This window comes from Urocampus carinirostris, chromosome 5 (assembly GCF_059441175.1).
Source record: "Urocampus carinirostris isolate Australia breed hairy pipefish chromosome 5, RoL_Ucar_1.0, whole genome shotgun sequence".
In the NCBI taxonomy this organism is placed as follows: Eukaryota; Metazoa; Chordata; class Actinopteri; order Syngnathiformes; family Syngnathidae; genus Urocampus; species Urocampus carinirostris.
The window spans coordinates 10,601,661-10,890,018 of NC_142353.1; the positions used below are offsets into that span (position 1 = coordinate 10,601,661).

A 288,358-nucleotide genomic window follows, 5' to 3' on the forward strand; every position below is an offset into this window, starting at 1 on the left:
TCTGTGGTACAACATTTACTGCGTCGCATGTGTTAGAGCTAGTTGTTGTCCTAATATATCCTGTCATTTCCTGTCATGTTTTGTTCATAAAGCGCTTGTTAGTTTTCAAAAATATTTTGCATTGTCTCCTTTTTTGTTGTTGCTCAGCTAATCCAACATATCCTGCATTGTTTTCCATTCATGATTTGTTCAATTAAAGTTAGTGTCCCAACATATCCTGCGTCATCTTCTGTTCATGTTTTGTTCATTAAGAGCTTGTTAGTGTCCCCACATGTCCTGCTTTTTTCTTTTTTAGTTAGTTTGTGTCCCAGCATATCTTACATAGGCTACTTTCATATTTTGTTCAGTTAGTGTTAGTTAGGTTGCCTGCATTGTATTGAATGGTCTTAAAACTGTGCCACTTTTGTTGGTCTGGTCACAATGTTGTTCAACATTGTTTTTTTCCATGCAAGTGAATTTTCGTTGTGTACCATGCATATTTAGTTTTTTTAGAGTTGATGTTGGAAAATGATGCATTTGCTCCATCTGGGTGTATTTACTTTGTTCTCCTTTACCGCTCTATGTTCAGTTAGAATCAGTTGATATTTCGTCAAATCCCGCGTTGTCTTCCTTTCAGGTATAGTTCATTTAGGTTTTTTTTCCATATATCATGCATCTTCACAACTATTGTTTTGTTTGGTTAACGTTTCAATACGATGTAGCAGTGATGTATAGTCAAGCCTGCGTTGTCACAGCTGTTATCTTTGAATTCTAATAAACTTTATTGTTGCGTCTCTGTACATTTTTTAATTCAGAACTTTTTTGTAAAAAAAATAAAATAAATAAAATTAAAAATGTAAGAAAAATCTAAAATTGTACTTTGTACCTTTATGTGATCAGTTTTTTTTTCCAGACACTTTGGGACATGACATTTCGAAGGAAAAAAAAACACTATTTTCAGAGTTCAATTTTTTTTCTATTATAATTTACACAAAAAAAAAGGAAACATTTTTTTACATCCTAACAGGATACAAGTAAAATAAATATAGTATAAATATATACAGATGAACACATAAAAAGACAATAAAAATATCAAAAATTAAAAAAAACAAAACAAGATACTAGTTATTGCTTGATTTCAGTACAGAATACAGACCAGTACAGTGTAGTAATATACCAATATTATGCAGAAATCCTAAAATAAAGAAAAAGATCTACACAAGCATTGTCAGTTCTTGTTAGAACAAGACACACGTGTTAACGTACTTGGAATTTCCTGTTACATAACACAGATGAGGAAAGCGATGATCAAGGACATGTCATCAAAAACAATACGGTTTGCAGCATTAAAAGAAACAAGTCGTACATGTGTGCATGAAAAAAACTGTTTTAAAAGAGATACTTGTCTTCTTATTACAGAAAGGAAGAGAAAAAGATGCTTTGTGATTTGACCTAGTGTCTGTTTTCTTGACTCAAAGTGATTTTACAAAAGTTTGTTTATTATGATCTAAATGTGTTGTTTATTTATCTTTTAGGTGTATTTATCATCTAAACTGTCCAAGGGGGAAGGATAAAAAAAAATGTATTCTGAAGAAATAAAACTGGAGAAAAAAAAAGACACACCAATAACATAAGCAAGGTAAAATTATATTTTCTGGGGAGTAAAAATATAGAATGACTTTGACATAATACCTTTGAAACTATCTGTCAGAAGAACTAATTAATAATAAAATTTCTAAGATTGTCGCTTGTTTTTTATATGCACATAAGATACATTTGATTCATTTACTTTATTTGTCTTGTCCTGAACATAAATTCTGAGCTCCACCATGAACTACAGGGGTTTTATTTAATTTTTCCCCCTCAATTTTCCATCAATTATTTAATTTTCACAATTTATTAAAGTAAAAAAATATAAATCAGAGTTAAGTTAGCAGATCACATATAAAGTGAATGATCAGTGACTTTGAGGCGATTGAATAAAGAAGAAAAACAAATGTATTAAGTTCCCTGTTTAAGTAAATGGTAAATGGTCTGCATTTATATAGCACTCTTCAAGTCAATGAAGACCCCCCCAAAGCGCTTTACATTGTGCTTCACACTTACCCATTCTCACACACACACACACACACACACACACACACACACACACACGCACACACAAATAGGGAGTCAGCCATGCAAGGCGCTGACCTGCAAAGGGACAAACATCTGAGAAAAAAATCTTGTTTGTGAAAGAATCTCCCCCTCCCCCTTTAAAATACATATTTTGGGAACATTTTTTTGTATATGACGATAGATAATTGAATTGTTTCTTGGACATTTTTTCTTCCCATAAAAGATAATTTGGTTAATTTTCCTGATTTATCCTTTTGGGTTTTGTTTTGTTTTGACACGATTGTCATTTCTCCCAGCATCCCTGCAAGGTTACAGTGTAAAGTAAGAGCTTCACTTGAACGCATCACACTAGCAACTAAACTTGACTTTTTCCCAAGTTTTCCATTGTGTTGTTTGTGTCCCTTTTCTTTAATTTTCATCTCAAAGCAATTAAAAATATATTTTGTTAATGTGATAATTTGTATCATTTTGACTGTCATCTTGCCCAGGTTCTGTTAGCGTAAACAGTCAAAACTCCGAGCCTCTCCTGAACGCATCCACAGCAACAACTAAACTCCACTTTTCCCAACTATTCTCGCGTGTCTTTTTTCTGCACTTTTATCAATTTTTATTTCTTGAAGTGGAACAAAACGTGTGTTAACACATCGAGGATGTAACACGAACCAGCTGTGACTCAACAATGACGTTTCGGCGGTGATTTCCTCAATTTCAATGTGGCGCCGAATAGACTTCTTTCGTCGTCGTCTTTTTCATCCAAAATGCCTTCAGACAAGGAAACGAAAATGTCCCTTAAGTCCTCCCCGGGACCTCAAATTTTCCCCGGGAGGCGTCGGTGGCTGGCGGCGGTCTTCGGAGCCCTTTCTTTAGCCGTTTTGACGTCCTCAGGATGGGCGGAGGAGGTCGAAGCGTCCTGCCGAGGAGCCTACGACCTGTACTTCGTCCTGGACAAGTAAGAAATACCACTTGTAATTAACTCTTCATTAACGTACCTTTCAAATTAACTCGCTCGTAACGTCGACGAAATCCGTTAACGGCCTGATACGGAGTTGCAGGAAGCAGATGTGGATGGAAGGACAATCCCAATCAGCACCTGATGTCTTTTGGACGTCCTCTGGCCTGCCTAGTTGTTGTCCTGTTAATTGACTAAACACGAACTAGTTAAAAATACGTCTAAAAGATTAAATGGTTGCTGCCCAAAAGGCACCTTTATTTAGTTGAGAAATAAAATGTGAAAACATATCTTTAGAAATACCTCTTTAGACACCCTTTAGACCAGGGAAAATATTTAGATGTTTAATGAGTGAGCCATAACACATATTTACAAATTTCAGCAAAACTGCTAAACCTGCTCTATTTTTTCAGTGCATTTCATTTCACTGTGTGACATTAGGTGATTTGATACCATTTATGAAGAATAATAAGAATATGCCAGAGCCTGTGTCCCATATCAACAAATGGTTGGTTGGTTGGATCCCTTAACCAGTAGGGTCGTAGGGGCACCATTTCCTGTGGTGTGTCTTGGGCAAGTACAGCCCGGTAACGCCCAATATAGCACTTTAAACTAGTCTCCCTCCAGTAATTATGCATTTTGACCCTCATTTTTTCCCATCATTAATGGATTCAAAACAAGGTGCAAGATGAGTTATTATGTAAAAATGTCACAAAATACTGTTAATGAGGATACTGTACAGTGGAACCTCGGTTTTCGAACGCCTCTCGGTTCGAATAAATCGGTTCTCGGCCAAAAATTTCGAGAAATTCTTGCTTCGCTTTTCGTTCAAAAAATCGGAGTTCGAACGCCGGTACGCTAGGGTGCGATGCTGAGCGGCGTACGGGTGTAGATTGCCCCCACCCCTCGTGAAGAACTGTTATGACGTGCGCGCGCACTTTTCGCTTTCGCTTTAAATATCGGTGAACAGAGTGTTTTAGCCCCTAATTATGCCTCCGAAGAAGGTCGGTGCAAGCAGCAAAGTTGCTACAGGTGAAAAAAAGAAGGGTAGTGCGTACAACTATTGCATTTAAGAAAGAAATAATAGCGAACAATTTTGACACAAAGCGCTGAATTTTTTAACTGTAAGATATAAAGAGCCACACCACGCACTGACCTGCCATGACAGACAGACACACACAAACACACACAATTAAAAACATATTTTTTCCCATAACACATTTCTCTCCTTATAATACAACAAGTATAGTTCTTGTGTTGATTTCAAGGAAAGTGTCCACCTTCAATACACAAAAAAAACTAAACACGAAACAAGGCAAAGAGCCACAGTATATAGAAAATATATAGGGTGTTTGCCACCCCTGCTATAGACCATAGAATAAATGAAGAAAAAAAAAGTGCACAAAAATGACGTGGACACACCTGGTCTGGGGGCTTGTCATTAGGGCGTTTTAATGTGAAATGTCACCGCCGCTTAATGTTGCACCCAAAAGGACAGCTCTATTTAGAACACCAGCTCCTTTGGCTCAGCTCATTTAGAAGAACTGGCTCTTTCTTTTCCCAATTAGCTCCTTAGATTTTTGTTTTTTTTCAATGATATGTCATCCCCCCGAAAAAATAAAATAATGATATAACATATATATATATATATATATATATATAAAGTTGGTTTGTTGGTTGGATCCCTCAACCACAAATGGTTGTAGGTGAACTATTTCCTGCATTGTGTCTTGGGCATTTAGTAAATAGGAATTTCATATGTTTTGCAAAACATCCATCCATCCATCCATCCATTGTCTTCCGCTTATCCGAGGTCGGGTCGCGGGGGCAGCAGCGTTAAAAGGGAAGCCCAGACGTCCCTATCCCCAGCCACTTCCTCCAGCTCATCCGACGGGACCCCGAGGCGTTCCCAAGCCAGCCGAGAGACATAGTCTCTCCAACGTGTCCTGGGCCGCCCCCGGGGCCTCCTGCCGGTGGGACATGCCCGGAACACCTCCCGAGGGAGGCGTCCAGGAGGCATCCTTATTAGATGCCCGAGCCACCTCAACTGGCTCCTCTCAACGCGGAGGAGCAGTGGCTCTACTCCGAGTCCCTCCCGGATGACTGAGCTTCTCACCCTATCTCTAAGGGAGAACCCAGCCACCCTGCGGAGGAAACTCATTTCGGCCGCTTGTATCCGGGATCGAGTTCTTTCGGTCATGACCCAAAGTTCATGACCATAGGTGAGGGTAGGAACGTAGATGGACTGGTAGATCGAGAGCTTTGCCTTTCGGCTCAGCTCCCTCTTCACCACGACAGACCGGTACAGGGTCCGAATGACGGCAGACGCTGCACCGACCCGTCTGTCGATCTCCCGTTCCATCCTACCCTCACTCGTGAACAAGACCCTCCTTGATCTGCTACCTTATCGTGGTGGAGGAGTTTGTGTGTCCCAATGATCCTAGGAGCTATGTTGTCGGGGGCTTTAAGCCCCTGGTAGGGTCACCCATGGCAAACAGGTCCTAGGTGAGTGGCCAGACAAAACGCAGATCAGAAGACCCCTAATGATGAGAGAAAACTTTGGTCCTCGATTTCCCTCGCCCGGACGCGGGTTACCGGGGCCCCCTTCTGGAGCCAGGCCTGGAGGTGGGGTCCGCTGGCGAGCGCCTGGTGGCCGGACCCTTACCCACGGGGGCCGGCCGGGCACAGCCCGAAGGGACGACGTGGGACCCTCTTCCCATGGGCTCACCACCTGTAGGAGGGGCCAAAGGGGTCGGGTGCGCAGAGAGCTGGGTAGCAGCCAAGGGAGGGGTCCTTGGCGCGACGATCCCCGGCTACAGTTTTGCAAAACACATGAAATGTAAATTAGAATAATCAAAATATTCACCGTTCTACAAAAAAAATACAAAACACTTTTTGGCTCTTTGCTCACTGAACAGATTTAGTTAAACAACAACACAAAATCTTTGATAAGAAACAATAAAAATAGATTAAGAATATTAACTGTTGAGTGCAATAAATAAAAGATAAAATGCCAAACAATTAACTATTTACAATTCTTTTTTAACCAATTAAGATACCTATCCTCTGAAAAACGTGCAAAAAATGTAAATGTAAAATTATGTTAGTACATTAAAAAGCAAACGATCAGCAGACTCTGAAAAATTGAATGCACTCTGCCTTGGAGCAATTAATATCATTAAAATGAGTCCAAATGTGGCTCATTTTTCTGCTTTTTAAACATAAAGGACTTTCGTTTTTTAAATTTGTCTTCTGTATTGAACTCAAATATTACTCAACACCAAAAGAGCCCTTTCCGTGTGATGTATCCAAGCTGCACATGCATTGTAGAAGCAGAATGGAAGACTTCATGACAGTTTGTAGCCGCCCGTTGACACAAAAAGATCGTAGATCATAGATCTCGCAATAGCACAAAGTCTATTCTAGTCTTTTAAGTTAACAACAAAAACGTTCTTTTGATCGGCGCTGGTTTTTTTTCCTTTGAAGGTACAGTGGAACCTCGGTTCTCGACCATAATCCGTTCGAGAACCCTGTTCGAAAACAGATTTGTTCAATCACCGAAAACGTTTTTTTTCCCCATTAAAAGTAATGTAAATCCGTTCCAACACCCTGAATGTTTACCATGAGCGTAAACATGAAGTTAACCCAGGCTAATCGTATGTTCGCGTTAGCGTAATATTCCGTATGAAAGATTACGCTAACATGAACGTGTAATAAAAAATAAAAGGATTATGAATAGGATTTCTTACCTTTGTGGTGGACGGTGGGGAGAGGAAAATCATCAAAAGTTTTTCAACCTCTTCCAAAACTTGCGGCAGTTTCTTGCTTATAGCGCTAACTTCCTTAGCCGCATCACTCGATTTCACAGCCTCCTTATTCTTTACTATCGTACTGATAGTAGATTTAGCCATGCTGTATTCACTAGCAAGATCGGAAATTTGTACACCTCTTTCATATTTAGCTATTATGTCTTTCTTAAAGGCAATAGTTGTACGAACAACTTGTCTTTTTTCACCTGTCCTGCTTGCACCGACCTTCTTCTGAGGCATAATTAGGGGCTAAAATACCCGTATGCCGCTCAGCATCGCACCCTAGCATACCGGCGTTCGAACTCCGATTTTATTGACCGAACAGCGAAGCAAGAATTTCTCGAAATTTTTGGTCGAACACCGATTTGTCCGAACTGAGAGGCGAGGTTCCACTGTACTGGGAAAAAATGACCTTGAAAGTGGTTGAAAAGTGCTTGAATTTTGCCATGAACAAGGTGCACGGATCCTGTGTTTGCCGTCTAAAAGATGTCTTGATGTCCTCATGTTGACTGGATTGCTGTGATGATGCAATTGCAGGAAGCAAGACTTGGGCCATGACACAGAACACACTCAACTTCCTTTCCAAAAAGGACATCTTTTTTGAATTAGGTTTTAATATGGTCAACACAGCTGTAATGTTTTTTTCTTTTTTTTCAGCAACCCGCCCTTCCCGGGACAGGAAAAATTCAGCCACACTTGCTGGAAATGTATAATTATAAATCAAACTCTCGTACAACTCAGGAGAGTTTGAGTACCTTTCGCCAGAAATATTTCGACACATTTCCAAAACATCTTTGTCTCCCTAAATCTATGATTTGATATGTAACATTTTTTGCCAGGTCTTTGCTGGATTTAGCATGGAGTTTACTTTGTGTAACAGATAACATTTTTCTGTCCCTTTTTTGTGTCTTCTTTTAGGTCAGGAAGTGTCTCTGCCGACTGGTTTGAAATCTACTCCTTTGTCCGGAATCTAACAGACAGATTTGTTAGGTAAGTTTGTGGCTGGACAAATTTCAATTGAAACCTGCAAAACATTTGCAGCGTGCTTTTGTCTTGATGTTGAAAGTAATTGCATGTATGTAAAGACAATTAAAGTTTGTCAGGAAGCAATCTCAAAAAGTACTTTTTGCTATCCTATTTTATTTTTTTGTAAATGTTAAGGATGGATTATAAATGTTTTTTCCTCACAAATAGCACAAAATCTTGCCTCTAGGGAGTCCAAAGGCGTGTCTGGTGGCGTGTCCTCAAATTTGGGGTCGGAAGAGACTAGAAGTTGACCTTATCAATCCTTAAATATTTACTTTTATTTTCCAGTAATAACAATAACATCGTTCATCTAAATATTGCAGAATTTGCATATGATGATGGGTGTGTTCAAAATTCATCATTTCTAAATAAAATACAAGTACAGTACTGCAATACGGAGTGGCACACATGCGTTGGCTAAGAAAAACACACGGTACTTTTATGTATTTTGTGTAGGCAAAATTAGGAGATGAAATCAAGAATACAAATTCGACGGGTCAAATGTCGTTTGGCTTCGACTCACCACAAATTATCAAAGTTTAAGCACTGGTTTCTTGTTTCCGGCAGCTTTTGAAGGCTGTCGTCTTAGTTGGAGGTGGCCACAGTTGGGTTGATTGTGATCCTCCCAACCTGTGCTGGCTTAAGTGAAAAGCTGGTCTGGCAGTGAGGAGGTGGAATAAGGACCCCTGTCTTGGCGGGGGCGTGCCATTACACCACCTAGATAAAACACTCCCAGAGTCCTAAAATTAAGTGTCAGTTTTCATGAAAATGTGTTCTGCTGTTTCAGTGCTTATAAGCCACATACAAACACACACACAATCAGAATTTATAAATAGTTTAGATTAGATAAAAAAAAGTCTTAATAGTGTCCTTACATAGCCTTTGTACGGCTTAACGTAAACTTTTCTCCAAGTCTGGCCAAGCAACTCTAAACAATCGAAAGCCGCAGCTTTTGTTCCCGTCTGTGGCGCTTTCGCACGTCGGTCGGGCCGGCCGCTCATAATAATAAAAAAAAAAACTCTGGTCGTCGCGTTCCCCACTCGGGAAGGACGAGGCCTTGCATCCTCCCGGACCCAAAAAATTGTCCTTCTCCAAAGTGTGAGCTTTGCCGGCTGGCAGCTCAGCTAGAGCACAGATTGCGTTGGCTGGGCCTGCCAGAAGAAAATAGCAAAGGCAGCAGGTGGGAGTGGGTGGCCCAGTCCGACGCTCTTCTGGGCTGCAAAAACGGCCATTTGCCACGGGAGTGGCCGACACACGTACAGCCCCCCCGCCGCTGATTGCGCCAACCCCCCACCTACTTTTTCAACGTATCGTCTCCCACGGCCGGACACTGCTTTTAACTTCCATCAAAATGTATTTGGCAAATTTATATTCTAAACTACAAAATTCATACCCCATTGGCAAAACTTACTCATTTTAAAGTGACAGTGTGTAATATTTAGCACCATCTAGTGATAAGAAATTCAATTATCGAATCAAAGCCATGGTAACTCACCAATACGTACCTTGGGGTGTTTTCAACTTCTTTGAATGTCCGCGAAAATGCCTTGTTACATCAAGGACAATCCATAGAATCCTACCGTGTAAAATCTCATCTCATCTCATTAGCTACACCGCTTATCCTCAGTAGGGTCGCAGGGGTACTGGAGCCCATCCCAGCAATCATCGGGCAGTGGGCAGGGGACACCCTGAACTGGTTGCCAGCCAATCGTAGGGACAACTCACTCGCTCATTTACACCTAGGGACGATTTGGACCGACCAATTCACCTGAAATGCATGTTTTTGGAATGTGGGAGGAAACCCACGCAAGCACGGGGAGAACATACAAACTCCGCACAGGAAGTCTGGAGCTGGATTTGAACCCACGCAGGAGGTTCCCAAGACATGAACTGTGCCGCACATGCGCTAACCACTGCGCTGCCGTGCTGCCCACCGTGTAAAATATTTATTCCAAAACACAGGATAATGCCGACAGATGAATTGGAATCCGCCTTTAACATTTATGTTGGACATTGCTTCTTGTAATCCGTTCGTTTTGCCACATTATTTCCTTTTACAAATAAACAGACTCATAAAATTATTCCGAATATGGTAGTTAGTCTTGCCTTTTTTGATTGATGCCTTTTCCATGATGTTCTGTTCATGCTAGTTTTACTCATGCACAAAGCAAGAAGTTGCATCAAACTTGCAGTATTCCTCAACACATATATTCCTCGTGTCTCTCTCTCTCTCTCTGTCTCTCTCTCCCTCTCTCTCTCTCTCTCTCTCTCTCACTCTCTCTCTGTCTCCTTTACTGCTCGGGCGCCCCTTGTGGCTGTTGGAAAAAAATGCATACATTTTCTGCATCGTTGCATAAGCCGCGGGGTTAAAAGCTTATAGTCAGAATTTTGCGGTATTTTAGTTGTGACCCGATTGCATAATGTCATATTATTTTCTAAGAAATATGCATTTTTATTTTTTACTTTTTTGCTTCCAGACTGTTTTCAAGAAACCCTAGCTCTTACAGTAGTTTTAGATTTCTGCACTTTATAGTGTGGTGTGTTCTTTATACGAAAGTACTTCACAAATGACTATTATTTTGAATGTGCGCCTTATAATCTTATAGACTGGAAAATATCATTTATACAAAGGTGCACTACAATTCAAAAGTTTTGGGTCACTTAGAAACTTTTATTTTTTGACAAAAGCAAAGTTTAAAGGATTCAATTATTTTTTCAAATTAAAGTCATTGCTAACCCTCTCAATGTCTCGACTATACTTTTTATTTATTTTGCTACTCATTTGATCAATTAAAAAAATAAACTTTACTCTTTACATAAAACACAAAATTGTCTGGGTGACCCCGAACTTTTAACAGTAGTGTTCTTTTTTGTACGAGCACCTCTGAACCTGAGAATTTAAATATACGAGTTTAATTTGGAAGAAAGTTCATTTAAAAGTGCAGTGCGTTGTTTGAGGTGTCCTTAAGAATTGGAAAGTATAAGATTGGTTATATAAGTTATATAAGATAAGTTATTGTTATTACTGGAACAAACTTCAACTGAGTTCAAAGAGCCTTTATCTTTAATTTCCACTGCTCCTATTTGCCTTTATCTTACTTTTACCACCGATTTTCTGGGACAATAAACTTATCAAACATGACACAGCACCTACTTACTCCAAGCAAGACTGGCTACAGTACCATAAATTCCGGACTATAGAGCGCACCTGATTATAAGCCGCACCCACCACATTTTAAAAGGATAACCGCTTTTGTACTTACACAAGGCGCACCTGTATATAAGCCGCACGCGCCCACATTTAAACATGTAACACAATCACAAATTTAACCCCAACCCGACTTTGAGTCCCTCGATTGTAACTCAATATAAAGTACACAGTCCAAAAACCACAGCCGGCAAAATGAATGGAAAATGATACCCGTACTTAAAGTTTGATGCAGACCTGCAGAGTCTGGGTCCCGTTGAAAATAATCCAAGGGGAAAAAAATGTATATTTCCAAAGGTAAGGGTGGGAAAAATATATAACCACTATTGTCCGCTGCGTCCACAAACACGTCTCACCTTTACTCCACTTCCCGTCAGCCCCCGTTGTTTTCGCCCCTTTTTTGATTCGCCCGTGGAAAACATATCTGAATAAGTCTCTAAAATAAATGCATTACAAAAATATACAGTTGCAAATACCGTATTTTCCGCACTATAGGGCGCACCGGGTTATAGGGCGCACCCCCAAAAAATAGTTTTTGGTCCTATATCTTCCATAGATAAGGCGCACCGGATTATAAGGCGCTACAATGGGAACGTTGACAAAACAGTCAGATGATTCAGTCAAACTGATTACCCCCTTAACATTCCCAAAGCTTGCAAAGAAGCAAATACGTGTCGTAGACACGTGCGGATGCGGTGTCCGTACGATGTCACTTAAATGCGTCATTTAAAATATCATTCGGAAGGTTGAAGTCTTGGGATTCAAGAAATGCCAAACATTTCTATGTTTCTATTTTCTTTTTTACTCTCAACTTTACTGTGCATATGACAATAAACACTTGGAATTGAGTTTAATTCACTCAACTCATCACAGCAACATCAAGATCGTTCTAAAACAAGATACCGGGAAAATATAAAGCCGCATAACTCACCTAAGTTCTCACGTTCAATAATGATACGCAACCATGGTCTTCTTACAACCGTGAGTGAAGTAAATCCAGGAGATTAGAATATTTACAAATACAGACTAATAAAACATGTTTCTTTATGGCGTACCTTAGCAAGCTTGCTAAGCTTGCTACGCCATTGCTAAACTCGGCCAATTGCAGGGTTTGTTTTGGCCCTCTAGCCAATCCGAGGCTCCGAATAACTTCAGCCAATAGCGATCGATTTAACGGATGATTGACACATTGGTTAGCCAATGAAACGCCGGTATATAAATCCCAGCATACACCGCGGACTTGCTACGCCATTGCTAAACTCGGCCGATTGCAGGGTTTGTTTTGGCCATCTAGCCAATCCGAGGCTCCGAATTACTTCAGCCAATAGTGATCGATTCAAATGATGATTGACACATTGGTTAGCCAATGAAACGCCGGTATATAAATCCCAGCATACACCGCGGACTATTCCACGTTCGGGGTAAAATCGAGTCGGCGGCTGTTGAGTAAGTTGCGAGACCTTGCGAATTTAATATTGAGCCATATATAAGGCGCACTGTGTTATAAGGCGCATGGTCAGCTTTTGAAAAAAAATTAAGACTTTTAGGTGCGCCTTATAGTGCGGAAAATACGGTACATATTATACATGGTTACACATATTTACAAAGAAAGACGGTACACCGAGAGAGTTTTCAAAGCTTTAATAATAATATTATAACTTTTATCCCAAACTGTGCCTGTGAAGGGTAGCAAAACGCTACTAGCAACACGCTCGCAACACAGTAAACGGCTCTGTTAAAAAAAACATACCGTAATTGTAGTAATCACGGTAAACCGTCCTCATCTTCCTCCTTATAACTGACGTCATCTAAGTCGTCCTCCCCAGTATGGGAAAGAGACTATGTCATATAGACGTCGTCCCACGCTCCCTTTTTTAAAAACACGCTCGCAAAGTAAAGTTTACGTGCAGTAGCTCTATTTCCTTCTTTATCGGACTGCTCGATTGCATTTAGCTTGAAAGCTGCGTCATGTGCTATTCTTTTTGCAATTTGCATGGTGAGGATATTTCTACGCTAATTTAATCTGTGCACAAGCTAAGAAGTTGCAGTCTTTCTCGGTGCATATATTCCACCGGTCTAAATCTTACCTTTTGTACTCGAGCGCCGCTGGCGGCTGTTAGAAAAATCACATAAATTGGCCGCATCGCTGAATAAGCGGCAAAGTTGAACGTTTGGGAAAAAAGTAGCGGCTTATAGTCAGGAATTTACGGTATTTAGAATAATGTTACAATATTATTAATCTACGATGACGTAATCTGCTACCTGTGACCCAGACGAAGCTATTTCGGGCCGAAATGGGTACGACTAGTTCGGTCTTTAAAAGAAAAACTACTTTAAGGGCATACACAATTTGAAATGATTAAAAAAAAAACGTATAAAATACGAGGAAAACGTTGACAGGTATGCGATCTCTGTCTCTCCTCCTTGCGAAAGTTTTTTTTTTTTTTTTTTTTTTTTTTTTTTTTTTTTTTTTTTTAGCATCCTTCTACAAAGTGTGTTTGTGATCTAGCCAGAATGCTTTAGCCAACGGAGCATCCTCCCCCACTACGGCAGCACAATATATACGACATATAGCAAGACGGCCGTGAGGCGTTGAGAACAATCTGTCCAAGCTTCCCGCACACTGAGAACGCTTCTGTTTCACCGTGTGTGGCTAATAGACACGCTATATCCGACCAATTCCTGCAGGGAACTTGTCTAATACAAACTCTCCTTTTGCTGCATGTATTGCCGTCCAGTTCACATATATTTGCAGCATGGTCCAGGGTTTGTACGGGTGCTTAAAATCATTGAAAATGCTTGAATTTCATGTGGTGTTTTCAAAGTTTGAAAAGTGCTTGAATTTTGGTGGAAGTGCTTGTAAATGCTTGAAATTCTTGCCATGTTTCTCTCCAAGTATGCTTAGTAAAGGACACCGACACTGCACTGGGGTGGCTTTGCTTTGCCATTGTGTTCCTTCTTTCTTCTTAATTAACGGCAGCTGGCATTAGTTTGTATCTAATTATCCTTCGAAGTGTCATTGCCCGCGACGTGTCACGCCCAAAAGTACAAGTGGATGCTACGCTGAAACAGGGCACTATGAAATTTGTATTAGTGCAAGGATTACAGATCAAGGTAGCATTTCCCATTTGTTAATTGTAATGGGAAGAACTTTCTGCAACTCAAAATAAAAAAACGCTACATGTTATTGTCATGTTTACCCAACACCTGTATGTGGAGGTTTTTTTTTTTTTTAAAACAAATATTTTTGCTATTTTCTCAAGATCTCAAAATCATATGTCTTCATAAATGCACACGCAATATTAAAAGAATCGCGTATGTAAATTGTGTGTATATATATATATATATATATATATATATATATGTCTGTGTGGATCTGCAAACCACATGATCAAATTTCTTCTGTCAATGGTACTGGAAAAATTGGAAAATTGGCTTTAAAGGTCCTTGAACAGTGCTTGAATTGGCCATGGAAAAGGTGCACAAACTCTGATGGTCACCGTAACAATAATAATTTGACGGCATTCTTGTTTAATATGCTGCCAAGGAATGTGTTTCTGGCCACTCGCTCAAATCACTTGTCTTTGTCTTTGCAGCCAATATGTCCCCGGATAAAATTCAAGAGCAATTAAGAACAAAGTAATGGAAAATGCCAATGTTTACAACATACAGTAAGAGTTACTTTTAAAGTGATAAAAAGTGATAACAATCTTTAATATTTCCAAATCATGAAATAGATTTCAAAATGATTAAAATATTATGTATATATAGAATATAATTAAAACATTTTCAAAACGTCATCATTTTTAAATAATGACACTGTCATTATAAGCACTAATCTAATTCTGGGATAATCTCAAATATGTCTAACAGGAATAATTCCTATTATTAAAATAAAGAAAATATTTATACATTGATACTTCATATTAGGATTTTTTTTTTAAAGGCAGATTTTGTCAGGACTTATAAAAACCATTTAATAAGTAAAAGATTTGAACACATAAAGAGTAGAAAAAGATGGGCTACACAAATACAAAAAATGTAAAAAATGTTATCACTTTTCAAGTAAGGACGTTGTAATTACCCGTTTACGGCCATACCGACATGAGCACGCTGATCCCGGAAAGTTAAGCAGGGTAGAGCCTGGTTAGTAATCGGATGGGAGACCGCCTGGGAATACCAGGTGCTGTAAATATGTCATATGGCGCACGTTTCGCTGCAACAGTACTGACTAAAAATGGATATATATTAAAAATGTTCATTGTGTCTTCATTAAAAAATGATCATGCTGCTATTTAATATAAAAGTAGTTTTTTTTTAAAAAAAAATCTTAAAAAAAAAACATTTCCAAACAAATAAAATATAAAAAGCATAGTTCTCGGTTCACGGATCCATTAACCGCATGGGTGGTCGGGGCACCAATGAGAACGCAACTCTAGAACAGCTTTCTCCACTGTAGCAGTCCCTGGCCTGTTCTTGGGTCTTCCTCTCCTCCTGTCCCCTTGGACTGTGCCCTGGAGCATGATCTTGGTCGGTCCTGATGATCTTGTGGCGTGACCATACCACTATAGTTTCCGTCTGCGCACAGTTGACAACAGTTCTTTGTAGTGTCCAATGTGCCCGTATTGCATACCTTTTTGTTTGTCACTAAGGAGCTGATGACTAGTTTCCTGTAGCATCACATCTCCATGCCCTGGGTTTTCCTTTCCAGTTCTTCTGTAAGAGTCCATTTCGAGGAAAAAGCATACTTGTAGTACTACGAATAGAATCAAATAATTAAAAAGATCAATAAAGAATAAGATATACTCGAAATATGGGAAAACTTTCAGTGTCATCATTTTTAAATAATAATGCAATTATTATTTGTTTTAAAATGCACCAATCTATTTTTCAACTTGATTAATTTAGTGTCATTGTTTTTGTTTTTTGAATTTTTTTTTATTATTATTATATTATTATTATTATTATTATTTATTATTTTTTGGATTAACGAATTGTGTGAGCACAGCCTTTTAACATTTACTGTGATACCATCAAAAAAGCTGGCACCACTTGAAGAGTCAAAAAGCTAGACAGAAAAGAACCTGGGTTACATAATATTAGACTCTATGCAGGGTTATACAATGCTTTAGAAGATTGTAAAATGGCTAATCTTAATTTAGCAAAAACCAAGATCCTCTTTCCACCGCAATTCAATATTTGTCACCTCGATGTCCTTCAGAAGGTGTAAAAGAATGCTAGTGCAAATCCACTTTATGTCACAGATTTCTATCTAAATGGAAGTTGAAATAAATCAAACGTACAGCAGTCTGCGATGTCTGTTAAAAGTCTCAGGTACATCTTTTGCCTCCAGATTTCTGCCCTGCAGGAAGTGACTCACGATGGCTGCAACACGATAACTGCTACTTCGTTCCACAAGCTGCATATTAAAAAAAAGGCTAAATTTGGTGACATAGTGTTTTAGGCTTATATCAGTGGCTGAAACATTTCCAGTTGATAGCCGTTGTCACACTAAAATTGGCCATTAAAATAACAAAATAGGATACAATACATTCTACTTTTCGTCTCATGTTTTTAATTCAATATTTATTTACTGGCTTGCTCGTATTTATGATTAACTTGTTTTCCATCCATCCATCCATTATTTGTACCGCTTATCCTCAGTAGGGTCGCGGGAGTTCTGGAGCCCATCCCAGCCATCCTCGGGCAGTGGGCAGGGGACACCCTGAACTGGTTGCCAGCCAGTCGCAGGGCACAGGGACAGACAATTCACTCACTCAATCACACCTAGGGACAATTTGGACCGGCCAGTTCACCTGACTTTTAGGAATGTGGGAGGAAACCCACGCAAGCACGGGGAGAACATACAAACTCCACACAGAAGGTTCGATCTCATGACCTCAGAACTGTGCCGCACACGCGCGAACCACTGCGCCGCCGTGTTGCCCATTAACTTGTTTTAGTTTGTGTTATTTTAGCTGACCTGATATGATCGCTTGAATAGCAATTAACAATGGTTTTCTTAACTTGATCTTATTTGTAGAGCATTTTATGTTGTTATATCAAAAATTGTTGAACTCTGAAAATAATCTTTTTTCTAATTTTTCAGCCCACGAATGAGAGTTTCCTTCATTGTGTTCTCAGCCCAAGCGAAAGTCCTCCTCCCTCTGACTGGTGACCGGTAAGTTTGTGTTCTATTCCTAGCTAGCATGCTAACATTTCAACAAAGATGGGCATGTTCATTAAAACGTGTTAAATTTTGTGTTACCAAAACCTTGTACCTTGTTCAATTGTCCAATGATATTTTTGATTGTGTGCGTTTGAATTCAATTTCTTTCCAAGATAACATTGCAAAAGGCACTCACCAAATACAGCAGGTAATCGAGGCACTAGTTAGCTGAAAACCTGAGCTATGCTGAGAAAGACAGGCAGCAGGTCAAAGTTTTGCATCATATTTACATCTTCAGCACATGTCACAATGAGAGAAAACAGCAAGATTGCTGACCACTCCATGGTTTAAACCACATGTATCAAAGTCAAGGCCTATGGGCCAAATCTGGGCCATGAAGACGTTTTTGACAGCCATTGAGATCATCTTGATTCACTATTGTATTAAGCACCAAGAATCGTTGTGTGTTTAATTGCGTTACTTCTCCTTGAAGACAGTCTTTTTTTTGTCAGCAGATTTTTGCACCTTACATTTCAATTATATTTTTAAAAAATATTTCAGTTGAGTGAATGATAGAAAATTGCCACTATATTTTTACTTGAGGTAAATTCACCCCACTTTTGCTAAAATGAAAAGCTAAAGTTAACTAATAGTGCTTGGGTAATACCGGCTTCGTTCATTTAATTTTCATGTTATGGGGATTTTTATGCACAAATATTTTTTTAGGGAAATATTGCTTTATTTAACTTATCATATTCGAATATATTTGTTAGCTTTTTAATACATTAAATTAGGTTCAGTTGACTATACATACACTGAATCTCTAATGCCCCCTTGCATGGCTGACTCCCTATTGGTGCGTGAGTGTGTGTGTGAATGGGTAAGTGTGAAGCACATTGTAAAGCGCTTTGGGAGGTCTTCATTGACTTGAAAAGCGTTATATAAATACAAACCATTTACCATTTACATGTTAGAGGGGGGATAAAAAATCTATTCTTGTATATATCTTGACTTTATTTTTGGCGATTTCTAAAATCGACGTTTTTTCCGTGAATTGATTTTTGTGACATCAAAGCGGGTACATTAAAATACGGGAAAGCAAACGGAAGTGGAAAATGGAGGAAGAAAGCAAGGAACAAGAACTAAGGCCGGCGCCCATTCAATTTAAATCCAAAGTATGGACACATTTTGTTTTTTTTACAGTTCCCTGGAAGACTGAGCTAGACATGACCAACACTGTTTGCAGAAATTCTTGACAACTTGAATTTCAACACTTTAATTTCAAAGCTCCCAGTTCAGCTCCTTTCCTTTAGAGGCAGTTTTTGAGGCAGTGTTTTGCAGTGTCTGAAACTCATGACAAAATGTTACCGGACACCAGGGCAGACAACTCTGAAAAGTTGCCTACCCAGCCATAAAGTTGCCTGCCCCATTTTTCACAACTTGAAACACAATAAGACGACTAAGCGTAAAAAAACCCCATGGTTGCAAAGTCTTAAAGATTGATAATCAGAATATATAACAGAACAACACTTTAAAATTACGTTTATTATAAATCTACTTATAACATTCATTGCATGTATATGACATCGCTGTTTTCCATCTGCCATCAGTATGTCACTGTATTTACTCATCTTCATTCATGCGATGTTTGCGTTGCGTCGTCTGCTACAAGCTATTTGAACTCCTTTTTCCACGATGCTTTTAATGTATGTTTACATTTTGTAGCGTCATAAATTTTGTTAGCTTCTTTCGAATCTTTCTTCTGGGGCTGAGGTTTTGGCTTGATTCCTTATCCATTTTTGTTGTGTTCTCTGTGCGTCTACTTTAGAAAATTATATGCAAATGCACGACCTTATAAAGCTCGGGAAAGTCCGGAAGCACGAAGTTATTCGATGCAGGCTTCTGATTGGCTGCCGAGTATGCAAATTGCAAAACCAACCAAAATTCAGAAATTTCCAAACCGAACAAAGATTTTGAAATCGGAATAAAGCAAACGTTTGGTTTGAAAAAATAAATAAAAATAAAATAAAAATGAAAGATTTTTCTTTTTCTTTCTTGAAAAAGTTGTTGGCCACCCGGGCAGATACATTGTGTAAGTTGTATGCCCGACGTACAAGATGCACGCCTCGGGCGTCCGGGCAGACGTTATTTCAGACACTGGTGTTGTGTTTTATTTCCTTAAAGCGTCACCTCTGACAGCAATGTTTACCTGCAGCGCAGGGTTTTGAAAAGACTATGTTGAATTTAAAGAATCTCTATTTTAATTTCATAGCTTACACTTGTGCTGTCCTTTTCTGTTCGAGGCTCTTTTTTATTTTATTATCTTAAAGTGTTAACCGTAAATAGGATCATTAAAGGACCACATTTGTGTCACATTGACATTTCAGTTGGACATTTTGTGGCTGTAAACCTGTTGCATAGTGAAAATGTTATGTTCACATTGTCTCAGTTGAAATAAATGTCATTTTCCGGACTGACCGACACAGAATGATGCGCATTGTTTGAAGATCATTCGTGGTTTATTGTCCCAGAAGTGTATAAACTATTTTTTTTATTATTACTTTTTTTAAATCATCAATTAGATCAAATAGCAATACTTGTAGAATCATAATTATCAAGAATCGTTATATGAATCAAATCGGCACCTTGGTATTGTGATACATTCGACCCAAGACCAAAGCATATCATCCCGCCCCTAATATGTGTTGTTTAAATAATTGTTAATCTCTTTTGTTGGACCCTTATTTGACTCTGACACCCCTGGTTTAAATCGTCTCACTTTTTGGGAAAGAAGAGGCCAAATAGGATGACGTCCCTCTAAGGGGAGTCGACATGCAAAAGTCTCACAGTTATAATTGAATACTTGACAAATGTACAGGGTCTCTATAAAGTTTACTGTGCAACCATGCAAATGATTATATTTTTTATTCTGATTTGTTCTATTGTATTCAGTGTTTAAGTATTTTTGACCTTTTTGAATACACTTTATGGCCACCTTTAGTTGCACGAAGCACATCAGGACGGTACTCGATTTCTTGCTATGTTTCATTCTCAGAAATTTGTTCCAGCATGTTAACTGCAAACTCTTTTTGGTCACTCATTTGGCTTGAGCACCTGTAAGAGATGCACTTTGGAAGCATACAATCACAAGAATTTGTATAGGACCTCGTGTTCTGTTGAACGCAATAGCTGTGACTGTGGGACAGCAGTATGGATGGACTTTTTTGGTAGAATGAGAAAAGGACTCTCCTAAACAATCTATGTTTTCATTAGAAGTTCTTGGTCATCCAAGCCTTCCTTTATCTAATACTGTCACCATAGATTTCTTGTGCTATGCAAAAATTGACGGACGTGATGGTGGATCTCTTCTATATGTAGTTCTGCACTTTGGCTGAGTCTGCCTATCTGATTTTGTTTAAATAAACCATAAAACACATTGCGCCTTCTCTTGAGGAGTAGCCGGTTTGTAGGGGTTCATTAAACATACCCTCCTTCACAAATAAGTATCCATGAAACACACAAACGCAGTCTGATAAAACACTTGAATAAACACTGAATAAAATTGTAAGGAATCTGAATTAAATATCTAATTTATTGATTTTAAATACAGTTTTTATAACAGCTAGCAGAGTAAGTGTATGTTTGGAACCGTTCAGTGGTGAAGGCGCTGACACTTGTCCACTGGACCACACTATTTTTACTCACAGAAATAATGATTTGCATATTGCATTCTGATAAGTTAAAATACCTTATTTAACATACTTGTGCTGAAATATAGAGAAACTCATACTCCTCAACCCTGAATCGTCTATTTAAGATACAAAAAAAAAACAATAAGAATATTTTTTAAAACTAGCGAAGAGCACATACACAAAACTTATTCATAGAGGCTAATCTCCTAAAGTCACATGATTTTGATTGATTTTGATAAAATACCAACAAATTTGCAATGCTACTTTCAGAGAAAACATTTAGGAAACAATATGAGAAAAATGACCTACTATCTAAAATAATACATGGAATTACTCAAAGAGCATACCCGAGGGGTCTCTAAACTTTTCAATAAGAAGCCAGATTTGGCAAGCTAAAAATGTATGAGGGCCGACTATTCAGCCTGACATTCTTTAAACAGTCTTAAACAAATGCCTTATACTGCAAAAAATACGGTACATAATAAACATTGAGGTTATTGACGCACAGGTGAAAGAGTGGATAGACTCTTAACCTATCAGAATGCATAAATCAAATCAGTGTTTCTGGCACTGTAAATGTGATGATGAAATATCTCTAATGTATTTTTGTCTGTCATCTCTCCCTCTGTTGGTCTAGTGGTAAAAAGTGTTAGCGCCCTCACTGCCATGTTTTGGGTTTGATTCAGCAATACTTAGCGACTAATTAATCATTGCGCTATAAATGGCGTACATTATTAAACACAGTAGCTCTTACAGTAGTTTGAAATTTACTCGCCTTATAATCCGGTGCGCCTTATGTATGAGAAATGATTTATTGGGGGTGCGCCTTATAATCTGGTGAGCCTTTTAGTACGTAAAATACAGTATGTTAAATCTTTGACAAAATCCAAATAGAGAATGTGGATCATCCAAAAAGCATTTATTTTTCTCAGCTATGAGATCGAACAAGGCCTGGATAAGCTGCGAGCTGTGAACCCGGCCGGCGAGACTTACATGCACGAGGGAATCAAAAAAGTGAGCAACCATTTTGCATGTTGCCACGATCATTTTTCCCAACCTTTGACTTCCATCCATCACAGGCCACAGATCAGATCCAGGAACAGACCGTCAAGTCGTCTAGTATCATTCTGGCACTGACTGACGGCAAGCTGGAAGTCTTTGTTCATGAGCTCACTGTCAAACAGGTACGTTGTGTTTATTTGAGGGAATCAGTATTTCAGTTTGATGAAATAAAAATCATACAGTATGCATGTTTTTTGAAGGCGGAAGAAGCCCGGAAGTATGGCGCTCGCGTCTACTGTGTGGGCATCAAGGACTTTGATGAGCAACAGGTGAGAAAATGGCTGCCAGAAATAAAAATTAGAATTGCCCTTATTATCATTGATAAGAACAGTTGCTGTTAATGGACATTCTTCTATTACCTAGATTTCATGTTGATGATGTCTGTTTATTCTCCTTTTGATGCGGTTTTTGAACTTTTTCCTGCCCTATTGTACTTGGTACGACAGCAGTTCTCTGTTAAAGAGTCTATGAAGGAATATTCCTTGACTCTATCTGACTTTGCACCCCGGCCTGCTCTTTATGGGCTAAAATGACAGGAAAACATTTAGCCTTAATTTCTTAGCGTCCTTCATTCACTTATTTCCTGAAAGTTATTTTCTGAAAAATGGTGCGTCAATCACCCTCAATTATTTTGATTCATTTTTTCCACCAAGCTCCTTGTAGAACTTCTGGTATGTAAGTCTTGATTAAAAAAAAACAAAAACAATACTATTAAACAAAAAAAAACAAATCAAAATCAGAATGACTTGATTTTTTGTAGATGTAGGTTTCATGAAACAATGATTATTATTATATCATTATTATATTTCTGTTCCCTGTTACATTTATGAGAAGATAAAATACCAATATGGAGCAAATATGGGTGGTGAATAAATTATTCTAACAAACAATTTATTGACCAATTGAATTAAAAGAGCCGAATTTATTCTATTCAAAACTTGTCTCACCTTTTTGGAACACCACATACGTTTTTAGATATTTATTTCAGGAAAACGGATGAAACACCTTGTTTAGTTATTCTGAAGGGTGGCTACACACACTTTAGGTGAATTCTTTTTACTGTTTTTGATCAATATACTTTAATCAAGACACACACACTCTTGGATTTTGATCAGGGTTTTGGTACAGATCTTCCTGTTATGATATGGCCACTTGTCTTTATTCTGGCTAAATTCAGAATGCCCTTGCAAGGTGAGGCGTGTATCATCTCTCGGTTCTCAGTTCAGGCAACCTTTGATGCGCAAATGCAAGCTAACGCCCTCCTTCCCAATCTCACATTCTACCTTTATCAGTCAGACAATATATATGTTATTGACAGTATTCACTTCACATGTCTTGCCATTGTTTGATCATTTTCTGACATTGCGAAACAGAATTCTGACCAAACGTTGAATACTCTACATATATTATATGTTTATATTTTACGGCTAAACACAGACAAGCATTCAAGTGTGCATATTTAAAAATACAACGGGAAGCGAAACTGAGTTTGGTTGTGGTTTATTTAAGTCTTATGTACAGAGTAAAACACACAGATAAAAACTTGTCAGAGTTTGCTTTTCGGCTTCCTCAACTTGCGAACCTTCGAATTATCCATCCATCCATTTTTTGCGGCGCTTATCCCTATCCTTAGATCTGCTACGGCGTTAGCATCCATGAGCACTTGCGCTAACAATGCATTGCGTATGACATCACACATCCCCTTTTGCGCAAGTGGTATATGATGGCGGTTAGACAGGGAATGCATAGTAGTCACATGAGATCACATCCAACTCACATTTAATTGGAGATGTAAAAGACCTTTTAAAAACATAGGATTTCACCCAAAAATGTTGTAAGTCGTAGGTATCACTCGGCCAAAGCTCGAATCTGTTACTTCCCAGTGTTGGGGAGGGCAGAATGCTCAACCCTAAGACCACTAAGCTGGTCCACCGCTTAACATGAGAAGCAGGGCGCACTGCACGATTGGGAGCGCCGCTCAATTTGAGTAAAATCTGATACTTGGATGTGCGTGTTATGATCGTGAAAATACGGTATATGAAAGTAGTATGTCAAACTTGATTAGGTTCATTTGTTTACAAAAACAACAGCATTAAGGAGGTGTGGGAAGGGATGAAGACCATCACCGGCTGCAGCACCAAGCAGGGTGTGGCCGCGGACGTAGATGTGGGGAGGGTTAACCAGTTAAACAACTTTTTAAACAGGTTTAACCACCCCAACTCGTCCTCAGTACTGCAGCTGTCCCTCTCCCTCTGGACACCAGCATGGAGGAGGACATCCCCCACTCAAGATAACTGCAGCCCATGTGTGTAGAGAGCTGAGGAGGCTGCAAACCAGCAAGGCAGCTGGTCCAGATGGAGTATCCCCCCGACTGCTGAAGGCCTGCGCGTTGGAGCTCGGAGACCCTCTACAGCGCATCTTCAACCTGAGCCTGGAACAGGGGAGGGTCCCCCAGCTTGGAAAACATCCTGCATCATCCCAGTCCCAAAGAAATTAAGACCTGAGGAACTCAACGACTTCAGGCCAGTCGCCCTGACATCACATGTGATGAAAACCATGGAGCGGTTGCTGCTGCACCACCTGAGGCCACAGGTCCGCCACGCCATCAACCCTCTGCAGTTTGCCTACCAGGAGAAGGTGGGAGTGGAGAATGCTATAGTCTACATGCTACACCGATCCCTCTCTCACCTGGACAGGGACAAGGGGGCTCCGAGGATTACATTTTTGGACTTCTCCAGTGCCTCCAACACCATACAGCCCCTGCTACTTAGTAGTAAACTGACAGAGATGGGAGTAAGCTCACACCTTGTAGCATGGATTACAGACTACCTGACGGGCAGACCCCAGTATGTGAAACAGGGGGGCTGTACATCGGACACTGTGGTTAGCAGCACAGGATCCCCGCAGGGGACCGTGCTCTCTCCATTTCTATTCACCCTGTATACGTTGGACTTTCAGTACAGCTCTGAGTCCTGCCAAGTGCAGAAGTTTGCTGATGACACTGCTATCGTGGGATGTATCTTAAGTGGGCAGGAGGAGGAGTACAGGAAATTGATTCAGGACTTTGTCCAATGGAGCGATGCTAACCACCTGCACCTGAACACCACCAAGACCAGGGAGATGGGGTTGGACTTTAGGAGAACTAGAACTCACCCGGTTCCTGTAACTATCAAAGGAGAATGTGTAGAATTTGTCCAGACCTACAAATACCTGGGTGTGCAGCTGGACAATAAACTGGACTGGACTGCCAACACAGAAGCTCTATGCAGGAAAGGTCAAAGCCGACTTTTCTTCCTCAGGAGGCTGGCGCCCTTCAACATCTGCTAAAAGCTTCTACAAATGTTCTATGAGACTGTTGTGGCAAGCGCCCTCTTCTATGCGGCAGCGTGTTGGGGAGGCAGCGCCAAGAAGAAGGATGCCTCTCGTCTTAATAAACTGGTGAGGAAAGCGAGCTCTGTTTTGGGCACAGAGCACAGAGGCTGACAACAGTAGCTGAGAGACGGGCACTGAAAAAGCTGCGGTCAATCATGGAAAATTCATCACATCCACTACACAGCATCATCTCCATATATATATATAGCATATATATGTTTTCTTAAATGTTTTTTTTTTTTGAGTCGCACTCCTTTAATTTAATGATTGACAGCTTGTTGATTAAGCAAGTCTGCTAATGAGTGTTTTAAAGGGATAGTGTGTAATATTTCAGGCCTCCTAGTGGTACAAAAGCTTTCAATGATATGATATTTGAATATCGGGCAAAAATACATGAACGTATCAACTGATGTTGTATTTTATAAAAAATAAAATCATAGGTTGAGAGATTTGGATTTTATTTTACACAATGGAATCAACACTTAGGTCACCGCAGTGTTTGTCCGACATCCTGCCGCCATTCTGTGCTCTGTGGCAATGGCCCTCATTCGCACCAGACAACACAGTGACATCTAGTGGTCATATGTTTAACACTAAGGCCTTAATGGCTGCACTAGACATGCACAAAGTGTAGTGTACATATTTACATGTTTTAAGTAAATCAATGGCAAACACTAGATTTACTATTTGTAGGTTTGTTTTAGGTACAACTATTAACTGTTAAGATAACGCCACTTTATAAGAATGACATATTTTTCTCAGCTAAGGCATGTGTAATGTGTGACATTTTTTTCTTCGATCTATTTAAAAAAGCAGGGAAATAAGTATCAATACATGATATACCAATTAACTAGCCTAGTTATATCTGGCCAATTTTAGGGCCTCCGCCGCAAGCCTCATTACCATTGCAACCAATGTCTACTATCCGGCGCCTGTCACGTCACAAACTAAGGCAACATTCGTCTTGCGTTGGGCTGCATCGTTCACTCGCTTGTTCACTCAATCCAAAACGGATCAAGACGTTTTTAAATCATTTTCTTTGTCTGTTTGCCCGTGCAGCTCGCCGACATCGCCGACACCAGAGACCAAGTGTTTCCCGTCAAAGATGGCTTCCACGCGCTCAAAGGCATTATCAACTCTGTAAGATTTACCTTTGATGTGCAGAAAAGGGAGGAGATTCAAATTAAAACTGATTTTAAAACATCCACTTGCAAGTATTGTCATGCCCATAGATTAGAGGTCAGGAACCTTTTTGACCCAAAGAGTCATAAAAGCAAACCTTTTTTAAATTTTTAATAATTGAAAAAAAAAACACCAAACACGCTTTCTAGACAAGCACATTTTCAGTGCATTTTTTTAAACTGTGGGACGTTTGATGTTATGATAACATTTATTAAATGGGCCTGTGTCCCATATCAACAAATATACCACTTTAAACTTGTCTCCCTCCCACAGTTACTTAAGATCGTTGTGGCTCGTTTTGACCGTCATTCTTTTCCTGAATAATGGTTTCAAAACAAGGTTCAATCAGTTATTTTGTAAAAATGTCAAGAAATACTGCAATTTTTTTTTTACTGGTTTATTTCCCTTCAGCGCAGTGGGTGTGTGCTAGAGAGGGGCGGGCTGTGTGCTGTGTGCGCAGAGATCCACCCACCCCTACTGATCACCCAATCCAATTCCACTATGTGTTTGGCTGGCATTTTTGGGTGTTTACAGTTTGATTTGTGGGTCCTCATCATAAATTGCCTCAACAGTGAACATACAATGTTGAACGACCTTCCATATGAAGGAGTCCTGAGAGACGTACAGCAAAAACAGGGTATGTTAGTGCAACACCGTGACAGTAAACTGTAAGGTTGGTTTTAATTTGGCTTTGGATGTTCTCAGATTGACACAGAAAAGCTTATCGCAGGCCACATTTGATCTCCGAGCCAGATGGAATAAGAGCTTGTTCTGTCCACTCCACGCATCGGCCCGGTATTGCAGTACCTCCGGGAACGGTGCATTCGCAATGATCGCAGCAAGGCTTTAGGGCTAGGACCTTAGCTTGGCCTTTTGGCTGAGAGTAAGTGTCCCGGCTCCTAGGCTTTGTAGCGTATTATGAACTGACCGATAATGGATAATGGATAATGAATAACGAAGATAGATCAATAACCCTTAAAAACCCCAAACCCCCGAGCCAGATGTACTCATGAAAAAGTCCATATCTGGCTCGCGAGCCATAGGTTCCCGAAACCTGCCTAGGAAGATTACTTGCTTTTTTAAAAACAATTTTCCTGATTGATTCCTTAGCGAGGGTAGTGACCATGTTTTCGCTTCTCCTTTAGCATCACTGTTATGTCCGCAAGTCAAGTTTTTGGGCACGCAAATATTTTGTTGGGGATCAGGTGTGGGGGAGAATGCTTTAAAGAGGTGTTAAAAAAAGAACCCAATTCCACACGGCAACGTGACAGCATCGTAAGATAGGGACGTCCTAAGCCAGGGGTCTCTTTTATTTCAGTTGTGCGTGAGATTGATAAACTATGGAATCAGATCATGTCAGAAGTTAGTGTTAGCACTATAAGCTCAGTACGAGAAAAAAATATTTTGTTTCTCGGGAGTTCCCTAGTTTTATAGGGGCCAAAATTTATAACACACAAACATTTTTTGGAGGCCACAGGCAATATCTGCTGGAGAGAATGCAGCTGTTTTTAGGTTAAAACACACAGACCACTTTACCATGTGTGGACAACATTAAGCGCCGTTGATGCTACTGAGAGTGTCAGCTAGCCGTACCAGCAAATATTATTGCTTCAGCAGTTGGTGGGAGTTTATTTAGAAGCTAATGCTGCTGTCACCAATGCTATATTAAATTATCTGTGCATATTGAAAAATCAATGAGTTTAACAATTCAATCAAAAATACATTTCCCATCTTTTACAACATGAAAATGACAATGGACAAATTAGGTCAGTTTTTTGGGGGGGGATGAAACAATATGATTAAATGTAAATAGTCCTTTTGTTGCCAATACATGTTTCATAAAGATGTGATATTTGTGCATCTTTTATTACATTATGTTATTATTAAAGCTTCACTTTGAAAGTATTAAAAAAAATGTAAACCACTTTTACATCCATCAATAATTGGAAATAATAAGTTATAATCGCTTCCCAATGGGTTACAAAAATCAGATTAGCTAGCATATTCCCCACAAGTGCAGCAGGCATTTTTCGAGCCTATGTCAACAAGGGCCGACATTTTATGTCTTTATCTCCACTCTACTGAGGAAGTCATTATCGGCAAATAAACACACCGCTTCCTTTTCCTGTAGGCAAATGCTGACTTTTTAGTGCTTCCATATCCCGCTGTCACATTTATTTCCTACGTTTGGCAGTAAATACTCATCGTAGAAGACGAAAAGTCCGAGTGTGTGCTCGCTAGCTTCTTTTGCACCATTTGCATACTCTGTTGATTTATTGAATTGCGGAAGCGGAACCCTCTTTATATGTTAATGCCGAAAGCGGGGCTTTTTTGATACAAGCGGCGGATGTCATGCTTTGCCCGTAAAAGACGTTTCTCAGGTGTTTGGCCTTCATTTGTTTTCTTAAAGCTGACAAAGTCAATCTTCTTTGCCCGTAGATTTTGAAGAAGTCCTGCACGGAGATCCTGAGCGTGGAACCTTCAAGCGTCTGCGTGAACGGTGAGTGAATTGCCACTCCAGCGCTGGAGACGCGGAGTTAGTCGGCAGGAAACCTGGAAAAAAAGAGTTACCGGGCTGATTGTTATCAAGCCGCTAACGACGAAAAATAATGTCACAGTTATCGACACAATAGAAATAAAAGACCCACTAATGAGTCACTTTTCGCCAAGCTATAATGTTAAATCAGCAGAAAGATTTTAATCGTGTACAATGTGTTCCTCATTAAAGTATATTTAGATTTTCTATACAAATAGTAGCGCAACTTAGTCATGTCTTCTTTCTACGTCTTCATAATGTGCTGCAGGCATCCATGCCCCTTATTCGGATAAGTTTTGATTTGGGAAGTAGTAACACAACTTGGTAGTGTCTCATCTTTAGCTCTTTATAATGTTCGACAGGCACTGGAAAAAACGGATACTTGAGTTACTTGACTCCGCGCTATACTATACAATCTGCCGATATGACTTTTTAGAGAGATTCTAAGTTAAAGAAAATTAATGTTTCTCCTTCAAATAGCTTTTTATTTTCAATAAAGCTAGCAGCACTACTTGGTCATGTCTCCTCTCTAGTCAAGTCAAGTCAAGTCATTTTTATTTGTATAGCCCTTAATCACAAAGAGTCTTAAAGGGCTTCACAGGCATCCCCCTTTCAGGATTACCAGACAGCAAAGGATGTTGCAATCACAAATAATAAGATCTTGTCCAAGAAAAGTATAGGTTATTCATATGCTTTAGAGTAGCCACTTTTTCATAATTTGTGTGAGCCACTTGATGTTACGCTACAGTATTCAATCAGCCAAAACAACTTGTATGAAAGATCGGAAGCATTTTGGTTCCTTAGAATACATTTTAATTTTCTGTAAAAGTAGTGGCCGTGTCTCCTTTCTACGTCTTCATAATGAGCGTGAGGCACTGGAGAGCCCACTCATCAGTGCCTCACCCAGTAACATGGCACAGGATGTTTGTGGTTGGATGGGCTTCGAAAGTTTGTTTTGTTTTTACATTTTTTTAATATTCTTTTTTTGCAGCACCTCTGTCCATTTTTGTGCATTACAGCTGCCCAACCAAGCCGGGAAAGAAGTGTCTTAATCGTGTTACTTTTCTGTGCTTGACAAAGACAAACGTGTAGTGTAGAGATTTTAATGTTTCGTACTTCTAGAGGAAATCGTTGCAGCCATAAATCTGCTTCACGTGTGCTGTTTTTTGTGATCCCCACAGCTGCAAATGGCCAAATGTTACATTTCCTGACGTCTAGATCTGTTTTTATATATTGTAGCTACTACTGTGTAAAGCTTAGATAACACCAGTTAATAAAAATGAGTGATATAATTTCTTTGCTAAGGCATGTGTGGCATTCAGGATTGGATCACCTTTTTGTTGATTTTTTTTCATAATAGTAATAAAGTGTCATCTTTAACCTTCCTGAATCCGTATTCAATCTAAAATTAGGGCTCAATTGAGTGTGTCCAAAACACTTGACCGGGCTTCTTGTTGACAAACTATTTCAATCAAGTTCCTCCACATTCCTTCCTATTTTTTATTTATTTGAGCTACTAATATGTAAAGCTTAGATAATGCCACCTAATAGGAATGGGTGATCTCTCATTTAATAGCCAAGGCATGTGTGACATTAAGTATATTATAGCTGTCAGTCCTTCTCATGCTCTATGCCATCTATATTTTGATCTCTTTGACGCACATTCTATTCCTATTTTAGAGACTTTCGACATCGTCCTGCGCGGGAACGGCTTCAATCTGGGCCGTAGCAGCCAGAGTGTGGTGTGCAGCTTTTTTGTGGATGGCCAAACCTTCAGTGAGTGAATGTGGAAATATAAATGTATACAAACTTTGTAGAGTTAAGATCTTGGGCATAAAATGTCAATCATTATGTCGGGCCGGGCAGAGCTTCTTTCTCGTCTTTTTTAAACAAATTTTGTGGGACATCTGCACAGCATGCACCCTCTTTTACTTAAGTAATTATTTGGATGACTACTTTTATACTTATAATTGAGTAATATTATTCTACAGTAATAGTACTTTTACTTGGGTAATAAACTTTGTCGCTAAACCACGGCGGCCCGCATGCGGCGCCAAAGTGCACAAATGACTTGAGGGACCGAGCCTGAAGTAAACCCGAAGCTGCTCTTCTGTGCCACACATACTTCGGCGCCAAAGTGGGCAGGATTGGACTTTTATACCTGCTGGTCTGTTAACGCCGGGCTGGATTCTTTTTAAACCTGGTCTTACCTTTCAAACATTGGTGGTCTGTCAGGCCAATGAACTGCTGCTGGAAACACTGACTAAACTGTGTTTTTGCAGAGGGAAAAATAAGACCTCCATGTAATCCTTTGTTTATCTCAATTCATTGCTTATAAAAATAGATCCCTGTTATACAACATGAATCCGTTCTGGTTAGGAATCTTAAAGTGAAATTGCCATGAAGCTGGGGAAAGAAACTTATTTCAATTATTTAATGCCTTCCGAACTCCGCTTTACCAGTTAAAAAATAAAGTTAAAAGAACAACAAGTAAATTGAAAGAACAACATAAAATTGCAAGATTTTTCGTTATAGTTATGTTTTTACTGCTCCCTTTAGAATCACTGCAAAAAACGTTATTATTTAAAATGTATTCTGGAGAAAAATAAACGAAAAAATATATATAAAACCTTCCATGTCTTGAACTACATCATTCCTTCTAATTCTTTTTTAGCATTAACGTTGGCATTAGCGCGGGCAGTGTGAAGCACATTTTATATCTACAATATTTGTCATTTTTCTGTTTATGTAACCATGTTTAAAGCAACCATTTAATGAGAGACAAATGGAGGACTTTGGGAATGAATTCAGCCAATAGCATATCGCCATTTTCTCAATGCCATCATGCAAACAAATGGCAGACCAGCTTCTTTTATGACATACCGGCAACTTGGAGACGTAACACGTATGCAAAAACGTTGCAACTTTTTTTGGCAACTGAAATAATTTGTTGCCGATGTTATATCGTGGGAATATCCTGTAACAAAGCGTTGAAAAATAACTTATCCCACACTTTAAAAATGTTCTAAGGCGGAGATGCTGTATCCCGGGGGTCTACTGATATAATTTGGTCTGATCCAATAACACATTATATATGATAGTTCTACCCATTTATTTTAAAACTGAAGAAAGGGACATGGTAAATTATAATACAAATTATGTGCAGGTCGTGTTGTTTCCTTTCGTGAGCCGCAATCTGTTTCTTGCAAACTTGGCTCCTCTTCTCAAACACTGATTTGGCACATGCTTGATGCCAGTAAGTTATTTTCTGACTCCTGCCTAAAATACTTGCGCAGCATATTTTCTCATCTTAGATTTAACTCGTCTTTAGCAGATGTCCTTTCTCAGTTCCGTTCTCCATTTGAAAGAAAGTCAGTCTTTTTTGTGTATTTTTTTTCTTGTTTTTGGCTCGCTGCATGTGTCGCCAACAACCTTTTTCGACAGAAAGGGCAACATTTTCAATTACTGAAGCGAGGACGGCAGGGTCGTCTTGACAGCTCTCAAACCGGCAATGCATATGCCGGACAGATGCCGCCGGCTTGTCTGTTACATCCGCACTTGGAGGGAACGAAAAACGACCTCAGTGGCCGGAGTCTCTAATGCATATGCATGCAAACGCATTATATAGGGACCACTAGTGGCGTAAAAATACTGAATTCATTTCAATAAAACTCAATTAATAGGCAGAAATACATGTACTATATCCTAAGCATGATTTCCAAATTTGGAATGACAGGACAAAACTTAAAGAAGCCACCATTTTGTTACTAAGGAAGCCTGGATGATCATTTTGCGAAACTAATTTGTCCTGGCTTTAGGACTTAATGCAGTGATTTTCTGTCACGCCCTCTGACCCTGAGTATAATTTGTAATTACACCACTCTGCTGCGTAACACTGTACCCTGATTAACGTATAAGGTAATTAAAATAGAAAGAAATATGGACCAACTTACAACAAATAATAGGTTCCATAACCGTAAAATAAAAATTTAAAGTGCTTTTGAAATAAAAAAAAATGAAAAATAATCCTTAAACTATAAACATTTTTGATTGAATATGTCAAACCATATACTGAAAAATGAAATCACATAAAATCAATAAATAATTATGCATTCAAACGCTACCACACCCCCTCAATGAAGCCTCACGCCTCCCCCTTTTATGAGAACCACTGACTTCATGGCACTTAATGCACATATCTGTCCATAAGTCAGTTCCGTCATTCAGGCGTCTTCAACTTTTTACCCCCACTGTTTCCTTCCGTAGTCACTCACGTTAGCCACTTGGCTGCAGGCTATGACTCAACGCTAGCAGCTACAGTGCCGGGCAAAAAAATTGGCCCCCACAAGAACTTTTTGTGATGTTGGCACATTTCAGGCTACAAACTTAATACTAAAACTGAAAACGTTTTATACGAATCACAAACATGTAAGACACAATCGTGAAGTGGAACCAAATTATTTAAGCATTATATATAATATTTGCAATGAAAAAAATTAAAAGGAGATGTTGCGAAATTTTGATAAATAACAACAACCTCTAGTGATAATTTATTTTTTTGCACACTGCCACTTTGAATTGGGGTAATGAATCCACATGTGGGCAGGGAGAATGTCAGGCTTACTTTCACAACCGTTTTTTTCAAATTGATTCTGGTAAAACTCTGAAAGAAATTATATTAATAATAGATAAACATTTTTGTCAGCAATCTTCCTAAATTTAATATGATTGTGTTTATGTGTTTTTCTTTTTCTCTCACAGATCACAAGCCGAGTGCGGTGCGAAATGACTACTTGCTCTGTCCGGCACCCAAGCTGTATGATGTGGGACAGTAAGTACGCCACAGATAATTCAAAATGTTTGATTAGATAAATGGTAAACTGTCTGCATTTATATAGCGCTTTTTAAGTCACTGAAAACCTCCCAAAACGCTTTAAAATGGGCTTCAAACATACCCATTCACACACAAACCCTTAGAAGAATAATCATAAAGGGACACTGTGTAGTATTTGACCACTAGATGTCAGTCTATCGTGTAGTACAACCGAAATTTAGTGCTACAAAGCACAAGATTATTTTTATGTGTATTTTCTAAGTTATATGGGAATTTATGAGTGATCAGCTGTGACAAAACTAAACCAGGGAAGATATTTCTTAGCTTTTGGACACATTTTGCTTCGCACAAGGGATGACATACGGAAAATTTTACATTTTGCTATGTTTGTTTCTCAGGAAAGAGTTAATACGATGAAAAGCTACAAAAGCGGACATGTTTACACAGCAGCAGGGTTTCTGTGTCCAAGGTGATAATCCCCAAGCTCACCACATTGGCCAGCAATCCAATCAAACGCGTATGATCGTCAGCAGGACTGCACGATTATCTATCATACTTCCAGTTGCGTATTATGCAATAATCCTCTGATCTTCAAGCCATCTGATTTAGAGAAATATGATTGGATCAAGAGGATTTGTAGGCGCCGTGTGTTTACAACGCAGGTTTACCTTTTTAATTGGAATATGTTTTTGTTGTATTTTATCTGAACGAGGAACCAAAATATGTTCGGATTCTTGTACTGATTTTATGACAGGGGTCACCAACACGGTGCCAATTGGCTCTTTATGAACACCTAAGGAGGCCTTGGACTGGTTCTGAAAATGGATCATTAGTAATGGGTCATAGTGATTTTAGGTTTACTGGGAAATTTGATTTCTAACTGGCATGAAAAATCATCGACATGAGTAAGTGTGTTTAAATACATGATCAGTTGTTTCAAAATTATTTTCAAACAAGTGTGTACCGTAAAGTTCGGACTATAATTACCATGTTGGGAATAATTTTATGAGTCTGTTTATTTGTGAAAGGAAATAATGTGGCGGATTACATGAAGCAACGTCCAATGAAGCAGAAATGTTTAAGGCAGATTCCTATTCATCTGTCGGCATTATCGTGTGTTTTGGAGTAAATATTTGACATGGTTGGCTTGTCCATGTTGTAACGAAGAATTTTTTGCGGATATTCAAAGAAGTTGAACACGGCCAGGCGACGTAATTGTGAGTTACGCCGGCATTATAGTTTTTCGAGTATCTCGTGACTGAAAGTGATGCTTCTCTACCTTGTGATGTGTCCAAAAGCTAAACATTATCTTCCCTGGTTTAGTTTTAGCACAACTGATCACTCATAAATTCTCATATACCTTACCGTATTTAAGTGACTGGTAATGGGTTAAGGTACCATATATTATTGAAACTCTTCCTCTGTACCGTCCTTCTTTATAAATATCCCATGTTTCTTTGTGGGCAAAATGTTTTTTCCTTTAAAAATGTAGTGCGGCTCATAATCAGGTGTGCTCTATAGTCCAAATTTGAAGGTAAGTTCTATATGTAAATCACCCAGTGCCCTTATACAAGGCAAATGTTTTAGTAGTTGACTAAGCTTATTTTCACCCTACGTTTCAAAATTACAACCAGGTAATAGCATAGTAAAAACATACAGAGTTCGTACAAGTGCTTGAAATCCTTGAAAATGCTTGGATTTTAATGTTGAGTTTTCACAGATTTAAAAGGGTTTGAATTTTGGATTGGGTGCTTGTAAATGCTTGAAATCATTGCCATGTTTCTCAAATAGTCTGCTTAAAAATGACATTGACAATGCTCTCTGGTGTCTTTGCATTTCTACTTTCTTTGTGATATACGGAGGATGACATTGCTTTGTAACATATACTGTAGTCCTATAAGGCGTCATCGCTCGCCACAGGTCGCTCCCAAAAGTACAGGTACAGGCTACACCCAAACAGGACACTTTGAAATGTGTATTCGTGCAAGGAGTCCGTATCAATTATGGACATTTATTATGAACCATGCAAACAAAATTGTAATTTTTTTTTCTAAAAAAAACAAATATTTTTACTAATGTATTCAAGATCTAAAAATCATATGCCTTGATAAATACAAACACAAGATTAGAAGTCACATTTGTACATCGCCGCTACATATATAGAGATAGATAGATATATAATTTTTACTAAAAAAAATCATAGGTCGAGAAATTTTTATTTCTTTTACACAGTTGTATCCACTCTTAGCTCAGTGCCATGTTTGTCCGCCACGCTGTGCTGTGTGACACAGGCCCTCACTCACACCAGATAACACAGTGCCATCTACCTGTCAAAGATTTCAGACTTGGGCTTTCAAAGGTGCTTGAATTTGGCCATGAAAAAGGTGTACAAACTCTCAACATGGTTATGACTTGATACTTGTTTTTTTTTTTCTAAATGCATATCAAACCAGGAGACCTTCATGCTAATTATACACAAAAAGGTAGCTTTAGGATTCAAAAAGGTTGTTTATATTTAAGTTATTTTTGCCGTTAAAAGTGTTTGAGCACACATTTAGTGGTGTTTAATCTGCCACCATCATGGGCTTCTCCTCGGTGAGGACGCCGTAAACCTTTTTCTTTTCCTGGAGCGCAGACATCTGTAAAGCGGCACTTTCCCACCACGTCTTCGCCCGCCGCTTAATCAACGTTCAGCGGCCCCATTAAGGCGCTAACTAGTCGAGGGGCTGCCACTAAACACATCTGCTGCTGGGGCTTAAAAAGGTTAGAAGACAGATGCTACCCTTTTTCATTGCCTTATCCTCATTTATGGGAATGGCTATAAAGACTCAGATGAATTAATGATGAATTTTGTTAATACTAAAGAATTATTTTTCCTTGAGTTGAAAAAGGTCCTGCAAAATGTGTTAAGCCCTCTTTGATCGGCTATCACTCCTGAGATTGATGGTTTACAAAATAAGAGCTACATCATGTGTACGATTTTATTCTTGCTCTTTGTGTAAAAAAAAAAAAGACATACTCATGTGTCATGACACATTTGAGCATGGAAAAAATTAGCTTATGCTATCATGAGACTCTCTGATAACTTTAGTCACGATCTGTTGTCGGCTTTATCCTAAAACAAAATAATCTGTAGGGATGTGCAAAAGTTATGGAACTAATAATGGCCAAATACAGTGTCACGGTTATCTCCACAATTTTAAAAACAAAAGAGACCATAATGAGTCCCTTTTCGTCACGCCATAAATATATACCGTACTTTCCGCACTATAAGGCGCACCTAAAAGTCTTAATTTTTTTCAAAAGCTGACCATGCGCCTTATAACACATTGCGCCTTATATATGGCTCAATATTAAATTCGCAAGGTCTCGCAACTTACTCAACAGCCGCCGACTCGATTTTACCCCGAACGTGGAGTAGTCCGCGGTGTATGCTGGGATTTATATACCGGCGTTTCATTGGCTAACCAATGTGTCAATCATCATTTGAATCGATCACTATTGGCTGAAGTTATTTGGAGCCTCGGATTGGCTAGATGGCCAAAACAAACCTTGCAATCGGCCGAGTTTAGCAATGGCGTAGCAAGTCCGCGGTGTATACCGGGATTTATATACCGGCGTTTCATTGGCTAACCAATGTGTCAATCATCATTTGAATCGATCACTATTGGCTGAAGTTATTCGGAGCCTCGGATTGGCTAGATGGCCAAAACAAACCCTGCAATCGGCCATGTTTAGCAATGGCGTAGCAAGTCCGCGGTGTATGCTGGGATTTATATACCGGCGTTTCATTGGCTAACCAATGTGTCAATCATCATTTGAATCGATCACTATTGGCTGAAGTTATTCGGAGCCTCGAATTGGGTAGATGGCCAAAACAAACCCTGCAATTGGCCGAGTTTAGCAATGGCGTAGCAAGCTTAGCAAGCTTGCTAAAGTACACCATAAAGAAACATGATTTATTAGTCTGTATTTGTAAATATTCTACTCTCCTGGATTTACTTCACTCACGGTTGTAAGAAGACCATGATTGCGTATCATTATTGAACGTGAGAACTGAGGTGAGTTATGCGGCTTTATATTTTCCCGGTATCTTGTTTTAGAACGATCTTGATGTTGCTGTGATGAGTTGAGTGAATTAAACTCAATTCCAAGTGTTTATTGTCATATGCACAGTAAAGTTGTGAGCGAAAAAGAAAATAGAAACATAGAAATGTTTGGCATTTCTTAAATTCCAAGACTTCAACCTTCCGAATGATATTTGAAATGACGCATTTAAGTGACATCGTACGGACACCGCATCCGCACGTGTCTACGACACGTATTTGCTTCTTTGCAAGCTTTGGGAATGTTAAGGGGGTAATCAGTTGGACTGAATCATCTGACTGTTTTGTCGACGTTCCCATTGTAGCGCCTTATAATCCGGTGCGCCTTATCTATGGAAGATATAGGACCAAAATCTATTTTTTGGGGGTGCGCCCTATAACCCGGTGCGCCCTATAGTGCGGAAAATACGGTAATCAGCTGACACTACTTGTTAAAGACATTCCATGTATTTATCATCCTCATTAGACTATGTTTTTTTTATATAGAAGTGGTATCACAACTTGCTTGTGCCTCCTCTTTACCTCTTCATAATGTGGGTGAGGCACTGGAGAGCTCAGTCAGGATAAGACTTGAAGCATTTAGAAAAGGTCATTAGAATTGGTCAAGCATCTCCAACCTTTTTTAAGGGGAGAGCTTCCTTTTGTTACTAATTACCGCAAAGGGCACCCCATTTTATATGGATTTCTAAAAAAACAAAACAATTTAGCATGTTATAACAATGTTGTTTCCATGTTTTTGGTTGGTTGGTTGGATCCCTTCACCACTAGGGTCATAGGGGCACCCATATATTGAAGGAGTAGCACAACTTGGTCGTGTGTCCCAATCTATGAGTATCTATTCCCAAACCCTAAGTGTTCGCGAGCAGAAAAAAAAAATAATACAAAAAACAATACTAAATAACAGCGGATACTTTCCACACCATTAAGGAACATTTCGGGCAGCCAAGATTCAAGCTGATTGTTCAGTCAATAAAAAAACAAAAAAATAAAACCCCTATCAACAACTGCTTCCCAAACTGACGCGAAATAACTGGTTGCTGGCTCAACTGCGCGAGAAGGGAGTAGTGGAGTGAGATCGGTCAGCACCATTTGACTTTAGCTACCTGATGTCAATTGGCCAATTAATATCATAGCTTATTTCATACTGCTTTGTGCCCGGACACTTGCTCTGCATTCCTCTCCATCTCGCCGAGAAGAGTTTACGTCCCACGCCTTTGTCATGCCGCTGAAGTACCGTATTTTCCGCACTATAAGGCGCACCTAAAAGCCTTTATTTTTTTCAAAAGCTGACCATGCGCCTTATAATACAGTGCGCCTTATTTATGGATCAACATTAAGTTTTCCAACTAACTTGCAGCCGCCGACTAGATTTTCCCCCGAACGCCAAGTAGTACGCGGTGGATGCTGGGATTTATTTACCGGCGTTTCATTGGCTAACCAATGTGTCAATCATCATTTGAATTGATCTTTATTGGCTAAAGTTATTCGGAGGTCAAGAGGCGGATCCTTTTTATCATTTACAGACTGCCATTGGCTCAAACGGCAAACAAAGCCTGCAATTGGCCGAAAAAGACGTGTCAATCATCATTTGAATCGATCACTATTAGCTAAAGTTATTCGGAGGTGAAGAGGCGGATCCTTTTTATCATTTACAGACTGCCATTGGCTCAAACGGCAAACAAAGCCTGCAATTGGCCGAAAAAGACGTGTCAATCATCAGTTGAAACGATCACTATTGGCTAAAGTTATTCGGAGGTCAAGAGGCGGATCCTTTTTATAATTTACAGGCTGCCATTGGCTTAAACAGCGAAACAAAGCCTGCAATTGGCCGAAAATACGTATGCGTATGGCTGACGGCATAGAGAAAGCATTTTTTTCTATTCTGTATTTGTAAATATTGTATTCTCCTGGATTTACTACCCTCACGGATATAAGAGGACATTGCCTGCTCATTATTATGAACACAACGACTTCGGTGAGCTACTCCGGCTTTCTATATTATCCCTGTATCTTGTTTCAGACTGAACTCGATGTTTCTGTGATAAGCGGTGCAGATAATGGATGGAATGGAGTGTCTATTTTTAAATTCAACTCAATTCCAAGTGTTTATTGTCATATGCACAGTAAAGTTGCGAGCGAAAAAGAAAATAGAAACTAAGGAATGGTTGGCATTTCTTGAATCCCAAGACTTTAACCTTCCGAATAATGGAACGATGCATTTGAGTGACATCGTACGGACACCGCATCCGCACGTGTTCTCGACACGTATTTGCGTCTTTGCAAGCTTTGGGAATGTTAAGGGGGTAATAAGTTGGACTGAACTATCTAACTGTTTTGTCCACGTTCCCATTGTAGCGCCTTATAATCCGGTGCGTCTTATGTATGTCAAAAATAGGACCTAAAACTATTTTTTCGGGGTGCGCCCTATAACCCGGTGCGCCTTATAGTGCGGAAAATACGGTATGTATCTTTGTCTCTCTCTGGCTCTCTCTCTCAGTCGATGAGGTAGCAGGTCTTTGATAAATTGACCCCCCCCACCCCTAAAAAACATTAACTACAGTAGAGTAGTACTGGGTTTAAATTTGTTCTATCTCTCTCTCTCTCTCGCTCCCCCCTACCGGTCTCCCCCCCAAATAGCCAGGGCTTTGATCAGATCGAACCGCACCCCCAAAAAAACTAAACCCATCAACTAAGTTAATTTGTCCTCTTGCTCCCGCTTTCTCATTTTTACTCTGCAAGTCCGCTCTAATGAAGGCTGCCAAAAATAAAATAAAAGAAAAAAACGGGTGTGACACTTATCCGTGGATTTTCACTTTCACAGGTGATTCTGGTCCGTTAACCCTGAAAACCGAGGGAGCTTATCAACCTCCGGAAGCAGGATTTTATCATTATCAATAGGAAAAAACGGTTATCATGCATGCCTAATTCTTTGTTTATTACGTGATTTATTTATTTATTGTGAATTTCCCTTCGGGGATGAATAAAGTATTTATCTATCTATCTATCTATCTTATTTCGAGCCAAATAACTACCCGGGTTAAGCGTTAGCTTTTCAGCTAGTTAAAATTTCCAGATGCCAACCTTGTTCCTTTTTTCACCTCATGGTCCCTTAATAATTCAACACTCTGACCATTCCTGCAGTGGAAATGTCCTGAATGCGACGCGTGCCTGGCACGACCGCCCATCTGTCAGTTGGGCGTCATCAGCACCCGTTAACCTGATAGTGCTGCCTCTTTTCGCTAGGAAATCTTTTTATTTTACCCCAACAATAATCAAACCTCGCGTCCGTAGGGAAGGGGCCCCTTGCTCCGTTGTCCTCATGGGATGTTTTTTACAATGGAAAGAAATAACTGAGGGGCCCCATTCACACCTAGCACTGCTAACGCTAAGACTCGTCAATTATTTAAACGGCCAGCTTTGGATGTCAAGGTGTGCTGGGGGGCGGACAGATGCCCCCATCTGCTCCTTAAAGACATCTCCTCTTCCCATTTTCTTCCCTTTGTTGTAACAGGGAACTTCATTGTGACTTGGACATGCTCTTGCTGGGATTAAATGACGTTATGGAGTCCCAGAGCAAAAGGAGCGCAGAAGAGCAAATGCATTGGTCAAGAGCCAAATCATCATGAGCGCCAAATCACTATGCAGACTGCAAGGCTTTAGGAGGAGTTAGCAAGTGGAGGGCTTCACAGCTTAAACCTTGGCCAAATAACTGTCAAAATACAGTAGTCCCCAGGGGTATGACACAAATCTGCTCTGAGGTGGAGTTCGAGAGGTGAATTTGTTGTATGGTGTTGCTAAATTACATTTTATTTACCTTCGGTGTGACCTTACTTGAGCTAGTGCAGAGGAATAGCGGGTGGATGCAGAAAGGGGGGGGGGATTCAAATAAAAATTGGTTGTAAGACTTCCATTTGCAAATATTGTCATGCCCTAAAAGATTGCTTTCATCTCTTCCTTATTTTTCGTAACAGTCCAGGTTGTCGATTGGTCACAGCCATGAAGATTGAGAAAGGGAAGCATTGTGGAACGCAGTTCAGCTAACAGCATCTTACGTGACATCCACCAATAGCTGACAGGTTTCTTGGAAACGTAGCTCATCATACGCACACACACCACAAAGTTTGAGGAAAATGCTTTAAAGAGGTTTCCAAACTCATCGTCTTCCTTTATAAGGTGAAAATGTTGTTAGGGATACATTTTCCCAGATGAAAAATTGTTGTTTGTAATTTCAAGGAATTATACCAGTGATCAGTTGTGCCTTAACTAAACCAGGGAAGATCATTTTGGGCGAAAGAAGGGAAAATACTGTATCAAGGATCCTGAAAAAACATTGCATTCCACCTGGTAATATGAAGCCCTCGTAAGCTTGGGATGCCTTTACCAAGCGTCCACTGTAAATAAATTATATTAATTTTGATTCTTCACTCAGTTTTTCATCATTTCGGTTCTGACACATGCAAATGAACATCCGTAAGACGGTGTAAAAATACAATGGTTTAACCATGTCTTTGCCAAATCATCAACTGTATATTCCAGACTATGAAGCGCATCTGACTTTATGGGGCACCTTTCATAGCATCCTTATGTATGATAAACAAGGTGCACCGAACTGAAAGACTCACAAAATTAAAACTACAGAAAGATCGAGTTGCATTGCAAAAAAAATCTCTGAAAATAAATACAATTATTGCCTAGAACATAACAAATGTAGAAAATATAGAAAATCCTGTCCCACAAATATACCAACTTGAGTCATTCATAAATGGTTACTGTATGTAGACACATTTAATTGTAGTTATGCATCTCCATTTTTTTTTTTTTGCCGCATTTCAGGTCGAGAGTATAAGGCACACTTATGCATTTCTGGCAATTTTTAAAAAGTAAAATACGGTAAAATTCTTTTACTTTCATTTTGTTCTCCCTTTATAAAGCTTTCTTCTAAAGTTACCGAGTTAAGTAAGCAGAAAACCGACTGGCTTTATTCAGCTAGCTTTGTCAAGCACTAACGTCCCCATGTTTGTTGCGTTCCATCTTTTTCCTCTTTGCATTTTGAAGAGCGTACCATCTGTCAGGAGTCCAAAGCGCACGTCCGTCAATCGGGAACGTTTCGGAAGTCGTCCCGGCTGTCAGCACAAGTCCCTGCCCAGCGACGGCATCCCACATCACTCGCATATGCTCCACCGTCAATAATTCAGACTTTTCCCTTTTTCGCGTCTTTACGGGAGTCTTTGAAAGCCATTAGCGGGCTCCCGTTCCCTCGTCGTCCAAGTCCAGATGGACGACATCGGGCAGGCTCAACGTCTCGCGCTGTCCCAATTGTATTCCGGGAACATCTTGGATCATTTTTCAACGGATTTGTGATCCTGCAAACCAGGGATCGGGAACCTGTTTGACCCAAAGAGCCGGCGTGACCTGACTTGAATTTTTGCAGTGGAGTAGCAGGTGGATGCCGAAGGGGGAGAAGACGGCAGATTCAATGAAAATTAATTTGAAACTTTTCATTTGAAGGGATAGTCATCCCCCTAATAGATTTTCTTTCTTTATTTTAAATAATACTCCAGGTTGTCGATTGGTCACAGACATGCAAGGGTAGACATTCGTATGACTCCTTTATATTTTTTGATAATCACCATCTTTGTTTCCATCATTGTCATTTTCTTGCGTTTAGAAACAGTGCAAGCCTGGGACAAATGAATCTTCAAGTTTTTTTTTTGTACATGAGATTCTGAACTCAATGAAGATTTAGAAAGGCAGCATTGTTGAAGGAAGTTCAGCTAATAGCATATCGGCGTTTTCATGATGCCAACCAAGAGCAGACCAGCATCTTTCATGAAACCAACCAATAGCTTACAGGTTTCTTGAAGATGTAACTCATCATAAGCACCAACATCGCAAAGTTTGACTTTTGTACATTTTGGGAATGCTGAATAAGTTGTAGTTTACGTGGGGAAAATGCTGTAAGAGGGGCCTAAACACATCTTATTCCACTGTGTAAGGTGAAAATATTGTAAGGGACATGTGATGCTATAGACCAGGGTTTGAGAACCTTTTTGAAAGAGCAAAATATTTTTATTTTTCTCTTTTAGAGAGCCTTACCATGTATTTAAGGACAAATATCAGCAAAACTGACAAACCAGGTCTACAAATAAAATCTAACTTACCGTATTTTCCGCACTATATGGCGCACCATGTTATAAGGCGCACCTTCAATGAATGATATATTTTAAAACTTATGCCATACATAAGACGCACCCCATTATAAGGCGCTATAAGTGCATGCTGGTTTAAGATCAGGTAATTGTGCAATTTTGTAATTGTAATCCTGTGCAGTCCTTCGAGACATTTTTGGGATTAAGGGCTATTTACGGTAAATAAATGTGACGACTTGACTACAGTATAGAATGTAGTTACTTCATGCAACCTCTAGATGTTGCCACGCTCAAGGGAATGTCAACAAAATATTCAAAAAGGTCAAACTTTATTAACAAACAAGCTTTCCACAACTCCATTCACTCCCAAAATAAATAAACAGCCGTTTTATTATTTTCTCTGAGGTAAAGCATTTTCGTGACACATCTTTGACATCTTTGAACAACATCGACATATCATTTTATTTTTTGTCCATTTAGTCAACACGCAAAGAAAAAAACGTCTGATACTGTTATTTTAAATGAAACGTTAGTGCAATCGCAATAAAGTGACACTCGTAATGTGCAAAAACAACGAGTGCAAAGCAATAACATAATAACTGTAAAATGTAAAACGTAAACACACAAAAGAAAAACAAAGATCACTCTATAAGCTCCTCATCGACGAATCCCTCGAATTCTTCTTCTGCTGTGTTCGAATTGACCATATCTCAGTGAATGGGCCATCCAACACGTCCGGTGTTTTTGTGCCAGCGCTGTTGCCTTCATACGTATAGTTATCGTACTGACACTTCTGCTTGCCGCTCTTTGTTGAACAACCCACTGTTCAAGTGTCTCCTCTAACTCTGGCCATCTTGCTTTATTGCCACGGAAACTTTGTTGAGTTTTCCTTACTTGGCGGAGCTTATCTTCATCCTTTCTCCACTTCCGTACCATCGATTCATTTAAGTTTAACTCTCTCGCTGCCGCTCTATTGCCGTGTTGTGCTGCGTGACTGATCGCTTTGAGTTTAAACTCGGCGTTGTACGCGTGTCTCTTAACAGGAGCCATTTTCTTATACAAATGCACGTATGAAAGAGAATCTCGCTCTCTCTCTCTCTCTCTCGCTCTCTCTCTCTCTCAAACGTGACATTCTGAATAATTCTGCGTTTGTTTAAGGTAAATTGTGCTTTACATCTTCACCAGTCATAACCCTGGATTCAGACAAATACTGTATTTGTTGAATATGAATTAAGCAGTTTAATGGGGTAGCCATTTTGCCACTTAGTAAACAAATACAACACGAGCCCCGAGGCGTGTTCAGGAGAGTGATCAGACATGTAGTCTCTTGATAATCGCTTGCCGCGCACTGCTGAACGTTTTGTAATCGCTCACTGTGATTGCCTTACTGATCCAAAATGGCCGACGACAGTACAATGGATTTCGTTCTACAGCTTGCTTTGAGCGAGTTGGCTGATATGAGCGACAGTTCGCATATTGACACAGTTAAGGTTATCCTAAACGCAGTGGAAGGGTCATACCTGTCTTTCATTGTTCACAAACATTACCAGGCAATGTAAGACGATATATTACATCGCCAACAGCACTCGTCAGGGTGAGATCCTCCATCTTCTGCACTGTCGACGCCATGTTGGAAATCAAAGTAAGCGGTCTTTCTCCCGTGATTACTCGGGCACGCGAGCGCTCAATAATCACTGGCCGTTCAGAAGCTAGCGATAGCTCGCGATAGCAATCACTCACTCTCCTGAACACGCCTCTGGCAACTACCAATCGTTTAATATTTCCCAGTATGCACAGCGCGAAAAATGGAGTCGGCGGCTGTTTCTCGTAGTTGCGAGACCTTGCGAATTTAATATTGAGCCATATATAAGGCGCACTGTGCTATAAGGCGCATGGTCAGCTTTTGAAAAAAAACAAGACTTTTAGGTGCGTCTTATAGTGCGGAAACTACGGTAAATATAAATTGGTTCTTAAATCCGTCTCCCTCCCGCAATTGTTTAAGATCGTTGAGGCTCATTTTCACCTACATTTCTTTCATAGATAATGGTTTCAAAACAAGATGAGAGCAAAGTTATTTTATAAAAATGTGACAAAATGCTACAAACAAGGATACTGAAATATTTACCTTCGGTTTAGACATCGATGGGTTGAGAGAATTGCGCTGTGTCCATTGGTCCCCCTACCACTCACCCAAACAAATTGCTCTGTATGCTTGGCTGGTGTTTTTGGGTGTTTGTTCTGTGGGTTTTCGTCATAAAGTGTCTCAACGGATAATAAAGATTGTTTAATAAGCTTCTATATAAAGGATTCCGTACAGCAAAAACAGGGCCTGTTGGTGTGAAACCTTGACTGTAAACTAGTTGGGAGTATGCTCTTTATATACTTGTACTCCATTGTATCAGTGCTATGTCAGCTGTGTGCGCACTAGACTAAAATTAGCGTTTCTCAGAAGTTAAACTCTAAATTTGTATGAGTATAAGTTTATCTCAAAGTCAACTCGTCACATTTATTTGTATAGCCCTTAATCACAAGATGTCTCCAAGGACTGCACAGTTTACACTATCTCCTGATCTTAAACTCCGTTTTTCTCCCACATTCCAAAAACATGCATTTCAGGTTAACTGGCCAGTCCAAATTGTCCCTAGGTGTGAATTAGTGAGTTGTATGTCTTTCCAGTTTCCTGCAATTGGCTGGCGATTGGTTCATGGTGTCCCCTGCCAACTGCCTGAAGATGGCTGGGATGGGCTCCAGCACCCCCGCGACCCTGAGGATAAGCGGTGCAGATAATGGATGGATATATGTATTTTATTTGTTTCAATGTTATTTCATCATATGCATGTATATTGCACATGCAAAGCACTCACTTTATACTATTTTGTTATTTGAATTAGAATAGGTTTCCATCACTTGCTATAAGGCAATTTCACTTTGCGATCCCCACCTCAAAACAAATTAATGTGGTATCCTGGGGTCTACAAATATCGCAAGTTGAGCAATATTGTGTTTTTATAGGTCAGTGGAAAGGTTTGACATTTTCAGCTGTAACTCGCAAAGGAGTTTCTGGGCGTGGTGGAATTGGAGGGTAGTAGGCGAGCCGCTGATCAGCGTTTCTCGCATGGGAGCCCTCCTGCCTGATTAATAACCTGCCTGCCGTTATCACCCGTTCAGCTTAAATTGGCTAAATGAGCTTCTGCTGTCAGGTCCAAGTTGGGCAGCTCGCGTTTGCTTAGCACGCCACAAAGGGACGGATGCTGTCTACAAACTGGAATATGCTGCGGATAAGGCTGTGTCCTCAGCTTTTTTTTTCTCTCTTTCAAATGTACTCTTTTTGGCCCGCAACAAAACAGGACGTATAGATAACAATATCAAAACCGCAAGTGCAAATAAAACTGAGATTTTATTTTATTTTGTAGTGAAATATCCTACAAATTGCGTCTTTCTCCCAAATTGATGATGATGAAAGTAGGGATTCACTATTATGATTTTTTCATACTATTACCTAAAACCATAAAACCATTACCTTGGAGAGCAAATACCAATAACAAATACTTTTTATGTTACGTATTTGTTTGACATATTGCAGGCAGGTCGGGCAGCCGTCAATCTTAAAGAAAGAGCTGCTTAATTAAATGACATTTAAGCACAAGCATAAGCAGTTGTGCGTCTAAAAAAACAACATTTTATAAACAGAAAATTCACCAATTTAAATAAAGTTCAGAATCCCGTACAATCACAGCCATGCAGCTGATTATGGCCGAGCCCTTCAGTGCCTCATGCCCATTATGAAGCGATAGAGAGAAGAAACGACCAAGTTGTGATACCACTTTCATACAAAATCGAAATATACAGTGCAGTGTGTCCCATATGCTTTTGTGAGACCTTGGTGGGTTGACAGTCTAGGCCCTAGACTCTAGGGGGGTCAGGGTAAGAAAATACGGTGTGTTTTTATAAGAAATAGGCATTTTTTTCACAAAATAATTGTAAATTGTCCTGTGTAAACAGAAAAAAATAAAGCTACATGCTAGCACAGTACACTAGACCAAACCCCAGAAATTACATTGGATTCTTTTTGATATTGAATTAAATAAAGTTCAGCATCCCTCGGATGGGTCTGGCCTTGATGCGGCGAGGGGGCTTGCGTGTTCCAGTGACCCTGGAGAGCGATACCGTCGGGAGCTTGCTCCTGGTAGGGTCACCCATGGCGGGCCGGTCTCCGGGGTAGGTTCCAGACAAACAAAGACCCCAGCGTGTCGGTACGCTGTGAGGTGGCAGCCCCACCAACCGACTATCCTGCGGAGGGCTAACAACTCACCCAGGAGAAACCCCCTTTGTTACGAAACTGACCAGAGAAAGAAGCCGGACTGACCAACACGGTAACGGACCCCAGCCTGCCCCCGACCAACGAGTACGGATCGACCTTCGTCGTAAGACCCGTGTCGCCACCTGGAATGTCCAGACACTCCTTCGCCCCGGAGCTGCCACCCTGCTGTCCCGAGAGCTCTGTCGCTATAACATCACCCTGGCAGGGCTCTGTGAAGTACGATGGCAAGGCAATGGTGAAACAACAGCTGGCAACCATTGCTACATCTGGAGTGGCCCTGAGAGTCGGACCGGCCTTTACGGTGTGGCTCTCGCCATTCCAAAAGCCCTCCGGAGGTCCCTCATCAGCTGGACACCAATAAGCGACAGACTACTGTCTGCTCGCTTCCTCCACCATCACGGCAAGATGACAGTGATCGTCGCCTACGCCCCCACCGATGTCTCTGATGAGGATGCGAAGGACGCGTTCTTTGACCAACTCCACCAGGCTGTCGACCAAGCCCCACCACACGACGTCACCATCATCCTCACTGATGCCAACGCCACTCTATCCAGCAATGATCGGTCCCCCGGTTTACCTGTCGGCACCACCTTCGTTGACAGCACAACAAACGACAATGGCAACCGCCTCCTCCTCCTCTGCCTCCAAAACAACCTTTGTGTTGCTGACACCTGGTTTCCACGGAAATGCATCCATCATTGGACGTGGTACAGCCCAGATGGCAGAACCAGGAAGGCATTGGACCACATCCTGATATAACGACGCTGGAAGTCGTTTGTAACCAACTGCCGGGTGTTCAGAGGAGCACAGCTTGGCAACACAGACCATCGTCTGCTGGTGGCCCAGCTCAAGCTAAAGCTCCGAGCCAACCAGCACAAGACTCTGCCTCGCCCCGACTCCTCCCGACTCAGCGACCCCAACATCGCCAGAGACTTCAGTTGCTCCATCCGCCGCACTCTCGATGCCCTGGCTCCTGACAAGCTGACAGACTGGGCGGCCTTCAAGGAAAGTGTCCTCCAGTTTGCTCACAATGTCCTCGGACGCCCGCGATCCTCCCCGAGAAAGCCCTGGATATCAGAGAGGATACTAAACATCATAGACCAGCGGTGTGAGGCCCGGCTCCGAGGCGACCTCACGGAGTATCGGAGACTGAACCGCCTGCGCAATGTGGCCATTGCTGAAGATAGGGAGAGGTTTTGGCAGGCAGAAGCCCAACAGCTTGAGTCCGCGGCCAACAACAACAACATGAGCCGCGTATTCAGTCTACTACGCCAAGCCCGTAGCGGCCCACACATAAAGACAGCCCTGGTAAAAGACTCAGACGGCAACCTCATCATGACAGAAGCCAACTGTCTCGCGCGCTGGAAGGAGCACTTTAGCCTCCTCTTGCAGCACAGCACCATCCCGGCTGATCCCACCCTCCTAGTGGCTGCAAACACAGCACCTCCTAGCGACGCCTGCTGCACAGACCCTGTAACACCCGAGGAAGTGAGAGCTGCTCTGAAGAAGCTGAACACAAAGAAAGCCCCCGGCATCTGTGCCATTACCGGCGAGATGCTCAAGGCCGGCAGTGATGGCATGGTGGAGTGGCTAACCTGCCTATTCAACCAGGTGTGGGAATCGGAGCAACTGCCCACCGACTGGACCAGAGGAGTCATCATGCCCTTCTGGAAATGCAAGGGTGACAGGCTTGTCTGTGGAAATCACAGAGGTATAACCTTACTCTCCATCCCGGGCAAGGTCTTTACCAGGATCTTGCTCAGCCGTGCCCTTCCAGCAATCAGAAGCTGCCGCCGTCCCCAGCAGGCTGGCTTTATGCCCAACCGCTCCACAACAGACCACATCTCTGCCGTCCGTTTGCTGATAGAGAAGACCCGTGAATTCCGTAAAGATCGCCATCTATATATCGGATTCATTGATCTGAAGGCCGCCTTTGACACCGTCTGCCACTCTTCACTGTGGAACATCCTCCAAGCTCTCGGAGCACCACCCAAGATCATAGCCCTGTTCAAGCTACTCTACAGCATTGCAGAGAGCTGTGTCCGTATCAACGGCATTGACTCCGACTGGTTTACTATCTCCAGCGGCGTTCGTCAAGGCTGCGTGGCTGCTCCCGACCTTTTTAATTGCATCATCGACCATCTGATGTTCAGGGTCAGTGAGCGCATCCCCGGAGTGTCTTTCGGCAACTACCACCTGACTGACCTGGAGTATGCTGACGACACCATCATGCTCAGCACTTCCTACAGCCAGCTGAGAGACGCTCTGGGCATTTACAGCGAAGAGGCAGCGCGGCTTGGCCTCCAAGTGAGTTGGACGAAAACCAAGTTCATGTATGTCGGTGATGGACCAGATCCACCTCCCATCCAAATTGGTAGCGACATCGTAGAGCCTGTCAAGAGCTTTGTGAATCTGGGGTCCATGGTGACACACAATGGGGACCTAAAACCAGAGATTCTCCGCAGAAGAGCCCTGGCAGCATCTGCTCTGCAGTCTCTCTGGAAACCACTGTGGCGGCACCAGACCAGCGCACGCAAGACGAAGCTCCGCATTTACAACCTCGCCGTACTCTCTATCCTGCTTTATGGCTCAGAAACATGGCCCCTGAACGACACCCTGGCCATAAGAATCGACGGTTTTGATAGCAGGGCTCTCAGAACCATCGAGAACATCAGGTGGCCCCAGCGAGTCTCCAATAAAGAGCTCAGAGCCCGAACGTGCCAGCCCAGAGCATCTTCCTTGGTCGCACAACGCCGCACCCGCTGGTTTGGCCATGTCCTTCGTCTACCACCAGACCATCCGACACGAGCCATTCTCCAGTTTGACTCAAAGGCAGCAGGCTGGAGACGACCACGAGGGAAACCCCGCACTCGATGGCTCGACGTCGTTGCAGGCGACCTCCAACAACACGGAGTTGCTGTTGAGGATGCAGAACAGCTGGCACAAGACCGCCAGCATTGGAAAAACCTGGTTCATCTGGTCGGCTCAACGCACAGGGACGGGACCCCCCGACCTTCGCTGGAGCAATAATCAATCAATCAATCCCGTACAATAACAGCATGCAACCAATTATGGCCGAACTCTTCAGTGCCTCATGCACATTATGAAGAGATGGAGAGGACAAACGACCAAGTTGTGATACCAATTATATAAAAAAAATCTAAATGTACAGTGCAGTGTGTCCCATAGAATTTTGTGAGACCTCGGTGGGTTGACAGTCTATGGGGGTCGGGAGTATAAAATATGGTGTGTTTTTATTAAGAATATGCATTTTTTTCACAAAATAATTGTAAATTGTCCTGTTGTGTAAACAGAAAAAAAGCTACATGCTAGCATGATACACTAGACCAAACCCCAGGAAGTACAATGGGTTCTTTTTCCGGGCTGGGGGTTGCAATTAAAGCTCTAATGATGAACGGCACTGCAATCTCCATATGTCTATTAGGGCCCTGTCCAATTACCAACGCTTTAATGAGAATTCCGCATCGCTAGAATACGCCTCAAATGCTGACATGAAGGCAGAGGGGCGAGGAGGTGAGCCATATGATGATGCAGACCCTAGGACAAGGTGGACCCCAGGAAAATACATTAGAGTCTGTAGTTTTGAGAACTAGACACTTTACAGGCCCCAAACTAGCATATTTGTTAAATAGTACCAGCAAAACTTTAGTGTCAACATCTACAGTGAAGACGCAACTCAGAGATGCTGTCTTTTAAGGCAGTTTGGCAAAGAAAACGCCGTATCACTCGGACGAGGCAGGCCCTAGGACAAGGCGGGCCCTCGGACGAGGCAGACCCTGTGACAAGGCGGGCCCTATAACGAGGCAGATTCAAGGAAGAGGCAGGCCCTCAGCCAACCCGTTTCCGGCTCGCTTGTCACTCGGGATACTAAGAGAATACTAAGTGAATACTAAGGAGTCTGGGTCTCTTTGCTTTAGGATTTGGCCCGAGGCGGCCAATCCTCCCTTGGATCCTGCCAGATGAGCAAGCAGACCCCCCCCCCCATCAATATTCCTTGGCACCTTGGCCCTTATTTACCCAATAAATATTTAAGCGACATGTGGCATCCCGGCTTCACCCCCGCTACAGATTCTCAAAGTACTTAGTTTTATTTTGTTCAACTTGTTGATGTGTCCCCTCTGGCATCTTGTAGCTTTAGAAAACAATACATATTTCTAAAAAAAAAATTGGAATGTTCAATAACTATTTTTTTTCTTACTGAAATCTTACTAAAATCCTATGTTTGGAGACTGAGTAATAACTGAAACATTTTTTTTGACTGCATGCTTACTGCACTGAATAAATGATAAGTCTCAATTAAACCTTTTTTACATACTGATACCCGCTAAAGTCATGCCTCTGGAGACCAATACCAATCCATCCATCATCCTCATTAGGGTAGCCGGGGGTGCTGAAGCCATCTTCCGGCAGTGGGCAAGTAGTGTCAGCTGAATGGCCAAAAGTGACTTATCAGCTTCTTTCTTTTTTTTAATGTAAATAAATGTAAATGGATTTATTTAGCACTTTTCAAGTCAATGAAGACCCCAAAGCACTTTACAATGTGATTCACACTTTTCCCTTTTACACACTAACTAACCAATAGCAGCGTCATGCAAGGCAACTACCTGCAATAGGGGGCATTAGGGATTCAGTGTCTTGCTCAAGGACACTTCGACATATAACACGGAGCTAGGAAACCTCTTCATCCCAAGACAAGCCCTCTACCTCATGAGCTCATGCTGCCCGATAACTGTGATATCATTTTTTGTTCATATTGATTTGATAACTATCGGTCCAATTATTCTCCTGCATCCTTAGTAAAACATGTTTTCCAATTCTTTCTGCTCCAACCCTCACTTTGGCCTCTTCGAAAAATAAATTCATCTTCAGAATTTATTATTTTTCACTTCAAGCATTAAGACTGATTTGGGGATTTTTATTGAGGAATAGACTTAAAACAATCTGACATTTGTTTGTTTCTAGGACCATGGATGTGCTCATCAGTTTGAACAATGGCAAGTCCTTTATTTCCAGTGCCTACACCATCACAGCCTCTACTTGTGTGAGTAATTTTTCATGTTTTACTCATTGCAAAAAGGAAAAAAAAACATTGTATTGATCACTGATTTGTAAATCATTTAGTTCCATTTAAATATTTCATTTGATCAAAATAATGATTCTACTTTTCAATTTTTATTAGTTATTTTATTGTTATTATCACATTTAATTTCATTATTTGTATTTATAAATTTTAATTATTTTGATTTTGATTTATTTTAGGAATTAATTTTTGTAAAAAAAAAAATATAAAACAATACATGAAATATATGTTAGGAAAATGTTGTTATATATTTTTGCTTGTTTTACATTTTTAGTCAATTTCATTTTTTCCCATTAGTTGTTATCTATTTTGAGCAAATCAAATTTATTTGTAAAGCACTTTTTCAGGCAAAAAATTGCCACTCAAAGTGTTTTGTATAAACATTCCTGACAACTTAAAACACCTCATACACATACACACAATGATTAAAATACAATAAAAACAAAATCAGGAGCGACAGAGCTAAAATATGATTATGGAAAGACACAGACTAGCCATGTGAGAAATGGTACCTGAGGAAGGCTTATCTTCGCTGATAGGGATGGTAGCCGATGGCCTCAGAATTTCAGAATTCCTACCAGTGTGGGCTGCCCCCAAATGAGAAAACACTGAATTAAAACAATAAAAATAAAAACAACTGCAAAAAAAAAAAAGTAAAGTACTCTATAGTAAAAGATGAGAAGATAACAGATCAAAAATAAAAATGATCAATTAGAGGCCATATCAAAGAGGGGAATTTGAGCCTCCTCTTAAAAATAGCAACAGTGAAGAAAAATAAGTATTTTAGTCCGCCCATTAGAAGTCCACCTGCACTCCATGTATCATCCTAAATCAGATGCACTTGTTTGAGGTTGTTAGCTGCAAAAAGACACCTGTCTACCCCATACAATCAGTAAGACTATAACTTGTAACATGGCGACCAAAGAGCTGTCCAAAGACACCAGAGACAAAATTGTACACCTCCACAAGGCTGGACATGGCCAGGCAGCTTGGCGAAAAAAGGTCCACTGTTGGAGCAATCATTAGAAAATGAAGGAAGCTAAACATGACAGTCAGTCTAAATGGGAGTGGAGCCCCATGCAATAATTCTAAGAAAGGTGAGGAATCAGCCCAGAACTACACGACAGGAGTTAGTCAATGACCTGAAAAGAGCTGGGACCACCGTTTCCAAGGTTACTGGAAGTAATACACTAAAATGTCATTATTTGAAATCATGGATGCGTGCACTGCATTTAAGAGAGGATGACTGGGGCTTTGTATTGTGAGATTTTGGGGAACAACCTCCTTCCCTTAGTCAGAGCATTGAAGATGAGTCGTGGCTGGGTCTTGCAACACGACAACGACCTGAAGAACACAGCCAGGAAAATCAAGGAGTGGCTCCGTAAGAAGCATATCAAGTTTCTAGCATGGTCCAGCCAGTCTCCAGACCTGAAGTCAATTGAAAATCTTTGAAGAGAGCTCAAACTTTGTTTCTCAGTGACAGCACAGAAACCTGACTGATCAAGAGAAGATCTGTGTGGAGCGGTGGGCAAAGATCCCTCCTGCAGTGTGTGCAAACCTGGTGAAAAACTACAAGAAATGTTTGACCTCTGTAATAGCAAACAAAGGCTACTGTACAAAATATTAACGTTCGTTTTCTCAGGTGTTTAAATACTTATTTGCAGCTGTATCACACAAATAAATCGTTAAAAAATCATGCATTGTGATTTCTGGATTTTTCTTTTTAGTTTATCTCTCTCACGGTGGGCATGTAGTACGATGAAAATTTCAGACCCCTCCATGATTTCTAAGTGGGAGAAATCACAAAATACCAGGGTGTTCAAATACTCATTTTCTCCACAGTATCTATATATTCGTCTTTATTATCACTGATATAAATTTTGTGAAACAATTTATGCAACAAGATTAGACTTGACACTCATGGGTAAATATGTAAAAATTACTTTATTGAGAAAAAAAGTAAGAAATCTGTAGGTGTAGATAGTCAAGACATTTTTACAACATAGTGCTTTAAGACCAGCCCAAGATAAAATAGTGCAATTATAAAGAATAGTGCACCGTAAAAATAGTGCAATGAATGAAAGGAGTATACATCCATCCATCCATCCATCATCTGCACCGCTTATCCTCAGTAGGGTCGCGGGGGTGCTCGAGCCCATCCCAGCTATCTTTGGGCAGTGGACAGGGGACACCCTCAACTGATCGCCAGCCAGTCGCAAGGCACACAGAGACAGCCAACTCACTCGCTCACTCACACCTAGGTATATATATATATATATATATATATATATATATATATATATATATATATATATATATATATATATATATATATATATTACACTTGTGGGAAAATAAAAATTCACTTGAAAATTCATCCATCCGTTATCTGCACCGCTTATCCTCAGTCGGGTCGCGGGGTTTCTTGAAACAAAACTAAACTTCTCATGTTGTTTAAATATAATCTTTGACTTCTAAGATATTATTAGCAGTAAATGAGTTAAGCAACAGTACAATAATATAAATCCCTGTGCAGTTGATCTTTTCTTACATCTTAAACAGACAATCTGCCATTTTTTTGCAGTCCAACGGATTGGTGGTGGCCGTCGTCATCCTGGTTCTCCTGGCTCTGCTAGCTCTAGCCCTCATGTGGTGGTTCTGGCCTCTCTGTTGCACTGTGGTGAGTCATGTGTAAATACATCCATATGGCTTTGAGTCAGTCAAACAATTAAAAAGCAGGTGCTCGGTTTAACAAAAAAAAATTAGGGATGCACCAAATTTTCAGCACACACACTCTCACATGCCAATAGCAGCATCAGCCATGCTTATCGGGGGCATTAGGGATTCAGTGTCTTGCCCAAGGACACTCCGACAAATAACATGGAGGAGCCGGGAAAGGAACCTGTGACTTCTTGGTCCAAAGATGAGCGCTTTACCTCCTGAGCTACTGCTGCCCCAAAAAGAAGCATTGTTGGCTTCAGCCAAAATGAAAAATAGAAATAAAAATCGGCTTCCAAAAGAACATCGTTGTGACGACATAATATTTAAAATGTTTCTGTGACTTTTGCTAACATTCACATGCTAACACTATAGATCTAACTTGCAAGCCCCTAAGGGTTAAACTTACCTTGAGATGACATCATTACCGACTAAGAGTATATGACTGTCACAAATTAACAACTATAGATCGACAAATAAATACACAGAATTGCAGTTAAACCTGCTATGGTGGCTTGTCAATATGTAAGCGTCACTGCTCCTACTGGTTGCACCCAAGAGGACAGCTCTATTTAGAAAACCGGCTCACTGTTGGGCTCACTTAGAAGAGAGGTCTCCTTCAGCTCCCAAACGCTCCTCAGCTTTATTGTTCTTTTAAAGATATTTTATCAATAATAATAAAATATTATGCACCATCATATTTTATAATTAGAAATTTCATATATTTTGCAGGGTATCCCTACAAAAACACATATATATTAAAATATTCACGGATCTACAAAAAATATAGTAAAATACTAAACAATTTTAGTTTTTTACACACTGAACAGATTTAAACAACAGAAAATCCCTGAAAATACAAAACAATAAAAGAACAATTGAAAAACTATCTTCATTAATAATGGTAAAATGCAAAGAAATTACCTAATTACAATTGTCTTTGAGACTCTATGTGGTTAAGGGCTATACAAATAAACATGACTTGACTTGACTTATTTAGAAATCGGTTCAAGGTCTACGGATCCCTTAACCGCATAGATCATCGGGGCACCAATGAGGACGCAACTCTGGACAGCTTTCTCCACTGTTGACGTTTCCTGGCCTGTTTTTGGGTCGCGGCAAAGATGGCACCAGTCCATTCCTTAATGTTGTCTGCCAGGTTCATTTTCAATCTTCCTCTCCTCCTGTCCACTTGCACTGTGCCCTTGAGAATTATCTTGGCCAGTCCTGATTATTTTGTGATGGGACCATACTACTGTAGTTTCCATCCCCGCACAGTTGACAACAATTATTCGTAGGGTCCACTGTGCCCTCTGATGGTGTTGCGCACTGTTTTGTTTGTCACATGGGCTAAGTAGCTCATACCTAGAAGTTTCCTGTAGCATCGCATCTCCATGGCCGCATCTCTTTTCCAGTTTTGCTGTGAGAGACCATTTTTCGTACGCGTAGAAGAAGATGGAAGTAGATCCTGTGAAAAACATGCAAAAAGTATAAAATAATTAAAACAAACTGTCTCTAATATTGAAAGATTGCACTCTGCTTCAAAGCAATCAATATCATTAAAATGAGTCAAAATTTGCCTAATTTTCCTGCTTTTTATACATACAATACTTTCTTTTTTTTGTCTTCCGTATTGAAGTCAAATATTTTCCAAAACATCTATAGAGCCCTTTCTGTGTTTGTAAACAAGTGTGACGTAGCCAAGCTGTGCGTGAACTGTTGAACCAGAACGGGAGAATTTGTGTCAGTTTATAGTAGCCCATTGATTAAAAAAGATCTCAGATCATAGATAGGATCAGCTCAAAATAGCAAGAAGTATGTGCTAGCAGCAAGATAGCGACTTTATTTTAGTCATCAAAGTCAACAACAAAAAAAACCCTTCTTTTGTGTGGTGCTGGATTCTCTTTGAAGGTCCTGAAAAAAATTAAATGCTACATTAAAAGTGCTTGAATTTGGCCATAAAAAGTCGTATGAACCCTGAAGAAAATGATTTAGCGAGCGGCTGGCTAGCTGCACGCTAGCATCGGGCTCCTTGAACTGAGCCAAGTCCCCGTGTTGATTAAAATACCACGGCCACAAATTGTAGCTCTAGCTTGTGAGAGTTGTTAGCCTAGCTGTAGCGCAGCTGTAGGCTGGAGCTGCCGTCTTGCTCTCGCATTCTCTCACGACGGAAACAAAAACTCTCTTTTATACCAATCAACTAATGAATCAAAAATAAATGAAAGGACAAATTGGAACATATAATATATGTACCCGCTAGGGTATTCATATGGTATGGGAAACACTGCTGTTAGCCAAGTTAGTATCTCGTCCTTGGAGCAGAACACTCTTTCCCGGTGAGCTCATCCGACATTTTTTTCAGCCGTCCCATTAAAGTCTATGTTTCCACGCCGACGGCCATCACTCCAATGAATATGACTTGAACGGAGACTAGAAATGCAGACTCTTTTTCTTTCTGTTTTTGTGATGGAACGACAGGATTATCCGAAATACTTACGAGGACATTGCAGAGTCGTTCGTAAATCCGACAAAAAGCGCCACCAATCTCCTCGCTTATTATTAATCATGGCGATCCCCAGGTAGCGGCGTGATGCCGGTGGCTCGCAAATAAAAGATTTTGTTGGCAATCTGTCGGTGTGGTCCGCGCTTCCTGTTTGAGCTTCTTTGTGTGCTGTCGCTAGGCAACGGCAGCAGCCAGCCGGACAGGATCCAGGCCACAGAGGCCATTTTGTTTCTCTTTTCACGCTTCCGTGCAATTATTGTCTTGCATTTATGCCAATCATCTCACGGAATCAATCCGTTTGGCTTGCAAAAGATGAACACGGAAAAAAGACGGATTGCAATTTTTTTTATTTTGTTTAATATATAATTTATAAATAGTTGTTTTACTTGACCACAATGTTGAGGAGTACATGTTGAAGACTTACATTTTTCAGGCAATAAGACTAGTTGGGCGCTCACTACTAATATCAACAAGTTCTATAATTTAAATTTTGGTAAAAAAAGAATGATCTTTTTTTTCAAAAGACAAAAAAATGGAAAAAAGACTGAAGCACTGATTTTTCCAGTAATCAAATACAAAATGAAATACTACAGAAACATGAGTGATAAACAAAATACATGACTTCAATTTTAATCTATATATTTTTAAAATAATTATAAATTTAATTTGAAATAATCAATTAATAATTTGATATCATATTTTTTATTATTTGAAGTTAGGGTGCGGCGTTTGAGGTGCCCTCATATAATTAAAAGTTGAAAATGTTCTCTATTAACCCCTTAACGTTCCTGTAAAATTTGCGTAAATTTCCAATCCAAGACGCAACCAAAGTAAATTGAATGCTGTTTTTCAACCTTTAGGAAAATATTTTGCAATTAAAATCTTGCAGATGAGTGTAGCATGGGTATCTTAGTTGGGAAACAGGTGAGACAAAAGCTTGAAGCCTTACCTAGTACCTTGTCAAATTTGATCTCAAACTGAAAAACTAAGCATTGTATCTTACACATTTTCCTATGGGTTGGTTTAGGCGTTTCCAAAAGTGGCCGTATGGAAACAACCCGTTTTCGACCACTTGCAGATGTGTATTTTACTTTGGCCATTTTTTTAGACATTGTTTAAGAGTTGTAAACATTTGAATTATATTTCCGCGTCTCTTTCACTTGCTGCGTAAAAAATGATTCACTAGTTGTATTACGCACGCTTTTTTGATTAGGTATTTTTAATGTCATTTTAACGAAATACAATTACATTTGTTGGGTATCCTAATTATGTAACACTGTTACATGTAATCTGTTACTACCAAAGCCTGGATGCAAAAGGCAGATCAAAAGGGTTTGGAAATCAAGAACAGCAACATGATTGGCTGTTTATGACAATGATCTAAACGATGCAATATAATCAAATTAACGAACAACAGCGAACAATTATAGTCAAAAAAATGAACTGGCAACTTATGCAATCATTGCATGTGTCCAATATTAAAAACTGAATAAGATTATCAGCGAGGGACGTTGTGCACTGGGAGTCTATGGTTTCAGTACTGTTATTATATAGGTTTGATTATTTATTCAACTGTCATTTCTGTGGTTATTTTACTGAACGATTTGACTCGTCTGTTTCAATCAAAAATGGGAATTGTCTCATCTTTAGCCCAAAAGTTTCAGACTCTAACTCATTTCAGAAGCGTTGACTCCCGTGAATGTCACGAGCGCCTTCATTGTTCTCTTTGAGAGCGGCTTGTACTTTGTCAACTGGCGGCCCTCGGGCCCTTTGGAAAACACTCGCAGCCACTTTAGAAAAATCCACAGCAGATTAGCAGCGACGGGACCTAGGGAGGGCGCAGATGGCGCTCTTTTTCCCCAGGTCCCGGAATTTTTATTTTTTGCCCCAGCCGGCAATGCAAAGCCCCTTCACCAGCGACATCACCTGGCGCTAAAGAACCTGCGGGGCCGGCCGGCGTCCGGCGTGAGACGGAAGCATATTTTGGAGCGGCAACAAAGGCATTCAAATGTAAACCCCCTTCGGCATGTCTGGCCGGCGCGGTGTTTGTCCTGGTGCGGGGAGCTGCTGTCGCTTCGCACCCGGGGAACGCCGCACAAGAGGAGGGCCATGTGTGCCTTGTTAATATTTAAACCTCCCCGGCCCCCCGTTCTTTAAAACCCCCGCCAGGCTGCCGGGCTGCGCTGGGTCGGGGCCCGTGCCGCCAATCCTGGCCGGGCTCCTAGCCAGCCCGAGGGTCATCATCATCCTTTTCTTTTGTTTGTGCTTGACTTGGGAAACGGACGGCAAAACGGGACCAGAATCAAAGGCGAGGTCCACTCGGGTCAGAATCGGATGAGTTGATAACCAGCATTGCGAATAGTTTACCAAAGCTAATTTCGAGGAATGCATGGCAATTTTCAGGTTCATGTTTCTCCGAGATAACAGCCGAATGTGATGTTACCGTTACCGGTCAAATAGATGCACGGGTGAGACCGGATAATGCAACGCTTTTGCATTCAATCAACTGACATTACTAAAAATAGATTCAAAGCTTTTGATTTCTTCTTTGGATTACGTTTTCGTTTTCTACACAAGTAGTAGAAACATCTCTTCACTATCCTTTTGAGAAACTGTGGGAGCCACTTAATTCTACGCATCTTCAATCAGCCAACACATGCCTGTTAGAAATATTAGAACCATTTAAGTGTCATGATTGCTGATTCGGGGCACATGCGACTGCCCCATTGGCGCCACCAGCCCTGAGCGCTGATTGGTTCAAAGACTCTTTTTAAACCCCCGGCTTCCAAGAGGAAGCTGTCAAAACGTTTGCGAACCTATGCTCCTAGCTAGGCAAGCTCCATACCTTCCGACATTTTCCTGCCCGGTTTTCTCCTGCCTGATACCTGTTGCCGACCTCTTTTCTGGACTCGTGACTGCCCTTGCTCCTCTGTCCCGGCCATCGACCTGTTTTCCCGCTGCCTACGCCTACCCTCGCTTGACACGGAAGTGCCACTTCCGCGTTCCTGCCATCAGCTACCCATGACTGACGATCATCAGATCGTGGAAGCAAGCACTGCTCTCTTTCTCAATAAAACTGAGTAAAAGGAACGCTATTGGGTCCTGTCTCTGTTTCTGGCTTGTGACATTAAGTTCCTCATGAGAATACATTTTAATTTTCAATGCTACCACACCCTGGCCGTGTTTCCTCTCTGCCTCTTGATAATGTGTGTGAGGCACTAGAGAGACCTTATAACAAGTCACTTTAGCCACACCACTATTTAATCAGCCATATATATTAAACAATTTAAATTCATCACCAGATTATATTTTTAGATTCTACAGAAGTAGTAGCACAACGTGGTCGTGTTTCCTCTTTACTTCCTTGTAACGTTAAGGAGGCACCAGTGAGACCTAATATTGCAATTCTATAACATTCAATCAAGCAAGTCATTTGCTTCCACACTATAACCTTTAATCAGCTGACAGTACTTGAAGCATTTAAGTTCCACATTATATTATATTTTGATTTTCATCAGAATTAGTATAACAACATGGTCGTGTCTCTCCACTAGTCAAGTCAAGTCATGTTTATTTGTAGAGCCCTTAATCACAAAGAGTCTCAAAGGGCTGCACAGACCACAGATTATTGCAAACTACAGACTATTATTACACCATCCCCTGATCTAAAACCTGCAAGAGGGCAAATATTACACAGATATTGTCAACATAAAATATAGGTTATTCATATGCTATAGAATAGCAGTGTGTTTTAAGTTTCGATTTAAACATTTCCACTGAGGTTGCAGATCGAATCTCAGGGGGAAGAGCAACCACAGCACCGGGGCCCGAATGGAGAACGCTCTCAAACCTGCGGATCTCTTTTTGGCTCTTGGGATCACTAGTAGACCAGCGTTTTCAGAGCGAAGGCTCCGGACCGGAACATAGGGGGAAATTATATCTGAAGGATATGAGGGAGCAAGTCCATGCATGATTTTGTATACTACCGACAGAACTTTGAAATCACATCTTGACCTAACAGGAAGCCAATGCGGGTTAGCTAAAATCGGGGTAATGCGATCAAACTTTCTTGTCTTAGTTAAAAGCCTTGCTGCAGCATTTTTTACCAGCTGAAGGCTCTTGATTTTGGACTTCAGGGGACCGGAGAGCCATATCAATTAGAATAAAAATGTTTCAGTTTGTTCACTTTGAGTCTCTGTAGTTAATAGATAGATAGATAGATAGATAGATACTTTGTTCATCCCCGAAGGGAAATTAACATTGGTTGCAATTTGTCCCACTCGGTTTCAGACATAATACAGTGGAATTAGACTCTCGGTCTCTTTAAAGAAAAACGTTGCAATTTGATTACTTAGACTGTCATTTATAATCTTCCTTGTTCTTTGTAGCACTTATCTTCGGTTGCACTGATCTCCAACGTGGTGCCTGCGGGCACCAGGTGGCCCCCTGAGAGCCTGATCAGCCCACGTACTGCTTCTGAATATATATAATGGGTCATTGTGATTTTCTAGGAAACTTGATTTCTAACTGGCGTGATGTTCAGTTAGTGGTTGATTGAGCCTATTTGAACCTCTAATAATTACAACATAGTAATAACATAGTAAAAGCAAGGCAGTCACATTTTAGAAACACAAACTGGTAGCGTTTTTCACTAATCAGTGACTAAAAAGTCGCTCAACGCTTCCAAAAGGTTTCTGCACTACACAGTACAGTGACATCTAGTGGTCTAATATTACACAGTGTCCCTTTAAGAAAAAAATCCAACAACAAAAGACAACTGAGGGCAAGCAGGTGCTCCTGTAACAATAGGCTAGCAGCTTTGAGCACAACATATGAGTGCTAGCTAGCAGGGTGTGTTATAGCACACACCAGGCTCTTTTTTTCAAGCAGTTTGTTTCATTTGATCTCCACTAATTTATTTTTCATCTATTTTTTTATTTATTGTAGCTACTAAAAAGGAGTGATGTATTTTTTCTTAGCCTGATCTAGATTTAGGCTCAATGTGAATGCACCAATGCGAACTATTCCTATATCTTACGAAACAATTTTCCATCAAATTGGTGTTTACCGTCTTTCCGTGGTCTATTTTTTAACCTTTTATCACATCTGTCCAGCAAGTGTGAGCAGCGAAATTGTCCGCTCGTTTTGATCCCACAATATGTCCGTAAAATCTGCTTATGCGGAAGCTAATCCTGCTAGCGTACGTTAGCGGTGGGAACGACGCCGGCTAGCGTATGGAGAGGTCGAACGATTTGCCGAGCGGCGTGTCCGACAGGAATTAATTAAGCCTAATTGATGACTTTCCTCCATTATGCTAACGAGCGCGCCCTTTTTTAACGCGATGCCACAAACAGATGTTTGTTGGGATTATTTTACCGATAATTCTTTTTCAAGCAAAAGTGAGTTCGATGTCAATGTTTCTCAATTTTCCCAATTGAGTTGCTCTCTTTTTCTCCGTCCTGGTTGTTTTTTCTTCCATTAATATTTTTCTCCTTTCCTAATTGAGCTGTTCGTTTTATTTTCTCCTACTCTGTAATTTAGCTTTTCTCCATTCTTTTTTTCTTCTACATAATTGAAATCTTCTTACCTATTTTTATTTTCTCCTTCCTAAACGATCTCTTCTTTTCTTTTTTCTACTTCCTTAGTGAGCTATTCTCCCCTTTTCCTTCTTCCTCCTAATTTAGTTCATCTTTTTTCTGATTGACCTTGTCTCATTTTGGATCTTTCCTGCTTCATTTCTCCTTCCTGGTTTAGCCTTTCTTCCTTATTTTTTTTCTCCTCTCCTGATTTAACTGTTCTTCATTGTCTTTTTCTCCTTCTTCCTAACCAAGCTCTTTTTCTCATTTTTCCCTACTTCCCGATTGAGTTTTTCTTCTTTTATCTAAATCAGGGGTGTCAAATTCATTTTAACTCGGGGGCCACACGATAGAACAAACATTCTGTCGGGGGCCGGACTAGTGGATTAAAGAGAAAGAAAAAGAGAGATAAAGAAATAAGAGAAAGAGGGAGGGAAAAGGAGAGAGGGCGGGAAAAGGAAAAAAAAGAGAGAGAGAGGGAGAGAGCGTGAGAAACAAAAGAGATAAAAAGTCTTGAGAGAGGGGAAAAAGAAAGGGAGAGGAAGAAAGAAATCCAAAGAGAAAATGAAAGACAGAAGGAGCGAAAAGAGAAAAGAAAGTGTGAAGGGTAGGGAGAGAGAAAGAGAAAAGAGAGAAAAGGAAAAAAGGAAGTTAGAGCAAAACAAGTTAGAAAGACACCGAGAGAGAAAAAAACAAAGAGCAACAAAGGAAGAGAAAAAAAGAGACACAGAGAGTGAAAGAGACAGAGACAGAGAGTGGGAGTAAAGGGGTGGAAAAGAGAGAGAGAGAGAGAGAGAGAGAGACAGAAAGAAAGATATACAAGTACGGTGTCTTTGTTCGAGGCACCTGGCTTTGGCAACATCAAGTGGACATATTTCAACCTGCAGCTTGTTTTTCTCTTGTGCTTCTCTGAGTGTTGTCTCGCGGGCCGGATTCAATCCCTTAGCGGGCCTGATCTGGCCCGCGGGCCGCCACTTTGACACCTGTGATCTAAATGATCTCTTCTTCCTTGTCGTTCTTCTCCTTCCTTATTCAGCTTCTCTAACTTAACCGATTCCTTTTAATTGAGGTTTTCTTCCTTCTCTTTTTTGTTTTCTGATTAATTGTGCCCTTCTTTCTATTTGATGTCCTCCTTCCTAATATAGATCTTCTTCATTTCCTTCCCTTCCTTTTAGTTGAACTCTTCTTATTTTCTTCTTCCTTCTGATAGAGCTCTTTTTTTTCTCCTTTTAATTTAGCTTTTCTTCCTTTTACTCTTTGTCTCAATTTTAAATTCAGCCCTTCCCCCTTTCCCCCTTCTTTCCCAATTAAGAACATTTTAATTCTTTTTTCCTATATTCCTAGTTGAGCTTTTTTCCTTATCTTTATTTTTTCCTTACTCCCAATTGAGCTCCTCTCCCCAAATTAGCTCTTCTTTATAAATTAGCTCCTCTTCCTTGTCTTTTTTCTCCTTCCCAATCTGAACTTAACTTCCCTCCTCCCTGTAATTGGGGTCTTCTTCCTAGTCCTTTTTCTTTCTTCTTCTTTTTATTCTCTTTATTGAGCTCTTCTTCCTTCTTTTTTATCCTTCCAAATTGACCTCATCTCCCTCCTCCCTTTCCCTGTAATTGAGCTCTTCTTCCTTGAAGTTTTTCCCATTTCTTGAAATTAAGCTTTTTCCTTATACCTCTTGTCCTCCTTCCTAATTGAGGCATTCTTTCTTCTCTTTTTACCCTTCCTAATTGACCTCTCCTCTTTTTTTTTTTTTTTTGACCCATTGTCCTAATCTACCTCTTAGCCTTCTCTTTTTCTCATCCTCTTTAACCACACTTAACCTTCTTCTCCTTGTTTTCCTCCTGCTTGTCTTCTTTCTGTTTAGCCTCGATCTTTTCTTCCCATCTCCATTTTTGTCCTTGGTTTTTTTTCTTGTCCTCTTTGTCCTCCATTCTTATATTTCTTCAAATCTTCCTATTTTTTTCATCTTCTACTGTCATTCTTATTCCTGCAGTTTACCCCTTTTTGTCCTTTTCTCGTCTTTTCCTTTTCGAATCTTCAAACATTCTTTTCCTTGACCTTTCATCCCCTTTTTATTCTTTTTCACCTCTTCCTTTAACTCATTCCCAGACTCTTTGTCTTCCTCCACTTTCCAAATCAATCTCTTTTTTCCTCTTTTTCTTTTTTCCCCCTTGTCTTCTTCCTCCTCTCGGTCTCCCATCTTATTGGAGGTAATTAACTCGTCAGGACTTTGGTGCGCTCGGGTGCGTTTAACGTCGTCCAATTAATTTAAGACTCCCCCGCTCCCTGTCAACAAGTTGACTATTCATATTTCGGGGGGGTTGAGGTCATTTTTTTTCATGGTGCAAAGCAGGAACGCTAATCAGAGTTAGCGTGTTGCTAGGTGGGGCTGTGAGGGGGGCCTTTTCTTTTGGACTCATCGGCCTGTCAGCCGTCAAGCTCTCGTCATGGCTTTGTTGGACATCTCATGACTGACTTCTGCTGACATTTTTTTTCTCGTCCTGTTTATCCAGGTCATCAAAGACCCCTCGCCACCGCCGCCCCCTTCAAGACCTCCACCACCCGTGAGTCTGCTTTCAATGTTTTGCACTTTTGGATAAGGATCAAAATTTGAGTTTTAATACAAATCAGGTGTTGTTCCATGGTGTTGTTAAAATAAGGTTGCAAAAAAGGTACACAGTAAAATAACCAGTGTTTATTAAACACTTGTAGACACCGATTATGTTCACTTAGGTACAGCGGTTCATAAGAGGGCTTGAAATCTTTGAAAATGCTTGAATTTTATTTTTGTGTTTTGAGGGGTTGAAAAGTGCTTGAATTTCGGGTGAAGTGCTTGTAGATGCTTTAAACTGTTTTCATGTTTCTCGGCAGTTTGGCACAATGGACCACCCATTTAATGAAGAAAAAAACATTTCTGCTTAAAAAAGAAAGATATAGTTTTTTTTCAAAGGCGAGGAAGGCCAGAACCGTGTACTGGGAAAAAAGGGCTTGTATGCATCGTAAACCTCAAAGTTAGAATTTTGAACATACGTTTTTAGGAATCAAAATACCGTAAATTCCGGACTATACGCCCCTACTTTTTTCCTAAATTTTCAACCCTGCGTCTTATTCAGAGATGCAGCCAATCTATATAATTTTTAACGGCCAATCTATGTAAATTTTTAACGGCCACCAGTGGCACTCGAATATGAGATGTAACAGTTAGACCGGTGAAATATATGCACCGAGGACGATCACAATTTATGAGCGTAAACAAACCCTCATCGTGCAAATTGCACAAATTAAGGTTCATGACGCAGCTTCCATGTTACAAGAAAACTGGATATTGCTGAGGAGTATTGAATTAAGGGAGCGTGGAACGACGTCATCATGATAAAGTTTCTTTCCGACATTGATAAAGACAACTCAAGACGTCATTACCAAGGAGCAAGAAGCGGTTCGTCTGCCGCGATGCTAACGATTACGGCATTTATTTCCTTAACAGACTCATTTGCAGGTAAGCGAGCGTCTTGTTAGTAGCGTGAGGCTACCTCCCAAAGGCACGGTTTAGGATGAAAGTTATATTATTATTATTAAAGCTTTGAAAACTCTCTCGATGTACCGTCTTTCTTTGTAAATATGTGTAATATGTATTTGCAACTGTATATTTTTGTAATGTATTTATTTGTATTTATTTGAGTCACTTATTCTGCACGAGCAAATTAAAAAAGAGGGGGCGGAGCAAACGCGGGCTGATGGGAAAGTGGAGACCGGTAAAGGTGAGTTTTTGTGGACACGGTGGACAATAATGGATATATATTTTTCCCACCCTTACCTTTGGAAATATACACTTTTTTTCCTTCGCTTACTATCAACGGGCACCCAGAATCTGCCGGTCTGCAACAAATTTTAAGTGCCTATATCATTTTACGTTCATTTTGCCGGCTGTGATTTTTGGACTGTGTGCTTCAGTGAAGGACATTTAGTTTTAATCGCGGGACTTGAAGTATGTCTTGGATTAATTTCGTGTTTATTTGATGTAGGTGCATGCGGCTTATATACAGGTGCGGCTTGTGTATGGTCAAAATCTGTTTTCCCCCTAAAATATCATGGGTGCGGCTTATAATCAGGTGCGCTCTATAGCCCGGAATTTACGGTAACTTGTATCTGATGTGGCGACAATGCCGTAAAGAGGTGGCAAAAAATCATGTATGGTAATCCCACACCATAAAGTGAAAATATTGTAAGGCAAGGATACCCTATCCATTCGGTCTACTTTATTGCAGTTTTTAATGAGCCTTTTTTGGATAGTGCCTGTAAAGGCTAAAATGTATGTTTGGCGTTGATTGTTATTTTTGTTTCATCCGTGGTGTGACACAAGTTAATTTTTTGGTGTATCAAGGTAGGAACGCTTGTGTTGTCGGACAGTTGTCCAACCCAGCAGGACAAAGAGGTTTGACCGCTACTCTACAGTAAATATGGAAGCTGGCTCACTGTTGTTGTCCCTTTAGTTCATGTCTATATTGTATTCTGCATGTTTTAACAGACCTTGAGTGAAAGAAAAAAGATTGTTGTCTTTAATAATAACTTCATGGTGTTTGTATTTTAGGAACCGGAGCCGGCAGGGAAGAAGAAATGGCCAACGGTTGACGCCTCCTACTACGGAGGAAGAGGAGCGGGAGGCATCAAGCGCATGGAGGTCAGTCAGGAAGTCCTTATCTTACCTTCAATCCTCCTTTTTGTCTTTTTTTTCTTAATTAGTCTTTGACTCCCTCTTAATCTTCATCTTCTATATTCTGCTTTTTAGGCTCATGGTTTTTCTTACTTGTTTTTTCTACTTCCTTCTTCTATTCTTATTCTTCATCTTCCTTTTCATAGTCTTCCTTCTGTCCTCCCTTCTTTTTTTTAATTGGCTTTTTTCTGTTTCTTTCTCCTCCTCTTAAATTTGTCATTTCATTTTCTTCTCCTGGTAGATGCTTCTTTTCCCACGTTTTATCTCCAGTTTGTATTCTTTTGCCTATCCTTTCACTCCTTCCTCTTAATTTTTTATTCAGCTTTTTGACTGGATTTTCAACTCATATCATCTTCATGCACTGCTTCTTCATTTTCATTCACCATTCACGATTCAGCTCTTTATAGTCAGGATTTCTTTTTTCTTCTTCCTCCTTTGTCCGCTTTTATATTTTTTCTTCATCTTCTCCTCATATTATGCCACCCACCTTCTCGAATTTTGGATTCCATCTATTTCTTTATTTTCTTCTTTCTCCTATTTATTTTTCTCCTCCTTGTTGTGTTTTTCCTCTCTTTATCTCCTGTTTATATATATATTTTTTTTCATTTCCTTTTTCCCTTTTAGATTCCTTTTTATATACTCAATTTTCGTTTTTTCTTTCAACGGGTCTTTTTGTTCTTTCACGTACTTCCTTCCCTCATATTTTTCTCATTACGTTCTTATTCTTTTTATTCTTACTTCTAAACTCCTTGTTCCTCTACTTTTCCTTAATCGTTCCCTCGCGGCTTACCCATCAGCCGTTTTTGTCTGTCCTCAAATAGTTGACCTGTTGTAAAAGTTAAATATGTTTAGTTGGACTGCAATGTGTCGTCGGGTCAATAAAATCGCTTACGCCTGTTTTTCGTCGCCCGATTTTGCCGCCCGTCCGTCTTCCCCTCCATCAATCGGCCGCTCGACATGTCTGACGTGACAGGCTGTCTTTCGACGTCCCGTCCTGATGCCGTCACCTCATCTCTCCTGTCAACCTGTCTGCCATATTCAGTACCATACGCCTCCTCCCCTTTCTCACATCATCTGTAAGTCATCACAGGGATTTCCCAGCATCCTCGGAGGACGCTCACTTCCCGCATCGAGGATTCTTATTCTGTTAGCTCGGTGCTGCTGTAGTCTTAATGTAGCTTTTTGATTGGACCACTTCCTGTCTAATACCAAATACCAACCTTTAAACTTAAAAAAAAAAAAAAAAAAAGAATATGCTTCATTGATAAATCAAAAACTTAATCGACAATTCATCGATTATTAAAATAATTGTTAGTTGCACCCCCAGTCTTCTTATGAACTGAAAGATGACGTTTGATAACAAAACCCAGGGACAAAGTGACCAACCCCAAAAATTAAAAAAGTAATTTTGGGAATTTGTATTACCTGTGAGTTATTTTTGCAGCAGGATCTCGATTACTCATGTTGTCCTAAGGAGTTACTAGTTCACACTGCCTTTTCTTTTTTTCAAGGGTATACAGAGATCTTTTCATTTTTGCGGTTAATGGGGACCAGAACCACCCGCAAAAATTGAAATACTGTTACACCTTCATAAAAGCCCCCAAAGGTTTTACTTACCTTGAGATGATGCATTACCGACTGAGAGTATACAACTATAACACAATAACAATTATGGATCTACAAATAATAACACACAACACATAATTGCACATGAATTATTGCTTTTATCGTCCTCATACGAAATTGGAGGGCTTCTTCTGTCAGAGTAAGAAAACAATTTTGAGAGGGGCCGGCTAGCTGCATGCTAGCATTGGGTGTCCCAGAAATGAGCAAGATCTCTGCAATGATTAAAATAAAATCATCCTGAATGTAGTGGTCTGCCACAAATTATAGCTTTAGGCCATCTATTTCAAGGCTAATGGACCCAGCGTTGGCAAGATGCAGGGTCCGCTGCAGTCTCTAAGGAGATTTGTTAGCCTAGCCGTTAGCAGTAGGCCAGACTAGCAGCACCGCTCTTGCCTTCTCCCAGCCACCGCCTGAGTTGCTTCTGGAACTCAAAAATACCCCTTGGAGCTCCCACTGGTTATCACCATTTTGTTGCACTCATCTGACTTACCTCACCGTCTCATTTATTTGATGAATTTCTTTTCAATGTGCGACTTTGTTTACGGAGGCAGTGCCCGTCCGCTGTTTGACTGACAGCATCCACCAGCCTATCACAGTCGCGCACTCAGACAGTCACACCCATCCAACACAGAGTGCCATTCCTAATTTGTTTCTGCTTTTTAACAGAACACAATGTACGATTCAATGATATCAGTAAAGACAACAAAGACAAAATCAAATCAATTCAAAATCTGAGAAAGGAGTGAACAGCGATAACCGATTTGAGAAGTATGGAGGGTTCTCTGCATTACACATCTCTCCCTTAACAAAATAAGCTGATGTTCCATCTGCAGGTGCGCTGGGGCGAAAAGGGCTCCACGGAAGAAGGCGCCCGTCTGGAAAAAGCCAAAAACGCGGTAGTGTCCATGCCTGAAGACGCTGAGGAGCCCATGATGAAGCGTCCCACCTCCAGAGCCCCCGCCTCCAATCAACGCTCCGACCGCAAGTGGTACACGCCCATCAAGGTTTGCCATCTTTGTTTTTTATTCACCTTGGAGGTGAACTGCAAAAGTGAGCGCCCTGTGGTCCATCAGGGTCGTTTGGATGCTTTATGGGCTTTGATGCGACGGCAGTATGACCGAGTGTCCCTCATGCGGCCCACTTCTGCTGATGAGGTAAGACAAAAAAAAAATTAAATTATTGTCATTTATTACAACATAGTGTAAATTTTTTAGAACCAGAGTAGACATGGCACTCTATGATAAACATCTTTTTATCCAAAATCGAAATCTTGAAGAAATGCTATTTCTTTTTCCTTTTTGGAGTCGACCCAAAACATGATCAAACAATCAAATCAACGGAAGTGACAGTGAGGATCGATGAGTTATTAATATTTGAACCAACATGTCCAGGGTGCTTCATTCAGTTGTGAGGATTCAAATGATTTTTTTAGTCATGTTTATTTGGTGGACTCATAAACTCTTTACCAAATTCCAGTAGACCCTCAGGATAAAGCGTCCCTGCCCTACAACATTTACCGTGTAGAATAAGATGTTTTTGGTCATTTTCGTCAATGTTAACCCCTTTGCACGAGACGTCTAGTTGCCTTCTCTGACAGAATTAGAGCCATGACAGACAACCCCAGCAGTCGGCACCTGAATAAGCATTTGAGTTGTAACAAATATCTCATGACATCATGTACAAACAGCTTTGGAGGAACATGGGGCCATGTGGCCCTTTAGCACTCTCAAGTGGCTCCCTGGCGCTCTTTCAGCAAACCACGGCCCCATCAACCTCGCCAAAGGAAAATGACATTCTGTTTCTATATGTGTTTTACACTTAGTATTTCTTAAATGTTTTTATCTATGATAGCAAGGTTTCACATTAGCTTATATGTTTCTATCCTTTGCTATAATTTCACATTGTGATTCTCACCACACAGCATCACAATGTTGTTCTAAAGTACTGTACATCCTTGGGGTGTACTATAGAAGGGAACTTCCATCAAAGTTTATGGAAGATCAATCACTAGATGTCATTAGCAGACACGTCCTGCAGGTGGCCTGGGGTAGGGGCTGCTTTTCATGCCCCCTCCTGGAGGGTCATAAATGTTTCAGTGAATGTTTTCCGAGCTTTTTCCTACAGGTGAAGGTAAAAGCGTTGTCGCTGACATCTGTTGGCCGCAGGTCAGAGCCCTCCAACAGGTCCCATGGCGTGAAGAGCTGCCCCCCAAACCTGATGCCCCCTTTGGCGACAATCATATATTCCAAATGTATGCCACTGCCCAGAGCCACTGCTGCATTTTCCAGCAGATGCAGACAAGTCAGCCGGGAAAGGAGAGGGAAACTGTTGTTTTTTTGTTTCCGGGGGTCTCACATTTTTCGCCCGAGGGCCTTGGACACCAAAGGTAGGCAGTGGCAGCAGGGCCGGGGGGGCGCACGGCCACAGCTGCGGTGCCGAACTTGCCCCGGGCGCAAATAAAGAGATCTGATGCGATCTGACGGTGTGGCGGGACCAGCCTTGGGAAGCGGGGAGCCACTTCAGAGGCTCACAACATCTGCCGCACAGTTTTTGCCGGGATCGGCGGGGGACGGCAGGTACGACAAGATGGCGGGATGGGGGGGAGGCAGGCGAGCAGCTGCGTGTTTAAAGACGGCGGCGAGTAGGCGAGCTGCGAGCGAGCAGGCGCTGGCGAGGTGTGTGCTCGCTCGTTTGCTGGCGTGTGAGTGGGCTTCCAGTTGGATTTCCATTTGTTCCTCTCGCTTCGCATCTGTTCCTCACCAGGGGGACGAGTGGGCCGAGTGAGCTGGAGGTTAACGCTACGAGCTGCCGGACCACTGCGCTGAGAAATCGCCAAAATATTTCCGTGCAATACTGTAATCTATTGTTTATTATGATACTTGGGGACCAGAATCCCCCCAGTATTCAAAAGGCCTCTTGGTAGCCCCCCCCTGTTTTTTAAAATAGACTCTGCCAGCCCCGCTCGCAGCAAAAGTCTAGCAGTTCACAGCCACCACCGAGCATGTAATTTTCGGCAGCCGAGAACACAGCCCGTCTACGGACAAAAAGACCTTCACCCAGTCCCCACTCAAAGTAATATGCAATTGGGGATATCAGATCAGGGCAGCGTGAGTGCAGTTCAATTTTTGTTGGACAAAACAGCAAAAAAAAGGCACCAGTCCTGACAAAAATGTATTCTGCTGGCCCCTCTTTCAGCAATATGCGATCAGGATAATGAATCACTACTAAAACAGTGCAATTAACTTTAAGCAGGCCACAGTGGCACACTCCAACTGCACAAACCAGAAAAACAAGGCAACCTGTTCTCAGCGATAGTCGACTGGGAATACCACAATCGTTCATTTCATTTTTAGTGGACCAGAACGGCTTGCCTCCCGACATACGTGTCTTGCCGGTCCCCACTTGCAGCAATAGTTGATCAGGAATAATGGATCACAGCCACACAAGTACATTTCACTTTTTGGTGGACAGAACAGACAAATTGAACCACCAGTCCCACTTGCAAACAATATGTGATCTGGCATAATTGGATTGCTGCCGCACGAGTACAGTTCACTTTTTGGTGGACAGAAGGGGAAATGAATCCAACAAAAGTGTGCTCTGAGGGACCCTGCTAGCATCAATAGTTGACTAAAGATAATAGATTGCGGCCAGTGTGCATTTCATTTTAGCCGGGCCAGTACATGCCTCCCGAAACAAGTGCCTTCCCACTCTGAACTCAACTAATCAAAGAACTGCCTTCTTTTTCCTGGGCACTGATTGGAGCAGTTTGAAACAATCGTTTATATCTGGGTTCCAAGACTTGCAGTTATGCTAAAGCTGTGGTTCTCAAATAGTAAGTCGGGTGAAAGAAAATAATAATAAGCTCTGTGCTAAAGGGAGAAGCAAACAGTTGTTGACCTCGGAAACGAAGAATATAAAGTAAAGGCATTTTACAATTTGATTTCCGCAAAATTGCCACAGGATTTTATTTAAAAGGTTCATTACTTCAGACAAGCTGAACATTTTAGGTGAACACTAGCTCCTTCCTAACACAACCACATTCTGAATTCTAAGCGGGTGTGCAGACTTCTACAAACACTTCGAGGCTCTGATTTCCTCTTTCTTTTTCTACATCTGTTGCATAGGCTATGGAGGACCTTTTTGTGATTTGTTCTCTGTTCTCAGTCTGCTTTTCCCAACACGGCTGTGTAGACTTTTGATGTAAACAGCTTTAGCGCCGGTGACCGTGTTTACACTCCACTAAGACGATAATCCCAGAATGCGGCGGCACCGTACCGAGCGCAGAGACTTTTTGCCGTGCAAAGACTTCTGTTCCCTTTCAAAAAATATGTCCCAAGTTACGGCAAGGCGCAAGCTGTTGCCAGGATTTTGTCATCTGTTAGTTGACATTGAAATATGTAAATGAGTGATTTGCACGTCATTAAGGAATTGATTGATCACTAAATCACCAGGGTTCACTTTATAGATAACCTAAAGAGCTTGCGTAACACTTACATTGGCCAAATTGGGTGTTCTTGATAAGATTTGGGGTGTTGAAATCATTTTATTAGCTTTACATGGTTCATTTTTATGAGTGCTAAAATATAAACAGGGATACAATTGTTAAACTGCACGCCGTGTTGGGTTTTTCTTCCGGAAGCTATTTTGGGACAACTTTTTGTGTCCCTGAAATGGTAATTTAACACAGTGATGGTTTAATGAGGCTTTTTTTTTTGGAGGAACAGTGTCAACTCCGCACAAACCTTGCAGCATACATCTGGAAATATTTTTTTATAAAACTGACCGGAGTCAAAATTATTATATAAGCTCATTATGTAATAAAATGTTTTATTTTGGAGGAATGGATTTAACTTTGCGGGATACATATGGAATGAAGTATGAAACTGACCTGAGGACCGTACAAAACAACGGATATTCTGGACACTCTGATTTTATGAATTTGGTCCTATTCATTCCTGATGTTAGAATTGTTATACATGCTTTATGTAATTAAACCTTTGATTTTGGATCAACAGAGTCAACTTTTCAACATACGTCTAGAAATTTCTTATAAAACTGACTGGAAGAACGTACTAAACTAAGAAAGTTTTAGATGCTCACATCGTGCAAGTTTTGTGTTGTCGATGAGATTGCTCATGTTAAAATCATTATACAGGTATAAGTAAAATGAAATGGTTTATTTTGGAGGAATGGATTCAACTGTGCAGGATACATATGGAATGAAATTTGTTATGAAACTGACCTGGGGTCCATGAAACAAAGAAAGTTCTGGACAGTCATATATTCAAAATTTGAGGTTGTTGATGGGATTCTTGATGTCTGAATCGTTGTGTAAGCCTTATGTAATAAAAACCTTTGTTGTGGAGGCATATAGTCAACCCTGGAGGATACACCTGGAAATAAATTTGTCATATAACAGACCTGAGGAACATATGAAACAAAAAACGCTCTGAACTCCTTAAAGTTTCCAAATTTGGAGTTGTTAATGAGGTTAATGATGTTAAAATAATTTCATAAGCCTTACATTTTGAAGGTACTATTTTTAAAGAACACAGACACTGGAGAATACATCTGGAAATAGGTTCTTCTAAATTTGACCTGTCGAATGTATTAAAAAATGTTCTAAACAATCAAATTGTCCAAATTTGGTCTTGTTGACGAGATTCCAAAAGTGTCAAAACCGTTGTATAAGCTTTATGTCATGAAAGGTTCTATTTTGGAGTAACAGAGTCAATTTTGCACAGACTTGATTCATCTAGAAGGAAATATGTTAGATAACTGACTAGAGGACCGTATGAAACTGTCACAAGCCAGAGACAGGACCCAATAGCGTTCGTTTAACTCAGTTCTATTGAAAAAGTGAGCAGTGCTTGCTTCCTCGAGCCGATGATTGTCAGACACGGATAGCTGAAGGCAGGAACGTGGAAGTGGCACTTCTGTGTCGAGCGGGGATAGTCGTGGGTGGCAGGAAAGCTGGTCGGTAGCCGGGACAGGGGAGCAAGGGCGGTAATCGGGTCCAGAAAAAAGGTCGGCAACAAGTATCAGGCAGGAAACGGGGCAAAACAGGTCAATGTCCGGGACGGAAGAGCAGGGAAGAAACGGGTCCAGAAACAGGTCGGCAACGGGTAACAGGCAGGAGAAAACAGCAGGAGATTGTCGGGAGGGTGAGGTGTTTGCCTAGCAAAAGCATAGGTTCGCAGGACGGTCAGACAGCTTCCTCTTGGAAGCGGGGGGGTTTAAAACGAGTCCATAAACCAATCAGCGCTCAGGGCTGTTGGCGCCAATGGGGCATTCGCAGGTGCCCCGAATCAGCAATCAGGACAGAAACGATGAAAGTTAGCGACACTCAAATTGTCAGAATTTGTTGGCAAGATTTTGGATGTTCAAATCGTTTTTAAACTTTATTTTGAAGGTACATATTTATCTCTGCACGAACTTTGCATTGCAGGTTACACCTAGAAGTAAATTTGTTATATACCGTATTTTCCGCACTATAAAGGGCACCGGGTTATAGGGCGCACCCCGAAAAAATAGTTTTTGGTCCTATTTTTGACATACATAAGACGCACCGGATTATAAGGCGCTACAATGGGAACGTGGTCAAAACACTCAGATAGTTCAGTCAAACTTATTACCCCCTTAACATTCCGAAAGCTTGCACGTGGGGATGCGGTGTCCGTACGATGTCACTCAAATGCATCGTTCCATCATTCGGAAGGTTAAAGTCTTGGGATTCAAGAAATGCCAACCATTCCTTAGTTTCTGTTTTCTTTTTCGCTCGCAACTTTACTGTGCATATGACAATAAACACTTGAATTTAAGTTTAATTTAAAAATAGACACTCAATTCCATCCATTATCTGCACCGCTTATCACAGAAACATCGAGTTCAGTCTGAAACAAGATACAGGGATAATATATAGCCGGAGTAGCTCACCGAAGTCGTTGTGTTCATAATAATGTGCAGCCAATGTCCTCTTATATCCGTGAGTGTAGTAAATCCAGGAGAATAAAATATTTACAAATACAGAATAGTAAAAAATGCTTTCTGTATGCCGTCAACCACGTGCTATACACATTCATCTTTTTCGGCCAATTGCAGGCTTTGTTTTGCCGTTCAAGCCTATGCCAGCCTGTAAATGATAAAAAGGATCCGCCCCTTGACCTCCGAATAACTTTAGCCAATAGTGATCGATTCAAATGATGATTGACACATTGGTTAGCCAATGAAACGCCGGTAAATAAATCCCTGCATACACCGCGGACTACATGGCGTTCGAGGTAAAGTTAGTTGGAAGACTTTGCGACTTAATGTTGATCCATAAATAAGGCGCACTTTATTATAAGGCGCATGGTCAGCTTTTGAAAAAAATAAAGGCTTTTAGGTGCGCCTTATAGTGCGGAAAATACGGTAATTGACCTGAGGAAAGCACAAAACCAAAAAATTCTGCACACTCAAATTGTCAAAATTTCGTGTTGTTTATGAGATTCCTAATGTTGAAACCGTTGAATTTTACATTTTCAATTAACGTTTGTGTTATGAACAGCATTAGAAGACGCAGACAATCTTTTTTATTTTTTTATTTTGGTAAACTTGCCTGCCAGCATGTGGTTCAGTGCATTCAGTTGCAGGTCACAAATTTGAACGCGTATGTCTTAACTTTATCACACGTGAGTGCTTTAAGTGACCTACAGAAACACGTCTCATGACACGTGATGTTATTATTTAGTGGAAACATAGTTTTTGCTGACATATTTACATCTCTGAGGACCAGCCTTTGCTATTGCAACACTTTATTAGCTGCGCTGCTGCGGTTTAGTAGCAATTAACCCAGTTAATTATGGAATGTCACACGTTCCCTGATCCGTAGGTGCGTCATTAGCTAGCTTGTTTACTTGCCAATAAACGCTTTTTATGGGGAAATTAACGCCGCGCCGCTTTTCACGCACTCGAACCTCGCCGCGTTCTCCTCGCATGAATTTGTCGTATGTAGAGTCTTTATAGAAGCATAAATTAGCGCCGCATTAGCATATTGTCTCGTCTCCTCGTGTAGCTAGCTAGCTAAAGACGTGGGTGCAACCTTTAAGAGACAATGGCACCTTTGATGAGACAAAAGGCGAGATAGGGACGCTACATCTGTTGGTGCTAAGAGTAGCCGGCAAATGTTTGGACTTGATAGCATTAGGATTGGGCTAGTGCTTGTAGCGTTCGTTCGTCTATAATTGTGAGCATTGTTGTGCTAAGTGAGTCAAACTGCGCAATTAGCTGTGAAATTGTTTGCACACCTCTACGCGTCGTTAGCTTTGGAAATACTGTAGATACACTGGCACATTAGTTTGAGGACAAAGAAGAAATTGGGACTTTAGACTTAAGATAAGGTGTTGTAAATTATTACCCTTGATTTTCACAAATTTGCCAGTTCTAATTTTCAATCTTTAAAATGAAGATTTATTAAAATGATTTGTCGTTGGTGTTAACGAGGGACCGAAATCCCATCGAAAACATCATTAAGCAGGGACCCCGTATCACGGTGTTCTACTGTACTTGGGTTTTTAATGACAAGCAAAATAGTTTGTTGTACTTCTTTGTTGTATTGTGGGGAAAGTGCCCTAACAAAGGGCAAAAAAAACCAAAAGTCATAAGTTAGAGACACGGTATTTTGGGGTCTTCTATATTAAAGTTTGAAATAAGCCTTTTAGGACACACAAAATAATGTGTTGTTTATATTGTGTAGTAGGGAAAAAGGCTGTAACGATCTGCCAAACTGTAAGTCGTATGTATTCCGGGGTTTACTGTATTTAGTTTTTTAATGAGCTTTTTAGGGCACACTAAAAAAATAGTTGTTGATATTTGATAGTGGTGAAAATGCTTGCAGATGACACAGCGCTTGTGGCTGATTCTGAGGAAACATTGAGAAGGTTGATAATGGAGTTTGGAAGAGTGTGTGATAGTCGTAAGTTATGTGTCAATGTTGGGAAGAGTAAGGTGATGAAGTGTTCACGTGATGGAGTGGGCATGGCGTTAGAATTCAGGTTGCATGGACGGGTGCTGGAAGAAGTTGAAAGCTTTAGGGACTCGGGTTGTGATGTGCAGTTGGTGGGATGGAGTGCGAGGTATTGCACATAGTGAATCAAGGAAGCAAGGTTTTGGATGCTCTGAGGAGAGTGATGAGCAACAAGAGTATGAGTATGGCTGTTAAAGAGGGAACTGTGTGAGAGTGTGATTTTGCCGACTGTTTTGTATGGTGCAGAGACTTAGAGCCTGAACGCAGATTTGAGAAGGAAATTAAAGGATTTTGAGATTAAGTGTTTCAGGACTATGTTAGGAGTGACAAGAATGGATAGATTGAGAAATGAAATTGTCAGAGACAGAACTGGAGTCGTCGTGGACCTGAGCAAGCGTGTGGATAAGAGAGCACTCGGTTGGTTTGGACACATGGAGAGGATGGATGAGGAGCGAATGTTGAAGAGGATCTACAGAGCAGAAGTAAATGGAAGAACACCAAGAGGAAGGCCGCGATTGACGTGGATAGATTGTGTTATGAGTGCACTGCAGGAAAGAGGTCTAAATATAGTTGGACGTGTTCTAAGGGATCGGCAGGGCACCCGTATGATGCGGCAGGGGTAAACCAGTAAAAGCTGCGGGCCCTGCTGTTGAACAAAAGAGTGTGTTGTGTCACCCTGACCCGAATGACATGGCCGCTTTCTGGTAGCTCAGGAGGTAGAGCGATCGTTTTAGGATTAAGGGATCCCAGTTCGAATCCCGGCTTGTCCGTGTTACATGTCGAAGTGTCCTTGGGTAAGACACTGAACCCCCAATACCCCCAATAAGCAGGTTAGCGCCTTACATGGCTGCACAGATCACGGCTGCTATTGGGAAATGTGAAGCACAATGTAAAGCGCTTTGGGAAGTCTTTGACTTGAAAAGCGCTATATAAATGCAGATCATTTCATTTACTGTATTTAGTTTTTGAATGAGCCTTTTAGGGCAAAAAAAATAATCTGTCGTCGTATTGTGGGGAAAATGCCATAGCGACGGGCCGAAAACCTGTCGAAAGGCAGGGGTACTATTTACTGGGGTATCTGGTGTTGAAGTTTGAAACGAGCCTTTGAGGGCACACAAAATAATTTCTTGTTGATGTTGCATAGTAAGGCATTTTCCCTGTGACAAGGGGCTGAGAAAAAACCCAAACGTCATGAGATGGCTATACTCAATCCTGGGGTCTCCCATATTTATAATCTTGCTTCCTCTGGTAGATAAGATATTGCACATAACATGCCCGAACAAAGGTCTGGGGGAAAAATGTCTTAAGGCGGGTCACTCCATCTCCTTGGGGTCAATTATATTTATAATTTGGTTCCATCGTATAATTTATACGATCTGAGAGTGCCGGTCTTCTGGTAATCCCAAGAGCAAAGAAGTGTTTCTGTTGGTTCGAGAGCGTTCTCCATCCGCGCACCGGTGCTGTGGAATGCTCTTCTCCCTGAGATCCGATCTGCAACCTCAGTGGAAATGTTTAAATCTAAACTTAAAACTCACTTCTACTCCATAGCATATGAATAACCTGCTCTTCTCGTCGGCTGAAAAATAGTCTGTGTAATATAGTGTAATAATCTGTGAAGCCCTTTGAGACTCTTCGTGATTTAGGGCTATACAAATAAAAATGACTTGACTTGACATAAATTAGCTCCATCTGGTGGTTAAGATGCACACATCAAAAGAAGCAGCACAATCTACATCAAATTGTAGTTATTAAAATGTTTTGACCCAAATTTGGGTTCAATTTCATGATTATAAAATGGTTTTTTGCACTTTAGCGAGCTTATTGAAAATGCAAGCGGCTAATTGACAAGGCGGCTAACACGTGAGCGATTGAGCCTTCAGCTGCGTTCTTGTCGCCACCCCATAATGCGGCTTGACCGTCGTGCCGTATCGCTAACGCTAGCTAGCGATGCGGCCAGCCCAGGGCCTCATTAGTCCGGCGACTGGACCTCATTAGTTCTATCATCCCGTGTCCTCGTTAGCACTAACAATAGCCGGATGACAGTTCTGTGTCCATGTTCCCCCCGCAACAGCGCTGGAAAGCTAGCAAGCGTTTACGAGCGCGCTAGCTCTTAACCAGATGACTTCTTTTTACTCGAAGCCGGCAAAAGTAGGGCAGATGTCGCTGCGACTGGTTGTAAATTTCATAATGACCGCCATGTTAATCCTGCCCCCCTTCCCCTGCAGACTAGGCTGGTAACAAGATTAAGCCCATAAAGCAGGAAGCTTTTTGTTAACTCTGGAATGCATTAAAGCACAATAGCTAGCGTAGCGAATAAAATGAATATTGTTAAAACCGAGATTTGGGCGCACTGGCTAATTAATGCTTATGCTAGCAGCTGAAATTAAGTCAGTTTGGCCTGGCTGTGCAAAACAATGGAGTAGTTTCCTCTAGTACACATTAGCTTACTAGTTAATTGATGCTAATGCTAACAGTTCACTCTTGTACATGTTAGCTTGTATACTAAATACATTCAAACCTATAAATAACAAATCTCTTATTAAAAAACGTATATAACTGATTTTTCAAGAGGGTAACAAATACAAAAAAACTTACATATTAAAAAACATAAAGAATAATTCTCCCCATTAATTAAAATAATAATGACATGAAAGCACTGTAGTTAGAAAATAATATTTACAATGAATAAAATGAATTAAATGTGATTTATGTTTGAAAAGGGTTTTTTCTTTCATTGTTTCCATTTTTTTCCTTTCTTTGGAAAAATAAATCAAATTTGTTTTTGTATTTTCATTTTGTCTTGTCCCCCCCCTTCTTTCATTATCTTTCTTTTTCATTCTATCTTTTTCTTGCAAAAAATAATTGAAATTCGTTTTTATTTCTTCCTTCTTTCTTTCTTTTTTATTTTACTTTCTTTTGTCCTTCCTCTCCCTCTCCCCCCTCTCTTTTTTCTCCATTTTTCCTTTAATCCCTGGGGAAAAATAAAACAACTCTCATTTTTCCTATTTGTCTATGTTTCCTTGTTTTACTCTTTTCCCTTGGGTCATTTTTAAAAAATGTATAATTTTTCCTTTTTTTCTCCTTTTCTTTTTCTCTTATACATGTGTGGAAAAATCATTTTTTTTTGTTTCTCCATTTTTTTATTTTTTTCACCTCCTTTTTTCATTTGTCCTTTTTCTTTTCCTTGGGAAAAAGATTTAATAGTAATAACATACATTTAATTATTTTGCTTTTTTTGCTCTTTCCTTTTCTCTCCTTATAATTTTTCCTTTGTTCTCTTCAAGGGAAATCTGTTTTCTTCTTTTTCTCTTGCCTTTCGAATATAATTTGATTTATTCCCCTTTTTAATTTTTTTCCTTTCCTTGGGAAAAAAAATCATTTTAATTGTGTTTTTTCACTTTTCTTACTTTATTTAACATTTATTTCCTCTTGTTGAGAAAAAATATTTATTCATGTATTTATACTACCCCTTTTTCTCATTTTTCCCTTATCCATTTCCTTCTATCATAAGTTGCATTTCAAACTAAGCCATACATAATAATCCCAACAATGTTTTCTGTTTCTTGTTGTTATGTGAGCTTTTCGTCTTCATTGGTTTTGGTTTAATAGTATTCGGGCACAACTTGTTTTGGCGTCTGTTTTTGCGTTTGGGATTAATAACCATCAAGTTTGCCGCTCGTTACCGTGACGTTTCAATATAATCTCATTTATTTTTCTATACCTCCTCTACGAGTTCGGGATTACTTTTCCTCAATCTGCTGGCTAATCCCCAAAATATTTTCCTGTTTTTCTGTTCTCCCCCCACCACCTATTGGCTCTCGTTGAATACCTGGTAGAGGTGGGCGGATCGCTTTCAAATATTTTTTGTATCAATACTCGGTCAATACTTGGATTGGATCGATACTTTTACGACTGCGACCTCAGGTACGGATTCCCCTATTTTAAAGAAACACATATTTCTCGACCTATGACTTTAGAAAAAATTACATTTGTATGATAGTTAAGGTATTTTTGCCTAGAAACCATTGTAATATAATTTTTTTTGTGTTCTGTTAAAATTTGCATTGTAGTTATTTATTAGAAAATTGACCATTTTCTAGGCTGTTTTCATTCAATTATTATGATCTTTCCGAACAAAAAGTATCTGATCGGTATCGATTGATACTACCTTGTATTTACTTGAATCGGATTAATACCCAGAATCGCCCACCCTTAATATGTGGGTGGTCCGGGCTGGTACCTGCACCCCGGACAAAAGACGGGGTGGAGCGGCCCCCCGGCCTGATCCGATCTGACCTGATGTTGCCGTCCCCCACCCACCCTGGCTCGGACCCCGGCTCCTCTCTCGCCTTCTTTTCTTCAGCGCCTATTAGAATCAAAGCGAGGAGGACGTTTCTTGCCTTTAATTAAATTACATTATTGTTAACGTCAGCGCCGCTCGCCGGGCCTTCCTCCTTCACCTCCTGACAGACGTATAAAGAAAGAGAGCAGGGGTTGGCGGGGAGGGGGTGTCACCCATCCCCGCCGTAATGTATTCTAATGCTCCTCTGCGTGCATTTGAATTTTTAAAAGCATGCAAGCGGGGACGTCATGTTATGCGGCGAATATGTTCACAGTGAATATTCAATGAGCGCCGGCCCGCTTTATTTTGTTTACATGAATGTTAGCGGTCTGATGCGGAGTGAAAGCCACACACAAAAAATATTTTATAATGAATACGTGCGGCGACGTCCGCGCGCTGCCTTCATTACCTTCTACAAGCTTCTGTTGACAAACTCATTATGGAAACAGATTGCCAAAATGAATAGCTTTAACGCCCCCCACCGCAGAAAATTTCGCCCTGTCGGGATTACTAGCATGAGATCAGAAAAGCTTTAGTCCTAATTTTAAGGGAAATGTATTTGTCTTGGGTTTTTTTTTTTTTCATTTGGATTTCTGAAATATATTTCCTGTTTTTGTGTGTAAAAAGTTTCAGAATTAAATGTTCCTGTTTTTTCTTATTCCTGAAGTATTTTTAGTGGAAAACAAGTTCTGTGGAATAATTGTATCGTTTTCGGGGGATTTTTCTCTTTTCTTCTTTTTTTCAGATTATTTTGTTTTGTTTTTCAGATTCAGATTTTCTCAATAATTTCATTAGTTTTTCTGAATACTTTTCTTTTTGTTTAAGGGGAAAACAGAAAAAATGACTGCTAAAAATATTGAACACAGCATTAAAAATATAAACAGAAGATTACAATTGACTCCTATAAATACAGGCCCTTAAATTGTCAGTAAAACTGTGTGTGTGTTTTTTTTTTTAAATCTAGCAGTGTATCTATTGGCTATCGGTGTGAGTATGTGTGTGAATGGGTAAAGTGCGAAATGTATTGTAAAGTGCTTTGGAGGTCCTCAGTGACTGGTTAATGAGTTACATAAATGCATTCCATTAATCGGCTAACAAAAAAGTACAATAGCGCCCGGGAAACTGCATGGATTTGAGGTGAAATGGTCGTATAGCAGAGGATAAAAATTGATGCCAATCATATTCTGCTACCTGAGAGAACATTGAAATAACGCGATAGTATATTTTAAGCAGTGTTGGGGGAGTTAGAGAAAAAAGGTAATAAGTTACAGTTACTAGTTACTACTAAAACGTACTTGTTACCTTTCCTGAATACTGACGCCCAAAAGTAGCTTGTTACTCTAAGAGTAACTATCTAGTTACAAGTTACCATACATACTCACACTGAAGCCAACACCGTAAAACTGGCCAAAAATAGTTACAATAGAAGGGCTGCAAGATTAATCTATATTGCTGCGTGGGTAATCGCAATACAATGCGATGTATTCATGGGTTTAGGGACAGCGACCCTAACAAAAGTCCCCAGAACAGGGCGCTGTTTACTTAAGTGTAACCCACTTTACAATCCGGTAAAATCTTGCCCCAAACCGAAATACAGACGATCCCCTACTTACGACCATTCGACTTACGAAAAACGGTAGACAGGGTAAAAAAAATTACGGAATGTTGAAAAATATCCGGACATCGCTGTAAGTTAGATTTTGTATTGTGTGCACCTTTTTCCGAGTACTGTAGCCCTGACAGTACTGTAGTGCTTCTTTCTGCTGCCACCTGTGTGTGGCGCTGTGAGAGCTCACCCAGCATCCACCCGAAGAAGAAATCCGGCTCCTACTCCGTAGTTCGTGTGTAAACATACTACGTGGACTGTATCTCCAGCGCGCTAAGAACTTTGACCTTTTTATTGTTTAATATCTCGTGCATTCATTCAATATGGTTTGTGTAAAGTTTAAGGAAGAGGCGGGCTGTTTCTTTTGAAATGGAATAAGAAAGCGCAATTAGGGTTTTTCCCAAAATTGTGCAGCCCTACCACATAGTAAAAGAAATAGAAGAAAGGTGTACACCAACTTGTGGAACCTGTGAAGCCTTTCCATTTCTTGGCTTGTGCAATCATAAGAGCTTGCAAACGAACACAGCAGAGATACTCCATGATTTCCTTTTCCCCTTCTGGGTGATTTTCAAGATGTTTATTTTTTCTCTCCAGACATGGTGTATTACAAAAATAACTGTTTTTCAGTTTGTTTGTTTTCTTTTGGCCAAAACCTAAAATACACCTTTGGTTGTTTTCGGCCCAAAAGATTTCCGTCCAAGAAAATACAGTGTAATAAGCAGACTTGCTCCTAAAAAAAATTCTCAGTTTGATGCCATCAGAACGTTCGTCGTGTGGACACTGCCGTAGCAGATGCCGTTTTGAAAGATGTTTCGCTTCTGGTGAATAAATCAGCGCCTTTCATAATTGATGAGGGAAAAAAGATGCAGATGTGACAATAGGCGGTGCCACGGCTGCTTTAAAACACCCTTGGAGTCTTTCCAGATGTGCTTGTAGTTGTTTCCTCGCCAAAACCCAACATTTTAACTTTCTCTTCATTTGTCTTTAGTGTGTGTGTGTGTGTGTGTGTGTGTGTGTGTGTGTGTGTGTGTGTGTGTGTGTGTGTGTGTGTGTGTGTGTGTGTGTGTGTGTGTGTGTGTGTGTGTGTGTGTGTGTGTGTGTGTGGTGTCTTTGATGGATTCCGGCGGAGTTAGTTAATAACGCAGCTTATTAACCTTAATGACAATGTGATCTTTTAGCATTGATAGCTTGTCCGGGACTTAATTAAAGATGATACACTCTTAATTAACTGCCGCCCGTTGTCATGGCGACCCCTCCCGTTGCCATTTGCCAAAGCATTGATGCCGTTTTTTTAGTTTTGTTTAGTTTTATATAGGGATCAGAATTTTCCGCGGATCCGCGGATTTCCGCTGTTTTTGAACCCCAAAGGTCATTCCCGTAAATCGTCTAAATTCAATGAGAAAATATTTTGGGGGGTGAGGTATGATACGTGACTGTTTCATCACCCCAAGTTAGCAGTTAGAGATCGCGAGAAAAATCGGCAAAAAGAAGCGCAGCGCATTAGATCTATAACACACAACAAATAGATCGACTCCTACCATTGGTCAATAGGTTCGCTGATAACCAATCAACGGAGCTTTTGCTCAGAGCATTGGCTTTCTCAAACATGGCGCTCCTTCCGGTCTTTTCAAACGGTGAAATGAGTGTTTGAAAAAGTAAATATGAAAATACTAAGAAAAGAAGACGAGGCTTTTGTCTCCGAGATTGATAAAGGAATCAAGAATAAATTTAAGTGGTCATGGCTGGAGAAGACTGTCACAGACTGACATGTATTTTCTTTAAGCATGTTCAGTTTGTGCATTCTATTTTCAAATTAATGATGAATGGTTATTAATGTATATATTTTCATATATATTGTTGATTAGTAGCTAAATACAAGGTCCATCTTCATCATCAAAACACAACAACAATGGTGATGGTTGTAACATTGTAATCCCCCATTGGTTTAAACATCTTAAAACTGAAAAAAATACATGGTTTCTGTTTTGTTGGATTTAATTCATTCTAGTGCAATTTTCACATAGCAAATAAGATAAATGCCGTTGGCTTCGGGTGGGTTTGCCCCCCTGAGCCCCCCACCGGGCTCCGCCCTGGACCTGGCCGGGGCCTGCGGCCCCTGGACCCTGGCTATTTCAGCTGAAAATGAAAATCTCCATTCTGATCCCTGTTTATATGTATATATACCGTATTTTCCGCACTATAAGGCGCACCTAAAAGCCTTTATTTTTTTCAAAAGCTGACCATGCGCCTTATAATACAGTGCGCCTTATTTATGGATCAATTTTAAAATTGCAAAGTTTTCCAACTAACTTGCAGCCGCCGACTCGATTTTCCCCCGAACGCCAAGTAGTACGCGGTGTATGCTGGGATTTATTTACCGGCGTTTCATTGGCTAACCAATGTGTCAATCATCATTTGAATCAATCACTATTGGCTAAAGTTATTCGGAGGTCAAGGGGCGGATCCTTTTTATCATTTACAGGCTGGCATTGGCTTAAACGGCAACACAAAGCCTGCAATTGGCCAAAACAACGGTGTATGCTGGGATTTATTTACCGGCGTTTCATTGGCTAACCAATGTGTCAATCATCATTTGAATCGATCACTATTGGCTAAAGTTATTCGGAGGTCAAGAGGCGGATCCTTTTTATCATTTACAGGCTGGCATTGGCTTAAACGGCAACACAAAGCCTGCAATTGGCCAAAAAAGATGAATGTTTATGGCACGTGGCTGACGGCATAGAGAAAGCATTTTTTTCTATTCTGTATTTGAAATTATTTTATTCTCCTGGATTTACTACCCTCACGGATGGCTGCACATTATTATGAACACAACGACTTCGGTGAGCTACTTCGGGTTTCATATTGTCCCTGTATCTTGTTTCAGACTGAACTCGATGTTTCTGTGATAAGCGGTGCAGATAATGGATGGAATGGAGTGTCTATTTTTAAATTAAACTCAATTCCAAGTGTTTATTGTCATATGCACAGTAAAGTTGCGAGCGAAAAAGAAAATAGAAACTCAGGAATGGTTGGCATTTCTTGAATCCCAAGACTTGAACCTTCCGAATGATGGAACGATGCATTTGAGTGACATCGTACGGACACCGCATCCGCACGTGTTCTCGACACGTATTTGCGTCTTTGCAAGCTTTGGAAATGTTAAGGGGGTAATAAGTTGGACTTAACTATCTGACTGTTTTGTCCACGTTCCCATTGTAGCGCCTTATAATCCGGTGCGTCTTATCTATGTCAAAAATTGGACCAAAAACCATTTTTTCGGGGTGCGCCCTATAACCCGGTGCGCCTTATAGTGCGGAAAATACGGTATATATTATATATATACTGTTTTTTTCTTCTTTCAAAAAGAGTATTTATTTTATTTCATGTTTATTTATTTTTTTTAATATTAGTATTTTTGTTCACATTTAACATAACATAAAAAGAGTTTCTTTTTTACTTCGTTTTTTATTGTTTCCGTATTTAGTTTAGTATTTAAAAAAAGCAAAAACACAAGAATAAAAAATGCAATTTACAGTAATACTTTTGTTTTTATTTTGTTTGAATGAACACAATACTTTATTTTTTGTTTCTATTCTTTAAATACAGTTGAAATATAACTATAATAATAATAATTATACAAACCTTTAAAAACATATTTAAAATAATTAATTAAGCTCATTTTTTTATTATTTAATTTTCTGTCGTTATGTATTTTTAATCAATCTTGTTTCTTTTTAAATACTAAAACATAACGATAAAACATAATATGAAAATAATTCATTTAAATTTATTTTATTTCCCTATAGTTTTATTTTTAATTTGTAAAATACAACTGAAACAATAAGAATTAAACAAAATGAAAATAAATGAATATATATATATATATATATATATATATATAATTTGATTAATTTGGGGTTTTTACTTTATTTTTATTTTTTGAGTTTTACAAGAGGGAAAAAGGGGGAACAAGATAATTGGGGAACAAAGAGAGAGGAAAAACATAAGGAAAAATGGGCAAAAAAGGAGAGGAGAACGGAAAATCATTTTAAAATAACAAAACATCAATATAATGTATAAAAATGTGTATCTCAAAAACAAAGGATTATTTTGAGAGAATTGCAGTCTGCTTGAAAGAGACTGTAAGCTCGTAGCAGAAAAAAAACTTCTTTTCCTCCCCCAATCAGATATTTTTTTTATCACTTTATTTGGTGTTCAGCATTTTCGTAGCTGTGCATATTTCATCTCAACGACACGTGTGCCTTGACGAGCATATTTTCCTTTTTTCACGTCTTCTCTCGCCCGCGCTCGCCAACGTTACTTTACAACCTTGTAAATAACAACATTTTTTTTTCCTTAGTCGCAGATTTAAAGCAGCAGTTTATTTATTTTTTGCTGCAAAATCACATTCAAAGTTGATAAATCACCACGCAAAAGTCTTTGGTTGTGTAGTTGAAAATGATCTGCTTTAAGGTAGACCACCAGGATACAGCGACTTCGCCTTAAGACATTTTCTCTTTATGTTGAGAAATAGGTTGTATTGCCAACCCCTTTTTGGAGCATTTCTCCACTCTACTCATCTACAACAAAGAGTGGAAGTTTAAATGCAACTAGTTTTGCTAATTAAAGTATATCTCGGGTTAAAGTGTCCCCACCTTTCAACATTTTCACGTTACGGTGAGGAATACGATTTTTTTATGCCCCTCTTTACAGCACTTTTCCCACTATACAATGTCAAGAAAAGAGTGTGGAGGTTGCATTCATCCCGAGGCACACTGTTCATTCAAAATGTTCTATTCCTGCATTTGTTGATAAATAATAACATTGTACTTAACAATTCCCGTGGCAATTATGACAGTTGGGGCTGGGCTCTGGCATGTAGTCGTTAGCATGTAATCATTAGCCTACAAATACCTGGGTGTGCAGCTGGACAACAAACTGAACTGGACTGCCAACACAGAAGCTCTATGTAGGTAAGGGCAAAGCCGACTTTACTTCCTCAGAAGGCTGGCCTCCTTCAAAATCTGCAAAAAGCTCCTGAAAATATTCTATGAGACAGTTGTGGCAAGCGCCCTCTTCTATGCGACAGTGTGTTGAGGAGGCAGCTTCGAGAAGAAGGATGCCTCTCGTCTCAATAAACTGGCTAGGAAAGCGAGCTCTGTTGTGGGCAAAGAGCTGGACAGCCTAACAACAGTAGCTGAGAGACGGGCACTGGAAAAGCTGCGGTCAATCATGGACAATATCGCATCCACTACACAGCATTATCTCCAGACAGAAGAGCAGTTTCAGCGACAGACTGCTGTCACTGTCTTGTACTACGGACAGACTGAAGAGATCTTTTCTTCCTCATGCCATGAGGCTCTTTAACTCTACCCGGCAGAGTAAAAGCCCACATTTAACCACACCACCTACATTGCATATTACCGAATCTTATTGCAATATGTATTCTGTGTAGCACTATTTAGATATTCTATATAACACGCTACAGTGGGCATTTGCACGTCACACTGGGTATTTGTATATTGTATTCTTTTTGCTTTATTATTGTATCGTTCTCAGCTCAGGGATGCTGCTGGAAATGTGAATTCCCCTTCGGTATCTATCTGTCTGTCTGTCTGTCTGTCTGTCTGTCTAGCAGTAAGCATGTAGCCTTTAGAATGCAGACATTAGCACATAGCTGTTATCACGCAGTCGTTATCACGTAGCTGTTAGCATGTAGATGTAAGCATGAATCCATTAACATGTCATCGTTACCATGTTGTTGTTAGTATGTAGTCTTTAGTATATACTCATTAGGATTTAGTCGTTAGCATCTACTCGTTAGGATATAGTTGTTAACATGTTGTTGTTAGCATCTACCTGTTAATATCTACTTGTTATCATCTAGTCATTTGCATGTAGTTGTTAGAATTGCATTTGCTTATGGTTACAATTTATTTGGATCAGTGACCCGCTTGGGCCACCGCTAGCAACGTCTCTGGTTACCATGGTGACCAAGCCTTACCGTGTTTAATGAGTGGGCCAATTTATTCCCGATGGGAAAATTCCGGGCACATCATCTCCTGAATGGGAGAAATGTAGTAGTCAGCGTAGTAACGCCTACATATACCATATAGCACGCGATTCCTGGTCATGCTAGAATTTGGGATATATATATATATATATATATATATATAAAATGTACAGTATATCGTTAGGGTATTCTCAAGGCTATAATAATAAATAAATAATATAATAATAATAATAATAAAATGGAGGAGGGGTAGCATGGTGGCGCAGTGGTTAGCGCGTGTGTGGCACAGTTCTGAGGTCATGAGAACGAACCCCCTGTGTGGAGTTTGCATGTTCTCCCCGTGCTTGCTTGGGTTTCCTCCGGGCACTCCGGTTTCCTCCCACATTCCAAAAACATGCATGATAGGTTAATTGGCCGGTCCAAATTGTCCCTAGGTGTGAATGAGCTAGTGGATGGTTGTATGTCTGCAACTGGCAGGCAACCATTTAAGGGTGCCCCCTGCCCACTGCCCGAGGATGGCTGGGATGGGCTCCAGCATCCCCGCGACCCTACTGAGGATAAGCGGTACAGATAATGGATGGATGGATAAAACGGAGAATTATAAGAGTCAAGCTTGCTTTGCTAGCTATGAGTTGCTCCTTGCAAAGCCAGCACCAACTAGTTGCAGTTGTAGTTTATGCACTTTTCGTAAACATTGGAAAACTGACTATATATTTTCATTTATTTTTTCATCAGCACGTGCGTAATCAAAAGTGTAACTTCCTAATCACGTCCTTTGTTGACGACAGGATAACAACAAACACTTTTTGTTTCTTTTCATTAGCTGATTAGCGCCGGGCTGCTAATTGTGATTGGCTCGCTGAAAAGGCTTCGCTTCGCAGATCCGTGACGCCCTTATTAATCATGCCCAAAACTTTTCGGGATTGATGAACTTATTTTGTATTTAGAAGCTCATATAATGGGGTTCGTACGGGTGCATGGAATCCTTGAAAATGCTTGAATTTTAATGTTGTGTTTTGAAGGTCAGGCAAATGCTTGAAATTTGGGTTAGTGCTTGAAAATGCTTGAAATTGTTGCAATTGCCATGTTTCTTGGCAGTGTGACTCTAAAGACCACGCAATAAATTATTTTGTTTCTTTTAATTGTGTGAAAATGACACCGACATGCATGCTCTGGTGGCTTGTCATTATGGCGTGATGTGAAGCGTCACCCCTACTGGTCGCACTCTAGAGGACAGGTCTCCTTATAAAACTGGCTTTTTTGGCTTGATTCTCTCCCTAACGGCTCCTCAGATTTGTTTTTCCAAGAATAATAAGTATATATATAAATTTGATATAAATTTGATTATTCACAGATCTGCAAAAAAAGTGTAAAAATTTAGTTTCTTACATAATCAACAGTTTTAAAGTCGGAAAATGACACAAAATCGCTGAAAATGCAAAACAATAGAAAAATTAAATATTAACTCCTAAGTACTATGTTGAAATGCAAAAACAATAAACATCTAATACTTTACTTTAACCAATTCAGATGGAGATCCTTTAAAAAAAAACACGCAAAAACTACCAATCAAAGTAAGTACAGTGGAACCTCGGTTTTCGAACGCCTCTCAGTTCGAACAAATCGGTTCTCGACCAAAAATTCAGAGAAATTCTTGCTTCGCTTTTCGTTCAAAAAATCGGAGTTCGAACGCCGGTACACTAAGGGCGATGCTGAGCGGCGTACGAGTGTAGATTGCGCCCACCTCTCGTGAAGAACTGTTGTCACGGCAACGCGCACTCCTTCTCTGCTTTCGTTTTTCAAAAGCGGTGAAGGGAGTGTTTTAACTCCTAATTATGCCTCGGAAGAAGGTTGGTGCAAGCAGCAAAGTTGCTACAGGTGAAAAAAGAGGAGTAGTGCGTACAACTATTGCATTTAAGAAAGAAATAATAGCAAAATATGAAGAAGGTGTGCGAGTTTCCCTTCTTTCAGGAATACAGCATGGCTTCTGCAGACAACCGCCAAGGTAAGAAATCCTACTCATAATTATTTTCTTTATCCTTTAACCGCTCACCACTTGTTGTGGAGACCCCGGTGCTAAATGACGTGTAAACGACCTGATTTTTTTATTTTTACACGTTCATGTTGTCGTAATCTTTCGTACGGAAGATTACGCTAACGCGAACGTAAGATTAGCCTGGGTTAGCTTCATGTTTACTTTCGTGGTAAACATTTAGGGTGTTGGAACGGATTAAAACAATTTTACATTACTTTTAATGGGAAAAAATGACTTCGGTGATCGTACAAATCGGTTTTCGTACAAAGAAATGGAACGGATTATGGTCGCAAACCGAGGTTCCACTGTACAAAAATCAAAAGATCAGCAGTCTCTTAGATTGAAATATTTATTGCACTCTGCTTCAGGGCAATCAATATCCTTAAAATTAGTCAAAATTTGGCTCATTGTTCTGCTTTTTATCCAAACAGTACTTTCTAATTTTGTCTCTCATGTCAAACGTAATTATTACCCAACATATTTATACATATAGAGCCCCTTCCGTGTGACGTAGCCAAGCCGTGTGAGCATTGTTGATGCAGGATGGCAGAATTCATGTCAGTTTATAGCTGCCCATTGATACAAAAAGATCATAAACCATCGATAGGAACATGTCAATGTAGCACAAAATATGTGCTAGCAGCAAGATAGCAACTTTATTTTACTTATCAAAGTAGAGTGTACTGGAAAAATTGGCCCTGAAAGTGCTTGAAAAGTGCTTAAATTTGGCCATGAAAAAAGTGTACAATCTGATATAAACTGCCATTTTTGATTGATTTTCATTCAGTCAAATATTTATTTCAACATTGTTCATCTATCATGGCTGAAAAATGAATTACCAAATGACTTATTATTGTATCCAAAAATGCTTGTAAAAACAGTTCCAACTTCAGTGTCTGTTGCCTATTAGTTGCTTATAACAGCGCCCAGTTCTATTATTCAGGCATTTCCGACTAACTTCCCACTTTTTCCTCCAATCATGTTAGCCACTCATCAACAGGCTATGACTCACAGCTAGCAGCATTTCCTATTTTTAGATTTTCTCTTTTCATCCTTTTGCGTCACTTGCCTTTCACAGCTGCTCATAATGTCCCTGAGTTCTTTGATTCAGGCATCTTTGAGTTTTTTTTCCCACAGTTTCCTTCTTTAGTCAAGTCAAGTCAAATTTATTTATATAGCCCTTAATCACAAAAATGTCTCAAATGACTGCACAGGATTACAATGATACAACTAGACAATTCCAGCGGCAATTGTAAGAGTTGTGATTGATCTGGAAGATGATATGGGGATAAAGCATAAAGTTTTTAATTGGGAGAGCTGTATTTGTACATTTTACTTGGTTCTGTGATTTTTGGGCATGAAGAAGTTAGCATTGCCCACAGTGTTTACAGCCAGCTTGCGCTAATACTTGGGCTGGTTGCGCCAGCCCAAGCCATTGCGGACAGTGTTTACAGCTCGCTTGCGCTAATACTTGGGCTGGTTCTGTGATTCAAGCTTCTTCGACTTGTTATTCACAGTTTCCTTCTCTGATCACTTATATGCCCTTAGGGTTATGGCACATCATTATTGTTAGCTGCTCCTGTGTCGTTCTTCAGTGTCTCTTGCCTTCCTCAACTGCTCATAACAGCGACTAGTTCTGTGATTCACGCATCTTTGACTAACTTTCCACTGTTTCAGTTTCTAACCAATCATGGTAACCACTTAGCCACAGGCTATGACTTACAGCTTGCAGCAATTCCTATTTTAAGATGGTATTTGTTTATCCTATAGTGTCACTTGCTTTGCACAGCTGCTCAGAATGTCCCTTACTTCTGTATTTCAGGCTTCTTTGACCTGTTTTTCACAGCTTCCTTCTCTAGTTGCTCATATTAGCCTATTGGCTGCAAGCTGTGACTTGCCCCGAGCAATCAATGTTATTTTTAGCTGCTTTGTGTAAATAAAGCTTGCTTCGTCCTTCAGTTTGGTGAATTATTATTACACACCGTCTCTTTAATATTACAGTTTCAATATTGAAAGGTTCTTTTCCAGAATTGGCATTCAAAACATGGAGCGTTTTCATTATCACGGCGTGACCCCACATTCATGCGAGCTTATGTTTTTGTTTTTGCGGGCCGATTTTGCCTTGCTTCATTTTAAACTACACATGATTTTCCCTCCGTCATGACTTAAGATGTAAAAAATGATAAAGTTTGCTTAAAATAGGTTCTCATGAAAAATCTCGATGATATGTTTAAATAGATTGATAAAGCTGTCGTAACACCCTTAATAAACACGTATAAATAAACACAACTTGATTAAAGGGCTTGATGGTATTAAAATTTTGCGACTTTATAACTGAAATCCTGCTAAATAATTTCCACTCTTGAACACCATCAAACCAACTAGCTCGCATGTAGCACTAGGCTAGCTAGCATCCCTTTGCCGAGCAGCAATCTTTCTCAACTTTAGTCATGATTTGATGCTGTTAAATTGTTGATGGCGGCCAACGGGGAGCGGCTTTGGCGGCGGCAGGTTTCCCTGGTTTGAATCCCGCCCGTCCATTAGCGCCATCTGTGCCGTCCGCGCCGCCAAAGCGATTGTCGGGGACGATGCCCGAAGCGCTTGCTTCACTGCCAATGATACGCACTTCCTCGCGCACGCCTGAATCAAATCAAAAAAGGGGGAAAGAAGCAGATGAGCACCAAACATCTGCAACAAAATAGCGCCAAGCGGAGACTGGCTTTGATTCCAGCAGGTTAAAATTAGCTAGCCCCATTTGATATTTTCTGGCCAATCGGAGAGGAGCGCGTCCAGTGATTGGCTGTGTTAGCATTAAGTTTGTTAGTATGTCGGTGTTTTCCCCATAAAATCTAGCAGCACTTTGGTCATATTCTACTCCCATCATTGTTCCATCAATGTATGGGTGTGTATCCTGCATATTCTGCCTTTCATCTTATGTTATGTGTGAAGTTAGAAAAAGTTTGTGTTCTAACATATACTGTGTTGTCTTCCTTTCATGTATTGTATGGTTACACCTAGTTAGTGTCCAGTCATTATTAATGCTGTAAAAAAATATTGCGTTATTAATGCGTTAATGCGAATCAATTTTAACGGTGTCATTTATGTTAGCGCAAGATTAATGTTCATTGTGACAAATTGAACTAGATTTTGCAAGGAGGAGCAAGGGGCAGCAACGTTAAAAAACATGCAGGATCCTTTTCATCTTTTGTTCAGATCTTTGTGTTCTTACAGGCCATGAATCTTTCCTCTTTGAAGTTTTTCTCATTTTGATTTAGTGTTTAGGCAATTTTTTCACGGTTTTGTTGTCATTGTGCTCTCATTGTTGAGTCACCATGTGGGAGTGTTTCTTGTGTTATACCCTTTCGTGTTTTGTTCTGTTAGAGTTGGTTGGTGTCGGAACATTATGTAGTTGTTTGACCCATGCGCGAGTATATTTCCTGTCTCCTATTTTTATGTTGTTCAGTTAGTTCTAGTTGTTGTTTTTTTTATGTGCTGTTCAGTCATTGTCATTCTGTCCACGCCTGAATCTGTTCTCTGCGTCCTCGCGCTTTTATTTTTTGTTCAGTTAGAGTTGGTTTGTTTTTCATATTCTGCGTCTTTGTCCTTTCATTTTATATTAAAATATCCTGTGTTTTCTGTCTTTCACTTTCATGTTTTGTTCATTTAAAGGGAGTTTCCAACCTATCCTTTATTGTCTGCCTTTCATGTTCTGTTCTGTCAGAACTGGTTTGTGTCAGAACTGGTTTGTGTCAGAATTTAATTTAGTCATTCTGTCTGCCTGCGTATGTTGTGTGTGTCCCTCTTTCATGTTTTGTTAGTTAGTTTCTTACATCTTCCTCCTTTAAAATGTTGTCAATTTAGACCAAGTTAGTGTTTCAACACGATGAAGAAAGGATGTGTCGTCCAGCCTGTGTTAGCATAGCTTTAATGCACAGGTGTCAAACAGGCGGCCCGCGGGCCAGATCAGGCCCGCTAAGGGATTGAATCCAGCCCGCGAGACTACACTCAGAGAAGCGCAAGAGAAAAACAAGCTGCAGGTTGAAATATGTCAACTTGATGTTGCCAAAGCCAAGTGCCTCTCACAAAGACACTGTACTTGCATTTATTTCTCCCTCTCACTCTTTCTCTCTCTCCCTCTTTCTCTCTCTCTCTCTCTTTCTTTTCCACCCATTTTCTCCCACTCTGTCTCAGTCTCTTTCATTCTCTGTGTCTCTCTTTTTCCCTTCCTTTGTTGCTCTTTGTCTTTTTCTCTCTCTGTGTCTTTTAACCTATTTTGCTCTAACTTCCTTTTTCCTTTTCTTTCTTTTCTCTTTCTCTCTTCATACCCTTTGTGCTTTCTTTTTTCTTTTCCCTCCTTGTGTCTTTCTATTTCTCTTTGGATTTCTTTCTTCCCCTCCCTTTCTTTTCCCCCTCTCTCGCGACTTTTTATCTTTTGTTTCTCACGCTCTCTCCCTCTCTCTCTTTTTCTTTCTTTGTCCCGCCCTCTCTCCTTTTCCCTCCCTCTTTCTCTTATTTCTTTATCTCTTTTTCTTTCTCTTTATTCTACTAGTCCGGCTCCCAACAGAATATTTGTTCTATCGTGTGGCCCCCGAGTTAAAATGAGTTTGACACCCCTGCTTTAATGTCTCGGAATTCTGAAAAAAAAAACCCTCCTTGTCCTGTTTCTGCACATGCAAAATGTTTTTTACGATATTTTTGTTCAACTGCCCTTTTCGGACGAAAACCGCTGACTTAATCCTCTCTCTGTTTGAAAAAAAAAGTTAATTCGTACAGACGCTGAAGTTCAGAGATGGGTTTTTTCCCAGACTGCTGCGCATATGCTGCTGCCGCTCGCTAACTTTTTAGCGCAAGCTGTCGCCGCCCAACCCGGGTCGACCCGTCACAGCTCGGGCGTCGACATTTTGCTCCGTCAGCTTACCGCCCCACCACACGCCAACACAAACGCAACGTTTCGAGTGTTTGATACGCGAGCACTGCATCACTGGCCGACGGTTTAATATCTGACCGTAAATTGCACCGTCTGCATCAGCGCTATCTGTTTGCATCTGCTTAGCATGATGCTAAGTCAGACTGGGCCATTTGTGCAAGTTATCATTTCGACGTAAATGAGTACCTGTTTACTTTCAGAAAAAATTCCATCTAACTAGCATGTTTTCTGATAATTAGCATGTTAGCCTTTAGCAAGTAAGAGCTGTCTGTTTGTATCTCCTAAGCATAACGCTAACTCATACGTGGTCATGTATGCAAGCGAGCTATTTGGATTCAAACAAGTACTTGCTTACATTGATAAAAATGTTAATTGAGCTAGTATTTTTTCTGATCATTAGTGTTTTAGCCTGTAGCATGTTAGCGCTGATGTAGTCACCACCAACTGCTTAGCATGACATTAACTCAGACATTAAGGTTACTGCATGTTATCACTTTTGAATAAGTAGTACCTGCTTTCATTGATAAAAGTATCAAGATAACTAGTTTTTTATTTTTCAGATTAATAGCATTGAAGCCTTTAGCATGTTAGAACCTTCTCCACAAGCGTTATCTGTTTGCATCTTTTTAGCATGAAGCTAACTCAGCCAGGGTCCAGCTGACATTTTTTTGGCATTTTATCACTTTGTACTTAAATAAGTACGCGGTTACTTTGAAAAAAATATATACAGAGTTACTATTTTTCTGATTATTTGTTAGTTAGCTTTAAAAAATGTTAGGACTGCCTGCATCAATCACTTCTTATCTAAATATGTGATCATAAAATTTAAAGTTAGATAGCATTTTATTTCTCATTCTAATTATTAGCATCTTAGCCTTTAGCACGCTAGCACTGCCTGCATCAATGCTATCCCTTTGCATCTGCCTATCATGACGCTAATTCAGACATGACTTGCGGAAGTTCGGCTCACGATTGTTGCCAGTTATCAATGCTGATGATTAGCACATTAGCCTTTAGCATGTTAATGATTTTCTGGCTAGCAGTTTTTTGAGGGAGGGGGACTATTCAAGTCAAGTCAAGTCATGTTTATTTGTATAGCCCTTAATCACAAGGAGTCTTAAAGGGCTCCACAGACCACAGATTATTGAAAATCACAGACTATTATATTTATTATATTTATATATTTATTTATATTGTATTTTATTATTTCCGCACAAAACTTGCTAGAACAGTCAATAAAAAGAACTATACCTTCTCGGAATACAAAAACAATGTAGGTCACATAGAGCTGGATATACTGTTCTGATTATTGGCATGTTATCCTTTAGCATATTACTGATTTTCTTGCTAGCATTTTTGGGGGGCAAACTATTAAGATTATTAGCATGTTTGGCATGTTATAGACTTTAAATCTTTTTTCAATCAAAGATACCTTGTCCCCAATTTTCTCAATTTCTTTCTTAATTTTTAATTTCTATGTCTTTTAAAAAAGAGGAATGGTCTGTTCCTAGTTTTGGCAGCGTCTCAGGTGGTGTCCAATTCCCATCGGGCCAGATGGTGGCGCCGCGTGGGCGTTGCCAAGGGGCTAGCGTGGAGATGGCCAACAAGCAGTCTTGAGGATTGCCTCAGAATTTAAGCACTTGCTAGCAAAATGGCCGCCCACCTGTGAGCTTTTTATGCATGCCTTGTTTTGTCGACTTGGTGCCGGCTACATTTCTTGCTGTCAAGCTAAATGGCTTTGTCGGTTGACTTTTTTTTAATTATCCTAAATTGCCTACAATATTTTTACAATCAAAATGGCCCGGATCAGAGATTTTTTTTCCCCAAAACTCACATGTAAAATGTTATATTGGAAATTGCTGAAAAATTCATTTTCTGAACATGACTGCTTGAGAATTGTTTCAAAATAATATTTTTATTGTGAACGAGTCATCCAAGTCTTTTCATGTTGCTTAGTCAAACTGAACAGTTTGAATTAAGGTAATTCAAACAATTGTCGACGTAAAAATGAAAGAGAACCCCAAAATGTTTACAAATGTATTTTTAAATATGAGAAGTTGTTTTGTGATCTGCAATACCGAAAAACATATAATAATAATAATAATAATAATTAAAAACAACTACAAAATTAAAAAAAATATATTTAAATGTATATATATATATATATATATATATATATATATATATATATATATATCACACACACAAACAAATGTATTTAAAAAATCTATACATTACAAATTTAAAATCACTGTAAAACTAAATATCAAATTTAGTGCCTAAAACAGGGACATCATATATTATTTTGCCTTCATTCTGAAAAGAAATAAATACTATAGCAGTACTACAAAAATATTACTCCACTAATAATGTAATACGAAATACTACCAAAGAAATATTTCTCCAGAAATACTATAAAAATACAACGACAGTAATTTTATAGAAAATACTAAATTAATACAATAAAAGTATTACTATGGAAGTACGACAAAAATTATACAGTGGAACCTCGGTTCTCGACCATAATCCGTTCCAGAACCCTTTTCGAAAACCGATTTGTTCGATCACCGAAAATAGTTTTTCCCATTAAAAGTAATGTAAAATCGTTTTAATCCGTTCCAACACCCTGAATGTTTACCATGGACGTAAACATGAAGCTAACCCAGGCTAATCGTACGTTTGCGTTAGCGTAATCTTCCGTACGAAAGATTACGCTAACATGAACGTGTACAACTAAAAAAATCAGGTCGTTTACACGTCATTTAGCACCCGGGTCTCCACAAAAAGTGGTGAGCGGTTAAAGGATAAAGAAAATAATTATGAATAGGATTTCTTACCTTTGTGGTGGTCTGCAGAAGCCATGCTCTATTCCAGGGGTCGGGAACCTTTTTGACTCAAAGAGCCATAAAAGCAAAAATATTAATTTTATTTTGGGAAAGAGCCACACCATATATTATGAGACAAATTTACTAAATTGCTAAACCGGTGCCCCAGACAAAAGCTTAGTCTTCAGCACATTTATTTTTGATGATTTGATCAAAATTATGAAAAGAGAATAATGCCAGAGCCCCTGTCCCAAATTCAACAAACAGACCACTTTAAACTTGTCTCTTTCTTGCAATTACTCAAGATCGGTTAAACTCCTTTTGACCCTTTTTTTCATACATATTGGTTTCAAAACCAGATGCAAGCATTTATTTTGTAAAAGAGTCACAACATTCTGAGAATAGGGAGCCTTATGTGCTTACCTTTGGCGAGAGATGGGAGGGAATGCTTGTACTTTTTGCATAGCTCCACCCATCCCTCCCACTCACCCAATCAAATGACTAAGTTCTCTTCCGGTGTTTTGGCGTATTTACAGTTCTGTGGATTCATCATAAAGTATCTGAACACTGAACACAGATTATATAGTGAACTTTTAAATAAAGGATTCTTTAGCGTTGTACAGCCAAAACGAGTTTTTTTTCCCCCCTTTTTTGTGTGACACCTTGACTGTAAATTGTAGTGAAAAACGTGCCCTATATATACTGCGAAGTGTTACTTCTGCATTTAGCTTTGTTTGGCTTTACGTATACCTAAATAGGATTGACAACTCCGGTTTTGAACAAGATGGAGAAATTTTGCATGCAATCAAATTGGTCTCTGAGCCACAGATACTCATAGAAAGAGCCATATATGGCTCGCGAGCCATAGGTTCCCGACCCCTGCTCTATTCCCTCGAAAGAAGGGAAACTCACGCGCCTTCTTCATATTTTGCTATTATTTCTTTCTTAAATGCAATAGTTGTACGCACTACCCTTCTTTTTTCACCTGTAGCAACTTTGCTGCTTGCACCGACCTTCTTCGGAGGCATAATTAGGGGCTAAAACACTCCGTTCACCGATATTCAAAGTGAAAGCAAAAAGAAGTGCGCGCGCACGTCATAACAGTTCTTCACGAGGGGTGGGGGATATCTACACCCGTACACCGCTCAGCATCGCACCCTAGCGTACCGGCGTTCGAACTCCGTTTTTTTGAACGAAAAGCGAAGCAAGAATTTCTCGAAATTTTTGTTTGAGAAACGATTTGTTCGAACTGAGAGGCGTTCGAAAACCGAGGTTCCACTGTAATACTACTTTGGATTATAGTAATATTGTAGTGGTATTTTTTGTAGTATTTCTGTAGATGTATTTCTAAATTTACTACGAGAGAAAAATACAACTACAGTTATATCACAAAATTGCTGTACAAATACAACAAAAATACTGCTATGGAAATACTACAGAAATCCTATGGAAATACTGCTAAAATACTACTTTGCAAATACTTCAAATAATTGTACAGATATAACACAGAAATATCCTTACAGTAATACTGTAATTCAAAAACAGTACTAACGATATACTACTACAACAAAAATTCTAAAGAAAAACTAAGATAGAAGTACTGAAACAATACAACTACAGTAATACTCCAAAAATACTACGAAAATAAAACTACAGTAATTCTACAAAAATACTGCAGAAATACTTTAATACTTCAGACTGCAGAAATAGTACAAAAATCTGACTGCAAAATACTAATAAAATATAACCACAAAAAAGTCGACCATGACTACTACAAACATACTACAGCAATACGACAAGAATACTACAACAGAAAAACTACAAAATTACTATAAAAATAAAACGACAGTAGTACTGCACAAGTAATACTACGGAAATACTATAAAAATAAAACTACCGTAATACTAAAAAAATCCGGCTGCAGAGATACTAATAAAATACAACTACAGTATTACAACAACAAAAATCTAATTTATTGCTTGCAACGAGGACCTGATATAATTTATTTTGCTTTCATTGTGTGCCCTGCGACTGGCTGGCAACCAGTTGAGGGTGTCCCCTGCCCACTGCCCGAAGATAGCTGGGATGGGCTCCGGCACCCCCGCGACCCTACTGAGGATAAGCGGTGCAAATAATGGATGGATGGATGGATGTTATACGTAGTTTCAAAACCAATTTCATGAGACTAATCTATTCTAAAAGAAATGTCAGCATGTATATTTATTCATAAATGAAACAATGAGATCTTTCTCTTGGCCGAATTTTGTGTACCCTGACTCCAAATAGTTGCCCCAGCCCTGATCTAAAACATAACGCTATGTGCTAAACGCTGCATCTTCTGGCTGCAAAAAAAGCATGTTGCCACTGGATTTATGCTCGATTTTTGCCACCATGCACGGCGCAGATGGACCATTGTTGTTGTCGCCAGGGTTGGGAGGGTACTTTCAAAATGTCATCAGATAGTTACTTGTAGAAAATACCCAAATCCCATCATTTTGCAGTAATAGAACTTACTTTCCATTACTTTTGGATTACATCAATATGAAATATCCTAATAAAAGAGAAGATAAATATTACAGTCAAAAAATAAGTTGTGTTTAACATAATTTAATAACTTCAAATTGAAAAACAACTTTGGGAGCAATTGCAACGCCGGGCCATTCTGCTTGTAATAAAAAATATGAAATTATACTACAGAAACAAGTGCTACAATATTAATATGCAGAAATACAGCAAAGATACTACAGAAACACAATACACAAACAGTATAACAGATATACTAGATAGATAGATAGATAGATAGATAGATAGATAGATACTTTATTCATCCCCGAAGGGAAATTCACTTTTCCAGCAGATCCCTAAGCTGAGAACAATCGAAAATAACTGAGAACAATCGAAAATAACACGGGAGCTGCTGGAGTGGCTGCCATTCGTGACGGCGCCGGAGAAACGATTCAATTTGAATCATGTACAAACAAACAAACAATTGAATATAAAATGACTACTACAGAAATACTGCAAAAATACGACAGCAGTAATACTAAAATACCAGATTCTTAGACAGACGTATTACAAAAATACTACAAACAATACTACAAAACTAAATTTTAGGGTTTAGTGCTCAAAAACAGGGACCTATTGTATTAGTTTGCCTTACTTCTGAAAAGAAAAAAATAATCAGAAACACCCAAAATACTACAACGTAATACTATAAAACTAACTGCCCACTGCGCGAAAATGGCTGGGATGGGCTCCAGCACCCCCGCAACCCTACTGAGGATAAGCGGTGCAGATGATAGATAGATGGATATTAGTATAATTCCTAAATATCAATGCCGATATTCTGTCACACATCTGGTTTTTGGTCATATAGCCATGTTTTGCAGTCAGCTCGGTGGAGGGTGGGCGGTTCCTGAGTGTGCTGCGTGTGTATGGATTGAATCACCCTGCGGAAAAGAGAGAGTGGGGCATGATCGGACATGGCCAATGTAAGCAAATCTATTGCGAATGAGGAAAATAATTAAAAGAGTTAAACCTAACTAACAGGGCTTCAATACTATCCCCTGTAGTGTGCAACATAAAAATGCCTTTAAATAAAATGTTGATCTTTAATTTCACAAAATGGACCTGTAATTTCATGAGGTTTTTTTCCGTAACTGTAACGGAATACAATTATTTTTTATTTCGTAACACTGTCACGTGTATTCCGTTTACTCCCCAAGCCTGGTTGTCACCGATTCGGTCGCACTTTGTTTCAAGCGTCCGTTGCTTCACGGAGATTGCAAAGAAAAAAAACTAAACATTTAGACGGCTTTGCCGTCAAGCTGTCGGCGAACGCCTCATTTGCATTTGTACTTTTTTTCTTTTATTTGTCCAACATTTGTTCCTGACTTCCACAAACATACCAAGAAAGAATTCAAGTGGATCAATAAAGGATGTGTCCCTGGAAACAAATTTTTCCTTGGATTAATTTGAAGCGACTTCACGTAATTAGAAATATGGATTCAGGGTTTATTTGATTTTTTTGAATCCTGAAAGATTTTGTGTACAATATTCACTATCCAATTTATTATTATATGGTCTTTCTTTTTATTCTCTATTCTAGTAAAGTTTTTGTGTTTCTTGATATATTTTTTTATGTTCATATTTTGAAGGTAGATTGAAAATTCTTTAAAGATGTACACATTCACCCTATTATTCCCCTGCAGTGTTATTTGATTGATACTACCGTAAATTCCGGACTATAGAGCGCACCTGATTATAAGCCGCACCCACCACTTTTTGAGTGATTTGACACTTTTGCACTTACACAAGCCGCACCCATGTATAAGCCGCAGTCACAAACGTAACCTGGGCCAAGCTGTGAGTTCCACAATTGTAACATCAGAGATAGTCATAAATCCAGAACCACAGTTGACATCACAAATAGAAAATTATACCCGTAATTATTGTATGATGCAGACTAGTAAAGTCGGGGTCCCGTTGAAAGTAATCCAAGGAAACAAAATTTATATTTCCAAAGTTAAGGGTGGGAAAAATATATATTCACTATTGTCCGCTGCGACAACAGACAGATCTACCGGTAACTCAGCTTTACCACATTTCCCATCAGCCCGCGTTTGCTCCGCTCCTTCTTTTTGATTCCTCCGTAGAACACATAACAGAATAAATCTTTAAAATAAATACATTACAAAAATATACAGTTGCAAATACATATTATACATGGTTACACATATTTACGAAGAAAGACGGTACACTGAGAGAGTTTTCAAAGCTTTAATAATAATAATATAACTTTTATCCCAAACCGTGCCTTTGAAAGGTACCAACACGCTAGTAGGATCACGCTCGCAACTTATCAAACGTACCTGTTAAAAAAAATCATCCCGTACTTCCGAAATACACGGAAATATGATTTCTACTTCCCCCCCGTAACAATCGCCGTTAAGGCGTCATCCTCATTATCGGAACGCACTTTATCTTTAAAGACAATCTATGCATAAACTTAGAAGTTGCGGTCTTTGTTGGCGCACATATTCTATTGGTCTTAATCTTACCTTCTATACTCCAGCGCCGCTGGTGGCCGTTAGAAAAATTCCATAAATGGGCCGCTTCGCTGAATAAGCTGCAGGGCTGAACCTTTGGGAAAAAAGTAGCGGCTTATAGTCCGGAATTTACGGTACTTTTCTTTTTTGTGTTTTATTTTATTTTTTATTTACATTTCTTTTTCCATCCATCCACTTATCCTCAGTAGGGTCACGGGGGTGCCCATCCCAGCTATCTTTGGGCAGTGGGCAGGGGACACCCTGAACTGGTTGCCAGCCAGTTGCAGGGCACACAGTGACAGATACCTCATTTGCTCATTTACACCTAGGGACAATTTGAACCAGCCAATTAACCTGACATGCATGTGTTTGGAATGTGGGAGGAAACCGGAGTGCCCGGAGGAAACCCATGCAAGCACGAGGAGTAGAACAGTTAGCTGAAGCTAAAAAAATGGACTCGATGGCAACAATCATAAACGTTGCATTATTCTTACTTGATATGAAGTGTGTGCTGCAGACCTTATTGCCTCGGTCCAATCTTTTCACTTTAATTCATTTAACCACAACTCTCTTCTTTTTCTCTGATCAGAAGTGGGATCCTGTAATATTTCAATTTACAATCACGAATGTTTTTTTCTCATTCTGGCACACAAACACACAACCTGGCTGCAGCTATCAGCAACGACAGCTGTCTCTTCATCCGTCTTCTGATCATCGCAAGTATTCTTTTGCCTCCAGGCTAAGCCCTGCCCACTGGATACATCACAATGTTTAAAAACAAATGAAAGGGTCTATATGATCAGATATTTTGTAGACTATGAGTGGTTGCATTGTTATTAAAATAGATAAACAAAGTCAAGTCATGTTTATTTGTATAGCCCTTAATCACAAAATGTCTCAAAGGGTTGCTTGCACGGATGACAGAAATAATAAATAATACTATTGAAATAAATACCGTATTTTACGCACTATAGGGCGCACCGGGTTATAGGTCGCACCCCCAAAAAATTGTTTTTGGTCCTATATCTTCCATAGATAAGGCGCACCGGATTATAAGGCGCTACAATGGGAACGTCGTCAAAACAGTCAGATGATTCAGTCAAACTTATTACCCCCTTAACATTCCCAAAGCTTGCAAAGAAGCAAATACGTGTCGTAGACACGTGCGTATGCGGTGTCCGTACGATGTCACTCAAATGCATCGTTTCAAATATCATTCGGTAGGTTAAAGTCTTGGGATTCAAGAAATGCCAACCATTCCTTAGTTTCTATTTTCTTTTTCGCTCGCAACTTTACTGTGCATATGACAATAAACACTTGGAATTGAGTTTAATTCACTCAACTCATCAGAGCAACATCAAGATCGTTCTAAAACAAGATACCGGGAAAATATAAAGCCGCATAGCTCACCTAAGTTCTCACGTTCAATAATGATACGCAACCATGGTCTTCTTACAACCGTGAGTGAAGTAAATCCAGGAGAGTAAAATATTTACAAATACAGACTAATGAAACATGTTTCTTTATGGCGTATTTTAGCAAGCTTGCTATTCATAGTCATCTTTTTCGGCCAATTGCAGGGTTTGTTTTGGCCCTCTAGCCTATCCGAGGCTCCGAATAACTTCAGCCAATAGCGATCGATTTAACTGATGATTGACACATCTTTTTCGGCCAATTGCAGGGTTTGTTTTGGCTCTCTAGCCTATCCGAGGCTCCGAATAACTTCAGCCAATAGCGATCGATTCAAATGATGATTGACACATTGGTTAGCCAATGAAACGCCGGTATATAAATCACAGCATACACCGCGGATTACTCCACGTTCGGGGGAAAATCGAGTCGGCGGCTGTTGCGTAAGTTGCGAGACCTTGCGACTTAATATTGAGCCATATATAAGGCGCACTTTATTATAAGGCGCATGGTCTGCTTTTGAAAAAAATTAAGACTTTTAGGTGCGCCTTATAGTGCGGAAAATACGGTGATACCATTGTAACACTATAATACAAAACTACTAATGTAATACTAGCTAAACTTATTTGTATATACCGGTGTGTGTGTGTGCTTGTGTGCGTTTGCATGTGCGTGTATTTGTTTGTGATTTATAGGCTCTGAAACGGCTAAACCGATTTTTGAGAAAACTTAAACAGTTGTACTTTAGGGCTCTGGGAGTGTTTTAGCTAGGTTTTGTGTCAAGAGCCCCCAATAAATACGAACAAAATTGATAATTGCGGCCTGGATCTGCAGACAATCTACGTGGGTGTTGTGGTTTGCTGATACGTGTGCAATTGGACTGAGCCAATGCACGTATAGGCGCTCATTGGTGGTGAGAGCTGGTGAGGCGGGGCGTCTTTATTTATTAGTTTTTTTTTTTTTGTAGCCATTGGCTTCAGCCGGCGCTACTTTCACCTCAGTGTGAGTGTGAGTGTGAAGCCGTTCTTCTGCAAGCTGTTACTGGGCCGCAGAGGGATAAGAGTGCCAGGCAGGAGGGGTTGTCCGGCTCGGGTTTTTGGACAGGCGATTAGTGATGGGGATTTTGGCTCTTTCGAAGCGGTACTTTTGGCTTGGCTCACTAACAACCCCAACAACCCCGCTTAAGGAGAATGCCCGGCAACGTCAGGTATTCTCCTTGCAATACAAAAATCTCAAATAATACTGCAGAAATTAATGCTTCAATAATATTACTACGGAAGTACAACAAAAGCACTACCATAGGTTGTATATTAGAAAAATAGTGCGACAAAAATACTACAAAAGTACTCCAAAATTTAATGTCAAATTCAAAAACAAAAAACAAAAATTGAATATGAAATTTAGTGCTTAAAAACAGGGATCTATTGTAATATTTTGCCTCTATTCACAAAAGAAAAAAATACTACAAAAACACAACGAACATACTGCAACAGTAGTACTATAATACCAAATACTACATACCTGTCAACCTGTACGTTTTTGCCGTACAAAGTACGTTTATTATGCATTTTAAGACGTGTACGACGTACAAGAAAATCTGTATGGAAAAACGCAAATTTGTCAATGATGGGTACCATCCGGTAAACACCGACTATCACGAAACGGCAAATCAATCAAGTCAAACGAGTTCACCGCTATCTCTGTATCATTTCTTTTTTTTCGTTGCAAACGAAGCGAGCGGTTTGATGCTACTGTGCGCATGCGTCTGCAGCCTCGGATTTCATGTTGTAGTTATGTAGTGAAAGTGCTTTGATGCATTATATTACGAATTATTATGTTGTATAAAGTATAAAAGGATAAAATGAAAAAAAAGACAGGTTTGTGGTTATCCCTTTAATCAGTATATTACCAACAGTAATTTAATGCAGAAAATGAATTAATAATTTGAATAATAAAATGTATTTTTCTTGTACAATATAACATGTTAAACTACATAAATAAACACATTTGAAAAAAAAATATGGTGTCAGATTATTTTGTATTTTGTAAGGGAAAATACAACATTTTGTAAGTGCATGGAGCCGTGGAGGTTGACCGGTATGATACTAAGACAGACACATTACAAAAATACTACAAGCAGCAGACATGGGGACTTGAGACTTAGTGACTTGGACTCGAGTCGACTCGAGTCGCTGTTTTTATGACTTGTGACTTGACTTGGACTTGGCAATCTAAGACTCGGGACTTGACTTGTGACTTGACTTGCCCAAGAAAAAAATACTTGGGACTTACTTGGGACTTGAAGGTGAAGACTTGAGACTTACTTGAGACTTGCACATGTGTGACTTGGTCCCATGTCTGACAAGCAGTACTACAAAACTCAATGTTCATTATAGTACTCAAAACGGGGAACTATTGTATTGTTTTACCCTAATTATAAAAGGTAAAAAATAATAATACAAAGAGGGTAAAAACACAAAACGACAATGAGGTCCAGTTTCAGCTCTTATATACGTCTGCTCCTCTTGTTCAGTAGAGAGAGTGTGTTTCCTCGTGTGAGTGTGCTCTCACACGCAACAGGAATCAGTAGTGTGAGAGCTCCCTCTTGGTGTGTTGGCCGGAACGCTCATGAATAAGGATTGGATTCTCATAGTTCTGCCCTCTTTCCAATGAATCCCTTCTTTATTTAGCTTTTCTAATATCTCTTACAAGACCAACTCAAACAATTTTAATGAGTAGTTAATCCTTTACTTGGATTTGATCGATTTTGAAAAGCTATCAAATATTCTTTGATATTAACAAAACAGGGAAGTAATTGTGAGGAAACGCTTCCAATTGTTTAAATAGGGTAAAAACAGAGTTCGTACGGGTGTTTGAAATCCTTAAAAAAACGCTTGAATATTAATCTTGTCTTTTCAAGGTTTGGAAAGTGCCTGAATTTGAGATAAAGTGCTTGTAAATTTCTGCTTCCAAAAAAGGGTTGGGCTAGATTTTGAATCTAAGGTTTAGACTTTATCTGGGTATTAAACCGAATTTGGGGTTCTGAAATAGGGTTGGAACTAGGATTATAGCTAGAGTGAAGGGTTAGGAAAGGGTTAGCTTAATGTATTTCAGGGCCAGTGTGTAAATTTCAGTGGGTTGGTTTAAATGTATATGAGTAATTTCCGTCGTTTTTACAGACAAAAGTGTCTACTGACATAGTATTTTAGACAAAGCATTCTGTTCTGAAAATAATTACAAGTTGAAAAAAAAACTAAAATATCAACTCAATAAGGAAAAAAGGTTTTAATTAAAAAAAACAGTGTAGTTCAAATACCCCTGTGTTGTTAAAGTATGAAGTTGTGTGTTTTGTTTTTGATTTTGGTCTTTCATACCTTACGCCTATTTTGAAATCCACATTCATGAATTTGACTCCTAAATATTGAGCCTAATGTATTTCCTTTTTATCTGTGTTGCCTTTAGGGTCGCTGTGTAAATTTCAGCCGCGTTCGGAACTAGAGGACTGCAACCAGACGCCTGCTGCTGCCGCAGATCAGAGAAGAATTTTGTTTTCATTTTGGAATGGTTACTGTCACTTTTTATGCACTTTTTTATGATTATTTGCGGAGAAAAAGAGGATGAGTGGAGGAGGTGTGGTGCCAAATCAAAGGCAATTTTTAATTTTGGTTTTAGTCATTTTTCCTGTTTTTCTGCTGTTTTCTGTTTTTTATACTCTTCTTTTTCTATTTCTTGACATTTTTTTCTCTTGTTGTTTTTCTATTTTTATATTGTTCCTCCTTTTTTTCCACTTGTATGCTTTTTTTCTCCTTTTTTCTGTTTTCCCTTTTTTTTCTTTCTTTTTTCCCGTTACCTTTTTTCTCTCTTTCTATCTTTTCAATTTTACTCCTTTTCCCTTTTATTCCTTCATTCTCCCTTTTTTATGTTTTCTTTTTTTTCTCTATTTTCCTCTTTATTCCTTTTTTTTTTTTAAATGTCTTCTTTTTCCTGCATTTTGTACCTTTTGTTCCTCTTTACAAAAAAAAACATACCAAGCTTTTTTCCCCCATTTCAAATATCCAAATGTTTTTTGTATTCAGAACGTTGTCATATATTTATCACAAAATCATTTTGTAAAATAAATATATTTATGTCGTTTGATATATATTTGTTGACCTAAATAATGAATTTCAGTTATTTTTTTACTCATCATTTTTTTTATATTGAAATGTAAGTTTAATTAAATTTGCAATTGTTTTTTTATTTGAGTAATACATTTAAAAGTATTTTGTTTCCAACATACAACATCTTTTATCAAGATTATCACAAAACACAGCTCTTATGGATATTAAAATAATACAATTATTTGTAGGACTTTTTATTGATTAATCATCATCACATATATATTACAATAAATGATTTAAATATGTCAATATGTAATATTTTGTTTTGGGAACGTTGTCATATTTTTATATTACGAGATCATTTTGGAAAACAAGTATATTTTTGTCTTTTGATTCATATTTGTTGACTTAAATAATTATTGTCAGTTATTTTTCTACTCAAAATTTTTGATAACGAAATGAAGTTAGTATAAGTTTAATTAATTTATTTCCTTTTTTAGTAATGCATTTAAAAGTAATTTGTTCCCAATTCATAATATATTTTATCGTGTTCATTACAAAATATTACAGCTTTTATTGATATTAAACAATACAATGTTTTGTAGGACTGTCTCTATTAGAACAAATATTACAATTTAGGATTGAAATATTTGTAATATTTACACATTCTTACACTCTATTTAGATTATCCAAGGAGGAATTTACAAATCAATTCCTTTATTAATTATAAAAAAACTATTTTAAAATCTGCACTTTTGAATTCGAAATATTTTCTTGAAAATCCTGAATCAATTTGAGAAACATTTTCAAGCGTCTCCCTGAAATGTGTGAACATAGTCTTTTCTTTGTTTGACAAATAGAGAAAAAAAAGCATTGCAGAAGAAGGAAGTGGCCTTGTGGTCATAAAATTACTGGAGCATATTTTGGCCGGGGGGGCTCGGACCGATGGCGGGGATTTTATTTTGAAGGATTGATGCCTTGAATTTGCTTGACACGTGCTGGTGCTCGCCAAGGCATGTTGTCCGTTCTATTTTTTTTTTCATTAAAATAATGAGATGTTGTCAAGTGACCCCACAAACGGGGCACCAAAAATAGTCCTACCTCTTTATTAATGATAAATATTGTATATACATACGGGATATATACTATATCATATGCTCTTGTTATTTTACATTCATGTATCTGTTTAGATTTTTTTGAAATAACAGATATTTAGGTTAAAATTACTGAGAGAGTATTGAAAAATTGCATCCCTCACTAAAAGGATTGTAATTTTATATTTTTGGGACTAATTTGGGTGGAACTTATTGGACAATGTTAGCTAGCTCATATAAATAATATTTATATTCTAGTTACATTTTCTATGTACAGCGACCTTTGGTGTCCTTTGTCACTTTGAAATCAAATGTATTAATATCGTTATTATTACTATTATTTTTATTATCATAATCATTATACTAAATTACACTTGAAGAAAAAAATGTATTTTAATGGACAAATAAAAAAAATTAAACCAGGCAGAATACAAAACTAATCGTTTTTTTTTAACTAAAGACAAAAAAGAAATAAACAGTGATACCTCTACATACAACAAGAATTCCTATCAGTTTGAGCTCCCATCTGAAAATATGTATGTCTCGGAACAAATTTTCCTCATAAGAAATAACTGAAAGGCAATTCATTTGTTCTATGCCTCCCAAAATCATTCAAGTCAAACTTTTAGAGCTCTAAAAGACATTCTCATGACCATTTAAAACAAGTTAAAACAGTAATTGAACACAAAAATACAGTTGTAAAATAAATAAGATGATATTGACAAAATACAATTGTCTTATTTCATGAATTATTATGGTAGGATAAGAAACAAATGGTAGATCATTTTACTCACTCTAACATATATCTTTGCTATCTCACAATTAGAGAATTTCTTTTAGATGGGGAAAAAAATGAAACAGACCAACACCATATTAGCTTATTTGAAGTACAAAAGAAGAAAGTATTATTTTCTCAGTTGACAGGACAATATTTCAAATACAGTAATACCTCTATGTGTGAAATTAATTCATTTCCGGACCAAGCTCCTAAAATTTCCTTGTATCTTGAAAGAATTTTACCCATAAGATATAACTTAAAACCCATTAATCCGTTCCCGGCATCCAGGTTAATCCTAAATAGCTATAAAAGAAATGTTTTCATGATTACTAGAAATACAGCCAAATAGGAAGTGAATATAAAAATCCAGCCATAAGATAAAAAAAAAATGATGAAAACATGACTTTAAAGCCCTCTCTCTTGTGTAAAGGTTTAGAAATCCTGTCACATGAATTTGTTCTCGTATGTTGGGAACAAATCCTTAGGTTGGAAATATATCTTGTATCTCAAATTTCTTGTATCTTGAGCAGCCCTTATGTAGAAGTATCACTGTGTATTTATACTGTATATTCCAAGATAATTTTAATTGGAAAGATAAAACATTTATTTGAAAAAGTATTTATCTTTGAATTTGAAATTGTGTTTAGTTTTTGGTTTATTTTGGACAACTCAGTCTTTTTTTCACTTCAAATAAAAAAAGTGTAATCGACACATATTTTCCTTTAAACAGCAAAAAAAAAAAAAAAAATGGGGCCAGTCGCAGTTGTCAGCCAAAACGCAAACATGATGCAACGGATGCGACGGACGGATAAGTATTGTTCATTTCCACGAATCACGTAGCCTATTTTTTTCGACAAACGATGAGGGGAGGGGGCAGTCCGAGAGGGGCGGGGCTTTTCTTTATTGTTTTGTTTCCTTGCCGAGACGCGAAAAAGCAGGCCAAATCACTTTGTGGCGATGAAATTGGATTGGAAAAGTTGACAAGATGGCCGCCCTTTTGACGGCGAGTGCTATAGACAATGACCGCTGGCGGATGGTCAGCACAGGCCACGCCTCCTCGAGAGGCCGACGCCCCTTCGCCACCAGCTCTGGCGGCAGGCGCTAGCTAATCATTATTCCTTTGTTCCCCAGCTCACATTTGCTTATTGTAGGAATGATTATCAGATAGCTATTACACATTTGTTCGTGGTTAACATTTGTATAAATGTAGTAACAAATCTAAACATCATTCGATATTTGTTACAAAGTGCGCAAATGACCATCTCTAGTGTGACTGGGGATGGAGCAAACTTCTACAAAACCAACGTCAGTTACCTCCCTCCTACACTCCCCTATTTCAAAGTCTCATGCGTCCTTTACAAAAAACACTAGTGATTAAAACTACACTTTGGAACCAATTCAGACGTCTCTTTGGTCTTTAGGCAATTCCTTTCTCTACACCAATAACATCAAACCCTAGGACTGCTACCAATGATTATTTTTTCAAATAATCAATTAATCCGATTTCTTAAAGCATTTTTAAATTTCTCTTTTAATTCAAATAAAAACGTTTTTGACGGATAGCAAAATAGTGCACAAAACAACGGAATATTCTGTTTTATAAAACAAAAAAATGTCCGTCAATAAACTTGACAATAAACAAACAAAAAATATATATATATATATATATATATATATATATATATATATATACCACAGCCATATCCCCCTAGTGGGAGGTGCTAGAGTCATTTCTGACTATTTTTGGGAGATTGATTTAGAGGAGGGGATTCCCATCCCCCTCGCTCAACCCAACTGAGGTCATTAGGTGACCAAACCCCCCAATTCCAACCCCTAATGCTGAACGCCAAGCAGGGAGGCAACGGGTACCAATGTTTAAGTCTTAGGTATGACTCGGCCGAGGCTTGAACCACAACCTCCCAGTCTCGGGGCAGGCGTCATACCCCCAAGGCCAAAATAAAAAATACATACAAATATATGCTATACACCTGGAAATATTGAAGATACTACCATCTTATCCAAAGATCATAGTCTGTTTGGACTTATGATACAAAAAAGAAAGAAAGAGAAAGACATTGATTTTCCACAAAAAAAAAAAAAATCAAAAATGTATACCCACTTTTCAAAATGTCAACAAATTTGCATTTTTGGTTAAATCTTTGAATATGATAAACATTCCCTATTAAAATTATATATAATATGCTTAAGAATCCACCCCTTTGTATAGAGATAAAAATGTCATTATTTGTATTTTTCTTTTTACTTTATTTACTTCCGATTTTTTTCTCTGTACTTTTGCAGCACTTTGTGTTCCCTTTTACAATAGTTAACTTTGTTTCAGGATGAATCAGTCAAAGACTTATAAAGTTGAAACTGTCATGCCAATTTTAACAATGTTCAATACCCAAAAAGTTTTTTTTTTTTTTTTTTTTTAATATAAGATAACTTTTTTATAAAAACAGTGTTGTCGCCTTCTGTCGGACCAAAGTTGTACTACAACTCTCGGTATTGTGTGTGTTCTTATTTGCATTGATGTAATGCACTTATTGGCTTATAAATCACATGATACAAAAAATCGATCAAATTACTTTCCAACACTTTTATTAATCAATTTTTATCGATTTTATCGATTAGTTGTTGCAGCCCTGCTTTCAACCATCCATAGATGACAAGGCTTTATTTTTCTGATCAAATAAGGGTATCAGTTTGCTTAAAGATTTCCGTATAGGCAATGTTTTTGCGCCTTTTAAGAAAACATGGCCAAATTCAGTATACCTTACAATAACTTTTTTTAGATTCTTTCAAATCCACAACTTTGCCCACAATTTGAACACCCGTTTCACCACTCTTCCAGAAGAGACAGCATTAGACAAGTTTTTTTGTTCCTCCCCCTCCTCTTAGAGGTAGTCTTTCAATTATTTACAGCCAGATATGCGACCTGCGACAAATGGGAGCAGGAAACTGGCCACGAATTACCAGATCTTCTCTGGAAAGCTGTGCTGAAAAGAGTACATACCTCTTCAATATGAGCGTGACGGGGTCTGATTCAGACTAAAATGGTGCAGAAGCGTCATCGGACTCAACAAAAAATGTCTAAAATCTTCAAGGATGTTCACTCAAACTGTGCACGGTGCAATCAATCCCCAACTCACATGTTCTGGTCATGTCCATCTGTAAATCATTTCTGGGAGGAGATCTTCCAAACCATTTCAAAGATACTGTATATGGCTCACCTAGCAAACCAGTCTGTATGATAGCATAATTTGGAACATCTTCATTACTTTAAAAGTACTGAAAACCATCATCGCCTTTGTAACCTTATAAGCACGTTGCCTACAAAGATGGAAATTGTCAGCCCCACCTGGATTCAATCCACCCTAAAACGTTTGCATCTGGAATAAAATGGATACTTACTTAAGGATTCTGTGAATGTATTCTATATCAAGTTTTTCTTAACTATTTTAGAAAAATAAATATCCCGGATTGATTAACTAGCCTGGTGGAATCTCCTGATAATTGACTTGACTTGTTCCAACCTTCTCATTAGACTCTTAACTCTACTGCCTCATGTATATATCACGACCAGAACAGAACCAGGACCCAAATGCGTATAGCGTTTACAAGCAGTTTATTGAATAGAAAGAGGAAGGGCAGCGCCCGCGATCCGGTGCTCACTGGACGCAGGAAGCAAGTCGCTCTCGCAACCGGATCATGATCCGAATACGGAAGTGGATCTTCCGTAGAGGGAGCCGGCGGTGTCAGGGACGGAAAAACAGGTTGATAGCCGGGACAGGAGAGTAAAAACATGGTTGGGATCAAAAAACGGTCGTAAGCCGAGATGAGAGAGCAGACGGGGTCAAAATCAAAAACGGGTCGTAACCGGAGACAAACGGGGAGATCAGGAATGGACAGGTGGAAAATGGGTGCAAAAACGGGACAGGTGGGAGTCGTGGTCAAAATGCTTGCCTTGTAACAACAGAGCTTCACTGACAGACCGACAACCGGAGAGTGACGGGACCGGGTTCAAAAAGGGACAGGGAACCAATCAGACAGCCCGCAGCGGCCGGTGCCAAACGAGCGGGCACAGGTGACCCAAATCGGCAATCATGACAGTATATTGTCCTTTGCAAGGTTATTTAGTAATCTATGTATTCTCTTCCTTTTACAATTATGCATTCAAGTGCCTCATGTGTGGGGAGCCACCCATTGCAACGGGTCTGTTTACTCTATTTGCTCTTTTTAGATTTGACGGGGCACTGTTGTTGTTTTTCTGTTGTCTTATTTCCTATTGTCTTATTTCCTTTTCTTTATTTTATTTGCTGTTATTGTTGTTGCTGTCTCTATTGGGTTGGTTTGTTTGCCTTTTTTCTTTTATATTAGACTCTCACCCTAGATGCTGTATTGCTATTGTATAAGCTCAAATATGTATATAAATACTTGGTTACATTAAGGTCTAATTATAATGTTAGATGTTTGCCAAACAGTTTTCGCCGGTGATAAGAAACGTTGGTCGTGTCTCTGAGTTGCGTGTGGTTCACCCCCTTTCCCTTATTTAGGAGACACAGGTGTTAACAAGGGGCCTCCCAAGTAAAAATCAAATGTTTTGGAAAACTGAGGAACGCCAGAAGCTGAGGAGCAAGCTCCCAGGCAGGAAAATCATTAAGTCTCTGCGCCTCTTCTTTTTGATATTTTTTTTGTGTAAAATGTATCAATGAACCTGACATTGAAATTTGTCCTTCCAGCCGGATGCCTATATACTTAACTTTTCCAGGGACTGAGATAGACGCCAGAAAAAGGCTGTGGTGTCTCAAGACCCTTTTCAGGACTGGACCTTAGTTTCCTCAGCCTTCCAGCAGGAAAATTCTTAAGCGTCTGCGCCTCTTGTTTTTGGTATATTTTGTATAAAAATGTATCAATCAGCCGTACATTTAAATTGGTCCTTTGAGCCGGATTCTAATATACTTAACATGTCCAGAGGCTGAGATAAACTCTAAAAAAAGATAGTGGCCACGGCGTTTCTAGACCTTTTTCTGGACTGGACCTTTGGCTCAGTTTCGTCAGCCTTCTTCCAACTAGAAAATCACTAAGCGCCTGCGCCTCTTCTTTTTGGTATTTTTGGTATAAATATTGTCTCAATGAACCTGACACTTATTTGGTTAAAATCATTATAGAACTGCACTTTTTCATTGTTCTTTTACTTTTTTGCCATCAGTACATCTCCAAATATAGCACAAGGGTGAGCAATTATTTGAAGTTGGGGGCCACATTCGGTTAAAAAATTTGGCCGAGGGGCCAGTTCTGGAGACTCTTTTTTTTTTTTTTTTCGTTGATGAATACATGTACTTGCAGACATCTACAAAATATACATCTTTACAATTGTTTTAAGTAGATCGGTTTAGTCAAATTAGGTTTAAAACACTCACAATTAACGCAAAATATTTAGGGTCCCTACTTAAAGCACTAAATATGATATTTAGTTTTGTAGTATTCCATTTGCTCCATTGTTGTGGTTCATATTACTTCTATGGATGGATTTTTTTTTCCTCCCACCTCATGTTGTTTTCCCTTTTATTCTTGATGCTTCCGCACTAGACTTCCCAAAAAAAAGCTAGGAAGTCCTTTTTTTTCTATAAAATATATATACCACTTCCTTTTTTATTTTTTTTACTGGCTATATTGTTGCCACTTTCACCTATTTTTCACATTTCCTGTGGTCACTATTGACGCGGTGGACCACAGTTCTCCAATCAGGTTCCCGTGGACCTGTCCTGAACATATCTCACCAGTGCTGGGTCATTGTAATTTTCTAGTCAAATTATTTTTCAGTGGTTGACTGAGTCGATTTAACCCCACTTGCAATCGTTAACCTGGTAATAACAAAGTAACAACAACGTTATAACATGATAAATTGTTATTTTAGAAATGCATACCAAACTCTGTGTCCTTTGCTCTAATTCATGACAAAAAGTAGCTCTGAGCTTGAAAAAGGTTGGATACCCTACAGTCATCCTGTCACGCTTAACTAATTATATCAGCATCCATGACACTGTATTAAAGTGGTTTACATCATATTTATCCATTAGGACCTTCTCCTTCATGCTTGTTGACCTGTCCTCTTCCACTGACTTTCTCCTGTTGTGTTCCACAAGGATCTATTCTTGGCCTTATACTCATCTTATTATATATGTTCCCCCTTGGGTTCAATTATTGCCAGGCACAACCTTTCTTTTCACTCTCAAGCAGACAACATACAAGTCTATCTGCCAGTAAAGTCAACAGTGAAAGTCATTTTTGTAGGCACAACAGACAAGCATACAAATGTATGCAGCAGTACCAAAACGGAATTTGGTTGTAGTTCATTAAAAACAGTAAAACACACAAATAAAAACTTGTCGTGGTTCGTTTTTCAGCTTCCTCCACTTGCAAGCCGTCGATTCATTAATCTTCAATTCTCTCGTGGCTGCTCGGTTCTTCCGTGTAGCATAGAAATTTCAGACGAAAACATGGAGAGCATTCAATGGGGGGAAATTGAGGTTTTGGTTGTAATTCATATTTTGGGGCACAACTCTTCACCCTCTGCTAGCACAATAACTTTCAAATTGCTAGATACGCTATGGTGTTAGCATCCATGAGTACTTCCGCTAACAATGCATTGCGTGTGATGTCGGGGGGTATGATGGCAATCAAACAAAATAATTTTAAAAGTCACAGGACACACATAGAAGTTGCATTTGGTTGGAAATGTGAACGATCTCACAAAAAATGGGATTTCACCCTAAAATTTTGGCAGTTGTGACCTCCCTGTCTTGGGGGCGGACGCCCAACCCTAAGACCACCGAGCTGGTCTTCATCCGCCACTGTTCCTGAGAGACAAGGCGCACCGCACAATTTGAAGAAAATCATGTTGGCTTCTCTCAGTCTTCCCTTTCGACTTCATCTCGTGCATAACACCGCTGCCCGTCTTTTAACCAACACCAACAGATGAGCGCATAGCTGTCCTGTTCCTACCTCCTTTTATTTGCTCCCTGTTCTTTTTACAATTGACTCTAAACTTTATTTTTTTGTTTTTAAAGCTCTTAACGGCCAGGGCCCATCGTATATATCTGTGCTTTTAACTCGCAATCCTGGTAGAGTTCTGAGCTCATAAGACTGACTTGTGCTAGAGGTGTCCAGGTCAAAAAATAAAGCCTTTTCTGTTGTGGATCCAAGGTTCTAGAATCCGCTCCCAGTCGAGTAGTGTCTTATTTTGAAATTGGGCCTCTTTAAATCAAGGCTTTTAACAGTTTTTCAAAATGGCTTTTAATACTCAGTAGTATTCCGACACTTATTTTGTTTTTTTTAAATACTGTTGTATTTTATTGTTTCTCCTATTTTTTTATTGTTTGGTTTTTACTTATTAATTTGCTTTTATTATTTACTGTTTGTTTACTTTGGTACACCAAAAGGATGGTTGTAAAGGGCTGTATTAATAAAGTACATTCACGTTTGTGACCTGCTCTGCTGAAATGAGTCGCATGTCGCAACGTTCTATTTTTAGCTACAGGCTGATAACTAAATCATGAAATAAATTATTTTTTTACATTTTTTGCTATTTCAAAAGGTACGACATTCGAAAACACAGGTTCCATAAGCCATATAAATAGAGAAAATAACAAAAACAATGATTAAAGTTAATATTTCTGATTTTAGAAAACAATGTTAAAGTTATTTTGATGTGTATTTAAATGAATATGTGCTGAAAATGTCTTTCAGTCTGGTTTAATTCTTTTTTATATGCCTTGTTATTAAACTGTCAAGATAACTTATTGAACTCACCTGTGCCTACTCGTTTGGCGCCAGCTGCTGCTAGTTGCCTGATTGATTCCCCTCCTATTTATACCCAGTACGCCAGTCACTGCTGGTCAGTCCGTCAGCGAACCTCTGCATACGCAAGGCAAGCACTTTGACTCTGGCTCCCGTCGGTCCCGTCTTCAACCAGATCCTACTAGTCTGTTACTGATTTCACGTTTGTCACCGGCTATCGACCCATTTTGTCCGTTTGACCACACTCTGATCTCATGCTCTGGCTAATGACCCGTTTTTGACCATTGACCACACTCTGATCTCCGGCAAACGACCCGTTTTTGACCACCGACCAAGCTCTGATCCCCCACTCCAGGAAATCACTGCCGCATTCTGGTCACGCTCCGATCCCATGAGCTGCTTGCTTCCCACGTCCAGCGAGCACCGGATCGCTGGCGTTTGTTTCCTCAATATCCCAATAAACTTTTGAGTGAAACGTTATGCATTTGGGTCTACCATTTGTTCTGGTTCTGACATTCCCTGTAAAAAATACTTAAATGGCATTGCACCAAAAAGAGCAAAAACAACTTTAAATGTAAGTTTCTTTTAGATCAAAAAAAGGTGGATATATTAAGAGATCATTTTTATTTAGATTATTATTGATTTTTTTTCCATCTCATCTTGTTTGTGTTTTTATTCTTGATGCTTCCACAATAGACTTTCAAAATAAAAGTTAAAAATTGTATATTTTCTAAAACTAAATGATTTCCCGGTTTCAACGTATGTGCTAGTGGCGAAGACGCTAAAGGGGATCTTTAATTGGGCCCCTGCACGTTTATGCAGCCCGACAAGGGAGCGCCATTATACACTATGGTGCGTTCGTGTACGTTGGTGTTTTTGTGCTCATGTTTGGACAACCTCGGCCCAGTCACCGCAGGGCGCAGCAGACACAAACACGCACATACACGCTTGTACACGCATATGCACATACAATCCCTTCCAGGTCTTCATGGCCTGCAAAATCAGGTCTCGCATTTAGAAAAAAATATGCACTGGCGCACCTTCTGTTTTGTTTTATTTATTTGAAATGTGCTTTTGTGTGTGTGGTTTTCGCAACTAAACGAACAAAAACAAATTGGGGGGGCGGTGATTTTGACTTTTCTGTCTACAATGGTTTCATTGGTGTTCCTCTCACATCCCTCCTGGATGTCTACAACACTTGCCTCACCTGCAAAGCCACCAGGATTGCAGGTGACCCTATCCATCTCCTAACCTCTTCAATTAGCTGCTGTCAGGGAAAAGACTACAGTCTCTCAGAACAAGAACAAGCAGGCTAAGGGACAGCTTCTTCCATCAGGCTGTCAGGACTCTCGACTTTCTCCCTGCCCTACCGCCTCCCAAACATCTGCCTTCTGCAAAATGAATGCAAAACTGCTCTACTTAGATTCCGGCTAACTCCATCCAAAACTTAAATATTTTTTAATGTTTTACGTACGTAAACGTTGCGTAACAGTGTTTTTAGTAACGAGGGAATATTTTATCCGCCGTTACTACACTGTTACTGACTGTCAAAAGCAGTGTGTTATGTTTTTTTTTTCATGTTTGGATATGTTTTTGTATACATTTTTGTGCGTACAAGTGCGTTGTGTGTGTCAACGTACGTTTTATGTGTTTATGAACTTTTTTTCAGTGTTTACATACATATTACATAGTTTTTTGTGCGTGTTTATGTATGTATGTGTGTGTGTTTACATACATTTCTGTGTGTGTTTACATACATTTCTGTGTGCTTTTATATACATTTTTGTGCAGGCATTTACGTACGTTTTTGTCTGTATTTACCTATGTTTATGTAGGTTTTAATGTGTGTTTTTGTAGAATTTGTGTGTTTTTATGTACGTTTTATGTGTTTACGTACAATTTATTTATTCATGTACGTATTGTGTTTTTCCGTTCATTTTCTGTGTTTACGTATTTTTGTGTGTATTTGCATACAGTTTTGTGTGAGTGTTTACATACTTTTTGTGTGTGTTTATGTATTTTTTATGTATTTATGTATGTTTTGTGTGTTTACGTCGGTTTTTGTGCATGTTTACGTTAATTATTTTGTGTGTTTACATACGCTTTTGTGTTTACATACGTTTTATGTTTTTATATACGTTTTGTGCGAGTTTACGTTTTTGTCCGTGTGTACGTGCTTGTTTATGTATGTTTTGTGTGTATTCATGTACATTTTGTGTGTTTACATACGTTTTTGTGTGTGTTTGACAGTTTTTGCCACATTCCATTATCTCTGGTAAAGATCTAGTCTAAAACTTTCGACTTAGAAACAAAAACAGGCTTGCCTGGTTCCACTCTTTAAAATCTTGCAAGAGCTTTGTTTTTTATCACTTTCGTAACTCACAGGAATCTCCATCTAAAAAATGGAGGCAATTCAAGACTGGCGAAATAAACCCCAAATATGACGTAGACACTCTCACATTTATAATTGTACTTATCTTAATACATTGAAGTTTAAATTTGAAGTTATAAATAATAGAGGATGGAGAAAAGTTTGTGTTGACTTGCCTGGAATGGTGGTCCTCGCTGCGTCTATTTTGACTTTGAGGCAGGCGGCGCAGCAGCTAGCCGCTAAATCCGCTGCTGAGCCGTTGACACAAGGTTGTGTTTTGACAGCCCGGGGCCCCCGTCTGGAGCAGCGGGTTGCCCACCGTTTGCACAGGTGCCACAAGGAAAGGCCCCCAAATTGGCGGGGGCCCCTGGCCACGCCCAACCAGGGGCCCCGTCGCCTTGCAGCCGGTCGCACTAGGACTACGGTAACGCAACTAGACTTTATCGTCTCTGGACTTTTTATATGTCCTTCCTTTATCACACCTAAACAGGCTAGTTAAGCGAGTCTTGCTAGATCAAGTTCATAATCTTCAAAACCCCAAGATTTTTTTACACAATTGTGGCCCTAGCTAGCACAATTTTTGTATCTGTGGATCACGCCAGGCTTGTTTTGCTTTGGCTTGGACTACAAAGTTAGCCGACTCTTAAAACTTACCAGGGGTGAGTAAAGAGCAAATACTTGAATTGTGAATTTTTCAGTTTTTTGATCAAGAAAAAGGTGGATGGGAGGTCTTAATTCAAATGGCCAGATCTTCAAAACAGTACACCATAAAGTTTTGCTTTCATGTTAAAGCTCAATTCTTGTACTTTCCATCGATACCAAAAACCCAAATTTGATTTTTGCCTTACTGCTAACGCTAGGCTGGAATTAGAACTGTTTTTGCTAGCTTATGCTACCGCACTGGTTGTTTTGCATTAGCCAACGTTAGCCCATCCAATAGATGTATTTTAGGGTAATTGGCATAATAAGCTTTTGTTGGTATTGGAACTAAATTATGCTACTGTTCTGCTTGTTTTGCGCTAGCTGGGACTTCAATATTAGCCTACCCAATCAATCTAATCCAATGTGATTGGCAAGTAATTGGAAAAGGTACTAGCTTAGTTACCTGCAGTGCTTGTTTTTTGTTAGGTTTACTTCAAAGTTAGCCTAGCAAAAAATACAATCCACGGTGATTGGCAAGTTAGCTAGGCTTAATTAGCATTAGCTTGGACTTTAAAAATATCCTTCTTGATAAGTTTACCACCATTCTTGTTTTCTTTAGCTTGGACTTCAGAAAAGCTTTTCTATGGTAAGTGACAAGTTAGCCAGGCTACATTAACCTCTGTTGGAATTTGCCTGTTAGGATAACGCTAATCTGGTGCGACTTGAAAACAGTACTCGATTTTTAGCTATTACTCAAGCAAGCCAACTAAGCTACGCATAATATGGAGTTAGCTAAATGCTAACAAAAAATGTTCTCGTGACTCTAACATCCAATGGCTAAAATATATCAGAGGGTTATGTGGATGCTAATTCTTGGTTATAGCTCAGACTCTGTAAGATCAGTTGGCGCAAAATTGTCGGCACGGACGTGAATGGTAATGCTAATCTGAGTAACGCCACTAAAGTAAGCTACATGCTAAAAAAAATGCCCTTTTGTCCCTTGTTCTTGTTTATACCTTAGACTCTAAGATCAGATGGTGCTAATGTGTTAATAGTCAGGTAAATGTCAAACTAGGCTAACTCTGTGACTCTATTGTAGTTAGCTACATGCTAATAAAAAGATTTTTGTGTCCTTGTTCTTGTTTATAGCTCAGACTCTGTCGGAAGGGAGGTGAATGCCTAGGCTAACTGTGGAACTTGTTCTTATTACTAGCACGGACTCTGTAATATCGGATGACGCTAATGTGTTGGCGGAGACACGAATGCTAAAGCTAAAGCAACAACATGATGTCTGTACTAGAGCCAAAACAAGAGGCCGTTAGCACATAGCGTGGCGGGGAACGCTGTCAGTAGAAGTCTGCAGTCACCTTGCCGGAAGCGCTCGGCGTGGCGCTGTAATGAAGGCGGGTGGGGGGTTTGGGGAATTCCGCAGGGGGCTTGCGGGCAGTCTTCGTCCGGAGGTATCGTTGTACCAGAATGGCCGTGTGACGGCGATGGGGCGATAACGGCGTCAGATCGCTTTTGACTTCCTCAGCAGATGTTTGCAAATGGCGCTAATGGCGCCTGCTCGGCCCTGGACGCAAACCCATCGCGAAATGCAAATATACACTATTTTTAGCTGACCACACAAGAAAAGACAAAGCTTTAGCGCAAGGAACCGGAGCTAGCTTAACGCTAAAAATTGTTCACTAACTTCAATTTAAAGATTACAAAACAAGGACTCAAGTTTATCATATTAAGGTGACTATAACATTACGTAAATATCGATATAGCCTAATACTAAAACATTTGTAACACAAGTTAGTGAACTATCGGCATAGCTTAGCTATATATTAGCTAATTATGTAGTCAAACATAGCACCTTATTAATGACGTTCATGAAATGTTTTTTAAAGATAAGTGAAATAATTAAGTATTGTCTTTGCAAAATAATTTTATACAGATTAAGGTTAGCGAGTTAACAGAGGTGGGCAGAGTAGCCAAATACTGTCAAAGTACTGTTATTTCAGAATAATCTTACTCAAGTAGAAGTAAAAGTAGTCATCGAAATACTTGAGTAAAAGTACTTGGTGAAAAAATTACTCAAGTACTGAGTAATGTCGTATCTATTGAGTTTTTTAAAACAACCAATCAGATCATCAAATTATCAAAGCCATCCAATTAACAAAAAATACATAAAATTCAAAAGTAGATTAATATAATCAACATAAATTCAAGTGCTTTGATAAACAATAAAATAAAAAATAGTCTAAATTAAAGAAATAGATTAAGCACATTTAAAGACCCAATACTTATCTTAAGAGCAGAACAACAAGCTCGCCCATGAACTCGAATAAAGGGGACATTGCATATTGAAGCTGGGATTTCGCACCCTTTTTAAGGGCAACATTGCTTTTGATGTGAGGCCAGGGGTGCTCTTCCTCTTCATAGTCAGTATTGCTAAGGGACATTTTCCATCTGTTTCATCCGTAAACAAAATTTCCCTGGCTGAAGTAGAATATGGTCACGTGATGAGTCTGCTATGTTTGATTGGTTAAACATGGTAGAGCCTGGCAAAGGTCTTCGTCATAGTATATGCGCCTTAGCAGAGACAGACGCGTGCTTACGTGGAGAAGATTTATTAAGTAACGACTTCAATGATGCCTAATGTAGCGGAGTAAAAGTACCGTTTTTTTTCTTCAGTGTCATTACAAAAAAATGAAACCGCTTTGTACAACATGAAAGTTATTAAACTGGCGATTTAGCAGTAGATTAGTAAGAAATCTAGTTTAGCACCATAATGAAGATTTTTAGAATCTTCGCTTGGCGATAAGAGACGTAATTTAACAACCGGTTTTAGTGTCACAAAATAAGTAAAAATAAAATAGACACAAAAGTTATTAAGCTAGCCACATTGCTTGGATCAGTGTTTTTCAACCAGTGTGCCATTGACACACCAGTGTGCCGCTGGAATTTGCCCAATTTTATCTTTCCAAAAAAATCAGGCCATTATTCAGTATTTTTGCAATCTTCAGACAAGGAACGTAATAGTCATCCATATCAGTAGGTGGCAGTAGATTTTTTTAATACTTTTTATATACTAATTACCTGCTCATGAAATAGCGCAGTACATTCAACAACTTCATTTGTTTAACAAAGCAGTTTAAGATTGCACTGTAAAAAATTAAAAACAAAAATAAAGCACATCATTCTTTTTTGTTTTAAGTATTATTTTCTTCATTTTATATACTAATTATCTGCTTATGAGGTAGTACAGTGACATTTTTGACATAACTTTTTAAACATTTTCGATGGACAGTGTGCCTCGGAACTTTTTTATAAATAAAAGTGTACCTTGGTTCAAAAAGACTGACTTATATATATATATATATATATATATATATATATATATATATATATATATATATATATATATATATATATACTGGACTGTCTCAGAAAATTAGAATATTGTGATAAAGTTCTTTATTTTCTGTAATGCAATTAAAAAAACAAAAATGTCATACATTCTGGATTCATTACACATCAACTGAACTATTTCAAGCCTTTTATTATTTTAATATTGCTGAATTTGGCTTACAGCTTAAGAAAACTCAAAAATCCCATCTCAAAATATTAGAATATCATGAAAAAGTATACAAGTAGGCTATTCAACTAATCACCTGAATCATCTAATTAACTCGAAACACCTTGCGAGGGTTTTCTGAGCCTTAAAAACACTCAGCTTGGTTCAGTAAACTAAATCACAAGTATGGGGAAGACTGCTGATCTTACTGCTGTCCAGAGGACCATCATTGATACCCTCCATCAGGAGGGTAAGACACAAAAAGAAATTTCTCAAAGAGCAGGCTGTTCACGGAGTGCAGTTTCAAAGCATATCCACAAAAAGTCTGTTGGAAGGGAAAAATCTAGCCGGAAACGCTGCACAACCAAGAGAGATGACCGCAGCCTTAACAAAATTGTGAAGAAGAGCCGCTTCCAGAATTTGGGGGAGCTTCAAAGACAGTGGGCTGAAGCTGGAGTCCAGGTATCAAAAGCCACAGTTCACAGACGTGTCCGGGAAATGGGCTACAATAGCCGTATTCCCATGGTCAAGCCACTTCTGAACTCAAGACAACGGAAGAAGCATCTGACTTGGGCTATGGAGAAGAAGCACTGGACAGTTGCAGAGTGGTCCAAAGTCCTCTTTTCAGACGAAAGCAAGTTTTGCATTTCATTTGGAAGTCAAGGCACCAGAGTCTGGAGAAAGGCTGGAGAGGAGCAAAATCCAAGTTGCTTGAAATCCAGTGTGAAGTTCCCACAGTCAGCAATGGTTTGGGGAGCCATGTCAGCTGCTGGTGTTGGTCCACTGTGTTTCATCAAGTCCAGAGTAAATGCAACTGTGTACCAAGAGATTTTAGAGCACTACATGCTTCCAACTGCTGAAAAGCTCTATGGAGATGAGGATTTCATTTTCCAGCATGATCTGGCACCTGCCCACAGTGCCAAAACCACCAGTAACTGGTGCACTGACCATGGCCTGCTAATTCCCCTGACCTGAACCCCATCGAGAATTTGTGGGGTATAGTTAAGAAGAAGATGAAAGACACCAGACCTACAAATGCAAATGAGCTGAAGGCCGCTATCGAAGCATCCTGGGCATCAATAACACCTCAGCAATGACACAGGCTGATTGCCTCCATGCCACGCCGGATTGATGCAGTAATCCGTGCAAAAGGATTCCCAACCAAGTACTGAGTGCATCAATGGACATTTTCAAATGTTTGATTTAGTTTTGCTGTTATAAAATTATTTTTTTACTTGGTCTGAGGAAGTATTCTAATATTTTGAGATAGGATTTTTGAGTTTTTTTCAGCTGTAAGCCAAAATCAGCAATATTCAAATAATAAAAGGCTTGAAATAGTTCAGTTGATGTGTAATGAATCCAGAATGTATGACATTTTTGTTTTTTTAATTGCATTACAGAAAATAAAAAGAACTTTATCACAATATTCTAATTTTCTGAGACAGTCCAATATATATATATATATATATATATATATATATATATATATATATATATATATATATATATATATATATATATATATATATATATATATATAAACGTAGACATGAAAAGTTAGTTAGCTTGCAACATTGTTTGGAAATATATAGTAGCTAACGATATAGCTTAGCCTAATTCCCTCATTACGTTTAGAAAATTTTGCTTGCTTATAAGCCTACTTAAACAGCAAAATGTGGTTGTGTGGACGCAAAAGTTAGTGATCTAGCAAATTAGCTCAGCAATTACTCAACTAGCATCGTAGCGGCGCAGGGGGCTAGCGTGCTAGCAAAAGTGCGCATTTTCCCAACCCTCAAGGTCACCTGACTTGACTTTCTGCACTTTACTGTTTTTCCTAATCAGCGCTTTCTTAATTGCTTCGTCTGCCTCTCCATTTTGAACGAAGTGCCGACTTATAACGAGGGGCCGTCTCGTTAAGATGAAGGGAATCGATTTTGTCTCCTCAAGTTAAATTTTGGATGGCAGAAAATCGGTTGATCGAGAGATCCAATGTTGCGAGAATAAATACCAAAAGAACAAAACATATTAAAATTCTCTCCCCAGCTTTTTACATTTTCTTTTTCATCTTTTGAATCAAAATACAAACATATAGGTCGAAAGTCTCAAATTCATTTTCAACTCATTCAGTACCGCAGACGTAAGAAGACGTTTTCATTTTGTGTGTTTTTTGGGGTTTTTACAAAAAAGATGTACAAAATGAAGCTCTTAGCCCAGACCATCATACCTCCTCGTTTATTTTTAATCAAAAATACAAAAATATAAATACAAATGTATTACATTTATTTTTAACGCCATGGACGTGTAAGGACGTTTGGATGTCATCTGTTCGTAAGGACGAGAAAATATGTTTGTTTATTTGTTTGGTTTTTTCAAATATACAGTGAAGAAAATGAGTATTTGAACACCCTGATATTTTGCTATTCATCCCACTTAGAAATCATGGAGGGGTCTGAAATTTTCATCATAAGTGCATGTCCACTGTGAGAGAGATAAACTAAAAAGAGAAGTCTCCAAATCACAATGCATGGTTTTTTTAACGATGTATTTGTGAGAAAACACGTTTTTTGGGAGTTTTAACTTGAAAAATAAAAAAGTCAAAGCCTTGGCACAGGTCTTTAAAGGCTCATTGATTTCTTGAATAAGAATATAACAAAAAAAGTGGACATAAATCAAATTATATCAGCGCCATGGATGTGAAACCCTTCATTTCTTAAATGAAAATTCAAAAATATACATACATGTTATGTAAACATTTTTCAAACCATTCAGCTTTTAACAGGCTCTCGTTTATTTTCATGCATTTCTTGTACAAATACTGCATTCTAAATTATTTTTAAGTCATTCAGTGCCACTGACGTAAAAAGATGTGTGAATGGTATCCCTCTTCGGAGCCAAGGACGACCAAAGACGTTTTGGGGCTTTGACTCGAAAACAAAGAAAAATGTAAAGGCCTTGCAAAAGGTCTTTGAAGGGTTCTTCATTTTCCTGAATAAAAACAAAAGAAGTAGAAATAAATCCAATGATTTCAGTGTCATGGGTGTAAAAATCCTTTCTCTGCCTTTACCTCCTAAAAAAAGAAGTGAAACCTCTCATTTTCCTAAATAAAAATACAAAAACATACATAAAGTTATGTAGACCTCAAACAATTCAGTGCCACGGACGTGTAAACACGTTTCTGTGGTATCCATCTTTGGTGTCGAGGACAAGAAAAGACGTTTTTTGTGTGTTTGCAAAAGAAAAGCTCGGTGGGGATAGGGCGCCCTGAGACTGGGAAGTTGCCGGTTCGAGCCTCGGTCGAGTCATACCTAAGACTTACATCATTGGTAACCATTGCCTCCCTGTTTGGCGCTAGGCAGCAGCAAGAGTGATGAAGCACCAGAGTCCAATGCCAGTAGAAAATCATTGGTTACCTTAATCAGGGCTGTCTCAGTAGAGTGGTTAGCCCGGAGAGGAGGGAATTGCAGTAATGGAGGCGTGAGGTGACAAGGCTATGGATGAGGCGGTGTGGGGGCTCAGGGAGGGGCAGGTGAAAATAAGCTCCCTGGGTGATGGTATTCATATAAGCGTTAAAGGAGAGTGGTTGATCTGCTCTTGATTTTTCTAGAAAAACTTACTTATTGTCTGCAGTGCGGGACTTAATAACGTGCAAAGTAGATGAATAACACTCGTCATGATATTAAGAATTATTTTGTATGTGACAAGTTCAGTAAGATTAGAGTGCTTTAGAACTGTTCTACAGAAATGGTTTAATCCAAAAAGTTTTCGACGGATGACACAGGCAAAAAAAAAAAACACATGTACCAAAAAACAGATTGGAGCCGAACCAATCACATGCTTGGAAGTTTGTCGGGATGAGATTAGCCGTGCCGGATTAGCGAGCAAGTTCGGGGGCTTAACAGAAAAAAATAAGCATGTTCCAATGGGATTGGGCATCGGACGATCGTGTTTTGTCGCTTACGAATTTCGGCTAACGCTAATGTCACAAACAAATTTGTGACTATAAAAACATCAAAATAAGATCAATATTTTTCCGAAGCCCTAATGCGGATTTTGCCAAGCTAGCTTTTCTCAGTGCTGCCTTAACACTTAACGGCCACTTACCGCACAAGGCTAAGCTCTGGTCTTTTCATTCAGAAATCTGTCACTTTTTTATCTACTGTTTCCTCATCTAGCCAATGACATGTTACACTTGGCTGCAGGCTACAGTTTGCAGCTAGCTTCTATTGTTATATTTAGCTGCTCTAGCTTCGTCCTTCAATGTCACCATTTAAGCGGCGTCCAGTAATTCAGAAGTCTTCTTTCAACTGTTTCCTTCTCTAGCCACTTATCCATCTGACTTAAGGGTATGGCTCACCCCCTTTATTATAGTGTGCTGCTCGGTGTAAATAAGGCTTGCTTGGTGGTTCTACAGTGACTCATGCATAGCGGATGCCACTGCAATCTGTGATTTAGGTATCTTCCACTTTTATGTCAACGGTTTCCTTCTCTAGTCATTAATGTTAACCACATGACTGTAAGCTATGGCTTGCTGTTAGCTGCTTGTGCTTCATCCTTCAATGTCACTTGCTTTTTAAGCTGAGTCCTGGGATTCAGAAGTTTTTCCCTTTTTTTCAGCCATTTCCTTCTCTAGTCCCTCATGTTATAGACTTGACTGTAGGGCGCGGCTTACCGCTATTGTTATTGTTAGCTGCTCTGTGTAAATAAAGCTTGCTTAGCTGTTTTACAGTTGCTCATTCAGGTGAATGTCACTGAATTCTGTGATTCTGTCATCTTCCAGTTCTGCACCCACAGTTTCCTTCTCCAGTCAAAAATGTTAGCCACTTGACTGCAGGCTACGGCTCGCCACTAGCCACTATTGTTCGAATCCCGGTTTGTCCGTGTTACATGTCGAAGTGTCCTTGGGTAAGACACTGAACCCCTAATAGCCCCAATAAGCAGGTTAGCGCCTTACATGGCTGCAAGGCCGCTATTGGGAAATGTGGAGCACATTGTAAAGCGCTTTGGGAAGTCATTGACTTGAAAAGCGCTATATAAAAAGCGGATCATTTGATTATTTTTAGCTGCTCCTGCTTCATTCATCAGTGTCACTCTCCTTCGATAGGTGGTCATACAAGAGATGGTTGCCGAGTCATTAAGACAACTTCCACATTTTTTCTAATGTTTCCCTTTCTAGCCCCTCATGTTACTGATATCTGTTATTCAGGATCCCAACGCTTGATAAACTCAATCTTTTACTTGGCCTTTTTAGTAGCCTCTCCCACTACCTGGTTAGTTAGCCACTTAGCTCAGCTCTGACAACTCCAGCTACTGGCTCTTTTCAGTCACTCCGGGTGTATCTAGCTTGAGTCAATTTTTTGGTTGTAGCTGGCGGAGATTAACAAAGGGGCTTCTTCGAATGCTTTAGATCCTCTCCAAACTACAATGACATCTAGTGGTTAGTTATTACATTCTTTAAGGAGAGCTCCATTTATATCACGGTATTAAGCATGCGGCCCGAGGGCCAGGTCAGGCCCGCCAAGGTTTTTGATTTGGCCCACAAGAGAAAAATCAACAAAGCCAGGCACCACTAGTAAATCAACTTGAGCGTGTTGGGAATTTATTATCAAAATGTACCGTTTACCTAATTGTTGAAATTAGTTATCTGACTCCATTAACCAAACACAACCTACATTCACCCAACAATTTATGCACGCTCGTTTCTTGAGGGAAAAATGAACAGGAAAGCCGACATTTTCACACGGGGGCAGATTTAATTTTCCTAACAAATTAACTAAGTGTACTCAATCGAAAACGGCCGTATTAGTGGCGTTGGAGTCTCTGGGAAGCTTTCTTCTTAAGTCCTTTAGCATTCTCCTCATGGCCCACGTCTACCCGCAAGATGGCATCTAGGCTCCTCCCATGGGCGTGCCAAGGAATTGTTTTGCGCCCACCGTTCTTACAACACAGCGCCTTGTTCTCAAAACAACGCTTGCCGTCCTCCATCAGAGTCCTGTAATCAAAATTCCCTTGACAAAATATTCTGCATTGGGAACAGCCTGCCCTGTCATTGAACTAAAGCCCAGTCAGTGAATATCTTGCATTAAACTCAATAAATGTAACTTGTATTCCATCGTATAATCCTTTTTAGTCAAATGTATAAAATCCTTTAAGCCGTATTACTTTCTCTCTTTTTGACTTTCTTTTTCTCTGTCACTCTTTTTCTTTCTCCCCTACTCTATCTTTCCATCTCTCTTTTTAATTCTGTATTTGTCTCTTTTTCTTTTGTCTCTTCACTCTATCTCTCTCTCTCCCTCTCTCTCTCTCTCTTTCTCTCTCTCTCTTGAACTCATTTTCTTGTTTTCTGTCTGTCTTCTTTCTTCATCCATTATTTGCACCGCTTATCCTCAGCAGGGTCACGGGGGTGCCGAAGCCCATCCCAGCTATCTTCGGGCAGTGGTCAAGGGAGACCCTGAACTGGTTGCCAGCCAGTCGCAGGGCACACACAGACAGACAATTCGCTCACTCATTCACACCGAGGGACAATTTGAACCGGCCAATTAACCTGACATGCACGTTTTTAGAATGTGGGAGGAAACCAGAGTGCCCGGAGGAAACGCACGCTGGCACGGGGAGAACATGCAAACTCCACACAGGAAGAAGACTGGTAGCTGGATTTGAACCCATGACCTCAAAACTGTGCCGTGGACGCGCTCAGCTGCCGTGCTACCCACTTTGTCTGTCTTTCTTGTTTTCTATTTCACTCTATTTTTCTTCCTCTTTCTTTCTCTCCTTTTCTCCTTTCTCTCTTTCTCTATGACTTTCTTTTTCATTATGTATTTCTCTCCTTTTTCTCTTAATCTATCTCTCTCTTTTGTATTCTCTCTTTCTCCTTCTCCTTCTCTTTCTCTCCCTCTCTCTCCCTCTCTCTCTCTCTCTCTTTAACTACTAGTCCGGCCCCAGTGATATTTATTTCCTACCGTAAGCTGAAATGAGTTTAACACCCCTGATTTATACGGTCGCAAAACATTTAAAACCCCTAATTACAAATATTAACATGAAAATAACACTAGTGGTGAAATATGACACAGTGTCAATTGACTTTTTAACCTGAGGTGGTTTTGCACTTTCTTCCTCACTTCCCCAACGAAAAGAAAAGAATCAGAAGCTCTTGATGCTAATGATGGCCTGCAGACGACAAGATCTCCTTTCATAAAATGATCGTTGTCAGGCCGCAAGCGACAGATTCATTTTGAATCCAAAACGTTTCGCTGAGCTGCTTTGGGCTAAAACAAGCGAACGTTTGAAAGGCTCATTAAAAAATATCCGTGTTTTTTTCTTCTTCTTTAAGGAGATGAGCTTGTATCAATGAAGGATGAGAAAAAAGTCCTTATTTTGGAATTTTGTAGAGTCAGCAGACAATTATCAATACACGATTGTTGAATTGTAATTGAGTTGAGCACCTGAAGGACAACCACAGAAGTAAAACAATATATACATATATATACATATATATATATATATACACACATATATATATATATATATATATATATATATATATATATATATATATACCCCCTCGGATGGGTCTGGCCTTGATGCGGCGAGGGGGCTTGCGTGTTCCAGTGACCCTGGAGAGCGATACCGTCGGGAGCTTGCTCCTGGTAGGGTCACCCATGGCGGGCCGGTCTCCGGGGTAGGTTCCAGACAAACAAAGACCCCAGCGTGTCGGTACGCTGTGAGGTGGCAGCCCCACCAACCGACTATCCTGCGGAGGGCTAACAACTCACCCAGGAGAAACACACTTTGTTACGAAACTGACCAGAGAAAGAAGCCGGACTGACCAACACGGTAACGGACCCCAGCCTGCCCCCGACCAACGAGTACGGATCGATCTTCGTCATAAGACCCGTGTCGCCACCTGGAATGTCCAGACACTCCTTCGCCCCGGAGCTGCCACCCTGCTGTCCCGAGAGCTCTGTCGCTATAACATCACCATGGCAGGGCTCTGTGAAGTACGATGGCAAGGCAATGGTGAAACAACAGCTGGCAACCATTGCTACATCTGGAGTGGCCCCGAGAGTCGGACCGGCCTTTACGGTGTGGCTCTTGCCATTCCAAAAGCCCTCCGGAGGTCCCTCATCAGCTGGACACCAATAAGCGACAGACTACTGTCTGCTCGATTCCTCCACCATCACGGCAAGATGACAGTGATCGTCGCCTACGCCCCCACCGATGTCGCTGATGAGGATGCGAAGGACGCGTTCTTTGACCAACTCCACCAGGCTGTCAACCAAGCCCCACCACACGACGTCACCATCATCCTCACTGATGCCAACGCCACTCTATCCAGCAATGATCGGTCCCCCGGCTCACCTGTCGGCACCACCTTCGTTGACAGCACAACAAACGACAATGGCAACCGCCTCCTCCTCCTCTGCCACCAAAACAACCTTTGTGTTGCTGACACCTGGTTTCCCCGGAAATGCATCCATCACTGGACGTGGTACAGCCCAGATGGCAGAACCAGGAAGGCATTGGACCACATCCTGATATCACGACGCTGGAAGTCGTTTGTAACCAACTGCCGGGTGTTCAGAGGAGCACAGCTTGGCAACACAGACCATCGTCTGCTGGTGGCCCAGCTCAAGCTAAAGCTCCGAGCCAACCAGCACAAGACTCTGCCTCGCCCCGACTCCTCCCGACTCAGCGACCCCAACATCGCCAGAGACTTCAGTTGCTCCATCCGCCGCTCTCTTAATACCCTGGCTCCTGACAAGCTGACAGACTGGGCGGCCTTCAAGGAAAGTGTCCTCCAGGCTGCTCACAATGTCCTCGGACGCCCGCGATCCTCCCCAAGAAAGCCCTGGATATCAGAGAGGACACTAAACATCATAGACCAGCGGCGTGAGGCCCGACTCCGAGGCGACCTCACAGAGTATCGGAGACTGAATCGCCTGCGCAATGTGGCCATTGCTGAAGATAGGGAGAGGTTTTGGCAGGCAGAAGCCCAGCAGCTTGAGTCCGCGGCCAACAACAACAACATGAGCCGCGTATTCAGTCTACTACGCCAAGCCCGTAGTGGCCCACACATAAAGACAGCCCTGGTAAAGGACTCAGACGGCAACCTCATCATGACAGAAGCCAACTGCCTCGAGCGCTGGAAGGAGCACTTTAGCCTCCTCTTGCAGCACAGCACCATCCCGGCTGATCCCACCCTCCTAGGGGCTGCGAGCACAGCACCTCCTAACGACACCTGCTGCACAGACCCTGTAACACCCGAGGAAGTGAGAGCTGCTCTGAGGAAGCTGAACACCAAGAAAGCCCCCGGCATCTGTGCCATTACCGGCGAGATGCTCAAGGCCGGCGGTGATGGCATGGTGGAGTGGCTAACCCGCCTATTCAACCAGGTGTGGGAATCGGAGCAGCTGCCCACCGACTGGACCAGAGGAGTCATCTTGCCCTTCTGGAAATGCAAGGGCGACAGGCTTGTCTGTGGAAACCACAGAGGCATAACCTTACTCTCCATCCCGGGCAAGGTCTTTACCAGGATCTTGCTCAGCCGTGCCCTTCCAGCAATCAGAAGCTGCCGCCGTCCCCAGCAGGCTGGCTTTATGCCCAACCGCTCCACAACGGACCACATCTCTGCCGTCCGTTTGCTGATAGAAAAGACCCGTGAATTCCGTAAAGATCGCCATCTATATATCGGATTCATTGATCTGAAGGCCGCCTTTGACACCGTCTGCCACTCTTCACTGTGGAACATCCTCCAAGCTCTCAGAGCACCACCCAAGATCATAGCCCTGTTCAAGCTGCTCTACAGCAACGCAGAGAGCTGTGTCCGTATCAACGGCATTGACTCCGACTGGTTTGCTATCTCCAGCGGCGTTCGCCAAGGCTGCGTGGCTGCTCCCGACCTTTTTAATTGCATCATCGACCATCTGATGTTCAGGGTTAGTGAGCGCATCCCCGGAGTGTCTTTCGGCAACTACCACCTGACTGACCTGGAGTATGCTGACGACACCATCATTCTCAGCACTTCCTACAGCCAGCTGAGAGACGCTCTGGGCATTTACAGCGAAGAGGCAGCGCGGCTTGGCCTGCAAGTGAGTTGGACGAAAACCAAGTTCATGTATGTCGGTGATGGACCAGATCCACCTCCCATCCAAATTGGTAGCGACATCGTAGAGCCTGTCAAGAGCTTTGTATATCTGGGGTCCATGGTGACAGACAATGGGGACCTAAAACCAGAGATTCTCCGCAGAAGAGCCCTGGCAGCATCTGCTCTGCAGTCTCTCTGGAAACCACTCTGGCGGCACCAGACCATCGCACGCAAGACGAAGCTCCGCATTTACAACCTCGCCGTACTCCCTATCCTGCTTTATGGCTCAGAAACATGGCCCCTGAACGACACCCTGGCCACAAGAATCGATGGTTTTGATAGCAGAGCTCTCAGAACCATCGAGAACATCAGGTGGCCCCAGCGAGTCTCCAATAAAGAGCTCAGAGCCCGCACGTGCCAGCCCCAAGCATCTTCCTTGGTCGCACAACGCCGCACCCGCTGGTTTGGCCATGTCCTTCGTCTACCACCAGACCATCCGACACGAGCCATTCTCCAGTTTCACCCAAAGGCCGCAGGCTGGAGACGACCACGAGGGAAACCCCGCACTCGATGGCTCGACGTCGTTGCGGGCGACCTCCAACAACACGGAGTTGCCGTAGAGGATGCAGAACAGCTGGCACAAGACCGCCAGCATTGGAAAAACCTGGTTCATCTGGTCGGCTCAACGCACAGGGACGGGACCCCCCGACCTTCGCTGGAGCAATAAGCAAGCATATATATATATATATATATATATATATATATATATATATATATATATATATATATATATATATATATATATATATATATATATATCTATATCATCTCATTAGCTACACCACTTATCCTCAGTATGGTCACGGGGGTGCTGGAGCCCATCCCAGTAATATATATATATATATATATATATATATATATATATATATATATATATATATATATATATATGAACCGGAACAGGATCCAAAAGCATGATGTTCTCACACAAGCTTTTTATTTTACGGAAAATGGGGAGTCATGCACGTCAGGCAGCGGTCTGGCGTGGAAAGACAGGAAGCCAGAGACCGACGAGATCAATTCCAATTGCCGAGTTGATATCGGACAGATAGAGCTTATACCGGACAGGACGGGACAGACAGGATAGATAATGAATCAGGAGGAATCAAGAGGACAAACTTGACGGGAACAGGACAAAAACTAAACCGAAAACCGATATTAAACAGGACAAAATAAACGGAAACAATACCGTACAGGAAATACAAACAGGGACAGGACCGAGTCAAAACCCACGTCTTGCGGGGCAAAAGTTTGTTGACCAACTGACAAAGTAAGAGAAAGCGCACTGAGCTTAAAAAGACGGAAAGCCAATTTGTAAATGAACCGCTGCTGGCGCCACACAGGCGGGGTCAATTGCGCGCCATGGCAACTGTGACTATATATATATATATATATATATATATATATATATTACTATTAACATGAGAATAATAAATATATATCCATACATATCCATCTGATAACAAAAATATCGGATGGATATAACATCCTAAATCCAGTAACAAATAAATTAAAAATACATAATATGTATAAAATATTTTCCCCAAATTTGAAAAGATTACAACAAATGCAAATGTTCAGGAGAAATAAAAACATATCATTTAATTTGAAAAAAAAATCATGAAAACCTTGCAAAATGTTTAGAATATACGAATAAAAAACTAACAAAAATATCTATATACAGTGGGGCAAATAAATAATACTCAACTAACTAAGTGTGGGGGTTCTCCTGAAAATATTAGGTAGACCTGTAATTGTCAACAAAGGTAAACCTCATCCATGAGAAACAGAATGTGGAAAAAAACACCCTTTGGCGTCAGAATGAAAACAAGCACGGTGAGTAAAATACCCCAGAATCATTCGGGGGACCCTGTGTATGACCCCCAGAGAGCTGAGACCACAGTAACAAAGGCTACTATCAGTAATGTAATGCGCTGCCAGGGACTCAAATCCTGCACTGCATGACATGTCCTTCTGCTGAAGCCAATATACATCCATGTTGTTTGTGGTTTGCTAGAGAGCATTTGGATGCTCCAGAAGAGGACTGGGTGAATGTGATATGATCAGAGGAACCAAAATAGAACTTTTCGGTAGAAACACATGTTCCCGTGTTTGGAGGAGAAATAGTACTGAAGATCACAACAACCACTGGGAATCATGGGGGTGGAAACATGCTTTCGTCTGGTTTTCTGCAAAGCGACTAGGACGACTGATTTGTGTTAAAAAGTTGAACGGGGCTATGTATCGAGAGATTTTGAATGAAAACCTCTTTCCATTGGCAAGGGCATTGAAGATAAGACGCTGATGGGTCTCCATATCTCGACCCCATAGAAAATCTGTGGAGATGAAGTCAGTGTTGCCAAACAACAACCCCAAAATATCACCGCTCTGAAGGAGATCTGCATGAAGGAATGGGCCAAAATTGTCACGGACCAGGAACGGAGACGGGACCCAGTAGCGTTTGTTTACTCCGTTTTAATGATAAGAGGGAGAGAAGGGCTTGCTTCCACGATCCGAGGATCGACGGACCAAGGGGAGCGGGCGATGCGGAAGTGGCACTTCCGTGTCTTGCAAGGAGGATCGGAGACAGGCGGGAATCACAAGCCGCTGGCCGGGACTGGAGAACAAAGGCCGTGTCAAGTTCGGAAACGAGGTCGTTAACAGGAGGCAGGCAGAACGGGGCCAAGTCAGGTCCGGAAACAGGTTAGCAACGAAGATCGGGTGGAGAAAAGCAGGGCAGGAACAGAGTCGGACGTAAAGGCTTACTGAGCTGGTGGCAGCAGTTCGCGTAACGATTTGACAGCTTCCTCTTGGAAGCCGGGGGTTTAAAAACAGTGCATCAGCCAATCAGCTGTCCGGGCTGTTGGCACCAATTAAGCAGCCGCAGGTGCTCTGAATTGGTAATCATGACAAATATGCCACTACATTGTGGGAAAATGAAACTGGTACATAAAACATGACGAACTTTTTTACTAAACAATCTTGGGGAATATGAAGTAAGATTTGCAAAACAAATATTTGGGATTTAACCAAATATAAAAATATTAAAAAATGTACAATTAAACACAAAAAGAAAAAAAACACGAAACTATGCATTTGCAAAAAAAGCATTCACAAAAACAACAAGAACACTTTCAAAAGTTGAGCACACATTTTAGGGTTGAAGAAAACTGCATTAAAAAAAGCAATGTAGTTTGATATGTAGTATTTTTAATTTAAATTTGATCATTTGATTAAAAAAAATGTAGGCAGTGCAGACGTTTTTTTTTGCACGCCATGATGCCAAAAGAAATGCATCCTTTCGCAGTGTTGTCAAGTCAAATCTGCGGAGACCGTGTGCTAACACGTGCTAACGCTAGCCGCCTCCATTTTTCATGAAAAAGATGTTTTTCCGTCCCGTTGCGATTAAGACATCCTCGTCATCCTCGTCGTTGACATTGAGAGCCTGCGACATCGAGGGGTGGGGGGCCGACCCGAACGGCCTCGCTCCCCTCTGCAATATGAAATCTGATTTGGGCAGCAGCTGTGGCGAGCATCAAACATTGAAGGCAGCAGCTGCCCTCTGTCCGGCGCCACCACAACTCTCACAATTACAGAAGCACGGCATCCCATTTTGGCTCTATTGCTCATGTCTGAGCCGAGGATGTTTTTTTATTTAGATTGGAAAACTCCATTTCAACAGAGGAAATCAAACATTGAAGGCGACAGCTGCCCTTTGTTCGACAACACCCCAACTTTCACAATTACACAGGCACAGCATTCCATCTTGGCTCGATTGCTCGTGTCTGATCTGAGGACGTTTTATATGTAAATTGGAAAACTCTATTTTAACATAAGGCATTTTGAAGGCAGCGGCTTCCCTCCATCCAACGACACCACAACTCACTATTACACATGCACTGCGTCCCATCTTGGCTCGTTCTCTCATGTCTGTGGTAAGGACATTTTATATGTATATTGGAAAACGCCATTTCAAGTTAAAACAAACCGTGAAGCCCTCCGTCTTACGACACCACAACTTTCACCGTTACACAGGTACGGCAGCCTGTTTTGACTCTATTGCTCATGTCTGAGCAGAGGCTTTTTTATATGTACAGTGTATTGGAAAACTCAATTTATGCATAGGACACCAAACTTTAAAGGCAGCAGCTGCCCTCCATCAGACGACACCAGAACTTTCATATTACATCTTGGCTCGATTGCTCGTGTCTGATCCGTGGACGTTCTACATGTACGCTTAAAAACTCAATACATATAACCAAAGACATCGATGCTGATATGTTGACCATACCAAATACGGTCGAGTTGGGAGAAAGACGTGAATGTGTGATGGATTGTCTCATGTTGTCTTTTTGTACTTTCATGTTCTGTGATTTTGTCTAATTTTTCGTTGGGATGCCTTAAAGATACAATGTCTAAACGAGTTATTGTACAACTTTGTCGGATTGTTATCTTTGCACCATGTTTCCTCATCACTATGTCTCTCCTGATTGCTTACTTTCAGGTTTTGTTCGATAGAGTTATTAAGTGTTCCAGCTTTGTCTTTAATGGCCTTGTCTTCATGGCACTGGTGTACCTGTTCCATCCACGTGTGGGTATATGATGTTCATTATCTCCTTTAATGTTTTGTTCACTTAGAACAAGCCAGTATTTAAACGTTCTCTCATGGTCTCATTATCATAGCTTCCTCAATTGTGTTCTTTTCAAATGTGGGTTTATTTCAGGTTTTCTTCACTTAGAGTTCCAACACCGCATATTTAATCCCGTTTTGTTCATTTAGGCCTAGTTGGTATTTCGACATTATCCTCTTTCGTGTTTTGTTCAGTTAAATAAATGTTGTGTTGTCTTACTTTCATGTTTTGTATGCCTGCATTATAGTTCATGTTCTTGTTATCATGACAGTCTTGTTGTACTGTCCATATGCAGAAGAGGTTCTTGTGTCTCCCTTTCACATTTTGTTCATTTAGAGCTGGAGGGTGTTTGAACACGATGTAGTTGTTGTTGGAATTAAATATCAAAAAGTACCGTTTACCAAATTGTTCGAATTAGTTATAGGACTCCATTAACCAAACACAACTTACGTTCAGCCAACAATTTAAGCGCGCTGGTTTCTTGAGGGAAAAGATGAACAGGAAGCCGACATTTCCACACGGGGGCAGATTTAATTTTCCTAACAAAAGAACTAAGTGAACTCCATCGTAAACGGCCGAATTAGTGGCGTTGGAGTCTGGGAAGCCTTTTTCTCAAGTCCTTTAGCTTTCTCCTATTGGCCATCTTCTCCCTGCATAACGGCGTGCCGACTCCTGCTGTGGGCGCGCCAAGGTAGCCCCCTGAGCTTCCCGATGTCTGGGGTACTCAAAACAACACCGAGCTTTTCTAAGTCATCAGGGCCTTTCTGCGTCACCAGTGTCTGGATGTGCTGATTATCTTATCAGCCGTACGTCAAACAACTTTTTCCACCAGGGTGCCCTGACCTCGCACCACAGCCCAGCAGTGAATATCGTTTGCATTAAATATAATTTTTATTCAATCGTATTAAATCCTTTATAGTCAAATGTATAAAATCCTTAATTGTCTATCCATGGATGAGTATATTTCTTTCCGCTTTATTTTTCTATTTTGTTCAGTTACCACTAAGAGGTGTTTCAATATATCTTTTGTTATCCTCTCACCAGCGCTAGTTTGTGTTCCAACATATACGGTATTGACTCTCTTTCATGTTTTGTTGAATTATAACTAGATAATATGCCCCCCTTTGTATTTCATGGTTTTGTTGTCACGGCACTTTCGTTTTGTCCATGTACACGAACAATTCTTGTTAAGTCATTGCTTTCATGTTTTGTAAAGTTAAAGGTGGTTGGGCACTTGAAAAAGATGTAGTTGTTCTATTCATGAATGAGTATGTTCCCTTCTTCTTTTTCTTTTGTGGTTTGTTCAGTTACAACTCGTTGGCATTTCAATATATGCTGTTGTCCCCTTTTATGTTTTGTTCAGTTACAGCCAGTTATCATTCTGTTATTATTATTATTTATGGCCCCCATGATGTGAAGGTCCATGGTTTAATTCCAGCTACCGCGGCCTCCATATACGGAGTTTGCATGTTCTCCCCGTTTCTGTTTGGGTTTCCCCCGGGCACTCCAGTTTCTTCCCACATTCCATAAATATGCATGTCAGGTTAATTGGACGGTCCAAATTGTCCCTAGGTGTGTCCGAGGCCTTCTTCCTGAAGATAGGTGGGATGGGCTCCAGCACCCCCGCGACCCTAGATAATGGATGGACGGGTGAATGGACAGCTCTCTTCATCTTGGTTCTCATTATTCGTGTGAGTATTTGGCATTTCTTGACTTCCTTTCATGTGTTTTTCAGGTACACCTAGATTGTGTACCAGCATTCATGTTATCGTTGTCATGACATTCTTATAATTGTTCTCTCCACATGCTGGAATATCCCTTTGCTGGTTTTTTTTCATGTTTTGTCCTGTTAAAGCTGTTTGGTGTTATGTACAGTAGTTGTCCTTTTCGGTATTTTTGCGTTTGCTTAGTTGGAACCTGTTGGTCATTGTTTTATGTTTGATTCCCTGAAAACAGGGGTGTCTAAACTTTTGAAAAAGCGGTCCAGATTTGGTAAGCTAAAAATGTGTGAGGGACAACTATTCAGTCTCGCATTCTTTGAATTTTCTTTAATAAATAGACCCTCTGGGAAAAGTTCGCAGTGCTTGGCAATCAGCGTTGCGGCCTTTGTGGCATTTTCATTTGACTCGCAGGGTCTTGTGAAAAAGTGCTGCTGTGCCATTAAAACAGCTTCCAGTTTCTTAACCTTTTCACAGCGTTTGTTTCCAGGTAGATTTTTGTAGTTAGCCTGTTTTGTCTGGCAGTGCCTCTTAATATTCTATTCTTTGAAAACAGACACAATCTCTTTGCAAATTAGGCAGACGCAGTTGAATTCAATTTTAGTAAAAAAGGCTCCATTTTCAACATGTACTGGAAGCAATGGCCATCAAAGTCAACTTTCCTTTTTCATTTACAGTTCCCATGTCGGAAATGGGCTGGGCTCAAATTCTCACAGAAAGCCAGCTCAAACTAGTCCAAAATAGTTTTATAGTTAGAAATGTAGTACCAAAATCGTCATTGTGTGCCGCCGTCTAATCCGGTCCAAAAATAGTTCCCTAAAACTCATCCTTTCAATCACCTTTTAAACAGAAGAATCATATTTTTGTGTCTATTCAATGAATTTTTGTTCTCAAAACTGACAAAAATGTAAAGAATGATTGTTCCTTTTAAAGAGAAAAAAATGTCTTCATTCAAAAATCGGACGAAGTGAGTAAGAACTGCGATGAATTAAAAGGCCTGAAATGGCGGGAGTTTCCTCGAGGGACGGACGTGCTCCTTCGTTTTAGCTTCAACAGGAAGTGAGTTCAAGGCGGGACCTTTGTTCGAGTGACAGGCCGGTAAGCATGGCGACCCCAACCTCCGTTGGGGCCCGGACCTCCCGGTGGCCCTCTCGCATGTCGCCCATGAATAAATGAACAGGTGATGAGAGGCGCACTCCAGATGAATCCATGTTTCAACAGCTATTGAAGACATAGGAGAAGAAATAATTTAATAGAGCGTCCATTTATACTTTAGCCAGGCTTTCGGGGTAACGGAATACATGTAACGACGTTACGTAATCAGGGTACCCCAAAAAAAAATGTCATTGTATTCCGTTACAGTTACAGAAAAAAAATACAGGTACGATTACATAAAATAAGGATTACTTCTCAGATTGCAGTTTTATTTTAAAATATATTTAGTATACATAATGTGCCGATTGACGAAAGTGTCATAAATACAATCACTGACAGGAGAGAGACAGCGAGGGTAACCATTGTTGTGCCTTCTTCGTATGTCTTGATCATCGCAAGCTTTGTTTCCACAGTTATCATGTTTCACTTCACCCTTTAGCTTTCTTGCAAGCCCATTGTGAATAAATTCAGTCGAAAATCTATGGAATTGCAACGCCGACTCACTTTTTTTACGAAAAACACGAGATTGTAAATTGAACGGAAAAATGTAAAGGCATTGTAGGAAGTAGTTCATCCATTAGGATATTGGCATGAGTAAAAACTGATAACAGAACAGCATTTTATATGATATCGACCAGCAGCAGAGAGGGATCTTAGACTATACTGTCTTTTGTACATTTTGTGGTGGGAATGATTTTGTTGTTGATGTGATCTAGTGGGGAAATGCTTTAAAGAGGGGCTAAAACATTGTAACGTATTTATGTAATGTCGGCCGCAGACGCTAGAAGGCGCCCTCAAGCACTCCGCAACAATTAACGTAATGAAAAATGTGGAAATCGTCACAAGACATACGTCACATGCACATTGAAATTAAAGTAAGGATTGTAATCTTAATCCCTGGGCGGATGCAGCCATTTTAATCCGATCATCATCATAACGACGATAAATTGATGAATTTGCGTCCGTGCCGTCCAACAATAATACAAATGATTTTTTTTTTTTATCTTTATGGAATTGAAAGCGTGACAAAAACATGAGGAATCCATTATGCTTTTTTGTTTTTTTTTGGAAATACAAACCCGCAAGCAAATGTTTTGGAGGCAGGCTTTACAGTAAATGAAGATTAGCTTCTGTTCTGGCCATATTAGCAAATAGCATTTCGTTGGGGGCTAGAATTGTTTTTTAGCATTAAAAGTTAATAGTTTAGCATTTACCTACATTTTTGACGTGTTTACGTACGTTTTTGTGCGTCTTACATACATTTTGTGTGCGCATTTCCGTACATTTTTATTGTATTTATGTATATTTGCATGTTTATCTAATTTTTGAGTGTGTTTTCATACGTTTTGTGTGTGTTTACGTACATCATTGTGAGTGTTAACACACGTTTTTATGCATGTTTACGTACATTGCTCGATGTGTTTAATTACGTTTTGTGTGTGTTTACGTACATTTTTGTGCGTGTGCATGTACATTTTTGTGTGTTTAATACATCTTTGTGCGTGTTTCTTAAATTTTTATGTGTGTAAATGGACGTTCTGTGTTAGTTACACACATTTTTGTGCGTGTTTAGGCCCTCCTCCGTGGTAAAAAGTATTCGAAAAAAAAAGCGTTCATACCATTCCCAACCGCATCAAGCTTTCTTATTCCACTTTCATTTCAAAAGAAACGGCTCGCCTCTTCCTTACACTTTACATCTACCATATTGAATGGATGCATGAGATATTAAACAATAAATATGTCAAATAAATAAGTTCTGTGAGGTGTGCATGAATGAATGTCGCAAGAGTTGGTGAAGGGGAGTGCGAGAGTTTAGTTTTGGAGAGTTTGGTGTGTAAGTAGGGGAGTGTCTGTATGTTTTTGTGACTGTTTACATAAATTTTATGTGTTTTTGTACGTTTTGTAAGTGTTTACGTACAATTTTGTAAGTGTTTACATACAATTTTGTGCGTGTTCATGAACGTTTTGTGCGTGTTTGTGCACGTACGTGCTGTTTGTTATTTTCTGCTTTCGTTTACTGTTCATTTTTGTTGGATTTCAAGTGTAGGATAAATCTTTTGCTGGTGAGGTGCAGTAAATATGACAGGGTTCTATAACGCAATTATGTTTGTTCTATTTCAATCATCTGACACAAATACAGCTCAGAAAATGTCAAATTCTTTGACATACAACTTATTTATAAATTAACGGAAATGGTTTTCCCTCGTAATTAGTTACTCTTACTGTGGATTAATTCTGTATGTAACTCAGTTACTTTTGGGAAAAAGTAGTAACTATAACTGACTACTTTTATACAGTAATGTAAAAAATTGGTTGCTAACGGTCTCCAAAACATAAAACATAATTTAATATTTTTTGTTTTATTCTTTTTGGAGCGCAAAAAACATCTGTTGGCTGCTAAAAGTGTAATAGCGCACGCAGATGTTGCCCCGCCCACGACAATACGCAGCATTAAGAGCCACCTTCTGCTTTTATCCTGGCGCAAGATGGAGTCTAATACATATTTAGCCTAGCTTAGCTTAGCTTAGCCGCTAAGAGAAGATGGAAAGTGTAACAATAAGCTGCGGATTTAAGCGCAACAATAGCTGCAGCCTACATTCCGCTTAATCTTTGTCGGGATTACCGTGCGCCGCTAATGACTCGGGACATCAAAACGCTTTTTATATATATATATATATATATATATATATATATATATATTTTTTTTTTTTTTCTCTGTGGTGGATTTTATGTTATTATTTTTTTTGTACTTTCTTCATATGCTGCTGAATCAACCGCACAAATGCTAGCCAATAAGGGATGTCACAACTTTTTTTGCTAATTTTTACAAAGGCATTCACTGCTGAATTATTTTCTTTTAACAGCTAGAGTTAAGACAGTGGCTAGCCAACTATGCTAGCCATCAAAGGGATGCTTTTTGCTAATGTGACTAGCAGCTGTGTTAGTAGATGATTCCTACATTGTTAGCACTGGCATTAGTTGCTAAATTGTATAGCTCATATTGCTTAAGTGATGCTACCAGCTAAAGCGAAGCGAGCCACAAAAGTGACACTTTTGGCTAATGCTGCTAACGGCCATGATAGAAGTCGTTTTCTACGATGTTAGTAGTACGTTACACGGACATTGGCTTCTAAATTATTTCGTTAATTTCCGTATTTGCTTCAGAATCGTAATTTACTTTTCTACTTTTTTGTCCCTTGAGTTTGTTTTAGCTAACTTTGATGTGCAACACATTGTAACAAGTTGGTTGAAAAAATAATTAAAGTTTTAAAGTGGACAAAGTAAAAAATAACAGTTCAAAGAGCATTTTAATTTTTTTGGTGTGATAAAAGTTTTTGTCTTTCTTGTCTTCCCACGGCTAAGCTAACAAACGAAGAGCGGGAAGTCACAGAAAGGACACGCCGCTGGGGCTAGCCTGTACTAGGCTAATAGCTCCCGATGAATCAAAACGCAGCTCTCATTATTACAACAGAATGGAATGACTAGGCTGCCGGCTAGCGATAGCCTCGCTAACGCGCTCGTAGCATCCGTCACGCTAAATAGCCGGCCGGATGATGTTACGGCGGCGGCCATGTTGGCGAGATAAGAAAACGGCGTGTCGCTGAAGGGCGAGTGGCGATAAGTAATGTCGGGATTATTGCAATTAGCGCTGCAAAGTACTTGAACACATCAAATTAAAATATTCATTACAGTGAACAGTTAATTACTTTTGAGGGCGGCGGCCATAAAAGATGACGCCTATTAAAAGTGCCGCTTACAAGAAATAATGTTAACCTGAACACTTTTTTCCTCATTGTCGATCTTTTGATTTCTGCAAGGTGGCCGATTCTTTTGAAGGGCCTTTTTTAACATTTGTTCTTAGGTAGTTTTATTGAACTTTACCCGTTTTCCCATCATTCCCCCAGACTCGAAAATGACTGCAAATATTTGCATTTTTATGTTTTTCAAAATATGTGTTTTTGTTTTTGCAGAACAAAATGTCTCTTTTTTAGAATTATTTTCTTTAACTTATTGCAACATCCGTTGCAGCCTGGTCATCCTGGAAGGGGGATTACTTCATGTGCAGTCCCTTCTCGAGGTTTCTTCATTTTCCTCATGTTGAGGATTATGAATTTTTCCTTGCCTTCGTGTAGGTTTTAGATCAGGGGATGATGTAATAATAGTCTGTGGTTTGTAATAATCTGTGGTCTGTGCAGCCCTTTGAGACTCTTTGTGATCAAGGGCTATACAAATAAACATGACTTGACTTGACTTGACAAGATAGGAAAAAACATTTATAATAACAAAAAATGATATTTTAGAATTAAACAGTAGGAGGTGTTCTGCTAAACAAAGATAACAGAATTTAAAAAATAGGAAACAATTATTTGAATAATAGGCAAAAAACATTTACTATCATACTAATGTTTATTTTTATTTAAAATAAATCATGGGTCGAGAAATTTGTATTTCTTTCGTGGGATCCCCAAATAGGTCGTCGCCATGTTTGTCCGGTATTCAGCCGCCTGGTTGTGCTCTGTGGCTCTCACTGAATGACACAATGCCATCTAGTGGTCAAATATTATACACTAAGGCTTCAAAAGGGTAAAACAGAGGAGAACATTTCAGAAAGACAAAAAAAACATATGAAAAACAAGTCAAGTCATGTTTATTTGTATAGCCCTTGATCACAAAGAGTCTCAAAGGGCTGCACAGACCACAGATTATCACACAGACTATTATTACACCATGCCCTGATCTAAAACCTACATGAGGGCAAGGAAAAACTCAAAATCCTCAACATGAGGAAAATGAAGAAACCTCGAGAAGGGACCGCACATGAGGTAATCCCCCTTCTAGGATGACCAGGCTGCAATGGATGTTGCAATAACAAATAATACACAGATATTGTCAACATAAAATATAGGTTATTCATATGCTATAGAGTAGAAGTGTGTTTTAAGCTTAGATTTAAACATTTCCACTGAGGGTGCAGATCGAATCTCAGGGGGAAGAGCATTCCACAGCACTGGGGCCAGATTGGAGAATGCTCTCGAACGTGCAGATCTCTTCTTGGCTCTTGGGAACAAGGAAAAAAGTCGGTACAACTAAACTTAAAATTAATAAAATAGCCCCCGAATTGTGAACAAGAGGAAGAAAATATCCTTTATAAAACGTGTACGGCCACTAAAACAAGGCCCAGTTGGATGTGTGAAAGTAGGAAAAGTTTTCAGGATATAAAAGCGGCAAAAGCTTTTGTTGTCATCTGCTGGGCATTGAAATCGTGGCGTGCCGGGCCGCCGTATGGGCTAATCCTGATGCCGCTTCCCGCTTCATTGTCTGAGCGCCACAATATTTCCTTAAATGGGGAGATAAGCCTTTGAAATGGGCCCCGTAATGGGAGCGAGCGATCCGGCCCGGCTTAGGGCGGCACCGACATATTTCTCGGGTTCAAAAGCGTCGAGAGGCTGCGGGACAAGATTAACCGCAACAATACTCCGTCTCGCATTGAGAGACATTGAAAAAAATGCAATTTCAGAATAATGATAGATAATAAAAGAAAGAACATACAGTAAACTCTCGGGTGATGGCGTAAATCGGTTCTGAGGTGGGAGCGTGACGTCACATCACAGTCCAAGCTGTAGGCAAAAGAATAGCTGCTGTGGTAGCTGCTAGTTTTTGTCATGTTGTGTGTCCGGGAAGCACGGCGGATGAGTGATCAGCGGGTCCGCGGCACGGTTCTGAGGTCATGAGCTCTAACCTTCCTGTGTGGAGTTTGCATGTTCTTCCTGCGCTTGCGTGGGTTTCCTCCGGGCACTCCAGTTTCCTCCCACATTCCAAAAACATGCATGTGTCATCATTACTGATGCGCAGGACCGGAGTCTGCTCCGTTGGCGCCAACAGCCGCGGACTCTGATTAGCTGTTGTACTCTTTTTAAACCCCCGCCTTCCTGAAAACACTCGTCAGATCGTCTGCGAACCTATGCTACACGCTAGGCAAGCTTTTGTGACTCACCAACTCTATCCTGCCCTGTTTTCCGTCTGATTCCTGTTGCCGACCTCGTTTCTGGACCCGTTTATGTTTTTGCTCCTCCGCCATCGACCTGTTTTTTCTCGCTTTCAATACTGCCTTCGCTCCACACGGAAGTGCCACTTCCCAGCTATCTGCTACCCGTGACCGGCGATCATCGGATCGTGGATGCAAGTCTTTACCTCCTTCTAAATAAAGCTGAGTAAAACGAACACATTGGGTCCCGTCTCCGTTCCTGGTCCGTGACAGCATGTTAGGTTAATTGGCCTGTCCAAATTGTCCCTAGGTCTGAATGAGCGAGTGAGTTGTCTGTCCCTGCAACTTCATGGTAACCAGTTCAGGGTGCTCCCTGCCCACTGCCTGAATATAGCTAAGATGGGCTCCAGTACCCCCGAGACCGTACTGAGGATAAGCGGTGCAGATAATGGATGGATGGTGTTTGGGTGCCAAAACATGAGAAAAAACGTCATGGATTGAAAATAAGTTTCACAGGATCCCAGCGGACACTCCAGATCTTAGAAAAAGAAGAGAGTTGTGGTTAAATGCATTAAAGCGAAAAGATTGGACTGAAGTTCTCTTCAAAAATACCCGGGTTTATATGAGGTAAAAGAAATTAAACCTTTATGATTGTTGCTATCTAGTCAATATTACATATTATTGCATATAAGTATGTGTCATGATTGCCGATTCAGAGCACCAACAGCCAACAGCCCGGACAGCTGATTGGCTGATGTACTCTTTTTAAACCCCCGGCTTCCAAGAGGAAGCGGTCAGATCGTAATGCGAACTGTTGCCTCCAGCTCAGTAAGCTCTTACGTCAGACTCTGTTCCTGCCCTGCTTTTCTCTGCCTGATCCTCGTTGCCAACCTGACTCTTCCCCATTCTGCCTGATTGTTATCCGATCTGTTTTGCCCCATTACCTGCCTGCCTCCTGTTCCTACCTGATTTCCGAACATTGCCCTTGCTTTCCAGTCCCGGCTAGCGACTTGTAATTCCCGTCTGTCTTCGACCCTCCTCGCTAGACACGGAAGTGCCACCTCCGTATCTCCTGCTCCTCTTGTCCGTTAACCATCGGATCGTGGAAGCAAGCCCTGCTCTCTCTCTTTATTAATAAAAACTGAGAAAACGAGCGCTATTGGGTCCTATGTCTGTTTCTGGTCTGTGACAGTATGTCGTTATTTTCTTAGCTGAATCTAAGAAAATAACAAGATATCTTGCCAATAAGTAATAGCAACAATCATAAACATTTAATTTCTCTTACTTGATTTGTAGTCCGCATTGCAAACCCCAGTATTTTTGATGAGTGCCTCGGTCCAATCTTTTCGCTTTGTTGCATTTTACCACTACTTTTTTATTTTTCTTTGATCAGAAGTGGGATCCTGTAATACTTCAATTAACAATCACTAATGTTGTTTTTCTCAGATTCTGGCACACAGACACACAACACGACAAAGACAGCTTTCTTTTCCTCTGTCTCCTGACCTGCTCAAGTATTCTTCCCTCCAGCTTCGAATGTGACGTTATTAAACGGTAACAGCAAAAGCCATACAAAGTTAACTTTTAGCACTGAAGGATTTTATACATTTGATTATAAAGGATTTTTTACGATCGAATACAAATTACATTAAATGCAAAAGATATTCACTGGCTGGGCTGTGGTGCGATGTCAGGGCACCCTGGCGGAAAATGTTGTTTACGGGAACGGGACGTAAGGCTGATAAGATGATCAGCACATCCAGACGCAGAAAGCCCCTGATGACGTAGAAACGCTCGGTGTTGTTGTGAGTATTCCAGACATCGCGACGCTATTCGACGAGATGGTGAAGCCTAGGGGGGGCTTCCTTGGCACGCCCATGGGAGGAGTAGGCACGCCATTATGCGGGGAGAAGATGGCCAATAGAAGAGAGCTAAAGGACTTGAGAAAAAGACTTCCCACAGACGCCAACGACACTAATTCGGCCGTTTTTGATGGAGTACACTTTGTTGAATTGTTAAAGAAATTAAATCTGCCCCCGCGTGAAAATGTCGGCTTTCTTGTTCATCTTTTCCCTCAAGAAATGAGCGCGCATAATTTGTTGGGTGAATGTAGGTTGTGTTTGGTTAATGGAGTCAGATAAGTAATTCGAACAATTTTGTAAACGGTACATTTTGATAATTAATTCCCAACATCACGTACGATTGCTGACATATTGTCTCACCCAAGCTTTTGCCTCCAGGCTAAGCCCCGCCCACCTGATACGTCACCATTTTTAAAAACAAATGAAAGGGTCTATTGTATCGCACAAACTCACTCAAGTTTTTACGAATCACACAAGATTCTGAACTGAACAACGATTAAGAAAAGCATTGTGGGTGCTCAGCCAATAGCATATAAGCATTTTCACAAACCAATAGCAGAACAACATTTGATTTTATGTGGACCAATAGCAGTTGTTATTGTTAATGTTGTATAGAGGGGAGAATACCAAAACGTAGGGCCAAAAGCAATATTCTGTACCACACCTTGATGTGAAAAGACTGTAGGGCGGGGACGCCGTATCCAGGGGTTTACTTTTTTTTATTTTAGCATTATCCGTCTCGTTAAGGGATGCACCACTATACCTCCAGTGCAGTAGTTGGCGCTATACTGTAATGATTTTTAGACAATTTGGACCAAAATTGGAACCAGGAACGTTTTCGAAGCCATTGTCAAGTTGAAACAATTCTTATTTATGATTTCAACGTATTCATTTGGTGGCGCCAAGCGTGATGTGAATATGGCCGCTCGTGTCAACATGGCCGCCACCTCCTGCGAGCATCAATTAACAGAGTGGCTGGGGGCCAAATGGAGGGAGAAAAAAAGGAAAAGAAGAAAAAGGACCCATCTGTTTACCAGCGGGGGGGAATAGGAAGAACGTTAACATATTGTCTCAACCCTTGTCAAATACACGCTTAATAATTAGACTGCTGCATCGGGGCCAATTGGGGGAACAAATCTTTAGTTAGGGACGTGTGTTGCATTTATTTGAAAAAACAAATAAAAAAAAGGAATTTTCAAAACTGAAAAAATATTCCCGAAAACCCCCCAAAAATCATGTCCGTGAAAAACATGGGAAAAAAATCTAAAAAAAACAACCCGAAAAACAGAAAGAATAATAAAGATTAAAAAAAAAAAAAATTCCCCCCGTTTTTCATAGTATTTCCTGAACCTTTTTTTCTCTTTTTTTTTGCATACTTGTATTAAAAAAATATATTTATTCTGTTGAAATAAAAGAGTAAAAAAAGAGTAACAGTAAGTAGTAATAAAAGAGTAATAGTGATAGTAGTAATAGTATACATGTATGTATATTCAAATTAATTCTGCAAACTAGGGGGGTAATACCCAAAATAAACTAAATCAAATCTGAACAAAAGATGGATACAACATAACTCAATTCTTTTTCTTTTCTGTTTTTATGTATTTTTGCTTTTTATTTTTGGTTTGTTTTAGAAATATTCTTTCAGGGGGTGGATTTTTCCTGAAATATTATTTTTCTGTTTTATTTTCCCCCCTTTTTTGGGGGAATGTATTTTTCCCTTAATTATCTGTAAATTATTCAGAAAAGAAACAAAAAGAATATAAAGCAAAAATAATATAGCTGAATAACAGGGGGGACAATTTAAAAAAAGGAAACAAAAAAGAACAACGCAATAATAAAAATAAACAGTGAAACATAAAATTATTAAAATAACCCCAAATTTTTCAAAGATTACATTTACATTACATTTTTCACTTTTTAATTGATACCTTTTTATTTTCTTTGTATTATTATTATTATCAGTTTTTCTTTACAATTCAAGGAAAAGGATTCTATTTAAAAAAAAAACGCGCATGTGGCGCTAGCCGGCGCCGAGGAACATGCCGCAAGGTTATATTTATGTTGATGGCGAGAAGCTGCATAATGAATTTGTATTTTCTAGCATGACAGATGTTTGATTTTGGCCCTAAAAGTAATTAATAATAAGCGAGGCAGATTGCCGGCAGATTATTTATGAAGACTCCTCACGGAGCAATTTGAGCGCCGCTCGTGTGTGCCCACTAGCGTCACCTGCTCCCTTAGCGGTCCCAGCTGTTAGCATAGCTTTTAGCAACGCCATCAATGGTGATCGTCATAGAGGGAAAAAAACATCCTGAAAAAAACAGGCTCTAACTGTCAAAATAAGCTCTGAGACACTAGCATTAGCCGCTAAATTATTTAGCATGAAGCGCTAAAGTTATGCTAGTGGCTAAAGCGAATGTGGTCAGGAGCTGCTTTAGTAGCCATTTTTCCGATGCAAGCGTTTGTAGTCACGGTATGTTACACTGGCATTAGCTGATAATATGTTTAGCCCATACTGCTAAGCGATGCTAGTGGCTAAAGGGAAGCTATCTACCAAGGTGATGCTAGTCGCTAAGGGGACAAGCATCTTCTTTAATGGTCATCTTTAAAATGCTAGCGTTAATACTTAAGGTTTGTAAAATTGGCATTAGCGGCTAAAGTTATTAGGTATTAAATGCTAAATGAAGGCTAGCAGCTAAAGCAAATAACATTGTGTCCATGGTTTAACATTAGGCAATAATGCAAAATACACTAGCATTAGCAGATATCAACCATGTTCACAAGGCTTACATTGGTAGTCAAGGCCTAAGACACTATAATTAGATGCAAAATTATCTATTTTTAATGCTTAAGCAGCTTAAGCTAAGTAAAGCAATGCTATTTGCTTTTCTAGTAGCCACTTTTCAAATCCAAGCGCTTGTAGTTACGGTCCATGACACCAGTATTAGCTACTATATTTTTTTGCACAAACTGCTAAGTCATGTTAGTGGCTCAAGGAAGTTAGCACCCAAAGTGAACTATTCACCAATGCTGTTAGCAGTTGTGATAAAATCCATTATCTCCAACACAAGTACATCAAATATTCCAAATATTTAAGCACTTAACGTTAGCAAATACGGGTCTTTCCTATGTCACCAGTCACTGAAATACGTCATGCCACATTTCATAGGAAAACGTAAACTCTTGGGATTCAAGATATGATGACCGATTCATTAATGTATCAGTCTGAAACAAGATACCCGAAAACTATAAAGTCGATATAGTTCACCAATAACATGCTGTGATAGTCAGCTCATGAGGCGATTTGCAGCAAACGTGGTCTTGTTACATTCATGACAATCCAGGGAATCAGACTAGGTAAAATATTGCAGACAGATTACAAAAAAAAATCCGCCTAAAAGCATTTCGGCATCTTTAGACGTTACCTGTTGCATTCCGTCTGTTTTACCCTATAATTCCCTTTTACATGTAAACATACTCATAAATTTACATTGGCCTAAGAGGGCATGTATTGATAAAACAGATATTGCCTCATTTAGCTCGAAATATCTTTATCTAGTAGTGACTGATTCAAATGATGATTTACACATTGGTTAAAAAATCAAAAACCTAAAATAAATTTATGCATATTCACAGTGTGTATTGACCCTTTGCACGTGATGTCACGTTGCTTTTCCTGGCAGAATGAGAGCCATGACGGACAGCAGAAAGGACTTGTGTGCGCGGCAGTTGAGTTGAAACAAATTCTAATGACTAAGACAGAAAAATATAACCACCACTTTTTACCATGGTGATAAATTACTATACAATGGGTAAACCTTCTTTCAATCACACACTTGTTTCATGACCTAATGTTATGATACGAGCTAATAGATCAGTTTTCACCTGAACGTGCTTCCATAAAAACGAGTTAACAACACTTTTAATCTTATACACACACACTGTTCTACTTTTTAAAATGTTAATATTATCAGCGGTCTTGATTCATAGGCATGTCCAGGAGTTAGCAGAGCTGCTGCTGTTTACTCAGCTCCAACATTATTCTTCCTGCTTCACTAGGAACGCCCCTGGTTGCTAATCCAATCAGAAGGTGTGGAGTGGATAGCATCGTTAATGTTGCAATTGAGCCTAAATAACCCCAGTTTTAAACATCTTTGATCAGCCCGTCATAAAATAAAATTGCAGATATCTGTCAAATTCCCAAATATGTGTGCCGATAGATGGTCAACCTCTATTCCTGACGCAGGAATTAGGTGCTAAATCATTACGCACATAGCGCTAATAATACTAGCGGCTAAAGGAAAGCTTGCCACCAATGAGATACTATTAGCTAATGCGGTTAGCAGATGTGAAATAAGCTGTTTTCTTCAATGCAAGTGGTCCATGACACTAGTATTAGTTGCTAGATTCTTTAGTATTAAATGGTAAAGTGATGCTAGCAGCCAAAACAAAGGAAAATTGCGATATATTTTAGAACATGGTTCAGTTTATATGGTGCAATTATTTTAGGTAAATGTTCATGGTGTCAAATTAGGGCATCAATGCAAAGACAATCCCTAAAAATAATTCCTGGATGTCTCTGAAGCACCAAGTTTGCCAGGGGCAAAGTTTTTAGCCAAAGACAAATAGGGGATGAAGCGCTGGATTTGAAAATCAGCCGAACGTTGTCATTGGCGCCAGACGTATTGGAACAGGCATGCCTAAAGTTCGGCCCTAGGGCTAGTTACGGCCCGTGATAATTTTTTTCTGTCATAAAATAAGTAATATGTGGCGATGAAAGATAAATTTGTACCCCAAAAAAATCATCCCCATTTTACCAGATGATGGCAGTAGCCCTTTGGCCACCTTGGCCTTGGTTTTCTGTGAGAATTTTAGCCCACCCCATTTCCGACATAGCGACTGTAAATAAAAAAAGGAAAGTGGACTGTGAGGGCTGCCGCTTCCAGGACAAGTGATAGCGGAGTGTTTTTTTTTCTGAAGGAACTGCGTCTGCTTTATTTGCCAAGAGACTGTGTCTGTTTTCAAAGAATTTAATATCAAGAGGGGGCAGCACGGTGGAGCAGTGGTTAGTGCGTGTGTGGCAAAGTTCTGAGGTGACGTACGATTGCTTCCTGTGTGGAGTTTGCATATTCTCCCCGTGCTTGCGTGGGTTCCCTCCGGGCACTCCGGTTTCCTCCCACATTCCAAAAACAGATTAAGGTTAATTGGCCGGGCCAAATTGTTCCTTGGTGTGAATGAGCGAGTGACTTGTATGTCCCTGCGTGTCCTGCGACTGGCTGGCAACCAGTTCAGGGTGTCCCCTGCCCACTGCCCGAAGATGGCTGGGATGGGCTCCAGCACCTCGCGACCCTACTGAGGATAAGCGGTGCAGATAATGAATGAATGCATAATATCACGAAGCACTGCCAGACGAAACCTTCTGACTACAAAACGCTTCCTGGAAACAAACTGTGAAAATGTGAAGCACTGGAAGCTGTTTTAACAGAATTAACGGGTTTTTTCACAAGACCCTAAGAGTCAAATGACAATGCTACACAGGCGAGCTAAGAGGTTGTGACGCTGATTGCCAAGCAATGCGAACCTCTCACTGTGGTCGATTTTATTAAAGACTGTTCAAAGAATGCCAGGCTGAATAGTCGGCCCTCACACATTTTCACCTTAGCAATTCTGGCCCGTTTTCTCAAAAGTTTGGACACCCCTGTAATAGAACAACCCCTATCAATCAGGACAAAGAATGTCTTCTCTGATCAAAGCGCGAACATTTCACATTTGTTTATACGAGCGTCCGAGGACGTGAGTGATGGCCGCCGCTGCCGCCAATGTTTATGACAGATTAGAGGCCGGCGTTTCCATTCCACTTATTTTGTTTTAAATGCAGGCGTGAATCAATTAATTGCGGCATCATAAAAAGGAAGGCCGCCGTAAAGCGAGTTAATGAGTCCGGCGTTAGCACGTCATTAGGCCAGCTGGCGGAACCGAGCATGTGTTGTTTGTCATAATATGCGCCGACACGCTTAAACCACATCAATTGTTTGCCGCGTGGACTTTACTGACAAAGATTGAACGTTTCGATCGACAAATTCGTTCTTTTCGTGTCTTATTCGGCTCTGAAAATTTGGATAAACAGTAAACTCCCGGGATACGTCAAGTCATGTTTATTTGTGACGCCCTAATTCACGATAAGTCTCAAAGGTCTGTACAAACTACTATTACAGCATCCCCCGATCTTAAACCTACACGAGGGCAAGGAAAACTTCAAAAACCTCAGCATGAAGCAATGAACAAACCTTCAGTAGGGGCTGCACAAGAGGTTCCACAGGGCTGAGTACTTGGTCCCCTTCTTTTCAGCATGAATATGCCTCCCTTAGGTCAGGGATTGGAAACCTCAGGGCTGTAAGCAATATATGGCTTGACTATTGCACATTTGTCTGGCATTCCAAAGTCAGGTAGGTTTTGGTACATGTGAAGCCGAAGCAGCACTAAACTGGTGCTGGCTTCAGTCCATAATATATATGGCACATTTTCAACTAGTTTCCAGACAGGGAATTACACCAACACGCCCAGTTTGGCAGTAGGTCGCTAAGAAAGAGAGAGAGAGAGAGAGAGAGAAAGACAGAGAGAGAGAGAGAGAGAGAGAGCCCAAGTGTGCACAATCAGTGATTGAATTCTGGAAAGAGAATTCAAACATGTACAACTCTTTTACAATGTCTAAAAACCGACCAAAGTAGAATGCACGGTTGCAGTGGTTTTAGGGCTGTAAACTGGTCATCTCCAAATGGCCGCTTTAGGAAATATAGAAAATGGTGTAAAACGGGGAGTCTCCCGCATTTGAAGAGAAGACAGACTTTCCGATTTGACGGGCGACCATATGCAATGGTCTGAGATGAAAAGCAAGCCGGAGATTGTGTGGATAGCTAAAACAATTTCCATATTGAGGTTGGGATTTTCATCTCTTGACCGCCGATGAATTCTTTAATCCGCGTCTCATTGTGACGAGCCGTGTAATTACATACGCCAGAATGAATAATCCGTCTTTTTCAAGCTGCTCGTCCGAGCAGACGTCACATCGAAAGATTACACGGACTTTCACTATAAAGCAGAGGTTGAAAACCTATTTGACCCAAAGAGCCAAAATAGGAAAAATATATGGATTTTTTTTTTGATAGACACATCATATATTTTGAGAAAAAAATAACAAACCTGCCCTTAGACAAAGGCCAATTTTCCAGTGCATTTGATTTCACTGTGTAATGTTAGATGATTGATGTCCCATATCAACAAAAATACCAATTTAAACGTGTATCCCAGAGTTACTAAAGATTGTTGAGGCGCTTTTTGAACTTCAATTTACCCAAAACAAGGTGCAAGCAACTGTAAATAAAAAAAAGAAAGTTGAGGGTCGCTTCCAGCACAAGGGGAAAGTATTTTTTCACCAAAATCCGATATAACTGTGTATGCCCAATTTTTAAAGAATATAATATGAAGACGCATATTATATTCTTTAAAAGTCAGGCGCAACACGCTGACTATAAAAAGCGAACATAAAACGAACGCCGTGAAAAGATAAAGCAACTGGAGGCTATTTTAACAGCACAGCAGCGCTTTTTCCCGAGACCTCGCGAGTCATACGAAACTATTACAATGGCGAGCTACGAGGTCACGGCGCTGATCGCTGACCACTGCAAACCTTTGACGGAGGGTGAATTTATTAAAGGCTGTTCAAAATTTGCCAAGCTTAATAGTCAGCCGTTACACATTTTCAACTTACTGAATCAAGCCCGCTTTCTGAAAAGTTTGGACACCCCTGACGTACATTATTCAATGAGCTTCCATATAAAAGATTCCTTAGCGACGTACGGACCAAACAGAGTCTGTTGGTTTGACACCTTGATGTCTCCTCATCTGGGTTAATTCCTTTTTCATGGGGTCACTTGAGGGTCTGCTCCAATTCGGGTCTACACTTCATACTTAACGCTTATACTTGTGGAGGTTAAATGTAAACAATAAGAGCGCCACTGCTCCTTATTGTAGTGGAGGTGCAATTGCACTTGATTCTAACGCTTCCGTGCCCCCATTAACGTAGCCCCCTCTCCTTATTTTGACATTTATGTAGTTTTAAGAAATTCAAAAATTTCAGGCATGTTTTACCAGGTTTTGTTTGCTTAGTAGATCCACAAACATATTACAAATGATGACAAAGACACAAAGAAATGATTTCAATTAGAAGTAAGCTTCCTCAAGCTAAGAGGAATTCAGTGAGCTTATCATTTTTCGAGTTGTCCTCGAAAAAAAAATGTTTGCTTGCGGCGAATGGGAGAAGCAGATGGAAAACGGCCGCCGCTCGCTCGCTGACTCGTATGCTGGCCGGGTCAGCGGCGCTCATAAGCTGCAGAAGATTCTCGGTCTGGGCGCATCCTCGTCACAGCTTGTATCACCTCCAAGACAGATGTCACCCACAGACCATCCGGCCAAGCCCTCCTACCCCACTTTGCAAATCCCCCCTCCATAATCATGTGCGATGATCCTGGCGTGACACGGCGCCGAGGGAAATATGGCCGTCGATATTTCTGCCGCCGGCGTACCGCCTGCCTACCCGGCCGTCTTTTTAAGTGCTTGCTACTTGCGCTAACGTTGGATAGACTTTAATTTGATCATGTTCATCATAGCGTTATAAAAATAATACAATGCGGTTGACCCTAGGGAACGCAAAGTTAAATTGTCGTATAGCAGGGGATAGAAAAACCTATGCAAATAAGCTAATGCATTCTGAAACCCCAGTACCACAGTTCAAAGAGAGTGATTCAGTTGCATTTCTTGTATTTCACAATCAGTGTAATCTCCACAGTTATCACAATTTTGCTTCTCCCTTTAGCATCACTTCAGCCTAGGACCCATAGTGAATAAATACAATACACAAAATACTGTATTGTAGCACCGACTCACAGAATCAGCACACAATATCATAAACTGGATGAAGATAAAAGGCATTGTGGGAGGGGGGTTCAGCCAATAGCAGATCAGCATTTTATATGATGTGGACCAATAGCTGACAGGAATCTTAGAGATATAATTCGTCATACTTTATCTGGGGGCACTCAAGTTAACTGATTTTCCCCAGTTTTTATGTATTTTCTTTTAGTTTTGTTTCTGAATATTAAGGCTTATTTTATTTATTTTTTGCATGTTTTCCTCCAAGGTTTTCTATAGAAAAAAAAAGGAAATTATATTTTCAATAAGGATATATATATATATATATATATATATATATATATATATATATATATATATATATATATATATATATACATATATATATATATACATACACACCTGATTATAAGCCGCACCCACCACATTTTAAGAGGAAAGCCGATATTGTACATACACAGGCCGCACCTGTATATAAGCCGCATGCGCCCACATTTAAACATGTAACACAAACACAAAATTAACCCAAACCCGACTTCAAGTCCCGCAATTGAAACTAAATGTCCTTCATTGAAGTCCACAGTCCAAAAATCACAGCCGGCAGAATGAACAGAAAATGATACCCGTACTTAAGGTTTGATGCAGACCTGCAGAGTCCGGGTCCCGTTGAAAGTAATCCAAGGATAAAAGTGTATATTTCCAAAGGTAAGGGTGGGAAAAATATATCAGATGAACACATTTACTCATGCAACTCCTTTTTCTTTAACCAACTTTTTACCCCCTCTTCTTTCCTTGTCTGTCCCTCACCTTTAGCAGTCCCGACTTAAACTCGGCACCCCGCGTTTGTTCCGCCCCTCATTTTTCGTTCATCCGTGTAAAACATATCAGAATAAGTGTCTAAAATAAATACAAATAAATACATTACAAAAATATACAGTTGCAAATACATATTATACATGGGTTACACATATTTACAAAGAAAGACGGTACACCGAGAGAGTTTTCAAAGCTTTAATAATAATAATAATATAGCTTTGACAGGGCAGTTGATGGTAGCAACACTCGAGCGCTGCTAGCGGCCGTTAGAAAAATTACATAAATTGGCCGCATCACCGAATAAGCCGCAGGGTTGAAAGTTAGGGGGAAAAGTAGCGGCTTATAGTCCGGAATTTACGGTATTACTTTTTTTTCCCCACTTTTTGTTTCTTTTTGAATATTAAGATTCATTTAATTTATGTTCTTATGGGTTTTATTTCAAAATTTTAAAAGCATCAATTGGTTTTGTCTTTCAGCGATCTATAAGAATAAAATGTTCTTTAAACCAAAAAAATGTAAATATATTACTGAAAATAATACATTTGGAAAATAAAAAGACCAGTACATAGCCAAGCCAATTCCAAAATGTTCCTTCCCCACCTTTTCATTTCTAACTGAATATGGGTCAAATCTACGGCGCAGTCCTTGTCTTTGTTTTTTGTTTGTCTTTTTTTTTGGCTGAGCTTGCATTTTAGGACAGCTCACGCATGTCCTGTGACATTCTGTCCCAAACACAATCTGGCATATGCTCGGCCAAGGTGGCGCCGTCCAGCGTTTTGCTGAGCTCGGCGCTGCAAAGATAAAAAATAAATTAACAAAAACATTCAGGCCCGGGGTTCCAAAATATTTCACAGACACAAAAAAATGATGCAAGGGTAGGCATGGCCTGTTGTGGAGGTCACCTTGAAAAATGATGTAAAAACAGTTTTTGCTGGCTGGGTGTGTAGAATCCATCCAAATTTTCTGGGGGGAGATGTTATTTTTGTGGGCCTCCGCAAAATTTAGACGCTTACTCAATATCCTGGTGTGAATTCTCAATACAAATCCAATCAAATCGTACCGGCTAAACACTGCACATATTTTGGACGTTTTGGGGCGAAATCCTTTCTGTCTTTTGAAGACGTTTTTGCTGGACTGGGTGGATAGAATTCATTCAAATTATTTTTGGGAAGATTTTTTTGGGGTGGGCCTCCTCAGATCACAGATGATTAAAAAAACGTTGTTTTGCAAGGAGGGCTGAATTTTCAAACCCTACCGTCCAAACACTGGATATATTTCGGACCATTTTGGGCTAAATCTGTTCTGGTCCAATTTAGACTTGATTTAGTGGACACTCATGGGCAAACATGTGTTCATAAATAGTTTAATATAATGTAGTCCAGAAAGACGTCTTTTTAATATTGACGTTTAAACCAAATGGAGACATGTTTTGGAAAAAAACCTTGATGCCTTTTTCACATATTTTTAAGCAGTTTTTGCTGGATGGAGAATTTACCCAAATTGTTTTGAGCGAGAACTTTTTGCGTGTTTGTCTTCAAATTAGAGATGTTGTTTTCAAGATTGAATATTTAGAACAAATCCAATTAAAGCCTACCATCCAAACAATTTTTGGGCTAAATCTGGTCCGTCTTTTCAAGCAGTTCTTGCTGGCGGGAAATGTAGAATTGACGCAACCAGTTTTGGGGGAGATTTCTTGGCGGGTTGTCTTCAAATTAGAGAAGGTATCTAAATACCAAGTTACTTTGGTGACTGAATATTCAAGACAAATCTAATCAAACCCTCACATCCAAACACGGGACATATTTTGTACATGTTTGGGATAAATCTGGTCCGGTGCAATTCAAACGTGACTCTGTCTGAAAAAAGAAATGTCTCAAATTGGGTAAATGGACCAAATATTTGTCCAATAAGGTGTATTTTTGAACTTTGACTTTTCACTCAAATCAAGACGTCTTTTGGACGAAACGTTGGGGCGTTTTATGATCATTCCTAGCGTTTTTTTTCTGGTGGAAATGGACCCCGATTTTTTGTTTTTTTTGGGGGGTCAGCATAAACGAGCAGCATTCCTCCCGGTCCTCCCGACATATGCCGAAAAGATCATAAAGCCGGCGGCAGATTGAGGTTTTTCGAGTCTTTCCGTCCCCTACGGAAAAGCTTTTTAATATAAAGCAGTTAAGGAGGTTAGCCGGTGATGATGATGATGGTGCGTCTTCCACCTCGTAATTCATGATCGCCGACGCGCCGTAAATGGGGGAAGGCGTTGTTAAATATTTCCATTATGCACACGACGGCGGCAGGTAGCAGTAAAAAAAGAAAAAAAAGACGTGACTTTATTCGAGGGCCTTTACGGCTCTCAATCTGTTGTTGTTGGCGGCCATTTTGAAATGTGTTCAAATTCGGCCAATATCTTTAATGTGCGCGTTAAATATCGGACGGCCTTTTTACAAAGTGACTCGGGAGGGGGGAGATGGTAAGGGAGAGCGCCGCTCTGTGACCGAGTATTAAAAAGGACCCCCTTCCCCATAAAAACGGCCGGCTTTTTTTTACGATCCCCCCCTTCTCCTTCCGTGCTTTCTATTTTTATATGCAGAAATGATACATCTTCTTTCTTTTGCGCCGTTGTAAAGGTTACACAGTCATTTAAGCAGCAGTTGAGGTTTGATGTGGGAGTGGTTACTCCAGCTAGACGGGATGACATTGGAGATACGGCAAGGTGTCAAAGTTGGACGCCGATAAAGATAAACGTCTCTTTTGACGAGCCATGCGGCCCGTTCTTGGTTTCTTTTTATCAGGAAGCCAGAACAGACCAGGAACCCCAGAGCATTCATTTTAGTTCTTTATTTAGGGATGCGTTCAGGGCTTGCGGGAGACATGATGGCCGTCAGACGTCAGCAGCGGCGACGGGGAGAAACCTTCGGAACGAGTCCGGAATCGAAGTGCGGAAGTCAGGCAGGTCGGGGCTGGAGAGGAGATCGAAGCGTGGGACGGAAACAGGTCGGATCGGAGGCAGGCAGAAACGGGTAAGCAGAGTTCTTAAATAAACGGGATATCGGGAGAAACACACAGAGTTACCAAATGTACACTCTGACACTGAACTCTGGGCGCAGCGCGCTTAAGAGAGAAGTGCCAGCCAATCAGAAGGTTCCCACATGATTGCTCCAGGTGATCAGAGTTAGTAATCATGACACTTTTCATGATTGCTCTTTCAATAATGCTTCTTATACTGTAATAGGGGTTTTGAAGTAAGATCAGGGGTGGAATATATGGTTTGGGAAAAGTGAAAAGGTTTCAAAGCAGGGTTTTGAATGAGGGCAGGGGTCGGTAACCTACGGCTCGTGAGCTAGTCACGTCAAGTCAAGTCATTTTTATTTGTATAGCCCTTAATCACAAAAAGTATCAAAGGGCTGCACAGGTTATTGCACAGACTATTATTACAGACTATTATTACACCATCCCCTGATCTGAAACCAACATGAGGGCAAGGAAAAACTCAAAAACCTCAACATGAGGAAAATGAAGAAACCTTGAGAACTGACCGCACATGCCAGAAATCGCTCTTCCCATGACTACATATGGCTCGGAGATAAAATACCACTCTTGCAAATTTCCTCTGTACGGTTCCAAATCTGATAAGCTCAATTAGCCTGATGTTGTTCGCGCCAGTCTATAAATGGTGCAGTCCTGACTACAGTTTACAGTCGCGCTTTACAACAACATACACCACTTTAACTGTATGTTGCAAAGCAATCCTTTATTTGGAAGCTTATTAAATAATGTATGTTCACTGTTTCGACACTTTATGAGAAAAACCCAGAGAAAAAAACTGAAACGCCAGCCAAGCACACAGAGCAATTTGATTGTGTGAGTGGTAGGAGTGAGTGGGTTTGATTGGGTGAGCATTAGGGGTGGTTGGGTCTCTGCACACATAGGACACTCCCCTCTCTCTCACACATCCATAAACTTTTCATTTGCTTTTTTTTCTGACATTTTTTAAAAAATAATTCTGCTTGCACCTTGTTTTGAAACAATTATTTACACACACAAAAAAGAAAGTCAAAATCAAATAAAATTTGATGAAAATCTCCTGAGAGCGGGTTTGGCAATTTTGTTGAATTTTGTCTTAAAATAAATGGTATGTCTCTCTTAAAAAAAAAATCAAAATATTTTGCTATTATGGCTCTTTAGTCACAAAGGTTACCGACCACTGAACCAAGGTTAGAGATTTTAAAATAGGCTTTTGAATGAGATTTACGTTTTAGGGTTTCAAAGTATTGATCCACATGAAGGTTACAGTTTAAAAGTATGGTTTTGGACGAGGGTTATAGTTTAAAGCCCCAGTGTGTTATATTTGACCAGGAGATGGCACTGTTTTCTTGTGAGAACGAAAACAAGTGCCACAGCAGACGCCAACACGTCTGACAAACATGGCCGCGACTTAAGTAGGGATTCCACTTTGTCAAAGAAATACAAATTTCTCGACCTATGATTTTTTTTTTAATAAAAAATAACAATAGTGTTATAGTTCATTTATTTTTGCCTAGTAGTCAAGTCAATGTTGTTTCTTGTTGTTTTTTTTATTAAATGAAAGTTTTTTGTTCAACTAGGAAGCATTAAATATTACATCAGGCCCGCTAAGGGATTGAATCCGGCCCGCGAGACAACACTCAGAGAAGCACAAGAGAAAAACAAGCCGCAGGTTAAAAAAATGTCAACTTGATGTTGCCAAAGCCAGGCACCTCTCACAAAGACACTGTACTTGTATTTATTTCTCTCACTCTCTCTCTCTCTCTCTCTCTCTCTCCCTCTCTCTCTCTCTCTCTCTCTCTCTCTCTCTCTTTTCCACCCCTTTTCTCCCACTCTTTCTCGGTCTCTTTCACTCTCTGTGTCTCTCTTTCTCTCTCTTGGTCTTTTAACCTATTTTGCTCTGACTTCCTTTTTTCCTTTTTTCTATTTTCTCTTTCTCTCTTCATTCCCTTCACGCTTTCTTTTCTCTTTTCTCTCCTTCAGTCTTTCTTTTTCTCTTTGGATTTCTTTCTTCCTTTCCCTTTCTTTTCCCCCCTCTCTCACGACTTTTTATCTTTTGTTTCTCATGCTCGCTCCCTCTCTCTCTTTTTCTTTCTTTGTCCCGCCCTCTCTCCTTTTCCCTCCCTCTTTCTCTTATTTCTTTATCTCTTTTTCTTTCTCTCTAATCTACGAATCCGGCCCCCGACAGAATGTTTGTTTTATCGTGTCGCCCCCGAGTTAAATGAGTTTGACACCCCTGATTTAGGGTGAGGGTTATGGTTTGAAAGTAGGGTTTTGGACTAGGGTAAGGGTTTGAAAGTAGCGTTTTGATCTAGGATTGGGGTTCAAAAATAGGGGTTTGAGCTGTATTAGGGTTTGAAAATAGGGTTTTTCAACTTGGGCTGGGGTTTAAAAGTACGGTTTTAAACGGGGGCCAGGTTTTTTAAGAAGGATTTTTGACAAAGGCTTGAGATTTAAAGTTAGTTTTTGAAATAACGTTACAGTTTGAAAGTATGGTTTTGGACGGACTGTATGGTTTTAATACTTTTTGAACTACAAATAGGTTTTGAAACTGACGTTATGATCGTGGATTTTAGTTTGAAAGAAGGGTTTTGCACTATGGTTAGGGTTTGCTTTTTTTTTGATTAATTACTAGACCAGTGAAATTGGACCTAGTGCTCATTTCCCAACATCTGTCCCATCTTTAAGAAGTAATAATCCCCCAAATGGAAATATGTCTTTAAGCAAGAAGACCCTGAAAAATCACACGTGTGACCCCGACATATTTAACATGAATTAATGCTCACCTACTTTAGCGGATTCTGTGGATTAGGCATATGCGAGACGTCTGCTCCACAGACAATATTTTGCTTTTATTTGGAGCAGGTGGACAAATGGAGAATGAAGTCAATACACATAATCTAATCTCAATTTCAACCCAACCTGGATTCAAACCCAAATTTTAAACTGTAACCTTGGGTTACTTTAAACATCACCATTTTCAACATAGTTAACTTTCAACTTTAATTTGATTATCCAACATTGTTTTAAATTTGTGATTTTAAACCAATACTTAGAAAAGGAACACACCCTAATCCAGTTTAAACTAAACAAGGACTCAGGCGCGAATTTGAAGCCTACCCAGGGTCATTTATTTTTCCCCCAACGGAATTGACTCTAGACCTGATAAAATGATCAAATCTTGTTATAATTTTGTGACTTTACATTAAATATCCGAAATTGAATATTACCTAATCCCAATTCAAATTTAACTAGGAATCAAACCCAAATTTTAAACTTTAACCCATTTTTATTAACTCTAACACCAGAATTAATTTTCAACCTTATTTTATTGATCAAATCTTGTTTTAAGTCTGTGATTTTACACCCAAAATCAAATTTTAAACCTTGACCCAGGGTTAACTCATTTAAACACCAACATTAACTTTAAACCTGAATTTGATGATCACATTTTGTTTTAAATTACTGATATTATACCCAAAATGACATGCTAACAGGGGTGGAGGGAGTAAAATTTGCAAGTTTTGCTAATACTATCAGCAGCCTGGTATGCCACAATAAGATAGCTAGCTTTGGCAAAATGAAAAAAATTGACTCTGACTACTGGGTTTATTACAAGCAAATATGTCCTTGCCTATTTCGCTGAAATCCCCAAATGACCCCCCGCCCCCCTCTAACTCACACACGCACACACACATTACTAAATATCACACATAGACCCCCCCCCTCTTTTTACCCCCTCCCCCCTTTTGTGCCCCCCATTAAAATGATCTCTTCTATTGTCTGCATCAAAAGCGCTTTCTGGTTTCACTTACCGAGCACAGGCCGGATTAAGAGCTCAAACATCACTTTAGTTAAGGGTCAACGGATTATTCTCAGAGGGGGGGAGCACCCATATCTAATCTAATCTAATAGCATCACTACCCCCGACACCAACAATGACATCTTCATCATACTCATCATCGTTATAATCATTCTCAGATGTCTTCCTGTCACACTGCACACTATACAGTGTATATATATATATATATATATATATATATATATATATATATATATATATATATATATATATATATATATATATATATATATATATAAAAGAGTGGGAACCATGTAAACAGCTTGCGTGGGTTTCTTCCGGGCACTCCGGCTTCCTCCCACATTCCAAAAACATGCATGTCAGGTTAATTGTCCAGTCCAAATTGTCCCTAGGTGTGAATGAGCGAGTGAGTTGTCTGTCCCTGTGTGCCCTGCGATTGGCTGGCAACCAGTTCAGGGTGTCCCCTGCCCACTGCCCGATGATTGCTGGGATGGGCTCCAGCACCCCCCGCGACCCTACTGAGGATAAACGGTGCAGCTAATGAGATGAGATATATATATATATATATATATATATATATATATATATATATATATATATATATATATATAGAGAGAGAGAGAGAGAGAGAGAGAGAGAGAGAGAGAGCTACCACCTCAATTTTTGCAAGTCTGCTCAGCTGTATAGACTCAAATTTAAGAGTGGGAACCATGTAAACAGTTTAACATGTCAATTAAACTAAAAAAAAGTATGTAATCTGTACAGCTCTTTGAGACTTCTTGTGATAAAGGGCTATACAAATAAACATGACTCGACTCAACTATAATACAATGCTACATGATGCTAGCCAACGCTTATTGGGTATGATTAAAGTTTTTGCTAGGCTAAACCATGCTAGAATGTTTAACCTATGATATGCTGAGATGTTTTAACTCGTTACAGCATGCTAAGTTATCACATCATGCCACACAATACTAGCCAAGGTTTTTGGCATATTATTTTAATTTAATTTTTATGCGTCCACATTTGAGGTCATCCGGGAAAGGTTTTATCCTTGGCCTGTCGTAAATATTTTGACAAACAGGATCATTTTTTTTGTGTTTTGCCTTTCGGGGGCGTTTAATGAAAGCTCGCAGGATGTTTATTCAACAACGGCAAGCGCTAAATCACGTCCTGTGGAGGGAGCAGGGCGGTAAATCGCGCCAAGAAAGCGCTAATGCGTCCTTACAACTTCAAACTTTAATCACGCCGCTAAGAATCACTCTCACCCGTCGACTCGCTTTCAGGATCGAGACCTTCACTCAGGTCCGCCATCAATCATCTTCACGGACATTTTTTTATGATTATTTCTCCTCGAGGCGTCGTCAGACCTTGCCTTGCTTATTTTTTACGTTAGCGGTGCACTTGCTAAGCAGATGCTTTGAGGCCACTGTTGGATATTTTTTTAATATACCATATTTTCCAGACTATAAGGCGCACCTAAAAACCCCAAATTGGCCAGAAATTTGAAAGCCCTGTAACCCTTAAAGCCCACTTTCAAAAGTGGTCCTTATGTATTGCAAAATACAGTGGACAGGATCATAAATGCATAAAGTATTTCTACGTGTGTGTTACTTTTAGAGGTTTTACGTTACCGTATTTGTCCAATAATGAATAATCAAATACATTGCTGACCTAAATCTCAAATCATTATATGCACAGATTTTCTCTCATGATAACATTTTTTACTCAAATGTTAGTGTCAAGTTTTGGGAGTAAATGTGGGGGAGGCAGGAACTGACATGAAGGTGGATATGAAAATGTCAATGAAAACTAGGATGAAAATGGCAGATGAAATGAAAAATGACAATGACCCAACCAAGTTTGCTGATCAAAAAGTCATTTAAAAGGGTTCAGGATAATTAAGCACAGGAGTCTGGTGATTGGACCCACCTGTGCCTAGTTCAAAAACATGATTGGGGCCCTCTAGTCGTAGGACACATGTCAGACCCTAACATAACCTGCCTTAAGGGCCAGATACAAGGCACGCCCCCAAAAAAATTACGGGGCTGCAGCACAGGAACGGGATAGCTGGAGGCCCTTGCCCCTCTCTGCCAAGACAGGAAACCAGGGCGCGGCCAAGGGGGCTTTCTCCTCCCCACCAGAAAATGGACTAGGCGTGGCCGATGGGGCTTTCTCGTCGCTGCCAAGACCGGAACCAGACAAGACAGAGCAGGCTTCTCCTCGCCGTCAAGACAGGAACCGAAAGCTGTCGCCAGCAGTAGTCCTTTGATGGTTGGGTGATTCTCTTGAGTTTCTGGAGGATGATTGACCCATGAGGGGGAGGCAGGAATGGAATCAGGGATGCTCAAAACAATATCTATTAACAAACCTGGGCCAGAGTACAAGTTGGCACAAAGACACTAACAAACTGCTCAAACAAAAAAAAAAAACAGACAACAGAAACAAAACACAAACAAACCTGACACCGTGGTTGTTGAAATGAAAAATTACTAGGACCCAACCAAGTTGATTTGAGTCAAGTCACATTTATTTATATAGCCCTTAATCACAAAAAATTCTCAAAGGCAGGCAAATACCGTATGTTATCGAGTATGCTATAGAGTATTTCTAGAGAGGGGCCCCGGTAACCCGCGTGTGGCCGAGGGAAATTGTGGACCAAAGTTTTTTGTCGTCATAAGGTTTCTTTTGAGGCGGCAGTAGCTCAGGAGGTAGAGCGCTCGTCTTGGGATCAAGGGATCCTAGTTCGAATCCCGGCTCGTCCGTGTTACATGTCGAGGTGTCTTTGGGTAAGACACTGAACCCCTAAAAAAAAAACAATAAGCAGGTTAGCGCCTTACATGGCTGCACGGCCGCTATTGGGAAATGTGAAGCACATTGTAAAGCGCTTTGGGAAGTCATTGACTTGAAAAGCGCTATAGAAATGCAGATCATTTTATTTCATTTCATTTCATTTTGATCTGCGTTTTTTCTGGCCCCTCACCTAGTACCTGTTTGTCATAAGTGACCCTACCAGGGGCTTAAAGCCCCCAGACAACACAGCTCCTAGGATCGTTGGAGAACATATAATGCCCTTTCAAATATCATCTGTAATACCGGTGGACTACAGATTAGGTGTCAGCGGTCTCACTGCCGCAACCCAGGTTTGATTCCTGTTACATAAAATATTTTGCAATTTTGGTCATTGCATTTTTCTGATATAGCTCCTACCACCAGAGGCCCCCAACCAGAGTTATAACAGGGCACATATGTTTTCAATTATCACACACTATCCGAAAACCCTTTAAAATAGGACATTTTGAACTTGCTGTCAGGTCATTGTGTCATTTAATTCAATTACCATGCCATGTATGTTAAATTCTGGTTTTATTTGTTACTTTGCTCATTGCAGTTTCCATTTCGAGTTTAAGCCTATGTTTCTGATTTGGACTTCATAAGGTTTCGTTTTGTTTGGACATTTCGTATTTTTGTGGACCCATGTTTATTTGTTACCTTGTACCTCTTTTTGTTATTAAATGCAATTCCTATTTTGAGCACCACTGACCCAAAAATATTTTTGGGGGCTGCGCCATATCATCCGGTGCGCCTTATAGTGCGTTAAATATAATAAGAATAGACTAAAGAAGGATGCTGTTTTTATGATGATGTTTGTTATGTATTGTTTAATGATGTTTTAGTCATGTATAAATAGAGCTTCTTCAAAGTGACAGTGTGTAATCATTCACCTCTAGAGGTCAGAGCTCAGAATGGAGCAAAAACGCACTTAGATGCTGTAACTCTCCATAAATAGTGAATAAAGACCAAGCAAGCAGGAAACACCTGGAGAGACTGAAGAGCAAATAACTGGAGTTGGTCAGAACTGGTCTAAGTGCCTAACTTAAGCGGCTAGCAGGAGATGTTACTAAAAAGGCCGGTGAAGAATTGCAAGAGCAAACCAGAATTTGTCAAGCATTGGGATCTTGAATCATGGAACTCTGCAACAGGCCAACAGACAAGTGGCTAACATGAGTGGCTAGAGAGGGAAACAATTGGAAAACGGATACAACTTGATAAAATGACAAAGTCTACCTGCATATTTCTTGTGTGATGATTGACTGCAAAGACAGAGCGAGCTGGATATACCTGATGTGACTGAAAAGAGCCGATAGCCGAAATTGGTCTGGGCTGGAGGCTTTGCTGGAGACGCTACTGAAAGGCCAGTACTATAATCCAAAATCAAGCTACATTTACACGGACCTGCTGCTAAAAAAAAGTTGCTCGCGCCAAGCCATAACCTGCAGCCAAGTGGGTTACATAAGTGGCTAGAGAATAAAACAGTGGGGTAAGCAAAGTTCCAAGGTGCCTGAATCACAAACCTTTGCAACGTCTGCTTGCATGAGCAGCTGTGGAAGGCGAGTGACAGTGAAGGATGAAGCAAGAGCACCTAACAACAATACCCACCAGTGGCGAGCCATACCACAGAAGGAAAGATGAAAAAAGTGGAAGATACCTGTATTACGAAACTCAGCGACATTCGCTTGCATTACCGGCTGTGTAAGAACGAGGCAAGCTTTATTTACACAGAGAAGTTTACAGTAACCATAGTGGCAAGCGGAAAGCTATAGCTTGCAGCCAAGTGTCTAAAATAAGTGGCCAGAGAGGAAAACCGTGAGAAAGAAATGTAGATGCCTGAATGACGGACACTTTTGAACTTTCAAAGCTCCGATGTTTGAATAAAAAGAAATGCTAGAGTCCATCCCAAAACTGTTTCTGCTAAGAAATGTTGATCATAGCTGACAAAATTGATCTTAAGTGACCTTGCCTAAGCTTAATCTTCCAAAATGCAATATCTGCTCCAAGGCGGTTTTGATTGGATTTCGGAGCTCGTCGTAGAACCAATCAGCAGTTGTTTTTAAGAAGGGGGGTTGCAGCTTACAGTGATAATGGAATTACATTTTTTACAAGATGAGGGAACAGACAGATTTCAGGATATTGACATTGCAGAATATGTCATAACAGATAAAGTTAGACTCTGAATAAAATGATCATTGTTTCCAGAAATATCATGTCCACAATGCTAGCCGTAGTTAGTAGTTAAAGGTGGTGTATGTAACTTTATTATTATTATTCTACTTGCTGACGCCATCTTCTGGCTGAAATAATAATTGCAGCTCCTTTTGTTGCACGTGCAATTATGTGAAATACTCTCCCCTTTTCATCTTTTTGGGAGTTTGCGTTGACATTTGGACTGTATTTGAAACAGTCCTTTTCTTACTTTCTCCATTTTCATGATAGAACAAAAAAAAAAAAAACGCCAGCAAGGGCGGGAAATCACTCTCCTCCTCCCCTCATTCCCTCTGCCTCTTTCCCTTGAGCATAATAATCTTCGTGGCCGGAAAGCCCAGGATAAGCGAAAGATGAAAGCAGTTAGCCGCGGTGGACAGAAATATATAAAGGCTGTTTGAACTCAGTTAGGCAGTTCTTCTTGATTAATGGCTGCTGGCATCAACTTGTAGGCCATTGTCCTATGAAGCGTCATCGCCCCCGACAGGACAGGCTCATGCTAAACCAAAACAGGGCACTATGAAATGTGTATAAGTGCAAGTATTACGGAATAACTATGGACATTTATTATGAACCATGCAAAAAAAATGAGGTAGCGTTTCCCAGTGGTTGATTTTAATAGGAAGAATTTCCTGCAACTGAAAAAAATATACATTCACGGTTTTCTTGAGATCTAAAACTCTTATACCTTGAAAAAGGCAAATGCTAGATTCAAATGTACGTATGTAAATTGCAGATATATTTGTGGCTGGCAAGATACATAATAAACACCAGATTCCTTCTTTTAAAGGTACTGGAGAAGTGGGAAAATTGGCTCTGTAAGTCTTTTAAAAGTGCTTGAATTTGGCTATGAAAAATGTGTACAAAATCTACAGATGACAATTTTCAGACAACACGAAAAAATTTGCCTCAGTTTAACAATTCAAATTTGGAAGTTTCTAGGCTCTTTAACAATAGCAATCTCTGTGTTAGCAAATATTTAATCTGATAAAATGTGTGGGTATAATACATCATCGTGTATATGAGGTACATTTTTTAAGCAATCGGTGATGAGGTTTGCTTATTTACTGATAACTGATACACATTTTTAACTATATGTTATATTTATATTATATCTTTTACATTTTCCACAAAATTCACTGAAGAAATTGATGGCTAAAATGCTCTAATTTTCCATTATTTTGAACTTAAGGTAATGTATTAAAGCATGGTGTCACCTCAAAATATTATATATTAGCATGTTAGCATGGTTTAGCCTAGCAAAACATGTTATTATACCCAACAAACTGTGGCTATCATCATTTAGCATCGCATCATAACTTAATCTAAGGCAGGAGGAGGCAACTATTTGGAGTGGGGGGGGGTTTCATTGAGTTATAAAAATATTTGGCCCATCTCAGAGACCTATCCAATACTTTCATTTAGGAATATGGAAAGATGGAAACACGCTCGACTTGGTTCTGACTCGAGGAGTTTCAACCTCAAATATGGCGGTGCTATCGTGTACTACAGTTATCTCGGATCATTATTTAGTTACATTTGAGGTGCTAGCTAAAAGTAGTGTTAAAAAAGCTGAAGGATTTAGCGGACGCAATATAAGCACTGGCACAGTTTCTGAGCTCTCCGTTATTCTTCCAGGAGCAGTTGCGTCCTTTCCTTCCTACATAGGCTCCATCGAACCACTCCTAAATGAATTTAACGCTACCCTGGCCAATGCCCTGGATTCAGTTGCGCCCATCCGGCATAAATCACGACCTAAAAGACGCACACCTTGGTTTAATGATGAAACTAGATCCCTTAAACGAGAATGCAGGAAATCTGAAAGAAAATGGCGCGCTACCAAGCTTGAAGTTTTCCATCAAATCTGGTGTGATAGTTTGTTGAAGTATAAAGCGGCCCTGGCCTCTGCAAAATCAGCCTACCTTTCGAAAGTGATTGCGTCACAAAAGAACAATCCCAAGGTCCTTTTCGACACTGTAGCATCGCTAACAAGGCAACAGACTATCCCAGATAGCTCCACCCATTCTGCCCACGACATAATGGTCTTCTTTAGATAGATAGATAGATAGATACTTTATTCATCCCCTAAGGGAAATTCACATTTCCAGCAGCATCCCTGAGCTGAGAACAATACAATAATAAAGCCAAAAGAATACAATATACAAATACCCAGTGTGACGTGCAAATGCCCACTTTAGCATGTTATATAGAGTAACTAAATAGTGCTACACAGAACACATAATGCAGTAAGATTCGGTAATATCCAATGTAGGTGGTGTGGTTTAATGTGGGCCTTTACTCTGCCGGGTGGAGTTAAAGAGCCTCATGGCATGAGGAAGAAAAGATCTCTTCAGTCTGTCCGTAGTACAAGACAGTGACAGCAGTCTGTCACTGAAACTGCTCTTCTGTCCGGAGATAATGCTGTGAAGCGGATGCGATGGATTGTCCATGATTGACCTCAGCTTTTTCAGTGCCTGTCTCTCAGCTACTGTTGTTAGGCTGTCCAGCTCTTTGCCCACAACAGAGCTCGCTTTCCTAGCCAGTTTATTGAGACGAGAGGCATCCTTCTTCTTGACGCTGCCTCCCCAACACGCTGCCGCATAGAAGAGGGCGCTTGCCACTACTGTCTCATAGAATATTTTCAGGAGCTTTTTGCAGATGTTGAAGGAGGCCAGCCTTCTGAGGAAGTAAAGTCGGCTTTGCCCTTTCCTACATAGAGCTTCTGTGTTGGCAGTCCAGTCCAGTTTGTTGTCCAGCTGCACACCCAGGTATTTGTAGGTCTGGACAAATTCTACACATTCTCCCTTGATGGTTACAGGAACCGGGTGAGTTCTGGTTCTCCTGAAGTCCACCACCATCTCTCTGGTCTTGGTGGTGTTTAGGTGCAGGTGGTTTGCGTCGCTCCATCGGACAAAGTCCTGAATCAATTTCCTGTACTCCTCCTCCTGCCCGTGTATAATATAGCATCCTCCACTCCCACCTTCTCCTGGTAAGCAAATTGCAGTGGGTCGATGGCGTGACGGACCTGTAGCCTCAGGTGGTGCAGCAGCAGCCGCTCCATGGTCTTCATCACATGTGATGTCCTTTACTAAGAAGATCCAAAGCATACAGGAAGAAATTGCTAAAGACAGTATTAATTCAACACATACTAAAGCACTCAAATCTCTAGATGCACGACATGGTGGCTGTCTAGGTATTTTGTCCCGTTTTAGTGAACTGTCACTCGAAAATCTTAAACAGATGGTGAATACGGCCAAACCGACGACTTGCCAGTTCGACCCACTTCCAGGTTCACTTATCAAAGGTCTCTTTGGCGTTCTTGCACCTTCAGTTCTAAATATTTTAAACATATCACTCGCCTCAGGTGTAGTTCCAGCTGCTTTTAAGTCCGCTGTCATTAAACCCACACTGAAACGACCCAACCTAGATCCAGAAAACTTATGTAATTATAGACCTGTGTCAAACCTACCGTTTCTTTCTAAAATACTTGAAAAAGTAGTGGCACAGCAGCTGAATGATTTCATGTCCGAGAACAATCTCTTTGAATCAATGCAATCAGGATTCAGGGCTAACCACTCTACTGAGACAGCTCTGATTAAGGTAACCAATGATCTCCTACGGGCAATGGACTCAGGCACATCATCACTTTTGCTGCTGCTGGACCTTAGTGCTGCATTTGACACAGTGGACCATATTATCTTGCTAGAACGGTTGGAAAAATGGATTGGTCTCTCAGGAAGCGTCCTATTATGGTTCAGATCCTACCTCTCAGATAGGACACACTGCGTTAAATATGGCGAATTGACATCTGAGCCAGTTAATGTTACTTGTGGTGTTCCGCAGGGTTCAGTGCTTGGCCCCCTTCTCTTCAGCATTTATATGCTTCCACTAGGTGATATTATTCGTAAGTATAATATCAGTTTCCATTGCTACGCAGATGACACTCAACTCTATCTCCCGATGGAGGAATCTGCCACACTAAACTGTGGAACTTTGGAGGCCTGCCTCACTGAGATAAAAGAGTGGATGTCACTCAATTTCCTGCGTCTTAACCCTGAAAAGACTGAAATGTTAGTTATTGGTCCTTCTAAGTCCCGTGACTTATTCTCTAAAACCGTAGTGAACTTGGACAATTGCCACATCACACAGAGTGACTTACTTAAAAATTTAGGTGTCATTTTCGACCCTGATCTGTCCTTTCAAACACATGTGAAGAAAATTACTAGAACCGCTTTCTTCCATCCCGTAACATTGCTAAAATTCGTCCTATACTTTCTCAGTCGGATGCGGAAATCATAATTCATGCGTTTGTTACCTCCCGTCTCGACTACTGTAATGCACTACTTTCCGGTCTTCCGATGACCAGACTCAAGAGTCTTCAGCTGGTACAAAATGCTGCAGCGAGGCTTTTAACAAGGACAAAAAAGTACGATCACATCACCCCAATTTTGGCTAACCTACATTGGCTCCCTGTTAGCCTAAGATGCGATTTTAAGGTTCTCCTACTACTATACAAAATCATACATGGACTTTCCCCCTCATATCTTTCAGATCTGATCTCCCCCTATGTCCCGGCCCGAAGCCTTCGTTCCGAGAGCGCCGGTCTCCTGGTGATCCCCAGAGCCAAGAAGTGTTCCGCTGGTTCGAGAGCGTTCTCCATCCGGGCACCGGTGTTGTGGAATGCTTTTTCCCCTGAGATCCGATCTGCAACCTCGGTGGAAATGTTTAAATCTAGGCTTAAAACTCACTTCTACTCTATAGCATACGAGTAACCCAATCTTATATGTAATAACTTGTGAAGCCCTTAGAGACTAATTGTGATTAAGGGCTATACAAATAAAAATGACTTGACTTGACTTGAATAAATGTACATTCATGATATATATATTTCTTTTAATTTTTGTTTTTAAATAGATGAGTTTCATCATATTGGTTTTGGTCACAATTAAAATATTTATTCTTGTAGTATTACTGTAGTTATATTTTCTAGTATTTTTGTAGAATTTCTACGTCTGATATTCATAGTATTTCTGCATTCTGATTTTTTTCTGTGGTATTTTTGTAGCATTAGAGATGAGCATCGCCATGCTGTACTTGACCGAGACACACCACAGGAAGTGATGCCAGGTGATTAAGGGATTTGTCAAGCGTAAAATGTAGTTTTATTTCTGTAGTAAATCTGCAGTATGCTTGTATTAATAATGTAGTTGGATTTTTCTATTTTTTCTGTCAAAATATTACCGTAGTAGTATTTTTCTTTTGTAATTTCTGCTGTAATATTGATGTAGTATTGTATTGTAATGTTACTGTAATGGTATTTCTGTAGTATTTTTGTAGTTTTTTTATAGTGTTTCAGTTGTATTTTTGTATTATTACTGTAATAGTATATTTGTAGTACAGTATTTCTCTTGCAATATTCTTGTAGTAGTATTTTTGTATTACAGTATTACTGTCGTAGTAGTTTTGTAATACTTCGATAGCCTTCTTTTTTCTTTTCAGAATGTAAGCAAAATAATATACATTACTTTAATAGGCCCCCATTTGTTATTTTGTAATTTTATAGTATTCTAGTAGTATTTCTGTAGTAGTATTTATGTTGTAGACACGAAAAAGGATAATGGGACAAAGTTGGCAGCCACAAAACATTTTTATTGAGAGTACTTTATATACTGTTATATATATTGTCATTATAGTTTGACCATTTTTGTTTAGCAGGCCGGATGAAAACGCCTGGCGGGCTGCATGTGGTCCTAGTTTACTCACCGTTACTCTAACGTGTTAAAAGATCTTGTTCCTTTACCTCGGCATATTGTAGAGTAGCATAAGTGCTAGCCTAATTTCGCCTAGGAAAAAATAATCCAGGCGAAGCAAACTTTGCTCAGCAACATTTAGCATTGTGTCAAAATTTAGTGTATATAAATGTCTCTTAACTTCACTTCAAAACTTTGCATATGAGAAAATGTGCTAACATGGCTTAGCCTAGCAAAGCATAACCCAAAATTATTAAAGCATAGCCAGTGAAAAAAGTATTTAGCCAAGCAACAATAGTGCAAATTCCAGCACTTTAAAGTCAAAGGGTTTATCCGCTCGCTGATTTCCTTTTTTCTCGTTTCATTTAGCGTTAGCATACGCTAGTCACTGCTATGTGCGTGTCCCCAAGCGTCCCAGGTGAGGAAGCGTGCGCTCACTGAAGGGTGACGACCATCTGTCGAGGACTTAGCTAACATGCAGGTGCATTGCCGCGCCGCTTAGCACGCTAGCTACAAACGCACACGACGGTTTTCAGTGTGATTCCCTCAGAGAGTCGGGTGTTAACTCGGACCTCATGCTTGGTTTCATCTGGTCTTCATTACGACTGAACCTAAATGACCCTCAACGTAAGCTTAGCCGAGCGTGGCATTGTAAAGAAAGTTAGAAAATTGTTGCTGTTCTGAGACGAAATATTCAAACTTGCTTCCATGTCACAATATTCTAGTAAAACTAGCTAGCCTAAAACATAACGGAAAGCAGGTTAAGATAATTAGCCTTGGAACAGCTCCATCGTAATAACCCTCATGCTTTGTTTTATGAGGCTTTTGTTTAATGTGGAAATGTTGTGAATTAAGGGCAGCACAGCAGCGCAGTGGTTGGTGCGTGTGTGGCACAGTTCTGAGGTCATGAGATCGAACCTTCCTGTGTGGAGTTTGCATGTTCTCCCCGTGCTTGTGTTGTCTTTTTGGGGTCTTAAAAGACCACTGATGTTTGGAAGACCAATGAAAATTAGCTAACGCTAGAAGGAAATCCAGGCAAAGACTTGTTGTTTTTTAACAACTGCGTCTGGAGAAAGAGCAGGAGGAACGGATAATTTACTCGCTCTCAGCTCGCTGGTCACGCTCCCTCTGACTCTCCCCCAGTCTGCCTTTGGGTTTTATTGAGATCACAAGACATGGAAAAGTACGGGTATGTTCAGACAAAAGACCAAAGACCACCCCCCTGGAAAACTACCAACACATTCAAACAAAGACAAGAAGACAATGAGACGACATTAAACGGATTAGAAATACACTCTCTATCTTTCTATCTATCTATCTATCTATCTATCTATCTATCTATCTATCTATCTATCTATCTATCTATCTATCTATCTATCTATCTATCTATATCTATCTATATCTATCTATCTATCTATCTATCGATCTATCGATCTATCTATCTATCTATCTATCTATCTATCTATCTATCTATCTATCTATCTATCTATCTATCTATCTATCTATCTATCTATCTATCTATCTATCTATCTATCTATCTATCTATCTATCTATCTATCTATCTTCCTTGGTCATATCCCTCAAGAGGGGTGACCATCAACAAGACAAACACATACAATAACAAAGAAAATAAAAAAGGGAAAAAGATAGCAAAAAACACACACAAACATTTTTGGACCATGGCCAACCCAAATGCCCAAACACCCAAACAAGTTAGGCACCTTGGCACCTAAGTTGGTCATGCTTTCGTCCCTTTAGATGACACGGGACACAAGAAAGCGGCCATGTAACTCGGGTCAGGGTGACACAACACACTCTTTTGTTTAACAGCAGGGCCCTACAGCTGTCACTTGTTTACGCCTGCCGCATCCTTACAGGTGCCCTGCCCATCACTTAGAACGCATCCAAACATCCCAGTATCCTTTTACAACACCTCTCCACTCACTCCTATAACCAACAATACACACCTTGAGTAAATGCGTTTAAGCCTACTTTACAGGTTTCCTCTGGGCACTCCGGTTTCCTCCAACATTCCAAAAACATGCATGTTAGGTTAATTGGTCGGTCCTAATTGTCCCTAGGTGTGAATGAGCGAGTGACTTGTCAGTCTCTGTGTGGCCTGCGACTGGCTAGCAACCGGTTCAGGGTGTCCCCTGCCCAAGGACAGCTGAGATGGGCTCCGGCACCCCCGTGACCCTTCTGAGGATAAGCGGTGCAGATAATGGATGGATGGATGTTGTAAATTAGCATAACGTAGAATTGCGAAAAAAGTTTTTGATATTCGGTGACGTTTCGAGTTAGAATATTAAAACGTGTGTCCGTGTCCCGATACCACTGTCGTGATTACCTAACTGGAGCCACCTGAGGTAATCAGCTGGTGTGCTGGAACGTGATTTCCTGATTGGTGGAAGCTTTCTACATAAGCTGTCAGCGTCCAGAGATGGACGTTCGGGTGTACTCCTCGTTTCCCTGAGTGAGCCTCCAACATTCAAGGTACCACGATCCCTTTGTGTATTCCAAGTCTGATTCTCGTTGCCTGACCGTTGTCTGTTAAAAGTTTACGATCTACTCTTCCGTCCCGGCCACCGACTTACCTGCTACGTTACTCGTCACGCGTTTTCACCACGGAGTTGCCATATCGTCCAAAGAGACTTTCAGCTACCAAGAGCCGACGTCCCAAGCCTGCTCCACCGAACCTTGACCAAATAAATCCTTTAACTGACGCTATTGGATCCGAGTGCTTGTTCTGGTCCATGACAGAACACCCGAACCAAAAAATGGATCCAGCGTCATTTTTTCCCACCTCCGAGAAATGCGGAAATGCCGAGCAGGAATCCGCGCTACAGCGCCTACTACATACCGAAGGCGCGGTACAACAGATCGCCCATGACGTATCCACACTGGTCCGGCAAGTACAACGTCACCAACAATTTTTTGAGCAACAGTGCGAAGCTTCCCCGGCAACACGACCACAAGATCCGGTTCCGCCTCTTTCTGATCAGGTCGGCAGTGTTGAACCACGAGTAGGTTCGCCAGAGAGATTCAGTGGAGAGCCCGCCCAGATCCGCCCCTTTCTCATAAATTGCCGATTAATTTTTGATCTACAACCGCGAGCCTTTGTGAACGAAAAGACGAAGGTGGCCTATGTAATAAATCACTTGACTGGCAGAGCCCGCCTTTGGGGAACGGCAGAATACGAACGAGGGGCGACAGCATGCACCTCTTTTAGTTTGCTAAGCCAGGAAATGATTAAAGTATTTGATTCTGGTTCCTCATCAGACGATGCTGCTCGTTCCATCTTGAACATCCGCCAGGGGAGATGCTCCATTGCTGACTATGCCATTGACTTCCGCACTCTAGCAGCCCAGAGTCACTGGAACGAAGAGGCGCTGGTCGACGCCTACCTCCATAGCTTGTCCGGTTATCTCAAAGACGAATTGGTATCCCACGCTCCTCCGGTAACTCTTGACAACGCTATCGAACTGACCGCCCGGATCGACCGTAGGGTCCAGGCAAGACGCCGAGAGAGAGAAGATCCCAGCCAATCCATCACCAGGCAAAGTCAAGACATGAGTAGGATACCGAACCCCCCAACCACTTCTACCGCACCTCATGAGATGATGGAGGTGGACCGCACCTTTCTCTCCGTCGAAGAGCGCCAGCGAAGGCGTTCCGAACGGTTATGTTTTTACTGCGGCGGCCAGGGACATAGGGTGGTCAATTGCCCGTTAAAAGCCAACGCTCGTCGGATATAGGGGACGTCCGATTGAGCTCGGCTTTAGTATCGTCCCCCAAGACTGATAGACCTGTTCTCCGGGCAAATCTCATTATTTCCGGTTCATCTCAGCCCTTCCATGCCCTGATTGATTCTGGCGCCGAAACAAATATCCTGGATTTGTCACTCGCACACAAGATGGGGATACCTGTTAAAACCCTTCCTAACCCGGTATCGGCTCGGGCTTTGGATGGTCACCTATTAGGCACCGTATCCCAAATAACTGAACCCATAAAACTACAGTTGTCTGGAAATCACAGAGAGAAGATCCGATTTCATTTACTTCACTCCCCTAACCAACCCCTTGTTCTGGGTCATCCTTGGTTGGTGCAACACAACCCCCATTTCGACTGGCGCACTGGGTCGATACTTGAATGGGGCATGGACTGTCACCAAACCTGTCTGCGAGCCGCTCCTTACCCAAATCATCCTGTTTCCACGAGGGCCCCACCCAATCTGTCCAAGGTCCCAGCCTGTTACCACCACCTACGGGAGGTCTTCAGTAAAGCTAAGGCCTCTTCCTTGCCCCCTCATAGACCTTATGACTGCGCGATTGATCTCCTGCCAGGGTCCGCTCCTCCTCGGGGCCGCCTCTACTCCCTGTCCATTCCCGAGAGGAAGGCCATGGAGGAGTACATTTCCGATGCCTTGGCGGCTGGTATCATTCGACCCTCCTCTTCTCCTGCAGGGGCGGGGTTCTTTTTTGTGGGAAAGAAGGACGGGTCACTCCGGCCCTGTATAGATTATCGGGGCCTTAATGAAATCACGGTTAAAAATCGCTATCCCTTGCCTCTGCTTGCCTCTGCATTTGAGCTTCTACAGGGGGCCACGATCTTCACTAAACTTGATCTGCGCAACGCCTACCACTTAGTCCGTATCCGGGAGGGTGATGAGTGGAAGACAGCATTCAACACACCCACCGGTCACTACGAGTACCTGGTAATGCCGTTCGGATTAACCAATGCTCCAGCCGTTTTCCAATCCTTGATAAATGACATTTTACGAGATGTGCTTAATCGTTTTGTTTTTGTGTATCTGGACGATATCTTAATTTTCTCAAAGTCCCTCGATGAACACCGAAAACATGTCCAGCTGGTTCTCCGTCGTCTCCTAGAGAACTCTTTATTTGTTAAAGCAGAGAAGTGCGAGTTTCACGCCAAGACAGTCTCGTTCCTGGGCTACATCGTGGCGGAGGGGACCCTTCAGATGGATCCTGCGAAGGTATCAGCAGTCACCTCTTGGCCTGTCCCTGAGTCTCGGAAGAAACTCCAACAATTCCTTGGCTTTGCCAATTTCTACCGGAGGTTCATCAGGAACTACAGTTCGGTGGCAGCTCCTCTCACGCTTTTTACCAGCCCTAAAGAGCCATTTCGGTGGTCTTTTGAGGCTAATGCAGCTTTCAACCGTCTAAAAACTCATTTCTCTACGGCCCCCATACTCCAGGTGCCTGACCCTGCGCGCCAACTGGTGGTGGAGGTGGACGCCTCAGATGTGGGAGTGGGTGCTGTCCTGTCCCAGCGGTCTGACAAGGACCAGAAGATGCACCCGTGCGCCTTCTTTTCCCGGCGGTTGTCCCCGGCCGAACGCAACTACGACGTGGGGGATCGTGAGTTGTTGGCCGTCAAGCTAGCCCTGGAGGAATGGCGACATTGGTTGGAGGGGGTAACGGTGCCGTTCATAGTTTGGACTGACCACAAGAACTTAGAATATATTAGATCGGCCAAGCGGCTCAACCCTCGCCAGTCACGTTGGGCCCTGTTTTTCACCCGCTTTAACTTTACTCTGTCCTACAGACCCGGATCTCGTAATGTGAAGCCCGACGCGCTCTCCCGGCAATTCCAGATTTCCAATGAAACACCTCAGGATCCCGCAACGGTCCTTCCAGCTTCCCGTATGGTGGCAGCAGTTTCCTGGGATATCGAGTCCCGAGTCAGAGAGGCGTTACCCGATCAGGCGGGCCCCAGCTCCTGTCCCGAGGGTCGACTATTCGTCTCCGAACCCTTACGGTCCGAGGTCCTCCAATGGGGGCACAATTCTCACTTTTCTTGCCATCCGGGGTCGGCTCGGACTCACAGTTTCTTGTCCCGACGCTTCTGGTGGCCTACCATGGCCAAGGACGTTAGGGAATATGTCTCCGCCTGTCAAGTGTGCGCCCAGAACAAAGCATCCCACCAACGTCCGGCCGGTCTGTTACATCCACTTCCGGTTCCCCGCCGCCCATGGTCCCACATCTCCTTGGACTTTGTGACGGGGTTGCCAGTATCCGAGGGGATGACGACTGTACTAACTATCGTGGACCTGTTCAGTAAGATGGTCCATTTCGTGGCACTACCAAAGCTCCCCTCCGCCAAGGAAACTGCATTGATAGTCCAGCAACATGTGTTCCGCCTCCATGGCATCCCTCTGGACATTGTTTCTGACCGGGGTCCCCAATTCTCATCCGCGTTTTGGAAGGAGTTCTGTCGTCTGTTGGGTGCCTCAGTCAGCCTCTCATCGGGGTTCCACCCTCAATCCAATGGTCAGTCTGAGCGAGTGAACCAAGATTTGGAAACGGCACTTCGCTGTATGGTCTCTAGTGAACCGTTGTCTTGGGCTCGGCAATTGGCATGGGTGGAGTATGCTCACAATTCCTTGGTTAGCTCCTCCACTGGAATGTCCCCCTTCCAGTGTGTATATGGGTACCAACCCCCTATGTTCCCTAGTCAAGAAGAGGAAGTAAACTGCCCGTCAGCTACGGCGAACGCACGCCGTTGTCGGCGAACTTGGGCTCGTGCTCGGGCCACACTCCTTCGGGCAAGCAAGGCTCATTCCGTCGGGGCTAATCGACGGAGGAGTCCTGCACCGAATTACCAGGTGGGCCAGAAGGTGTGGCTTGCATCAGCTGATCTTCCACTGAAGGCTGAGTCGAGGAAACTGGCTCCTCGGTATCTTGGTCCGTTTCCTATAGTAAGAATTATCAACTCCTCAGCAGTCCGTCTCCGTCTACCAAGATCTATGAGAGTGCACCCCACGTTTCATGTCTCCCGAATCAAACCCGTCAGCCAGAGCCCGTTGGCACCCATTCCACCTCCTCCCCCGGCTCCACGCTCCTTGGACGGGGAGCCTATCTATACAGTGCGCCGCCTGCTCCGCTCCCGACGCAGGGGTCGGGGCTTCCAGTACTTGGTCGATTGGGAGGGATATGGTCCGGAGGAGAGATCATGGATTCCCAGCAGGCAGATCCTGGACCGATCTCTTGTGGCAGAATTCCATCGACTGCATCCTGACCAACCAGCGCCACGCCGTGGTCGTCGTAGGTCCGGCGCTGCTACCCTTCCACCGGCGGACCCACCCGCTACCGCCCCTTCAGATGCGGACGAAGGGGTGTCTATTCACTCGGAAGAATTCTGAGGTACTGTGCTGTTTGTTCTCAGTTTACCTGTGGATGTTTTTTTTTTGTTTGTTTTGTGCGCTGCTAACGGATTTATTATCCGTCCCCGGGGATCGCTGGTGTGATGGTGACCTTCTGGGGTTCATCGGACGACCTCTGGGCCCTCCATTTTGGATTATTGGTGATGTATTTTGGGTTTTGGGGGATTATTCGTAACTGGCCTGTGACTTTTGTTCCTTGGATTACCGGTGTTTCCATGTGACGTGTTTGGATTATTTTTTTTCCCTGGGGGACTTCTGGAGCCGTCCCTTGAGGGGGGGGTTCTGTCGTGATTACCTAACTGGAGCCACCTGAGGTAATCAGCTGGTGTGCTGGAACGTGATTTCCTGATTGGTGGAAGCTTTCTACATAAGCTGTCAGCGTCCAGAGATGGACGTTCGGGTGTACTCCTCGTTTCCCTGAGTGAGCCTCCAACATTCAAGGTACCACGATCCCTTTGTGTATTCCAAGTCTGATTCTCGTTGCCTGACCCTTGTCTGTTAAAAGTTTACGATCTACTCTTCCGTCCCGGCCACCGACTTACCTGCTACGTTACTCGTCACGCGTTTTCACCACGGAGTTGCCATATCGTCCAAAGAGACTTTCAGCTACCAAGAGCCGACGTCCCAAGCCTGCTCCACCGAACCTTGACCAAATAAATCCTTTAACTGACGCTATTGGATCCGAGTGCTTGTTCTGGTCCATGACAACCACACGTAAAAGAAAGTAGATTGAGGATTTATTCGTGTGTTTAAAAAATGTATTCATACAAACATTTATTATTTCATTTTATAGGAAATACAACAAACTAAATTCCTATTGGGTTTTATAATAATAATAATAATAATAATTTCCTTGTTCTGTCATTCTGTGTAACAATGTACACAGAACGAAATGTCGATTGCACCTGACCCGTTGTAGCGAGCCGATGCAGCCGCAGCCAACAGAGGGCGCCGCCGACCACTTTTTAAGTCTTAGGAAAGCTAATGCAAAAACATTTTAGCTAGCTATTTGGTTAGTTTTTACTGTTTTAGCTAGTTATCTAGCTCCCATTTAGTTGCTTTACATGTAGTCTAGCTAACTATCAAGCTATCATTTTGCCCATTTAGAAAGCCATCTAGTTGAGCTGCTATTTTAGAAATGTATATCAAACTGACTGCCCTTTGCGCTAATTAGTAACAAAAAGTAACTATCAGCTTGAAAAAGGTTGGAGACCCCTGTTAAAGCAATAGTAGGCTACTATAACACAGTATTGCAAAAATAGATTATTTTACTCGAAAATTGTGGCTGTTCCCAGGCAGAATATTCAAATGTGTCTATTTGTTGCCCTTACGGCAACTGGTTTTCTTTAATACATAAGTTGCTTTGCTTAAAATGTACTACTAGACTCATTAGGAAGTGTTTAACATAAATATGTATGGTTAATTGAGCTTCAAGTTGAAAAGTGTAGCATAATACTAGGTCAGGGTTTTCCGCATCGCTTCTGCGATCTGGTTGTCATCATTAGTCTCACACAATGTCTGACACAACGGTTGCATGTCCAATCCATCTCCATCCATGTTGAAGGATTAACAAGGCGCTGTCATAAGTTGTATGATGTATAGACAACTATATCTTGTAATAGTTCAGACAAACGTAACGTTTAGGCACTCTGCTGTCGTGAACTTATTGGCACATGGTTTCAAGGTTTCAATGTATTGTACTGTACTTTCGCAGTTTTCATCATCCAGTGAAGGAAATAAAGCTGTAAGTAGAAATTACACGTCCCCTAAGGTCATGGTCCTTCTTTGGTGGTTTAGCTCAATGTCATATCGATGACACTACAATCCATGTGAGAATGTTTTAGCAAAACAAGCTAGCTGAACACCGGCTGTTAACATGCCAAATCAGTACTAATAAAAAATTGTGGCTATTCAAAACCAGGGCTTTAAAGCTTGCATGCATGTGCCGATATTTCACCGAAACAAGCTAGCTCAATACCACAAGTAACATGTTCTAAAGTAATACTATCCTAGTGTAACATTTCAAAGAACGTTCACTTAATCGAAAATCGTTGTTCGCAGCCAGAATATTTAAACTTGCATCTATGTCCCAACATTATAGCAAAACAAGCTCGCTTAACCGCCACATGTAACATATGCTAAAACCCTTAGCCTAGCATAGCGTAGCATTGCAAAAGAAAGTTCATCTTGATGGAAAGTTGTGACTGTTCAGATTCAGAGTATTCAACTTTGCGTTCTGATGTTATTGCAGATAAAGCTCGCCCAATACCACATGTAACATATTCTGAATCAATACTAGCGTAGAATAGTATTGTTAAGAAAGTTTGTTTTAATTGAAAAACATGGCAGTTCCCTGGCAGGATATTAAAATTTTTGTCCGTGTCCCGATGTTATGTCAAAACAAGTTAGCCCAACACGGCACGCAACACATACTAACCCAATTAGCGGCAACCGCTATTCCTTCGATGGATGGTGACACAGATGTTAGCATAAAGGAGCGCTCTAATCCCAAGCTTGAAATTAAATAGATCTGAAATATTGAATCAAGAAGCATATAATCCTAATATGGGGGGATTGTTGGGGGAAGGGGATACGTGCGGAAAATAAATCCAGGTGTACGAGGTCCTAAATCGGGCGGGATTAGCATAAAGGTCATTGTCATTTTATAAATAACACAAAGGCAGATTTGGTTATTAAAAAAAAGGCTGAGCGGACCATCTGCATTCGCTACTTCCTGGGTTCGTGTTCTGTTTTTTTTTCATGCAATTTTTAATATTGTTTTTCATCTTGCAGGGGCAACTGAGGGCACGATACACCCGCGTCCGAAACGCAACACATAAACCCGGATAAACATTCACCATCGTTCATTATTATTATCTATATTTGTTTTTCTATTTTTTCTGCCAAATAATGTACATAATTCCAGACTATTTCTCCGTACGACTGCAATCAAGGTTTCTATTGGTATATATGGTATATGGTCTTCATTTATATAGTGCTTTTCAAGTCAATGAAGACCTCCCAGAGCGCTTTACAATGTGCTTCACACTTACCCATTCATACACACTCACACACCTGCTTATTGGGGGCATTAGGGATTCAATATCTTGCCCATGGACACTTCGACATATAACACGGAGGAGCCGGGATTCGAACCTGCGATCTCTTGATCCTAAGACGAGCGCTCTTCCTTTTGCACAATCTTGTCTTTTTTTTTAACGCAGAACTGAAACTGAAGGAATTTAAAAAAAGAATATGAATAAATAAAAGTGACAATGAAACAGATAATGTACCTGAAATGAAATACGAATAAATGTAAATAAATATCATATACAAATAAATACATTCTAAGAAATAACAACGGTATAAATATTAATTCTGAAATGAAGCACAAATAAAATAAAATAAAAAATGACTCTATATTAATAGAAAAGAGGAAGTTCACCAGGGTCTGCAAAGCCTTTTCTGCTGGCCTAAATTATATCTGAATCACCTGATGTTGATTATATTGTCGCTTTAATATTTAGATTTTTCGGAAACCTATGGCTCACCAGCCATATACAGCTTTTTTCATGAGTACATGTGGCTCGGAGATAAATGTTTGTTCATGCAGTTAATTTGTGTTGTTCCAATTATGATTTGCTCTTTACAGAGATAAGCACATGCAAACCAATACCACAATGGTAGAGAAAATGGTTTGGTTTAGTTTATAAAGGGTCCCGACCGACCCTATTTTGGCTGTAAATCGAATCCTTTATATGGAAGCTCATTAAACATTCTACGTTCATTGTTGAGACACTTTATAATGAAAAGTCACAGAACAAACTGTAATGAAATGATCTAAATTGATCTGCATTTATATAGCGCTTTTCAAGTCAATGACTTCCCAAAGCGCTTTACAGTGTGCTTCAACACCCAAAAGCTCTCGTAAAGCACCCAGAGCAGTTGGAATGGGCTATATACACAGCGCTCGCATTCCTTCACCTTGCCCGGTGCCGTCTGCACTGATGGTAAATATGTTGGTATCTTTGTTTGCACTATTGTGTGACATTTTTTACAAAATAACTTTGCTCGCACCTTTGAAACCATTATTTAGGACAACGATGAGTCAAAATGAGCCTCAACACTCTTAAGTACCGTATTTTCCGCACTATAAGGCGCACCTAAAAGCCTTTATTTTTTTCAAAAGCTGACCATGCGCCTTATAATACAGTGCGCCTTATTTATGGATCAATTTTAAAATTGCAAAGATTTCCAACTATCTTGCAGCCGCCGACTAGATTTTCCCCCGAACGCCAAGTAGTACGCGGTGTATGCTGGGATTTATTTACCGGCGTTTCATTGGCTAACCAATGTGTCAATCATCAGTTGAATCGATCACTATTGGCTAAAGTTATTCGGAGGTCAAGGGGCGGATCCTTTTTATCATTTACAGGCTGTCATTGGCTTGAACGGCAACACAAAGCCTGCAATTGGCCAAAAAAGATTTGTCAATCATCAGTTGAATCGATCACTATTGGCTAAAGTTTCTGGAGGTCAAGGGGCGGATCCTTTTTATCATTTACAGGCTGTCATTGGTTTGAACGGCAACACAAAGCCTGCAATTGGCCAAAAAAGATGTGTCAATCATCAGTTGAATCGATCACTATTGGCTAAAGTTATTCGGAGGTCAAGGGGCGGATCCTTTTTATCATTTACAGGCTGGCATTGGCTTAAACCGCAACACAAAGCCTGCAATTGGCCGAAAAAGATGAATGTTTATGGCACGTGGCTGACGGCATAGAGAAAGCATTTTTTTCTATTCTGTGTTTGAAAATATTTTATTTTCCTGGATTTACTACCCTCACGGATATAAGAGGACATTGGCTGCACATTATTATGAACACAACGACTTCGGTGAGCTACTCCGGGTTTTAAATTGTCTTTGTATCTTGTTTCAGACTGAACTCGATGTTTCTGTGATAAGCGGTGCAGATAATGGATGGAATGGAGTGTCTATTTTTAAATTAAACTCAATTCCAAGTGTTTATCGTCATATGCACAGTAAAGTTGCGAGCGAAAAAGAAAATAGATACGAAGGAATGGTTGGCATTTCTTGAATCCCAAGACTTTAACCTTCCGAATGATGGAACGATGCATTTGAGTGACATCGTACGGACACTGCATCCGCACGTGTCTACGACACGTATTTTCGTCTTTGCAAGCTTTGGGAATGTTAAGGGGGTAATAAGTTGGACTGAACTATCTGACTGTTTTGTCCACGTTCCCATTGTAGCGCCTTATAATCCGGTGCGTCTTATGTATGTCAAAAATAGGACCAAAAACTATTTTTTCGAGGTGCGCCCTACAACCCGGTGCGCCTTATAGTGCGGAAAATACGGTAACTGCAAGGGGAGACAAATTTGAAGTGTTATATTTATATTGAAATGGGACACAGGTTCTGGAATTATTATTACTTCATAGATTTGATAAAATTATCAAAAAAATATCACGCAAAACAATAAAACGTGCTAAATAATTAGCTTTGGTCTAGTTTGTGTGGGTTAAATTTTGTCTTGTGGCAGTAGCTCAGGAGTCTTGGGATCAAGGGATCCCAGTTCGAATCCCGGCTTGTCCGTGTTACATGTCGAAGTGTCCTTGGGTAAGACACTGAACCCTTAATACCCCCAATAAGCAGGTTAGCGTCTTCCATGGCTGCAATACAAGGCCGCTATTGGGAAATGCGAAGCACACTGTAAAGCGCTTTAGGAAGTCATTGACTTGAAAAGCGCTATATAAATGCAGATCATTTCATTTCATTTCATTTCATGTCTTAAAATATATGGCGTGGCTCTCTCTCTTAAAAATGGCTCTTTGGGTCAAAAAGGTTCCCGACCCCTGATTTAACCATGTCGGCTATATTTTTTTGCCAGGCAAGCATAAAAACCTTCTATTCCTGTGTGTTCGAACCTAGATTACTGAATGTTAGTAGTACTTGCAGTGATGAGTTCAGTCTGGGACACACCTTCAGAGTGTTACCTTTCAAAAGAGACCAGGACGTCCATATTCTCCAAATTCTCCATTATGTAAATATTGCTACCAAAATATCGTTATTTATAATATATTTCCGTGGCAGGAACAAAGCGACTAAGGCCTGCGAAGACCTCAAAGTGCTGACAGAGTGATGCACGGCTGTTTTTTGTGGCCCCCTCCCTCCCTGGATGATGCCGGCGCCCCCCCCAGGCGGTCTAATGTGACACCAGCCAGCTCCTTTTTCAAGCCAAGCTCGCAGCTTTGCCTGACAGGTACGCCAGCCGACATCAGTGTATAGGACAGCACCCCCAAAAAAATAACCCAACCCCCCAAAGGCATTCAGGTTCATGTGTTGTGACGGATATTCCAGAACCCCCCCAGGGTCCGCCGGCCCCCGCCCTGGCCGACGACTGTAAACAAAATCATTTGAGGGGAGAGAGCCGTTTGATTCACTTACTGTGCTGATTTGAGGAGTGATTCAGCATTCCATTTATTAATCAATTGGAAATGATTAAGGATAATCAATTGAAACTCACAAAACAATACTTTTTACACAACTGCGAAAAATTTCGCGAATTTTTACGAGTAATTTTGACCAAGATTAGAAAAAAAACATTCAAATGAGCAAGGGCATCATTTGATTTGAATAATTTTTGCTTCAGGGTTCATACTGGTGCTTGAGTTTTAATGTTGTGTTTTCAAGGTTTGAAAATTGTTTGAATTTCGGGCAAATGCTTGTAAATGATTGAAATTGTTACCATGTTTCTCAACAAACCTGTTTAAAAATGACTGCTCTCTTGTGGCTTCGCTTTGCCGTTGCACTTTTTCCTTCCTTGCGATAAACGGCGGCTGGCATTAGTTTGTATGGCATTGTCCTATGAAGACTCATCGCTTCCTACTCGACAGGTGCATACTATACGTAAACGCAACAATGAAATTTGTATCAGTGCAATAGTATTGTATAATTATGGACATTTATTATGAATAAGGCAAAAATGTAAAGTAGCATTTCCAAGTGGTAAATTTTAATGGGAAGAACCTCCTGCAACTAAAAATACAAACTACATATCAGTTTCACCTAGCTTTTCAATCGGGAGAGATTTATTTCAAAAACATTTACACACTTGATTTAATGATACATTTCCTTATTCATGTTGTATTTTTTTAAATTACGTTCCTGTAAGTAGGGTAAGATATTTTTGATTATATAGAATATCTATCTGTCTCTCTTCTGTCCAGTATTGTACATTAAAAAACAAGTTGATGTCTGTTACTTTACATTTTGATGAAATTAACGATTAAAGAAAATCACAATAACACTTTGCTCATTTTAACCAATTATTTTGACCAAGAAAAGAAAAATAAATAAACAAAATAAATCTTTTAAGTTATTTGCCCACAATTTCTTATTCTATTTTAAAAATCAAGTTAAAATGTCTTCGACTGGAAATATTACTCTTAAAATAGTAAATATTCCTGGTGATGCAATAAAAAAGATATATATCTAAATATCTAGAATATATTTTTGTCCCACTTTAGTCTTCTAGTTCTATGTTTAAAAAAAAGATAATTTGTGAATCTTAGTTAAAATAGTATGTAAATTCACAATTAGACATTCCCGGATTGCAATGAATTGGTGAATTATTTGCAGTTTTATTTTTAAAAGTTATTCATAAAGGAATTCCAAGAATAGAAATAATTACCGTATTTTCCGCACCATAAGGCGCACCTAAAAGTCTTAATTTTTTTCAAAAGCTGACCATGCGCCTTATAATACAGTGCGCCTTATATATGATCAATATTAAGTCGCAAAGTCTTGCAACTAATGCAAGCAGCCACCGACTAGATTTTCCCCTGAACGCGAAGTAGTCCGCGGTGTATGCTGGGATTTATATACCGGCGTTTCATTGGCTAACCAATGTTTTAATCATCATTTGAATCGATCACTATTGGCTAAAGTTATTCGGAGGTAACGGGGGCGGATCATTTTTATCATTTACAGGCTTGCATAGGCTAAAGGGGCCAAACAAAGCCTGCAATTGGCCGAAAAAGATGAATGTGAATAGCAAGTTTGGTTGTCTACGGCATAGAGGAAACATGTTTACCATTCTGTATGTGTAAATATTTCTCCTGGATTTACTACACTCACGGATATAAGAGGACCATGGTTGCACATTATTATTGATTGCAACGACTTCGGTGAGCTACTCCGGCTATATATTTTCCCAGTATCTTGTTTCAGAGTGATCTAGATGTTTCTGTGATGGGTCTTTTTTTAAATTAAACTCAATTCCAAGTGTTTATTGTCATATGCACAGTAAAGTTGCGAGCGAAAAAGAAAATAGAAACTAAGGAATGGTTGGCATTTCTTGAATCCCAAGACTTTAACCTTCCGGATGATATTTGGAACGATGTATATGAGTGACATCGTACGGACACCGCATTCGTACGTGTCTACGACACGTATTTGCGTCTTTGCAAGCTTTCGGAATGTTAAGGGGGTAATAAGTTGGACTGAACTATCTAACTGTTTTGTCGACTTTCCAATCCGGTGCGCCTTATGTATGAAAGATATAGGACCAAAAACTATTTTTTGGGGGTGCGCCCTATAACCCGGTGCGCCCTATAGTGCGGAAAATACGGAAGTCAGAAATCGCCTTTTTAAAGCTCTTTTGGCAGTTTTGTGACAGGTCATAAATCAATCATAATCCTTAAAGAATTTAAGGAATGCAATTGATTTAAGACGTCTCAAATGGTCATTTATTAATCCTAATTCAACGAGGGATTTCAGGAATGCATATAATTGCATTCATAAGTAATAATTTTACTCTTTTCACATAACAGGTCATAAGCTGATCATAATTCATCGGAATTTCAGGAATGCAAAGAATTCTAGGAGTCTCAGAAATGCAAAGAATGCAAAACATCCGATTGTGATGGCCCATCGTGAAAGGTGTATGACCCTTTTGGCTTAACGGTCATTTTCTCTGTCGCCGTTACGGAAAAGCGAATCACACGGGACAAAATACAAGCTTGGAAAAGGCGATGAAGGATTTTTATTTGTGCGCCTCGTTAAAGTCAGGTCGCATTTGTGCTTGTCCTTGGCGTGACCTTCACGTTGGGGAACCTTCTGGAAGCTTCCCCCACAATACATTGCTGCTGATCACTGATATTTACAGCTGATGAGCGCAGCACAGCAGGTGGGGTTGGGGCACGGTCACACCCGGCTAACGGTCGGGGGTCCGCTTGCTCTTTTTTGGAGGCTACGTCGCTATCTGAGTTAGCCGCCTGAGTGACGCCACCTTTAGACCGTGACGACGCCAGTCTTCCCCTGACCTTAAAGACAAAATTAAATTAATATAGAACTTGACTTTCCCCCCCCAAAAAAAACATGTACAAACACTGCCAACAATACAGTATTTTCATTACTTCATCGTTTTTCATTATTTGAACTCATTTCAAACGGGAAAATGACTGTATTTATATTGCGCTTTAATCAGTTACTAAAGGCGTCCCACAACCTTTTACAATGATAGATAGATAGATAGATAGATAGATAGATAGATAGACCATCCACACACATGCTCACACACCATTAGCAAAGTCAGCCATGCAAGGTGCCTACCTGCTTATCGGAAGCATTGGGGTTTCAGTGTCTTGCCCAAGGACACTTTGATATTTGATATTGAACCTGCACCCTCTTTGGAGTAGAGGCGACTGCTCTACCTCCTGAGCTACTGCCGCCTAGGCTAAAGCAGCATCAAGTGATGCAATTGGATGTCAGGTTTAACATTCTTCTCCCACCACTATTCAACTTTTTGAAGAAACTGTTGTCACAGTTACGAAGGGTTCTGGACCCCATCCCAGTTGACCCTGGACTGGTTGCCAGCGAATCAGAGAAGGCGCAGAAACCGCTAACCAATCACACTCGTTGAAGGGACCATTTCGACTTTCATTTTTTGGGGAATTTTGTGTGGAAGCTAACTTAAACCTCAAAACTCAAAGTAGCAAGAATTACACTTCTATTGGGTGACAAATGACTCAATTTAGGGCCGCACGGCGGGGCAGTGGTTAGCGCGTGTGCAGTACAATTCTGAGGTCATGAGATCGAACCTTCCTGTGTGAAGTTCTCATGTTCTCCCCGTGCTTACGTGGGTTTCCTCCGGGCACTCTGTCTTCCTCCCTCATTCCAAAAACAGGTTAATTGGACGGTCCAAATTGTCCCTAGGTGTGAATGAGCGAGTGAGTTGTCTCTCACTGTGTGCCCTGCGACTGGCTGGCAACCAGTTCAGGGTGTCCCCTGCCCAATGCCCGAAGATAGTTGGGATGGGCTCCAGCACCCCCGCGACCAGTGTTCCCTCTAAGCTGCGTGCGTGCGCAATTGCGCACTGCACGCACATTCTCAGCGCACAAGAAAATCTACACAAGGGTCCTAAACGGCTCTTCAGGTTGTTTTTGCTTCTTTAATCCCAACATGACCAAATATTATGTAAAATTATGCACAAAATGACTTAAAGGAAGGGGGGAATAGAACAAAAAAGAAAAAAAGAAAAGAAAATGAATAAGTAGTGAAAATTTGAGAAAAAAATGAAAAGAAAAAAAGTAGGAAAAGTTTAGAAAAAAGCCAGAAAAAAAGAAAAGAAAGAAATGTAGGAAAAAAGTAAATACAGAACAAAAAGAAAAAAGTAACAGCTTGGAAAAAATAAACACAATGAGATTTTTTTAAAGGAATTTTTTTTTAAAAAGTGGAAAAAAAACACGGAAAAAGGAAGAAAAAGTTTGTGTTGCATTCAAATAATTTCCAATTATATCAAGTGAATCTTGTTGCCAACATTGTACTTCAACTAAAAAATGTGATTAAGTAAAGTTCTGTATCTTGCAACCGACTAAATAAGCCCCCAAAAATGTTAATATTATGCGACAAAATATATCAGGAAATAAAAAGAAATGGATATCTTGTGAAAGAATTGTAAGAGCAAACGACGTTTGTAGGCCGTACAACCTTAGTACATGAAAATAGTACAAAAGAGAAAAATAATTTTGCATTGCCGGAAACTCAGCAAAATATAACTTGATGTCAAGTTTTGGACATGTTTGATAATTAATTATCTTGCCACACTTGGGATTGTGGTTGCTCACTGTTGTTTCAAGCGTTGCTCACCGACTTTGTGTGAACGCTCAGACCCGTGGAAAATTAGAGGGAACATTGCCCGCGACCCTACTGGGGATAAGCGGTGCAGATAATGGATGGATGGATGACCCAAGTTCGGTCAACCATAGACCGATTCAATCGTGGAGTTCATCCAACCCAACCTCTTTGGTTGTCCAAACTTAGTTCATTGCTCAATAAAGTGTTAAAAAAAACTTCGAACTTAGTCGATTTATTGGGGAATATATCAGCCCATTTTGGACCCAGTTTTGGGTACTATCCCCATGTATAGTACATAAATTACGTAAATTACACCCAGGATATGACATAAATCTGTTCTAAGAAGGGTATCACAAAGTGAAATGGGCTACAAACCCTTGTTAGCCCAGACAAAAACATGAATTTGCCAAATAGTATATAGCAGGTTGCCTTGCGAGTGATGGGCGCCACCAGGCTGTACTTGCCCAAGACACCGGGGAAGAAAATGAAAATACCAATTGCATCATGACATAAACATGTTTTTTGAGGAATACCAGGTTTATGACAATATTACAACTTTTTTTTTTTGGTTTTAAGATTTTGAAAAATAACAACCCATGGGGTCATTCAAATAGGAATTTCAGGATCGACAAGAATGCAAAACATCTGATTTTGATGGGCGTTTCTGATAGGTGTATGACCCTATTTAGCTAAATGGTAACTTTCTCTCTAGCAATTACGGAAAGACGATCCACAAGGGACAAAAACAAAGCTTGGAGAAAGCGAGCAAAGATTTATTTTGTGCGTGTCCAACTAAGAAATCTTAAACTCCACTTTTGCATCCAAGGGTAAAAAAACATCACACATCAATATATATATATATATATATATATATATATATATATATATATATATATATATACATTTGGCTAGATGTGGTTTGATCTGGTACAGCGGAGTTAGCAGGTGAATTCAAAAGAGAAAAAAGACGGAAACGGTAGATTAAAAATAAATACCTTATTTTCCAATAATTGTCCTGACCATCGATTAGTTACAGCCATGCAACATTAGTGTGTCTTCACGAGTTTCTTAACTGAGTGAAGATAGAGAAGGGCATTGTGGGAAGGGAGTTCAGCCAATGGCATCTTGGTATCTTCATGGCGTCCACCAATAGCAGACAGACTTCTTAGTGTTGTAACTTGCTTGAATACGGCTCTGTTTTTGAACAGCTAAATAATTTGTTGTTGATTTTTAAAATGCTCTAAGGTGGGGACACTGTATCCCCATGTTCTACTGAATTCTTCATGGTAATACAAGTAGTCGGGGTGTAATTTACAGCCCAAAACAGGATTCCCATTGGCTAAAGTTTTTGCGGGGGGTTAAGGTCCAATTCAAGGCTAGGGCTTTTGGTTCTGGGTTCTCGTCCCAAGTGAGAAGCACTTTGGATTGAGTCTTTCTAGCAGGAGCGGCGTTTCTCTGGCGTCTTTGTGTGGTCGGGAACATTTAGGAAACGATGGCCAGAAGAAGGAATTAATTATCACCGCAACAAATGTGTGCTGTCCCGCTCTGTGGGAGGACGCATTTGGACATTTGGACAGGGAACACTTTCGCGACGTTTCTTTACACTTCGGACTTTTGGCAGGAAAGAATCTCGTCATTCTTCCGAAGGGCCGAGCGCAGATGCTCGCCGCTGCTGAGGCTTGACGGCTTTGTCAGCTCGCACCTGGAAGGTGAAGCGTGCCAGACGCAAAAAAAAAAGAAAACTCCTTGAAAGAAATAGAGATGGATTTTGAGCTGATGCCAAAGCAACAGGTGGCGCTATAAACTAAGCGCCGCGGAAGAACGGGAAGTCCTCACACCTTCTTTGATTGAATCGTTGAATCAGTAGAGGTGGGCATTTTTTTTTTAACACACAAACACTTTTTCCACGGTGTAACCGTACACGAGAAACTTGGTAGTTATCAAACCCATCGACCAACCAATAACTGACTCATCAACTGAATAATTCAGCAGAAACACCCACCTGGATTATTAAAATAACATTTTCAAACAACCTAGGATTTGTCCATCAAACAACTACCCAACGCCAAGGCAGCTAAGCTAAAAAACCTTAGTTGTTGTTTGATATAAATCGTGACAGTACCATATCTGAAGATGTCGTTTTTGTTGTAATCCAACATACCAACCCACCCAAATCTTCCAAATATAAAAGTTTAATCATATAGATTAAATAATTGACCTACAAAATTCATAGGGACAAATAACTGACTAACCAATCATGCATAGCATACTGTCCCTTCCGACCAACCGCACTACAGACCATTCGGGTTTGGCTTAGTGTCTACCCACCAACCAAGCATAGCTTATTCTCTCTAGCAAACAACAAATAAATCAACCCAACATCATTTGCTGTCTCTACTAGCCAGTTTATTAACCACACAGGTGACAAACCACATAAATCTCTGAAAACCGACCAACCCACTGACCAAGCATAGCTTACTGTCTCTATTAACCAACTAAACAACCACCCAATCATAGCTTACTGTCTTTAGAAACCCACCAACCAGACATAACTTGATGTCTCAACCAACTCACGAATCACATTACAACCAACTATCTTTTTAACTTACTATCCAAGTTAAGCTTCCTGTATCTACCAACCGCACAACCTACCAAACACCCAATTAAACACAGCACAATTAATCAACCAACTAAGCATAGCTTACTGTTTCTACTAAGTACACAATCAATCAACCACCACTAAACTAACCAACCAAGCAAGCATAGATAGATAGATAGTCACACTGTAATAAAAATAGGGTAATTTGCAATGTGGGGGTGTGGTTTAATGTGGGCTTTAACTCCCCCGGGTTGAGTTAAAGAGCCTCATGGCATGAGGAATAAATGATCTCCTCAGTCTGTCCGTGGAACATGATTTTGACAGCAGTCTGTCGCTGAAGCTGCTCTTCCGTTTGGAGATGATGATGTGTAGTGGATGTGATGAATTGTTACTGGATCTACCAACCATACAACCAAACAAACACCAAACCACTAAACCAAGCAACCAAGCAACCGAAAACACAACCAACTTTACAACAAACAAACAGACCAACAGACCAACCAACCAACCAAATATAGCTTACGGTTTCTACCAACCAGCTAAACAACCACGCAGGTGACAAACCACATTACTCACAGACAGACCAAGGGACCAACCCACTGACCAAGCATAGCTTACTCTTTCTACCAACCAACTGACCAATCAAACTACTGACCAACTAACTAATCGACTTACTAAGTGAAGCTTACTGCTTCTACCAACCGCACAATCAACCACACAACCGTTCAATTAACACACAATTAACCAACCAACCAACTGTTTCTACCAAGTACACAGTCAATCAACCACCACTAAACTAACCATTCAACCAAGTATCGCTTAGTGGATCTGCCAAAACACATCGCCTTCACAACAAACTAAGCAATCGCACCACGCACCACAACAACTAACTTAATAACCCTTCAGCCCCTGCCTTGACAAACTAAACTTCTACCAAACAACCAAGTTCCAAACAAATCTCCAAAAACAGCTGATCAAAGCCACTGAACTACTAATAATTGATCACAATTGGTAAAACCCCTTCCTCACCCATTAACTAGCTAAAGGAAACATTTTCATGGATAGCCCTGAAGGTGACTCTCTGTCAGTCAGCTTTTTGGCTGGAGAACATCTCCCCGGCACTGAGCAGGTTGCCCGCTAAGTCTGCTGAGTGATGCGCTGATGGATCTAAACAGATGTTATTCTTGCTAATGGAAAGCAATTAGAAACATCTGCACGCTTGGCGGACGGCCGGGCACAAACACCCCTACCCTCTCCCCCCCCCTCTTTCCCAGGTGCTGCTGGGAAAAAAATTACATCATCGGTACAGAAGGGCTGCTGGGACGGGGACCAAGTTTTAGGTCTTTAGAATTATTGAGGCTAGGTTAAGGATTAGGCTTTCTGATAATCCTTTCAAGAAACAAATTGCAGGTACAGTAGACCCCTAGGATACAACATGAATTCATTCTAAGGTGGGGGTTGTAAAGGGAAACTACCGTATGGTGGGGGATAGGGACCTATGCTAATGCATCGCTATTGCGATCTGGATAAAATGAAGCACTACTTACGTGTAAATGTGTGTTCGTGTATGTGAATAATATTTGACCACTGGATATTTTTGTCTCTTTATTTTCGGATTACAATCATCGGACAACATTTATGAAATATTTTTGCCTTCTTTCAAAGATTGAAAATTACACGTTTGTAGCGCATTCTCCGAGTTAGTATACTGCAATACTAAATGTTAGATTTTCTTGGGCAAATTCTGTGTTACTAAGCCTTTCGTGAGGTTTTTGGTTTTCTGGATTTAAAAAAAATGCACGTTTGTATGATACTTTATGTATTTTTGCCTGTTTTTCAAATTAGTATTTTTTTTTTTTATTAATGACATTTATATTCTTTAAAAAAGGAAAGTAACTAAAGGAAAAGGAAAAAGCATTTAATTTATCTTTGTTGTGATGTGACATGAGCTGGAGTTGCGGTTGGATGCGGAGAGGAAAAATGAAAAATTATTTTGAAACCTCCATTTGCGATGATTGTAATGCCGTTAGAAGATCTTTTTGCGTATTTTGAAAAATTGTACCAATCGATGATTGGTTAGAGCCATGCAATTAGCTAGGTTAGCCGTTTGTGTCTTTGTATTTTCTTGCTCACTGCAAGCTTCGTTTCCATAGTTATCATAATTTTGCTCCTCCCTTCTGCATCATTGCAAGCCTAGAGGCTCTTTAACTCCACCCGGGGGAGTAAAAGCCCACATTAAACCCCACCCCTACATTTGCATATCACCCTATTTTTATTACAGCGTCTATTTTCCGTAGCACTATTTAAATACTCCATAGACTCTATAAACGTTATATTGGGTATTTATGTATCCTATATCTTTATTTTACTATTTTATTTTTCAACACAAGGATACTGCTGCAAGTGTGAATTTCCCTACGGGGATGAATAAAGTATCTATCTATCCATTTATCTATCTATCTATCTATCTATCTAGAGCAGGGGCGTCAAACTCATTTTTACTTGGGGGCCACACGATAGAGCAAACATTCTGTCGGGGGCCGGACTAGTAGATTAAAGCAAAAGAAAAGGAGAGATAAGGAAATAATAGAAAGAGGGAGGGAAAAGGAGAGAGGGCGGGACAAAGAAAGAGAGAGAGAGCGTGAGAAACAAAAGAGATAAAAAGAGAAGTTGTGAGAGATGGGGAAAGAAATGGAGCGGCAGAAAGAAATCCATAGAGAAAAAGAAAGACAGAAGGAGAGAAAAGAGAAAAGAAAGCGCGAGAGGTAGGAAGAGAGAACGAGAAAAGAGAGAAAAGGAAAAAAGAAAGTTAGGGCAAAAGAAGTTAAAAAGACACTGAGAGAGAAAGAGACAAAGAGTAACAAAGGAAGAGAAAAAGAGAGACACAGAGAGTGAAAGAGAAAGAGACAGAGTGGGAGAAAAGAGGTGGAAAAGGGGGGGAAGAGAGAGAGAGAGAGAGAGAGAGAGAGAGAGAGAGAGAGAGAGAAATAAATATAAGTACAGTGTCTTTGTTCGAGGCACCTTTCTTTGGCAACATCAAGTTGACATTTTTCAACCTGCAGCTTGTTTTTCTCTCGCGCTTCTCTGTGTGTTACCTGTGCGGGCCGGATTCAATCCCTTAGCGGGCCTGATCTGGCCCCCGGGCCGCCTGTTTGACACCTGTGATCTAGAGACACACAATTGAAAATCAAAGTTTCTTACATGAGATTTTTAAAGACTTTGAGAAAGGTATTGAGAGAGGGAGTTCAGTCAATAGTATACTGCCATTTTTGTGACCCCGCGATGCAAACCAATAGCAGCGCAGCATTTATATGACATCAACTATTAGCAGACGAGCAAAATAATTTGTCATTGTGGTAAAGTAGGGAAATGCTGAAACATCGTTTTACACACTGTAAAGTGAAAATGTTGTAAGCAGGGGTTGCCATATCTTGCGGGTCTACTGTAAAAGTAAGGTACTAACTATGGGGTTTGTAGCAATGTGGCGAACTGTGGTGAGCGTGCCAAGGAGAGCAGAATGTCATGAGCGGGCCGTAACGGCGGCAGGGAATTGATCAGCGTCGCGGAGCGAGCTAATGGACGCGGCCGCAAATGACTTTGGACTTTGTGCGCCTCGTTTTTGGCACGCTGGCGTGTTTACACCTCACAAAAAGCTGGCCGCCAAAAGACAGCTGGAGGGGGCGGGGACCACCGCGCCGGCCAATCAGCTTCGTTGCAAGGTCAGGGTTTCTGATGTCGAGTTACCATCGGTATATAAAAAAAACGGAAGTTCAGGATTTACAGCGCAAAAACAAAAGACATGGCGCTTGGTGACTAAGCTAGCTGTAGCACCTGTTAGCATCCCAATTTGCATTGCATATGCTCGGGAAAGGCGCCCCGCAGTCAAGTCGGGCGACTGGCCTTCATTTGCATACGTTTGGCTAAAAGCGCTAACGTGACCTACATGACTGTTCGCGTTTGATACGTTAGCTTCGTAGCTTCAATAGCGCTGCAGAGCAACAAAGCAAACCGTCCTGGTAGATTATGGGAAAGAATCCCAAATTTTATACCTTAAAGGGACAGTTTTTAATATTTAGATCCTCCTAGTGGTACAAAATAATTTTCATTCAGATAAAGAAAAACTCTGATTTTAATACTAGGCAAAAATACATGAACAATCATACGAATGTTCATTTTTATAAAAAAAAAAATCATAGGTCGAGAAATTTGTGCTTCTTATACACCATGGAATCCCCACTCGTGCTCTGTATTTCTGGCCTTTAATCGTACCAGACATAACAGTGCTCTCTAGTGGTCAAATATTGCTCATCGGGGCTTAAATATAAAGCCTTGAAGGGTAACTCTAGGTAAATTTAAACCTTATTTTCCTACTGCAAGTTCGAAAGCCAAATTGGAAGCCTTCCTTAAAGCACCCGAGTGTTTATATCGCCACCCATGGTGGTTTAACAATACTTCATTCATTCAAATGAAATACTACTACATTTTCATTTTTTAGAAATATTAAGATAAAAAATGTTATCTTATAAACAGAGTTAGGCACTTTACTTTAAAAGAGGAATTAGTTATAGTTACTCACTACTTTTTCCAAAAATGTTACTTAGTTAGTAACTGACTTACTCAATCGTAAAAGTTACGAATTACCAGGGAAAGTAACTCTACGTGTTACTTTAAAAAGAAGTTGTTTTACGTAAAATAATTTGAAATATTCTGAGCAGTATTAGAGTCAGCTGAATAGACAACAAACAGGGATTTTTTTGGAACCTTGACATATTTATTGCATCAACAGATATATCCTACACTTGGAATAAAATATCAATCAGCAGTAAACAATATAAAGTGAGTTTAACTTGAGACGAATGGTCAAGTAAACATAGCCTAATGTAATTCCAGTTTTGTCACACAACACACGCGAACTGTTTAACCATATAAAGTCTGTTTAACACTACAGTGTAAAATCAATCAAACTCTCACAACCCGAGACAACTGGTTAAGTAGAAATATACAACTGCACTTTAAATGTTTTGTTAACAACAAAAATCAACAGTAAAAAATAAATAATTCAACCCTTCTCTCTACCTTTCTACCCGTCTCTACCCCCACCCCCACCCTCTTTCTCGACTAGGATAGCTGACAAGACTTCTCATTTTTTACTTTTTCCCCTCTATTTCCTTCTCTAGTCACTCATGTTAGCCCTTTAGCTTCATGCAACGGCTTGTCACAAGCCACTATCGTTATCCTTGGGCAAGACACCGAACCCCTAAAGGTCCCGATAGGCAGGTAGGCGCCTTGCATGGCTGGTGTGTGAGTGTGTTTGTGTGAGAACGGGTCAAGTGTGTAAATACATTGTAAAGCACTTTGGAGGTCCTCAGTGTCTGTTTAAAGCACATTTAAATGCCATTTACTATGTTAGCTGCTCCATCTTTGTCCATCAGTGTTACTTGCCTTTTTCAGCTGCTCATGCAAATGTCACATGTGATTAAAGCGTCTTTCACTTTTTCCCACTGTTTCCTTCTCTAGCCACTTATGCAAGCCACTTGGCTGGCTTTTTAGTAGCCTGTTCCGCTAGCTGGTAAAGTTAGCTGCTTACACCAGAAAATCCGTAAGTAGGGTTCTGAGTTGAGCAAAGTGATATCTTTCGGGCTTCTGTCTTTTTCGAAAGCTACAGTTTTGTTCTAAGCTAAGACCTCTGGTGGTGAACAATTACACACTGTCACTTTAATTGAGACGAACGTGAAGGTGGCAGCCATCTTCAGCTCGGACTCAGCGAGTGTCGTCAGTGATGCATCGTGGGTAATCGGATAAGTTGGGCGGCATCCCCTCGAAAAAAAGCCGATAAACCGGAGATGACACATGACGGCGGGCCAATTAAAATGGCACAGAGGCGTGCCCATCGGGCGCACACATCACCAAATTTCACGCTTTCGCTTCACTTCACCAAAATATCATTTTAGCATTCAAAAAGGAAAATATGGAACTTATCTTGCACTTTCGTTTCATTGGTTGTTCACTTTGATGAGGAAAATAACAAAAAAAAGATTATTATTATTTACTACTCTAGGGCCCAAAAATAAAGAATTTTCCCTTTTTTTGTAGTTTTTGTTTTTTTTGGGGGGGGTTATTTTTTAAAATATGGAATGTTAACAATGTAAACTGTTGTTATATGATGGGGGTTTTCTGTTCGGCTGTAATATTTTAGATTGTGAAGATTGACAATAAAGTATTTAAATTAATTGATGGATATCCTTTATCTGAATGAGATTCAATAGAGATATATATTTACAAAGCTTTGTAGACATAATTTAATCGAATCATTTTATTTTAATTTAACATTTGTAATGACAATTTTTTTACAGTTTACATTATAAATATAACATAAATGTAAATTATAATAAAATGACCAAAAAAAGTATTTTTCACATGACGCCGATGAAATTAAAGTTGATACAAGACATTCTTATAATTTATTTAAAATATAAATACAAATTTGCAACTAACAATTATTATAAAACTAAAGTAACTGAATCAAACTGTTTAATTGAAATAAAGAATTGATAAAGTATATCTTTCTTTCTATTATTTGCCTAGAAACTATATTAAAAAGATATCTTGAATTTCTTAACTGCTTCAAATACAAATTTACTGTAGAAATAAGCTTAGTAAAATCAGCATTTTAGTAATAGAATACGATTCAAAGTTTGACAAATTAGAATAAATGCACAGAATCAAATCAATTTATAACACCCAGAAATATAAGCAGTAAACATTTTATTATTTTATTATTTCATAAAATTTAATAAAAAAAATAATCTTTATTAATTAAAAGTAATAATACTAATAAAACATTTAATAAAATAAAAAATAACTTGGAAAAAAAGGTTTAAAAATGCTAATAATCATCACCCAAATTAATGTCGGAATTACGCAAATAAAACAGATTTTTATCCCTTCATCCTTCTCGTGATTTCAACTTCAATTTCTCGCCCCTTCTGCCTTGCGTTTCTTATGTCTGCTAGTGCCTGAAGCACGAGCTTGTCCAAATTAGCGTAGCATTTTCCCGCGACCCAAAAAAAGAAAAGAAAAAAGCCCGGGCGAGCTAGCTTGCGAGTGAGTTAGCGCTGCGGGTCCAAAGCGTTGTTGACGCTCACTCCCCTTCCGTCTTTGTCAAGGCGCAGATTAGCATGGCCGATGCTAGCCGACAGCTGCTGCTGGCAGGCCTCTTTTTGCTAGCGAGCCAATCTGTCAGACGCTCGGCGTAGCCAATGTGCTTCTCGCGCCCCCGCGGTGGATAAGCGGCGAGGGGGAGGCGGCTCGACGCTCGGCCCGACGCTCGGCAATGAGGCCAGACAGATGTAAAAGTCCACTGCGGTTTTTCACAGCCTCAGTGCTTTTTCCCGGCTAGCGGACGGCGCGTTGATGCTGGGGCCTGTAACATGAGCTGGCCTTCGCGCTTGTTTTCACATGACATTTTTTTGCTGTCCGGCGGACATTTTAGCATGGTTTTCAGCCTTTCCGGCTCACCGATTTGAATTTGATTTGCGCCAACGTTAAATTTACAACACTCTTAACATTGACTACGTTTCCATGCAGGCGAAAACCCTGATCAGAAAGGGAATATCAAATTTCTGGAGCAATTCTGATAATTAAAAAAAATGCCTTGAGACCAGTGTTGGGCATGGAACTTTAAAAAGTAATTAATAATAGTTACTCACTACTTCTTCCAAAAAGTAGAGTTAGTAAATGAATTACTTCATAGTAAAAGTAAAAAGTTACCGGGGAAAGTAACTAGTTCTGCTACTTTTAAAATAAGTTGTTGTATGTCAAAGAATTTGGAAAATGTTCTGAGCAGTCAATTGAATAGAATAGAACAGAAAGGAGAACCTCTTAATATTTATTAAACCTCACCAGCAACAGATTTATCCTCCACTTCAAGTGCAACAAAAATGAACAGTAAACACTATAGTAAAATAACAATCAGCATGTACATTAACACACACAAAAATGTACATTAACACGCACAAAAACGTACGTAAAAACACACAATGTGCGTAAACACATAAACATACGTAAATACACACAAAAACGTACGCGAACACGCAAAATTGTATGTAAACACACAAAACGTACGTAAACAGATAAAACATATGCAAGTGCACACAAAAACATACGTAATCACGGACAAAAAGGTACGGAAACACATAAAACTGTAAATTGATAAAACGTACCTAATAATGTACAGAAACACACACCAAAATGTATGTAAACACACAAATAGTATGTAAACACACATACGTATATTAACAGGTAAAACACACGATAATACAGTACAACAACACAATAAGAAAGCTTGATGCGCTTGAGAAAATGGTTGGATCGCTTTTTACTGCCACTTTTTACCACGGAGGAGGAAGTACCCGAACTCTTTAAGCTCATCTTCCAAAAGTATGTTGAACTCTTTATTTATCTTTATAGAGCATATTTTTTTCTGAAATGTTTATTTTTAGTACTGGTTACTTATACAAGTCTTAAACATACTTATATAAACCTTAAACATAAAAAATATAGCACTGAAGTAAGTAAGGCGGCGTCTGTATATGATAACCTTATGTATCACACACCCGGCACGTCTAGTTAAATGCTGCAACTCTTGTGACATGAATAGAGTGTCAAAAAGAATTAAGTCCACCGGTATAGCAGTATATTTATGATAACTATATGCATCCTGCACCCTGCTTGACCTGAGACATGAGCTACAGTCCAAATAAACAAAGCCCATGGTAAATAAGTAAATATAAAGTACCATTAAAAGTATGTGCCCCCTTACTTATTTCTCTGTTTTTTTGCATACTTATCACTCACAAAAGTTTCATATCATAGATCTAGTTTTAAGATCACACAGAGACAATCCAAAGAAATACCAAATACAGTTTTAAAATGTTGATTCCTTTTATTAAAGCACAACAAAATCTAGGCCTATCTGGCCCTAAGTGAAAAAGTAATTGCCCACTTGTCGAATAACAAAGTAACTGTGACTAACCACAGTTTTGGGAAAGCTGAGTTCAATTTCACAGGACACACACAAAATTGATTGCCCCCACGTGTGTTGAATTATGAAATCGCTTAAATTGAATCTGTTTGACAAAGTGAAGTAGGCTAAGAAATCCAGAGAACACAAACGAGATGCCACTATCCAAAGAAATTCCAGAAGAATTAAAAATAGGGTCATTCAGGAAAAGGTCACAAAGCCATTTCAAAGGTTGCTGGGCCCCAGTGAACCACTGTCAGAGTCATTATCTTCAAATGGAGAAAACTAAGAACAGTCGCAAGCCTTTACATGAGATCACTCCCAGAGTGCTGCAACGGCTCATCCAGGAGCTTACAAAAGAACTTTTAAAATCATCCAAGGAACTTCGAGTCTCGCCGGCCTCAGCTGGGGTCAGTGTCTATGACTCCACAACTAGAAAAATAAAAATGGCATCCATGGGAGAGTTCCCAGGCAAAAACCACTGCTGTCACAAAATTAAACAAGGAGTCGTCTCACATTTGCCAAAAAAACATTTTGATTATCCTCAATGCTTTTGGAGTAACATTCTGTGGATTCAAATGTTGAACTTTTTGGCAGTTGTGCAGCCAATTACATCTGGCGTAAATGCTGATGCCAAGAGTGAAGCATGGAGGTGGAAGTTTGATAGTCTGGGGCTGCTTTGCTGCCTCAGGACCAGGATATCTTGCTGTGGTTGACAGAACAATGAATTCTGGTGTTTACCAGAAAATAACATACGGCCATCAGTTCGTGCCCTCAAACTAATGCGCTCTTGGATCGTAGAGAAGGAAAACAATCCAAAACACACAAGCAAGTCCACCTCTGAATGGCTTGAACAAAAACAAAATTAAGGTTCTGGAGTGGCCAAGTCAAATTTGGATTAAAATCCAATTGAGATACTATGGTGTGACCTTAAATGGGAAGTTCATGCTAGAAAACCCTCCAATATGGCAGATTTGAAACAATTTTGCAAAGAAGAATGGGCCAAAATTCTTCCACAGCGGTGTGAAAGATTTATTACCAATTATCGGAAATGTTTGATTTCGCTGCTTAACTCTTAGATTCAGGGGGCAATTACTTTTTCACGTTAGGTCTTTTTTTATTGCTTTAATAAATGAAATCAACATTTATAAACTGCATTTGTATTTCCTTCAGTTGTCTCTGTTTGCTATTAAAATTATTTCGATGATCTGAAACCTTTATGAGTGTTAAATATGCAAAAAACGCATTGATCAGGAAAGGTACTTTTTCACTGTACTGTATGATAACTATCCACGTCAACCACAGTTCTTTTCCTGTGACATCACTATGTAGACAAAAAAATAAGCACCATCACGTCTTGTGACACCAGGAGGAGGCCCAAATAGATCAAACGAAACATAATACAGCTAAATGAGTAAATATGTGATAACTGTATGAGTCACACAACCTGCATGCCTTGTGACACCACGAAGAGGCCCAAAAAATGTGGCCCATATAAATATGAGCAAATGACTAATAGAATATATCTATATGCATTCCGCACCCTGCATATATGATGACTATAATATGTGTGATGACACCATGAAGAGGCCAAAAACAATGGAGGTCTCATTAAATGTACCATAAGTACAAAATTAAGAAATATATGCTAACTATATAAAATATCAAACAATTTGAGCCACCAAAAAGTCATCTGAAGCCCAAACTGATTCTTTTAAGCAGGGGTCTCAAGCATGCAGCCCGAGGGCCAGTTGCGGCCTGCAGGACCATATCCTGAGGCCCTCGCTTCAATATGTAAATGTAAGATACTCCTTCCAGGGAGTCATCACTGTTGAACTGAAACTTAATAGGAGCCGCAGTAACCTCCTGCAGCCTGCCAGGGAGCAGGCATGTCAAATGTACAGACCATGTGCCGTTTAATTATTTAATCTGGGTTAACCTACCAGTCTCTAGTTCATTTTTGTCAAAAGTTAGGCTTTTTGAATAAATACAAACTAAATGCTCTTTCCTGTTACTGTAAAAGAGCTGACGTCCAGTCTGGGCTCATGTTAAAGACAATATTATGCAGTATTTCTTTAGCTTCAGTAGGCCAGCCTTGTATTTTGATCCCATGATATTTACCGTTGACTGCATAAACTCTTATTTTATGTTTGCCTTTTTATTTATTTAGCTGTATGACAATTGAAACAAGCCTATTTGTATTCATAGCTCTCCCTTCAGTTCATATATGTTTGTATGTAATTTTTTGGGGGTGAGTTGGTTCAGATGTAAAGCAGCATATACTCAACGGTTAAAATAAACAAATTGTAATCATATTCATTGCCAAACATGAATATCATTTTTTTCCATTGTTTCTGAATAAATCACTTTTCATTAATGATTATAAAGTTTAGGGTAGGGGTACAAATGTAGGCTGACTAATAAAGCATAGTACTGAAAAAGGGTGGGTGGGTGATTGTATTCCTTAACCAGTATAGCCTTAGGGACCTTTTCTCGAGAAGTACCATTGGTAAGTAGAGTCTAGTGGCACCCATCCCTCTTCGGGCCAACAAGCGTCTCAAACCGGGGACCTTCCGAATTTGCTAACCACTGCACTGAGGAAACACAGTACTGAAACATTAGTCGTTGACATATTTTTACAAAATCCGGCCCACCTGAGCACATCAAATCTGGATCTGGCCCTGGAACCAAAATGAGTTTGACATGCCTGCTCTAAAGTTTGCAATTGGTTTGAAAACACTTCTTGAAATAGCTTTTTTTAAAAAAGGGCATAGAAAAAAAAGAAACATGTGAAGAGGACCCGCAAAAAGCGTCCTTTCCAACCACGGCCAATTAACTTGACTTTTGCTAGCTAATGATCAGTAGCGCTCGTATACTTTTTCCGCAACGAGCTGTCAGTCGACAGTGGAAGGACACGTTGAGGGGATTCGTTAGGAAACAAATGCCGTTTGTGGAGGTAATCATCGTTATCCCCGTCAATCAAACACATCATGCGGACAAATTGGCCGAGCGGTAATATGTCCGCCGCTAGCCGCCGCTAGCCGACTTAGCCAAATATGCTAAGGTCATTTTAATTGTCTCCTCCGAGTCACGGCGTGAACTTGGAGATACGATAATAAAGGAGAGGCAGGATGATATAAAAAAAAAAGCTCACAATACTGTTTAAATCAGAAGTGGGCAAAGTAGGGCCAGTGGGCCACATGCGGCTCGACAGTGTTTCATTTTGCCTGCCAAACAAATTTTGTCCAAATATATTGACAAAATAAAAAGTAAATCAAGTACTACTAACAAAAAAAGCAAACTTGTTATGGTGCCAGCGTTGTCCCCATTCCCCTTTTTGTGTTTATTATGAAATATCCCACAGAAATACTACAAAAAGACTGTAAAATGACTACGTAACTAAATATCAAATTTAGCGCTTAAAAACAGGGACATAATACATTTTTTAATTTCACTCTAGAAAGAAAAGATATACCACAGAAATAAATACTATCACAGTAATACTATTATACAAAAATACTACTACACTACTACAAAAAATAAAGTACAGTAATATTAAGTACTACAATAATACTACTTTAGAAATATTACAGTAAGGATAAAAAAATACAACAAAAATTAAACTAAAGGGAAATTACAAAAATACTGAAAAAAACAATGCAAAAATATTACTATTGAAAGACAAAATTAATTCTACAGAAATAAAGTACTACAGAAATACTAAAAAATACTATTATGGAAATACTTCAAAAATACATGTACAAAATATTACAAAAATATTACAGTAATATTATAATACAATACATACTACTTTATAAATATTATGACAGAAATACAACCAGAATATTACAGCACTACAGAAATATTACGACAGGGATACTAAAAAAATACAACTACAGAAATACTACAAAAATACTAGTGATGTGCTACAAAAATACGACTACGGAAATATTTTGACAGGAAAAAAAAAACAAAAATACAACTTTCTTCAACTTCCGGTAGCACATTAACTTTTAATTTGCTAGATACGCTACGACGTTAGCATCTATGAGCACTTCCGCTCACAATGCATTGCGTGTAATGTCAGGCGTCCCCTTCCGCGCAAGCTGGATATGATGGCAAATAAACAAGAGACGACTTAAAGTCACACGATACGCATAGTAGTCGCATTTAGTTGGAAATGTGAACAATCTCACAAAAACATCAGTTCACCCAAAAGTGTTCTAAGTCTTAACTCGGCCAAGGCTAGAACCTCTGACCTCACATTCTTAAGAGCGAGCACCCAACTATAAGGCTATCAAGCTGGTCTCTGTCTGCCACTCTGCAAAAGAGGCACTGCCCGGTAGGGGGCACCTTTCATTTTGGATGAAATCCGAGATTTGAATTGTACACCTTATCGACATGAAAATACGGTAATAACCAGGCCCTGCTTGGCTTCCCAAAATCGGGCCTTTCTAGGGTAGTATAGCTGTAAACGGGTTCCCCTGCTCTAGACGAAATCCGCATCCACTTGGAAAAAAATTTGCATCTCATGGAAAAAATGAGTATAAACTGGAAGAAAACGAGGATTTGCTTGAAAGATGAGCATAAGCTGGAAAGAATGAGCATCTAATGTAAAAAAGATGAGCGTTTGCTGTTAAAAAAGAGTATCTGCTGAATAAAATAGAGGAATTGTTGGCTTAAAAAATGAGCATCTGCTGGAAAAAATAGCTTGTGTGAGGATAAACAAGCATCCGCTGGAAAAAAGAGAAAATGCTAGAAAAATATAAGCATGTGTAATGAAAATGAATATCTCCTGGACACAAATAAGGATCCGCAGTAAAGAAAAAAAAAGTATCTGCCGAGAAAATAGAGCATCCACTTTTCTAAATATCCCGTCAATGTGTTTTGTTGACAAAAAGCTGCTGGATGAAGAGGACAACGAGGCGCTCGTCAGCCCACTTTAGAGTCTGCTTGACAAATGTGAGCCATTAGGGACTCGTTGGCTTCATGAAGATGGACTCCCCTGCAAGTGACACCATGAATCATGTTGGGGGGGGGGGTGAATTAGGTAACACCGGCCTCCCACCCTCAACGGCTCAGCTAGCTAAATGCTAACGATTAATGACGCCTGATGCTGAAGAGCAACTTTGCTTATCAAACATTACTTGTCCAGAAAAATACATTTAGGGAAATTATCAACTGTTATTAATGTAAGATTAATGTGACAGTATAAAATAATTCACCACTAGAGGCCACTGCAGCTTAGAACTGAGCGGAATCTTTGGAAAAAGACACACTATGGAAGCCTGAAGGATACCACTTGGAAAAATTCCCAAGCCTACTTCCGACAACAAAAGCCCGCAGAGGATGAAAATATCAGCTAGCTCGAGTTGGTCAGATCTGGTATAAGTGGCTAAAATTAACGTCTAGAAAGAGCTACTAAAAATGACAGTAAAATATTGCGTGTGCAAAGGTCATAGGATCATGGAACTCAGAAACATGAATAGCTAGAGGAGGAAACAGTGGGTAAAAAGTGATGAATGCCTCAATTACGGAACTCAGCTTGCATGAACAGCTGTAGAAGCCGAGTGTCACTGAAAGATGAAACAGAAGCTGCCATTTTGAGAAACGCGGGAGCTACGTCAGGATGCTCTTCCTGGATTCCAGCTATGCGTTCAACACAATTGTCCTGGAGATCCTGGTAGAATAACTTTTCTAAATGGGGCTGTTCTACATCTGCAGCTGGATTATTGACTTTTTCTCTCCAACTGCTCGCAGGCTGTGAAACTCAGCCGCCACGTTTCTTCTACCTTGATGTTAAGCACTGGATGCCCCCCAAGATTGTGTGTTGAACCCTCTACTGTTCACCTTGTATACCTCAGACCATTACCAACCCACCAAAACATATCTTGGGACTTATGCTGTTTTATTTCTGTCTTTGTTGTTGCTAAATGAACCTGAAAAAAATATATACTATTGCATGAAACTGTGAAAATATATACCTCGTGAATTGTATTGGGTCTTTTAAATTGCTGCTGCTAGATGCTATTTGGCTTATTTTCGTTGCATCATTAAAATCCACTATTCTTTTTCATTGCATTATTAATAATATAACTTAGGCCAATTTTCTCAGCACTAAGTTGTTATTCTTTTTTGCTTATTTATCCCGATAGCATTTTATCTTTTTCTCCTCAAGCTATTTATTACATGGTTTACCCTGGTGTGCCGCGTCTAATATCGTTGCATACAGCACGTCAAAAGCAATGATATCAATGACAATAAAAACTATTCTATTCTATTCTATTCTATTCTATTCTATTCTATTCAATAGGCATAGCCTCCTGCCAAGTTGCTAACCTGAGCAGCTACAGAAGAAAACAGTGGAATAAAAAGTAAATGAAACTTGAATGACACGATTCGGCTTTGAAAACATTTGCCACTTAAGGGCAAAGCAGAAGCTAACAAAAGCGGTTAGCTTGCAGCTCAGTGGCTAAATAAGACACTAGTGGAACAAAACTTCGAAGAGCCCTAAATCATAGGACTCAGCTGTGTCACTGAAGAAAAGATGGGCAGCTAACATATACCTGTAGTGGCTAGCCATAGTCTGTAACCAAGTGGCTGACACGAGTGGCACCTCTCAGCTGTGGAATTTGAGTGACACTGAAGAAAGAAACAGGAGCAGCTAACAATAACCACAGCGGTTTGCAATGATTCATAGACTGCAGCCATGTGGCTAGCATGAGTGGGTAGAGAAGGAAACAGTAGGGGGAAAAATTCAAAGTTGCCCAAAACGTGGAACACAGAAACGTTCGCTTGCATGAACAGCTGTGGAAAGTGAGTGACACTGATAGACGAGGCAGGGGCTGCTACCAATAACCGTAGCAGCTAGGCTAACCTGAGCGGCTAGAGAAGGAAAAAGTTGGAAAAAACGGAAGATGACTTGGTCAAGGGACCGGATGGTGACCATGACATTAGGAGCTTAGCTATGTGCAGTAAGTGAGCTAAATACAGCCCTGGAACATGTTAGCTTGGCAAAATCCTCATTTGGGCCTATAGTAGAAAAATGGATGGAGGATGTGTTAACAATGCCAAACTGAGTTTTAAGAGCCATTGTGCTTTGTTTTCCATTGCACCTATTTGCTTTTTCTTTACTTATATCAGTCCTTTCCGGGACAGAACAAACCCCCAAAAAGATGAAAAAAGAAGAGTTCGAGCGTGTCTAGAAAGCAAAACGTGTCACTCTGCTGCCATCTCCCTTCTTGAAGTCATGATTGCAGCATTAAGTTTTCAAATGATGCATGCCACCTTTAAACGTTTTTATCATACTCCGGAGGACATTTTTGTCATGGTTTGACGCCTGCAGTCCCTCTTTTTCTCCAAAAGATGAGAGCATTACCCTTTTTCCAGTCCCTCTCACTATTCCTCTCCCCAGGTGATTCTAATCAGCCAATCGGCCAACTTTACCATAAATAATCTGGGCCCCCACCTCACATTGCTGAGTCGTTATGATTCCTGTAGACAGTCACTCGCCAAAGCGACAATCATTTCCTCCCACGACTTTCTACTTCAGTTCCCTCTTCGTTCAAAGTTCATCCCTTCAAGGATCTGCCACTCCAACTTCCTTCTTATAGGTACAGTAATCCCTCGGTTATCGCGGTTTATGGGAACCAAAAGCACCCGCGGAAAATCCGCGAAGTAGCGACGCCCCCTCAAAAATGCTTGAGAAGTGACATTGGTGACATTACATTACATTAAATAATTGTTTTCATTATTATTTTATTTTAACCCGGGTAATGGGGACCAAAACAACCCGCGAAAAGTGAAAATCCGCAAAGTAGCGACGCCCCCTCAAAAATGGTTAAAAAACAAAACAAAACATATTTTTATTTAATTTTTTATTATTTTATTTTATTATTATATTTAATACCCGGTTAATGGGGAACAAAACCACCCGCGAAAAGTGAAAATCCGCAAAGTAGCGACGCCCCTTCAAAATTGCTAAAAAAAAAAAAAAAAAAAAAAATGTTTTCAATTATTTTATTTTATTTAGCTCTGAACCCGCGACTGTACTCTCAAATCTTCCTTTCAAGATGTAAAGCTTCTCCTCCCAAACTTTCCTTTTCGTTTGCCTCTTTGTTCCAGGATCATCCCTTGCAGCCATCTTTTTAAAGGTACCCCCAAATCTCCCTTTCAAAAATGTTGCCACCCAAAGGCCCCCTTTCAAGTTTCCCTCTCAAATCTCCCTCCTCAGCAGCCTCGAAATTATTGGTGAAGTGTTTTTGTTTATTCATTACACACCTTTTTGGGGGGTTGATCACATCCCTGTTTTATATCTTCTTGTCTCCTGCATTTGGGTCCTTCCGACACCAGATTTATGGACTAGTACAGCTGGTCTCCGTATCATAGACTGTCTAAGAGTTAGGAATTGAAAAACACGTCTTTATTAATCCTAAAAATTAAGTTTGGGCATTTGCAACGTCTGCGGCACCGCTTGGCGCCACTCAATGCTTGTCCCGTTTTTGTTTCCAAGCATTCGATGACCACTCGAGATGACGAGCAGACTTCACACGTTCGAGTCCCGCCAAAGTGAATCCGCAAAACGCTGCAGAAAACCTTTGGACGCCCCCGTGACAGATGGTGGCGCCATCTTGGAAGGGGCGGGAGGGACCTTAAGAACCGGCACTGTACTAGTTCCATTTTATTATTATTGTTATTATTATTGTTATTATTATTATTATTATTATTATTTTAAATCAATTGCAATCATAACTGTATCTTAATAACCAAAACTTTTTTCAGTGTGTCTGCACTATAAAGATTTTAATTGATTTTTGATAATAAACCACACTTTCATTTTGAGTTTTATTTACTAGTTAGTAATGATTTCATCAATATATGTGCTGCAGCATCGATTAATCCAAATCAAACTCTTAGCCGCTTCCTCGATTGCATGATTTAGCAAAAATAAAATTAAAAATCTGCCTTCTCAATTCAGTCAGTCCAAATGATTTTGATTTATATCAAACATGTGTCCCAAATTGGATTGCAAAGCAACAATTTCATAAATAAAACTGACACCAGCCATTCAAATTAACTCATCAGACCCTCCCACTCGATTGCAGGATTTAGCAATTTTTTTTTTTAAATGCCAAGTCAATCAATTTATATTTATGAAAAAGCTATTGCTATATTAGTTTTCTAAATCCTAGCTTTATAAGGTAGAATCACATTTCTTATTTATGTTATTATTGTTACTGGTACATAATTATTATTATTGGTTCCCATATACGGAAATACATTTTTATTGATGCCGCCTTTTTTTTACCTTGATATCTAATTGCAAAAGCCTGTCGCCGATTGGTCACGATTCTATCGCTGCGTAAATTCGCACCTCAGGGAAAAGGGGCGCAGTTGTCCTCAACTGATTTGCATGTTGCGAAATGTGGCACTAGTATCTTCAAACGATTGAGATGAGCTCGGAAAAGTGACAAGTGACTAATTCATTTTTGTGCATCGCAATTAGGGGTTGGGGGCACCTGGCAATAGCCCCCAACCCAGGACTTCCCTACCCTGTCCATCTCCTGCTCTTGGATGAAACATGCAAAATGTTGGCTAATTTGAATTTTCAGCTCTTATTCTCATGTTAGGGGGGTGGGGGATCATGGGTGCCTTCTTGTGAAATGTCCTCGCCTGTTTGATTTAAACATATTGAGGCGGAATGCGACCAGCTGTCGCCTCTTCTCCTTTCCCTGCCAAGCAACCATCCAACCATCCAACCAACCAACCAACCAAGCGACCGACCAACCAACCGACCAACCAACCAAGCCTTCAGCCAACTAACCAAGCTTTCAACCAAGCCTAACTAACCATGCTTCCAATCAACCAACCAACCAACCAACCAAGCTTTCAAGCAAGCAAGCAAGCAAGCAACCAACTAGCCAACTCCTTAACCAGCCAACAAACTGAATCTTCAACTAACCAACCTATCACCTAGCCAACCAATCAACCAAGCCTACAACCAACTAACCAAGTCTATAATCAACAACCCAAGCCTTCAACTAACCATACATACTAAGCAACCAACTGAGCCTCCAACCAAATAACAAAGTCCTCAACTAACCAACCAATCAACCAGCCAACCAATCAAGAATTATACTTACCAACAAATCAACTAACCAAGCAAGCCTACAACAAACTACCCCAATCTATAACCAACTAACCAAGCTTTCAACCAACCAAATGACCAACAAGCCAGCAAACAACCCAAAAAGTATTTAACTAAACAACATAGCGTTCAACCACCAGACAAACAACCAAATTAAGCTTTCAACTAACCAACAAACCAAGCGTTTAACCAAAAAAAAAACAACCACGCTTTCGACCAAGAAACCAACAAAAATTTTGATCAAGCGACCAACCAAGTCTTTACACAACTAATCAAGCTTCCAACCAACCAGAAAGCCAACCAACCATCCAAACAACCAACCATCCAACCAAGCTTTCAACCAACCACCCAACCGAACAAACCAATCACACAAGTATTATACTGACCATTATCTTGTGCCAAATTGTGCTGTCGAAACGTGCAAGATGTTGGCTAATTTAATTTTTCATCTTTTTTTTCTTGTGATGGGGGAGGGGGTTGATTGGGGTGTGCATCTTGTGAAACGTCCTCGCCTCTTTGATGGAAACATATTGGGGCGGAATGCGCCAGCTGTCGGCCTCCCGTCTGCCGCCATTATCCCGGGGCCCCGCCCCTCCTTATGGCCCGGGCCCCGACGTTGCCAGCCGTTCGAGCCTCGCTCCAAATTCAAAAGGTGGCTCTTTAGATGCTTGCCCGGCCCCACCTCCCCTCTCGCGACCAGCCGTGCGTGCAGCCCTCGTAAAGACGGCATCCGTGTTTGCGGCATCTCGTGGCGCGCCCATATGCCCGCTTCTGTGTGCCCCCACCCCGGCTGGCCCCTGCTCCCCCCCACCCCCACTCCCTCAGCGATAGAAATAGTGATGGACCCCAGTTGTCTTCCTGACGTCACCCTCATAGAGAACATATTGTCACACACTCGCAAATAAATCTACTACGAATGTAAACAACTGAAGTTGCAATCTTCTCTTTGTTAATTCAATTATTTATTAGTTACTGAAATAGTTGTTGAAAATAAATTGTTTAAAATAAAACAAAACATGTACAATTAAAAAAACGTCTCCTGAACAATGTTAAGGTCAAAAAAACATTTGTTAAATGACAACGAAGCTCCGGACAAGATTTGAGTTACTGTAAAAATAGCTACAGTATATGTTTACAGTAAATACTTAATTTTTCTTTAACCAACCTACTAATTTTTTAAACCAACCAACCAACCAACCAAGTTTTGGACCAACCGACCAACAAGCCCTTCACCTACCAAACCAACCAAAAGAGACATCAGCCAACCAATTAAGCCTTCAACAGACTAACCTAATCATCAATCAAACCGTCAACAGACCAATCAATAAAGTCCTCATCAAACTAACCAAGCCTGCAACCAAACAACCAAGCTTTCAACTCAGTAACCAAACAAGCAAGGAAGCCTTCAGACAACCAAACTCAAACCAACTCACCAAACTGACAACCAAACCATCAACCCACCAACTAACCAAACCTTTAATCAACCAACCAACTAACCAACAAAGCCTTCAACTGAACCTCCAACCAACCGACCAACCAACCAACCAACAAAGCCTACAACCAACTTACTAACCAGGCCTTCAATCAACCAACCAACCAACCAACTAACCAATTAATTAACCACTTCACCAACCAACCAGAAATAACTTACTTTGTCCTTAGTAGCTCAGGAGATACAACGGTTGTCTTGGGCAAGACAGTGAACCCTTAATGCCCCCAATGTGCAGGTAAGTGCCTTTCATGGCTGACTTCACTATCGGTGTGTCAGTGTGTATATATATATATATATATATATATATATATATATATATCATCTGCAAATCTATCACACAACTGACTTACCATCCATGTCACTGATCAACCAAAAAAAACGACTAACTGACCAAGCGCCCAACCAACCAACAAAGCACAGCTTACTGTCTACACCAGTATTTCTCAACATTTTTTGAGCCGAGACATTCTTTTTTTAGTTGAAAAAAATCTTGAAGCACACTCTCTGTCGAAAATGTTAAGATATCAATTCTTTTTTTTTTTTGAAGCTTAAAATGACCATGCCGCCTAAATTGACAGTGTACCATTTTTATCATTGTTTGTGGTCACCGTGGATCTGAAGGTAATACAGGTTATTTATTTTGGTTAATCTTATTACAGTAATTTTGGATTTTACTATATTTATAACTTAAGTTTTACTACATATTTATTTTCTTCTTCTAAAAATAGATATAAAAATAATACTTAAAATGAGCAAAAAGCCAGTACGACTTTTTATTTTACAACATTAACTTTTTCAGTTTTTTTTTAAAACAAGAAATTATCAATCCAAATGAGTACAATTAAAAGCAATATTTCACACTGATTAATTGTATTATTTCTATTGGAGTAATGTTGTAGAAATTGGAGGTCCGATAATCGAGAGAAAGTCTTCTCATAAGTGGATAAAAGAAATAGACAGAGAGCCAGCCTCGTTACGGAGGGAGATGTCACTTTATTGATGCGTCAATAAAGATCTCACAGAGCTAGGAACATGACAATGTATTTAAAGCTGGTAGTGACGATTAGGCTTCGATTGAGTACACCCCAAAAGGCGGTCCTGTATCACGTATCAAGTACAGAGCGTCCCGTCCCTTGCACGCTATCTTCAAGGAAACTTAATGTCTGCCAAGAGTATCTTCAAGGATGTCTACCCGACCTTTTCCCACAAACGTAAGCAAGTCTTTCTAAATTTCCACATGTATGCAAATCCATTCTACATTTGCAAGTGTATTTGCCACAACAGTACAAGCTTGAACACCTTCATCAAACAAAATAAGTTATCAATAACATTTCCCTGTCTACCTCATAATTAATGTATGAAGGGTAAAACAATAGGAAACTGCTGAAAGTTAAAAGTTTTTGGCTGACTACTGGAATAATAGGAAATATACTGAACAATAGCATGCTTTTTTTTATGGAAAGATAATGTCGGGAAATTTCCTGCGGCACACTAGATAAGGTCTCCCGGCACTTTAGTGTGTCCCGGAGCACTGGTTGAAAAACACTAGTCTACACTAACCAACGTCACAACAAACCACTCGTGCTTTTGACCAACAAACGTAGCATAGCGTTCTTTATCAACCGACCAAGCTTTCACCAGTCCCAAATTTATTCTGTAAGCATTCCACGTACATATAATCTAATCTAAAATTGAAGTTTTTTCCTATTATTGTTCGACAATCACTCGCAACGCTGAAATCTAAGTCCAAGTTGGCTTCTAGTTAACAAAACTGTCAGGAAGTAGCAGCTTGTCGGCAAAACTTGTCAGGGGAATTCTCTTGACCTTTTCCCAACAAATGTCAAAAGTCTACGCCATTAATTAGTTCTGTTTGAGTTTTGATCTTTATTTTCTTTTCGCTATCGTGGTTGTTGTTGTTCATTAGCCGTAATCTCGCTCGCCGTCCTCCATCTTGCTTCCAAGGGAGATTCCTCCCGATAGCCCCCCTCCCCTAATGAGGCCTTTCCCAGGTCCGCTCCAGTGACGATATTAGCGCGACGATGCGCTAGCTCCTTCTCTTGGTGACCGATTCCCGCTGACATTTGCCATTAGCTCATCGTCCGATTTAACGGACGACAATAGCCCAGGCAAAAGCAAATCGTTACCAATTAACGGGGGCGTCGCAAAAAAAAATCGAGTGCGACCTAGCCTGAGACTCGACGGCTAGCGCTAACAGAAAGGTCGCGGCTAATATTACGGCTAATGAGCACTTTCGTTAGACGGGATTAACGATTTACGGGGAAGTTACTCGAACTTTGATTGCCGTTGTCGGCAAACGTATAAAATCGCTTTGGTTTGCATTAACATATGTTTGTTGAAAAACAGTAAAAAAACGGTTTGAAAGTTTGTGTTTTAGAGAATGAAAAATCACAAATTCAAGATCATCAGGAAATCTTTCATTCTTAAGTCAAAAATCTAAAAATGTCCAAAAATATATTCAGCTTTCCTTGGAACAATTACCAATTGACAAAGTTAGCTTTAGCATTTGTCAAACTTTGAACTTATTTCACTTAATTTCAATATATTTTTATTTGCCTATTCCAAAAAATGTGCTGATGTTTATTTATGGATTTACGCATCTATTGCCAGAGCACTGCACCTAATAATAGTTCTACATTTTTATACAAATTTCCAGTATGTCGAATAAAATATGTATTTTTAATCATACCCATTTTTCTTGTGTTTGCTGAAAGTATTCAATCAATTTCATGCTGAATTTAAGAAAAATAATAATAATCATTCCAGGATTTGTTTAACCCAGGGCTCTCAAAATCACAGCCTGGGGGCCCCCGAGCATGATAGTTTGAGGCCCCTGCCTTAATATGAAAGTTAAAGGGACAGTGTGTATTATTTGCCCACTAGATATCACTGTATTCTGTCGTGCCACTGAAAACGGGTGCTACAAGCACAACGGAAGAAGACTAAATACGGAGACTCAAAGCGACCAAAACTCACCTTATTACTTTTGAAAAGAGGGGAAATAAGAAAATGAGAAGAAAATGAAAAAGAAAAAAATAGAAGAAAAAAAGAACAAAAAAGAAAAAAAAGAAAAGAAAAGGGAAAAAAGAAAAAAGACAACTTAAAACCTAAGGAAAAAATAAAAATGAAAAAATAAAAAAGGGAAAAATAAAAATAGGAAGAGAGAAAAGACAAAAATACATTTTGGGGGGTTTTGTCTTTTTTCTCTTTAATTAATTTATTTTCTTTCTTGCATTTAATCTTCCTTGTTCTCCATTTTCCATTTTTACTTTATTTTCATCTACTTTTCTATTTATTCATGTTTTCCTTTTTGGCCTCCTTCTCTTATTTCTTCTTCCCTCTTTTCTCATCTCATCTCATCTCATTAGCTGCACCGCTTATTCACAGTAGGGTCGTGGGGTGCTGTAGCCCATCCCAGCAATCATCAGGCAGTGGGCAGGGGACACCCTGAAACGGTTGCCCGCCAATCGCAGTCCCTCTTTTCTATTCCTTTTAAAATAATATTTTTACCTTCTTTTTGTCTTTCTTCGATAAAGGTTGGCTAAAAAAACGGAAGAAATAGGGTGCTTTTTGCTCACTTTAATGTAGCTTCTGAAACGTCACAACTTTATGTGACACTGAAACTGAACCCTAATGGCCCTGATAAGCAGGTAGACGTCAGTTATCGGTGTGTGAGTGTGTGCACGAATGGGTAAGTGTGAATCCCATTGTAAAGCGCTTTGGGAGTTCTTCAGTGACTTGCAAAGCACTAAATAAATGCAGACAATTTACCAAACTCTGCCTTGGACTCATTTTTGCTTGCACTACACATTACAGCGACGTCTGTTGGACAAATATAAAACACTGTCCCTTTAAGAACAGCGGAACAATTTTATCAGCGCTGTTTTTGTGGGAAATCCCATTTGGCCCGGCCTCATCGGCACCCTAGCTTTAGTTTGGAGTTTGAGATCCCTGCTTTAGAGGGATGAAATATTCATCTATATTAATTTATATTTTATTAGCCTATTACAAAAAACGGACTTTGGTTTATTTATGGATTTATGTCTCTACTGCGTCTAATAGTTCTAAATTTTTATACAAATATCCAGTGAAGGATTTTATATATTTGACTATAAAGGATTTTGTCTGATCAAATACAAATTACATTTAATGCAAAAGATATTCACTGGCTGGGCTGTGGGGCAGGTCAATGCAACCTAGTGGAGGATGATGTTTGCAGAAACAGCAGGAACTGGGACGAAGGGCTGATATGATAATCAGCACTTCCCGACGCCAAAGGGGCCCTGGTGACGCAGAAACGCTCGGGGTCCAGACATCGAGGCGAGGAGCTGGAGCCCACGTGGGGATTATCGCCCATGGGAGGAGCCGGCGCACCATTGTGCTGGGAGAAGATGGCCAATGAGAAGGAAGCTAAAACTAGTTGAAGACACACATAGCAAATTGGAGAAGGATGGGATGTCTTTTGATATGTTTGTTGAAATGTATAAATGATCCTGGAAAGATCGGGGTGGGAGAGTCGTCTCCGGAAGGCACACTTACATCTGCTGTTTTGAATAAACCCGCCCCCGTGCAAAATTGCAGACTGTTTGATTATTTTCTTGTATTCTCTCTCAAAAAACGAGCACGCATGATTGTTGGGTAGATTTAAGTCGTGTTTGGTTAATAGAGTCAGATAACTAATTGGAACATTTTGGTAAACGTTTGGTACATTTTTATAGTTCGAAATCCAATAGCAGTAAGTTCAATAAAATATGTCTTTTTCGTGGAACCCAGTTTATGAGGAAATCAACTTCATGCTAAATTTAAGAAGAAATATGAATCATCCAATGATTAGTTATATAGTTTCACTAGTTGGTGACTAGTCGACTATTAAAATAATGGTAAGTCGCACCCCTAGTTCCAAAAATCACTCAAATCACTGCACATATTTTCCCCTGAACAAGTAGTGTGTGTTTCTGGGCGCCCGCTGGGGACCCCCTAAGGACTCTTCCCCGACTGTCCTGGCGAGGAGGCGAGCCGTCCATCAAAGAGCACTCTACTCGTTCATCACTGATGCGAGTTTTCCCGTTGCCGCTCGCCTTTGAGAGAATGTGACGGACCGCTTCCATTACACAACAACTGGGACCAAGAACCCCCAGGCCCTCCTTTGGAGACCCCCCTAGGCAAGTAGGTCAGATTTTCGTCATAAACTAGATTCGGGTGGGCAAACTTTTTGGCCCGCATTGGGTTACAAAAATTTGGCCAGAGGAGCTGCAGAGAGATCCACTTTTTCTCATTTCCATTTAGGAATGAATAGAATTTGTTTTGAATAAAAATAAAGTGGTATATTAAGTCTGTTTCAAGCGCTAAGTTTGGTATACCTATTTATAGGATTTTTGTAGTATCTCTGTGGCAATATTTTTGTAGTATAACTAGTATTTCTGTCGTATTTCTGTCATAGTACTTTTGTAGTATTTTTGTTGCGTTTCTGTAGTCTTTTTGTAGTATTTATGTAGCTTTCCTGACGTAGTACTGTATTTCCGCAGTAGCAGTTCTGTATTACAATTTTTTTTGTATTATTGTAATTTTTTGTAGGAGAAGTACATTTTTAGTATCTGTCGTATTTCTGTCATTGTTTATATGTAGGATTTCTGTACTAGGATGTTAGTTTTTTTGGGTAGTGTTTTTGTCGTGGTATTTCTCTAGTATTTCTTCAATATTATTGTAGCATTTCTCTCGTAGTATTTCTGATGTTGGGTTAGGGTTCTTTGTATTATTTCTGTAGTGAGATTTTGTAGATTTTCTGTTGGAGGTTTGCTGTCGTATTTTTGTAGTATTTCTGTCAGAGTATTTTTTTTGTGTTTCTGTAGTCTTTTTGTAGAATTTGTGTAACATTTCTGACGTAGTATTTCTGCAGTAGTCTTTTTGTAGCAGTTCTGTATTACAATTTTTTAGTTTTTTTGTATTTTTTTTGTAGGAGAATTTCTAAAGTATATTTGTAGTATTCCCGTCAACGTATTTTGTACGGTTTCTGCATTAGGTTTTGGTAGTATTTTTTGGTAGTTTTTTTTTTTTAAATATTTTTGTAGAATTTCTGTAGTATCTTTCTCGTAGTATTTTTGTTGTTGGGTTAGGGTTCTTTGTATTATTTCTGCAGGGGGATTTCATTTCATTTCATTTCGTAGTTTCTCTGTTGGAGGATTGTTGTTGTATTCATTAGTATTTCTGTGGCAATATTTTCGTCGTATAACTAGTATCTTTGTCGTATATTTGTTGTAGTTCTGTAGGCTTTTGTAGTATTTCTGTAACATTTCTGTCGTAGTATTTCTGCAGTACTGTTTTTGTAGCATTTCTGTATGACTATTTATATAGTATTTTTGAAGTATTTTTTGTAGTAAAATTTCTAAAGTATATCTCCATCGGATTTCCGTCATAGTGTTTTTGTAGGATTTCTGTACAAAGATTTTTGTATTTTTGTTAGTGTATTTGTAGAGGTATTTCTCTAGTATGTCTATATTTTTTTTGTAGAATTTCTGTAGTATTTCTTTCAAAGTATTTCTGTGTTAGGGTTAGAGTTCTTTGTATTACTTCTGTAGTAGGACTTTGTAGTTTTTCTGTTGGAGGATTTTGTATTATGTTTTGGTATTTCTTTGATAGTATATCACAGTCATAGAATTTCTTAAGCATATCTGTAGTATTTGTTTTGTAGTATTTCTGTAGTAGTGTTTTTGTAGGATTTCTGTAGTCATACTTTTCTATCATAGTGTTATTGTAGTAGTTTATTTTCATACTTTATAGTATTACATTTTTCTTTTAAGAATCAAATAATTTTCCGATTTCAAGCACTTTTTGATATTTACTTTTAGAGTAGTTTGGTAGTATTTTTTTGTACTTTTGGCTCGTTGTTTTTGTGTTTTTGTAGTACACACTCAAAAGGACATTGAGGGCAATAAATCAGTTTAAAGTTAAATTAAAATTAAGATGTATTGTGTGGCTTAATTGAAATTAATTTATTTTAACGAGTTAATCGATTTTAAACTTTCAATTAATCAAGTAGATATTTTTAATCACTGTGTTTTCATAAAATAACATAATTTTGAATTGAATTCATAATTATTTCTCATGTTGCATATGAATCAATGGTAGTTTGAATTGTATTATTTTTCAATTCATTTATTCATCCAAAACATAATTAGACAAGCGAGTATAAATTCTTTGATTTAAATATTTTAATCGAATATTTTTTTTTAATAATTGAAAATTAAGTTGTATTCCGCACTTATAATATATAATGATTCATTATTGTTTTAAAATAAATGGACCGTGATGTTGCTTTCTGAGATGCACTCGCTGTGCATTTAAAGACCACAAAGGCAAAAAAATAAAACAATATTTAAATGAACAAATAAGGCCGATGCTACTATCGGCCAGCACGATAAATATGTTTCTCCCAAACGTGTCCTGAAACTCGACGGAAAAGTGTGAAAAATCGTGTTCCTGAACGCACCACAAGACTTGCTCCGGGAGATTTCATTTTCCGCTCGGGCGAATTGTCGCCTTTGCTGTCGCGTCGCTAACAAACGGCTAACCGACGGCTACAAAATCATACGCAATCGCTCGCGTCGCATCGGCGGGAAACGCCGTTCTTCAATTTGTAAACTCGGGAGGCCATTTTGAAAATGTGCTCGTCGCCCATCACGCCTTCTGTCACCATTAAAAACAAAACAAAATGGGGACTCAATGTGGCGGACTAAACAGCCCATTAGCAATTTGCTAGCGTCCACTTTCTGCTCGACTTGCGCTCAAAGACGTGACGCTAAATATGGAGCGCTGTGCGTCGACGCCTTACCCGAAGGCGAGCGCGCACCGAGAAAATGTGTTTGTCGGCATGATTAATAAGCGTGCCGTGACGGAGTGCGTGCCTTCGTATGTGCGTGATCAACGTCTTGTGGTTGCGCTCCTCAAAGGCGCTAACACTGGCGTAATCGTGGACGCAACCCCCACAAATACGTTCATTTTGGGAGTTTTCTAAATCTTGAGCTAGAGGTTTTCGATTCAACTTTTAAACGTTAAAAAAGTCGATGTAGTTTCATGATATAGAGTTGTTGTCCTCTCAAAGGCGCCAACGCAGGCGCAACCCCAGCGAATACATTTATTTTTTTTTTTTCAAAATCTTAAGACAGAGGTTTTCGATTAAACTTTTGAACATAAAAAAAAAATCAGTAGTATTTCACAACATCTTGTCGTTGCGCTCCTCAAAGGCGCTAACACTGGCGGTAACGCTGGGCGCAACCCCCACAAATACGTTCATTTTGGGGGTTTTCTGAATCTTAAGACAGAGGTTCTCGATTGAACTTTCGAACAGAAAAAAAAAATCAATGGCGTTTCATGATATAGGGTTATTGTTCTCCTCAAAGGCGCTAACACTGGCATTAACGTGGGCGCAAATACATTCATTTTGGCGGCTTTCTAAATCTTGAGACAAAAGTTCTCAGCGTAGTTTCATGATATAGACTTGTTGCGCTTCTCAAATGCGCTAACACTGGCATTAACGTGGGCGCAAATACATTCATTTTGGGGATTTTCTAAATCTTAAGACAGAGGTTTTCGATTAAACTTTTAAACAACAACAAAAAATCGGTGGTGTTTCACAACATCTTGTTGTTGCGCTCCTCAAAGGCGCTAACACTTGCGTAAACATGGGCGCAACCCTCACAAATACATTCCTTTTTTTCTAAATCTTAAGACAGAGGTTTTCAATTGAACTTTTAAACATAAAAAAAAAAAATCTGTGGCGTTTCATAACGTCTTGATGTTGCGCTCCAGATAGGCGCAAACACTTGCGCTAACGTGGGCACACACCCACAAATACATTGATTTTGTTTTGTTTTTCAGTATCTTCAAGGAATGTTTCAAAGAATGTTTCAAATAAGTTCTTAAGAAGACTCCATTGAAAAATCAATGGCGGTGCATGATATAGTGTTGTTGTCCTCCTCAAGGGCGCTAACACAGACGCACACCCAGCGAATACATTAGTTTAGTTTATTTCTAAATTGTAAGATAGTGGTTTTCATTTTAACTTGTGAACAATGAAAACATCAATGGTATTTTATAACATCTTGTTTTTGCCCTCTTCAAAGGCGCAAGCGCTTGTGCAAACGTGCCCCCCACCCCACAAATACATTCATTTTGTTTTGTTTTTTTCCAAGAGGTTTTCAAATAAACTTATAAACAATAAAAGCATCAATTAAATGACCATCTCAGATAACCTGAACATCAAAGAGTCCATGTCTATGACGACTGTAATGGGTTTTAGACAGGTTATGTGTATCTGTATAGCCTTTCATCACAAACATAAATAATAAAAATATCTCTATACACACATTACAATGAGTGTTTTTGATCAACATCAAAGATAATTCTCTAGTCTGTAAAGAAGAATGACCTGTTTGATAACATCGTGAACACTGGTTGCACAGCAAATGTCACATGTACAATACTTTTAATCAAACAGAAAATAACAACCTCCAGTAACCTGAACATCAGAGAGCCTGTGTCTTTGATAACCATAATGCATTTTAGCCAACTGAACATGACAATGTAATGTTTTTAATTTACTAATACAAACATCTCTCTGACGACAAGTCCACTTCATGATTTTTTTTAATAGTCAAGTCAAGTCATGTTTATTTGTATAGCCCTTAATCACAAAGAGTCTCAAAGGGCTGCACAGACCACAGATTATTGCAAACCACAAACCTCCAAGACCATTTAGTGTAATTCCGGCACCCAATGTGTGTTTCTTTGTAAATGTCAAAACAAATAAGTTATTTAATTAGCTTGACTTGAGTCGTTGGGGAAAAAACAGTTGTTGCAATTCATCAAAGACACCGGATTAGCCACCTGATTAGCTTGACTTGTGTTGTTTCTTTTTTCAATTAAACACAAAATGACCATCTCCGGTAATCTGAATATCAAAGAGTGTGTGTCTTTGATGACTGTAATACGTTTTTGTAAACACAGGCTGCAAATTACGCGTACAGTACTGTTTTTAAATCAGTATGACAAATATCTCTTTTGTTACGTGAAAAGATGACTTTTACAAACATCAAAATTCACTTGGTGTCTTTTAAGTTCTCAGTGTTTTTTTTTTGTAAACTTCAAAACAAACGACTTGAGTCATTCGAAAAAGCTCTGCAATTTTTTCCAGTTGTTGGTTATCATCAAAGACACGTGTTTTTTTGGGGTGCGAGGGAGGGGGTTGTTTTCGACGACAACGCATGTTTTGCGTCGGCGCATTGGAGAGGCGTGTGTGTTCGAAAGCCGCCATTTGTCGCCGCAAATTAAGGACATGCATCAGCGACACGCCCGGGTGTCTCGCCGCGGCCTTGTCCCCTCGGAGTTGATTCGCCTTAGTTTTTTTCTAATAATCACGGAAGACAGTTACAGACATCAAATGCAGTAACCTGGAGATCAAAGAGTCTTTGTCTTTGATGACTGCGATGCCTTTTAGTAGACAAATGTTACTATCACATTCCTGAAAATGACAATAGTGCTTTTAATACATTAAAGTAAAAATTTCTTTGATGATATCTGATATATTGAACACCATTTAGTTTCTTGTTTTTGTGTTTTGCAAATGTCGACAAATAAGTCATCTTATTAGCTTGACTTAATACGTTTGGGAAAGTACCTCAGCCATCAAAGACATGTAGTTTTTTTTACATGCCAACGACACATGTCTAATTAGCGCAACTTGAGTTTTTCGGAAAACCCCTTCAGTTGTTAGTAATCATCAAAGTCATAACATTTTTTTGTTGTTGCTTTCTCCCGACCAGGCTCGTTTTGCGTCGGTGCTTTTGCGTGTTCGAAAGCCGCCATTTGTCAGCGCGCATCAATGACACGCATCAACGACACGCCAGGGTGTCTCTGCGCCGCCTCGTCTCCTCAGAGTTGATTCGCCGAAGCGGACGCCGGAGCACTTAGATTCGCCCCGGCGTCCCCTCGGCTTGCCGTCACCGTCATGGGGGGGTCTTGGAGGGGGGGTGGCGTTAGCAGCTGGACGGCAACAGATGCACGCTAAAGCTAGAGCGCCACGTCGTCCCCGCCGGGCTCGGACGAACGCAGCTGCGCCGGCTCGCGGCCTGACGTTTCCAGAGGTGCGAAGTCACTCGGCATCTCGTTATCAAAGAGAGAGGGGGGCGGGGGAAACCGGGGTAAAGCTTGGACAGGGAGGGGGCAGCGGCTTAGCAATAGCCCCTCCCACAGCGTCCACAAGCTCCCAAGGTGTTTAGGGCGGAGGTGTCAATCACAGCACGTTTACATTTCGGTGGGTGCCGGTCAGGTGCCGACCGGATGGGGGTCGGTACCGGCGGGGGTCTTTGATGGAGGGTAAGGGCACGGAGCTGGCAGCTCGGCGGCGTCAGCGCTCAGCTAGCCCGAAAGCAAAAGTTGGCGTCTGATTTTCTTGTGACACGAGTCGCCGCCCGAGGAAACGAGGACTTGTCATGTTTGTCGCATCAAGGAGACGAGCGATCACTCAGGGGCGCTCGCCGCCCGCAAAAGGTCACTGCGATACTGAAGCACTGCCGCTCGCCGGATCGTTACTGCCGTGTTAGCGCCGCTGAGGGTTCGAGATTCGACAAGCTGCGAAAGTGGACTTCACTTCATTTGCGACAAATTAGGGGCCAAGGAGTCTATCTATCTCTATACCGAAGCCGTATCTCCCTAGTGGGAGGTGGCTAGAGTCAAGAACACACTCACATTCACATTCACCAAACATTCATTCCACTTCGCTCTTCCCAACCTGACACTGAACATTAAGCTCAAAAGTATACCCCAAAAAACAAAATGGCAGTCTCAATTACCATGATTCTTGAGGAATTAAATATTAAAATGTACCGTTTTCCAAATTGTTTGAATTAGTTATCTGACTCCATTAACCAAACACAACCTACATTCACCTAACAATGCGCGCTCGTTTCTTGAAGGAAAAGATGGACAAGAGACCGGCATTTCCACACGGGCCAGATTTAATTTCTTAAACAATTTAACTACGTGAACTCCATCCAATATGGCCGAATTAGCCGAATTAGTGTCGCTCGAGTCTCTGTCAAGCCTCCTCTCTCGATCTTCTGCCTTTCTTCTCCCGGCCCACGTTTTTTCCGCAAGCTGGTGTGCCGGCTCCTCCCATGGGCGTGCCAGGGAAGCCCCCACGTGGGGTCCACCCCCTCGCCTCGAGGTCTGGAAAAACTCAAAACATCATCATGTCATCGGGGCCTTGTTCTCCAAACGTCGCCTGCCGTCCCCCGTCAGAGCCCTGTTATCAAAATTGGAACAGCGTGACCTGAAGCCCACTCTTCTTTGCACTCAATAAATGTAACTTGTATTTAATCGTATATCATCCTTCATAGTAAAATGTATCAAATCCTTCACTACATAGCAAATGTCAAAGCATTAATATAAATACATTCAGCAGCTAGCAGCCATATTGCTAGCATTAGTACAGGGGTCGGGGAACCACTCGCTTACAAGCTATGAAGGGCTCTTTTCCAGTGTTAGGCAGGTTACTTTAAAAAAGTAGTTAGTTATAGTAACTTACTACTTTTTATGAAAAATAACTGGAAAGTAACTGAATTCCTTATAGTTAAAGTAACTAGTTACCAGGGGAATTACCTATTTCCATTACTTTTAAAATAATTTGTTGTATGTCAAAGAATTTGAAATTTTCCGATCGGTATTTGAGTCAGTTGAATAGAGAAGAACAGACAGGTAGTTGTGTTCAAGAAACTAATCATATGTACTGCAGCTCACAAGAGAAAGATTAATGGAACACTTGAAGTGTAATAAAAATAAACAATATCATAAAATAACAATCGGCAGTTACATAAACACAATAATGTACATAAACACTCACGCAACAATCACAAAATCATGCAAGAAAATGTGATCAAATGCACAAACACATACGTGAACACACAGAAATAGGAACTGTAACTCATCAAACGAACAGAAATACACACACAAATTATATAAACACGCTCACATAAACATACGTAAATACATAGACATACATACTCACAAAAATTTTGTACATATGCACAAAAAAGTACGTAAACACACACAAAAACGTATGTGAACAAAGTAAAACACGCGTAATCACGCAAGAAAGGTACTAAAATGTACAAAAATGAATGTAAACAGATTAAACATACATAAATCCACACAAAAAGTACATCAAAATGCACAAAAACATACGTAAACACGCATTGAAACACACATAAACACGCAAGAAAATGTACGTAATAGTGCAAGAAAGTGTAATAAAATGCACAAAAACTAAGGTAAACACATTAAATGTACATAAAACACACAAAAGTACATGAATATGCACAAAAACGTACGTAAACACGCATTAAAACACACATAATCACGCAAGAAAATGTAATATATTGCACACAAATGTCACAACCGGTACCAGCAGGGGACCCAAATGCGTAACGTTTCACGAGAGGGCGAGAGGAAAAAAACAGCAATCTGGTGCTCGCTGGGCAGGAGGAGCGGGAAGCCCTTTCGAACAAGTCGGTCAGCGATCTGTCTTTTTCTCTTTCTCACTTTTTCTCCCAGGCTTTTTCTTTGACTCTCTCTTTCTCTCTCTCTCTTTCTCTCTTCCTTTACTTATTTCTCTTTCTTTCTACAGCTCTCTCTTTCTTGCTCTTTCTGTCTTTTCTGTCCCTCTCTCTTTCTCTCTCTCTCTTGCCATCCCTGTCTTTATTTCTCTCTTTCAGTCTTTCTCTTTAATCTACTAGTCCTTCCCTAGAGTTCGACACCCCTCACCTAGACCAGCCTGTTTTGGGGGGTGCTCAAGAATCAACTTTGAGTCCCCTGGCAGGAGGAGTGTTTTGCAACATATTTGCATAATTGTGGGGAGAAACACGAAACATTCTGTGCCTAATTGGAAAAAAATACTGTTTGGGAATACCTTTAAAGGAAATCTGTGGAAGGCAGCAGCTAAAACGTCTCCATTATTGCCAAACTCGAGTTTTGTGTGTGTGTGTGTCCGAGGTTCGACGTAAACCCGCTAGACTTGTCACTTTTCTCACTTAGCGTGAAAACAAGGAGTCGCCACCAAAAGGTCGCAGACGTCTTTCATTTTTGGGACATTTTTTAAGAAGAGGGAAAATGGCGGCGGCGTCCACATGCAGGGAAAAATCCAATTGGAATATTGCCAGAATTCTGACGATGTTAAGCAATGCTAACGTGCACAATTAGCCGATGCAAGTCTGCCATATTGGAGGCTTTTCTAGCTAGAAATGCCTGTTAAAGGTCACACACATCTCAACTGGAATTAAATCCAGACTTTCAGGATTCCGTCAACAACAGCATGTTGTCCTGGTCCTGAGGCAGCAAAGCAGCCCCAGAACATGACGCTGCCGCCACCATGCTTTACTGTTGGCATGATGTTCTTGTCTTGACAAATACTGTGTCACTTTTACAGAAGATGGGCTGCGCACCTATCAAAAAGCTGAGTTTTTGACTCATCAGTCCACAGAATGTTTCTCCAAAAGTATTGAGGATAATCAAGATGCTTTTTGGCAAGTGTGAGACAACTCTTTATGTTCTTTTGTGACAGCAGTGGTTTTCGCCTTGGAACTCTCTCATGGGTGCCATTTTCGGTCCTTGGTTTTTTTTTTCTAGTGGAGTCATGAACTCGGACCTCAACGGAGTCCTGCTTAAAGTTTCTAGGAAAAAAAAATCCTTGGTGTTGAAATATACTTCCTGTTTCTACCATATTGTCAGAACTACTGTCATGGTTGCCATGACGCTAAATTGGTCCCCGCCATGTGGCGCCAGGTTCTGTCACGGTTGCCACGGCGCCATAATTGGCCCCGCCCACTGACACCAGCTGAAACGCATTGACAGATTGCTGCCGGACTACTTAAAGGCGGTCTCGCGAGTTGCCTGGCTGTCAGAGCGTCTGCGTAACCCCTGTTAAACTCTGTGTGAAATGGCTAGTTCTGTGAGTTTGCCTGTGTTTGATCCTGTTTTATTTTCGGCCTGATCTGTTTGATTTTGACAACTCTTTTGTTGGGATTTCTATCCACTTCTGTGACCATCGATCCCCAGATCAAGTGTGCCCGCATTCCTCCTCTTCCTAATAAACTGTGAGTACGTTACGCTATTGGGTTCTCGTTCCTGTTTCCTGCCCTGGTTCGTGACAACTATAAGTCACTGATTTTTTATTAGTTCAGATGGGAGTGCGACATATACTCCGGTGAGACTTAAATGTAAAATTATTGATATATGAGTATATCATTGAGTTTACATTTTCAATACAGGTAATGTACATCAATTTGCATGTTATTTTCACACTTAACCCCAAGATGGCGCTCTAGGCCTGTGTCGATAATTTCAACCTTGCCTTTGTGTGTGGGGGAGCGGCTCCGAGTTGGGGGAGTTGTCTACCGGTAAAATTGACACAGAGGATGATGATTTCATTGGATTTAGTGATTTGGAGTGAAACTGATAGTTTGGTAAGCACGTTGTTTATGCGAGAGTTATCTAAATATCTTTCAATTTCTCACGGCGTTATTGACGTATTTGTGCGTGTCTACGGTATCGTTAGTATACCGTGCTCTTGTTCAGCCTGTTGTTCTCTATTTCATCTGTATTTTAAATTACCTTTCAAAATAAACACTTATGTTTGAGTGTTTTATGGGATGCATTTCCCCCCAAAATGCGACTTATACTCCGGGTGTGACATATATATGTTATTTCCTCCTCAATTATGCATTTTTTGGCTGGTGCGGCCTATAGTCAGAAAAAATAGGGTTCTGCGTAGAAAGTTATCAAGCGCCCTTGGGAGTCATGTGCAGCCTTTCGTACATAGTGGGGGGGACGTCACATTTGCAAGTGGTTTGCTCCCCTTTTAGTGTGAGCAAAGCGAGACAACATCCGTAATTTGACGCTCTGCTAATTCCTTTGAAGCTAACCCAGCCGCCATCATGGAGAGGTCTTTCTATTATGCATGTGCCACCATTAGGCCTGTCAAGGTGGCATCCAGAATTAATCAAACCGCATCAGAGGTGACTTTGATTTTTTTTTCTTCCTGCACTTTAAATCACTCTCTCACATTATTGGGTGATTATTTAAGCGCTGGTTGATGCTAATGATTCAGTTTTTAGCCGCAAAAAGAAACATAAATGCTCCGTTCCTTTAAGGGAGGGGTGTCAAACTCATTTAAGCTTGGCGGCCAGTTGGTAAAAAAAAAAACCTCTCACAGGGGCCGGACTAGAATATCAAAGAGAGAGAGAGGGAGGGAGAGAGCTAAAAAGAGAGGGAGAGCAAAGGAGAGAGAAAGAGAAAGGAAAAAGATTTAAAGAGAGAGAAAAAGTGAGAAAGAAAAAGAAAAGGAGGAAGAGAGAAAGAAAGCAAGAGAAAGACAGAGAGAAGTAAGAGGGAAAGAGAAAGAAAGCAACAGAGAGAAAAAGAAAATTGAAAAAAGAAATTGAAAGAGATGAGGAAAAGACAGAAGGAGAGAAAGAGAAAAGAGAGTGAAACAGAGAGATGGAATAGAAACAGAAACAGAGAGGGGGAGAGTGGGGGGGATTAAAGAGAAGATATAGAGATAGGGAGAAAGAGAAAAAGAAAGAGAGAGAAAAAGAGACACAAATAGAGAGAGAAGCAAAGAACGAGAGTGATAAGGAAATACCAAGAGAGAGAAAAAGTGAAGCGAAAAAGAGAATTGAAAAAGACAGAGAGAGAAAAAGAGGAAAGAGATTATAAGAAAGTGAGGGACAAGAGGGAGAGAAAGAAAGAGCAAGAGGGGGTAGGTGAGAGAGAGAGAACAAGAGAGACCAAGAGGGAGAGAAAGAAAAAGAGCGAAAGAGAGAAGAAACAGAGAAACAGAGAGAGAGAGAGAGAGAGAGAGAGAGAAAGAAAGAGAGAGAGAGAGAGAGAAGAAATAGAGACAGAGAGGAAGATTAAGATAGAGAGAGGAAAAGAGAGAAAAGAGAGTGAGAAAGAGGGAAAGAAAGATAGAGAGGAATAGAGAAATGAATAAATAAACAGAGAGGAAAAGAGAGAAAAGAGAGTGAGAAAGAAAGAAAGTTAGAGAAGAATAGAGAAATGAATAAAGAAAGAGAGAGGAAAGGAGAGAAAAAAGAGTGAGAAAGACAGAAAGAAAGATAAAGAGGAATAGAGAAATGAATAAAGAAAGAGTGGGTGAGGGAGAGTGAGAAAGAAAAAAATAGAGGAAGTGAGAAAGAAATACAGCTCCAATTGCTTTAGGAGTAGTGCCTGGCTTTGGCGGCATCCAGTAGACATATTTCAAACTGCAAGTCATATTTCTCTTGTGCTTTCCTTAGCCAGGCCAGATTAAAACCCCTTGACGGGCCTGATACGGCTCACGGGCCGCAGGTTTGACACTTGTGCTTTGAGGGATTTCAAAATCTGATCTGGCTTATGATATTTGATAACATTAGATTTGATAGAAGCTACTTGGTTACAGAAATCCATTCTTTAGGAAAATGAACAAAAATACGCGTTTTTTTGTTGTTAATAATTCATTTATTTCTTTATTTTGTTTTACAATAGTAAGTATATTATACAGCTTCCATAAACATGTCTCCAAAAAGAAAGACTACAGCTTACCAATAAATGCTTCATACCTGCTTTGTAAGTTAATAACAACTTTGAGCACCTGATATTTCATAGAGTTCATATGATCATGCACGTGTCCACAATGCATAAAAATACGTAACTTATGAACATGATACAAGTGTTCCAATACCGAACTAGGAGAGATCACTCATTTTTATCAAATGGCATAGCTGTACAGATTAGTAGCTAGAATCAATCTTAACAAATATACAAATGCTGATGATAACCTGGAATGTATTGGGTATTGCTATAGATGAGTATCTGTTTCCTTCTTTGGAGTTGGAGCTTGTTAGGATTCAAATATTAAAATGTACCGTTTACCAAATTGTTCGAATTAGTTATCTGACTTCATTAACCAAACATAACCTTCATTCACATAACAACGCATGCTCGTTTCTTTATGTGAAAAGACGGACAAGAGACCGGCATTTCCACACAGGGCCAGATTTAATGTCTTAAATAGTGAACTAAGTGAATTCCATTGAATTAGCCGAATTAGTGTCGCTCAAGGCTTTGTCGAGCCTCTTCTCTCGTTTGTCCCACTCGTTCTCCGTTCTTCTGAAGTTCTTCTCTCGACCCACGTCTTTCTCCCAAGCTGACGTATCGGCTCCTCCCATGAGCGGGTCAGGAAAAGCCCCCCGCGTGGGCTCCACAGCTCCTCGATATCTGTCATGGTCGAAACATCTCCAAACATCGTCTACCGTCCCCCGTCATCAGGGCCCTTCTCCGTCGTCGGATGTTCTGATTATCTTATCAGCCCTTGTCCCAGTTCCTGTTGTTTCTGTAAACATCATTTTTCACAAGGCTGCAATGACTTGAACCACAGCTCAGCCAGTGATTATCTTTTGCATTAAATGTAATTTGTATTTGATCATACAAAATCCCTTATAGTCAAATGTATAAAATCCTTCAAGCTGAAGAAGTGAATAAGAATACTGTATTTGAAAAGGGAATCCAATATTGTTCTCCTAGTTAATGACTCCCAACTCAAGTGCACATTATTTTATGTGCCACGATCTTTCACTTCATCCATTGTGATTTTATTTCAAGCATCCGCCCCACACCTCCGTTTTCATTTTTTTATGGTTGTGGCCTTTGAATTAGCAGCGGCCTGGTGGAACATGTCACAATTAGCGCTTGCTCACAAATATTCCTTTTTTCCAAAACATTAATTTTGCAGAATGAGACTATCCGTCGCGGGATTACTTTCACGAGATGGCCGGAAACGAAAAAAAAGAAAAGAAAAGCGAGCATGAGCACGAGGGCTTGGTTAAAAAGTTTGGAAACTGATCTCGTCAGACACACTAAAAGCTCGATCGTTTGAGAATCGAAAATGATTTATTAATATTCTCATTCATTATTTGGTTTGATTAGCTCTTGTGCTCCAACGGACTTGTATTATTCAAGATGAACCAAGTGACCTTTTGGGCTGTAATTGGGACCTACTGGATGAAAAAAGGAAAGTAACAAAATCAAATGAGAGAAGTAAACATTGTATTTATTGTTTTTTAATCTAATTGGACTATTATAGATGAGCCACAATATATTTTTGATTCTGATGACCAGAGAATCGGATCCCATAAATATTGAACACAACGATTTTAGAAAAGGGTTTATCAACAGAAATGGAATCGGTATAGGATAGTGCACAGAAACAGAACATGGAAGTTTAAATTCAGAATACAAAGACTACGCAGACTACAGACTTTTATTACACCATCAATAATAATATGTATTACAACAAAGAACAATTTCAATAATAATGATACAGAAATACAAATACAAAAATATCATGAGAGAAACAAAGAAAAAACTATGATCGAAATCCTACAAAAACACTACAAAAATACCACTATGGAAATACCTTCAAAGTATTTATACAGAAATTCTATAAAAATACTAAAACAGTCATCCTATTATATAAAATTACTAATACAGAAATATGACAGACATACTTAAAAAACAGAAAATACTACAGAAATACAACAGAAATACCTCTACAGTAACACTATGATACAAAAATACTACTACAAAAATATTATGACAGAAACACTACAAAAAACTACTATGAAAACACTACAAAGATACGAAAGAAATACTATGAAAATACCACCATGGAAATAGTTCCAAAATATTTCTACAGGAAAAAAAACTATAAAAATAACAATCCCAAGGTCCTTTTCGACACTGTAGCATATAGAAATTTGACAAAAATACTAAAAAAATAGTACATTAATACTAACAAAATACTAAGGAAATACTACTAAATACCACTACAGTAATACGAGAGTAGCCATATAGCACGCACGTTGAAAAAGGGTGGCGGTGTCGCGCTCATTTCTGAAAAAACGCTCAAATTTACTCCTCGTACCTCTAATAATCACAAGTCGTTCGAGGCTCTTGTTATGAGGTCCTCTCCATTGTCATTCTATGTGATAACTATCTATCGCGCACCAGGACCATACACAACTTTCTTAGACGAATTTGCTGAACTTTTGTCTGAACTAGTAACCTATGCAGACAAAATTATAATCATGGGGGACTTTAACATTCATATGAACTCCCCACTCAGTTCACTCACTGTTGCGTTTCAGTCTATAATTGATGCTTTTGGTTTTAATCAACTGGTTGATTTGCCAACCCATAAAGATGGAAACACGCTCGACTTGGTTCTGACTCGAGGAGTTTCAACCTCAAACATGACGGTGCTATCGTGTACTACAGTTATCTCGGATCATTATTTAGTTACATTTGAGGTGCTAGCTAAATGTAGTACCAAAAAAACTGAAGGACTTCACTGGACGCAATATAAGCACGGGCACAGTTTATGAGCTCTCCGATATTCTTCCAGGAGCAGTTGCGTCCTTTCCTTCCTACATAGGCTCCATCGAACCACTCCTAAATGAATTCAACGCTACCCTGGCCAATGCCCTGGATTCAGTAGCGCCCATCCAGCATAAATCACGACCTAAAAGACGCACACCTTGGTTTAATGATGAAACTAGATCCCTTAAACGAGAATGCAGGAAATCTGAAAGAAAATGGCGCGCTACCAAGCTTGAAGTTTTCCATCAAATCTGGTGTGATAGTTTGTTGAAGTATAAAGCGGCCCTGATCTCTGCAAAATCAGCCTACCTTTCGAAGGTGATTGCGTCACAAAAGAACAATCCCAAGGTCCTTTTCGACACTGTAGCATCGCTCACAAGGCAACAGACTATCCCGGATAGCTCCACTCATTCTGCCCACGACATAATGGTCGTCTTTACTAAGAAGATCCAAAGCATACAGGAAGAAATTGCTAAAGACAGTATTAATTCAACACATACTAAAGCACTCAAATCTATAGATGCACGACATGGTGGCTGTCTAGGGATTTTGTCCCGTTTTAGTGAACTGTCACTCGATAATCTTAAACAGATGGTGAATAGGGCCAAACCGACGACTTGCCAGTTCGACCCGCTTCCAGGTTCACTTATTAAAGGTCTCTTTGGCGTTCTTGCACCTTCAGTTCTAAATATTTTAAACATATCACTCTCCTCAGGTGTAGTTCCAGCTGCTTTTAAGTCCGCCGTCATTAAACCTACAGTGAACCGACCCAACCTTGATCCAGAAAACTTATGTAATTATAGACCTGTGTCAAACCTACCGTTTCTTTCTAAAATACTTGAAAAAGTAGTGGCACAGCAGCTGAATGATTTCATGTCCGAGATCAATCTCTTTGAATCAATGCAATCAGGATTCAGGGCTAACCACTCTACTGAGACAGCTCTGATTAAGGTAACCAATGATCTCCTACGGGCAATGGACTCGGGCGCATCATCACTTTTGCTGCTGCTGGACCTTAGTGCTGCATTTGACACAGGGGACCATAATATCTTGCTAGAACGGTTGGAAAAATGGATTGGTCTCTCAGGAAACGTCCTATTATGGTTCAGATCCTACCTCTCAGATAGGACACACTGCGTTAAATATGGCGAATTGACATCTGAGCCATTTAGTGTTACTTGTGGTGTTCCGCAGGGTTCAGTGCTTGGCCCCCTTCTCTTCAGCATTTATATGCTTCCACTGGGTGATATTATTCGCAAGTATAATGTCAGTTTCCATTGCTACGCAGATGACACTCAACTCCATCTCCCGATGGAGGAATCTGCCACACTAAACTGTGGAAATTTGGAGGCCTGCCTCACTGAGATAAAAGAGTGGATGTCACTCAATTTCCTGCGTCTTAACTCTGAAAAGACTGAAATGTTAGTTATTGGTCCATCTAAGTCCCGTGACTTGTTCTCTAAAACCGCTGTGAACATAGACAATTGCCACATCACACAGAGCGACTCACTTAAAAATTTAGGTGTCATTTTCGACCCTGATCTGTCCTTTCAAACACATGTGAAGAAAATTACTAGAACCGCTTTCTTCCATCTCCGTAACATTGCTAAAATTTGTCCTATACTTTCTCAGTCGGATGCGGAAATCATAATTCACGCGTTTGTTACCTCCCGTCTCGACTACTGTAATGCACTACTTTCCGGTCTTCCGATGACCAGACTCAAGAGTCTTCAGCTGGTACAAAATGCTGCAGCGAGGCTTTTAACAAGGACAAGAAAGTACGATCACATCACCCGAATTTTGGCTAACCTGCATTGGCTCCCTGTTAGCCTAAGATGATTTTAAGGTTCTCCTACTACTTTACAAAATCATACATGGACTTTCCCCCTCATATATTTCAGATCTGATCTCCCCCTATGTCCCGGCCCGAAGCCTTCGTTCCGAGAGCGCCGGTCTCCTGGTGATCCCAAGAGCCAAGAAGTGTTCCGCTGGTTCGAGAGCGTTCTCCATCCGGGCACCGGTGTTGTGGAATGCTCTTACCCCTGAGATCCGATCTGCAACCTTGGTGGAAATGTTTAAATCTAGGCTTAAAACTCACTTCTACTCTATAGCATATGAATAACCTAAACTTCTTATATGTAATAACTTGTGAAGCCCTTAGAGACTAATTGTGATTAAGGGCTATACAAATAAAAATGACTTGACTTGACTTGACTAGTATACAAAATTACTACTACAAAAATACTATGACAGAAACACCACCAAAAAACAATGGAAATACTTTGAAGATACTACAGAAATACTGCGAAAATACCACTATGGAAATACTTCAGAAATATTTCTACAGAAAAAACTATAAAAATACCAAAACAGTCATACTATAATACAAAAATACTATTACAGAAGTTTGGCAGAAATACTAAAAAAACAGTATAACATTAATACTAAGAAAATATTACAGAAATATAACAAAAGACCACTACAGTAATACTATGGTACAAAACTATTATGACAGAAACACTACAAAAACGACTATGGAAATACTACAAAGATACGACATAAATACGATGAAAATACCACCATGGAAATACTTCCAAAATATTTCTACAGGAAAAACTATAAAAATACCAAAACAGACATACTATAATACAAAAATACTATTACAGAAATACAAAAAAAAATAGTACAACATTAATACTAAAAAAGTACTACAGAAATACCACTACAGTAATATTATGATACAAAAATACTACTACAAAAATATTATGACAGAAACATTACAAAAACTACTATGGAAAAACTTTAAAGATACAACAGAAATACTACGAAAATACCACTATGGAAATACTTCCACAATATTTCTACAGGAAAAACTATAAAAACACCAAAACAGTCATACTATAATACAAAAATACTTCAAAAATTTCATGAAAGAAACACTACAAAAACTACTATGGAAATACTACAAAAATACCATTATGGAAATACAAAATATTTATAGAGAAATTCTCTAAAAATACCCAAACAGTTATACTGTTATGCAAATATACTACAACAGAAATAAAACAGATAACAAAATTAATACTAAGAAAATACTACAGATATACTACAAAAATACTGCTGCAGAAATACTGCAAAATGCTACAGAAATGAAACCACAGTAATATTAAAAATATACCACAAAAATAAAACTACATATATGAAAGCACAAGATTTTTGTCCATGGAATTGTTGCGTTGAAATTTGATGCGTCTCTCCTTGAACTGTATCTATTTGACAAACTAGATATCACTTTACGATTTTGAAGCGGATTGGGAGAAATATTCTTGGAGCAATCGTTCTTGATTCCGACGTTTTCGTTCCTAGAAAACCGAGAAAATCTTCCTGAAGGTAACCGTGTCGTTTTCGGCGGTATCGGGGATAACAGCTGTTTTCTGGCGTCGGTGGCGCTGTCAGGAGTGATGCACGCGTCCCGGTGCCGCCTAATGAGCGGCGCCGTTCTCCCTCATTATGAGCCATCATTAGCTAATTAGGAGGACAGAAGGTATTTACTGTAAAGCTGCCGCGCATAAATAGCGACTGACGAATGCCGCCCGTCCATTAACCTTCCCCTTTTCCGACCATCGTTAACAGTCGGCGTAACGATCCTTAATAGCCGCCGTAACCGCTATTAATTGTCGACTTGGTTAGCACTTGGCGTAACAGTCATCGGTAAAGGGCACACCGATCAATAACGGCGGGCACGGACATACATAACAGTCAGCCTATTAGTTGGCATAACAATTTTTCATCGAGGGCAGAAATATCAATCACAATCATTGGCGTCTAAATTGTATTTGCGGTACGCCGATTAGTAAGAGTGAGCATAACAATAAATAATAGGCAGCTTGACAATTATGAGTTGGCATAACCGTCTTTCATGGAGGGCATACCACTCGTTCTCTGTGAGTCATTGGCAGCAAGAATTTCATTTGAGGGCATACCGATTCGTAAGAGTGAGCATAGTAATCAGTGTTGGGCACGTTACTCTAAAAAAGTAATTAATTATTGTTACTGACTTCTTCTTCCAAAAAATAACTGATTTAAAAATAGTGCAACCATGTGGTAGACAAACCATTGAAGACAATAAAATAAATAAACACCAAAGACAATTACATTTTTTCCAAAATTTTCTTTTAAATATAAATATATCTTCCGGCCCCAGGACAAAATGCGACAGTTCCATCCATCCATATATAGTGTAAGTCTATGTTTTTGGCAAGCCATGTACGAGTATAACTTGTAAGTGAACAAGATGTTATAATCGGTAATTAGTTATAGTTACTCACTACTTCTTCCAAAAATAAACTTATTAAAAAACAGGACAACCATGTGGCAGACAAACTACCAAAGACAATAAGATAAATAAACACCAAATAAAAAATACATTTTTCCCGAAAACAATGTAAATAAAACTACAGTATATATATATTTTGGCCCCACATTTCCATCCATCCACATATATTGTTATTCTATGTCTTTGGCAAGCCATGTATGATTATAAAAGTGGATGTTATACTTAGTAATTACTTATAGTTACTCACTACTTCTTCCAAAAAGTAGCTGAGAGAGTACCTGAATTACTCTATATTAAAAGTAACTAGTTACCAGGAATTAACTATTACCGTTACTTTAAAAAGAAGTTGTTGTATGTCAAGGAATTTGAAATTTTCGGATCGTCATTTGAGTCAGTTGAATAGAGAAGAACAGACTGGTAGTTGTGTTCAAGAACCTTGTAATATGTATTGCACATCACCAGAGACATATTGATCCTACACTTGAAGTGCAACACAAATAAACAGTTAACAATATAATAAAAGAACAATCAGCAGTCAACAATTTAAAGTGAGTTTAATAAATCAAATCTAACTCACAACCGGAAAGAAATGGTCGGGTAGCTTACTGTCTTTTAATTGTTTTGTCAACTGTCAAACAAAATAAAGTGAGTTTCACTCAATAGATTAAATCACAATCTCTAGTCAGAATTGCTCAAGTAGATATATGCTACTGTATTTTAAATATTTTCACATAACAAATGTAAACAGTTTAACGAAGTAAAGTGTGTTTAAAACTGCAGTGTAAAATAAATAAACCGAACTCTCACAATCTGAGACACTGGTCAAGTAGATATAGGCAACTGCACATCAAATATTTTGTTCACAACAAAAGTCAACAGTAAAACAATATACAGTGACTTTCCAATCCCCTATTTCTATGTGATATGATGTGCTTGATAATAAGAAATACATTACCCACAATGCCAGATTGTTACCGATCATGTGCATGTGCCCTATGTTAACAGTTGTATGTAATAGTTTCTTTGCAAGTGACACGAAAGTAAACACCTGCCCACGCCAACAGTAGCACATCTCGAATCAATTTATTCAAATTAACGTACAACTTTTGACTGTCAATAAGGGTGGAAAAAAATCATTAGTTAGATTACCCCACAAATGAAAAAGCTGTTATTTAAAATTATATTCTTGGTTTTGTGTTTTTTAGATCTCAGTGCTGCCTTTGACACTGTGGACAATAATATCTTACTAGATTAGCTGGAAAATGGATTGGTCCTTCGGGAACCGTCCTCTCATTGTTGAGATCCTACCTCTCAGATAGCACACATTGTGTTAGATACAGTGATTTGACCTCTGAGCCTTTTAGTGTTACTTATGGCATTCTGCAGGGCTCAGTACTTGGTCCACTTCTTTTCAGCATGTAGATGCTTTCGTTAGGTCTTATTATTTGCACGAATAATATCAGTTTCCATTGCTACGCAGATGACACTCAACTTTATCTTCCGATGGAGGAATCCGCCCCACTAAACTGTGGAAATTTGGAGGCCTGCCTCACTGAGATAAAAAAATGGATGTTACTCGACTTTTGTGCCTCAACCCTGAAAAAAAATAATATGTTATATAACGATCATTCTCAATGCCTTGACTTGTTTTCAAAGACTGCTCTACAGACCCATGAGACTTTTTGTGATTAAGGGCCACATAAATAGACATGACTTGACTTTAGTAGGTATCACAATCATTAGTTGAAGGCACCCAGATTAGGAATAACCTAGTAAAATCTAGTAGTGTGCTTGACAAACATTTTAGTCGGCATAACAATCTTTCATAATATACTAGTCATTCTTGGTTTCATGTCCTTAAGTCGTTGGCATTGAACTATTATTTAAGGGCACTCTTGTTAAAAAGAGCGGACACAGTAAATGTTATTACAAACACAAAATTGCTGCTCATTTGAAGCTGGTATGTAGTTCCTCAAAGGTGTTTTTACTCCTCAACGGACACTTCACACCTCGGCCAAATGTTCTCACCTGCCTCAAAGGCGTCTTCCATGCGTGTCCTCAGAAGTCGTGCAAGGAAATACAAAGAAAAAGATAACTAAGAACATGTGTTTGATATTTGAGTACATTTGTGCAATTGGGCCCTCTATTGAGTTTGTTGTTTTGCACGTGTCTTTGATGCTGGAATACATTTGTGTGTGATTAAGCAATAGTTTGTGTTTGTTTGTTTACACATCATATTTGAGAGTGTATCTTTGATGTTGACGTAAATTTGGGCACATCAAAATAAGCCCCTATGTGTGCATAAGCATTTGAGTGCTACATTTTGTTTCCGTTTGCATATCATAGTTAAGAATGTGTCTTTGATTTTGACGTACATTTGAGCGCATCGTTGCTAATATGTGCATAAGCATTTGATCGTGCACAACATTGTGTTTGTTGATGGCAAGAAATATATGAGATTGTTTTTATAATGTTGGCTTAGATTTGTGCGTGACTTATCACTACATTTTATGTGTAGTTTGCACATTATATTTAAGAGCGTATCTTTAATGTAGACATGTACATTGGGTCGCGTTGAAGGCATGAAATAATTGTTATAATGCACAATCAAATGTGTATAAACATTTGATTGTGCATTATATTTTGTTTGTTGTTTACACATCATATTTAAGAAAATCTTTTTAATGTTGACATACATTTGGCCGCGTCAAAGACATGGAAAAACCGTTGATGTGTGCATAAGCATTTTATGGAGCACTCCATTGTATACGTTGTCGGCACATCGTGTTCAAGATTCTGTCTTTGATGTTTGCACCTAACTCACATCAGTAGTTAAATACAACTGAAGACCGCTCAAAAGACCTGCAAAATGCTGGCCTGTGTCGAGCGTAACGTCGAGCTAGCATCTGTTGTGGTCCCGCGACCGTCGCCGTGGTGACCGCAGTCCTCAAGATGTTAGCCCCTAACGTGTCTCTGAGGGCGGCCATCTGCTTTTGCGTCTCCGTCTCGCCGTGTTTTGTCCTTCTCTCGCTCGGATGACGCAAGACCGAAATTCAGTAAACTGTAAAGAAAAAAACGAGGCCCCCTAGTGAGTCCCAGGTGTCCCACAGCTAAGCAGATGTGGCGTGACGGGAGCAGGTGAGGCTTTTTTGTGACACCGCCCCTTCTCGCTCTGCAGGGGACCTCAACTTTCCTGATCTTAGCGCCATCGCCCGCCAGCCAATCTTGCTCTTTGGCCCCTCCCACATGCCGGCCCCCTCGGAGATATCACCCCGCACCCTTTGGTGGGTTGTTCGACCTTGGAACGTGGAAGCCCCTGGATGTCCCCAACTTCGGGATCCAGGATTTAGGGCTCTTTAGCGCTGACCTCATGCCCTGCCCGTTCCATGATATTGCCCCACCCCTTTAGCACAGCGTACTTCATGGAAAACCGATTCTGCCTTATGTAGAAATCAATGTGTAAATAGATAGATACAAATACAGAAATAACACGCAAAATTTACCTAAATATATGGCACATATGAAAATTATTCACATATTCATACATTTTGTCTTTTATTGTCATTCATTCCTCTATTCAAAATGTATTCTCTCATGTATTTGGCTACAAGACTTGTTGTTCAAATAAGGGAGCAGGTCGAACTAGCTTAGCATTTCACTATTTGGTTGATCGTGTGGTAAGTTACTACAACTGATTTGTTCATCACTGATCAACCAATGGGTGAAAAGCTTAACGAGTTTGACGCGCCTCCGCATTTGAATAACATTTTGTTGCGACAAAATATGCAACACAATATACAACAAAATACACGACAAAATACACCACAAAATTCTTGACCAAATAAAAGACAATTGATTACAAAATACACAACCAAATAAATGAAAAAATACATGAAAAATATAACAAAATGCCCCCAAAAAAATGAATAAATAAATGACGAAATAAATTACAAAATAAATGAATCAATTGCCTTTATGTCATATATTTAAATATTATAGTAAATGGTAAATGGTCTGCATTGACAGCCATGCAAGGCACCTACCTGCATACCGCGGGCATTAGTGGTTCTGTGTCGTGCCCAAGGACACTTCAACATTTAACTCTGAGGAGCCGGGAATCGAACCTGCGACCCCCCTAGCGCTTCACATTCTTCGCTGATTTTTCGGTGTTTATTTTTGGAGGTATTTATTTATTTATACACATTGCAGGACTGTTTCTCCATAGGTATTTGACATATACTGCAATGCCGCATTTAGGATAACTCTAAGAATTTTTTTTTAATTGCCACAAAAACGACCATTTGGTTGGGGTGTGTGGGTTAAACGCATGCATGGAACATCCGAAGAACGACAGCGGCGGCTTAGGGTAAGGCAAGATGTCCGCCAAGAAGGCAGCCAGAGAAACGCGGCGAACAATAAAGAAGACGCAGACGAAGACAAACACGGCACAAGACCTCCAGACGACAAAGACGAGATGGAGCAAACAGGAGCAGGGAGAATGGGAGCAGCCTGTGTTTGGTCACTTGGAGGCCACCCAAGTAATTTAAGCAAGATCTCTGTTGCTTGCCATATATTTCTTAGCGTTTCCTTCAAGATGGAAAATCAAGCGGTCAGCCGACAGCTTGGCTTGTCAGAGGAAGCGGCGGGTGGCCGATAGGACGGGGCAAGAGAAGGGGCATCACTTGCCTGCTGGCCTGGTGTTCCGGCATAGGTTTCCACTTGGAATAGAAGAATTGAATAGAAGCTGCACAGATGGGTAAGAAGAAAAGACAGTAAGGGCTACGGCTAAGGGCTAAGGGTATAAAAGAAATGATCCAGGCGGGGTCAAAAAGGGGATACCGGTTCAACAGACCAGATATGTAAAGAGAAAATATATTCAGTACATAGTTCAAGAAGCTGGAGTTCAAAAAGAGGCAGATCAGGAGTCACCTGGATCAGCGGTGGACATCTGCCCCAGAACGAAAACAATTCTACAAAGTTAAACATTAAACGAGAGGTGGGTAGCGTAGCCAAACGATTTACTAAAGTAAAACTACTGTTACTTCAGAATAATATGACTCAAGTCAAAGTAAAATTTCTTGAGAAAAAGTAAAAAGGTACTTGGTGAAGAAAACTACTCAAGTACTTAGTAACTGTAGCAACGTCTTATTTATTTATTTGTTTTCATCGAATTATCAAAATCCTTCCATTCAACAATAAATTACATTTAACTTTAAAATAGATTGAAATAATCAAGGTAAATTTACTGTAACTACTTGAACAAACAATCAAATTATAATAGTATAGACAAAAGAAATACATTAAGCACAAGAAGCACATAAAAGGCCCCAGTACTTATTTCATAAAAGTATCTGCAGGGAGAAGAACAAGCCAGCCCAGGGGTCAGAAACCCAAAATGTTGAAAGAGCCATATTGGATCAAAAGAACAACAACACATTTGTCAGGAGACGCAAAAAATTAAATGGATTATCCAAGCCTTATGATGAGCGCAACACATGCCGTATGTATCTATTCTAGTACCGTCTCAAGTTAAACATTGTTCCAATATTATCCATCCTTCCATCCATCCATTTTCTGCACCGCTTATCCACAGTAGGGTCACGGGGGCGCTGGAGCCCATCCCAGCTATCTTCGGGCAGTGGGCAGGGGACACCCTGAACTGAAAATCTCATCTCATCTCATTAGCTGCACCGCTTATCCTCAATAGGGTCGCGGGGGTGCTGGAGCCCATCCCAGCAATCATCGGGCAGTGGGCAGGGGACACCCTGAACTGGTTGCCAGCCAATCGCAGGGCGCACAGGGACAGACAACTCGCTCGCTCATTCACATCTAGGGACAATTTTGGACCGGCCAATCCACCTGAAATGCATGTCTTTGGTGTGGGAGGACATCGGAGTGCCCAGAGGAAACCCACGCAAGCACGGGGAGAACATCCCGACTCCGCACGGTAAGTCCGGTAGCTGGATTTGAACCCACACAGGAGGTTCCCGAGACCTTAGAACTGTGCCGCACACGCGCTAACCACTGCGCCGCCGTGCTGCCTGAACTGAAAATCTCATCTCATCTCATTAGCTGCACCGCTTATCCTCAGTAGGGTCGCGGCGGTGCTGGAGCCCATCCCAGCAATCAACGGGCAGTCGGCAGGGGACACCCTGAACTGGTTGCCAGCCAATCGCGGGGCACACAGGGACAGACAACTCGCTCGCTCATTCACACCTAGGGACAATTTGGACCGGCCAATCCACCTGAAATGCATGTCTTTGGAATGTGGGAGGAAACCGTAGTGCCCGGAGGAAACCCAAGACCTTAGAACTGTGCCGCACACACGCTGACCACTGCGCTGCCGTGCTGCCTGAACTGAAAATATTTTAATTAAATATTAGGCTGCAAGGAAGTTAGTTGTTGGTTGTAATTTGCAAATACCTATTAAATCTATGTTTGCCATAAACAATGTTTATATATTTTTCAGTTCTAAGAAGGTTACTGGCCTATATTTCTCATTCAAAATGTTTTCATTAAACATTCAGGCCTGCTCTTGGCTTGTAGATTTTTATTCAGCCCTCTTTTGTTTGACACCCCTGCATGAAACAAAGAAGACCCTAAGGGTAAAATAAATATTGTCTTTGCTCCAGATAATCCTTATCATTTGAGCTGGCTAACCTTTGCCTGAGGGAACCAGCAATTTCAGTGATGGCCACCGTTGTCCCCCATGTTCTGTATTTATATTTGTGCGTTACCTTGATTTTAAATAGATAGATAGATGGATGGATGGATGGATAGATAGATGGATAGATAGATAGAATGCATCTATCTATCTATCTATCTATCTATCTATCTATCTATCTATCTATCTATCTATCTATCTATCTATCTATCTATCTATCTATCTATCTATCTATCTATCTATCTATCTATCTATCTATCTATCTGTTTCAAAATGTGGCATTGGACTGTATGCAAAATAAAAATGTCTTGAAAGCACGAACTAACCACATCAAATCCTCTTGTCGGCTTCAACGGCTGACCTGTTGGCATTCAGCAATTCCATTTTCCTTTGACTTGGAAGAACGGCGAGCAGGAGCCGTTTTCTTTTGTCTGGTCCGGCCGAGCCGTCGTCGGAAATCAAGACATAGAGCAGATTAAACGGCGTCCACCGGCGTGACCGCAATTGTTCCGCTGCGGCGTCGGGGTTAGTGAGCTCTTGAACCCTCCTTCAACTCGCCACGCCGGAGCGTTGTCGCTTGTTTTAGCTCCGTTTGGTCGACTAATGCCGCCATTAGGCTGATCTACGGCCCCGTCCCATAAAGACGGCGCTCAGCGCCTGACCACTACTCACTAACTCACTCAGATGGAAAAAACAACGGATGGATTCATAAAGCTTCGTATGTAGCAGCCGTTTCATCGCCTTCCTGACAATTAACCTACCATCTTATCTTCATAATAATAAAATAACCAAACTCACCCCACGCATTCACCTAATTCCCTCTTTAGCTACTGTACATGTTTACATAGTCATCTAACTACCTAGTAACATACAAAATTTACCTATCTACCTACTAGTATCCGACTTACTGTACAATGCTACCTATTTCTTTCTGCCACCCTTAACTGGCAATCCAATTTACCTTCCTTACCCAACTATTTAGTCAGAAATCTTGCATACGCCTACCCACCACCATGCGTCTGTCTAATCTCGTTGCATACAATGTTACACAATGTTGACATCAAGACAACTCAATTCAATTACCAACTAACCCAAACTACTTACTCCACTTCCTCAACCTACATTATTAACTAACCTACTTTACTTGCTAACTTACCATCCAACTTACCTACACCATAAAACCAAAACCAGTTGTGTATTTAGTGGAATACCCTTAAACTATGCTTACCGACTTACCTATCTTTGTATACCTACCCTCTGACCTACCTACACACCTTCATACCTTACTTATTCATCCTACCAACTTAAACTTACCTACCTACTTTCAGAACTGAAAAGCCTACATACCTTACTAGTTAACCAAACATCCTACCTACCTAATCTTCTCGCGTACAGTACATACCTTACTAACTTACCAACTTCACTGACTTAACTACCTTACTTCCTATATACCTACTTTTCTAACGTACCAACCTCTGCATACATACCCACTTTACTAACCTACCTACCTAGTTGCTTTACTAACCTACCCACATTTCAACTTAGATTAATCACCAAACTACCTGTTTACCTTACTGACATAAACTGATTGAGCTTACCAACTTTACTAACTTACATACCTACTTGACTGACTTATCTACCTACATATCTACCTTATTAACTCCCGAGCCAACTTACCTTACTAATCTACCTACATACAACCCCTAATTTAATAGATCAAGTGCAGTAAAACAAATATGGAATCACTCAATTTTGAGGCAAAATAATTTGAATCAGTGCATTTTGAGGTGAAAATAATGACACACCAAGTCAATTTCCTTAATTGGGCACCCGGCTTAGATTAAGTCTGCTTGTTAGTCAGCAGTTAAAAGCAGTGCAGTTATTATACCTTGGAGGGCTCTTCGAATAAGTGGATTGGCAGGAATCATGGCTCCAACAAGAGAGATGTCTCTCAAGACTAAGGAAAGGATCATCAAACTTCTTGAAAAAGGTAACTCTGTTCATATGGTTGCCAAAGATGTGGGCCGTTCACAGTCAGCTGTATTGAAGATTTGAACCATGTACTAAAAGCACGGGAAGGTTGTAAAAGCCAAGCGTACTGGTAGGCCAAGGAAGACATGTAGACGCCAAGACAAACAACCAAAGGCCATATGTCTTGAAAACAGAAAATGCACAACAAGACAAATGAAGAGGAAATGGGAGGAAGTTGGAGTCAAAACACCTACTCATCTTACTAACAACCCAACCTACCTGCCAAAAATTATAACTAACCTACATACCTACCTACCTTGCTAGATAAATCATTATCCTTCCTACCTAACTACCTATATACCTACCTACTTACATACCGACTTACTCACCTTACTTACTAACCTACCTACCCAAACCAAACTAAACTAATCCAACCTACCTACCTTACGAAATCAGTTACCTATGTGCCTTACTAACCAACACACTTAACTACCTTTCTAACAAGCTACCCCACCTACATACCTTACTCACCTACCTACTTAAACTACCATTCAAAGGTTTGGGGTTACCCAGACAATAGTGTGTTTTCTCCCTTTTTCAATTGATTTCTATTGATCTCGTTCTTTCTCCCTTTTTTTCTCTCACTCTCTTTTTCTTTATCCCTTTGTTTTTTCTTTATTTCTTCCCTTTTCTCCTTTTCCCTTTGTCTCCTTTTATCTCTCTCACTCTCTTTTTTTTATTGCACTAAATCTCTATCTCGTTCTCTCTTTCTTTCTCTTCCTCTTTATTTCTCTTTATCTTTCTCTTTCTCTTTGTCTTTCTGTTTCTGTTTCTCTTTCTCATTCTCTTTCTCTTTCTCTTTCTCTTTCTCTTTCTCTTTCTCTTTCTCATTCTCTTTCTCTTTCTCTTTCTCTTTCTCTTTCCCTCTTTCTCTTTCTCTTTCTCTTTCTCTTTCCCTCTTTCTCTTTCTAGCCCTCTCTCTTTCTCTTTCCATACCTCGCTTTCTACATCATTCTATCTCCCTTTCTCTCCTCCTGCCCCCCTCTCTCCGCAAAAGAAGTTGCTCACAGCTTGAAAAAGGTTGGAGACACATGATCTAAGGTTTAAAAACACTTACCTACCTACGGGATTAACTAGTCTACCTACCGAGCCGATTTTCAGCCAACAATGTACCCCGCTTCAAAGTTATCGCGTTATCTTCCTAACTGAGTGGCCGAGGAATCCCGAGCCATTTTGACATAGCTGCCGGTGTCCAACGTCAGCAAAGTTTCATCGGCCGTGAAAGAAAACCGAGCCAGTTCTGATTTACACTCGGGAAGGAGCGTTCGGGGAACAGGGGGGTTGGAATCATCCAGAAAGGTCATCCTCAATTTCTGTCCAGAAAATGATCTTTTCCCTCTCCCTAATAAACATTTATCTGATCCCTTTATTGGCTTTATGAGAGCTGACAGTTTAGTTAAGCCGTTTGCCGGCGTTTGCCACCGAGACGGTTAACGTTCCGGCGCTGAGGGGACAAGGGCGGCAGGTCCCCCATTAAAAAAGGAAAAAAAAATGAGGGTCTGCTGCGTTTGAGGTGCGTAACAGCTGCGTTACAACAATTCCACCAAGATGTCCTTCAACTGTCCCGCCGGAAATCTTCTTTGCCAGATTCAGCTTTCAACTTACTGTAGTTGGGTCATTCTTGCTATTGGGTGCCATTTCAGTATGCTAACCCTTACTCAAAAAATGTTAAATATTCATTGTTTTCTACATTTCATCTGAAAGAAGAACTTTCTAAATATAAAAGAAATGTATTGGTCCAGCTCAGGATAGAACTTTGTAACAATTACCAATTATTTCACACGGGACATAGGCCACATGTCCATTTCTTTCTCTGTGCTTCCTGTCCTCTCACACTTAGATCTGCCACTTATTTTTTTTCTTTCCTTTTCCATGTCCTTTATCCACCTCTCTCTCTTTATAGTAAGATAAGCTTGTATTCCCTCAGGGTTAGCATCACGGCGTGACCTAGTGCCATTCCCTGACAAACACATGCATACAATTTCAAAACATCTTTAGGGAAGTATACAGCGAAATAATACATGATTAATACATGATAGTTTGATGATAAACACCAATATACATGCAAAGCCAAAATATTGCAATCTCACAATGACCCTGTGCATAACTGTCATGATTACTGATGTGATGCACCTGTGCCCGCTCCTTCGGGGGCAACTGCCTCGGACTATGATTGGCTCCCTGTCCCTATTCAAACCCACTCCTTTCTGTCACCTGTTTTCAGTCCGTCTGCCAACCTCAGTTTACTCTAGGCAAGATTTTTTTGACCCTGACTCACACCTGTTTTGCTCCTGTCTGTTCCCCGGCTTCGACCCGTCTTTTGATCCTGACCACGTCTACTCTCCTCTCCTGGCTTTCGACTCGTTTCTGATCCTGACTCCGTTCTGGTCCTGACACATAACAGTAACTGGGTGGACATTTTATGCTTAGCCGTTAATACTATGTGTATGTATACTAATTTTGATACTGTCGACCACAACATATTACTTGTTCGTCTGGAATGCATTGGTATCTCAGGAACTGTACTCTCGTGGTTTAGGTCCTACCTGTCAGACAGGATGCAATGTGTTAACCATGGCAATCTGACCCCTAAACAATCTAATGTCCCCTGTGGTGTTCCACAGGGCTCTGTACTTAGCCCCCGTCTTTTTAGTATTTATATGATCCTGCTTGGTGACAATTATCCGCAAGTATGATATTAGTTTCCATTGCTATGCAGATGACACTCAACTGTATGTGCCACTGGAGACAACTGGACAGTTAAGTTGTAGAAATCTGGAGGCTTGCCTTACTGAGATTCAAAGATGGATGTCACTTAATTTTTTGCGCCTTAACCCAGAAAAAACTGAAATGTTGATTATTGGTCCAGCTCACTGCAAATGTAATATCAGCCATAGTGACTCAGTCAAAAATGTAGGTGTTATATTTGATCCTAATCTGTCGTTTCAGTCACACGTGAAAAATATTACTAGAATAGTTTTCCACCACCTCCGTAATATTGCGAAGATTCTTTCTATGCTGTCCCAATCAGATGCAGAGGTTTTAATTCATGCCTTTATTACTTCTCGGCTTGATTACTGTAATGTATTGCTTTCTGGTCTACCGATGTCTAGCATCAAAAGTTTGCAGCTGGTTCAGAATGCGGCAGCTAGACTTTTGACTAAGACCAAAAAGTTTGAGCATATTACTCCTGTATTGGCCAACTTGCACTGGCTCCCAGTCCACTTAAGATGTGACTTGAAGGTTCTTTTATTAACATATAAATGTTTGCATGGACTTGCACCCGCTTATCTCTCTGATTTGATTTCCCCCTATGTTCCTGCACGGAGTTTGCGCTCGGAAAATGACGGTCTACTGGTGACTCCGAGAGCCAAGAAGTCTGCAGGCTTGAGAGCGTTCTCCATCTGGGCCCTGGTGCCAAGGAATGGCCTGCCTCCGGAGATAAGATCTGCAACCTCAATGGAAGTTTTTAAATCAAAGCTTAAGACACACTTCTATTCCAAAGCTTATGATTGATGCCCACCTCATATTTTGTATTGTCCTGTCTTTTTCCGCCTGCCTGCCTGGTGGTGATACGAAGGAGAAGGACGACTTGAGATGAGTCAGTGGACCAGCGTTTGACCTGAAGCATGTGAACGCCTGCATGGACCAGCTGGCAGAGATGGGAAGCTGCGTCGTGGCTGTCATAGACGGTTTACAGGCTGGGGGCGTCGCTGCTGTCTTGCACTTTCCGGACAAATTTTCAACATGTTACCTAGTGTTTACGATGTTTGTGTACTGTAATGCTAAATGTAATTCACCCTGGTCATCCTGAAAGGGAGATACCACTTGCGAGGTGCCTTCTCAAGGTTTCTCTTTTTCCTCACGCCGAGGTTTTGAGTTGTTCCTTGCCCGCATGTTGGTTTAAGATCAGGTAATTGTGTAAATTGTAATCCCGTGCAGTCCTTTGAGACATTTTTGTGATTAAGGGCTATATAAATAAATGTGACTTGACTTGACTTGACTAATGAGATAAAAAATAAGCTAGTATACAGTGATTACTGTAAAAGATCTGTTACATGTTTATTAAAAATACAAAAAATATATCTGTTCCCTTTACAAGTAAACATTACTGGGTGGACATGTGATGCTTTCCTCATCAGGAAACCATCTCATCTCATCAGCTGCACCGCTTATCCTCAGTAGGGTCGGAATAAGAACATTATCATTAAGGCAATACAGAAATTATTTAAAAAAAAACATAAATGTATTGAATTGTTCTCATTTATTTATAACAGAAGTCAATCAAACATGACTGGGGACAAAGCATTTTAGTGTACTTGTACTACAAATAGAGTAATTTATTTAAAATCAATTGGCCTGGAAAAGGATGGGCGCCACCAGGCTGTACTTGCCCAACACACACCACAGGAAATAGTGCCCCTACTACCCTAGCGGTTAAGGGATCCAAACAACCATCATATCAAGGTGTCCTATGGTAGAGGACAGTTAGGTATACAAGAAAATCTTTTAAAAATAAGTATCAGCCCATTTTTATACAAAATATAACTTTTTATGTCACTGGCACTCAAATGGCACTGAATAAAAGGAATGGCCCAATAATAAAATAATGCACAGAATACTATATAAGGCACACCTAAAAGAAAGTTCGCCTTATAATCCAGTGCGCCTTATATACCGGGAAATATAGTGGATAAAATTGGAAATATATACAATTAAATAATGCTGCATATGGTAACTGTTCTGCTTTTGAGAAACATACAGAGTAGCTTTGCAGTGCCCTCTAGTGGTTAACATGTTAAGTGTTTGAAACAATAAAGAAGTGCAGAACGCAAACTTTCTAACCCTCATTGCAAATCTCCTTTTGTTGTTTGGACAATAATTTTCTGTAATTCCAAAACATATTGTGATGACTTAAATAAAGAGTTTTGTTTAAAATTTCATACTCTTGTTTGAATTGTTAGCGTGCCTTAGCTTGGCTTAGAATGTATCTGTATAGTTAACAAACTAACATGATTTCTTTTTGTACTTTGTTTTTATTTTTACCGCGATCTTATAAGGATAAGGGTTGAGGCCATTATTAGTAAGGCATGTAATTAAGTAACATCAACAAATAAACTAAAGAGCAGTCGGGAGCTGAAAGAGCCAACTCTTTTTAGTGAGCAGAAGGAGCCCCTTCTTTAAAAACAGATGGAATTTCCATCACTTTCCATGGGTTCCTAGACTTGCACTGGTGATAAAGGGAAAAGCAAAACCATGGAAACGAAGCTTAAGGTTATAAATAGAATTTACTATTTAGAATTTTGTTATTTTAATGTTTTTATATGGTATACTGGGGATTTGGAATGTATTGGCTAATTAGCATAGGTTTCTATCCCCCGCTTTACAGCAATTTTACTCTTAGATCCTCACCTTAGAACCGATTCATGCTATATCCCAGGGTTCTAGTCAGGTCAAGTCAAATCATGTTTATTTGTACAGCTCCTAATCACAAGGGGTCTCAAAGGGCTGCACAGACCACAGATTATTGCAAACTACAGACTTTTATTACGCCATCCCCTGATCTAAAAGCTACATGAGAGCAAGGAAAAACTAAAAAACATCCCCATGAGGAAAATGGAGAAACCTTGAGAAGAAACCCCACATGACGTAATCACTCTTCCGGGATGACCAGGCTGCAACATGAGTTGCAATAACAAATAATACACAGATATTGTCAACATAAAATATAGGTTATTCATATGCTATAGAATAGAAGTGTGTTTTAAGCCTAGATTTAAACAGTTCCACTGAGGTTGCAGAACGAATCTCAGGGGGAAGAGCATTCCACAGCACCGGGGCCTGGATGGAGAATGCTCTCGAACTTGTGGACCTCTTCTTGGCTCTTGGGATCACAAGCAGACCATTTTCAGAGCAAAGGCTCTGGACATGAACATAAAGGGGAAAATACATCTGAAAGATACGAGGGAGCAAGTACATCCATGATTTTGTATAATACCGACAGAACCTTAGTCAGTGTTTTCGCCATGTAGCCCATAAGCTGTGTCTCGTTTGACGTTTCCTCCAAGCAGGCCATAATCAGCATCTCAGTTAGTTGTTTTTACATGTAGGCCATAATCGGCGTCTCGGTTACGTTTTTTGCCACCGAGGCCATAATGTGCGTCTCGGTTAGGGTTTTCGCCACCCAAGCCATAAGCGGCATCTCGGTTAGGGTTTTCGCCACGCAGGCCATCTGCGTCCCCAGCTGGAGCGCCGTCGCCGGTCTGGCACTGGTACGCCGATGCCATATTTACAGATCTAAACACAAATGGCCGCCGCCTGATTGTTTCACGATTCATTAGTCAGACAAGCTCGGCTCAAACGCCAGCACAGATGCTACACGCTGAACCTTTAGCGCTTACTGGGGGCCACAAAACCCTCCCCCCATCGCCGTATATTGATCTGTGGCCCAGTAAACGTAGCACTTCGACACCGCGCTCAAGAATGTCCTCAGACTTTGACATTATAAATAAAAAGTGAAAAAAAAAGAAAAAAAAATGCAATCATCTGGAAGTAACAAGTACCTGATTTTCTGCACTATACAGGGCTGTAGCCCCGCAAATGAACGTAATGCGGCATCAAGTGTACAGGAAATCAGGTTCGTGGGAAAAACAAGAGCAAAGTGGTAAAAGTTTTAATATTATGCGCTAATATGGTTAAACAATACAAAAGCAGAATAAACTAAATTTCCCAAGAAAAGGGGTGAATCTGCTTTGTGTTCCACCGATCTCCAGTCTCATGGTGCCCCCCTTCCCTCCCAGTGTTGTGTTCAATTGTGCCTCATTCGCAATTTGGTAAACACTTGTGCGAACATGGCACCAAAAAGCCTGCAGCGGAGAAAAAAAAAAAGAAGAAGAAGAAACGAGCTAAGCTCATGTGTCGCTAGCCGGTAGTCAATGTTAAAATAAAAAAGCTCATTATTGTACCGTATTTCCACACCCATTTGCCGCACTATTTTAAAAGGGTGCACTCTCCCTGGTTTGAATTGTTTTGTGTTTACGGCACCCAAATGGCTAGCAACGGCCCTGGCACAAAAAGAAACACAGATTTACTAGGCGCACCCCCAAAACAAAGTCCAGCGTTCTTATTTTTCTAACCCTAACCAAGAGGTAGGTAGAGTAACCAAAAGTTCACTTAAATAAAAATGAAGAAGTAACTACTCAAGTACTGAATAACTAGCCACTTATTCCTGTTTTTTTCAAACAACCAGTGAATTAGATCTTCGAAGTCCATCCAATCAACTGTAAAAGTCTGTGTAATTGTAAGTCTGTGTCCTCTTACAGTTTGTTTGGGTAAACCCTCTGTGGATTTAAAATAAATAAAAAAATTAGATAACACTGCGTATTCAATACAGTACAAAAAAAAAAAAAAACGTTCCTAATCCTGCTTACAAGTGTCACCTGGTGGTTGTTTAGGTCACCGGTACAATATATAGATAAAACAAACAATCTCAACAATATAAATGAGCCTTAGCAGAGACGGACAGACGTGTAATGACGTTGAGCTGATTTAAGAAACGGCTTCAATGAAACCCGATGTAGAAGAGTAAGAGTACAGTTTCTTCTTCAAAAATCTAAAAGTGGAAAGTATGCTGATTTTAAAGTACTCCTACAAGTAGATATTATATATACCCACAAATGTATATATGTGTATGTATATATATATATATATATATATATATATATATATATATATATATATATATATATATATATATATATATATATATATATATATATATATATATATATATATATATGTATATATATATATATATATATATATATATATATATATATATATAGATATATATATATATATATATATATATATATATATATATATATATAGATAGATAGATAGATAGATAGATAGATAGATAGATAGATAGATAGATAGATAGATAGATACTTTATTCATCCCCGAAGGGAAATTCACTTTTCCAGCAGCATCCCTAAGCTGAGAACAATCGAAAATAACTGAGAACAATCGAAAATAACACGGGAGCTGCTGGAGTGGCTGCCATTCGTGACGGCGCCGGAGAAACGATTCAATTTGAATCATGTACAAACAAACAAACAATTGAATCATGTACAAGAAACGATTCAATCTGAATCATGTACAAACAAACAAACAATTGAATCATGTACAACAAACAAACAAAATATTTATGTTTCAATAAGTGGACTGTTAATAAAATGGGGGGAAAATAATTTCTGATACTGATATAACCAGGTAAAACTAATTTTAAGTTACCTGTCCAAATGAATGTTGTGCCATCTCACCTTTCCCACTCTCTCTGCTCGCTCCTGAAACTTTATCAAATAGTCCAAAATTTTACCTCATCTTCTCCGCTCACCTCGTCGTCCTCTTCTCCTTCCACTTCGCACTACAGAGACTTTTTAGCTGAGCCGTCTCTTATGACACCATCCCCTGATCTAGACCAAACTAATGCAAGCAAAAATGCAATGGCAAAGCAAAGCCACTGAGGAGCTAAACGATATGCTGTGATTGAAGGAAAATAAATATATATATATATATATATATATATATATATATATATATATATATATATATATATATATATATATATTATACAGGGTTGGGTAGGGTTACTTTAACTTGATTACTTTCAACTACTTTTGGATTACTCCAATACCAAATATGCTAATAAAAGACAACTAAATATGAATAAAACTACTAAATTTTGTGCAGGCTTGGGGAGTAACGGAATACATGGAACGGCAAAAATGATGTTGGCAAGCTGTTTGGATTTATTTTCAATTTGTTTCTGTCACATTTTATGTTAGTTTTGCCGGAGATCAAAGAGATCAAAGCCAGGAGAGAAAGCTTACCACGTGTTGTGAGTCATAATTCTATTCATATTTAGTTCCTTTTGTCTTTTATTAGCATATTTGATATTGGAGTAATCCAAAAGCAATTCAAAGTAATCAAGTTAAAGTAACCCTACCTAACCCTGTATATATATGTGTATATATATATATATATATATATATATATATATATATATATATATATATATATATATATATATATATATATATATATATATATATATATATATATATATATATATATATATATATATATATATTATATATATTATATATGATTGCTGGGATGGGCTCTGAGGAAACGTTCTTTCCACTGACTTGAGGATGAGCGGTGCAGCTAATGAGAGATGAGATGAGATATGTGTGTATGTATCATATTTAAAATATTGACTGCATTTTGATAATGTATTTGACATTACTAAGAAAATAGATAAAATATATACTATTAAATATATATGTTTTTTCAATCAAACTTACATTTCTTTATGAATATATTTGAAATATTTAAAATTATGGATGTATATGAAACATACTATTTAATAAATATGTTTTTTTTAATTAAATTACATTAATGGTATTAAATAAGAATTATTAATAACTTTACCAATGCAATAACCCCAAACACGTGTTATTGATAACCCTCAGCAACAGAATAAAATCAAACTTTCTGTGCTAACGTAACTAGCAAGCGCGGAAATCAATGGTAAGAGGAATGGTCAGACGGCTGGGGTCAATCGTCGCTATTGATTTCTGGTTACAGCCGCAAACAATTGAGCCGTGCGCTTTGGCGTGCTGCCAGCCAGCTAAACGGCATCATTGATCCCGCCGTGTCGTGTCAGCGCTCGCTAGGAATTGGACCGCTGGGGCCCGCGTCAAGCTAGCCCCAAGAGACGGACGTCGTCCACGTACGCTACGATGAACTTAGCGTGCTGATTTAATTAACAGCTTATTAGCTAATTAGCATGTTGATTAACGCTCTATTAATTTGCGGCGGAGCCAATTGAATCTTCACTGGCAATGTTGGACATTAAGGTGGCAATCGGCTAATTAGCCACGCTAGCGCCCGTGCTGGTGGACACTACTAGGAAAAATGTAGTTGTTCCGCAAAGAAATCTGGGCACCGAAAAAAAAATACCTCAGCAATATTTGTCTCATATGGCCATTTTGGGCGCAAGACATTATTGAAAGTCACAGTTGATAGTAACAGGTATTATATATTTACCCCTTTACGAATAGTACTCTGGGCCTCATCCTTTTTGGCCCATTCATGTTCACAAGACATACACTGTGCATAGTTATTACATTTTTACTCATTTATTAGTAATACCTAAGTTTGTTTTGACCACTTGCTGGTGTCATAATATGTGCAGGGTTATGGGCTTCATTCTTATAGCCTATTCCACGTGTGTTAAGATATGTAAGCCGTGTGACTTATATAGTTAGTATATGTTTATGTCACAAACCAGAACAGGAAACAGGAAGGAGAACCCAATCGCGTAACGTTACTCACAGTTTATTGGGGAGAAGAGGAATGAGTGCAAACTCGATCTGGAGATCGTTGGTCGCGGAAGTAGATTGATCGGAACGAGGAAGTGGTCAAAATCAAACATATCGGGCCGAGAACAAAACAGGATCAAAACACAGGCAAAGACGGAGGTTGACAGAGCTTGGCAAACAAGAGCAAAAACACAGGCAAAACGGGGATTCACAGGGCTCGGCAAAACAAGAGCAAAAAACAGGCAAAAACGGGGATTCACGGGGCTTGACGTATCACAACAGAGTCTAGCACAGGGATGTCAAACTCAATTGCACAAGGGGCCAAAATTCAAAACACACTTATGGTCGCGGGCCAACCAGGATAAACATTTATTGAACACACTTAAACTGAATGTCTTTGGAACATAAATATGTATAAAAACAGACAAGAATATTAAATTCACTTATACAGTATTTATTATTTTGCTGTAATTAAAAATATCTTGTTAAATTATACAACTTGGAACTGAACTTAAAAAACTTAACATTAAAATAACATTCAAATTCCTTTGCTCCTATGTCAATGTATATATTAAAAAAAACTTAAATATCCCAAAAGATTTTGCTCTCCTTAATATATCTTCTGTCAAAAGTAGAAATATAAAAATGCTACACAAATTATTTTGTAAAAACGTCACAACATTCTGAGAATAGGGAGCCTGATATGCTTACCTTTGGCGCAGACGGAGTTGGGCGGGAGATGGGAGGGAGTGCTTGCACTTTTTGCATAGCTCCACCCATCCCTCCCACTCACCCAATCAAATAACTTTAAGTTTTCTTCCGGTGTTTTGGCGTATTTACAATTTGTTCTGTGGATTCATCAAAAAGTATCTGAACACTAAACACAGATTATTTAGTGAGCTTTTTTTATAAAGGATTCTTTAGCGTGGTACAGCCAAAACAAGTTTATTTGGGTGACACCTTGACTGTAAATTGTAGTGCCCTATATATTGTGAAAAGTACTGGTTCGTAACTAAGCTTTGGTTTGGCTTTGCGTGTATCTGAAAAGGATCAATGGCTCAAGTTTTGAACGAGATGGAGAAAATTTGCATGCAATTAAATTTGTCTCTGAGCCATAGGTATTCATAGAAAGAGCCATATCTGGCTCGCGAGCAATAGTTTCCCGACCCCTGGTATATAGTATAGTATACGTCATATATGAAGGAATAGGTACAGTGACTACAACGTCAGAATATTATGTCCAGGGATGAGACGGCGTTGTTCATATCGACGGGCCATTAATAACAATAATGTAAAATGGTCTTGCGGGCCGGATATGATTACAAAGCGGGCCGGACGTGGCCCGCGGGCCGGGAGTCTGACACATGTGGTCTAGCAGGAGTTTCACAGAAGCTCCGACACCAGGCGACTCACAGACAGCGTTTAAGTAGTCAGGGAGTAATCTGTCAACGCATTTCAGTTGGTATCCATGGCGGGGCCAATTGGGCGCCATGGAAACCGTGACAGAACCTGGTGCCACTCTGCGGGGACCAACTGGGCGCCATGGCAACCGTGGCAATTTACTAATTTTCTGTTATTACTAAAAGCTTCGTCCTTCTTGGCATCTTCCTGGTGTTACACGGTCTTTCTATGGGACCCATTCTTTTTGGCCACCTCGTGTTGTCACAAGACATTCCGGGAGACAAAGGCATGTACTTATCACACATTTACTTTTACTAATATTACCATGGACTTACTTTTCTGGGGCCTCATCTCGGTGTCACATAATGTGAAGGGTCTTACTATGGCCTTCATTCTTTTTGGCCTCTTCTTTGTGTTACAAGACATCCATGGTCTTCTTCTGGGGCTCATTCTTTTTGGCCTCTTCTTGGTGTCACAATACATACAGAATGCATTCGCATATAGGTATCATATATTTACCCCTTTGCTAGTAGTACTCTGGGCCTCATTCTATTTGGCCCATTCATGTTGTGGTAAGACGAGTTATTAGATTTTTACCCATTTAATACCTTAATTATGTTTGGGCTCCTGCTGGTGTCATAAAATGTACAAGTTCTTTATATGGACTCCATTTTTAGGCTAATTCCAGGTGTTACAAGTTTGCTTTGTGTGTGACTTATGTAGCTATGTATTTATGGTTAGCACATATTTACTCACTTAGTAGTTATCAGATATGTACTCTGTGTAGAAAGTGTCGTTCTTTTTGGCCATCTCACGGTGTCACACACCATGCAGGGTGCGCGACAAATTTACTTAGCATTATTTACTCATTTACTAGTATGTCAGTACTTATTTTTCGCTTCTTTCTGGTGTCACAAAATGTGCAGGGTCTTTTTATGGGTTTCATCCTTTTTGGCCTGTCCCTGTTTTCAATTGACATTCAGGTTGCATGGCCCATATAAGTTTTTATGACCTAATTCACTAATATAAGTATGGGGTTATTCGGTTTGGCCTCATCCTGGTGTCACAAAACCTGGATGGTGAGTGACCATATAGTTATTATCCATATACTTATTTACTATTATTACTATTGGCTTTATTATTTTTGGTCTTGTCGTGTCACAAGAAGGTTTCTACTTTTGGGTCTCTTTTTTGCACCTTAACAGGTTCACCAAAATATTTCAGCACTGTTTTTGAACATCTGGCGAGCATCAAGTGCGGCGTTCGGGGGCCCGCCATCCCCAACCAGCCCTGTTCATCCATCAGTTCGTTGACAACGCCACACGCTGTTCGGGAGTGAGATCTTCAGTATGTCTGCTTGCTACATAATGGATGAGGTCGCACACTTGTTTTGGAGGCCACAAAAACATTTGCTTGATTGCTTTTATCAGAGATTCCGATAACCTGAATGTTGGATTACATAATGAACAGAAAATAATAATGATGATATCACAAATATTTCTTAATGCCGTGAATATTGAAGTACATGCAATGTTGGTTATTTGGGGGAGTTTGAAAGGAGGGTGAATCAAATATGTAGCCCTGACTCCAACATATTATATTTTTTAAAAAGACCATAAAAACAATTGAAAATAGATCAAAAATCAACCTGAAAACGACAGCCAAAAATTGGCCCCTAAAAGACCTCTGAAAAAACGACCAAAATTTGTTGGAAAATGACCACAAAAGCTGGCGAAAAATGATTGAAAAATGACCAGGAAAGGCAAAAAAGTCCCAAATAATGAGCAAGAACCAAAAAAAACTAGCGTATGACAAAAAGTGACCCATAAACGACTGCAAAACGACTACAACAAAAAACGGACCAAAATTGACCAAAGAAGATACCAAATAAAGTTTGAAAAACGACCAAGAAGGCACCCCAAAAAACAACCCAAAATAAAACCACCCAAAAATGACCCCCCAAAAATACCACAATGAGACAAAAAAAAAACAATGGCCAAAAGCGAAAAAATAACCATAAAATTCATAAGAAATTATTAAAATTTGACCCAAAAAAACGACCTATAAAAAGGCAAAAAATAACTGAAAAAATATTTTGAAAAAAAAGACCCCAAAACAACCCCAAAAAAATCAACCTGAAGTTGGCCAACAAGCACTTATTCAAAATCTCTAGGAAAAGGCAGGAAACTACCCAAAAATGATTGAAAATCTGTCATTGATTTGGAAAAAAATGACCCTATCAAATCTCGTATACCTTCGTAAGAAAAATGCTGAATTTGTTAATTTAGAATTTATTTTCCCCAACTTTTTTCGCAACAGTTGCAAGACTGATGTTCTGTTGGCCTTGACATCTGGCAGCATGTTGTGACTATTCCATTAGCGCCAACATCTGTACTTTTGTTTTTTCCTGGCTGTACCCCCTCCTCCCCAAGTGTGGCCCGAGATCCCCCTCGTTCCCCCTTCCCGGCAGATGGATGGCAAATATGGCCTCTCCATTTTTTTTTTCCTGGCCGGGCGAGAACGCAACAGTCGGGCGCCGCCCGGGGGGCGACGGCATTTGAGAGCTAGCGAGGACGAGTCTAATGTATTCATGAAAATGGATTCGTTAAAAAAAGAGAGATAATTGGGATCAAAGCAGCATTTTTGGCGGCGGCGAGGAGGAGTCGATAAAAATGCTAGCAAAATAATTGACAGACGCCAGTTATATGGACAGCACCCGCTGTAACAGATGGACGGGGGGAGTTACGATCGGGAGGTTATGAGGGGGGGTCGTGTTAAAATGTTACACAACAACTGTTTCGTCCAACATTTGATGACATCACCACTGTTTCATACTTTTAAAAAAGTAATTAGTCATAGTTACTCACTAATTCTCCCAAAAAGTAACCAAGTTAGTAATTAAATTACTCCATTGTCAAAGTAACTAGTTACCAGGTAAAGTAACTATTTTTGTTACTTCAAAATGAAGTTGTTTTATGTCAAATAATTTGGAATTTTCTGAGCACAAAACATGTGTAAATCACACAAAACGTATGTAAACATGCACAAAAACGTTTGAACGCGAGGCTCTTTACTGTCAGGGATGGTAACGGTGTTGTAACAGCAGAAAACGTTAGAATTACCCCATTACTGAAAAAAATAACGCTGTTACGTAATGTTATTTCCAACACTGGATATCACAAATAGACACTCCCACTCAGGTTTTGTCCCACCTCCAAATAAATGTCAGCCAATGTAGCTGGCGGCCATTTTGTGCTCCAATAATTGTTTTCCAAGATCCTTAGGTGACATATTACAATGTTTTTCTTACTTTACTCACTTATCCGTAAGTGTTAAAAAAATATAGATATAATAATTTTCAATTGGTATACTGTATACTTTAGTGGTGTTACAAAAAGCTGTATGAAATTGGAAGACTGAAGCTTTATTTACAAAGAGCAGCTACCAATGAAAAAAGCAGTGATCCGTAGCCTGCAGCCAGGTGATTCACAGTGGCTAGAGAAGGAAACAGTGGAATAAAGGCATCAGCTGCAAGAATCGTGGAACTTGGCAATGCCCTCTTGAATCAGGAGCTGAGGAAGGTGAGTGACACTGTAGGAAAAAGCAAATGCATCTCTCAATGACGATAGCAGCCAGAAGCTAGCCATAGCCTTAGGACATTTGGCCTAAATTAGTGGCTAGAGAAATAAACCGTGAAAAGAGGGCCATATACCTTAATCATGGACTCACTGACATTCCCTTGCATGAACAGCTGAGTAAGAGTGACACTGAAGGAGGAATCAGAAGCAGCTAACAATAACAATGGTGACAAGCTATGGCCTGCAACCAAGTGGCTAACCTAAGTGGCTAGAGAAGGAAATAGGGAGAAGGTACAAGATGCCTGAATCCTGGAACATTATTTTGGGTGTATAGCGGTGCAAGGACCAAAAAAACATTATTTTAACAAAGAAGCTGACAAAAACAATAGCCACTAGTGACTAGACCTACACTGCAACCTAGAGAAGAGAGAATGAAACAGTACAAAAAAATAGCACCAAATACAAGAATCATGAAACTTGGCAAGATTCACTTGCAAGCCCACCTGTGGAAAGCATTTACACCAGGGCGAAGCAGGAGCAGCTAATAACAATAGCTGCTGACGGGGAATAATGCAGTAGCCTCAAAGGGTTGACTAGAGAAGGAAACAGTGGGGAGAAAAGCGGAAGATGTCTGAATCATGGGACTCGGCGCTTCCATGATCAGCTGAAGAAGGCACCTGAGGTAGTGTAGTGCCGTTGTAGGAATAAACAGAAGCAGCTTACAGACAACATTTTCCAGCAGCAAGACATATCCTGCAGCCTAGATGCTAAAATGAGTCACTAGAGAAGGAAACAGTGGAGAAAAAGTGGATGTCTCTTTGAGAATCACATTCCGGGGTCAGCTGTGTGCTGTAACGTCCTTTTTGTGCTTAAAGCAAGCTAGCTTATCAAGATACTCAATAGGACCTCTGTAGTAAATTGCATGCGCTAGTACATGTGTTTTTTCTCTTTGTTTGATTAATAATGTATTCTTTCAAATATTTGAGTATTTTTCCACCACTAGGGTTCACTATATAATACACAATGTTGCTTGAAACATGTTATAATGTCATGATTACTAATTCCCCTGACCTGTGCCCACTCGTTTGGCGCCAGCTGCTCCTAGTTGCCTGATTGATTCCCCTCCTATTTATTTCCAGTACTCCAGTCACTCCTTGTCAGTCTGTCAGCAAACCTCTGCATACGCTAGGCAAGCATTTTGACTCTGGCTCATGTCGGTCCCGTTTTCATCCGTTTACCACTCATCTGTTCCTGATTCCCCGTTTGTCACCGGTTATCGACCAGTTTTGTCCGTTTGATCACGCTCTGATCTCCCGCTTCGGCTAACGACTCGTTTATGACCACCGAGCACGCTCTGATCCCCCGCTAAGGCTAACGACCTGTTTTTTGACCACCGAGCACGCTCTGATCCCCCGCTCCGGCTATCGACCTGTTTTGTCCATCGGACCACGCTCCGATCTTCCGTCCTGGCAAATCACTTCCGCATTCTGATCACGCTCCGATCCCGTGAGCTGCTCGCTCCTCCTTTCCAGCGATCACCAGATTGCTAGCGTTTGTTTCCTCGCGCCTGACTTCCTCGATATCCCAATAAACTTTTGTGTGAAACGTTACGCGATTGGGTCTGCCATCTGTTTCGGTTCTGACATATAAGTTGATAAGAATTTTAAAAAAATATCTTTCCGTCATTTGAATAACATTTTAAACATTGCACGCAAACTTTGACATCATGTTTATAAGCTGCTCGAAAACAAAGTGGTGTTTTGTAAAATGATGTCGTGTCATTGATAGCATCAAAGACGTGTTCGTCAACGAGCACAATACGAGCTAACGTGAATATTTCATCCTTTGAGTGTTAATTATGCATGGAGACTTTGCCAAACAGAGCCGATTAATTATGTTGATAGATTTGGACTGAAAGTGCCGTCATAAAACAACGTTTGGGTGGTCTTATAATGGATTGTCAGCCATCACTTATTCATCCATTAGCTCGTTAGCGCTCGTCAAGATGAGAGCCCTTCACTTTTGGGAAAAGGTAGCACAAATGTGTGAGTTCCAAAGCCTCCTCGCTAGTTGTAGAAGGTCCCAGCTCATAAATGTTAATTAAAAAGTCTTAATCATTTTCCAAAGTCACATGTTCTTAAATCAAAAAAAGTTTTCAAAAGTCTCGAGTGTTTTTTTTTAATCTCATTTCTTGTTAAAGGTCTCAGACAAGTCAAGTCGTTTTTGGAAGAGTCTCAATTTGTGCAAACAAAATGTATGGAAATTTTACGTGACTTAAGGCGGTCCAGTGGAGTAGCCGGTGGATGCAGAGGGAGGAGGTGACGGCAGGTTAAAATGAAACTGATTTTAAATTTTCGACTTGCATATGAAGGCGGCACTGGTTAGCGCGTCTGCGGCACAGTTCTGAAGTCATGGGATCAAATTCAGCTTCCATCCTTCCTGTGTGGAGTTTGCATGTTCTCCCCGTGCTTACGTGGGTTCCTACGGTTTCCTCCCACATTCCAAAAACATGCATTTCAGGTTAGTTGGCCGGTCCAAATCGTCTCTAAGTGTGAATGAGCGAGTGAATTGTCTGTCTCTGTGTACCCTGTGGCTGGCAACCAGTTCAGGGTGTCCCCTCCCCACTGCCCGAAGACACCTGGGATGGGCTTCAGCACCCCCACGACCCTTTTGAGGATAAGCGGTGCAGAAAAGAGATGGATGGACTTGCCTACGATTAAGTAACACTATAAATAAATAAATAAAAGAAATTCGTTGTACATTTTATTTCTCTTTGGCGTGATGTGACTTGAGCTGGTACAGTAGAGTAGCAGGTGAAAAATAAAACCTCCACTTGCAAGAATTTTCGGGCCCTTACAAGATTTTCTCAGTTTTATCCCCCTCTTATTTTAATAATTGTCCCCATCGTCATCAATTGGTTACGTTTATGCAAATCAACGAGGGTAGTGATTCGTGTGGCCTCTTCATCTTTCTTAAACAGCTTTGTTTTCATTGTTATCATGTTTTACTCCTCTCTTTAGCTTCAGTGCCCGCCATAGCAAATGAATACAGCTCAAAAATACAGTACTTGATTGCAGCATCGCAAAGAAGGCCACAGGTTTCAGAACTGAGCAAAACATTCAAATCGCCAAAAAAGGCTGGTCGTACACAGGAGACGATTGCAAGAAAGGACAGGTCACTATGGAGAATGTCGATGGGTAATTGTTTCCACACTGCAGCTGGAATTGCTTGCCAGTTTGGCCAGTTTGGCGCTGAACATGGTAAGGATCTGTCTTCTCATTAGCTAGACTGAGCTTTGCTGTGGAGCATGTTGTGTGGACAGAGGAGAACTGGTCCAGAGTTCACTTAAGTGATAAAAGCAAATGTAATTTATTTGGGTTTCATGGGAAAAAAACGACCAAGAAGGCATCCAAAGAAACAAACTCGAAAGAAAACCACCCAAGAACGACCCCCCAAAAATACCACAACAAGACGGAAAAAAAATGGCCATAAGCAAAAAAACAACCAAAAAAATTATGAAGAAATGACTAAAATATGACCCAAAAAAACGACCTATAAAAGGCAAAAAAAAGCCTGAAAAAAAAGATTTTGGAAAAAAAAAATCAACCTGAGATCGACAGTAAAATGACCAAAAATTGACTAAAAAGCACCTGTACAAAATGTCTAGGAAAAGGCAGAAAACTATCCAAAAATCTTTCATTGATTTGGAAAAATGATCAAATCTTGTATACCTTTGAGAGAAAAATGACAAATTTGTTAATTTATCAATATTTTTCCCAACTTTTTGCAAGACTAGTGTTCTGTGGGATCCCAGTTCGAATCCCGGCTCGTCCGTGTTACATGTCAAAGTGTCCTTGGGTAAGACACTGAACCCCTAATACCCCCACTAAGCAGGTTAGCGTCTTACAAGGCCGCGATTGGGAAATGTGGAGCACATTGTAAAGCGCCTTGGGAAGTCATTGACTTGAAAAGCGCAATATAAATGCCGATCATTTCATTTCATTTCATTTTCCCCTTTTTGTGCTTTTTTTCTTTATCTATTTCTTCCTTGTCTCTTCTTTTTTTATTCTTTTCTCTTTCTTTTTCCCTTTATTGAATTTCCCACTTTTCCCCTCTTTATTTATATCGTTTTTCCTTTCTTATCATTTTCCCTTTTCTGTTCCTTTTGCTTTATTTTATTCCCATGTTTTTTTCTTACTTTTCTTTCTCTTTTACCTCTGCTTTTCCTTTTTTTAAATGTTTTTCTTTCATTTTTCTTCCTTTCTTTGTTCTGTTTCCTTTCTTATTTTCTTTCTTTTTCTTTCATTTCCTTTTTTTTCTTTTGTTTCATTTTTTCCCTTTTCTTTTATCATCTTTGTCCCACTTTCTTCTTTATTAATTCTATTTTCTCTCTTTTGCGTTTTTCTTCTTTTTTGTCTTTTCTTATTTTTGCGCTTTTTTCATACTTCTTCTTCTCTCTTTTTCCTTTTTGACTTTCTTTTTTATTTTTTCATCCATCTTTTCCTTTTGTTTCATTTTTTTTTCCTTTTCTTTTTAAATCTTTTTTCTTTCCATTATTCCCTTGTTACCTTTGTTCCTTTTTTTTCTTCCTTTATTTCCTCTGTTTTTACTTCTTTGTGTTTGTAAATCTTCTTTATCTTTTCTTCTGCTTTTGTATTCTTCCTTGAGCTGCGTGTGTAGTACTCATTCTCGGTTGCATGACACAAATGAGCGACATCTAATGGTGAAAAAATACACACTGTCCCTTTAAGAATCCCTTTCAGAAAATGAAGCCAGAGGAACAAAATCTTCTATCTGTCCGGATTCACTTACGAGTGCGGTTCCTCCGTCGCACTTGCCGGCTTTTTAACCACAACGCACCCCCCTTTACCTCTGTACTTGGCCCCGCCCCCCTCGCGCTATTGGCTCATCACTCTTATTCTTTTGGGAGCCGTCCTGTGCTAAATGAGTCTTAGCCTTCGCTAGGCGCATAGAGGAGATATTTCTTTTTCTCAGGGCTAATGAGCTGTCGCCGGGCCCCGCCCACTGATGGTTATTTACTGGGGCCCAGATGCTGGCGCTCAAAATGAGTGCTAGTGTCAGCGGGGGCCGCCATCCTTCACGGGGGCCGACGGGACCCCCATACGCCCCCCGCCCCTGATTGAATCCCGTTGACATTGACTCTGTGACTTTTAAGGCCATTACCTTGCCCCACCCACTTTCATCACATCGCCATGACAGCTGATTAGCAACAAATTTCAGACGGGGGGGAGAGTTGGGGGGGGGCACCTTCATGCTAATGTAATAAGCACGGGGTGGGCGGGGCTTGAAGGAGGACACCAGCAGCTGCTGCTCATTGGTGGGGAGCCGGCACACTTCCTGTTTGGCCCAAGAAAGCTTTGTTGATTGGACATCATATTCCAAACCTTATCGAGGACGCTCTGTCCAAACAATGGCCTGGGGGCCATTTGTGGCTTGCTGACTGTTTCTAGTCGGCCTAACATAAACCAACAATATATTTTATTTTGATTTTCATTTTTTTAAGCCCAAATGTTTAATATTTGACCAATAGATGTTGTCTAATGCAACTGAAAACAAATACTACAGCAAGCAGCAAGACATTTGACAAACGTGGCTGTGACTACTGGGCAAGTATTTCACTAAATAACAGAAATACAATCTCAATACAATACAATCTCGACTTCTCATTTTTTATGAAAATCAGACTTCCTGTGCGGAGTTTGTATGTTCTCCCCGTGCTTGCGTGGGTTTCCTCCGGGCACTCCGGTTTCCTCCCACGTTCCAAAAACATGCATTTCAGGTGAATTGGCCGGTCCAAATTGTCCCTGGGTGTGAATGAGCGAATGAGTTGTCTGTCCCTGTGTGCCCTGCGATTGGCTGGCAACCAGTTCAGGGTGTCCCCTGCCCACTGCCCGGAGATGGCTGGGATGGGCTCCAGCCCCCCCGCGACCCTAATGAGGATAAGCGGTACAGCTAATGAGATGAGATGAGATTAACGTTGGTATGAGAGTTTATTCATTTTTGCCTAGTATTCAAATTAATGTTTTTTTTCTTACTGGATACAAGTTTTTTTGTGCTACCAAGAGGCACAAACTATTACACACTGTCCCTTTAAATATTCATAACATGTTTATTCTGGAGTGCCACATCTAATCTCATGGTAAATAATTTACACTACGATTTTATCATTGATAAAAATGTTTTATTCTTGTTTTTATTGAAATCACTGTTTTCATATTCTGTTTACAGCAACCGTGGGTGTCCTGAAAGGCGCCTGGAAATCAAATGTATCATTATCATCATTATTATCGTTCCAAACCGATGAATACAATAACATATATACGTATACATATATTCATACAGGGAGTGCAGAATTATTAGGCAAGTGAGTATTTTGACCACATCATCCTCTTTATGCATGTTGTCTTACTCCAAGCTGTATAGGCTCGAAAGCCTACTACCAATTAAGCATATCAGGTGATGTGCATCTCTGTAATGAGAAGGGGTGTGGTCTAATGACATCAACACCCTATATCAGGTGTGCATAATTATTAGGCAACTTCCTTTCCTTTGGCAAAATGGGTCAGAAGAGGGACTTGACAGGCTCTGAAAAGTCAAAAATAGTGAGATATCTTGCAGAGGGATGCAGCACTCTTAAAATTGCCAAGCTTCTGAAGCGTGATCATCGAACAATCAAGCGTTACATTCAAAAAAGTCAACAGGGTCGCAAGAAGCGTGTAGAAAAACCAAGGTGCAAAATAACTGCCCGTGAACTGAGAAAAGTTAAGCGTACAGCTGCCAAGATGCCACTTGCCACCAGTTTTGCCATATTTCAGAGCTGCAACATCACTGGAGTGCCCAAAAGCACAAGGTGTGCAATACTCAGAGACATGGCCAAGGTAAGAAAGGCTGAAAAACGACCACCACTGAACAAGACACACAAGCTGAAACGTCAAGACTGGGCCAAGAAAAATCTCAAGACGGATTTTTCTAAGGTTTTATGGACTGATGAAATGAGAGTGAGTCTTGATGGGCCCGTGGCTGGATCGGTAAAGGGCAGAGAGCTCCAGTCCGCCTCAGACGCCAGCAAGGTGGAGGTGGGGTACTGGTATGGGCTGGTATCATCAAAGATGAGCTTGTGGGGCCTTTTCGGGTTGAGGATGGACTCAAGCTCAACTCCCAGTCCTACTGCCAGTTTCTGGAAGACACCTTCTTCAAGCAGCGGTACAGGAAGAAGTCCGCATCCTTCAAGAAAAACATGATTTTCATGCAGGACAACGCTCCATCACACGCATGCAAGTACTCCACAGCGTGGCTGGCAAGAAAGGGTCTAAAAGAAGAAAAACTAATGACATGGCCTCCTTGTTCACCTGATCTGAACCCCATAGAGAACCTGTGGTCCCTCATCAAATGTGAGATTTACAAGGAGGGAAAACAGTACACCTTTCTGAACAGTGTCTGGGAGGCTGTGGTTGCTGCTGCACGCAATGTTGATCGTGAACAGATCAAAGCACTGACAGAATCCATGGATGGCAGGCTTTTGAGTGTCCTTACAAAGAAAGGTGGCTATATTGGTCACTGATTTGTTTTTGTTTTGTTTTTGAATGTCAGAAATGTATATTTGTGAATGTTGAGCTGTTATATTGGTTTCCCTGATGAAAATAAATAATTGAAATGGGTATACATTTTGTTTTTTTGTTAAGTTGCCTAATAATTATGCACAGTAATAGTCACCTGCACACACAGATATCCTCCTAAAATAGCTAAAACTAAAAAAGCCCCACTCCAACTTCCAAAATATTCAGCTTTGATATTAATGAGACTTTTGGGTTCATTAAGAACATGGTTGTTGTTCAATAATAAAATTAATCCTCAAAAATACAACTTGCCTAATAATTCTGCACTCCCTGTAATAGGCATGCTCTTCGCGAAAGGCTGTGCAATTGGGCAAATAGTTCAAAAGGGTGTGTTCAATAAAATAGCAGTGTCTGCTGTTGACTGTATAAACTCAAAAAAAAGTAGGATTTAGCAATCCCAATATTTAGTTGCATGACCAGTTTTTATAATTGCTTCACATCAGTGTGGCATTGTCAACCAAATTGTGGCACCTTTCAGTTGTTATTTCACTTCATGATTGCCTTACAACATTCCACAATTCATTTACATTTTTGGTTTTACTTCACAGACAACATTTTTGGGATCACCCCACAAATGGTCGATTGGATTGAGATCTGGGGTTTGGAACCTGGAATTTGCTCGTCTCCTGGTGTCTTTTGGGTCATTGCCTTCTTGCAACACCCATTTCAAGGGCATGTCCTCTTCGGCATAAGGCAACATAACCTCTTCAAGTATCTTGACATACACAGAATGATCCATGATCCCTGGAATGGGATAAATGGGCCCCTCACCAGAGTAGGAGAAACATGCCCAGACCATGATATTTGCAACACCATGCTTCACTGTCTCCAGTATGTACTGAGGTTTGAATTCATAGTAAGGGGGTCGTCTAACACATGATCTGTGCCCCCTGGACCCAAAAAGGACAATTTTACTTTCATTAGTCCACAAAATGTTCCTCCATTATTCTTTATGCCAGTTGATGCATTTTTGGTGAATTGTAACCTCTTCTGCACACGCCTTTTTTTAACAGAGGGACTTTGCGTGGGATTCTTAAAAATTAATTTGCTTCTCACATGCGTCTTCTAACTGTCACAGCGCTTACAGGTAACTGCAGACTGTGTTTGATCATCCGGGAGCTGATTTTTGGCTGAGCCTGTGACATTCTGTTTTTTTCTCCGTTCCGTTTTAATAGTTGTCTTTCGTTTTCTTCCACGTGTCTCTGGTTTTTCTATCCATTTTAAGGCTTTGAAGATTATTTTAGCTGAACAGCCAAAAATTCTTTGGACTCTTTATTGGTTCCTCCCTCTACAATCAAGTTTTAAACCAAAGAACGCCGTTCTCCGGAGCAGTGTCTTGAACGACCCATTTTTCTTGAACGCATGTTCAACCTGTGCTGGCTTCATCATCATTAAATGCGTTCCACCCGATTTATACCTGAATCAAACCTGTTTTTGTTCTTTTTCTTCCCCAAAATTGATAACTCAGAAATTGGTTGCCACCCTGTTTTATTTCAAACACACCATAACATAATTTTTGATGTCCATTTTTTTAATAAATCATGTCTGAAACACACCCTACTACGTATAGTACGAAATGTAACGCCCAAAAGACGTCCGTGCGAAGGGAAGCTATATATTTATCTATAAAAAGCAGCAAGAAAAATAAAAAAAATAAAAATGCGAGTTATTTACCCTTCCCCCAGGGAAAGGTGTCTTTCCTCCATTTTGACATGTCAAGGGGCCCCTAGATTAACCGCCACCCCCTCCCTCTCCGCCCCCCTTGCCGTCTTTTTTATGGCGGTGCCCCGCTCATTTGCATAAGCAGATAATCCTTGATAAAAATTTCCATTAGACAAAGGTGAAATGGATCAATTTCCCGCTGCCAAGATAAATCTCGCCTTTTTACACCAACGGGGTCATTACATGAAGGGGGGTGGGGGGGCTTCAGTGGGGGGCCGATAGCAGGGGCCGGGTTTCCCCGCTTTGCAATTACCTTTAAGAAAAGCTTATTCTGTGGACAATAAAGCACATTACGGCACAATATGATACACTCCATAAAGATGGCGTCTTTGATGAGAGCTTAGCCAAAGCTCAGCATATTTCTGAGGGGGGTGGAGGTCTTCTAGGGGGGGGTCACGTGGCCCTTCCTGCCCTTTATGGCTTCATGCAAATTCGCTATTAAGAAAAGTCGGCGCGCATTAAGACGGAATCGGAATATAACCAAGATGCTAAAGGTCTTGACGAGGCGTTCAGGGGTGCGTAGAATGTCGGGAAAACTCATTACCTTGCGGGCTTCCGGTTTTCCACTTTGACTTTGACCTCTAGGAGACACAGTTGAGTTGTGTTAGCATGCAATTGGAGGCCGTTGAATTAACATTTTTGGGTTTATGTTTATTTTTAAAATGTGTTTCTTGTCATTTATGTGCAGCTATGGACGCAGCTACTTAAGGCAATGCTTTGTTTTGGTTAGTTAACAATGCTAACAGTCAAAAAGCGTGCTTGAATCATTTTAAATGCTGATTTTTGATATATGGGGCAATATGATAGCATATTGCTAAAAGCATGACCCAAGATTACGGGTTTTAGTAAATTTTAAGAGCTAAAATTCTAGCATCAAAATTAGTGCTTTATTTAGTTTTGAGCTAGTTTTTCTTTCAACTATGCTGTTTTGCTAGCTCACAATGCTAACATGATGGAGCTACTGTGAGTTTTTTGGATTTAGTTACAAATCAATCAACACTTTGTCGCACTTATGTCATCTAAAACCCTCTTTTTTTCTCGTTAGCTTGGAATGCTAAAAACATGCTAATAACATGATTCAAGTTTACAAGATTCCATGATTTCTAGGAGCTAGAAATACTAATGACACGAGTTATTCATTTTAATTAGTTTTTAAAACATTAGCCATTTTACTTCAAAATAATGCCATGATTTTTTTAGCTCACATTGCTGAAAGTCAAAAATCAACACGTTTTCATGCGTGAATCAGATAAGTAACTCTTTAATTTGTTATTAACTCAAAATGCTAATATGATGCTACCCATTTATATTTTCGGATTTATATTTGTTTTTAAAACATCTTCTACTTCTTAATACGCAGCTATTACTGCAGCTACTTCAGTCAATGCTATATTTTTGTTAGCTTACACTGCTAACAGTCAAAAATCAACATTTTGTCTTGCTTGAATCATTTAAGATGAGGATTTTTCTTCTTGGCTCAAAAAGATAACAAAATGATAAAAGCCTGAGAGAATTTGAATCGCTAAAATGCTAACAAAACAAAAATAATATTTAAGTTCGGCTTGAAACATGTTTTAGGTTGTTATAGCCTAGTTCCAATAATGCTGTTTTGATGGAGCTACCGTGAGGTCGTTAGATTTAGTCAAAAATCAACTCTCTGTTTCCACTTTGACTTTGACCTCTAGGAGACACAGTTGAGTTGTGTTAGCATGCAATTGGAGGCCGTTGAATTAACATTTTAAGCCCCCCCGCGACCCTGATGAGGATAAGCGGTACAGCTGATGAGATGAGATGAGATGAGATGAGATATTTTCTCTCCTGTGCTAATGTCAAATGGGAGACGACTGTTAGCAGTCACCATTAGTGAAGAAGCTACACTGTGAATCAGTTAGGGCCTGCTTTTGTTTTACTAAAACATGATGCAAATATTTCAAATCACACAGCATAAGCATATTTAAAAAACAGAAAATGAGGTGACTCCTTTATTTACGTATTTGTTTACTTAAATGGATGGCGCACACATTTTTGCATCAAGAGCAAAAAAGATGATGATTAAATACAAAACAAACACAGTGTATTTTAAAAAACAATCCTAATCATAACACTCTTATATCATATTAGTTCTGAAAATTCATCCAATATATCAGAACAGTCTTAATCAATATTAATCTAATTCCAAAATGAAGTATGAACAGTTTAAGCTTTGAAAAGGATTTAGAGAACGTGAATGTAAACATTGTGTGTAGAGAAGTTACACAGTGACATCCGCTGGACATCAAAAGAACTGCATTCCACTTGCCGCACGTCACAAAGATGCTTAAATACAAATTAAAACCATAAAACAGGGCAAATTTGATTTTTTACTGTATGATGAGATAATTTGGTGGAATTTCATTTTTTCCTTTAAAAAAATTTGCATTTACTTTTGACGATATATTGATATTTAAAAGATACGAAGCGGTTTTTACACAACACACAAAGTATTGATATTATATTGATATGCTGAAGATAAAAGCATTTTATTAGCCTCGCATTTAGCTGTTTTCCAAAGCCGAGCTGTGATTTGGTTGCCTCCACTGTTATGTCCTTTGTTTAGTGGCCACTAAATGTTCACCCCTTTGTCAATAAAGATGTAAATAAAATAAGTCGGTTACCCCTTTTTCAATAAAATATCTAAAAAAAAAAAAAAAAAAAAAACGGCCATTCGTTTGTCTGTATAAGATTTGATGGCCGCCCGTTTGGCAAAAAAAAAAAAAAAAAAAAAAAATCAGCCACCTATTTGCCAATTAAATAAAAGGAGGAAAAAATGCCTTCCACTGTGTCAATAAAGATTTTTTTCAATTGAATGCTACCCCCTGAGGGAACATACGGATTAGTATAGCAAAAATGTACTGAAAAATAAAATATAATTTTGCCAGGAAAATATTCTATACTCCATTTTGAAAGCCATTGTTAGCTGTGCTAAGCTAGCCAGTGTCGTTGACGCCTCGTTGATGCCAACAGGAGCCGTCAGCGCCTTGATGTCCAGCCAGCAGACATCTGGCGCTGTCCCAGGACAGCACGCTGATCGGACTTTGCGGTCTGACGAGACCTTTGATACAAAATGGTGGCGACAGCGCCACCAGGAGACAGTCTGTGTTCCTTAAAAGAAACCCGTGAAGATCACACCTTCCATGAACGAGTGTTTGTTTTCACTTCCTGAGCAACGCTCCTATTCTGGGCTGTGTCTTTGATTCTCTCTGTCGAACCCCCTTTTCACTTCATTCCTGGATCCTCGTATTTGAGTCCATGTGTCTTAATTCTTACTCCCTCTTTCGGTTAGGTTTCCAAATGAGTCTATGTTACATGTCTTTGATTTGTCAGTTTGTGTATGAATTGTGTTTTTTGACCTTCCATAACATACTGTACACACAGTATGTGTCTTTAATGATCGTAGACTTGTTTGTCCTTGTGTTGTAACTGTTTTCACTTCCTTCATACTGTCTCGTGTGTCTTTGATTCCTCATCAAAGGAACATACATGTGTGAGGCCCCATAACACATGTTCCTTTGATGATTGTGGATGTTTTGAGTCACATGTGTCTTTACTACTAACTACTGTACATTTTCAAATGAGATGGCTGTTGCATATCTTTAATTCGTAGATTGTGGCGCACTATGACATGTTCCTATGGACTGTCCACACTCAATAACCCTGATCTGTATGTCCCAATGATTATGCTTCAATGTGTCTTTGATGGTGGTTGCTGTAATCATTTGCAACCAACCCATTTTTATGTGTCTTTAGTTGTAGCTGTTACTACTCAAGAGAACCCAAAACGAATGTCTCCTCCCCACCCAATGACCTTTCACATATATCACCTAATACTTTTGCATTCGTGTGTCTTTGATGCTGGTTGTTGTAATTATTTACAACCAATTTTAATTATGTCAAGTCAAGTCATTTTTATTTGTATAGCCCTTAATCACAATTAGTCTCTAAGGGCTTCACAAGTTATTACATATAAGATTAGGTTACTCGTATGCTATAGAGTAGAAGTGAGTTTTAAGCCTAGATTTAAACATTTCCACCGAGGTTGCAGATCGGATCTCAGGGGGAAGAGCATTCCACAACACCGGTGCCCGGATGGAGAACGCTCTCGAACCAGCGGAACACTTCTTGGCTCTTGGGATCACCAGGAGACCGGCGCTCTCGGAACGAAGGCTTCGGGCCGGGACATAGGGGGAGATCAGATCTGAAAGATATGAGGGGGAAAGTCCATGTATGATTTTGTATAGTAGTAGGAGAACCTTAAAATCGCATCTTAGGCTAACAGGGAGCCAATGCAGGTTAGCCAAAATTGGGGCGATGTGATCGTACTTTTTTGTCCTTGTTAAAAGCCTCGCTGCAGCATTTTGTACCAGCTGAAGACTCTTGAGTCTGGTCATCGGAAGACCGGAAAGTAGTGCATTACAGTAGTCGAGACGGGAGGTAACAAACGCATGAATTATGATTTCCGCATCCGACTGAGAAAGTATAGGACGAATTTTAGCAATGTTACGGAGATGGAAGAAAGCGGTTCTAGTAATTTTCTTTACATGTGTTTGAAAGGACAGATTAGGGTCGAAAATGACACCTAAATTTTTAAGTGAGTCACTCTGTGTGATGTGGCAATTGTCCAAGTTCACTACGGTTTTAGAGAATAAGTCACGGGACTTAGAAGGACCAATAACTAACATTTCAGTCTTTTCAGGGTTAAGACGCAGGAAATTGAGTGACATCCACTCTTATCTCAGTGAGGCAGGCCTCCAAAGTTCCACAGTTTAGTGTGGCAGATTCCTCCATCGGGAGATAGAGTTGAGTGTCATCTGCGTAGCAATGGAAACTGATATTATACTTACGAATAATATCACCTAGTGGAAGCATATAAATGCTGAAGAGAAGGGGGCCAAGCACTGAACCCTGCGGAACACCACAAGTAACACTAAATGGCTCAGATGTCAATTCGCCATATTTAACGCAGTGTGTCCTATCTGAGAGGTAGGATCTGAACCATAATAGGACGCTTCCTGAGAGACTAATCCATTTTTCCAACCGTTCTAGCAAGATAATATGGTCCACTGTGTCAAATGCAGCACTAAGGTCCAGCAGCAGCAAAAGTGATGATGTGCCCGAGTCCATTGCCCGTAGGAGATCATTGGTTACCTTAATCAGAGCTGTCTCAGTAGAGTGGTTAGCCCTGAATCCTGATTGCATTGATTCAAAGAGATTGATCTCGGACATGAAATCATTCAGCTGCTGTGCCACTACTTTTTCAAGTATTTTAGAAAGAAACGGTAGGTTTGACACAGGTCTATAGTTACATAAGTTTTCTGGATCTAGGTTGGGTCGTTTCAGTGTGGGTTTAATGACAGCGGACTTAAAAGCAGCTGGAACTACACCTGAGGCGAGTGATATGTTTAAAATCTTTAGAACTGAAGGAACGCCAAAGAGACCTTTGATAAGTGAACCTGGAAGTGGGTCGAACTGGCAAGTCGTCGGTTTGGCCGTATTCACCATCTGTTTAAGATTTTCGAGTGACAGTTCACTAAAACGGGACAAAATACCTAGACAGCCACTATGTCGTGCATCTAGAGATTTGAGTGCTTTAGTATGTGTTGAATTAATACTGTCTTTAGCAATTTCTTCCTGTATGCTTTGGATCTTCTTAGTAAAGAAGACCATTATGTCGTGGGCAGAATGGGTGGAGCTATCTGGGATAGTCTGTTGCCTTGTTAGCGATGCTACAGTGTCGAAAAGGACCTTGGGATTGTTCTTTTGTGACGCAATCACTTTCGAAAGGTAGGCTGATTTTGCAGAGGCCAGGGCCGCTTTATACTTCAACAAACTATCACACCAGATTTGATGGAAAACTTCAAGCTTGGTAGCGCGCCATTTTCTTTCAGATTTCCTGCATTCTCGTTTAAGGGATCTAGTTTCATCATTAAACCAAGGTGTGCGTCTTTTAGGTCGTGATTTATGCCGGATGGGCGCAACTGAATCCAGGGCATTGGCCAGGGTAGCGTTAAATTCATTTAGGAGTGGTTCGATGGAGCCTATGTAGGAAGGAAAGGACGCAACTGCTCCTGGAAGAATAACGGAGAGCTCAGAAACTGTGCCAGTGCTTATATTGCGTCCGCTAAATCCTTCAGCTTTTTTAACACTACTTTTAGCTAGCACCTCAAATGTAACTAAATAATGATCCGAGATAGCTGTAGTACATGATAGCACCGCCATGTTTGAGGTTGAAACTCCTCGAGTCAGAACCAAGTCGAGCGTGTTTCCATCTTTATGGGTTGGCAAATCAACCAGTTGATTAAAACCAAAAGCATCAATTATAGACTGAAACGCAACAGTGAGTGAACTGAGTGGGGAGTTCATATAAATGTTAAAGTCGCCCATAATTATAATTTTGTCTGCGTAGGTTACTAGTTCAGACAAAAGTTCAGCAAATTCGTCTAAGAAAGTTGTGTATGGTCCTGGTGCGCGATAGATAGTTATCACATAGATTGACAATGGAGAGGACCTCATAACAAGAGCCTCGAACGACTTGTGATTATTAGAGGTACGAGGAGTAAATTTGAGCGTTTTTTGGCGTTTTTTCAGAAATGAGCGCGACACTTTAATAGTAGCTGATACAGTACTGCTCAACAGAACTGAATGTATGATCAGTCCCTACTTTGTGTGGAAGTCCCAATACTTTTGCTTGAATGTGTCTTTGATGCTCCAAGTATTTGCAACCAATCTATTTTTGTTTTTGCTTATTCAAATGTAACTGATACCTCTCGACAAAATCAAATATGTATGGGCTGTCCCCAATCAATGTCCTTTTGCATGTACTTTTGCTTTGTGGCCCCCGATAACACATGTTTCGTTAATTATTGTGGATGTTTTGTGTCACATGTGTCTTTGAGTCCTATTACTACCTACTGTCGGTTGGTCAGCTGGTTCATTGGATCCTCTAACCACTAGGATCATACAGGCACCATTTCCTGTGTTGTGTCTTTGGCAAGTACGGCTCGGTGGCACCCATCCCTCTCAAGGCCAAACATGTTTCCACTCGGTCTCGAACGGGGACCTTTCGCGTGTTAGGCCATTGTGCTAACCACTGCACTTCGGAAACGCATGGTTCCAACTTAGTTGGTTGTTGCACGTTTTTGATTTGTTGATTGGGGCACCTTACAACATATGTTTCTGTGGACTTGCCACACTCAAAGACCCTTGATCGGTATGTCCCAATATATTTTCTTCAATGTGTCTTTGATGGCGGTTGCTGTGAGCATTCACAACCCATCTATTTTT

General features: G+C 40.1%; 1 protein-coding gene and 1 long non-coding RNA gene across 2 annotated transcripts; both read left to right on the forward strand.

Annotated features, from left to right (window-relative positions):
* The first annotated feature begins 2,604 nt into the window (after positions 1-2,604).
* On the forward strand, positions 2,605-111,789 carry antxr2a (ANTXR cell adhesion molecule 2a). The gene is made up of 17 exons (XM_088335679.1): positions 2,605-3,046; positions 7,774-7,845; positions 17,199-17,270; positions 21,883-21,964; positions 22,030-22,134; positions 22,213-22,281; positions 26,444-26,524; positions 29,006-29,066; positions 30,783-30,878; positions 33,864-33,933; positions 53,496-53,574; positions 56,198-56,293; positions 66,918-66,968; positions 68,993-69,082; positions 71,575-71,745; positions 71,815-71,895; positions 111,420-111,789. Exons 1-17 carry the CDS (start codon positions 2,856-2,858, stop codon positions 111,453-111,455), a joined length of 1,503 nt encoding a protein of 500 aa, XP_088191805.1. The 5' UTR covers positions 2,605-2,855; the 3' UTR covers positions 111,456-111,789.
* An 81,353-nt stretch (positions 111,790-193,142) lies between these two features.
* LOC148365196 (uncharacterized) lies at positions 193,143-219,799 on the forward strand. Its single transcript, XR_015850439.1, has 3 exons — positions 193,143-193,269; positions 194,489-194,657; positions 219,668-219,799. It is a non-coding gene; the product is annotated as an uncharacterized LOC148365196 (long non-coding RNA).
* Positions 219,800-288,358: the final 68,559 nt, after the last annotated feature.

Coding starts and splice junctions, on each gene's coding strand:
- antxr2a (XM_088335679.1), top strand. CDS start 2,856: ATGCCTTCAGACAAGGAAACGAAAATGTCCCTTAAGTCCTCCCCGGGA. Junction 29,067..30,782: donor TTCAAGCGTCTGCGTGAACG/GTGAGTGAATTG, acceptor TTCCTATTTTAG/AGACTTTCGACATCGTCCTG. Junction 69,083..71,574: donor GAGGCATCAAGCGCATGGAG/GTCAGTCAGGAA, acceptor TTCCATCTGCAG/GTGCGCTGGGGCGAAAAGGG.